Source organism: Carassius auratus, chromosome 21, assembly GCF_003368295.1.
Source record: "Carassius auratus strain Wakin chromosome 21, ASM336829v1, whole genome shotgun sequence".
NCBI lineage: Eukaryota > Metazoa > Chordata > Actinopteri > Cypriniformes > Cyprinidae > Carassius > Carassius auratus.
The window spans coordinates 387346-657719 of record NC_039263.1 but is presented as its reverse complement, the minus strand read 5'-3'; the positions used below and the strand labels follow the sequence as shown (position 1 = coordinate 657719).

The 270374-nt window shown below is 37.6% G+C and overlaps 18 protein-coding genes, 1 long non-coding RNA gene and 1 other non-coding gene across 42 annotated transcripts; 9 read left to right on the top strand and 11 right to left on the bottom strand.

Moving 5' to 3' along the window:
* Positions 1-15916: 15916 nt before the first annotated feature.
* trarg1b (trafficking regulator of GLUT4 (SLC2A4) 1b) lies at positions 15917-18061 on the bottom strand. Its single transcript, XM_026195379.1, has 3 exons — positions 17516-18061; positions 17150-17273; positions 15917-16874 (listed from the first exon to the last, which is right to left on the bottom strand). Exons 1-3 carry the CDS (start codon positions 17867-17869, stop codon positions 16867-16869), a joined length of 486 nt encoding a protein of 161 aa, XP_026051164.1. The 5' UTR covers positions 17870-18061; the 3' UTR covers positions 15917-16866.
* Positions 18062-37426: 19365 nt separating this feature from the next.
* ccdc92bb (coiled-coil domain containing 92Bb) lies at positions 37427-45478 on the top strand. Of its 3 annotated transcripts, XM_026195377.1 has the most exons (5): positions 37429-37681; positions 42409-42571; positions 43308-43355; positions 43422-43768; positions 43842-45478. In XM_026195377.1, the coding sequence occupies exons 2-5, from the start codon at positions 42442-42444 to the stop codon at positions 44169-44171; spliced, it is 855 nt and encodes a 284-aa protein (XP_026051162.1). In that variant the 5' UTR covers positions 37429-37681; positions 42409-42441; the 3' UTR covers positions 44172-45478. The 3 variants fall into 3 exon arrangements, with proteins under 3 accessions (XP_026051160.1, XP_026051162.1, XP_026051161.1); XM_026195375.1 differs by having other exon boundaries at positions 37427-37681; positions 43308-43768; XM_026195376.1 differs by lacking the exon at positions 37429-37681 and having other exon boundaries at positions 42102-42571; positions 43308-43768.
* On the bottom strand, positions 44420-46490 carry LOC113038151 (uncharacterized). Its single transcript, XR_003274734.1, has 2 exons — positions 46376-46490; positions 44420-45915 (listed from the first exon to the last, which is right to left on the bottom strand). It is a non-coding gene; the product is annotated as an uncharacterized LOC113038151 (long non-coding RNA).
* Positions 46116-63737, top strand: cluhb (clustered mitochondria (cluA/CLU1) homolog b). Of its 4 annotated transcripts, none has more exons than XM_026195372.1 (26): positions 46116-48636; positions 49198-49382; positions 49478-49649; positions 50222-50365; positions 50777-50904; positions 51010-51164; positions 51253-51378; positions 51856-52003; positions 52079-52171; positions 55274-55668; positions 55759-56058; positions 57038-57309; positions 57402-57502; positions 57595-57747; positions 58442-58504; positions 58599-58843; positions 58923-59007; positions 59083-59236; positions 61016-61155; positions 61243-61323; positions 61403-61528; positions 62670-62791; positions 62883-62976; positions 63065-63199; positions 63280-63353; positions 63490-63737. In XM_026195372.1, exons 1-26 carry the CDS (start codon positions 47340-47342, stop codon positions 63581-63583), a joined length of 5082 nt encoding a protein of 1693 aa, XP_026051157.1. In that variant the 5' UTR covers positions 46116-47339; the 3' UTR covers positions 63584-63737. The 4 variants fall into 4 exon arrangements, with proteins under 4 accessions (XP_026051157.1, XP_026051156.1, XP_026051158.1 ...); XM_026195371.1 differs by having other exon boundaries at positions 46117-48636; positions 63484-63737; XM_026195373.1 differs by having other exon boundaries at positions 46124-46852; positions 63484-63737.
* A 1010-nt stretch (positions 63738-64747) lies between these two features.
* On the top strand, positions 64748-82858 carry pafah1b1b (platelet-activating factor acetylhydrolase 1b, regulatory subunit 1b). The gene is made up of 11 exons (XM_026195370.1): positions 64748-64933; positions 70274-70525; positions 73835-73919; positions 73994-74068; positions 74198-74404; positions 76174-76342; positions 77703-77805; positions 78027-78255; positions 78371-78472; positions 80670-80826; positions 80903-82858. Exons 2-11 carry the CDS (start codon positions 70494-70496, stop codon positions 80974-80976), a joined length of 1233 nt encoding a protein of 410 aa, XP_026051155.1. The 5' UTR covers positions 64748-64933; positions 70274-70493; the 3' UTR covers positions 80977-82858.
* Positions 82859-89291: 6433 nt separating this feature from the next.
* On the top strand, positions 89292-107016 carry LOC113038145 (max-binding protein MNT-like). Its single transcript, XM_026195367.1, has 6 exons — positions 89292-89576; positions 93732-94401; positions 96172-96213; positions 96516-96627; positions 103661-103853; positions 104429-107016. The coding sequence occupies exons 1-6, from the start codon at positions 89504-89506 to the stop codon at positions 105094-105096; spliced, it is 1758 nt and encodes a 585-aa protein (XP_026051152.1). The 5' UTR covers positions 89292-89503; the 3' UTR covers positions 105097-107016.
* Positions 106696-113853, bottom strand: septin4a (septin 4a). Of its 2 annotated transcripts, XM_026195368.1 has the most exons (13): positions 113194-113853; positions 113031-113038; positions 111257-111571; positions 111044-111140; positions 110878-110964; positions 109831-109954; positions 109594-109728; positions 109192-109309; positions 109017-109118; positions 108838-108934; positions 107657-107819; positions 107453-107552; positions 106696-107306 (listed from the first exon to the last, which is right to left on the bottom strand). In XM_026195368.1, exons 1-13 carry the CDS (start codon positions 113255-113257, stop codon positions 107247-107249), a joined length of 1470 nt encoding a protein of 489 aa, XP_026051153.1. In that variant the 5' UTR covers positions 113258-113853; the 3' UTR covers positions 106696-107246. The 2 variants fall into 2 exon arrangements, with proteins under 2 accessions (XP_026051153.1, XP_026051154.1); XM_026195369.1 differs by lacking the exon at positions 113031-113038 and having other exon boundaries at positions 113194-113852.
* Positions 113854-115472: 1619 nt separating this feature from the next.
* On the bottom strand, positions 115473-125063 carry LOC113038144 (septin-2A-like). Of its 8 annotated transcripts, none has more exons than XM_026195358.1 (14): positions 124972-125063; positions 124760-124813; positions 124327-124368; positions 124115-124122; positions 123768-123995; positions 123511-123595; positions 123265-123351; positions 123032-123155; positions 122045-122179; positions 121814-121931; positions 121565-121666; positions 120625-120721; positions 115856-115995; positions 115473-115759 (listed from the first exon to the last, which is right to left on the bottom strand). In XM_026195358.1, the coding sequence occupies exons 2-14, from the start codon at positions 124776-124778 to the stop codon at positions 115748-115750; spliced, it is 1197 nt and encodes a 398-aa protein (XP_026051143.1). In that variant the 5' UTR covers positions 124779-124813; positions 124972-125063; the 3' UTR covers positions 115473-115747. The 8 variants fall into 8 exon arrangements, with proteins under 8 accessions (XP_026051143.1, XP_026051145.1, XP_026051146.1 ...); XM_026195360.1 differs by having other exon boundaries at positions 124115-124119; XM_026195361.1 differs by having other exon boundaries at positions 124327-124356.
* limk1b (LIM domain kinase 1b) lies at positions 125030-132645 on the bottom strand. The gene is made up of 15 exons (XM_026195357.1): positions 132420-132645; positions 130831-130969; positions 129662-129771; positions 129398-129565; positions 129171-129276; positions 128902-129086; positions 128089-128278; positions 127909-127995; positions 127698-127829; positions 127528-127581; positions 127295-127360; positions 127053-127212; positions 126907-126962; positions 126659-126816; positions 125030-126569 (listed from the first exon to the last, which is right to left on the bottom strand). Exons 1-15 carry the CDS (start codon positions 132467-132469, stop codon positions 126383-126385), a joined length of 1848 nt encoding a protein of 615 aa, XP_026051142.1. The 5' UTR covers positions 132470-132645; the 3' UTR covers positions 125030-126382.
* Positions 132646-135568: 2923 nt separating this feature from the next.
* On the bottom strand, positions 135569-156817 carry elnb (elastin b). The gene is made up of 59 exons (XM_026195355.1): positions 156624-156817; positions 155163-155330; positions 154199-154240; positions 153925-154122; positions 153747-153773; positions 153425-153646; positions 153220-153246; positions 152950-153090; positions 152796-152858; positions 152657-152683; positions 152368-152562; positions 152226-152252; positions 151953-152063; positions 151739-151804; positions 151374-151622; positions 151186-151278; positions 151036-151083; positions 149444-149494; positions 149315-149347; positions 149153-149227; positions 148935-148976; positions 148625-148822; positions 148497-148523; positions 147984-148253; positions 147871-147900; positions 146993-147289; positions 146872-146901; positions 146490-146711; positions 145679-145708; positions 145372-145593; positions 145251-145283; positions 144964-145170; positions 144824-144856; positions 144495-144572; positions 144281-144319; positions 144152-144184; positions 143978-144067; positions 143836-143892; positions 143671-143757; positions 143536-143577; positions 143396-143419; positions 143197-143223; positions 143056-143112; positions 142225-142245; positions 142110-142136; positions 140843-140893; positions 140380-140736; positions 140177-140293; positions 140040-140090; positions 139887-139934; positions 139650-139769; positions 139319-139363; positions 139088-139204; positions 138772-138834; positions 137778-137870; positions 137560-137601; positions 137176-137232; positions 136971-137027; positions 135569-136600 (listed from the first exon to the last, which is right to left on the bottom strand). Exons 1-59 carry the CDS (start codon positions 156697-156699, stop codon positions 136554-136556), a joined length of 5427 nt encoding a protein of 1808 aa, XP_026051140.1. The 5' UTR covers positions 156700-156817; the 3' UTR covers positions 135569-136553.
* Positions 156818-184010: 27193 nt separating this feature from the next.
* LOC113038141 (28S ribosomal protein S17, mitochondrial) lies at positions 184011-185042 on the top strand. The gene is made up of 3 exons (XM_026195354.1): positions 184011-184120; positions 184248-184392; positions 184469-185042. The coding sequence occupies exons 2-3, from the start codon at positions 184270-184272 to the stop codon at positions 184763-184765; spliced, it is 420 nt and encodes a 139-aa protein (XP_026051139.1). The 5' UTR covers positions 184011-184120; positions 184248-184269; the 3' UTR covers positions 184766-185042.
* A 561-nt stretch (positions 185043-185603) lies between these two features.
* LOC113038140 (protein FAM114A2-like) lies at positions 185604-190685 on the bottom strand. 3 transcript variants are annotated; one of them, XM_026195352.1, is made up of 14 exons: positions 190559-190685; positions 189900-190128; positions 188859-188958; positions 188685-188783; positions 188469-188599; positions 187727-187861; positions 187441-187599; positions 187229-187352; positions 187037-187122; positions 186828-186959; positions 186583-186722; positions 186426-186498; positions 186268-186321; positions 185604-186142 (listed from the first exon to the last, which is right to left on the bottom strand). In XM_026195352.1, exons 2-14 carry the CDS (start codon positions 190110-190112, stop codon positions 186044-186046), a joined length of 1545 nt encoding a protein of 514 aa, XP_026051137.1. In that variant the 5' UTR covers positions 190113-190128; positions 190559-190685; the 3' UTR covers positions 185604-186043. The 3 variants fall into 3 exon arrangements, with proteins under 3 accessions (XP_026051137.1, XP_026051136.1, XP_026051138.1); XM_026195351.1 differs by having other exon boundaries at positions 190555-190683; XM_026195353.1 differs by having other exon boundaries at positions 189900-190123; positions 190555-190683.
* Positions 190686-192208: 1523 nt separating this feature from the next.
* LOC113038139 (membrane-associated progesterone receptor component 1-like) lies at positions 192209-194092 on the top strand. The gene is made up of 3 exons (XM_026195350.1): positions 192209-192546; positions 193079-193234; positions 193352-194092. Exons 1-3 carry the CDS (start codon positions 192258-192260, stop codon positions 193444-193446), a joined length of 540 nt encoding a protein of 179 aa, XP_026051135.1. The 5' UTR covers positions 192209-192257; the 3' UTR covers positions 193447-194092.
* Positions 194093-195022: 930 nt separating this feature from the next.
* On the bottom strand, positions 195023-195133 carry trnal-caa (transfer RNA leucine (anticodon CAA)). The gene is made up of 2 exons: positions 195096-195133; positions 195023-195068 (listed from the first exon to the last, which is right to left on the bottom strand). It is a non-coding gene; the product is annotated as a tRNA-Leu (tRNA).
* Positions 195134-195455: 322 nt separating this feature from the next.
* Positions 195456-196302, top strand: LOC113039156 (cytochrome c oxidase subunit 7B, mitochondrial). The gene is made up of 3 exons (XM_026197054.1): positions 195456-195613; positions 195865-195986; positions 196072-196302. The coding sequence occupies exons 1-3, from the start codon at positions 195577-195579 to the stop codon at positions 196147-196149; spliced, it is 237 nt and encodes a 78-aa protein (XP_026052839.1). The 5' UTR covers positions 195456-195576; the 3' UTR covers positions 196150-196302.
* Positions 196303-199803: 3501 nt separating this feature from the next.
* On the top strand, positions 199804-208955 carry LOC113038138 (phosphoglycerate kinase 1-like). The gene is made up of 10 exons (XM_026195349.1): positions 199804-199982; positions 201276-201326; positions 201780-201932; positions 202166-202310; positions 204924-205027; positions 205117-205236; positions 206145-206259; positions 206884-207063; positions 207154-207331; positions 208203-208955. Exons 1-10 carry the CDS (start codon positions 199918-199920, stop codon positions 208340-208342), a joined length of 1251 nt encoding a protein of 416 aa, XP_026051134.1. The 5' UTR covers positions 199804-199917; the 3' UTR covers positions 208343-208955.
* Positions 208956-210678: 1723 nt separating this feature from the next.
* LOC113038134 (angiomotin-like) lies at positions 210679-249307 on the top strand. 7 transcript variants are annotated; one of them, XM_026195339.1, is made up of 15 exons: positions 210679-210699; positions 210829-210935; positions 211034-211159; positions 211476-211526; positions 225719-225862; positions 234624-235641; positions 236184-236694; positions 237141-237285; positions 239153-239245; positions 239416-239561; positions 240955-241104; positions 242878-243068; positions 243649-244028; positions 245474-245725; positions 246458-249307. In XM_026195339.1, the coding sequence occupies exons 2-15, from the start codon at positions 210896-210898 to the stop codon at positions 246586-246588; spliced, it is 3378 nt and encodes a 1125-aa protein (XP_026051124.1). In that variant the 5' UTR covers positions 210679-210699; positions 210829-210895; the 3' UTR covers positions 246589-249307. The 7 variants fall into 7 exon arrangements, with proteins under 7 accessions (XP_026051124.1, XP_026051125.1, XP_026051122.1 ...); XM_026195341.1 differs by lacking the exons at positions 210679-210699; positions 210829-210935; positions 211034-211159; positions 211476-211526 and adding exons at positions 212622-213039; positions 227312-227433; positions 232927-233117; XM_026195340.1 differs by lacking the exons at positions 210679-210699; positions 210829-210935; positions 211034-211159; positions 211476-211526 and adding exons at positions 212621-213039; positions 226590-226650.
* Positions 249308-249329: 22 nt separating this feature from the next.
* On the bottom strand, positions 249330-258066 carry LOC113038136 (mitochondrial fission factor-like). Its single transcript, XM_026195344.1, has 8 exons — positions 258010-258066; positions 257281-257492; positions 256642-256751; positions 253316-253410; positions 252623-252802; positions 252182-252247; positions 251892-251967; positions 249330-250252 (listed from the first exon to the last, which is right to left on the bottom strand). Exons 2-8 carry the CDS (start codon positions 257483-257485, stop codon positions 250121-250123), a joined length of 864 nt encoding a protein of 287 aa, XP_026051129.1. The 5' UTR covers positions 257486-257492; positions 258010-258066; the 3' UTR covers positions 249330-250120.
* Positions 258067-258318: 252 nt separating this feature from the next.
* On the bottom strand, positions 258319-265550 carry LOC113038137 (transmembrane gamma-carboxyglutamic acid protein 3-like). Of its 2 annotated transcripts, none has more exons than XM_026195345.1 (4): positions 265473-265550; positions 264607-264652; positions 263906-264066; positions 258319-262299 (listed from the first exon to the last, which is right to left on the bottom strand). In XM_026195345.1, the coding sequence occupies exons 1-4, from the start codon at positions 265533-265535 to the stop codon at positions 261748-261750; spliced, it is 822 nt and encodes a 273-aa protein (XP_026051130.1). In that variant the 5' UTR covers positions 265536-265550; the 3' UTR covers positions 258319-261747. The 2 variants fall into 2 exon arrangements, with proteins under 2 accessions (XP_026051130.1, XP_026051133.1); XM_026195348.1 differs by having other exon boundaries at positions 263906-264085; positions 265473-265533.
* Positions 265551-267589: 2039 nt separating this feature from the next.
* Positions 267590-269469, bottom strand: LOC113038133 (protein ripply1). Its single transcript, XM_026195336.1, has 4 exons — positions 269280-269469; positions 269114-269189; positions 268401-268474; positions 267590-268235 (listed from the first exon to the last, which is right to left on the bottom strand). Exons 1-4 carry the CDS (start codon positions 269345-269347, stop codon positions 268034-268036), a joined length of 420 nt encoding a protein of 139 aa, XP_026051121.1. The 5' UTR covers positions 269348-269469; the 3' UTR covers positions 267590-268033.
* Positions 269470-270374: the final 905 nt, after the last annotated feature.

Here is a 270374-nt window from a genome sequence, read left to right as displayed (position 1 = left end):
GTAACCGAGTTCAAAGGATTAGAAAATCATCCAGCCCAGAACAATGGAATTACGTGCAGACAGATTTAAACCCAGCCGATGTAGCTTCCAGGTCCATTCCAGCAAACACTTTGATGTCCAGCATGTGGCTCAAAGGACCAAAGTTCCTGCTACGAGCGTACGCGAAAGAAACCAAGTGCTGTTTTGAGTTACTCAGTCCAGACTCTGACCCTGAGATTCGCCCTACGGTGATGGACTTTGCAACTCGTCTCATAGACTCTTTCCTAGATCCAAGTCGCTTTGAGTCCTTCTCAACTTGGACATCACTGCTTAGAGCAATAGCAAGACTCGTTCATATCACCAGATGCTTCAAGGGGAATGCTTATGGAAGCAAGTGTCGAGGTTGACATATTTGCAAAAACATCACCCCAGAGGACTATGGGAAAGCAAAAAGCGTTATTCTGAGCTGTCTTCAACACAAAACTTATCCTGAAGTCTTTGCATGCATCGAAGCCCAGAAAGAAATACCAAAGCAAAATCCACTCAGAAACCTGTCGCCATACAAAGATGACGCTGACTGCCTTAGAGTTGGAGATTGTCTTTCACGAGCCGACATGCAAAATGATTAAGTACATCCTTTCATCATCCCAGAAAAGCACCACGTGAGTACACTACTGGTGCAGCACTATCACCAACAAGTACAGCATCAGGGATGCCATTTCACAGAGGGCGCGGTAAGAACGGCCGGATTATGGATTGTTGGCGGAAAACATTGCATCAGCTCCATCATCCACCACTGCATCAAATGTCGCAAACTGAGATGGAACACAGAAACCCAAAAGATGTCTGATCTACCAATTGATCGTGTAACTGTCTGCCCACCATTTACTTACGTTGGCGTCGATGTATTCGGACCCTGGACTGTCAGTTCTCGTCGAACACGTGGAGGTCTTGCCAATAGTAAGCACTGGGCTGTCATTTTTATTTGCTTGAGTACCAGGGCCATCCATATCGAGGTTATCGAGTCAATGGAGTCATCCAGTTTCATCAATGCCTTACGACGGTTCATATCCATTCGTGGACCAGTAAAGCAACTCAGGTCTGATTGCGGAACCAACTTCCTGGGTGCATGCAAGGAGCTTGGTATAACCTCAAACCAGTGTGATAACCCGGAGATACAGGATTTCTTGGACAAGAATGAATGCACATGGGTCTTTAACCCACCTCATGCCCCTTACATGGGAGGAAGTTGGGAGTGCATGATTGGGATTGTGAAGCGTATTCTCGACTCAATGTTGACTACCAACTCAGTTCAGTTGCTGACCCATGAAGTTCTCGTTACCCTTCTTGCAGAAGTAACAGCCATCGTAAACTCTCGACCTCTCATTCCTGTCTCATCTGATCCCGACTGTCCCTTCATTCTTACACCTGCTACACTTCTGACCAAGAAGACAGGATCTCCACCTATCCCTCCTGGAAGCTTGGGGGAGTCAGACTTGTAAGGATGCCAGTGGAGATGGGTGCAGCATCTTTCTAATGTCTTTTGGCACCGGTGGAGAACTCAATATTTGCCAACATTACAAAATGGAAGGAAATGGCAGGCGAACAGGCCAAATCTACAAGTAGGAGATCTTGTACTTCTAAAAGACAACCAAGCCAAAAGATGTCAATAGCCCATGGGAGTTGTGGTCAATACCTTCCCTAGTCGAGATGGAAAGGTCAGGAAGGTAGAAATAAAAGTTGCTTCTGGGGGTACGTGCAAAACTTTCTTGACACCAGTTACGGAGACTGTTCAGCTGTTCAGCTGCGCAACTCCAATGAATGTAGCCAGCGGTCATAAGAATTAAGGGTGACATCCTATGGACGTCAGGCGGGGGGTGTGCTGGAGTAGTTTCTTCTCCCTCCAGTAGGAGTCGTTGTATTTGTTAAGAGTGTTATGTTTAACCTTTACTAGCATGAGAGTTAGAAATGCAGCACATGTTGAAGTATGCTGACAGCAGAATCCACTTCTGATGTGATCTACATTCATCCTTCTTGTTGTCTTACAGAAAGCATTGCTTGTGAGTATTTTATGTTTAATATGAGTCTTGAAGACAATATTTGTGAACATTTATGTTAAACAAGATTATATTTGATAGTTTTAGTTTACTGAATGTTAGCCAGACTTTGCATAGATACATGTGAACATACATTAGAATACAGTTTACATGCTGTTTATTCATTTCCTTTGTAGTTTCACTCTGTCGGTAATTGAAGGATACGTCAATAAAAGGACATCACACCTGTCAATTGTCGAGGAGTTTATCTATCTGCATAGCTGTGTCTGAATCAAACAGTGAGGGCAGAATAATTATAAAGAGTAATTAGTAATCTAATTCCATTGTTGATTACTTTTTTAGAGCAAGTTACCCAACACTGCTAACAACCATGTTTACTTACAACTTGTAATCTACAAATGTGGGTCTACAAATGTCATGTTCACACAGCAGTTTACAATAGTCAAGTCACCTTTATTTATACAGGTGCTTCTCAATGAGTGAGTACTGTCTGTATGAACCAGACTGTAAAATAAAAAAAAAATATATAAATTGACATCTCCACTTCCCACCATTTTAGAAATGTGAAATGTCCAAAGATGGCCGCAGCCTTGTGCTGATGTCCTGAGTCGTGCATAAATGTATGTGCTGTATATATAGGTTTTGAGTTTAGGAGCCTTATGGCCTGGGGGAAGAAACTCCTCGTAAGTCTTTCAGTTTTTGCCATCAGGCAATGATAGCGCTTACCAGCGCTGTGAGTCAATACACTTTCTATGGCCCCTGAATAGAAAGTTTCCAGGATTGCTGGTGAGACACTGCATTTCCTCAGCTGTTGCAGATGGTACAGTCTTTGTCTGGCATTATTAACCTGCGTTTGAATGTTGGTAGTCTAAGTCAGGTCCTTGAAGCTGCTCACCCTTTCCACAGGGGTCCCACTAATCATAAGAGGAGTATAGAGCTGCTGCTGTCTTTTCCTGAAGTCAACAATCAGCTGTTTAGTTTTGCTCACATTCAGAGATTGACAATTGTCTTGGCACCATGATGTTAGTTTCTCTACTTCATCCAAGTTCTCATTATTGTTGTGAATGAGGCCCAGAACCACAGTAATTTGATTATTCAAGATTTTTATGTCACATACACAATTATATAGAGCATATATAAACAGCAGTGAAATGTTAGTAAATACGATCAGTGCAGACATTATGTGTGTTAAAAAAGAAAGCAAAAGTAAGTAAAGAAGTAAATAAAAACACCATCTATGAGGAGCAATCTGGGCGGCGTCTGAATTCGGCGACGCCATCTTGGATCATAGATGTGGAACTGTGGGAAGACACGCAGTCATGTACAGTATGTAGAGAAAGTAGAACAGTGGACTCAGGACACAGCCCTGTGGGGCTCCTACATTCAGGGTAAAGGAGCTGGAGATAATATGGACTACTTTCAACACTTGGGGTCTGCTGGTGAGGAAGTCTTGAATCCAGTTCCAGAGCGAAGAATTCAGGCTATGAGGTCTATGAGTTTAGAAGTTGGCTTTATGGGGACTATAGTATTGAAAGCTGAGTTGTAGTCGATAAATAGCAGCCTTACATAGTTTCCGTTATTGCGGTCAATGTGCATGAAAGAAGAGTGAAGGATGTGAGAGATGGCATAATTAGTGGATCTGTTGGGGCGATAAGCAAACTGAAGAGGGTCCATAGTATCCGGGATGGAAAAGCAAGTGTAGTTTTTAACCAGACCTTCAAAGACCATGACTATTGATTTGAGGGCAACTGGACGATAGTAATTTAGACAAGAGGGTTTATTGTTCTTAGGCACAGGGATGATGACAGATTTTAAAAAGGAGGTGGGAACCACAGAGGTAGCAAGAGACCATTTAAAAATGGATGTAAACAAACCAGCGAGCTGGACAGAAATCCCATCGGATCCGGCTGCTTTCCTGACATTAACCCGCTTTAGAGCCCTCTGAACCTTGTCGTGAACCACGGTGATCACATGATTCACGCTAATCGGCAGACTTGCGAACGTTTTCAAAGCGGCCATAGAAAGAGTTTAGATCATCGGCCAGCGATGGATCTGCTCTTATCTCTAAAGAGGATTTGTTTCCAAAGGCACAGATGGTCCTTAGTCCCTGCCACATACGTCGGGGGTCATTGAGCTTAAAATGAGACTCTATTTGTTCCATGTATCAGAGTTTGGCGGAATTCGTAATTCGGCAGAAAATCAGAGTAAAACACGATCACAGTCTACTGCAAAGTTCAGTAATACTTGCTTTTGTTGTAGGTCTAGCTCTAACTTGGCTAATGCCCCAAACTGCCCTGCTACTAAAGTCAAATGTAAGAATTGTGAAAAAGTAGGACATTTCGCAAGGGTTTGTCACTCTGAGAAAAAGGTGCAATTGCTTGATGCTCCTGAAAGTGAGGTCCCTGAAATTGTGCATGTACTTGAAGTGGAAGGGAAATCACTGCCTGACAAAATAAAATACACTGTAACCATTGAAACTGAAGAAGTGAGCCCTGTGCTGATTGAGCTCACTGTGGACATGGGTTCTGCTGTTTCTATCTTTCCTTATGCCCTTTATAAGCAGCATTTCAGCTCATTGCTTTTACAAACTCCACAAGTGAAACTTGCCTGTACTCGGATGCCTATCTGTGCATGTATATTATGGGGATGCAGTGGCCAGTACTAGCATCTATGTTGTGGAGAAAGGCTCTAATTAACTTAGTAGGTATCGTCAGGACCAAACAGTGTCTTTGTGAATTCTATTGATGGCCTGGCATTTATCACTCAGCGCAGTCTACCATCACTTCATGTCAGCTTTGCCAACCCCAGCTCATTCCGGCTGCACCCTGGCAAAAGGTGGGACTGGACATTGTTAGACCATTTGAGTTAGGGAGCTGGGATTGCAGGTATGCTTTGAAAAGTTGACTTTTATAATAAGTGGCCAGAAATAGCCTTAACTGGTAATATCTTTACTGATCCTGTTACAGACTTTATTTCCACAACGTTCAGCCAGTTTGGCAACCCGGGGAAAATTGTAAATGATAATGGTGAGCAATTTACATCTCTTGCCTTTGCTGAATTCCTCACAAGCAGGAATATCAAGCACGTACGTAACTCCCTGTACTTTTCACAAACGAATGGCACTGTGGAACTCTTAGTGAGACACCAACTCAGAGCGAACTTACACATTCTACCCTCCAGGCCCTCTGTTTGTACTGATGCATTCGAATAATGAACCTATTGGGTCTCCAAAGTTGGTTGTCGCACTAGAAACCCAAAGACGGCCCAGAACCAGACGCCCGCCTGTCTGGCACAAAGACTCTCAAATTAACTGTACACACATGCACATTAATCACGATCGTAGGGCTACAACAATACTGTTGTTGAATAATGGTTCTACATTGTTCTGCTGCTTTTGTGACAGAAAGTGTTGTGTTCAGTAATGCTAGAATTTGTACTTGTTCATATGAAGAAATATGCATTTCTTGTCATGGAATAGGAGACCTTAATGTCCTTTCCACGTAATAACCTTGTTGAATTAGGTATGTTTAAGCAGTTGTTCTTTGGCTATGATCTTGTTTAGAATGTGATTAAGCCAGGTTAAGTATACCTTCCACTGAGTAATATTATTTAAAAAGTAGGGAAAATGTTGCATCTTAAAATGTTATATTATGTTAACCTGCTGCCACTAGAGGTCACACATAACCCGGTGGTGGAAAAAGATAGGAATATAAAAAGAAGTGTTGAAGTTGCTGCATGCTTAACACAGCAGTGACTTCTTAATTAGTGCTAATGTTAAATACAACAGTGTCTTATAACCACAGAAAACATTGATATTATGACAAAATTTTCACAGCAAGCATCATTCACAATTTCTTTAGAAAGAGTTCAAATCTTGTATTGTACATTAAATTGGTGGACATTGAATGCTGCATCAGTCTGAGAATTCAGATGGGAATGAGCTGATGGAGAAGCTAAGTAATGCAGAAGTCCCATCACACTCATTTCCTGTAATGAGGCAGAGCAGAGCGACTCCATGTGCTGCTGGGATGGGTCTTTAAGTGTGGCCAAAATCTTAAAGGGACCTTTCTCCCAAAGATAAAATATCTTGACTTATGCATCCTTCATGGCATTTCAAACCTGTATGGCTAACATTCTTGCTTGGAAACACAAAATGAGATATTCAATACTGTTCACATCAAAGACAACAACTACATTGCTAACTATAATGATTATTATATTAGAGTCCACACCAACAGATGATAATGCAGTTTTTTGCACTGTGTTATATCCAAGTGTGCACTGCAGTTATATCATCTGCCACTTTATGCTCAAGCTCTTTAAACTGTATTTTGATATTTTGATTGCCTTATGATGTTTTTATCATTCATCAGCTTGAAAATAATTGTTCTCAAAGTGAAATTGTACCTCTATACATTTATCATTATGATTGTGATATAGACTATTCTATTAAATGTTTTTTCAAGAGTCTATTTTAATTGTTATATTATAAAGATCATCTTTCCTGTTCTACTGAAGAAAGAATGTCATCTACAAATGGCCCAAGAGGACATAATTATAAGAGGACATGAGTAATTTATGTCATTATAAGGGGACATGAGTAAATTAACAGCAAATTTTCATTTTTTGGTGAATTATCCTTTTAAAACTGAGTGGTATGGTATCCAAGAGAACTCAACACCTTGCAACTTAAGAAAATACCTTCAAATATAAAAATCTCCAGCAAATTAAGAAAAACATCATCAGTTTGCCAACATATATGCTGCAAATACTAACAACACAACCAAATACAGAAAAGTGTTGCAAGTAGCACAGGCCACAACAGAAATGCAACAGAAACACATTTCTATATGTGGTTGCATTGTGTGTGTTTGCAGTGCGTTACAGTATTTGGTTGTGTTGTTAGTATTTGCGGGGCATTACATTATTTGTGTTGTGAGTGTTTGCAGCACATTACTGTATTTGGTTGCTTTGTGAGTGTTTCCATCGCATTATAGTATTTGGTTGCACATTTTCAGTATTTTGGCAGCACGCTTCTGTTTTTGGTTTCATTGTGAGTGTTTGACACACATTACAGTAATTAACCATGGTTTTATCATAGTGAAAGTTTAGTAACCAAGCTTTTTGGTGTATTGATTACCATTTGTATAACTACAGTTGTACAAATGTCATGGTTAAACTATGGTTATTGTAGCAAATCCATGGTTAATTTGTGGTTACCGTGGTTTAAAGGGTTAGTTCAGCAAAAAAAGAATTATACCATTAATGACTCACCCTCATGTCGTTCCAAACCCGTGAGACATCCGTTCATCTTCAGAACACAGTTTAAGATATTTTAGATTTAGTCTGAGAGCTCTCAGTCTCTCCATTGAAACTGTGTGTATGGTATCCTGTCCATGTCCAGAAAGGTAAGAAAAACATCATCAAAGTAGTCCATGTGACATCAGAGGGTCAGTTAGAAATTTTTGAAACATCGAAAATACATTTTGGCCCAAAAATAGCAAAAAAATACGACTTGATTCAGCATTGTGTTCTCTTCCGGGTCTGTTGTGAGCGAGTTCACAACACTGCAGTTTAGTGATATCCGGTTCGCGAACGAATCATTCGATGTTACCGGATCTTCTTGAACCAGTTCACCAAATCGAACTGAATCGTTAGAAACAGTTTGCGTCTCCAATACACATTAATCCACAAATGACTTAAGCTGTTAACTTTTTTAATGTGTCAGACACTCCCTTTGAGTTAAAACAAACCAATATCCCGGAGTAATGCATGCACTCAAACAGCACACTGAATGAACTGCTGTGAAGAGAGAACTGAAGACGAACACCGAGCACCTCGGTTCTCGAATCAGACGCGTCCGATAGAAACGGTTCTTGACTGGAGAATGAGTCAATCGTTCGTTTGTTATCTGGCTCGGCTCGGTGTTCATCTTCAGTTCTCTCTTCACATCAGTTCAGTCAGTGTACTGTTTGAGTGCATGCATTACTCCGGGATATTGGTTTGTTTTAACTCAGAGGGAGTGTCAGCCACATTAAAAAAAGTTAACAGCTTAAGTCATTTGCAAATTAATGCTTATTGGAGACGCGAACCATTTCAAATGATTTAGTTTGATTTGGTGAACTTGTTCAAGAAGATCCGGTTACAGAGTGATTCGTTCGCAAACCAGATATCACAAACTGCTTTGCTTTGAACTCTCTCACTGAATAAAGTCGTAGTTTTTGCTATTTTTGGACCAAAATGTATTTTCGATGCTTCAAAAAATTCTAACTGACCCTCTGATGTCACATGGACTACTTTGAAGATGTTTTTATTAACTTTCTGGACATGGACAGTATACTGTACACACAGTTTCAATGGAGGGACAGAGCTCTCGGACTAAATCTAAAATATCTTAAACTGTGTTCTGAAGATGAACTGAGGTCTTACGGGTTTGGAACGACATGAGGCTGAGTCATTAATGACATAATTATCATTTTTCGATGAACTAACCCTTTAACTGAGTAATCAAAGTTTTTTTTTTTTTTTTTAGTTTTTTTCTTAAATAGTTAAACCATGGTTTAAGCCTGGCTCACACTACAGGATTTTTAAAGTCTTAACCGATTATGAAATCTGGCTGCCGCACACTCATTAGGAGAATCTTCGCAGATTATCTTCCCTTAAATCTTAAACATGCACACACTACAAGATTTGAACATCACGGCGCAATACAAACTACAAGATATCATTATCATTAAGATTATCATACCAGAAGGAGCGCGTCATGTGATCTCACGCAGCAGTTTGTCACCGATATTTGTTTACATATGTTAGCTAGCATGCTAGCAGCTTTCTGCACTCACCCAGTGCATTCAAAACTGAGGCGGTTTATACTCCAGCGCTTCTCTTTCTCCTTACGGTTGTGATGCGTTTTTGACACATTATACAGACTGTCGTGTTACTACAAAATGTCAAGAAACAGTTTCCTCTGTCTCCACTATCCAATGGCGCCGTACATCAGCTGTTTTGCGCATTGGCTGTGAAAGTACTGACGTAATCATATAGCCATCATCATCCCGATTTAAATCCTAAATATCAAACATGTTTGATATTAATCGGGGCTGCCCCGGCTTGTGTGCGAGCAGATCGGGAGGTGCAAGTTTCGATCGGTGAAAGCCTCACATTACCAGACATTCCACGCCAAACATCGGGACAGATCGAGGTGCTCGACAAGATGTTTGCTCTGATTCTCAGGAGGGGGAATTCGGGGCTAAATAGGGCAAAAAATCCTGTAGTGTGAGCCAGGCTTAAGTTGTGAGTATTTGCAGCGTGTTTCTGTATTTTGGCACATTGCAGCACCTGTGTTGTCAAACTGATGTTTTCTTAATTTGCTGGTATTTGTATTTTTTTATTTGTAACCCATTTGCCTACAGAGCAAACAGGTCTGTGGACGATGCAGTAAACATTGGACAGCATTATGTTCTGCAACACCTAGATAGACCGGGGACTTATGTGAGGATCCTGTTTGTAGACTTCAGCTCGGCCTTCAACACGATCATCCCAAACCTCCTCCTGCCCAAACTAACTCAGTTCTCCGTGCCCACCTCCATCTGTCAGTGGATCAACAGCTTCCTGACAGACAGGCAGCAGCTAGTGAGGTTGGGAAAATACACATCCAGCACCCGTACAATCAGCACCGGAGCTCCCCAGGGCTGCGTTCTCTCCCCACTGCTCTTCTCCCTGTACACTAATGATTTGACGTCTAAGGACCCCTCTGTCAAGCTCCTGAAGTTTGCAGACGACACCACACTCATCGGCCTCATTCAGGACGGTGACGAGTCTGCTTACAGACAGGAGGTTAAAGAGCTGGCTGTCTGGTGCACTCTCAACAACCTGGAGCTTAACACCCTCAAAACAGTGGAGATGATCGTGGACTTCAGGAGAAACCCCCCCCTGCTCTCCCCCCACTCACCATCATGAACAGCCCTGTGACTGCAGTGGAGTCATTCAGGTTCCTGGGCACCACTATCTCTCAGGACCTGAAGTGGGACATTCACATTGACTCCATTGTGTAAAAGGCCCAGCAGAAGTTGTACTTCCTCCGCCAGCTGAGGAAGTTTAACCTGCCACAGGAGCTGCTGAAACAGTTCTACTCCACCATCATTGAATCCATCCTCTGGACTTCAGTAACTGTTTGGTTCAGCTCAGCTTCTAAATCGGACCTCAGAAGACTACAGAGGGTAGTCCGGACTGCTGAGCGAATCATTTGTACAACCCTCCCTTCAAGAACTGTACGTACTTATCTAGAGTGAGCAAAAGGGCTGGCAAAATCACCCCTCACCCCTCACATCCAGCACACTCCCTCTTTGAACTGTTGCCATCTGATCGACGATACAGAGCACTGAGCACCAGAACGACCAGACACAGGAACAGTTTCTTCCCTCAGGCAATCCATCTAATGAACACTTAATAATAACTGTGGAACACACTACTCTATTTATATTTATATTTATATACACATACACTTATTTATCGAACACACATACTTAGTGTACACTTAAATTTTTTACATACATAACTGCTCATTGTAGTATACCTGCCATACATTGTCAATTTGTATATTGTCATTCCTTACCTTATTTGAATTAATTTTTTTTTATTCCTTTAGTGTGTTTTTTGTTCTGTCGCTGTCATTATGTTGCACTGCTGAGCTTCTGTCACAAAAACATATTCCTCGTATGTGTGAACATACCTGGCAATAAAGCTCATTCTGATTCTGATTCTGATCAAGTCTCTTGTCCACCATAGAATGAGGATCAGGGACGGTCATGGTCACCATTCACAAAAGTTTAAGAGTAGTTGTGACATGCTGCTAAATATCACATTTTCTTGGAAGATAAAAATCCATGAGGGTTAGAACAATGTAAGAGTAAATTAATAAATTCAATGGTCATATTTTTATATTTGAATGTCCAAGATTTTTTCATCAGATTTCACACTTAAGTTATACAATGGACACTTGCTCATTAAAGTTACACAAATGAACCTCAAGCTTCCAACTGCTTTACATGATTTATTATTTAATAATTTATGTAATTTATCAAATACCCCTCTCTTTCATCTATACCAATACACTAGAGAACATTGCAGATAATGTTCTTTTTTTACTGATGGCCTTTCAAATTATTCAGAGTAATGTCATGCTCACTACATTCTGATATACTGCCATGATGCCAGCTTTCTCACAAAGGGTTTCTGAGTGGGAAAGTCCATTAGAAGTTTCCTGGAATTGGCCTAACAGCTGTGGTTTACCTCAACAACTTCCACAAACCCGTCTCTCCATTTAGCAACAGTCGTAGGAAAATAATCAGAGACAACAGATCTCCACTTCAGCACTGACGCTAAACCACGTTTCAGCTCGTTTAACATCGCATAATTCTTTTTTTCATGGCTTTATTGGCTCTTTGGCTTTCACTGGCTCCATAAAACACATTTTTGTTCTTATTAAATCCTGCAAGCTTTCATGCTGTGCTCACAGGATATGTGAGTTGAGGAATCCTCTCTCCGTTTATACGTAAGTGACGCTCACAAGCGTGCATTACTCCTGCTGGGCTAACTGGGCCTTTCTGTCTGCAAGAGAATAAGATAGACTGAGTGCTATTGATTTTCTAAACTTCATTTGAGCATCCCACGATCTGCTTAAACACATTCTCCATAGGTCAAAAGCTCAATGCTGTGGGTGTTTGGTTCAAGTATAAGATTAGAAGATAATAATGATTTAGTCATTGAATTCATTCAATCATTCATTCAAAGATGTTTTAAGGGGATATAATTTTTACTGTTCAGTTTGAATGCTCTCTAGACTGTGAATGATCTGAAGTTTTATTTTGTTGCAAATTTGTGACAAAAAGATAACTGATCTAACAAGATGACCTAAAAATTTTAAGAACTGGCAATTTTGTATGAAATAATTAAATACACCATGCCCCTAAACCTCACCCTCAGTGAGAAGATTGTACACATTCATACAAACACATTATTTCCCAAAGCATAAAATAGTTACGAATGTCATGAATTAAGAAATAATTTTGAAAGTGTTTTGAGATGCTATTAAGATATAAACTACATTTTAAATATAAAATTTGAATGTATATAAAATATAATATATACAAATTGTATTATATTATAGGCTAAAAAGTGATGGTCTGGGGTGCCATGTCAGCTGCTGGTGTTGGTCCACTGTGTTTTATCAAGGGCATGGTCAATGCAGCTGGCTATCTGGAGATTTTGAAGCACTTCATGCTTCCATCTGCTGAAAAGCTTTATGGAGATGAAGATTTTGTTTTTCAGCACGACCTGGCACCTGCTCACAGTGCCAAAACCACTGGTAAATGGTTTACTGACCATGGTATTACTGTGCTCAATTAGCCTGCCAACTCTCCTGACCTGAACCCCATGAGAATCTGTGGGATATTGTGAAGAGAAAGTTGAGAGACGCAAGACCCAACACTCTGGATGAGCTTAAGGCCGCTTTCGAAGCATCCTGGGCCTCCATAACACATCAGCAGTGCCACAGGCTGATTGCCTCCAAGCCAGTATTGAGTGCATAACTGAACATAATTATTTGAGGGTTGACTTTTTTTGTATTAAAACACTTTTCTTTTATTGGTCAGATGAAATATGCTATTTTTTTGAGATAGGAATTTTGGGTTTTCATGAGCTGTATGCCAAAATCATCAGTATTAAAACAATAAAAGACCTGAAATATTTCAGTTGGTGTGCAATATATCTAAAATATATGAAAGTTAAATTTTTATCATTACATTATGGAAAATAATGAACTTTTATCACAATATGCTAATTATTTGAGAAGGACCTGTATAACTATAAACTATGGACATGTATTGTATTACAAGCATTTTTATTAATGACTATTACAAGACGGCAAGATAAATTGCACATCAAATATTATATTATTGAGACATAATTTTGTAAGTGTTCTGAGAATTGCAAATGTACAATGAAAATTATTATTACCAGTATTTCAATTTCAAAAGCTTTATTCTCTATCCCCAGTGGGGTAGAAAATTGTCTTCAGACAAAAGGCTCAACATACAAACAGCACAAATATTCCTCACATACACACATAACATACATTAAAAATAATAAATTCATTCTAAGATCATATTTTAAATTCCAATGGCAGTTGGAATAAACGTCTTCTGACATTTGAGAAGAGTCTCCCACAATAACAGAGGCTTTCCTTATTAGTGCCACAGTGAAAATATCAGTGAGAGGTGTTTGTCTCTCACCAATTATTTTACTTGCCACATTTATAATCCTTAATAGTCTATTTTTGCTTGTAACAGAGAGAGAGAGAGAGAGAGAGAGTTAAACCAGGACACAATTATTAAAAGTAAGAACAGAATCAATAAGTGATTTATATAAAACCATCAGAATATCTTTTTCAATGTTAAATCTCCAGTTTTCTCAACAAGCCTAGACACTGATAAGCCTTTGTAAAAACATTATCTGAATGCTTATTAAATGAAAATTGGAGTCAATCTCAGTATTTAAAAGATCCCACCTGTTCAAATTCCTCTCCATTAAATAACAAAGGTTCACAGAGTGCTCGTATTTTATAGCCCCACAACACATTTCTTTAGTTTTACTAATGTTAGAGAACTTTCCTCTGTCCAAAATGTAATAAAATTAACAAAACTGAGGCATTTAATGACTGAATATCTTTTACACATCCCACTATATCATCCGCATATTTTGTAAGTGTCAAATTGTCAGTATCACAGGCCATTTAATTTATATAAATAGAAAATTGAATTGGTGATAATACACACCCCTGGGGAATGCCAGTATTTAAAACCACATTTTTCTGACTTTTACTCATTTACAAATACATACTGTGGACAGTACCGTAAAAAACTATTAATCCATAAGATAAGGGCATGGTGCACCTGCAACTCTTCAAAATATTTTTTATGTACACCATATTAAAAGCGGAAGAAAAATCCATAAATTAAATACTAATGCAACAATCTGTTACTATTCTAGTATTTTCCAATCTTATCCATCAGAGTGAGGGTGGCATCTTCAACTCCACGCCCAACTCTGTAAGCAAACTGCAAGGTATCCAATTTGCCAATCATTGCTTGGGAGACTTGCTGTCAAACTACCAACCTACTCTCTCCATGCACTTAAAAAGCACATATGTTAAAGCCGCTGGTCTGTAGTCTATAAGGTCCTTAGCATGTTTCTTTTTTTTTCTCTTTCCAGGCCTGAGGTACAACATTACAATCAAACTCCCTTAAGCATTCCCTCAGCACCTTCCCCTTTATTCCATCAGGCCCTGTTGTCTTTTTGGGTTTAACTCGTAAAAAAAAACTTTTACAATGTCTTTTCCTCTATATAGGGTGAAATACCGGATGCCCTAAGGGAGTCAATTTCTCATCAGAATCAGTATTAAAACAAGCATAAAACAGATAAAATTCAGTTGCAAAACAGTATGCAAAATAGTATGTTACTTCTGATTCCTCCATATTATACTTATTTTGGCCTTTCCAGGCCATCTGCGCATTGCCCGTTTAAACTGCAGTTTAGCATCCTATAGTTTTTTGCTTCAGTTCTTTTTGCAGGAGTTTAACAGTATGTTTATTGACATTTAGAAAAAAAAAATTTGAGAATCAAACAGTGTTAAAGATCCTTTGTAACCCAAGGTTTGTTATTAGGGTAACATTTTACACGTCTTACAGGAATAACACTGTATACACAAAAATCCACATATCCAGATATGGAAACCTTCAACATACGTCATAACACATTCCAATCTGTAACTTCGAAACAACCTTTTAGTGCTTCAATGGAATCAAACTCCCATACCTGAATAGACCTGGTTTGCACTTTCTCAGTCTTTAGTTTTTGCCTGTACTGAGGCAAAAGAAGAACAGCGTTTTTGACCAGATCCACCTAGAGGGGGACGTACCTTAAAGATGCAAGCACCAGGAATATTTCCATAGCACAGATCCAATGTGGATGACCAATGTTAAATGGCAAAAACATTACACATCAAATATTATGTTCATTTTTTTTAACCAACCATTCTGATTAAACTGGAGAAACGAAAGCACTATATTATGAAATATTGTAAAATGTTGCAATATGCTTTGTGGTATTGGACTCTACATCAAAACACATTTAGAACATGGTCAAAGCTTTTATCATCCTAACTAGTCCCATGTGACCACCCAGCCATTAGTGGAGGTTTGGATAATTTATGAAGAGGAAGCAAACAAAAGTTATGTGGTTTTGGAAAATACAATCTTGCTGCAGATGTCTTTGTGGGTCTACATGTCAAAAATATGAATAACTGCAAAATGCTTATTCTGAGGCACTACTAAAAATAAAATGTTTTATAAGCAATGGTTTCTTTCATATGTGTCTCACAATATAGACACCAACTTTCACTTTGATGCAAGAATCATTAAGAGTAACCTCCATTTGAGGTAGATAATGATTAAAAGTAAAGGAAGGAATGCACTTATGAGAAAAGGATATCAATTACCAGACGTGCTTCCTCTGATCTCTGTTGCTCAGGAGGCTGGATGGCTAATATCAGAACAGGATGTACTGAACTGTAGCTTTTTTCAGTCTAGCATTCACAAGTAATTTCTGTGCTAATGGAATGCTTCCAACCAATCTGCAAAAAAACACACTTAAACTAGACCATTATATAGGTTTGGTTTAATTTTAACATGCAAAAATATGGCACCGTATTAGCAAAAGAAATTCACACAATTTTTCATTTTAGACATGCATGCACTTTTGCTTGAATATAGCCCTTGTTCATCTCCTACAAGTTCAATGCATATTTTCAGTAAAAAAAAAGATTTACTACGCCCAGCTCACACTGCATTCCTCCACCTTGTATCCTTATGATCCTACTCCACACTTCCAGAAGGCTATGAATCAAAATGAGAAGGAATAAAAAAATGTCTAAAAAGTAAAAAATAAGTTTTACCCAAACAAATGTAAATTCTCTCATCATTTATTCACCCTCGTCATTCCAAACCTGTGATTTTTTTTCTTCTGCTGGACACAGAAGAAGATATTTGAACCCATTGACTTTCATGTTATCCACAAAAAGAGATATTTTTCAAAATATGTTTTTTTTGTGTTCTAATATATAATGACAGAATTTTTATTTGGGGTAAATTAGGCTTTTGAGCTGTAACAGATTACACAAAATGTATATTACATCTATATAATTTTGTATGCACCAGCTCCGCTGTACCAGCAAACAGTGCATCGTAAAAGAAAAGAAAAATAATAACAACAGATTCTCATTCTCAGAACAAGTCACATTCTTGTTATTGCAACATGCAATACATTCACATAATATAATGCACTTGCACTATAGATAAAAAAAAAGAAATACAAATTGATAAATTTCACTTTGCATAGGAATATTTTTTTCTTTCAAAGAATTCAAACATATTGAATACAACATGTAGATCATAATTTTAAAAAGACAAAGCCATTTAAGATTAAGTGAAAAATTAGTCAGGTGCTAATGCATTGCTGGATAAAGCAAAGTCTCCAAGACAGCAACAGAAATGGTTGAGAGCCATCAAGACAAGGTTAGAAACATTTTTTCAGTGAACATGAGTCCTTGGCAAAAAAAAATTAATAAATAAAGTTTTTAACACTGTAGCTTACCACTTTACATAATATAAATTGATATTTAAACTTTTTTCTTTGAAGGTTTTCCCATGGCATTCATCATCCATCTTCTTTGGGTCCAATACCCGCTTACATTAATGCTCACATTTATGTCCAACTAATACTCTGGGAGAGAGAGAGAAAGAAATAAGAACGTCATTTAAGGATATGATGTTAATTCAACTCTGTTGCAGACAAAAACACACCCATTTTTTAATAATGCTAATTGTATTTTTATAACTGTTTTATAAAAATAGAAATCAAAACACAATCAAAGATATTAGCTGTATTTTTATAATACTGATACTGACAGTTTCATGTTTCCAAGGTTGTGTTAGATGCAACATGTCCCCGATATCTACTTCCCTGTGTGTGTGTGTACAGAAAAAGATATAATTTACCTGTCAACAACAGATATAGGACTATAGCCAGACCCACAACAATGGAAACGATACTAAGCAACAAAGATAGACGCCCAAGTCTTCTGGCCCCATCATAATCTTTTGCTTCTATCATGGACCGAGACTGAAGCAGAACAGAAAGAAAATCATGGATAAGTCTAAATAAAAAATAAAGTAAGCCTAAATATGGTATGACATATTAGGGGCCTCATGAGCCACCCTAAACAGAAACAAGAAGAGTTTCTTCTACTTTGTTTAATCGGCTTTTGTAATTTATTAGGCTACTAAATTTGATCTATAAAAGTAATTAATAGAGTTAATTCTGAGAGTATATTAATTAAGTTGAACTCCAGTGACGCCACTCACCATGTGTGCGAAATAAATCGCGAACAGGTTTATGGGAACGGCCGGGCAGAAGCAGGAGATCACGGCCACCCACATGAAGCTGCAGGGCTCGCGCTCCGCGAGCGTGGGCGACGACGCGCGGCTGAAAATGACCCGCGACGGAGAGCTGGGCTCCGGGGCAACGTTAACCACAGTCTGTTCCGCTTCAAAACACTTCACGAGGTGTGTATCAGAGGGCGAGTGGTTTAATTCTTTCTTCAGCTCTTTGTCTGAGGTGTCAAGAAGTTTCTGAGTATCTCCAAAATCGGTGGAGTGCAGCGCGGCTCTCTCGCCCAGGGCACCTGTCGCGTGAGGGGCGTCCGTGTTAACAGCCATCTCTTACCGAACAGATCCCTTTGTGTAAGAACAACATCAAATATACACTCTTATGAAGTTATCGCGATCAGCATAAGATCTTGAATTTAATCCAGTTGTTCGCAGAGCAGTTCGAGCGAGATATTCGTACACCTATCGGACTTCCATGCACTTCATCTCGTTTTACATTAGAGATGCGAATCTGGACACTTTGCCTAAATCGATCAGTTTCCATTGGGCACGACGAAAGGGCGCCCAAACGCCGGAATCTGATTGGTGGACCCACACGCGTTAATTGACGCAAGCGCGTGGATCTTCTATCAGTGGATCCAGACGCTTTGATTAATTCGTTTCTGTGCCAAGTTGATTCTAATCTCAGTCGCAAATATTACTCCCCGTGAGATTATATGATGTTTTGATCGAATGGATGTTTTTCTTGCAAGCTTTATTCCACTAATTCAGTCAAGTAGGCCACTAATTAATTCCGCAAAATGTAGAATATGATTATGAAAAGTGAGTTTTTGTAGACTATAGGCTAGATATATAAAAATAAATACATAAATAAATCACAACAACTTCTGGGATGTTAGGTTTTAGTTTATGGTAAGAAAATAAGCACCTGCTGGCTATTTTAGGCTACTTAAATTTTGTATTCTGTTATTAATTCCAAATTAGCCTACATGACAAAAATTTTAGTTAGAAACATACCTAATCCGAAATAATAATCAGACTACTTTTTGATTAGGCTACACTAACTCATTTATCACATTTCTGTAAATAGGATAATATTGTACCATTGATATAAAAAAAAAAAAGAATAAATAAATAAATGACAAAGAGAAGGCAAATATATTCCAGTAGTTGTAATTAACAACATGAAGTGAACATGTAATTAATCATTAGGACTACATTACATCATGTTTTTCTAACCTATTGGGTTAAGGAACTGCAGGGGGGTTGTGAGTTTAATGAAAAGCTATAAAATAAATCATAAAAAATGTAAAAATAAAATAAAACACTAAAAATATAAATATTTTGTTTCCCTGCCTGTCCATTAATTAGTCAGAGAACTGTAATATAAAACACATTAAACTCTCAGGGGGAACTTCACTGGGAAAAAAATATATAAATTTTTTTTAATGTAAGTGGTTGCAAATAATTTTAGCTACATTTAAATAAACGCATTTTGCTGAAAGTTAATCAACTACATTTTTTATTTAAATGTAGCTAAAATAAATCACTTACCTTGACAAAAATTGACTATCATTTTTTCCCCCCAATGTCCCAGTAAATATACTTAGGTGAAAGTTTTTCAGATGACAAAAAAATAAATAAAATAAGGAAATAAGTAATAACTTGCATTCGTGTATTTAAGACACAAAAGCCTTCTAAAGACATAATAATACACAATTAACCCGCTGAGTGATCATTCAAATAACTGTTTATCAGTAGTTGATGCAATGTTTAAATATTCAGTTTTGTAAATCCAGTTATTAAATTCAGTGTGGCCTTTCAATTCTGTAATTAAAGCCGTCTGACTATACCGGTCTTTGTGAGCTATATGGATAGATTACTTCTTGAAAGTTCCATTTAAAGATACAGGTCACATGGTTATTTTTATTTTATTTTATTTCAGAAAAAAAGTTCAAACTGAAGAATAAAAAAAAAAAAAAAAAAAAAACTGCAACTGGGAATTTCCTAAAAACTTTAATGGGCAATTTTCATAAACAAGGCCAATTTAAAATTAACAGAAACAAAATCACATTAAAAACAAAAAACTAAATCAGAATCATGTTTGGTGTAAAATTAATGAAATACAATGTAGAATTACAGTTAAATAATACATTATAATCATAAGAAGGGGTACATTGTATCTAACTTCATTTTAAAAAAGTAAGAACATGAAATGTTCAGATCAGAGGCATGGCCTCTCTCCATCACAGGGTATGATGGTTAAATCTTCAAATGTGTGCTAATATCACCAACTTTGTTTAAGGTTGTCTAGAAACAAGGGGTGGCTTAACTTCCCCACAGGCTCTCCTCCATTTTCAAATGAAATGTAATTGAATTACAATTACAGAATTCTGAAACCTGATTACTTAATCCAGATTACATTTAATTATCAGTTACTACCCAAAACTAGAATGCATTTGGTTCCTCTAAAATTAGCCACATTTGGAGTAACCTTATTGGACCATTGTGCATTTGCTGGGTGTTGTGTCATATCAATGTAAAAATAATTCATTTAATTAACTTTCATCCATTCTCTTACCAAAATGATTAAAATAGTCTATGAATTGCATTAGTGAGACAGAGTTATCTTCACTTGTATGTGTTCACAGCTTTTTTCACGGAAAATGTTCAAGAGTGGAAAAGTAAATGTATCTGCTTGATAAATAGGCAGTAGACCCACCTCAGCTAGCTTTACTGTCCAACTGACCATTGACGCCCTCTATCGGTCATATTTTAACACTTAAGTGCAAGATAACAATAGTTTAGGCTTATAACTATTGTTATTAATACATCTCTAGCATTTTACAGACGAGTGACAACTTGCCCCAACCTATGGAAATACACTTTTCTTGAGAGCATTGTTTAACATTTCAGTTAAAAGCTTAATTTTATACATGACTCTTGTGTGAAATTGTGATTTTTGTTTAGTTATTTACTAAATAGTTTCAGTTTCATGCCTGGGCAGCAGCTGTTGCAGAGGCTAAAATGTACAGAAAATTAATTTCAGTGACTTCTGCCATGCATAATGCATTCTACATACATAAAACACTCATCTACAAGTTAGTTTGATATTAATTCTGATATTCACAATAAAAAAATACCATGGATTTAAATACATATTTTATGATAATATGGTTAAATATTAATATGGTTAATTAAAAAAAATACATGACAAAAACTTTTTACATTTTTCCAATAAATATTTTCTCGATTTAAGATGCTTTCTACTTCAATAATAATAATAAAAAAGTTCATTTTAAAATATCAAAGTTCCAAGACAGAGACGATCCAGAATGAATCAGATCCACAGCACTCTCAGATGAAAATGGTGCATGCTGGGTAGAGCTGACCACAACAGTTCTTCAGCTGGCAGCTTTAGCGTCAGGACAGGGTCATAAAGTTTGCCAGAGAAGAACTGCGGTAGGTCAGCCAATATTCACTCATCAGCATCCACAACAATCCTAGAAGATAAAAACAAGACAGAAGATTACTTTTCAAAAACAACCCAAGATATGTCCCACAACCAAAACTGTGTGCAATTTACAAACCATGATGTTTGAGTTTAACAAATGAGGCCCAGAATGCCCATCATTCCTCAGATCCCCAACAACACATGCTGAAACAAACTTCTTGCTTGTGTCAAAAGAGTCTATATTTTCCATCTCACAGAAACATCACATACACTGAATCACGCTAACTCGATGACACAGACTCAGGTTGCTCGTACTTTCCGTCTAGTTTCCCTCCCCATGCTGCGTTTGGTAATCATCTACCATTCTTTCTCAGTACTCCGTGTCCCTGGTTCATTCCACCCTCCCCCTCCAGCAAGCCGGCGCAGACACGCAGACATGAATCAGCAGGCATTGGGAGTGGAGGCCAGAGGACAAGGTAAGGCCTTGAGAGCACAATTCAGACATAATGTCAACTATGATGAATAGAACAAACACGATAAACGGTTTGAAAATTATGCCTGACTCAAATGTTTCATCTTTCATGGGAAGGTTAAAGACATAATTCACCACAAAATAAAAAATAAATAAAAAATTACAGTTCTGAAATGAACTTTGAGGCTTTTCTGCCCCTTGTCAATCAGAGCAGCTTGAACAACTTTCTAAACATCTCCTTTTGTGTTTTACAGAAGTAGGTAGGTCATGCTGGGTGTATAAATAACCCTAATTTAAATTTTGGGTGAATGACCCTTTTAACTATTAAAAGTGGCATCTTTTTAAAATATGCAGATATGATTCTGAAGTCATGGACTCACTCAATAAAATGTGCCTGTGGTGACAGTTCTGCAAAATGATATTTTGTTGCTTCTTGGATGTTCCCCATCTGGCAGCTGTAAATATCACAGCAGTTTTTCAAATGAAATGTTGGTGATGCTAAAAAGTTAATCGCATTTTAAAATAATGTATTAGCTACACTACATGTTACCGATAGTGGGTGGGAAGTGTGCCATCTGTGATCACGTGCAGTTTCTGACTCTTGCTAAAGCATGCAATCGCTTTCTTTTGTGCAATATTTTAATGGTTTAACTTTTGCTTTTGAAATCGATCACGTTCAGCAAGGAGGGGAGAGGATGGAAAGGGAAGGGGGGGAAACCATACACTACGATAAAAGTGTTTGGAGCTCATCAAAATACTAATTGACCATTTTCCATTTTAATAACTTGTGCAAACAGGAATAAAATGTATTGTTGTTTTACTGCCTCTATTGTTCAGCGCAGCTAGAAAATGCAGTGAATGGTATGAAAGCTATAGCTATTTTTACATTTATATAATTCAATATAACATTTTACAAAAATCATGATTTCTGATTGAGAAAAAAAAACGAAGGCCTTAGTGATATCAGATAAGGGCTGACTTTGGACTTTTGTGTATTCTTTATAATTTCACAAGTAAATTATTATGTGCGTGTTAACTCGTGCTTATTATTAAGCATCTATTCTACCTCAAATCTCGTACAAAACTTACGCTATACAAATCACCTAAATGAAATTTCCAAGGGTGTCGAAGCAGTGCAAGCAAATTAGCCTGAATTGACAATGTTTGCATATCTGAACGCTCGTCTCGTTCCCGTCACCAGTCGATCTATTGATCTGGTCTGGGTGTACACAAGCTGCAATGCGTGAATGGAAAATTGAAACATTAAGGTCAGCTCGCTACTGCTAATGGCCAAAACACTAGCCTACATTGTTAGCACTAAAAAGTGTGTCTCATGGTACTAAGACATGTTTGACCCATGGTATAAAAAGTTTTTGCACAAGAACAAACAATAAACTGCTCATCTTAACTGCAGACGTACAGTTAAACTCTGAGCTAATGCTGAGGTCTTTTCTCAGAGGTGACAAAGTGATATCTATGAGCAAACAAAAGACTGAATCAGTGAGTGTGTGAGTACTGAAGAACAGGGTGGGACGATGTCTCCATCGCTCTCTGCCGTTTAAGGGCAGAGGGGAATTTATTTTTATTTTTTAATCATCACATTGCAAAGCCCGAGGCTGAATCAGATGTGACCGAGTACTGACTTGCCATGGATTCTGCAGGCAGGGCAAACGGTGGCCATTTTAACACACTGGCATCAATACAAAAATATACCTTTTTGTATTTAAAAACATACTGGTTTCATTTTTTTTTTGTCAGCATCATGATAATTATTACTTAAGGAAGTCTGGTGCACACATACCTCACCACTGAAATCATCTATTTAAAAAAAAAAATTGGTTGTGTCTGTTGCAAAATACATTTTCTTTTAAGCAACGCCACCCACCTTCCAGATCCACAACAGGGTAAAGTGCAGTCCGAGTTTATAAACTGACTCCTCAAACATGAGGAACAGGGTGGACATGTTAGCTTTCTGTCTCTTGAAGGGCTGTAACCGCAGAACAGTAATTCGATTTGAACACCAATTCAGAAGAACGGTCTATTTTTGGATGCCTGGTCGAAAAGTGTTGACTTGCTATCTATGACTCAAAAACACAGCTAGCGGAGTATCAAACCAATGATACAGATACAGAATGTCACAAGGAGCGTCTTTTCAAGAATTTCTGCTGATACGCATTGACTTCGTGTCGCTGAGTGAAATACTCAGAGCTTTTGAGGCCTGCTCTTCACAGACACTCTACATGTAGAAGAACACAGTTTAAACCACTTTAAACAGCACATTGTCCTTAAATAGATTTTATTGTGGTTTATATTTAACAACATATTTTTTTAAATCATGAAAATAAACCATGCCAGTATATTCAGTGGCATTTAAAGGTTATTAAAGTAACTTAACATTAACTTAGGTAAACAATTATTACTAACTAAAAAAATTATAATCAATTCTAAATTATTTTCTTTTTTTTTTTTTTTTACATAGCCTTTAAAATTACGTAAAACAGTGTATACATGAAATAGATGAACTATCAGAGCCTATAACGTCTGCTACGTCACTTCCTAAATCTGTAACATTCCACTGAAACGTTTAAAAACCAGCAAAACCGATTGTAACATCACATATCGAGCAAAAAGCGAAGGAGATTTCCTCATCAGAGGTGAATGAATTACATAAGGATGTTCTTACCCAACCAAATCAGGAAACACACTTTAGCCGACACGTTGGCATCTATGCAGCAATAAAAAGGACTGACGTGATTGTACCGAATAACTATCTTGTCTTTACTCAACATGAAGGATTAGATTTTTAGAGAACTTTAAATATGGAGATTACGATTTGCGCCCTCGAATAAAGGCTTTAGTAACGTTAGGCTGGAAGTTTGGCCGGTATAATGGAATGAAACTTATGTAATGACCTCCGCCCGGTATCCAACATATTCGATGATGGCCTGTTCTAATATTATAATCGTTCATTTTGTCGTGAATGTAACGCGTATTCGTACCTCTGAAGAATCAGATTTTTTTCCGCCCCACCTAAAGTGAACTGCCTCGCCTTTCCCCGGAGCTCATAAAGCTGTTCTGTCTGAAACCCCCGACAGAAGCAGACTGCGGATAAGACAGGCAACAATGCTGGTTAATATCTGAAAAGTTGATTAACATAAACACTCACCTCACCGGTGAAGTGGTTCCTCCGTTCTCGCCGTCTCACGTTTACCGGCGTCTGCGATCAGCTGGCAAAGAGAGTGACGCGATTAGAACAGCTGGCCGCTGGATCTGCGACGTCAACGGTTCACTATGACGACTGTCTTCCGTAGATTATGAATGACTTCCACTTCAGCCAACGTTAAGCCTCGACTCCCAAGAAAGGGGGCGGGGACAAAATGGTTCCAACCAATCTAAAGGATTCCTGCTCAGCCAATTGTCCGTACATGTGAAAGTTTACAGTACTTCCCCCAAAGTTAATTTCAATAAAATAATAATTTAAACATGCCAGGTGTATACGCAATAAAACATTCAATAGGCCTATAAAGGTATGCAAAAAGCACACATTCTGTTATAAACCGGTATTGCTCTCAAAAATGTCTACATTTTTATAAACCATATGTGAGTGACCAAGAAGTCAGGGACAAATGGGTCTTTAATTAAAAAACAAAAAACATTTAAACCATTCAGACAGAAACAAACTATAAACTGACATCTCAATGCAACATCTTCTAAAGGGAAACCGATGAAACGTTACATTCAACATATAGGCCTAACATTAAATAAATAAGAATAAAACATTTTGAGAGCGATGCAGAATTTTTTTCACAAATGCAGAAACAAAAAGGGTCTGCATCTGTAAAGTAAAATGTCAGAAATAATGTTTGGCGGCTGTTTCTCCTTATGACCTAACCTTTATTGCTGTTGCTAAGTTTAGCTGCACAGCACCATGTTCTTCTCTCTAACTGATGGCCTTGTTCTAAGTATAGAGTCAATGTCTGAGCCAAAAACAGGTCGTATGATCACATCTGAATAGAATATTTAATGCTTTATAGTACTAAAGCCTAAATGCTAACTCTTTTGATAGGTGCTGTACAAATCTAATATATTTTTCTTTTGTATACAGCTGAATAAAATGGGTGATAGCGATTTAAGTATAGTTTATATATTATAAATGTTATTTTATTTTCTTCATAGTACCTCTTTTAATACTCATGATACTGCTTTGAGTTAACGTTAATTTGAAATGAAAATAAAAGATCCAAAGTCTGTCTTTAACAGTATTATACTGTATAGAGTTGATTGAAAGCGGTCTCCTTCGGTACCTTGGTGCAGTAGTTGAGCAGTTGGCTGCTTTAATTGTTTCAGAAGCATTGTGATATATTTTAAACCTTCTATAGTTTCTCTGTTTCTATAGAGAAACTCCAGAAAGAACAGTGGACCAACAGAGAGATGAGTGATGCTCAGTGCAAAGCTCAAGCCAAAGCCAAAGAACGTAAGAACAGCAATTCCAAAAACCCTAAGGGTGTATCAGAAGTGGTTCCAACAGAGGAGGACAAATCTGACTTGACTGATCTTGAGCATGACTGCTTGAGATGGGAAGGATCTCTTGAAGACCCCACTGCAGAGGCTCAAATGGTTGGAGGTCTACAGAGCCAACCGCTGTAAACGTTATATGGCATCAAGACAGGTTTTTCAACAAAATATTCAGAATTTTTTTAAGCATAAACTCAAACTCTTCAAAACTAAATACACGAAACAAGCCCGGAGTTTTAACATGAGAACTTACAGGTGAATCTCAATAAATTTGAATATTGGAGAAGTTCATTTATTTCAGTAATTCAACTCAAATTGTTGAACTTGTATTAAATCAGTTCAGTGCACACAGACTAAAATAGTTTAAGTCTTTGGTTTATTGTGAAGATTTTGGCTCACATTTAACAAAACCCCACCAATCTCAACAAATTAGAACATGGTGGCATGCCAATCAGTTAATCAACTCAAAACACCTGTGAAGGTTTTCTGAGCCTTCAAAACGATCTCTCAGTTTGGTTCACTAGGTTACACAATCACAGGGAAGACTGCTGATCTGACAGTTGTCCAGACGAAAATCATTGGCACGCTTCACAAGGAGGGTAAGTGGAACTTATTTTTTTTTTGCTCTTTAAAGGTTACAAATATGAGTATGACAAATGTGCTATATTTTTAAACTGAGTAAAAAAACAAGACATGAACCATGAATGAGTAACCGTGACTAAATCTGCCCAACCAGTGCAAATGATACACTTCCTTTGCAGTACATTGTATGTAAAAACATCCTGGTGTGTGACTGTTTTCTTCCTTTTACAATGGTGACTCAAGTGTGCATTGCTTACTATGCTGTATCTAAAGCCGTGATGTATAACATTATAAACTGAAGCTGTAAAATATGGTTGCCAAACTGATTTCACTTTTTTTGTAGTCTGTAAGTAAACTGGACCTATTAAACGTTACGGTTGAACCACTGATGGCAGATGGACTATTCTTACGATTCATTTCATACCTTTCTGGACCTTGACAGTGTGACTTGGCAGTATAAGGGACAGACACAAGCCTCTTGGTTTTGATCCAAAATATCTTAAATTGTGTTCCGAAGATGAACAAGGCTTTTATGGGTTTGGAACAACAAGAGGGTAAGTAAATAATGACAATATTCATTTTGGGATTAGGAATCCCTTTTAGTGATTGTGGGAAATGTTAAATAGACCTTAACAATCTAGTGTACTTGTTAAAAGGATCTTTTTAATTCTCTGCTACATAGCTTAAGGTCTAAGCAGTATTTCATGGCCCACATATCACCTCCAGATTTGGACTGTTTTGTATGACCCATATATCTCTGCACAAATTCTTGCTGATAAGAACAGAAGTGAGTTGTGAGGATTTGGTATTGAAAACGGGGCTGCTTGGTAGAAGAGAGCGAGAATAAGAGGTGATATAAGAGAGCAGCTCAGCATTTCTTTTGTAATATGGTCTTTTGTAACATGTTTGTCCAGCTCTTTTATATATGCTCCCCCTTTTGTGACCACCGTCATGTTCCGCATCCTTTGCTCCGTGTTCATCTAATCCTCCTAAGTGCTATGATTGGACATGTGCTCGTGATTGTCTATTTTTCGGTTTCACAGCTTGATGACCAACAACGCCACCTAGATCTTTTTAGAGTGACTCTACATAATAATTGATTAACTCTAGCACATATACTTTTCCTTCTAAACATTGAGTAAATGAGCTATCCAAACTAGATATTTACAACAACAAAATGAATCCTAAATATGTTATCTTAATAATAAATACAGATTATAAGAAATAGGATTGTGTTCGTATTCAGAAAAGTGGACCTGAATTTGAGCTTACTGGCAAAATATCCAATTATCTTTGGAAGCTCCGAGAATTGCAGCAAGAAAGAACAGTATAAATGCTTCTCTTTTTTTTCATCGTCGTATGTGGGTAGTGGTTCTCCTCTCAGAATATAAGTGTTAAAATGGCAAACTCTTTGTGAATTACTGTATGTACAAAGCTCTTGAAGGGACATATTGTAATGCACTGGCCTTCACAAATGTTACAAAAAAAATGTCTTCTGAGTAAAGGCATGATGGGATGGACTTTGAACAGAATGGCTGAATTCTGATATTTTGGAGATCAAACTGTTGTTAGTGGTCACATGGGCTGCAACTTCAACCAGCTAAGGTCATCTGGTTATCTTCGGACGTACTGCTCTTTTCATATACGGTTTGCCATCTGCTGTATGGAAGTATGTGATTTCAGATGCAGCCATTGTTCAGAATAACATATGACACTTTCAGAATTTTTTTTTACAAAAGCGGTCACTAGAGTGGGTCCTTTTTAACAAGTACTAAAATGTAGAGGTCAACCATTGCAAAAAATCCATGCAGATTTTTTTTTTTTTTTTTGGGTTGCGTCCATTTCTGGAGCCACTGAGAAGGTCCAGTGTCATTAAACCGTATGAGAGCATCCCCTAAATATGAATCCCTGATGTTTGTTTTAACACATGAAACTGCATATACAATATCCAGTAACCCTTTATTTTAAGGTGTCCTTTTTACAAATGTTACATGTACGTACTTTTATATCAACAACAAATTATGAATAACTACATGCAAGTAACCCTAACCATTTAGCATGTACATGTAGTTAGTTAATATTACTAGATACTAAGTGTACTTTAAATGTATAATTACACCGTAACAAGGACACCTTAAAATAAAGTGTAACCCAATATCCATATCCATATATAAAAAAGGTACAATATCTTACAAAAATTCAGAAAACATTTCAAATTTACAAAATGAGTCCAGTTGTAACCTGAACTAAGGCTGATAAATCTGTACTGTTCCTTACTTTAGTAAACCGTTAATAAACTATGAACTAACCTTAAAATGGTCAATATATAAATAATTTTTTTTATTTTAATACATTTATTCAGTTACAAAGTGTGTGTGTGTGTGTGTGTGTGTGTGTATATATATATATATATATATATCTATCTATCAGTATTGCCCAATGTGGTCCAACATAGCTGTTGGTATCTGTAAACTCCAAAATCAGTCGACTTCTACTGCTATGTACCATTTAGGTTCTAATATGCACATTTTAGGTACTAATATATGCCTTAAATATCCCAATATGCTCCTTTTAGGGGTAAAAGGGTCCAAAGGTGTCCCTTTTGAAAGGGAACCACCCCAGTGACAGTTTTTCTACACTTTTTTTATTTTTTATTTTTTATTTTATTTTTTTATTCTGAGAGTGTGATTTACTGTATTTATGCAATAGTATGTATAGTGTATAGGGTTTATTCGATCTATGTCATCAAATGCTGTGTCTCATTCCTCTGAAATTAGACGCAGCAAATGTTTACGGCGGCCATTTTGTTGACATAGAAACCACGGCAACTGTCAGTCTGTTTATTTAAAAAAAAAAAAAAAAAAAAAAGCTAGGCATTGTTGGTATTATCGATGTGTTTTTTTTTTTTTTTTTTGAATTTTCACAAAACACTGTTTCAAAAGGTTTTCAGGGGCCTGTACCATGAAGCCGGATTATTTGGCTAGCCAGGTAAGTTTCAGTTTAGTTTACACCAATCCTGGGTTTTAGGTACCATGTAAGTGGCTTGGCTTTTAGCTGCATTCATTGCCATAGTAACTTACACTCCACAGCTAACCTGCTCGGGGGTAGGTTATGTTCTGGGTTAGAGATCTCAAACTGAAGCTGGACCAATCAGATGTGAGAGAAGTGACACATGTCTGACACAGTCACTCCAGTTTATCTTTCTCCAAATTAAAGGTCACTAATGCTAAATTTGATTTTTATATATTTTTTTATATATATATATATATCTTTTACACGCAAGCAATTTTACTTTACTATTTAAAATAAACGATTTATAATAACTGTTAATGTATACAGATAAGATACAGTTCAAAAGATTGCACTATTTAAAAAAAATAAAAAATCTGACCTTACATGTTCGAGTCTCTATCACTATATATTTTCAAATGTGTAAACGAAGTTAACGAATTTCACTTGTGACTTCAATGATAAAGCAAGATCATTTATTTTATTTGTCCTCCATATTTCATATGACGTTTAAATTTGTTATATTCATCAATCTCTTAACCATTAGCAAAACCTTTAATCTTCAGTTTTCAGTATCTCGCTGGGTCTCTCGCGAGAAGTAAATCAAACTTGCTTTGTATTGCAAGGCCATGATTGGCTGTTCGCCAGTGATGTCACATTCATGTGAACGCGCTCCACAAAATCCGGATCAAAGCCTGAGTTGACAAAGAAAGTTGATGATCAGCATCATGGTACCAACAAAGCTGGACTGGAGAGGTTTGGTTTTGTCAACTCAAAACTAATCCTGTAACTCTGAATTTGTTCAGCTGCCATCATGGTACAGGCCCCAGATATAGTATCTGAAGCAGACACCGAAAGTATAATCGCAACAAATGCAATAGCTTCAGATGTTATTCTGCAGCCAGTTGCACCAGCTTTGTGTAGCTTAATTACAACGTAAATTATTACTAAGTTGTGATTTATGCTTCACTAAAGTAAAATGTTGCACCACGGATATGTTACAACATTACTCTGAGTATCAACTAAAGTCTGTGTAAATCATAAAATGTCATAGAATTATAACGTACTCCCTAATCCTAAAACAGCCATTTTTATTCACTGCATGTTTTGTACGTCAGTAATCCAGTAGAGACCACATTTATTGATATGGCACTTCAATATCGATCTAGCTTACTACGATGTGCTACGATGCCAGTTGGCTTATGCTAGCCAGAATGCTAATGATGATGGACCTCTATCTTTGACCATTCATTGATTGCCTTTTTTGTGACTTGAAGTTATGCCCCAACTAATTTTAGTAGCGGCTTTAGTTACAAACTAAGTAGTAGTTACTAAGCCTCTAGTGTCGACTTTTAGATATAAATTACACAGAGCTGATGCAACCCTGTGCTGGTATGCTAATGTTAGCTACAGCAATGATCATCATCAAATCAAAAAAACATTTACAATCCTCTGCGATCACAACGATATTTGATGTCGTTGGTGGAACATAAGAAGGCTGCCGACTTTGCCAGAGATGAATTGGTTATATGACTCAAGTGACTTGAATGCTTTCAGCTCCTGCGAAGTATATGCGGATACTATATGCACGAGATGGTTGTAAATATGTGGATAAGTTATGGCTAGCAATAAGGACGGATCTTTACTTAAGGTTATTAGGTCTATTTGATATGGGTCCACACCAATCAAGCTTATCTTCTCTTTATATCGACGAGATGAAGCCATTAGGCTACTGCTCCCCTCAACTACAATCAGCGTGTGGCTAGGGGCACGACAGATGTCCTGTCAACAATATGGCCACGGTTAGCTACTTCCGGTGTTTGCGAATAAGCCCTATACTGAGCAAAGTATGCACATTTTTAGTATAAACTTATAATCGCTTTGGGGCCACAGAAAAAATAACATCTTCATTAGTTTACCATCCAAACCTTGACTCCTTGGTTGTATCAGTTGTTTAAAAAGATGAATACAAGCAATGAAGAATAAATTATTCAGTGAACCTTTAACTTGCAGGAATAGCTGATTTCCATATACTGCAACTGATGTGGAGTTCTCACTCACTCTGCTTTTGTCTTTGTAATCGCTCTTCTTTCTGCCACCACAGAGACAGCCGGATCAACATTCAGTCCTGCTGCAGCCACCTCCTCATCCCTGCAGTTCGAAGTACACAGCCAATATTTCAGTATTTAAACTGGTATAAAGAATGGATGCCACACACCTACAGCTTCTTACTTGAGGTAAAGTGCCAAAAACTTCATGTTCTCAAATCTCCCTTTCAGCACCATCTCTGTGTATCCCTCCCCATACCCTGCGAATAATGAAGAATAAGGACATAACTAAATACAAATACCTGTATTTTACAATCTGTAAAGCATAAGCATCTACATTAAAAGGCAGCACCAGCATATCGTATAGTTCTCCCAAGCAGGACGGTCCAATAGAATGGCACTATGTTTAGCTCCACCTCCCTGTGTAACATGTTTAAAGCCGCAATCCTTCCTGACAAGGCAAAAGTTATAATGAAATGAAAAACATCTGAGCACTACACAATTATATATTTAAAGACCAGTAATGCACCAATTTTTTTTTTCACCATTAAAATTCTTCAGCAATGAAACTCCTCCGAATACTTCAGTTGAGCAACTATTCTAGCATAATTTTGGGTCTCAAGGAAGTGCACCCACACTGTTCGCATGTTTACCTGCTGCAGCTTGTGAGTTGCGTGCACATAATAGATGGTGACACAGTAAAAACACATCATTGGAGAAGTGTTTTATCAGTGAACCAAAAATACACGGACAAAACATGAATTGTCAGTTTTTGGAAAAATAGTTTTGTGAGGCAAAATGAATAAATCAATGCATAGACACATTTTTTTAAATTACGTTTTCAGCAGAATAGTTTTGGTTGTAAAAAATTGGTGTCACCTCATATTTTAAGTCTTTAAGTTCACATCTACTAGCTTTATGGTGTCTATATGTTAATATACTCCTAAAAATTGGCAAAATTAGCAGATATAACATTTTTTGATTGCCTGTGCTATGTGCCAGTGCCCGATGCTCACATTCTGGCCTTTTGCCATTTTGAGAGGAAAGGAGGTCAGATCTCCTGCACAGTAGACGTCTGTTCTGTTGGTCTTCATGTACTAGACAGACCGGGACAAGATTAAAGTTTTTGAAAGTGTGAGGTTTAAGCTCAAGTCAGTCATAAAACTTACCTTATCCACAGTTACATAGTTCTTAGAGTCCATCCTTATTGGACTTCCTTTCAAAAACTCTGAATTGGGATTGACACCTTATGATTGCGATACTATTGGCCATATCTATCATGTAGGTGGCCACTTCCATGCCTTCAATGCCAAACACAAAATATTAGATATTATGGGGAACAAAAAAATATATATATTGAAAGAATAATTGTGTTGTCATGCTCTGTCCATACACTGATGGAAACTATGGATTCTGTCTTTTCTAGCATTTTAAATACAGTTGCTCCTTTACGCTTAAGAAAATGGAGCACAGCTGGAGGAAAACAAAGCTAGAGGTATTTCGTATTGCTTGGCGGGAAAGCAACCTATCCTACAGAAAAGCATTAAAAATGGCTAGATCTAATTATTTTCCTCTCTTTTAGAAGAAGAAAACCAACATATCCCCAGGTATTTATTCGATACAGTGGCTAAATTAACAAAAAATAAAGCATCAACAAGTGTTGACACTTCCCGACATCACAGCAGTAATGACTTTATGAACTACTTTACTACTTAAATCGATACTATTAGAGATAAAATTGTAACCATGCAGCCGTCAGCTACAGTATCACATCAGACAGTGCACATCTGGACCCCCTGAGGAACAATTCCACACATTCTCTACTATAGGAGAGGAAGAATTGTATAAATTTGTTAAATCATCTAAACCAACAACATGTATGTTAGACCCTATTCCATCTAAGCTCCTAAAAGAGGTGCTTCCAGAAGTAATAGATCCTCTTCTGACTATTATTAATTCCTCATTGTCATTAGGATATGTTCCCAAAACCTTCAAACTGGTTGTTATTAAAACTCTCAACAAAAAATCACAACTTGACCCCAAAGAACTAGTTAATTACAGACTGATCTCGAACCTCCCTTTTCTGTCCAAGATATTAGAAAAGGTAGTATCCTCACGTTATATTCCTTCTTAGAGAGAAATGGTATCTGTGAGGATTTTCAGTCAGGATTTAGAGTTACAAATGACCAGCTCATATCATCTGATCGTGGTTTTATCTCTCTATTAGTTCTATTGGATCTTAGTGCTGCGTTCAACACTACGGACCACAAAATTATTTTGCATAGACTTTGTTGGCATTAATGGAAGTGCATTAGCCTAGTTTAAATCCTGCTAATATGACCGCCATCAATTCGTAGCATTGAATGAAGAGGTAACATACCGATCACAAGTGCAGTATGGAGTACCTCAAGGCTCAATACTAGGGCCGTTACTCGTCACGCTTTACATGTTACCCTTGGGAGATATTATCAGGAAACACGGTGTTAGCTTTCACTATTATTTTGATGATGCTCCACTCTATATTTCTTCGCAGCCTGGCGAAACATACCAATTTGAACGGAATGCATAGTCGATATAAAAAACAGGATGATGAGTAATCTTTTAGTGCTAAATTCAGAAAAAACAGAGGTGTTAATTATAGGACCTAAAAACTCTGCATGTAATAACCTAGAACACTGTCTAAGACTTGATGGGTGCTCTGTCAATTCTTCATCATCAGTTAGGAACCTAGGTGTGCTATTTGATAGCAATCCTTCCTTAGAAAGCCATGTTTCTAGCATTTGTAAAACTGCATTTTTCCATCTCAAAAATATATCTAAATTACGGCCTATTCTCTCAATGTCAAATGCAGAAATGTTAATCCATGCATTTACAGTATGACCTCAAGGTTAGATTATTGTAATGCTTTATTGGGTGGTTATTCTGCACACTTAATAAACATACTGTACGTACTCCAGTTAGTCCAAAATGCAGCAGCTGGAGTTCTTACTAGATCCAGGAAGTATGACCATATTAGCCCCATTCTGTCAACACTACACTGGCTCCCTATCAAACAACGTATAGATTTTAAAATCTTGCTTATTACTTGCTTTCCTATTACCAGAGGCAATTTATAAAGGACTTTGTTATTACTCAGTATTTGAACGATCTCTTGCTGCATTCTCAAAACTCTGGCATTTTGATAATACCTAGAATATCAAAATCAACTGCAGGCGGCAGATCCTTTTCCTATTTGGTGCCTAAACTCTGGAATAACCTACCTAACATTGTTTGGGACGCAGACACACTTTTGCAGTTTAAATCTAGATTTAAGACCCATCTCTTTAACCTGGTTTACACATAACACACAAATACACTTCTAATATCCAAATACGTAAAAGGATCTTTTAGAATTTTATTCATTAGGTAAACTGGAACCCTGAACTCTTCTCATAACACTTGATGTACTTGCTTCATCATTATAAAGAATGGCATCAATGCTAATATTAGTCTGTTTCTCTCTTATTCCAAGGTCACCGTAGCCACCAGATCCAGTCTGTGTCCAGATCAGAGGGTCACTGCAATCACCCGGATCCAGTATGTATCCAGACCAGATGGTGGATCAACACCTAGAAAGGACTTCTACAGCCCTGAAAGACAGCAGAGACCAGTTCAACTACAGCCCCAAAAGACCTTGTCTCAGACGACCACCGGGACAAGACCACAGGACACAGATAATTCTTCTGCAAAATCTTACTTTGCTGCAGCCTGGAATTGAACTGCTGGTTTCGTCTGGTCAGAGGAGAACTGGCCCCCCAACTGAGCCTGGTTTCTCCCAAGGTTTTTTCTCCATTCTGTCACCGATGGAGTTTTGGTTCCTTGACGCTGTCATCTCTGACTCACTTAGTTGGGGACACTTCATTTACAGCGATATCGTTGACTTGATTGCACAGGTACTATTTAAACTGAACAGAGCTGCATGATGAAATCACTGAATTGCAATCAATACCGCATTAAACCGAAATAACTGCAGCTGCTTGTCAATCAATTCTGATTGTAAAGTACCTTACCATTAATATAAAAGTGTATTATATAATTTTATAATTGTTAAACCCATGTCAAGAAGCGGCACAAGTGGCACAACGGGATAAGGAGGGTGGATGATTAGCGAGGGATACCCGGTTCGTCTAACCGTCACAACATATCGTGTCGTGTGAACATATTACTGACCATTTGATAATTTAATTTCTAGTCTATATTCTACTGATAACTTAAAATGTTAAAATTAATGTTACTATAAAAATTTGAGGAAGGTTTCATTTGCATAGAGCGTGTTGTCGTTCTTTTGTCTATTGCAAAAGAACACACTTAGGAACATAAACACATTTGGTAAGATGTATCTTTGGAGGTCTTCTTAGCGCGCTAAGAGTGAGCGTTATCGGGGAACCGGCCCTGATTCTTAAATGAGTAAAGGTGCAAAGACCGTGAAATATAACTAATAAAAAGAGAGCGAGAGCAAAAGCAAGCATCACAGTGTCACTCCATGAAAAACTTGTCTGATCAGCATCCAAAAGATGTCAGACAAAAATATAACTCAAAGCATATGGCAGTCTGTCAGAAAGAGTTATATTTTAAATTGAATTTTTCTTTGAATTTTGAATCAATATATATGAATCTAAACAATATAAATGGTTGCATAAACCATCATTTTCACCTATTTTTGTTATTATCATTCTGCACTGGATAAATTTTTTTTTTTTTTTTTCAGGCTTCTTGCTCTTTATCTGCTTAAGCTACATTCTTCAATGTAGCTCTTCTCCTGATTTCGTCTTCAGACACCTGAGCTTTAATTGACCAAAATGGAACATCATGCACAAGCTTTAGTTTTAGCAACGTCCCACTAGAGGGCAGAATTAAACTGACTTAGTCTACTGAAAATCTAGGCTATATGGTAATATAAGTGCTTTGTTTTCATATTTATGCGTGCTGTGTATGTATATTTATTTATTACATATATATATATATATATATGTATATGTGTATATATTTAAATTTAAGTCCTGCTATCTGACATAACAACATTTCACAAGACAAAATAATTACATAATATACTTTTTATTCAATTTTGGATAGAAGTTTACAATCCCTTGGTTCTTATGATGGACAGTGTGAGGCTTTATTAATGATATTCAGAAAATGTTTTGTGAAAGATATTCATGAGGTTTTGACTCCCCACCATTTATATGTGTCTGTGTGTCATTAAATATGTGCTTTGTAAGCTAACACAGTTTTATATTCTTTATTATTGTGTGTGTGTGTGTGTGTGGATAGAAGGCATCAACAGTTATTAACAATTACAAATCTAAATGGGGGCCAGGACTGGATGGGGAGCTATAAAACAATTCAATCTCATTTGATTAAGTGAAGAGAAAACACTCGCTAAAATGTGTGAATGTCCACTCTTTTTTGTTCAGTCCAGCACATATGAGAATTATATGACTATATAAGATTTCTGCTGGTGATGTCATACAGAGTTATAAAGAATGTGTTTGGAATATAGCCTTTGATCCTAATTATATTATGCTGCCATTTCAATGAAGGTGTAATGATATCAAATGATACCCAAAAACTGAGTGTCTGGACTACTATATATATATATATATATATTTTCTTGAGGTAATAAGAGTGATGCTCCCTTTCTTTTATCATTTATCTATGTGCACTTAATCTTTAATGTATTATCACAACTCCTTCCCAGTATATAAATGTATAATAAACATGTTTTTTTTTTTTTCTGTATGAATCTGTTATTTGCCTATAGTGGCAGTGTGTTTTAAGATTCCATGCATACCATGATCACAAGTTGTCGTCCTTGAGCACACACTCGTAGTCACTGCGCTATAAACCACACAAAACTTAAGGATTTCTCACTGACTCCTGTCAGCTTCATTGGCTAAATGAACGAGGTGTTGGGATGGATATGGCAGATGGCTAACTAACCCTTTCGTGTCTCTGACGCACTGCTTTGGTGGCGATGCTTTGCACTGGAGGTGTCCTGCATCATTCATCTGTTCAATCAAATCGTGAGTAGCATTACACAGCGTCATGTATCACCACATGTTTACTGAGATTGCTGACCTTGAAACGCGTTGCGGTGATAATAGTCGTAATAGCCTAATGGAGGTGTAGTTTAAAGAAATAGTCAAGATTCTATGTAAGGATAAAAAAGAACCGTTACGATATTGTTTTCATACGTTTCAGCAGAATCAGCTGTCAATAATCCGTGTTTCATACACTTAGTTGATCCATCATTTGTTGACATATTCCATGGATCAGTGCGTGAAGGTTTATGGGTGGGTAGTTACTGTTGAAAACGATGTGAAAACGGCATAAACATAGTAAAGGAACAATTAAGTCATCGACATGAAGATTTTGTGCTTTTTATAAAGAAAACACCTTGGTTTGCCAATATATATTCGCCTTAAAGACGATAGATTGCGATGTTTACATGCTCCAGTCGCCGTTACGCATTTCCTGGGTCTGAATGTCCCGGATGCATAGATGACATAATGCTGATTTTAAACTGAATCTGTGATGCTGATGTTGTAACAAAATATGCGTTTTAAGATTCATAGTAAGCCATCTGAAATGTTGTTATTGGTGCATAAAGTGGCAAAAAAAAAAAAAAACAACACTCTTAAAATGTCTATAAAAATGTATGTCTTTTTCACTAAAACAAAACAGCCTATCAAACCAAGTGGCATTGCAACAGTCAAGCTCTGGAAGTAAAATCCCCATTAATTTTCTCCATATTGGAAATTATATTGAAGACGGGCATAATGAGAGCTGCAAGGTTGTTAATCGATGGTATTGTTGAAGTCATCAGCTTGCATTATATCAATTTATTTTCTAAATAATCGTGTTCAACATTGAAGGCCCTGGGGAAAAACGGCATTACTCATGATTCTGCAGAGATTACCATCAGATAAAAAAATTGAGTGAATTCAAGATCTAGTGATCACAAATGGAAATCACTTAATGGAAGTGACCATCACTTGTTCCCTTTGCTAACGGACTTCTGTAAAGGGATTCAGTTATCCACTTTCGTTTGGAACATCCCTATAAATGGCATTCCTTCCCAAAGTGTCCTTCAAGAGTGCAAAAAAGCCATTTGGAATTCACCCTTAGAGTTAAATGAAGCACTGCAAATAACATACAGTAGACTCTGTTTTCCTATGCTCTTAAATTGATTAAATGTGTGTTGCAATTTTATATTTCTCCATAATTTTTTTATTCATTGACACTGCTTATTGTAGGAACCGGTTGTTTTTATCTTCATATGGGCACGTTTTATAATTACCTCAATAAATGTATCTGTGTTGATTTTTATGTCAAATACTTAAATTTCACCAGCTCAGTCAGTAAGAATTTCATAATCTGTAACCAATAAAATTTTATCAACATCAACAACAGCCATCTTTAAACTGCAAAGAAATGAAACTCCTGACATGGCATTTATGTTTACTTGTACAGGCTGCCAAATATGGCATACATGTATTTACACAACAATGTAAAAAGCCTACAGTATATACAAAGAATAAATACAATTTATAAAATTTATTAAAAAAATAAATAATTGAAGAAAGAACAGGAGTTCATTACAAGGCTACAATAGTATGACAAAAATTACATCATTGTTGATTATCACGCCGCCTTCACACTGGCAGTTGAAATCAGCTCCGTAATACACAATACTCCCCCAGTGGACGTCGTACTACACTGCTGAAAAGCTTCGGAAGCGAGTAGAACAAAAATGGCGGAGAGATTAGAACGATTGATATTGTCTGTATCTGAATGTGCATGTCAGGTCAGCTAAATGTGATATAGTGGTATATAGGGCTGCAACAACCCTGCACTCCAGCGAGAGAGACCGAGGGTGTCCGAGAGCGGGGGCCACGATATTTAATTATTCATTTTAATTGTATTAACTGCCCTTATAATGTTAGAAAATCATGAAAATAAAAAAATGACATGACAACTTATCGTTATATAATCATTATTTATTTTATTAAAAGTTATGAATTCAGGTTGGTTTATCAGTACCATAGCAATGCCAACTTCCGCTGGAATTGTCGGATAGGAACCGTCCGTAGCCTTTCGCAAGAGTTAAATTTTTTGAACGCATCCGGATTACCAACGGACATGATTTTTTTCGCACCGCACTCGTTTGGACCCGGTTCGTAGCCATTCGCATGCGGTCTGCGAATCTCCATAGGAAATGAATGACTTCCGGTCGTTTCGTAGCCGTATCGGAGCTGATTTCAACTGCCAGTGTGAAGGCGGCGTCACTCTGGATATAATCATAATAATGTGTGTTTGGGGGAATGGCTTATTCTGGCTACAAAGTCCAATTCTGACTACAAAGAGAAAACAAACTAAGAACTGGTCATGCATTTATTATTATTATTATTATTAATATTATTAATATGATTATTATTAATATTATTAATATTATTATTATTATTAATATTATTATTATTATTATTATTATTTTATATGCTTTAGAATATCCAGGAAAGTGAGCAATGATTATTTCCCATCATTGACTTCAGTCTAGCATGAGTAAGCACTCTCAAAATCGCAGAAGCTGCCTACAATTTGAAATTAATCTTATTTATGCACTTTGTTGTTTACAATGACAAAAAAAACTTAAAGAGTGCAGAATTTAGCCAGTTTAAGCATGCATTGATCATTTCTTAAAGGGGTTATAGGATGCCCATTTTCCACAAGTTGATATGATTCTTTAGGGTCTTAATGAAAAGTGTGTAACATACTTTGGTAAAAAATTATCAATGGTAGTAAAACAGAGCAAGCTGTTTTGTAGCATTTTCCTTTAAATGTTAATGAGCTCTGTTGACCCTGCCTGAGAGACTGTTTACTTTACATTATTACATCCAACACCTCAATCGCTTAGGTGTCATTCTTGTCTACATTTGCTTCATTGGTGAAACAATTGAGGACTGATGACAGCTCACTCAGGGCAGGTCTAAGGTAAGACACCAATCTAGTCTGTGCTGAAAAGCCACTGTCAATCAAACTATCATGGGAGGGTCCGGTCTCTGTGACATCACACAGACAGGCATCTGAGATCGGCTCATTTGAGAAAACTAGATTAAGAAAAAAAAAACACTGGGTGTTTGTTTTTATTATTAGAGGGTAGTTGTGTACACACACTGCCAACAAAAATTTCAGTTCAAACAACTTGTAAAAGTGAATGTAGCATCCGATGACCCATTTATGCATTCCGAAACTAGTTTGATGTTAAAACTGCAATAAATGTGTAAACATAAATCTGATGCAACGTGAGCAGATCTCTTTCACATTTCAGTTTAATCATTTCAGCCATTATAGATATATTCTAATTATGCAGTGGGGTTTTATTTATTTCACTTTAATTTCTGGCCCATTTTTGTCTTTTTGTCCAGTTTTCAAATACTTTTCTGCTTCAAATCAAAATGTAAAAAATTGTAATGTTGTGATTCACCTTACAGCTGTTTCGTTCATGGCTTGTAATTCTTTTTTTTAAAGGGACACTAAGTAGGAATTACTCCCATCTAGTGGTGAAATTGTATTTTGCATTCAAACTAATTTTGCTCTCCAGCGCCTCGCTTTTTCAAATGCGCGTTGCATCTACGGTAGGCGATATGTACCAAAAGGCTTTGACAGGATGTCTTCTAATAGCACTTCGTCGAGTTTTCCTTCAGGTGAACAGGTGTGTTATTTCAAACAAACAGCAACATGACCATAAACAAACGAATGTTACAGTATGAATTACTGACTGTGGAAAACATGAAATATTGTAATTAGTAGTTATGTCTAATTTATTCGTTATATTTTCTGAATTATATGCATTGTTAGATATAAAAAAAATATTATAATATAGATTGTAACACTGATTTACCTGTCGAGAAGAAAACTGGCCACTTCAGCGTCTCTTTTGAAATCTTTATCAAGCATTAGCTCTTTCCACCTAGAAAAAGCTTCCCCGACATTAACTCTTGTTTTCTGTAATCTACGGTCACGTTTCCTTTTACGTTCTATTTTTGACTGTTTTGGCGACGATGTTTTCTTCTCCTGTGGCGCTATGTATGGTCCATAATAAGAATGCAATCCAGACTTTTAAACTTGCCGGTGCAGTTTCAAGCGCCTCTCACTGCTCTGCACCTGCGTTTCAGGCTCTGACCGAAAACGCGCTGTGGAAACGCGTTGGCTTAGTACTTTTTGTCCCTCTCTGCTATTATAGTTTTGCAAGATGGCGGAAATACATGGAAGCCTCCGTCGACCTACCCGTCCCATGTATATAAAGATAATAAATTCTTCATTTACAAGGATTCGTTTAAACATTGGCATAGGTATTTGTACACCATTGAGGGCATATTTATGAATAAAAATATTGATTTTAGATAATAAAATACCTAAAAAGTTACTTATTGTCCCTTTAAAAAGATAAATAAAAGTAAAAAAAAAAAAAAAAAAAAACTTTGGGAAATATGAATGTGAAAAATACTTCTGGAACCAAAGCTGCTGAAAAAGTTGGCAAAAACTCTTTATTAGACAAGTAAAAATAAAGGCTGGGGCTTTATTTTTGACGCATCTCCTCGCTAACTCTAGCTCACATCAGACTGGCGGTTGGAGGGGAATGGTTAATGGAAATTAGTGTGCTTCCACTTTTAATTAATTGTTTGGCCTAAGTAAAGGAAATGTTTACTTTGTATTGACATACTAACAATTTTAACTTAATTGTAAACAGGTGCTGTAACCCGCCAACATCTAGGAGCCTTCCATGGATAGATCCACATTTACCCAACAGGTGGAGAGCGTTGAGCGTAATGTAGCATTTTTGCAACAGGAACACCGCATCCTCCTTAGCGGTCTACGGCTAGAGATCCGCAACCTGAAGAAACGGTGCAATGGTCTGTCACTCATCCTCATTCCACAGATTCTCCATTCTGAACTCAAATATAGAAATACCTAATACAGGACTTTGCACTTAATTAACTATGATTTCATAAGAAAGCAAAGTTTTGTCAATGAAACAGTCTATATTAAGTTAAAACAGGTCAAGCAGATTTTATTTGTATAGTGATTTTCACATAATTTTATAGCTGTTTTACATAGAATATTTACCTTATCACCTAAAAATGAGAGTCCTTTTTACTTACCCTAATTTTGTTCCAAAGCTTACTACATTACATTTTGTAGAATGCTGATTTTGTTCATTCATTAGGACAGAAGGGAAAATGTAAGGTATGCTTAACTCAGACCCTGCATTTCAAATTAAAACCTCTTCCTCCATCAAACTGACTAAAACAGTGGTCTGTGAAGTTAAGAAGAAAAAATTAAGATACATTTTTCTGCACAGTCAAAGCTAATATACTATATATATTAATAAAATATGCTGAAATATAAAATTTTTAGTGCAATGACTATGTAAAAACCAGTTATTTAATTTGGGGAATTTAATATTGTTTTGTTAGTTTTTTGTATGTATAGAAAATATATACCTGCATTTATGTATTATAGGAAGCGGTCCCTTGTAACAGGATTGTCACATTTGGTGGTCCTTAGCATCAGAAACCCTTGGCCTAAAAGATACTTTCATGGCACTTTCATGTCTGTTAAATCCTCTCTGTGTGCATAACATTACAGAGCTGAGTTGTGAACTAAGTGAAAGAGCACCAGTAAAAAGCCGAGAAGGTAAGTATCAGATTTCACAAGATTCCAGTCTTTCCCACATGTTCCCTCAACTACATGTTTTTACAGATATCGAACTAGAGGAAGAGCTTCTGCAGGCACGATTACTAGAGACAGAGCAGCATCTGGCTGAGGAGGAAAGCACCCTGGTGGAGCTGCGGTCGGAGCTACGGAAAAAGGGGGCACTTGCGAGCGCACTGCAGGTTCGACTTCGAGATGAAGAGCGGCGATTCCTGGAGGAGCTAAAACGACGCAGTCATAAGATTACAACATTGAGTCGTGATCTCCGCAAGCAGACTGACCTGGCCGCTCAGCTCTCCTTCCAACTGCATTCGGCACAGTTTCGATTGTATCACCAGACAGAAGACTACGAGGAAGAGGATGAAGAAGAAGAGGATGAAGGAGGCACCATGCAGGTAGGAGGCACTACGGCTGGATTTACTCATAACCTGGGGTATGAATCAGACTTATTCTTTTACCCTTCCACAGGAATCAGAATGGACTGCAAATTCTCCATGGACATCTCCAGTATTGGCGGAAAGTCCACGTCAAAGCCGAGCTTCAGGAAGGGTGCGGAGATCAGAAAGAGTGAGGGAATGCGTGCCCCGCGAAAGGGTGCTTGGGCCCGAAGAGGCACGCCCCATGCCTGATCCCGCTCTTTTCCTTTATCCTTTCAGACATAGGCTCCTCCCCTTGCACAGGTCACTTGGAGGTCACTGGAGAGAAGGTGGCCTTTCAAGGATGCCAGAAGCTCGAATAGGTAGATTCAGAGACCGACCACTGAGGGAGGACATTGGACCAGAAACAACTGAGTTATAAAGGGCAACAGTGCCCTTTATTCAATGGCCTTGGTTCTGGAGGGATTTTTCCCATTCATTTTTCCTATAGAGTTTTTTTTTAAAGGTGCTGTATGCAATTTTTTTTTCACTGTACTGAAGCATAAAAATACTATAATATGTTTGCAGGTATGTAGGAAACACGCTACGTTCACATGCTTATTCCTCAAAAAAACAAAGTGACAGCCAGTTATTCTGCTTTGAAATGTGTGTTCCTTGTCTGAATGTCTGTTTTTTTTTTTTTTTGGTCTGTGTGATTCCGCCCACTGCTAATTTACCCAATAGTATTTCGACACAACTTGGTTGCCAGTTAACGGAAAACTTCTCAGTACTGCAGGCATGGAAGCGAGCAAACAAACTGGATCAGAGATCGCAGATTCCACCCTACCAAAAAAGCCTTGGCATTCAAGCCTTGGTTCTCAATCTGGCAACCTGCAATCTTTTGAATTTGGATCGCAGTACCCATGTCAACTGCTAGATATCAATATCACATACTGCACCTTTAAAAGGTGAATCGCAAACATTACAAAATGTTTGATTTTAAGTAAAGAGTGTTTGAAAATCAGATGAACACAATGATACAAAAGTGAAAGAAATGTATTCTAATGAGGCATTGCAAATGTCATAACCAAAAAAAATATCTCTGCATCATTCACTGTATATCTTGGGAGTGGACTTTGGATTGGTGTACTCTGATTTTCTAAATATTTACTGAATGTAGTTTTTTACCAGGAATTAAAAAAAATTATAAAAACAAACAAAAACAAGTTTACATAATGTGGGCTGGTGGCTTCAACAAAAATATATACAATCGATTAGCAAACTCATAGTTTAAAGTAGGTCTGTCTTTAAAGGTTTATATGTTATTGTTGAAAATCCATTGCCCTATGGAGAAAGTGAATGGGATTTTGACTTCCAGAACCTGATTGTTGCATTCTAGAAACTTCCTAGCAAAGTTGTAAGGAAAGTTACAGAGTAACTCTCGAGTTACAGAGCACCTGAAACCTACATTGTGATGTCCATTTTTGAAATCTGTCTTTGTTGAATCCAGAAGACTCTATAACCGAGTTTTCACTTTCCATGCAGTCATCATTTGTGTCAATGAAGTGAATTACTCTTATCACATTAGACACACTTTAGAAGAACAGCAAGGGCAGATGCAGGTAAACAGGTGTATTATATTGTTTTTGTGTTTTTGGTTTCTCTGTCTCTATTAGAAAAGAGCTTTATGATGTGTTGAATATATATGAAGTGAAACTTGGTTTATTTATTAAATATTACAAAAATGGTTTATATTTGTTGTTGTTGTTCTGTTATTCACTTATTTATTATATTTATAAAGTTCCTTGAAAGTATGTTCACTGATGAGGACTAGGACAAAGGAGGCTAAAAAACTGAAAATTAAAAAAAGATAATACACTGTATAAATGTATCATTGAATCTTCAATTTCAATGTATCAATGAATTTATATAAAAGTTTTGTTTAACTTTTGTTTCTTATGAAGTCTGACATGGTACTTTCTGTGGATCATGCACTGTGTTGTGTTGACAACTTGTACAAGCTAATCTGTTTTACTTGTGCATTACATACCATTACATGGTACATGTATAATACTGAGTTAACAAATTAACAGACAGTTACCAGAAATGAACCCAAAACGTCAGAAGTGTACGTCGGATGTCTTTTATGACTGGTTCCAAAATGTTCTGGAACGTTCCAGAAAGCACTAGAATAAAATAAAAGAAAAATGTTATATAAACTTGCAGAATGTTGATCATGGCAAAATATCTTAAAAAAAAAACTTATCTGATGATTTTGTTCTTAACCAATGCTTAATAATTAATTAAGTTCTCAACTTGACCAAACTGTTTACCAAATACTGATTTTACATAAAAAATAAATGGTACAGTAATAATTAAGATAAAATATACTTTTCCATTCTTTGGAATTCATATGTTAATACGTTTATATTTATTTTGGTTCCCATACAAATTAATTTCATAAGATATCAATAATAAACGGCCGTTTTGTCATTCGAATCCAAAAGGACAGTTTAGCGACCGTTAGTAGCTTACGCGCATGCGCAGAGAATAAAGGTGAGCTTCTGGGAGAAGAAAACAAGGAGAAGATCGATAAGCTTACAACAAAAATAATGCGTACTACTTCTGCTCGTTTAGTATTCTTACGGTTCTCTGTTCCACCCACTTCTCCGACTATTGTAGCTTTTCCAAACAGGTCCTACATTCCGCCGGTGAGTGCTGCAGCACGACCGCTCGAGTCAGCAGCTGATTCAGAGCAAACAGAAGAGAGGTGCATCCGCGAGCGATCATATAGAAGACTCCTGAACGAATGTGTGATCTGGCATGGATTCAAGAAGGCATGTCATGTGCTTTTTTGTTCATTGAAACTGAAGAAATGAGTTGCGATTTCTCTGGAAGAGGAATGGGATGCGGGGAACTCCACCTCGACGCCTCCCACCGGGAATAGAAATGTATGAGACACAGGATGAAGGGCAGAGGAAAAGACACTATACTGTAGAATTGTGCTGCGTCTTATGGAGAGAGGGACATCTCTGCTTGGGACAGGCTATTCTGCTTGCCTGTGATTCTGTAGAGATTTATGGGGCAGATGGACAGCGGGGACATTTATGAAGGAATATAACTGTGAGAAGATGCTTGCATGTTTAATATTACTTATTAATCTGTTAGTTTCAATTACATAGTAAAACAAATATGTATTTTTAACCAGCCATTTTATTTTAATCAAGTCTATGCAATGTTTCTGATCTTCTGCTGTTAACTTTTTTAGGTAAATTTTTTTTTTATAGGAGATACTATCACCCAGGATGTCAATTCATCTATGCATAAATGATCCTTTCAACAATTTCTTGCATGCAAAACAGAATTGAATGTCTTTACTGTATTTGCTGTCTAGAACATGTTTAAGCTATTGCAGAGTTGCCAGATGCCAGGCTTGGTAATTGGGTATGTCAGCTGTCTGTCAGGCTTCTCTTAAAGATTTACCAACAAAGCAAGGTTTTTCTAGCAGCCAAGGTCATTTTAAAACCAAATGAGCTCTTATTAGCTGACTCACAGTTTCTTGGGCTGCAAAATTACAGTTCTTTTGCTCTTGTGTACACAAGTGGACAATATGGGGAACATACTTTACTGTTGCCGTAAGGTTTCCGAGTTTGTTAATGCCAAGGGAGTTGGGAACCGGACCGAGGAACAGTCTCTGCTGCTATCCCAAGAGAATAGTGATATAGAAAGTCTTTCTCCTTCAAGAAGCTCAGCTGACCTTCTGGCCTCTCCCGTTCTGGACCAAGATCATCTCCTGTTCCCAGACATCATACTTAGCAGCAACCTTCGGGTCAGAGGGGACTCGATTCAGCCTTTGGAGCTCTTGTTGGCAACGAGGAGGGAATGTCAGGATGTCAGTAGGGACGAAGGAGTTTATGAAAGCAATCTACGAAATGGAGGAGAGAGAAATAGAGAGCTGGTGGAGCCGCCAAGCACAAACATTACAGGCATAAATCAGTTATGCTCAACAGAGGATGAATGGCCCCTTCTGTCATCCCTGTATCAGATACCTGCTGCTCAAAAACAAATATGCACTCATGGACTAGAAGCAGACACTTGTAAACATCATGGGATGGGACTATTTGCAGATATTACGGTAAGTCAAAATTCTTTTTCTGGTCATGGTAGCATTCCTGTGCTTGCTGCATCTTCACTGGATGCCTCACAAAGTGACATTGACGTCAGTCAGAGAGAAGATGGTTGGACTCAAACAGAGCAGTTCACTGAACGGGAAGAACCTGAGGAGCAATCAAGAGTAAATGTAATACACACCGAAAAGAAAAAAGACCAGAAACTACTGAATGAACCAAACAGTGCACCTCTTGATGCGATGAAGACGCAACCTGTGAATGCCATTACAAGTGAATGTCCTTTGCTTCAGAAGATGCAAAGGGAAGCACAAACCTTGGAACTCATAGCACAACCAGATGTCTTTGAAGACTCTCAAAGACCAGACCCAGAGCAAGATGCACAGAAGTATGAGACACTAGAGATGGAAATTATAAAGAGAGAGCAAACTGATGAGAATGCTACTAGAACTGCAGAGCATCTACTTTGTATGGAGAAGAAAATATCTCTTGTAGAACAACCAGAGATTACAGACATGAGCTCTGGGCTGATGGAGGAAGAGTTAGGGGAGACTGAGCAAAGCCTGTCACAGATGGACCAGGACTTGAAGTGGAAAAAGAAGGAAGTGGAACAGATGCAGTGGGACCTGGAAGCGCTAAAGCGGAGCACAGGGTTATCACTGCAGGATTCTGAGCAGACAACCCTCGCTGTGACACAGGTAGAGCAAAGAAAGGATCAGACTGAACGCTTCACACTTTTTGTGGTTGATAAACTGTTCCTGGCCACTCCGAATATTTCAGGTGTGTATTCTTTCTAGGGGTGCACAGTATATAGGAATAAAACCTTTTATTATGAGTATTGGAAATATTGGGTATTTAATTGTGCATGCTCATTTCCCCTATTTTTTAATTAAGATTTCTTTAATGCTCACTTAAGATTAATCTTTAATAACATTTGTAATTAACTGAGTATTAATATTAATTGAATAACAATGTAATCATTAGCAAATCCCCTAATAAAAATAGGTTTTCATTCTGTACAATATGGTGTTGTTATGCCAGCATTTAAAACAGTTCATTTTAGTGTTTAATATTTTAATTATTTTGTTGTTGTTTTTAGAAACAAATGGCATATCATTTTATTATTTGTCAGCCATAACCAGAAAATAATTATAGGCTTAACAATAATTATAAACAAATCAAATCTAAACAAATGTATAACAGGTCTTTTAGGTATGTTTATAGAAGTGCTTGTAAAAATGTGTGAATGTTTCAAGGTAGGCCTTAGTTCATCCCAAACCTTTCGTAACTCTTTTTTTAATCTACTTGTGATTTGTATTCTTCTGTTTTCCAAAATACAAGCACCCAGTGCCGAAACCATGTCTAGTGGCCATGTGCTAGACAGCCCAGCAGACAACTTGACTGAACAAGTAGAGGGTGACAGCAGAAAACAAGAGCTTCCTGCTGTTCCGGACATGGACCCATCTGAGGATACAGGGTTCACGGTGAAGATCCAGGCTCCTGGAACAGAACCCACTGACTTCCAGGTAAAGACTTCAAACGAAGCTGCTTTCTACTGTATGTGTAGATATAAGCTGATATTTATCTGTCTATATGTCTGTCTGTTTATATTGGGCTCAAGGTGTCACCTTTAGCGATGGTGCAGGAAATAAAGCAAGTGTTGATGGACCGGGAGGAGACCTGTTGTCGGACCTGCTTCTCCCTGCAGCTCAATGGAGTAACTCTTGACAACTTTACCCACCTTAGATCTATACCAGGTCTTCAGGAGGGCTCCATTCTGAGGGTTGTGGAGGGTAAGGCTGTAAAAATGTACCTGATTAAGGGCCAAATTTCCTAATCAGTGTAAATTAGCAACTGGTAATGGTTATGTCAAGTGCAAAATGAGTTAAGACACTCATTTTTTTTTTGGGGGGGGGGGGGGTCACCAATATTCTTCAAGATATCCTCTTTTGTGTTCATCAGATGAAAGCATTTGCAACAAGTGGAGAGTGAAAAAAATCAAGTCAGAATTTGCATTTTTAGGTGAACTATCCCTTTAAATACTCTCCGCCCACACATTCTTTTGTGTGAAAGGGAATTTCTACAAATGCATACATATACTAAGGTCAGCCACAAAAATAAACCTTTCATCACTAAATTCTGGCAATAGTTTTTAAATGCCAAAAGAGGTTTTGCATTGGTGCAAACTTGACAGTTTGGCCCCAAATCAGATTCACATTATCATAGTTGACCAAGTAAGCTATAACTAAGCTAAAACATCCCCTAAAAGTAAAATGGTTGAATTTTAAATTTTAGGCATGCATACAATTAGCACCATTAACTGCCTAAAATTTCTGTTCTTGCTCCCCCTTTAAATATGACCAAGAGCCTTACACTTTTCGAGAAGTGCGTATCCATTTACGCCACATCAGAGACCTTTTAAAGAGCCTGGATCTTACTGATGGTTATAATGGAGTGGAGGGCAGCTCACCGTCCTTTCTCAGCTGTGTCACAGAAGAATGTCTGGAAGGTAAGATACCTGTCTTAGGATAAATAGATACTTAGAAGTTTGGTAAAAAAAAATAACCTTATACAGTAGATCTAAATACCAGACCTATAAATGAATAACCGGATTTTATAAAATATTGGTGCATGTTGCCTCGCGGAACTGCGGATGAACTGATGATGGCACAGTTTGATCTTAAGGTGACCAATCAGCAGAAAGGGCCGTTTAATTCCCGTCCACGTGTAGAAATTGAATATTCAAGCTGTTTATACATTTTTCTACCCCTGAACAAAAAAAGGGAAATTTTAGCTGAATTCTTGTTTTCTTCTTTCAATATTAAATAAAAAAATGAGTGAACGAATGTTAAATGGATTCAAGTCAGTATGCAATACAAGTATGGTGGCTTAATACAATTTTACTTCATTTAATTCCCAGAGAACAGCAAACCTAAGCGAAAAGGTGAAGGGTTGAAGCAGATGAGCTGCAGCCCTCCAGATCACATCCTTCCAGGTTCTAAGGAGCGTCTGCTGGTTCCCCTACTACCTCATACAAATTCTGGGAAGGTAAGAATTCAATGATCTGTGAATGTAATGGCAGTAAAGTTGTGCTAGACAGTCTTTATTTCTGGGTTAAGGATGATAATATGTAGTTGTTCATCTTTTAAACAGTCCTCAGGGTGCTTGAAGGTTCTGACCATGAGTAGCTGGAATCCTCCTCCTGGAAACAGAAAGATGCACGGAGACCTCATGTATCTTAATGTGGTCACCATGGAGGACAGACATTTCAGTATAACAGCATCAAGTCGCGGGTTCTACGTAAATCAGTGAGTTACTGAGTACAGTTCTCTTCTAAATTGTCCTTTCCCTCAAAAAGGCAAATAGAAATTTATTTAAAAAATCTGGTTCACTTAGGTCTACGACTTCAAGTTTTAACCCAAAACCAGCCAATCCTAGTGTCCTCAGTCACGCTCTGCTGGATCTCCTGGGTCATATCAGTCCAGTTTTTAAGAAGAACTTCAGTGCCTTGCTGAAAAGGAGGTATGCCAGTTCTCAAAAGGAGTAAAAGAGGACCTAAAAACTAATCTAAAGCATGGGTACTGCGCCTATATTTTACTCAATTAAAAGACAATTTCTGGCAAAACATTCTACAGTGATACTTATGTATTAAAGTACTTAACATTGTGAAATATTTTAGATTTTTGTTGCCGTTTAAATACAATACAATATCAACAATAAAATATGTAATACAAAAAAATAACATAACATTTTCAGCTAAAAAATGAATGAATGATAATCATAGTAAAAAAAATAAACAAATACATTTTTGATAACAGTACTGAGCCTGTAGAGGAAAATGTGCAATGTTAAGATGCAAAAAATCATAATGTTCCTGTCCGAAATGTATTCATATGAATTTATTTATATAGGAAATGTTTAAGTCTTGTTGCCCTGAAAAATATGTACTGGTCTGAATAAAATTATAGTTGTACAAATCTAACTTCTGTCTTATTTTAGAGGGTCCACACACCCCTTTGAAAGGATTGCTACACCTTTCCAGGTGTTCAGCTGGACTGCTCCAGCACTTGACCATACAATGGACTGCGTTCGAGCAGAAGATGTCATCTCCTTCCGCCTGGGTTATGAAGAACATGTGCCTGCTCTGGTAAACATGTTGAAAGTCAGCACACAAGCCAGTTACATGAATAGATTTTAATCAATTCCTCTGTGTTGAACAAAGGCCCGGGACTGGAATGAAGAACTTCAGACCACAAGAGAGCTTCCAAAGAAAACCGTGACTGATCGTCTGATGAGGGACCGAGCTGTTTTTAAGGTATCTTTATCACCAATCATCAGGGACATAAATTCTTACAGCATTCCATCCCAGAATCCCATTTTACAGTAGGGGAGAACAATAAACATAACATTTCTCAATAGCAATTTCTGAAAGGGACACAAATAATACAGCTAAAACTGTACTTGTTAGGATAAGTGTACGCAGAGGAAAGTCTCACTACTTTTACTGTAGCAGGGAGACCGTGCCATATTAGACAACTTCATGCTGTTGTGATCACACCGCGATAACGCTTGTGTGTTGTAGGCATTACCATCCATCAAGCAGGTAACGTTATTATAGCTAAAATAGCAGACTCATCAAAAAATGCATTGGCACCATTTGTATTAAAGAGAAAATAATCACTTCATCCAATGTATAAGTGAATAAAATAGCCTTGACAGCCGAGTTTCACAACTACTGATTTTTTTTCTCACTAATCGGACTGTAGGTGATGCAGGGTTGCCAGGTTTTCACCAAAATAAAATGCACAAATGCTACTCATCCCAATCAAGATTCCAGGAGCTAAATATCACGTTAGGGGCGCCGCTAAAATGAAAAACAACCAAAAGTAGCAAGGCTACTGTTAAAGTAGCCCAATACCGCCAGAAAACCACAGACATGGCAAAACTGATTGATGTAAGAGAGGAAAGCAGGCATTTGGACCAAAGTATGTGAGGCAAGGAAGGGGGAGGCTCAATTTTTTTTTTTACTCAAAACGCATTTTTGCCCCATTTGCATGGTTGTTTTACTACTTACAAAGTTATTTAAAGTATAAAACATTGTTATTTATAATACACAGAATGGTTTTTAATCATATTTCTAGGGGGGGCAACCCTCAGGTAGGGGTGGTCCTGTCCCTCCCAACCCCCCGGGATTTCTGCCTGTCATATGTGTTCAATAGGGTGGCCTTTATTTTTGGACTTTTGAAATCTTCTGCTTTCAGTCTCCCAGTCAACTCTGCTTAATAAGAAATTGAGACAAAGCTAATTTTGCTGGGATTGGACTATGTTTGAGGTGTGCTGTGGGCAGCCATTTGCTCCAGCACCAAGGGCACCTCAGTTGTGTTATTGAAGGTGGAAGACAGTGCTGGTCATTCACTAACCCCACCTGCAATCCCTGCTAGGGCTTAGACTTGAACCCATGACCTTCAGGTTACAAGTCTGACGCTCTAACCTTTAGGCCACAACTGCCCCTCATCTCTGAAATCAGAAACAGTCAACATTTTATCAGTGAACAAAAACTTTAGCTTTAACCAATCAGCTCTTGAAGTACCTGTTCATAAAAATATACTTTTGCTGAGCACACCCTAAATGACAAAATAGCTGGATGGAATTTGCATACAACACTTAATTCTAGTGGAGAAACAAATGAGGGGCTGAGAGTTTAACATTTCATGCATAATCTGGGTATCCTGGCTCAACATAACATAAATTGTTTTGGTGTAGTTTCTCAAAATATGTCCTACTGAAGGCATTTTTTACTACCTCTGGAAGTGGTTCAATGTGGACAAACTCGAAACGTTTTAGACCGTTTACACCTGTATTTAACGTTGTCCATTTGTGATCGAATCATTGAAAACCAGGTGTAAACAGGCCCTTAGAAAACTAACCAACACAGCACAACCCAAAAACCCAGAACCCAGTGTTGTTAGTCTTAAAATGTTAAATTACATTGGCGCCAATAGCTTCATGTGTCCCGAGTTCGAATGCCAGCTCATTGACCTAGGAACAAACACTAGGAAGTTAAAGAGCCAGTAAGATGAAAATTCTAAGCTTCCTATCACTGTTTATGAGTCCTGTACAATAGGTTTAAATCCATCCAAGGTTAAAAAACATTGTTATTTTGTCAAAATATCATTTTAAAATTACCTCAATTCTCAGAGATCCCCAAACGGTTCACGCAAAGCTGTTCAAAAGATTCAGTTTCTTTAAACCCCACCTTTCGGTAGCATACTGTGTTCTGATTGGTCACAACGTCATGGTAAACAATGCGTTAGCATCTTTTTGGGGTGAATTATGTCTTATTCCTCTCATCGCGAAGCAAACAGTAAAATAAAAAACTTGAGCAGTCTCGCTGCTTTTTCTTCTGTGGGGGTGTATTCAAGCCGATCGCTTCAGTTTGAATCTGAAAAGCGCATTCAGCGCGGGGGCGTGGTCACATTAGATATAATGAAGGTAGACGTGAAAAACGGACATCGCGTTGTTTTCATATGGATTACTTTATCACAGAATATCTGTTAGCAGCACTTGTTACACTTCATTTTAATGACGTGTTTGTAAACGAAGATCAGTGCAGACAAAGGCTGCAGACAGCACACATACTGATAAGACGCTCGGGAGAAAACAAACACATAACTTCATAATCATACTTCGCATTGTGATTCGGAGATGCCCGTTGGTCTAAATAAAGTTGGTAATGAACCCTCTTTTATGGCCAAACGCTTTGAAAATCCCACCTTGAACTCACCGAGATTAGAAAAGCAGTCATCAGTGAAATGTTGTGAACACAACAAAAAGGATTTGTTGTACTGCTCTGGTATTGTGGTAAAAATGAATTTTAGCCATTGGTTCTTCTGATCTTCATTCTTTGGCAGTGAAAATAAAACAAACTTGCCTTTACAATTAAAAACACACTGTCTCCTCGACATGACGCTATCACACCAACCAGAGCGTCTGTGTGGGGGGGGTGGGGGTGGGGGGGGCAGGTCAGAGTTCCGTTTCTCCCAAGACGGTAGGCGGAGATTATTATGCAAAGTGCTCCTAGTGACGTACATAGAGATGGGCAAAAGATTTGAAATCTATAACGATTCGTTTCAGCGATTCAGAGTCGACTCCTTACTTTAGAAGCCAATAACTTTATAAATCGTGTACTTTTTGGTTTAATTACTTTGCACATTGTTTACACTGATGGACAGCTACATCATACACTGTAATACAGGTAATTTTTGATTTCCCATCTGTGTGGCTCTTTAAGAGTGTTCTGCCAAAAACCAAATCTGATATCTGAAAAACCTAAACTGTGTTGTCTGTTCTTGATGTCTGTTTAGGCTGTATCTTAACCAAGTAGACCAATAATTACCACATTTTACTGACTTTACAGGCTAACAGTGATTTTGTGAGCACTGCCACTCGGGGAGCCATGGCAGTGGTAGATGGTAACGTGATGCCTATCAACCCTAGTGAAGAACCACGACAACAAATGTTCATCTGGAGCAACATTTTCTTCAGTTTAGGCTTCGATGTGCGGGACCAGTATAGAGATCTGGGAGGTGAGGCTGCGGCCCATGCCGCCCCTCTTCTTGACCTGAATGGTGTGAGAGCTTATTGGGCAGTGGATCAGGAAGGCCTCTTCCTGATTGGAACTGTAGTGATCGATTACAGCGGCTACCGCGTCACTGCCCAAACTATCGTGCCGGGAATCCTTGAGCGTCACCAGGAACAGAGTGTCGTCTACGGCTCCATTGACTTTGGCAAGACTGTTGTGTCTGATGACAGGTAGAAGGATCGTTTTTATTTTAACAATGTGTTAGAAATTACATAAACAATTAATATGTATATGTAACCACGTTTTTATACTCTGTGAAGGTATCTAGAGCTGCTTGACAAACCCAGTAAAAAGCTGAGAGTGCAGCGCCACCTAGTGCTAAACAAAGATGATACAGCAGTAGAGTTGTGCTCCTCGGTGGAGCACAAGGGCATTGTGGGTAATGACGGACGGCGTTACATCCTGGATCTACTCTTTACCTTCCCGCCCGACCTCAACTTTCTTCCTGTAGAAGGAGAGGATTTGGATCCTGTGTGTCCACATCTAGGCTTTCCAAAGTTACATCCTCATCGCCTGGTCTGCCTGAGACAGGAACTCATTGACGCCTTCGTGGAGCAGAGGTGATTCTGTTCACCTGTCTTATGATCAATATATGGGTGAATCTCAGAAAACATGTCAGGAATGTCATATTTTACTCTAAAATCAAAAACAAAACAAACAAAAACATACAGAAAATGAAGCCTATTTTAATATTATATATACATGCACAAAATTACTAGTATTGAACACGTCACCATTTTTCTCAGGGAATATATTTCTAAAGGTGCTATCAATAACAACCCAAGTAATCCATACATACAAAGAGAACAAAACAAATATGTTCAGAAAAAATGTATGTGTGATAAAATTGAACAACAAAGGGAAAACGTACTGAACACATGAAGAAAGGGAGGTGCAAAAAGGCACCGGCTGAAACCGATCAGTAACAAGAAAACAATCCTGCTCCAGTCAGTGGAAATTAATATTAGCTGGTTCAGTACCAGGAGGATAAAGATGAATTCTAAGAAATATTTGCTTAATTGTCATGAAAACAGTGTCAAGATGCAAAATCTTTGATTTTCTTTAGGCCATTTTTTTTTTTCATTTTGTAGTTAAATATGATTTGTAACAGGTTTTGTGAGATTCACTCACACAATTATTCTAATGGTACTACATTTATTAAATTAAATTAAATTAAATTAAATTAAATTAAATTAAATTAAATTAAATTAAATTAAATTAAATTAAATTAAATTAAATTAAATTAAATTAAATTAAATTAAATTCATTTAGCAGACACTTTTACCCAAAGCAACTTACAGTGCATTTAGGCTAACAATTTTTACCTATCATTTATCATTTTAATTTATCATTACTACATTTATAGAATGATTTCAGTGCTTTTATTATAATTCATTGTAAAAAGCAAACAAATCTTTTACAAATAAATCAAATGCACAGAATAAAAAAAAAAAAAAACCTTATATCATGGTGCAGATATTAACCTGATGTGAGTTTTTGAGCTAAACGGTCTTTTTATATGTGTGTCTATGTCATAAGATACCAGGTATTCATGGAGAATATCTCCAAAAGTACTGAGCATGACAGAGAAATCGCCAAAGCCGTTGGTACATCTGCGATAAAGAGTGATCCAATTACTACACCTCAGCTTCCCTCAACTACTGTCACACCCCAAGACCAGGACACAGAGCACCATTCCCTAAAAAATGTGCCAGTGAATAACATCCAGCAAGGGTCTTCAATAAAGCATGTCTTTTCCTCCCTCGGGGATGCTTTTGACATACACTTCAATCCTAACGTCTTTTGTGCAGGTGCGCTGTTAGCTTTTTTGACCAGCAGACAATATTAGAAATATGTGTGTGGCTTAATATGAACATTACTAATATTTTCATTCATTTAACAGGTGTACGTTTTCCCAAGGAAAGTACTGAAGATATCCAGAAACAGAAACAGCAGTTAAAGGAAGCAGCAGTGTTTCTAATTTCCAATCAAATCCCTGCATTTGTAAGTTGCTTTTTTATAATGATTGAACTTATTAAACAGATAGTCGCCGATGTCTGTCCTTCTGTAACCCCTCACATCTTGTGTCTCTGTAGATGAAGAGTTGCCTTGCACATACATCAATGCCTACAGATGGTGTCACACTAACAGAGGCTCTCCATCAGCACGGCATCAACATCAGATACCTGGGAACTGTGCTGGAGTATACTGAGAAGATACCCCAGAAGGAAAGACTTGATCATGTCTATGTGAGTGTGTATTTCACTCATGCATTCAATCAGTTCAGTCAATTCTGAATGCAACGTACACATCTGTAAACTACCATTTGAAATGACAGATAATTAGAGATAATAATAATAAGTAAATTACATATTCATTTACACATTTACATGGAGCAAACAAAAGCTATTCATCAAGCAGCTAACAATATTCAACTATATATATATGAGTGTGTGTGTGTGTGTGTGTGTGTGTGTGTGTGTATATATATATATATATATATATATATATATATATATATATATATATATATATATATATATATATATATATATAAATATATACACACATATAAATATATATATATATACTTAAAGGGGACCTTGAGTATGATTTTACTTTTTTTAATTGGGTCTTTTAAACTATTTTAATAATTCAAGTATTTATATATGTTTTAAATGTATTATACTATGATATAATAAATACATATTATATATATATATATATATATATATATATATATAAAATATTTGTTTGAATTAAAATAATACTACTATTATTAAATGTAATAATAGATTATAAGAATTACAAATATCATAACAATTTAATCTTAATGAAAGTTAAGGACTAACTCATTTTACTCTAAAGAGAAGAACTATTAACATCAAAAGAAAAATATGTGCATCTAATCTGAAAAAGTAAAAACATTTTAACCTTTTTCAGAGAATTGCACTCTGTGAGCTGATCACCAGATGTGCGAAACATCTGTTTAAGACGTATCTTTTGGTGAGTGTCCAGAAATCGCTTATGGTGGGGATATCACTAATATAATGTGGTACATTATGATACCCTTGCCAAAAATCCTTTATCTCTGCCCAAGGCTGTCGAACCATCTGCCTTGTCCGCCTCCGTCAGCCATTTCCTCAACTGCTTCCTCGGCTCCTTCGCTGACGCTGGAGTCATTCAGCAGAACGACAAGTTAGCTTCTAGACGCAGGAGTCGGAGAAGGCGGAGCCGTGCGTCTGTGGGTGGTGCTGTGACCTCCTGGTCCTACCTCACTCCGACTGACCTTTGGGGGGCCATCAGAGCCGAGGCTCAGGAGTACTTCCATTACAGCCTGCCCTGGTGAGTGTCCTGTCCTCTGCACACAAATAGATGCTGTGCTGTGATTTGATACGAGGGCGATCTCATCTCTTTCTGGCAGTGGAAGCATCGAGGAAGCCGTGGACAAATGCAGGCTGCAGAGGATCACCCTGCTCAGAGAAATCGCCATCAAAACTGGCTTTCAGGTATATCAGTTTGTAATAACTGTCTCTGTGCATCTCCTTAACTCTGATAGCTATTCATCTCCATCTCTCCTTCAGATTCTTTTAAGAGAATACCAGTTTGATTCTGAGGACAAAACTGTATTCACTGAAGACGACATCCTTAACATTTTCCCGGTAGTAAAGCACATCAGCCCTAGGTCCAGTGATGCGCTTTATCTCCTGCGCTGTGGTCAGTCTAGAGTACAGCAAGGTGAGTGAACCAATAATCTAAACTTAATCAGACTCAAATATTTTATATTTATTTTATTTATAACATTTCATTTTATTTAAGTGGCAACAATTATTAGAATGTAACAACAAAATTAAAAAAAGTATTTATTAATTATAAATAAAAATAATTAAAGGGGGGGTGAAATGCTATTTCATGCATACTGAGTTTTTTTACACTGTTAAAGAGTTGGATTCCCATGCTAAACATGGACAAAGTTTCAAAAATTAAGTTGTACGTTTGAAGGAGTATTTTTGTTCCAAAAAAACCTCTTCCGGTTTGTCACAAGTTTCGGAAAGTTTTTTTCGAGTATGGCTCTGTGTGACGTTAGATGGAGCGGAATTTCCTCATATGGGTCCTAAGGCACTTCTGCCGGAAGAGCGCGCGCTCCCGTAGAGCAGAGCACTGAGAGGCTGAGCACAGCCTGATCAGAGCGAGAGCGTCACGAAAAGTCACAGAAGTGTGTTTTTGGTTGCCAGGGTAAGACAACCCTGCACAGATTACCAAAAGAGAAACAGCATTAAGGGACCAGTGGATGGAGTTTATTTTTACAGAGCATCAACGGAGTTGTGCAAGTGTTTTTGTTTGTTCCCTGCATTTCGGATTGCACATTGTTTATTTCTTAAGGATAATGCAGTCCCAACTAAAAAGAGTCACGATCGTGTGTTGGAACCACATGCGGTGAGTAAAACTGCTTCAAATATCTCTGTGTTGTTAACTTAGCTATCGGCGTGTAAGCACATCAAGTAAACAACATGCGATGTTGTCATCAAACTGCACTTTCCACATGTACAGCTTAAAAAAATAAAAAAAAAAGACGAGTGGAACTTAGTCATTTTCCAAAACCGCTAAGCAAATATATACAGTTTCAGTACATACCACATAGCATACCGCCTTTGCTGATGCTGCTCTTGTTAAATTTCAGCCTCTGGATCTGTGTCACAGCTTCCACATGCTCTCAACTCAAAAGCCTACTGGCGCTCGTGATTCTTTAGCTCTGCCACACGTCACGCCTCTAGGCGCTCGTGTTTTTCCGGGAAAGACTTTTTAGAGTTATGAAGGATGCAGTACTACTTTATAGGTACTCAAGATTAACAGGATATTGAGTGAAAACTAGCATTTCACCCCCCCCCCCCTTAACATTATTTTAGCTCAATAAGATTACAAGTGAATAAAAATAAAAAACAGAAAGTGCATTTATATGCATATTTATATGAATATAGACTAGCGTTCAGAGGTTTGAAGTTGTTTATTTGTTTGTTAATCTATTTTATGTCTTTGTAAGAAGTCTCTTACTCCCACCAAGGCTGTGTTTATTTGATCTTGTGAAATATTATTACAAATATTATTTTCTATTTTAAGATATTTTAATTTGATCCTGTGAGGGCAAACACGAATGTCAGCAGCCATTATTCTAGTCTTCAGTGTCACTGATCTTTTAAAAATTATTTTTAAAAGCTAATTGCAAGAAACATTTATTATCAAAGCTGAATCATTTATGCTGCTTATAATTTCTATGAATACTGATAATTATTATTTTTTTTTAATCAAAAGTACACCATTTATTTGGAATGGAAATCTTTTGTAACATTGTAAATGTCTTTACTGTCACTTTCAATCAATGTAATGCTTCCTAAATAATTATTTGTTTCAAAATATAAAAACATTTACAGACCCCAAACCTTTGAATAGTGGTGCATATCAAGACAAAAACAACAATAAAACAATCTCTAATTTTGAAATTCATTTGTGCATGTCTAGGTTGTCTGAAAGAGGGCTGTGAGTTAATAAACCAGGCTCTGGGGCTCTTCACCAACGTCTACGGAGCTCTGCATCAGGATGTCTGCATATGTCTGCGGTTACTGGGACGCATACACTACATCCTCGGAGACTACTCTGAGGTATCACATGTTCCAAAATGACAGATGAGCCAAAATAAATCATTTGAAAATGACATTTTGAAACAAACGTTGAATTTCTGCTGTCAGGCCCTCAGTCACCAGCAGAGGGCTGTGCTGATCAGTGAGAGAGTTCTGGGACTTGAGCATCCCAACACTATACAGGAATACGTAAGTAAAATTCTGTTTATTCAACTAAGTGTAACTCTGGTTTACTGTAGTATCATAGAGTTGTTTCCCCTTTGTGTAGAAGCACCTTGGTCTGTATTGCTTTGCTGGGGGCCAGTCAGTGACAGCTCTGCGATTACTGTACCGCGCTCGCTACCTGATGCTCCTGGTGTGTGGAGACGACCACCCCGAGATGGCGTTACTGGATGTGAGTTGTGATGATAGCAATGTGATGACAATAAATAACATGGACATTGAACTTCAAATAGTGGCACGCAATGTGACAGGATATATATTTTTTGTTTTGTTTTGTTTTGTTTTGTTTTGTTTTGTTTTGCTTTGTTCAGTTTAGTTTAGTTTTATTTAGTTTTGCTTTGCTTTAGTTTAGTTTAGTTTAGTTTTTTGGTTAGTTTAGTTTAGTTTAGTTTAGTTTAGTTTAGTTTAGTTTAGTTTAGTTTAGTTTAGTTTTGCTTTGCTTTGCTTTGCTTTGTTTTGTTTTGTTGTTCTGGTATATTTTCACATGCAGGTATTAAGAGATTTTTATTGTTTTATGTATTTAAGTTAAGTATTTTTAATGTTTTTGAAAGAAGACTCAAATGTTCACCAAAGGCTGCATTAATTTGATTAAAAATATAGTAATTACAAGTATTGAAATATTGTGAAATGTAACAATTTAAATTTGTTTTGCTTTAAAAACAATTTAAAATAACTGTTTTCTATTTAAATATATTTTATAATGAGTTTGAAAAAATATATATAAATTTTATTCATTAATGAGGCATTAAATTGGACTGACAGTAAAGACATTTATAATGTAAAAGAATATTTCTGTTTCAAAAAAATTATATAATTGAGAATTTTATTTTCATCTGTCAAAACAGAAAAATCACTGTTCTCATCATGGAAATTAATAAATGTTTCTCAATCGCCAAATCAGTATATTTAAAATGATTTCTGAAGGATCACGTGACACTGAAGACTGGAGTAAAGATGCCAAATAAATTACATTTGTAATATATTCAAATAGAAAACTTGAAATAGTAATAATATTTCACAATATTTTTGTTTATTATCAAATGAATACAGGCTTGGTGATCATAAAAGACAGACATCCTTCAAGAACATTCTTTTAAATCTTACTGACCCCAAATGATTGAACAGTAATACTTTGGTTCATACATTCATATAAATTTCTATCTCAAATGTCCATGGTATTTGCGTCTCCCATAATCTCGATAAGTAATACTCATACAAATATCTGCAAATCTTTGATATTTAAGTATTGAATACACCAAACCAAATTAAAACACTTTTATCTGAAACATATTCTGCATTCATCTCCTGTACAGAGTAAGATAGGTCTTGTGCTTCATAGTATGATGGCCTGTGACCTTTCCCTCAAATTCCTCGAGGACGCCCTTGTCCTGACCTCCAAATACCAGGGACCCTCATCTCTCAAACTGGCACAAAGGTGAAGACTCAGCAGCAACACATACACATATAGCACTCTAAAATAAATTCTGGACATGACCAAAAAAATCATGTATCATCCATCTTTACAGTCATCACTTGTTGGCAAAGGTGCATGAAAGTAAAGGAGATTTCCGTGCTGCACTGACGCATGAAAAAGAGCGTTATGGCATATACAGGAAGCAGGTGAATAATTACAGTTCCAAAAAGGATAAGCAGATTTGTTCTAGTCTAAAATCTAAAATCTAGATATTCATAAATGCTGTTTTAATAGGTCGGAGAAGCACACGAGAAGACCCAAGAAAGTTCAGAGTACCTAAAGCATCTGACACATCAAGCAGTGATTCTACAGAAAACGATGAACTGGATCTACAAAACTGGCTCAGACACCAATATTCCCCCTTTCAATGTTAGTGCTGTACATGTGTCTTAGCTGATGCATGGTATAATAATGATTTAATGAATTAATAACGCTTCATCCTCATATAGCTGAACTCTCCAAGTCGTGTGTGGATAATGGAGCAGCTAAATCTCATCACTGGGATTGTCCTCATTCCTCTTAGGTAAGAGAGATCTGAGGCTTACTTTGTGTTATATGAACTTCATATATTATGATGGTCACTTTAAAATATTGTAAAACTGTCCTTGCATTTCTTTCATTCTCTCATGCATCCACTTTTTTCTACCTTGAAGTAACAGAGACCTTGAGAAACTCAGGACTGATGCTCAGAAAACATCTCAGCTCACACGAAATGATGTTCAGTCCGTGGAGGATCTGCAGGGGGCCGTTTGAGGAGCACGACACATCACAAGCTATTACTCAACAGAACTAGAAGACTGCACTTTAAATAAAGTGAACAAACAGATGAGCCCCTAAATGAACAGGGTTCTTCTTGGGGTTTTAAACATAATAACATGAAGATAAAAATGTAAAAGTGTAAATGAACTCTTGCAAAAAAAAAAAAAAAAAAAAATATATATATATATATATATATATATATATATATATATATATATATATATGTATATGTAATATTAGCACTCCCTTTAAAAGCATGAGCTTATCTAGGCAAATTTGCACATTTGTAAACAGGACTGTCTGGTCATTTATGTCCTCTTTGTACATTGTTGTATGATGACTGCACTGTATATGTATAAGAGCCACTGAGCAGTGAAAGAGGGCCAATGCATGCACTTCATACTTGACTGACTTCAGCTTGATTTCAAGGAATGTATGTATGACAAGAAATATTGTTATTGCATTGTGATAAAGTGCTACAAATAAAGAAATTTAAATGGATTGCTATTTTAGTATTATTTATATAGTTTTTAATTAATATTTTGAATTTGCTTTTATTTTTAAATTTGCAGTTTTCATTTTTTTTATATTACTTCTTTCAGTTTTAACTAATTATAAGTTACTTATTTATTTAATTTCAGTGATTCGAATTAAACTTATTTCAGTTAGCTCCCAAAGCTGCATTTCTTATTTTTGCTTATTTTTTCATCTAATGTTCGTATTTTATTTCACTTAACAGAAAATGTAAATTTTCGTCTTAGATAACATTCGCAGAACACTATATAATACCCATGTCTACATGAATTAAAATCTTACTAATTTATCTAATTAATAATAGCTCACGCAGAAATGTAATGAAAATTCTTATGACATAGTGAAGTTCAATTGCTTTGTGCTATGCAGTGTGCACTGATATGTAACTACAGGGGGTCACATGTTAACTGACGTATTTTTTATACTGAAAAAATATATATGTTTTGAAAATATTCACATTTGGAAGACCCATGGTTAAAATGCATGAATTCATAAATGCCAATATTTATGGAAACGTGCCACCATAACGCGCGGCTCATCCTAAGTGTCGGCTGAAGGTTATGATGATGTAGAGAGCGGCCGCTGTGATCCTCAAGGCGTGCGCGCCCCCGTCCGCTGTTATCCTCAAGGCGTGCGCGCCCCCGGCCGCGTCATCAGTAGACGGTTATGCGGCGCAGAAATCAGGAGCAGAAACAGCGCTGGCTGAGCCGCAAAATCGGAAGTGACTTTCAGCAGAGACACATCCCACTCGTTTTTACTTTTTTACCTTGCTGCGTTATCTGGCAGATGAGACACCCCTCATATTTAAAGGTAAGGCTCATATCTGTTGACTGCTAGTTGCTCTATAGTGAAAGTGAGCCAGGTAAAGTGTGTATGTGGCTGTGAAATTTGCGCCGCCTGCCTGACTGACTCAAAATGGCGGACAGGCCGTTAGAGCAAAATAAGGGTGGGAATATCAGAGAACGATATAAACCAACGCCGGTAATGGCATGACATGTTTACACACGTAGATACGGAAATAATAAGTTTCTTTAATTCTCATAAAATTAAATCAAACCCTTGCTTGACCTGAGATTTGTGACAGTCGGCCTTAAGTGATTTGACCCATAATGTTAGCTAGTTCGCGTTAGCATCCTCTCAGCACCAAACGCATTGAATAAGTAATAACAACTGATGTCATTTGTATTTATGTGTTTTAGAACCTCTTTGGACTAAACCTGGCTTCATAAAGCCGTTTAATTTGTATTTCAGCGGCTGGTGTGGGTGATGTTTGGGGTTGGGTGTGCCTGTGATGCTTGAAGGCCGGATTTGTCACATCGATGCCGGTGTATAATTGTATGCTTCGCTACTGTTTTGATAATGTGCTGTTTAATCTGTCAACATGGGCGTGTATGGTATGTTGCGCTGTGTTTGCTAAATAATAGTAGGCCCTTTCATGATTATAGTTGGCAAACTAATTGTCGACGTTGACTGTCTGTCTGCCGTCATGTTTTGATTCTGTGTTTAAGATCGAATGTTTTTGAAGAAGATAAATAAACAATATTCTTAAATTAAATGATATTGCGAGCCATCGGCATCTTAATGTTGAGCAGATTTCAATAAATATTGGCTATGCTGAATTCTGATAAGAAAACATCACTAGCTCAAGAATCATGACATCACATGTAGATGTGAGAGCTTGTCTTGTTCTCGGTAACACTTGATATATAACGTTATATACGCCTCATATTATTTAGCTGTCATCATTCTCTCTTACCCACGCGGGTGTTGCCATTCTGTGGCCAGTGAATGTTATTTATCCGGCCTAATTCATTTTAGGCTACTTGGCCTGAACTTGCCTTATGTCATGACGTCATTCAGTGTGACGTCTTCATTGCAATCTAATTCTGATTTCATTTCCCCCCTGATATAAACTAATGCCTCTGCCTCACCCTTCCCAGATGTACATGACAAACTGACACACAGTTCTTGAGAATGTTTTTTAGAAATAAAACTGGTGATTTTCCATGAATGTGTTCAGTGTGCTCCCATATGTTTGGAATTATTGTAATTTAGGGGTTTGTTCATGCCCACACAAATGCTTTACATGTAATCCAATCTAATTTTTGGATGTGATTTGTCTCCTCTGATCAAAGCTAAAAAAAAAATGGCATGAATAAATTAAAATGGATGCACCGATGTATTGGCTAATAATTGGTGGTAGTTGATAAAAGCAATTATCTGCTCTATATGTCATTGCAAATTGTTTAAAAACGGCTAATGGTCAAGGCCAATTATATCCTGTCAGTCAAAAGGGGGTGGAAAAACATGTCATACTGCGACTTGTGTGTGGAGAAAATGTCTCTTGTGTAGATTTAGGGCTGTCGAAGTTAATTCAGTAATAATGCACACCCACACCATTAACTCAGGGGTTGCGAACTCCGATCCTGGAGAGCCGCAGCTCTGCAGACTTCTGCTCCAACCCTACTTACAACTCACCTGCCTGTAGCTTCCTAGTAACTGTTCATATCTTGATTACCTTATTCGGGTGTTTGATTGGGGTTGAAGCAAAACTCTGCAGGGCTGCGGCTTTCCAGGACTGATGTTCACCAGCCCTACATTAATGTAATCTCATTTTAAAATATATACATAATACTAGGGATGCACGATATTGGATTTTTGCCGATATTCGATATGCCGATATTTTCTAAATAATTTTGGCCGATGCCGATACCGATATCGATATATATACAAATATATACTGATATATTTACAAATATATACTGATATATTTAAACTTTAATTTTACTGAAGAGAAATCCATGTATCTCTTCTGTACTGATTCTACCATAAATTTATTATTTTACAAATGTAGACAGACATTCACATCTGAAAAACAGGTAAATTATTTCACTTGGAGAATATCGGTTTGGCTCATCGGCAGAAATATTCATATCGGCCGATACCGATAATGGTCATTTTAAGCTTTTATCGGCCGATACCGATGTTGTGCCGATATTATCGTGCATCCCTACATAATACATACACACACATGTACATATACCATAATTAACGCTGGTTCTATAATATGACCCTATGAATCACACACAGTTCAGGCCAGGGTTGCCAGTTCTGTGTTTTTTCTTTTCACCAAACATTCTTTGTAGCATGCAACCCATCCATTATTCACTAAGAGCTTTGTTCTCTGGTACTTTTAATAAAAAAAAAAAAAAAACAGTCACAGCTCTCTAATTCTGTCCATTTTGTTACAAAATTCAAACAATAAATGCTCAGATTGTTGCATTTATGTTTTTAGTACTAATCAGAATATTGTTAAATTATTGCCAAATATTTATTTAAAACGTAGACTGATTGCGAGATTGTATATTAAAATTTACCTGGTAGTTAAAAGCACCAGATCACAATTAAAGGTGCTGTAAGTTTTTGACTCTACTAAAGAATAAAAATACCATAATATGTTTGCAGATATTTAAGAAACAAGCTAAGTTAACATACTTGTTTATCTGAAAAACAATGCTGTCTTATTGTCAGTTATTCTCCTTTGAAAATGTCTGTTCCAGGTCAGATTGATAGTCTGTGTTTTGGTTTGTGAAACCCACCCACTGCTAGTTTACTCAATTGAATTTGAGCACCACGGGTTGCCAGCTGGCGAAAAACAGAGCACATTTCATTCACCGTCAAGTGCATTTGTTCCTGTTGGTGCATCAAGTTTGAGGAGGAGGGGACAAGCGGAAAAAAAAACTCTCATATATATATATATATATATATATAGTAATAATAATCAGTATTCACAATTTATTTTTGACATTGCAACTGTGCCCGACTTGTTTTGTAAGTGCATACTTCTACTTCTTTTTAAGCTAAAATTTAAAACCAGAAATTTCTGATTTTTTTCTTCTGTTTTTGTAAATTTTCAGAATCAGAAATGTTCTCTTTGTTTTTATATATAGAAATGTGCATATAACTGCAACCAGATTGTATAGACTTAACACTTTCATATGCTCAGGCATGTATTGAATTAGATCTATTATATTATAGAGCTGAAAGCAGCAGTCACAGTGTTGGTCTAGACTTTCTGTGCGAGTTGAGCAGTGGTTCTTGGAACCCAATTTGAAGCCATTTGTTTTGGGTTGTGTAATCTCAGATTTCAAATATCTTGTGTACAGATGTTTTATAACATTACATTAAGTAGAAATTAGATTGCAATAAAATATTTATATTTGGGCTTTCTATTGGAGAGATTGGTATTTAAAAAATTACACCGTCGAGGTTGGTTATTTTTCATAGAAGGATTGTAAGAACAGCTTGTATGTCCTTTTTGATAAACATGTGTACTGACCTTTGCTTTTTGTGTAATGCAGGGAAGTTAAGCTGACTTACTTCCCCTGCTTGGGATATGAATTGTAACTTTAACAGTATAGTAATTAGTTGTTTATTATAAGGAAAGTAAAACCTTCATAGAATTTAATCCAATATTACTAATTAGAGCTTCACAATTTATCACATTAGAATCAAAATATTGATGTGACTTAATGTGTTTGCTTGAATGTGTGGCATGCTTCAAAGTGAATGAGTGGTGCGCTGTTCTGTTCTGTCCTTTACTACACTCCAAACACACATGGTATAGGGCTTGTTTTTTTACAGTGGCCTCAGAGCAGTTTGCTGTTTTTGATTGTTCCAGGTGAAGTGTTGGATCAGTTAAAGTCCACAGTTCAGTTTTGTGGTAATGTGAATTGAGAACCCTAAGTTATCAAAGCTTTTTACTCGTGGTCGACCGATATATCACTGTCGACCGATATATTTGCAATTTTTTTTTTTTTTTTAAATATTGGCATCGGCCGATAAGTTTTTCTGCTTGGCCGCTATGTTTGAGGTGGGACTTTTATTTCGACGGCACTGAGAAAGGCAGCTCACAGTGCTCACATTCTCCCTCTTGTTTACTGTCGTTGTTAACCGTTCTGTCTTATACTAATAGAAGTCTGTCTAATAATCCGATAGAACAGTTAAACAAAGGAATTAATATACACATACAGTATTATGATGATTGCTTTTATATTATTAGTAATAGAAAGGCAAACATTATAATACTTTCTAATTTGCCATCAGCATTAAGCAAATATGCCTTTATATAATTTAAACAAATATTTGAATGACTAATGAGCATTTAATTTCACAAGCCATGCAAACTTAGTCTAATCCAGCTGTGAGATCTTTTGAAGTGTGCATTTCTATCTTGCATGATCGCATGTTTTTTAGGACATCCGTATGACTACATAATCCATCTGAATCAAGTGGTTTAATCCAGGTCAGAGACTGTCGCTTTATGTTGAACAAAATTCATTTAGGCTTCATGCACAAGAGCAATGATCAATGCACACACACATAGAGCACATCAAATAGTCAAATGGAAGCCCTAAATGGTGACAGTTTTCATTTTTGTGTGAATTCACTTTAGAAACCCTTTTTCAGAGACATAAGGCATTCTTACACCGTTTTGATAATGACTGCAAAATGTCTTGTAGCATTAAGTTGGAATGAACTGCGCTAAACATAATATTTGATGTTCTTTCCCAAGTCCAAAACACAGCCACATGTCTGGATATCTCATCTGCTCTCTGAAGGCCAGATCAGGCATTTTTCACCTGTGTCAAGCTATTTTAGTTTGCTCCGCACAGATTAGAGTGGATATTTGCAGGCTGTCAAAACTGACTGAAAGGATTACAAGATCTTGTCTCAGTCCCCCAACACCCCAATTCTCGTCTGGACAACTGTTTTATTGGACCACCATCCCCTCAGGATTAGCAAAGGAGATTTACGCCCTGCCACCTCCAGCACTTCCAGTCTGGTTGTTATCGAGGCTCAATGTTATTGTAGATCTTTGGGTTGGCTGTGATGGTTTCTTGTGAGCGCACATGGTCAGAATGAAATGTCTGATTTAATATAAGTTCAGAATGAGTAAGAAAGCTAATAGATTAGTAAAGGCTAAGGCTCCCTCTTTTAATGTGTTTGTAATGGTTTTTTGTCTAGTTAAATCATGTAGACTCAGGTCAGGTCAAGGTCAGAATTATTGCCTCTTCACATTTATCATGTATGAGCTTTTGTGTTTCTTTTTCTAATGAATCTCTCCTTTTCCCCTCTCATTTTTCCTAGATGGCAAGTTGATCAAGTTGGTGTTAGGTCCAGTGGGTCATCAATTTTGTCTTGTGTTTCGCTGTGGACAAAGTCTCCAGGCTGCAAAAGTAACGTCGGTTCGCACAAGAGTGTGAGATTGTGTCTCTCATCCAACAGTTCGTCCTGCTGAGGAGCTGCTCCGGACTGTTTGCCAGCTCCCTACTTGGGGCAGAGACAGCGCCCCCACTCTCCTGCCAAAATGGTGTTGTCACAGAGGCAACGAGATGAACTGTGAGTCTGAATTCTCATGTACTCATGATATACAGATCTGTATCTGACACATTAATAGACCACCATATTTGAAATTCTGTCACTTATCAAAATAAATCAAACAGGATCAAAATTGCAGAGTTCAGAGAAGTTGCATCAGTGTATAAGTCCTTTTTTTTATTACATTCAGAAATTGTGTAAAATACCAGTAAATAAAAGTAAATGGTATAGTTTCCCTCACTCCACAAATCCTTTAAATTTGTCTGTATTCAGAACAGTACAGGAATGAAAAATGGGAAAAAAATGGGAAAAAAAATAAGGAAAAATAAAAAAAAAAGTTATGTAAAGCGAAACCGAAACTGCCAGTGTGTGGGAAATAACTTCTTTCATTTAGCGTGAATCCTAATGTTCACTTTGTGTGTTTTGTGTGCTTGCCGTTAATTGCATTATATAAGCCACTTTAGAATACAAGTTGCAGCATGTTCGAGATGATAAAAAGTGACATTCCTGAAAATACAGCAAGTTTTCACTGTTAAATGGGTAGATATCAATGTGTGATAAAATGAAATGATTATACCCTGTGAAACTTGACATCAAGTGCAGTTCAGTGCACTAGTAAAGAGCATGACTGCCTGCGCCTCAGGGAGCACCCTGCGACAGCTAGTTAGCTTTAATATTTCATAAAGCCTCCACATAGTGGAGGAGGGGTTCATAATTGCGTGACCATCTTTGTGCATTCTCAGGTTCCTAGGTTCTCTCGGTAATCTTGGGTGCACCGTAAATCTGTGAATTTCTCAATTCTCTTATTTAAAGAGTGGCAGTGATGAAGAAACTGTTCTGTCTGATATTTGATAAGCATGTTTAGATGTGTCGTTGTTGGCTGACCACCTTGTTTGGAAATAATGTTATTGCTGGAAGCTTGTATTGCTGAAGCCTTTAAGCCAAGGCAACATAACAAACATCAAAAGCCTTCACCCAGTTCAGGCCAATGATTGTAATTCAGCAGCTCACTAAATAATCACTACACTGAAGTTAAATCATGCTTTAATTTTTTTCTTTGAAGGCATACTACTCCCAAAAATTAAAAGTTTGTCATTAATTACTTCAGACTGTAAGTTACAAGTAAGCTTCACTGCCAGAGTCCAGAAAAGTATGAAAGACATCAGAATAGTCCATATATAAATGAGTGTATGCATTGGAAACTGCTTATGTTTCCGATGTGAACTCTTATTTGTTAATTTTGATGTCAAGAAATGTGTGTTTTGCATTGTAGCAGATGCAAAGTAAATATGAGATAGTGGACCTGTTTTGGATGGGGCATTTAAAAGCATAAAATATGAATTTTATGGGGATTGGATATTTTCCCCCGTCACAGCTTTGTGTAGACACTAGTGAAGGGCTTGAGAGCGCAAAATCTTCTTGTAACGCCATCAGGCAGTCAGTGAACAGTCAGTGCCATAGTTTTTGAGCTCTTCAGTAAGCCAACTTATGAGTGGTTAGCTCACAGTTGTCTGTGTAGATGAAATTGGCATTGGAGAAAATATTTTAACTGAAAAAGAATGCATTTCACCATTAAGAAACTTATGGAAACATTAAGAAATTGAATGAGGTGGCTGCACTTTGATTCCAGTTTTTGCCTATGGTTACTGGACCACTTGTGTTCCACAGCTTCCTTCAGAAAAGTCACGGTTACTAAAACTAGTCTTGAAGCTGCTGACATCTGTCTAAATTTAGCCCATTGGCCAGCTCATGAAATATTCACCATCATCTGAAGAGGTGAAAGTCTCATTTACATAATGAAGCACAGGAAGAGAAAAGAAGAGGGTGTGTTTCGAGAGACTGCGTGAACGTGTTCAGTCCTCCATTTTGGCATTTCCTGCTGTGTCATTTGAGACTTTTTCCATCCTTAGTGGTGGGTGTCCATGTCAACCAGGGCGCTGTGTTTTGGTTACTTCCAGGCCCTTTCTCCCCCCAGTCTCCACGTTCATTATAGATGGAACTTTCTTACGAAGTCACATCACTTGCAGCTGCGCATGCATTGTGGTGGCAGAAAAACACTGGTTACGTGTGGAGGGAAAGTCCATGGAATAAGAGAAACATGTATAATTTTGTGCCTTTTGGATGTCAATCAAAATGCTAATAATTTTTATGGAATACTGTCATCTAAGACACTATTTGAAGCTAAACGCAGATGTTTAAATGTACAAACAAAGGATTAAAACTACAACGATTGAATCGACAACAACTGTTACTTCACAGTGCATTAACTATGTTAATAAATACTGTACAACTTTTGATTTCAACAATGAAGGCTATAGCCTAAATGTTGAAATTAACAATGTTGTCGAAGTGCAGTTTACTAATTTTAAATGTTAAATAATTTAGTTAAATAGTTTAATAAATAGAACATTATTGTAAAGTGTTACAGAATTTTTTTATACACCAATTCAGATGTCTCGTGAGTTCAGTGTTGGACAGGTCAGTTGTTTAAACTATTAATTAAATTGAATCGGTTCAAAGGAATCATTAGTTTGCGAATCAGACGTGTGCGGCACGCGTTGTGTAATTATCTCTGCAGTTTAAGATATCGCACAAGATTTGACAACGCAGAAAACATTTTATCACTGGATATTTTTTTGTTTTGTTTTTGTTCGCTCTCTCTCTTTCTCTCTCTCTCTGCTCGTTCTTATATGCACCCTGTTAAACTGATAGGACTTAAAAACACATGCAAATGATAAACTCTCACTCTATGATGGTTAAGCTATGCAATTAATCTGCGAATCACATTCGTCAAGGGCCGGGAACATAGTATCCGTAGTATTTTTTTTTCCTATAGCATATTACTACGGTATTTCTTCAAAAGTAGATCGTGAAGACATTTTTATCATCCACAGTCAAAAATCATTAGTTTCACCGAATTGGTCTGTAGGACATGAGTATTGCATCACCAAAACATCTTGTCAAAAGCAAAAGAATGGCCTTGTTCACACTGCAGCTAAATACATTTGTCATTTCTATTAAATCACTTCTCTTTCTGTACACAAAGTCTGTTAAATGTTGTTACTTTATAACAATAATGGAGCTGATGCTTTCCTGCACTTGAATTCCATTGTTGCTCAAACTTTTCAGCATTTTTTTTTGTGTCCAAGTCTTGATGTCCCTAACAAAATTTACATATCTGTAATTATGTTACTTGCTGCATATTGATCTCTATGCCACTGTCCATGTGATAAGTGCACTTTCATCATTGATCATTTACCATTTGGAGAAAGCCTTAGCTGCATGATTCCACGTTTCTTTATCTAATGAAATCACCTCTTTTTCTTTCAGAAATCGAGCAATAGCAGATTATTTGCGCTCTAATGGCTATGAAGAAGCATATTCTGTTTTTAAGAAGGAAGCAGAGTTGGATATGGTAATAGCATGTTTTTACACTAAGCTTCAAAATGGAAAAAGATGTATTAGGTCTCATTCTTGTAATTTCTTCAGAATGAAGAGTTGGACAAGAAGTATGCAGGCCTTTTGGAAAAGAAATGGACTTCAGTCATCAGATTACAAAAAAAGGTCAGTAAATCATTTTTTCAGTATATTCTCTTTAAAAAAAAAAAAAAAAATGGGCTATGTGTCTTAAATAACTGCACAGGTGTCAATTTTTCAAGATAACAATCCCAGTTTTTCCTCTATTTTTGTTAGGTAATGGAGTTGGAGTCCAAACTAAATGAAGCTAAGGAAGAGATCACTTTAGGAGGCCCTGTGGGACAGAAACGAGACCCCAAAGAGTGGATCCCACGCCCGCCTGAGAAGTACGCCCTCAGCGGCCACAGAAGCCCCGTCACACGCGTCATCTTCCACCCTGTGTTCAGCCTCATGGTCTCCGCCTCCGAGGACGCCACTATAAAGGTGTTTTTATTACTCTGTATTTTTGTGTCAGATGTTGGGACTTTGATAGGCTGCACAAGGATGTATGCATATGCTATACGGATGGTGTGTTGTGCCATGTTTCAGTTTATAAATCCATCTGCTCTTATTCTTTTCTGCTGAGTCACTGAGTGTCTCTATGGAGAAACCCTGATGCTCTGGTTTCCCAGGGCAATGGCACAGTGAGCAGTTCTCTGGAGTGTTCTCAGCCTGCATTTCTTTCTTTGTGCATTTCTCTGTACCTTCTGCATAGCAAGACATGGATGGATCCCAAGTAAATATCACAGCCAGACTGCTGGAGACATGTTGCATCACACCTATTTATATAGGTCTTCTAGAAATCCCCTGTTGCCATTTGCAGTTGAAATGGTATACTCTTCTATGCTACGTTTAAAACCTGCTATTAAGCTTTGCAACTGTACATTTAACATTCTAGATTGGAGCTTTAGTGTAAAGTAGAGCTTGCAAAAATAAAACCGTACTGGTTTTTCAAGAGTATTTGATGACTCTGCGTGTTAATATTTGCCTAATGTAAATGATACTGTGCAGCTCTAGCAGTCTTTGGTGTTTGGGGAAACCAAGCATTGAGTTAACAGTGTGAGTGATGCATTGTCATGAACGATGCAAAAACAGTCCTGTTTGTGTCACTTGATTGTGTCACTTGATGAGTTTGCAAAAATTTTGGTTTAGGTAAATTACAAATATTTAAATATTTATTTTAAGATTTTCCCAATATGGATCACTAATAATGAGCACTCTAGTTTTTTTATATATATATATTTATAATTCTGTATGCACAACCCTTCAGAAGTTTGAGATATAATGTTTAGTATATGTTAACAGATCACATCAGTTATTGAACAATTATTATGCTACTATATAGTGTATTATTTATTGTATATTTTGATTTGATTGCATATTTATAACGTATAATATATCGATCTATCTGTGGGTTTTGTCCAGAATTGCATTGGTGTAGTTTGATTCTGAAAAATGAATTTTGTGTGTTAAGGGGCTTTCGTACCAGAGGAACCTTTTCATGGTTCCTTGAACTATTGGCAGAATTTTCCTCTCTTTGGTGTGTTCGCATTGCAGGAACTAGGAACAGTTTTAATTCTAGGAACTCCGTTTGAGGGAACTAAATTAGCTCTTACTTCACAGTAGGTCTTAGATGGATCTATAGGAACTGCCAGTGAAATAAGTGTATGCTGATTGGCCAAACGCATACAAAACACCTGCAACCCGGCAATTTTCAAAAGCCAAGTAAAAATATTTTCTCCATGAACATGGAAAACATCGATAAGGGCATTTACCCATGGTCTGTAGTGTTGTGTTCTTTGTTCATCCTCGAAGATAACACTGCAAGTTGTCATAGGAGATTAATCAGATTTTCATGCTCTTTCAATTGTGAAAATTGTGCGTTCACATTCCATTTCCTCTATTACTGTATCCTCCATTCATCGGTTATTGACATTTGTAAATACCACGAATAAAGACCTCACCAACGGCCTCTTCAGAATTCCTGCTTCCAGGAAAATGGGTCAGAGAAAAAAATAGGATCTCCAGGAATGACCCTGCTGGCTAGTACTAGAACTGCACTGTGTGAAATCACCGATGTTCTGAAAGTACCAGAGCACTCAAATGTTTTACTCCGGCTACATAAACTGTCTTTGAAAGTGTGCAACATTTATTATAATTTTGAATCACTTAGACACAGGTGTGTAAGCATGTTCCGTTGCATTCTTTTGCAGGTTTGGGACTATGAGGCTGGCGATTTCGAGCGTACCCTGAAGGGTCACACTGACTCAGTGCAGGACATCTCCTTTGATCTGAATGGAAAGCTGCTGGCTTCTTGCTCCGCAGACATGACCATCAAACTCTGGGACTTCCAGGGCTTTGAGTGCATCAGGACCATGCACGGTGTGTGTATTTGCTGCCACATTATAACCGTTATTCTAACCTACTGCTGGAAGAACTTCCTTAAAGGGGGGGTGAAATGCTATTTCATTTCAGAGTTTTTTACACTGTTAAAGAGTTGGATTCCCATGCTAAACATTGACAAAGTTTCAAAAATTAAGTTGTATGTTTGAAGGAGTATTTCTGTTCCAAAAATACTCCTTCCGGTTTGTCACAAGTTTCGGAAAGTTTTTTTCGAGTATGGCTCTGTGTGACGTTAGATGGAGCGGAATTTCCTCATATGGGTCCTAAGGGCACTTCTGCCGGAAGAGCGCGCGCTCCCGTATAGCAGAGCAGAGAGAGGCTGTGCACAGACAATCACTGATCAGAGCGAGAGCGTCCCGAAATGGCACAGAAGTGTGTTTTTGGTTGCCAGGGCAAGACAACCCAGCACAGATTACCAAAAAAAAAAAAAACAGCATTAAGGGACCAGTGGATGGAGTTTATTTTTACAGAGCATCGACGGAGTTGTGCAAGTGTTTGTGTTTGTTCCCTGCATTTCGAAGATGCTTGTTTTACAAACAAAGCCCAGTTTGACGACGGATTTGCGTATCGTTTATTTCTTAAGGATGATGCAATCCCATTGAAAAAGGGTCACGATTGTGTGTTGGAACCGCAGGCGGTGAGTAAAACTGCTTAAAATATCTCTGCTTCCTTGTTAGTGCGTCCGCATCCCATCAGAGACCCGGGTTCGAGCCCCGCTCGGAGCGAGTCGTTGCTGCTGCTGCTCTCGTTCAGTTACAGCCTCGGGATCTGATTCTGGATCATAAATAAACGGCTGAATCTGACTGTTAGCTATGGTTTGTTTTGGATGTTTTTTTCCTCACGGTAATGTCACAGCTTCCAAACGCTCTCAACGCAAAAGCCTACTGGCGTGAAAACGAGCATTTCACCCCCTCTTTAAATGGCCTTTGACTTACCATGTACTGCAGCCACCTCCAATATAGGCTTAAAGCTTACTGGGATCCTTATTAGTGTGCTGGAGAATCCTCTCTCTGGATGCTGAGACTCAGTCAGGACCTGTTGGTCCAGGGGGAGGGGTAAAGGTTTGTTTGGGTTAGGATTAATCATGCTGACAGATTTAATCTCTCTCTCAAATAACAAAGGTTCCTCTTTTAACCATATGCCGCAAGTCCTGTCCTTTACATCTGTCAGTAAATGACTAGATATTTAAAATGAAGATTCTGGTTAATTTATTTTTTTTTTTTTTTTTTTGACATTGGATAAATGCTTCTAACCATAAGACCAGTTGCTTGAATCTTAACTGTAACTAAGCTTTCCCCTGCACCTTTTATCTCATTCGTCCTCCTCCTCACATCCTCAGGACATGATCACAATGTGTCGTCAGTTGCCATCATGCCCAACGGTGATCACATAGTGTCTGCTTCCAGGGATAAGACCATTAAAATGTGGGAGGTGGCCACTGGGTGAGTAATACTAAAGTGCATTGTGATCCGAATATTGAACACTCAAGAATTTGAGTGAGTCACATGTAGCTTTGAATGTCTTGTAGTGTTTGCCATGTTATTGCCTCAAGCCAAGTAATTACATAATTTGTCTTTTTTCTTTTTTTTTTACATAGCAATAAAAACATTCTGTGTTAGCATATGCATATCAATGTATAATGATTCTCATGGTCTTGCCACAGCTACTGTATGAAGACGTTCACGGGTCACAGGGAGTGGGTGCGTATGGTCCGGCCCAATCAAGACGGCACACTATTGGCCAGCTGCTCTAATGACCAGACGGTGCGCGTGTGGGTGGTGGCCACCAAGGAGTGCAAGGCGGAGCTGCGGGAGCACGAGCATGTGGTGGAGTGCATTTCCTGGGCCCCTGAGAGCGCACACCCCACCATATCTGAGGCTACAGGTTCTGAGGTACATTGTGTTGGTTGATGTGAGCCTCATTTTCCCTTTTCTGCATCATCATCATGATCCTCTAGGATGGTATAATGTCTTTCGTTAATAATTTATTGTGTTTACTCTCTTCCAGAACAAGAAGAGTGGAAAGCCTGGGCCATTCCTGCTATCCGGATCCAGAGACAAGACCATTAAAATGTGGGACATAAGTACTGGCATGTGCCTCATGACACTGGTGAGTTAAGCTATAGTTCAGGCAGCTTCATTGAATTATATCTATAGCTATACTGCCTGTGTTCAGAATAGAAAACACTCCTCACTGCATTCGGCTAATTTTTATTAAATTTTTTTTTAGCTGTTAACAAGTTTCCACTCAAGTTTTCACTTTCAAAAAAGAAGGTCATGATAATGAAATCAAACTGAAATTTAAGATACTAAGTTGTTATTTAGAGATCGAATGTTGATATTGACAGAAGTCAGTAAAAATGTGAAAATGAGATACTAAATTACGAGATTTGTCCAATTGTTAAGACAAAATGTTCAATAGTGTAAAAATGTATGAAGCACTGCTCACAAAGAAGTCTCTGTCAAACCAAGCAATGTTCTGCTTGTTAGCACGGTGACTTGAACCCGTTGTGAAATCTGAGTGGGAAATTTGTATAGAATTCCTGATTATATGGATTCCTTTTGAAATGTGACTGCACCGGTCATAAATATGAGAAGTTGATTAGTTGTGATTATGAGACACTAAGTCATACCTGGAGAGTTGGAATTTTTTTTTTTCCTTTATAATTATGACTTTGTTGTAATTAGGGATGCACCGGTTGACCGGCCATAAATCGGAACCAGCCGGTTTTTGCTTAAAATACGCGATCAGCAATCGGCCGGTTTTTGGTCTTTTTCTGGCCAATTTTTCCGGAAGTGAGGCCGCGTGCACAGATTACATTATAATCATTCGCTATCATGTCATTTGTGTGGAAGTATTTTGAAATCTGTGCGCAGGACACGGGCAGCCGATCAGCACTGGAAATACAGAGCTACATGTCTGAGGCACAGATAGCAGGAAGCGTTGTTGTACTGGCGCTCAAATAAGAGCCTTTCCTGCACGCACTAGCTGCGCGAGCGTATACTGTACCGGTCCGCGCCCTGAACACGAGTAGACCGTGAAGAGATGTTCAGCTCAACTTCTCACATGTTGGATGAGAAACGAAACGGACTAAACTGACAAAACTGAAATGCTTTTTTTTTTTTTGTAAAGTAGAAGCTGCATACACGTTTGAAAAGACAGAAGTAGCCTAAACGTCAGTTCTTTATAGGAGGATTATTTTTATTTTACCTTAAAAATACATCGACTTACTTTGATTTAAAAATCACCTGCTGTAGCACACTGAAAAAGTCTTTCATTCATCCAATTAAAAAATTTATGGGTAATGATTCACATTTACACATTAATTTTTTTAACTGGAGACAATAATTATTTATTTTTTCATTGGCTGATTTTAACATTTTTGAATAATTTACTAATATAGCATACTTTTTTATTCTCACTGGTAAAGCTTTTTTTAAATTTAAAACCAAATTTAAAAACTAAAACAAATACTGAACGCTGATTAAGAAACCTCTTATAGAATGTGTGTTGATTGTGTTGTTTGGACTGTAGAACTATGCAGTTGTTGCCTTTAATTTCACATGATTACAGTTAATCTTTCCATTTAAGGCCAGTTCTATGTAGTTTCAACCCAATTCAGAAACAAAAGCTAAATGCTGATGTCTGTAGCATCTGTGTTTGTATTGAATGTAGTCTGCTTACTGTGCACATACTGATGTTAATTTCAGATGGTTACAGTTATTGTTTTCAAAGTATTGCTTTTTCCTTATTTGTGGTGGCAATGGGCCATTTATTTATTTGATGCTCAACAATTTTAAACCGTTGTGTGTTACATTGTTACACTGTCATTGTTGAATCCTGTGTTTTCAATTTCTGAAAACTTTTTTTTTCAATCCAATTTAGTTTATATAGAGTTAGTAACAGTCCAGTTAAATAAAGAGTTAAATAAAGGATGTTTAAAGTAGCAGCAGATTCCCTCTGCTTTATTTCTCATGCTATTAATTAACAGTTGCATTGCATTACTCAATACAATGTCCTCTATTTTATAATGCACATTTTAGTGAAATGTATTAATGGTATTCCATGCATATAGAGATTTTGCCTTGCAATCGTTGTATACTTTTTTTAAACATGGCCAGTGTATATATATCATACTCTATTTACTGCTTTGTATTTGATTGATTGAAGTATTAGCAAACTGCTTTTACAAATACACACTGAAGTGACTTTTCCCATTTCCTAGATCTATTGAATCATACAGCAAATTCTGGGCTTTTATCCATCGTTTCTCCTTCTTCTTTCATCTTTTCTTCTCTCGCCTCAGGTCGGTCATGATAACTGGGTGCGTGGAGTGCTGTTCCATCCTGGTGGGAGATTTGTAGTGAGCTGTGCTGATGACAAGACCCTGCGCATCTGGGACTATAAGAACAAGCGCTGCATGAAGACTCTGAGTGCCCATGAACACTTTGTGACCTCTCTGGGTAAGTCAAGCAGATGATGAAATTTGAGTCTCCATACACCATTAAATAAATGCAATATCCATCCTCTCTTCCACAGATTTCCACAAGACTTCTCCTTACGTGGTGACAGGAAGTGTAGATCAAACGGTGAAAGTGTGGGAATGTCGCTGATCTCCACAGGATCCGCCCCGTCCCCCCCCCCCCCCCCCCCCCCAACGCCACCACTTTGGCCACTCCCACACCTGCTCTTCAGGAAGCACTCATTACTATGGTTACCACCTCATCCAGCTCTCTTCTAATAACTATTGTCCTTTCATGTAAATTACTCTGGATGTAGTTTGAGCTTATTAAATGTTACACAAGACACTCACATGGTAAAAAAAAAAAAAAAAAAGAAATGAGTAAAAAGTAAACAAGTATTCTTGCATGGTGAATCCAGACCTTGTATACTGTACATTATTTGCTTCTCCTCATCTAAAGTACCGTAGGGATGCGGAGCACAGGTGTTGCTCTCGCCTCAAGCGTTTATGAACAGAAGGCAGGGTTCAGGATACAGGGCACTCAAAACCCTTCTGTTGGACATTTACGTTTTCTTTCTTTGACGCTTGTCACATTCTGCTTTACAGAAAAGAAAGACTTTTAAACATTTAAACTGACTGAAGAAGAACAGCATGACATGTCTGTTCCGGGGGTCTGTAATGTAATTTAACTGTATGAACACCTGGATGCTCAAAAGATTCGTCACTTTAAGAAGTAGTAACAACTTCAGTTCACATTATTGAATCGTTCTCATCCATGAAGTCCTTTCCATTTAAAAAGCAGGCAAATCTTCATGCAATCCCATTAGAAACTAAGTGCAGGAAACATGATATGAGCTTTTAAAAGGACATGGATCAGTAAAGTGCACTTGTCCCTGGAGAAAATAGGGTTTACATTTTTGTTTTTGCTTTCTCTTTTTTTTTTTTTTTTGTACAGAAGATCTCATTCTGACACCCTCTGTCACCACGTCTCGGAAATGGAGGACTTTGACATACTTTATTTACTGATAGAGGGCAAGTGAAGTGTCGTTTTACTCCTCCTTAACTGCGCACATTCACCATTTCCAGAACTGCGTTCAACTTTCGGGACAAATGCAGCTACATCTCATCCACGGTCTGATTTCCTCCCAGATTTCTCTCTGACCGCCCACATTCTGCCTCCCTATTCTCTGAAATGACTTCATTGGGTCATAGGTTTCACTAACCCCTCCTCGCGAAACGCTCTGCGTCATTGATATAGCGATTTCATTGCTTGGTCATTCTGCTGCTTGCTTGCACCATCTGCTGCCCGTCCGCTTGTGCACGCGTTTGTGAAGACTTCAGGAGACGATGCCCGTACTGGCTTTCTGATGTGCTCTGTGGTACTGCTCAGTGACCATGTGCCGAGGAGCTCATCTAGTCAGTCTCTCTTGATTCAGGCAGGTTCTTGGCATTGCAGAAGAGGATGCTTTTTTTTTAAAGTGACACCTCCACCGTAGGTCAACGTGCAATATCTATAGGCTGCTCTGTGTTAACTATTAAGGTGTGTATGTGTTTTCTATGAACACAGTTCTGGGAAGATGGCCTCCTGATCAGATTAACAGGGCAGACAGGCGTGAGATTGAAAGGTAATCAGTCCACTGGCTGCCGTACAAGGCAACAATTAGCAACTTATAAGACTACATCAGTGGTGAGTAGATTGCTGTGCTTGCTGGTCCGCAGCGTACTGTTTCCAACAGTAGAGTCATGTATGCCCAACCACTGCCATCCTAAAGCTGTGTATGTAGAATCTATGGATGTGTGCGTGGACGTCACTTCCTGTCTGTGAGCACACGGCGGACTCTGACTCCAGCTATTCGCTTTCTCTGCCTTGTTAATGTGCTGAGAATCCCCAGTATCGAGGACTTCATTCTGCTTCTTGTGGTCTCACTGTTGACACACACTCGTGCACTCACATAAATAAATAATTGTCCATCAGTATATCTTGATGTCATTGTTTGCAACATAATTAAAATAATAAAATATCTGTAAATATACATCAGCCCAATCTGTTGTTGTTCTTTCATCAAGGGTAGTGGCCAAAATATTGCCATTCTCTCTCTGTGGGAATAATGCAACATTTCAACCAAAATAGTTGTTTTCAACAGGTCTGTGAAGGGGATTCGATATTATTCAGTAATATTTGTAGAAAAAGTTTACTAATATAAAAGTTTATTAAATCAAGTAAATGTAAATATTATATAGCCATTGTTTTGCAGTGTAAGAATTATAATATAGTAACATATACTGTACATGGTTTCTTAAAATAAGATCCATGTTGTAAAATGTTGAAATTTAAAATGATTTTTTTTGGGGGGGTATGAATTAATTTGGATTTAAATGAAGATAGCTGCTGTTTTATGCTGTCTACAATTAGTCAATTACAATGTTTTTATTAAATTGTGATCACGTTAAATACAAATTCCGTGTATTAAATAAGCAATATGATATCATGTATAATATAATATGTAAACCAGAACTGTGTGGTTGATGAATTTTTGAGAAGGGCCATGTTTGTAGGCTTATTCTGTTCACTGGTCTTGTGTCATCTGCAACAGTGACTTTGTTCTGACCTTGCACATCTAATGATGTCATGCCTGAGAAACTTCAACAGACTGGCGCCAAAACAGCCATTTCCATGGAAACAGTGGATGATGCAGCGTGGACGCAGCACTGAAGACGTCAATAATGTCGCTCTCTTTTTCACTCCAGCTTCTGTTCATTTTTATTTGTTGCTTGTTCCTGCAGATAATACAATACAAGTCAACAATTGAAAACTAAACCATTAAAGAATTTTTATTGTGTTTATCTGCCACTTGTGCATTTGTAGACATCATTTGACAAACCAGAAACTACTTCATATAAACTTATAATGGTCCTAACATGGGTATAGAAAAAAATAACATTTATGTAAGGGCAAATTATACGGTTTAATTTAAGACCTCATTACATCCCTAGTGTTGAGGATATTAGGAACAATAACATATTTCAGCCTACTACATCAGACATTTAGACACAGGCCACTGTATCCTGGCAACAGTGTGTGTGTGTGTGTGTGTGTGTGTGTGAGAGAGAGAGATAAGGCTCAGTTCTCTCTATGGAGTCTCTAATGAGTCGGCCAATGAGATGCCCATTGTTTGTAAAGGATTCAGTGTCCAGCCATGTGACATTTTGGCCAATGTCTTCATTTCCTGCTCTCTTTCTATATATATATATCCGGTGTCAGATACATTTTACTAGTCTGTGTTAAAGTATAAATTGTGAGAAAACAATAAGCTATGCAAAATTTGGTGTTGTGGCATCGTTGACAAAAAAAGTCTGAAGTTATTAGCATGTAAATACTGTTTTCTCAAGAGGGCTTTTAATACCACTAGATGGAGCACTTGCATTGAAAAACAATATAGTATCACAATACCATAAAACATAAATTAGAAATAAATCGTGACATTTTTCAATTAAAACCCATCTAGTGAATAAATTCTCATTGATGAGTGCATGCACAAAAAGTTTTTTGAATGTTACTGTTATTACCATGTTATTGTTAAATTCTTCCATCCCTTTTCATTGTGAAATTTATAAAAACTAGTGCTGTCAAAAGATTAATTATATCCAAAAGAAAATAAAAATTCACATAGTATATGTGTGTGTACTATTGTACTATTGTGTGTACTATTATGTATATGTAAATACACATCTATGCATGTATATATTTAAGAAAAATATGCTATGTATACATATTAAATATATTTACATATAAATTATTTGGATATAAATATATTTTCAAAAATATTTTCAAAATATATACTGTATGTGTGTGTATTTATATATTTATACATAAATATACACAGTACACACAGATATATTATGAAAATAAACATTTATTTTGGATGTTATTATTCGTTTGATGGCACTAATAAAAACATAATCCCTGAGAATTACCAGTATCATTTAATTAAATGAACTTGTTACTCCAATAACATAACAGTCCAAATTTATATCAAACTCTTATTTTATTTATTTAACAAAACAACATTAATGTTACTCTGGAATGTTTATGCAAGTAAATTAACATGTATACTATACACTTACAAAAGATGTCATTGTGGTTGTACCTTTTCAAAAGGCATGAATTGTGGATATTACCTTAAAAGATCATATAGTACCTTAGAGGGTTAGTTCACCCAAAAATGATAATTAGGTTGTGTTTTACTCACCCCCGAGGCATCCTAGGAGTATATGACTTCCTGCTTTCAGGCGAATCCAGTCAGAGTTATATAAAAGTTGTCTTCAATATTTCAAGATCTATCGTTGGAGTCAGTGGGTATTGCATTGCTTCAGTCCAAAAGAAGTTAAATAAAAAGCCCCCTTCTGTAAAAATAATTTAAAAAGTGTCTCACGCAGCTCCGGGTGGGGGGTGAATGAAGAACAAAATTCAGTCCCAGAAGTGTGTATGAGGAGGGAAAAGGCTAAAATATAATACAAATAAATTTTTGAGACAAAACAAACTTATAGATAAAAAATAATAATAATCAGCCTAAGCATAAAGCAGCTGATACCCAAGTTGTAATAGGCCCCAAAATGTGTAACTTTTATTTAAATTGTTATATCTAAGAAAGAAAGAGAAGTGATGTGTATTTGTATAGTTGTGCCTTATTTGCAAAATTTGCTTTGTGTACTAAAAACTAAGATTTTTTTGTGTGTGTCTCTTCCATGTCAAAACAGATGCAAATACATTATTTAATCAAATAAATAAAAATTATTTTAAAAGAGTAATTATAATTATATTCTAAATGATAATTAATTTATATATAGTATACAAATATGGAGATGTTACCGTGTTTCAGCAGTTGACTTGAAAGACACCTCACTTTATCATCCCAGCCTGCAGTGAACCTGCGAGACGTCTCTGGGAGGAGCTGTGAAGGACAGTCAGACTGTTAGTAAAGTGTGCATGAGCTGTATGTGTTGACATCTGCTATTTTTGTCTTTGTGAAACAGGTGTGCATACACAGACATGCACTTAATGTTGACTGTCTATGTGTGTATTTGTATGTATGTGTATTACCATGTTGCAGCTCTGAGCTCAGTGCTGATTGGAGGAGAGGCCCTGACTGTGTTCTAGTCATCTAGGGTATCCCTACAAATCAGCCAATCACAGTCTGTTGCCATGCAAGCACTCATTCATAGAGATTTCAGCATGCACAAGCTGTTACACAGCATCTTTAAAAAAGCTGCTTCACATTTTTTACATTTAAAATAGTACAAGGACCATTAAAAAGTCTTTATATTGTTAATTATTATTATCACTACTAATAATAATAGCCGTTGTGGATTATCATTGCAACTGGCCAAATTCTGGATTCAGGCCATATATCTTGCTTAAAAGCAATAAGGTCCTTTCATTGTGCATTACGTAGCATTAATTTGAAGAGAAAAAAAATCTTGAAATCCAAAGTATATTAATAGTTAAAGCAATCATAGGCCTAGTAAGTGTTTAAATACTATAAGACGTTGTATTATTTAAATTAAATATTATTTAAATAAGTATTTTTAAATACTTTACAGCTTTCCAGAAATGAAGTTTCCGTTTCAAAAGCGTCTGATTTGCATTCTAACAACTAAACGGTTTCCCTTTTAGTTAGGTGTAGAGCTGTTTCTTTCCTAAAATACATTTTCAGATATATGGAATAAATAATAAACATTTGTTCATTGAATCATAGAGATTCTTGCGTTGATTTCGACGGTACACAGTGAACATCGCCTACCCAAAAGCTAATCCACGATCTGGGCGTGGTCATTTCATCACTCGTTCGAGATGATTGGCAGGTACCAAGACAGCGAGGCAGGCTCACACTCTATGGCAAGCCGCTTAAACACGTAAAATGAAAACTAAAATACGCATATATTTGGTAACTAGCACATATAATTTTTAGATAGCAGTAGTATACAATAGTGAATACATACCCGAGTCCAAAAAAGTTGGGACACTGTACAAATTGTGAATAAAAATAGAATGCAATGATGTGGAAGTTTCCAATTTAAATATTTTATTCAGTATACAACATACAACATTGACTTATCAAATGTTTAAACTGAAAAAATGTATAATTTTAAGGGAAAAATAAGTTGATTTGAAATTTCATGGCATCAACACATCTCAAAAAAGTTGGGAGGAGGCCATGTTTACCACTGTGTGGCATCCTCTCTTCTTTTTATAACAGTCTGCAAACATTTGGAGACTGAGGAGACAAGTTGCTCAAGTTTAGGAATAGGAATGTTGTTCCATTCTTGTCTAATACAGGCTTCTAGTTGCTCAACTCTCTTAGGTCTTCTTTGTCACATCTTCCTCTTTATGATGCGCCAAATGTTTTCTATGGGAGAAAGATCTGGACTGCAGGCTGGTCATTTCAGTACCCAGATCCTTCTTCTACACAGCCATGATGTTATAATTGATGCAGAATGTGGTCTGGCATTGTCATGTTGGAAAATGCATGGTCTTCCCTGAAAGAGACGACATCTGGATGGGAGCATTTGTTGTTCTAAAACTTGGATATACCTTTCAGCATTGATGGTGCCTTTCCAGATGTGTAAGTTGCCCATGCCACACCGGAGAAAATTTATAAGAGACATGCCACTTCCTCAATCCTCAATGCAACTACACGGCAAAGATGTCCCGCCCCTCCCGCTGGAAAGCCAATCATCTGGTTTTAACAGTCAAGCCGGGAAACATTTAAAGGGTTAGTTCACCCAAAAATCAAAATTATGTCATTAATGACTTACCCTCATGTCGTTCCAAATCCGTGAGACCTCCGGTTATCTTCAGAACACAGTTTAGATTTAGTCTGAGAGCTTTCTGTCCATGTCCAGAAAGGTAAGATAAACATCATCAAAGTAATCCATGTGACATCAGAGGGTCAGTTAGCATTATTTGAAGCATCGAAAATACATCTTGGTCTAAAAATAGCAAAAACTATGACTTTATTCATCATTGTCTTCTCTTCCGGTCTGTTGTGAGACCATTCAAAACATTGCAGTTTTGCCTTTTTCCCCACAGGTTATACTTGTACTACGCATGTGCAAGGTTTCATGACACCAACTTCATTTACATCTCTATCCAGAATGCCGGTGTCTTTTACTTAGAATGTAAGGTAACATATTTGTGTTCGATATAAAATGCTTTGACTGGTATTCCGGTGCCTTCGCATTGTTATCACCCTAATTTCATTTCATATGATTTTGCACACACCACAACTCGATGTCACCAATTCGTCTCCGCTGTCAACAACTGTGCGCATGCGTCAGTGGAACCAGACGATAGGCTTAAATATTTCCCGGCTTGACTGTTAAAAGCAGATAAGTGGCTCTCCAGCGAAAGGGGCCGGACATGTGCATACAACCAAAAGTGAAAGTAAAAAGCAATCATGCACTCAAATGGGGTTTCAATGCCCCAAATATTAATAGTGGCACTCTAACACTTGCAATTTATATACAGTATAATTATGCAACTATATATCTGTGAGAGAAAGTATTGAAATATATATTTTCCTACCATCTCGTATTTATTCAGTAGTGCCATCTGTGATTGATGATGGCAGCGTCTATCGCCCCATCTCTACTAGTTATAGTACGAAATAAACATGAATAAACATCAGAAGGTATCTTGTTTCATCTGCGGAAAGATGTCATTGCACACCATTTTTCAAGTTCAAGTCCTCCTATGTTATGCTTTACAGTCCGGTTTATTTGTCAGACAAAATTATGTTATGATGTCAACCAAACTCCCTGCAAAGGGTCAATGAACCGTTCGCAAAGGCCTGCCCTACTTAGTTACAATGCCACTCTGTACATCAACATCCTGAAAAATACATTGCAGAGCAAAGAGGAAACTGAAAACACACCGACAGACAAGACAGAGCAGGTTACTTCTGGTATGAGACAAGGTCTCAGGGCTCTCATCTTTCAAATTTGGTAATTTTTAAAGAGAGTAAAACGGCTTGCCATACATGGTCTCGCCATGCAAATGAGCCGCGCTCAGCCTTTAGCGGCTGCCCATGTGGACAGACACCATGCCTTGTTGTTCTCCACGCCCATTGGTTCCCTCTCATCGACATGTTTTAATCATGTGCTAATGTACTGCAGGGTAGGGCTACCGCGAAAACCCGGAACGTGGATTCCGTAGACGCTTTGCATTATTTCCTTCTTTTATGCTCCAATAAGCGACCAGAAACAAGTTTACACAGATTCTATTCTGCCATATAAATCTCACCATTAAGTCTTGATCATTTAATTAAAGATTTAGATCTCATAATGAGATTTCGTTCGGTCTAGATTCCCGATCCTAATGGTGGCGTGACAGCGTGTTGTGCCCTAGTTTTTATTCACTGGTAGTATGAGGGAGGAGCAGCAGCGAGGAGGCCGGACCTTGCACTGTATGCTTTTCGACTTGTTGTGTTTTCTGTTACTCCAATCGCCATCTTGTTGCCAGTGAAGTAATGTGTTTCTGATGAATTTCGGGAGCGCCCTGGATGTCTTATGACTGTCTTTGGAAGCCAGTGGATTATATTGTGATTTAACCCACCACATATATCCGTACCGGGGGCTTGCACACATTTTAACGGGAACGTATTGTATCGGTGTTGAAAATGAGTATCGATACTCTATTGGAAGCGGCCAGGTATTTGGAGTGGCAAGCCCAGCAACAACAGATTACACGTGGTAAGGCGGGGGAACTGGGTGATTGCATAGATATATGGGATAAATTAGAGATGTATAAACTAACTGGGATTTTACCCAGCAAACTGCATTTTTATGCCGGCACACTTCAAGATAAATAGCTACAGTTTCACTTTCTTTAAAAAGAAAGAAAGAAAAAAAATTGTAAAGCATTTTTTTTTATAAAAAAAAAAAAAACAAGTATTGCAAAATACTTGTCTCAGTAGTAATGTCCAGTGGTTTGCACTGTTTTTAGGGTGCAGTTTACGTGATTTGGGCATATTTCTCTCCCTTGGTTTCCGGGTTAAATCCATGCTATATTTAGTGTGCTACTATACAGACAGATCCTAGTACATGGCGCGTCATATTTTGTCATACACATAAAGTTACACGTTTATGCACTTATATTGGCTCGGTAGAATTCTTAAAATTATAACAACCGACCAGTTAATTTATAAAAAGGTTAGCTGAAAGTAGCGAACGTCGTGTTTCTTATCCGTTGGGCGGTGGCAATAGGCCATTGGGTTTTTTCTCCTACATAATGACATTGCTGAGTTGTTATCTGACTTTCAAGACACTGTGTGATTTCATCAACAATTTATTCGTTATCGTCTGCTTAATATATATTTTTTCGCACCTTCTATACGCAGAAATTCCATACAACAGACAGTGTAAGATTTAACTGGCGATTTATATTTCGCTTTAAACACAGACAGCGGGGGGGCTTTTTGTTTCATTCTCGAGGTGACGTGTCAGTAAAGCCACACCCACAGCAAATACCGCGTGCTGAAAGTCCGCCCTCTTCAGCCACGTGCGCGCCAGACACCAACCCCCCGCCCCCCTCCTTCTCTCCCAGGTCACAACTGGGGAGAAAATAGGGCAACGCCACCCTCCCTCAATGCAGAAGTTATATAATGTGCATTTTTCATGCATCTCTAAGTAAAAGCTTGACAGACTGATTTACTCTTTTGCACACTATTTAAATCTTGGTAATGCAGATGAAAAACCTGTACAACAATTAACATATTTTTTAACATTTCTTCAAGGTCCCTCTCTTTAAAGACTATTCACATGTGCACATTTTGAATAAACTTACACAATATTTGACCTTGTACTAGATCTATAAAATTGCATGTAAGCTCAAATGTGCTGAATTATACGAGAGGCTTCATGTTAAAGGAAGTGAGAATGAAACCCTATGTTTATTACAAAAACAAACCAAAAACTAACAATTATTTGCATAAGCAGGGAGAATTTCCTTTTGCTTTTTACACTGTCAAACCTTTCACTTACTGTTTGAGCTTTGGTACGACAGAAAAAGGTTCTTAACTAATTGTCTAGATGATCTAATTATTTGTTAGGTTTCCCAAGCTGCTCATAATTGTACAAGAGCTTTGTACCAGCCAGCACACTTGCTTATCTTAGAGTAATACAGTCATAAATAGGTTAGTTTGAGAAGGTGGTTGTTAAATGTTTGCATTTGATTTTATTGTTCAAAATGAATTATTGTCATTGCTTTTTATGCAAGCACAGTTTTATATGAGCAAAGCCTCTTAAAATCTTTTGTGCTGTTCTTTAGTGGGTCGTCATTGCACGTTAGCTTGTGAGACCGGGATGGAATTTTTGCTGTTTCTAGACATGAGTAATCTTCATTAGTAGTTTCCTTTGTCCCTTTTACGCAGTGCCATGTTGATAATGCACACAAAGCCTACGGACCACCATAGTATATCCTCAAGAGCTTTACATGCTTTACATTTATGGAGAGCAATATATGGATCTGAGCTTATTAGCCTGGCTGTATAATATTTGCAAAGTGACACAGTAGTGTTTGTGATTCCATTTCTAACATGCTATTAATTTCTTTGTACGCATTTAAATGTTAAGAGAAATGGCATTTTGGTATGTACTTGTCTTCTCCTGTTATATAATGGAGAAATACGCGAGCACTGAAAATATTGATCCCAGCATTCTGTGCTTCTGAGAACGTCTTTCACAGTCAATATTATTCGTCCTGCTGATGCAGGAGGATTCCCGCATGGCGTTGTTTGAACTGTATAGGAACGCTTTTCATCTGGTCACCCCTTTGTCTGCACTGTGCTCGCATTCGTAAGATGCAGTTTCTCCTGCACAGGAATGTTTTGTGGTGCAAATGACAGTTTTGGCTCAAAGACTCTTTGGACAGCAGCCAGAAATCCTCCCTCCTCTTGTATTAAAATTCAAAGATCGATCTGAAGTCACAACTCAGATGCAACTGAATATGGATCGATGCTCTAAACAATAGATCTGTCCATCAGTCATGGAAATCGTCAGATGGCCTCAGATTCCCCACGCCAGCTCTTGGCTTTTCGTGCAGACTGCTGTGTGACGTCAGTGTAGAGCTGGAGACAAGACTCTTACTTGGACTTCTCTCTTAAAGAGACAGACCACGCAGGACAGCTAGCCAACAACCCACCCTAACTGGAGTCATGATTTACTGCTCCCTGGCTTTTCTTGTTTAAAATGAAAACTATGGCTACACAACTGGTTTTGAGCCCTGTTTTATGAATTTCATACACTGTCTTGATGTATTAAATGACTCCTTTAGTCTGCAGCTTCTTATTATTAATTTACACTTCACAACCATGAGCGCTTCTTAGTCCGAGCCTAGAAAAGCACTGATTAGTTCCATTACTGTTCTGTAGTACTGTTGCTGGTAATCATTAGCTATGGTTATAGTTTAATTTCATTATTATTATTTGTATTATTCATTTTGTACAAACAGAGTAATACAATTACAGCTAGATAATAAATAGTAAATCACTTTTTGTAATCGGTGCTGTGATAATTTATTTTAAGCTATTAACGAATCGGGCGACCACATGAATGTGAGTTTCATAAAATATTTATCAGTCTGAGGGAAATGAATCTGTAGAAATAACATTTTGTTGTATTATATTTTGACAGTCAATGAGTATAGCTCAATAATCCAGTGTATTACAATCTTAAGAACAAATTTATTTTTTATTTTCTTCAGTGGCCTGGACTTGTGTGTCCAATTGAATGTTGAATTTTGAACATTGACATGATATGATCTGATTGCAGCAAATTGGATTTTGTTTAATTTTAGAAATTTCGTGTAGAAGTATTTCACATAATATTTCCTTAAATCATAAAAAATTTGAAATACTATTTGATTTATATGCATGGGTGTCATAGATTTTTGGAGCAACACAAGGGCTTTTTGGTCATTTTAAAACATTAAAATTGGCCAGTTATCACTATAACTCCGGTGTATAAAGTGAATTAGATTTTCTTTGGTAAGCTGTTTGGAACTACTGACAGCTCCAAGCTAATTTAGTATTGGCTTGATTTTGTTCAAAAAGAAGTCACACCAGTTCTTAGGTTTCGATTAAGATTCTGCTTTGAATTCATGCGAGAAATCAGAAAACCTCAAAAACTGTTTGTGAATAAAGCAGCATTTCCTTCTTTCTCTAACCAGAACCTCCAGTTAGAGTCGAGAAGAAAAGAAGTGTTACCATTAAAGCTTCAAATGTAATTTTATCAATATTTTATTCAATAAATCAGAAAACTACAAAAACTGTGCGGATCAAGCAGTGTTTTGGTCTCTTTCTGATTAGAATCTCCTGTGAGAGAATAGTTCATTTCTATTCAAGCTGCAAATTGAATTTATGCAACAAATACTGCAAAACTATTTGCAGATCAAGCAGCGTTTCCATTCCCTGTGTTCAAGAAAACAGTCAATTCTAAGGAAATTCCAAAATATAAACGAAAAGAGAAGCTATAGGCGTTTTTTTTTTATTGTTATTAAATGTAAACTTGCTATTCAGAATGTGCGAACACAAATTCTCTGACAATCTTCAGGCAGTTTTAAAGGGTAAAACTAACCAATCAGGAGCGATGTAATCAGTCACATGCCTTTTTTAATGAGCGTCTGGGAATATATTCTGTAAATGTGTTTCAAGTAGTTTATGTATTAAAAATATATCCACCGCAAGCAAATGCATACTTGTTTTTTCTTGCACATTTTGGATTATGTATTCACATTTCATTTTTTTTTATACAGCATCCCACATTTAAATATACAGTGTATTATTCTCGAATAGCAACTTTCACTTAATCTGTCTTTGTGCATAATTTTAGTTTTTTTTTTCTCTACAGAGGAGGAGGAGCGGCGGCGAGAGAAGGCCTTGCTGACCCGTGAGGTGGAGCAGAAGCTCTCCGCCCCAATTATCCAGTCTGTCCAAGTTAACCATGTGACCTGGGCCGACAACATGCGGCTCGAGCCACACTGCCACCACCAGCACCACCCGCCGGTCCCGCCCCCTCCCCTCCCACCACCTGTTCCCATAGCTGTCATTCCTATCCCAGTGGTCCCTGCCAACCCTGCGGCCCCTCCCATTCAATCCGCGTCGTCCCTTCACACAGTCTCCCCTATGCCAGTGGTCACATCCTTGACCACAGCCCTGTGCCCACCAGCAGTCCCCCTCCTCAGCCCCAATGGCAAGGATGCCCTCTCCCCTCCACAGCAGCAACACCATCACTTGATCGCACATGTGAAAGCAGAAGCTAACAGCTTGCCCCTGTCGAATAACAGTCCCAAGCAGCAACCGCAGCCGCAGACACAACAGACACAGGCACTTTTGCAACCGTATCAAGCCCCCATCATCACAGCCCAGCCTTCACCACATCAACACACCCTCCTGCCCCAGCCAGCTCTACCCCAACCTCAGCCCACACCGGCCCAGGGTCAGGAAGGTCAACAGCCCAGACATAACGGAGCTGCTGTGGAAGAGTCACGCAGCCTGGATGGGAAGAGGAGACCTGGAGGGTGAGCTGTGTTTTGTGACTTCATACAAGAAAACTGAAGAGATTTTTTTTTAAGCGGAGGAGATTAAACCGTATGACACACATCTGTAATCATAACTGAACAAAACTGGGTTGGCTGTTTTGTTATGAGATTGCAATTTTTAAAAAGTAGGCTACTGTCCTGTACGGTTGCCCATGAGGAGACATAACGCTGTCCCTCAAGTCATGCTGTGTGTTTTTAGATTGCAAACTAAATTTGTGATTTCTGATATACATTTTTAATGTGGAACACAAAAGGAGATCATTTGAGAACGTTAACGAATTTTAAGGAGGTTAAAGGAATAGTTCACCCAAAAATGATTAATTCTGTCATTAATTATTCACCCTCATGTTGTTCCAAACCTGTAAGTCCTTCGTTCATCTTCGGAACACAAATTAAGATTTTTCTGATCAAATCTGAGAGCTCTCTGATCCTGCATAGGCAGCAATGCAACTGAAATGTTCCCAGGCTCAGAAATGTAATATGGACATTAAAATAATCCATGTGACATCAGTGGTTCAACCATTTTTTTTTGAAGCAAAGAAAACAAAAATACTAACTTTATTCATCAATTCTTCTCTTCCTCTGCCATTATGGAGAGTATGTGTGTTGCTTTCCTCTGCACGTGTTCACACACATGTTGTTCATGTGCAGAGATACTCTCGATTATGGCTGAAGATGTGATTTGGAGGAGAAGAATTGTTGAATAAAGTCATTATTTTTGTTTTCTTTGTGCACAAAAAGTATTCTTGCAGCTTTGTAAAATTATGGTTGAACTACTGATGTCACATGAACTGTTTTACCGATATTCTTACTATGTTTCTGAGACAGGAAAAATTTTAGTTGCATTGCTGTCTATGCAGGATCAGAGAGCTCTCAGATTTCGTCCAAAATATCTTATTTGTGACCCTGGACCACAACATTTTTAAGTCGCTGGGGTATATTTAAAGTAATAACCAAAAAACATTGTATGGGTCAAAATGATTGAATAATTATAGAAAATAATTTTTCTTTTATGCCAAAAATCATTAGGATATGAAGTAAAGATCATGTTCCATTAAGATATTTTGCAAATGTTCTACCATAAATATATCAAAACTTAATTTTTGATTAGTAATATGCATTGCTAAGAATTCATTTGGACAACTTCGAAGGCAATTTTGTCAGTATTTAGATTTTTTTTGCACCCTCAGATTCCAGATTTTCAAATAGTTGTATCTCGGCCAAATATTGTCCGATCCTAATAAACCATACATCAATGGAAAGCTTGCTTATTCAGCTTTCAGAAGAAGAATTTTTCGAGACTGGTTTTGTGGTCCAGGGTCACATTTGTGTTCTGAAGATGAATGAAGGTTTTATGAGTTTGGAATGGCATGAGTAATTAATGACAGTTAAACTTATTTTTGGATGAAATATCCCTTAAATCGGCAAAAAAAGTTTTGGTCTGTTGTTCTCATGAAGCTATCATTTTGCTTCAGAAGACTCATACGGACCACTTATTATAGTAATTTTATATCTTTTTGTTTTTTCAGAGCTTTGACAGTGTTTAATGTCATTGTTTGTGTAAGAGCTGTAGGAACATTTTTCCTTTTGTGTTCCCTAGAAGACAAAAAAATGTTAGAAATAACATGAGAGTGAGCGATGATGACATTTGCTCATACATGACACAGACCATGATATAAAACGTAATGGGTTGATTTGTTAACGTTTACATATAGTGACCTAGAAACATATTCAATATTTTTCCCGCAGAGCTGGAACTCGAGAAGTTCACAACAAGCTGGAAAAGAACAGGTGGGTTAACTTCTGTTTACATTTTAGTTTTTATTCACTTTGACGAACAGAAGCTCAGCATGTAAACTCATTGAGTAGCCTTAATGTAAGTTGTATGGTGGCTGGAATGATCACAGACACATTAACCCTTGTCGCTTTGCAGTTAATGCGCTATTTGTTTTTACTGGCTTGAAGGTCTTTAGTAACCACAGTAACAAATATTATATCACAAAGAAATTGCTTTTTGACTTCTGTTAAAACTCTCACTTGCTTTGCACAAACGAATAGAAACTGAATGATCGGTGCTTTTCTTTCTATCACAGGCGAGCACATCTGAAAGAATGCTTTGAGACCCTCAAGAGGAACGTTCCTAATGTGGATGAAAAGAAAACTTCCAATCTGAGTGTCTTGAGGAGTGCGCTCCGCTACATCCAGGTAAATCAGCGATGGGATTGGATATGAGTGCTGTAAAAGGTTTTACTTGCATCCAATTGAAAATAAATTATATTTTAATAATATAATCAATATATTTTGCATATTAAAAGAAGCCTATTTTTAGGGTCATTGAGAATACTAAAATTGAAAAATATATAATTTTTCTCCTTTGATTTCTGAGGGTAAAGGTTTGTTGACCCGGACATGTTTTTATGAGATCACCTAGAAACACATCCATCCTTATTCCATTTGTAGAATAACTGGTGAGGACTGTTACGTCTGTGAGGATGGAGTTTTGATTGGGAATGTTTTTCCTTTGACTTATTATAGTTCGCTGCCAACTTGAATTCATAAAAAAATTATAATTTAATTTATTCCCAAAGCATATTTTATGGTAATAATGAATGACAACCAATAATGTGTTGGGAAAAGGTCAGAAGATGGGGATTTGTAGTATGTTTTCTCCTTCTTTTCTCGTTCTCACCCTCCCTCCCACATCCACTTCTCCACACGTCTGCTGACAGAACTGTCTCATATGGATCGGCCGAAACATTCTGAGGCGAATTCTTCTCAGTGTGCACTCATTAGATCTCTTCCTTACCCTCTTTCCCTGTTCTTTTCTAACTAAGAGGTATACTTTTTTTTCCACTTGGCTGTTTCTGTATCCATCTTTTTTTCTTTCTTTGCCACCTAAATATGTGTATTTGAGAATGTGAAAACCTTGATATATTTTAATTACTGGAGATTACATTTCGCACATTAAGAATTTATTTGGAGGTCAATGACATGTTGTTAAAGTGCATACAAGTTTACCCGGATCAGAACATGAACACTGACGTAGATACAGCTGACATAAAAGCGCCAAGGTCACGGTCGATCGTTTCATTTGCAGACTTCAGCCGCAACAGTTAGTATAATAGTGTGGGCGGAGAGGTGACCTATTTATAAAAGACATATCTTTGAGTTATGATCTCAAAAAGCTATAAAACTGAAGCCGACGACGGTAATAAAGACACGATAAACACAAGCGACTGAATGTTGGCCACCCGCTCGCACGCTACGGTCTTCTGAGAGCAGTTCTGTTGCTCTCTCCCAAGGTTGCCAGGTTGTCACAACAATTGCTACTCAAAACTATCCCAAAAAAACGATCCCCTGGTAAAAATAGCATTCGGTTGGGGTAAAATATACGTTTTTAGCGGGGTTCCCCAGGTAAAATTCGCATTTTGGTGAAAAATATCACGTTATTGGGGTCTCTTAAACCGGCGGACACGAAAAATAACCCGCGGCATCTGTTAAAGTAGCCTAATTCCGCGGGAAAACCGCGGACTTGGCAACAGTGCTCCCTCCCTTGTCTGCTTTGAGCCTGCTCAGTGTCCACGTGAGGCATGAGCACATGGCTAGCGCGAGCCCGGTGACGTCAACTGCTGTTCCGTGCTCGTCCTCCCCTCCCGCTCTCTCCCTCAGCGCGCGCACACCAGACACACACATGCCGACCGTAGCTGTTCAAATCAAACAATGCACTGTCGCAGCACATGATGCGTGCTGTATGGCATGTTTGTGTGAAAGTAGGTTACGCTACATTGTTCGAGTCGAGTTTTTTTCTTTTCTTTCTTTTCTGGGCCGTGGAGCTGTGAATCGTTGTAAGCAGGGAGACTGGTGGTCAGTGAACAGCAGGGGGTCCCTCTGTCTGTAGATTGAGTTTCTTTACAGTTTTGCTCTAGATGCAGTCAAATGTCTGCGGGTTTTTCCAGGCATGGTTTGCTTGTTTTACGCCCACTGGTTGTGGAGCAATATATAACAGGGACAGCATTGATGAATTTTCATACAAGATAATGAGTTACATGATCGTTTAACAGCTGCAGTGATGTACCATCATCATTGGTGTTGATTTATGGTGGTCCAGTTATGTGCTAATGTTGATATTTTATTACACGTTATTTGCTCTTGTGGTCAACTAATATTTTTTGTTCTTTTGGTGGCTGATATGATATAATGCCTCTATACATATGATATAACATTTTGCATACTTTAAAAATAGTACTTATGGAAATAATGTACTTTAGAAGAATGTATTGAAGTGCAAACTGATTTTCAAGTCAATTGCAATTAAATGGTAAAGTATTATAGTTGAAACAAACTGAATGCATACTGAATTTCATAATTTTGTTATCTTTGAAATGTGGTTGAAGTTAACCGTCATCATTTAAGTTAAACTACAGTGTACTTTAATGCAATTTTTTCTGAAACTTGTAAGTCATATCTTCATGTAGTTGTAATTACATACTTGAAATGATGCTAAAATGTAGTAAATTTTAAATATATATTAACATTACATTTAGAATTGTTTTATAATTCAATGTTAGTTTATATTTTAACATACTAGGCTACAGTTAAAATTAAAATCACGTATTTTGTATTTGCTTAAATTATTTTGTCAAATCAGTTTAAACTTCTGATACACTGTTCTCTAAGTGTACACAGCTAAGTTCTCTTTCGTGTCTTATTGCGCTTAATCTGTCAAATACGCACAAGTTACAAAAACAGTTGGTTATGTCTGTGAAGGTAAACAGCTGGGGAAAAAAATCACGTTTACATTAGGTCTGTGTGGCCTCAGCGTAATATACAGTAAATAAATCAATAAATCCATTGCTCTCTCGTCTCCTCTGAGGCTCGTCTGTGCAGCCAGAGACAGAACAGTTAGCATGCTTTGCTCAAACCTTTGCAGTGTTGTATTTAAATCCACCAATTAGTCATCTATGCACTTTAATTTACTCTTATGTAAATAATTTTAAAAACAAAATATGTGCATTATCTATTGACAAGAAGCTGCAACTGAGGCACAGTAAATTGGGCAATAAAAAATGAAATATTGGATGTTTAATAGCCGATTATAAAAAATCAGTCTCTAATATTATTGCAGCATTATTTTATTGTTTGAATGTTCAAATGCAGTGTTACTTGAGCGCCCTCTTCTTCAAACTACATGTGATAAAAGTGAACATGAAAGCGCAGGGATGCTGGGAGCAGGTGAGGGATGTTTTAATCACAAAGGTAGAGAGGCATGAAGACATGAAACAGGGAGGGAGTGTGAGAGCCATCAGACTGGAAAACACTAGAGGTCGATGTGAGCCAATCGCATTAGTCCTTGCCTCTCTCTTACACCTTCTCCTCAGCACCACGTTGCTCCTTCCCTGCTCTGTTGCCAAGGAGACCATAGCGGGTTCCAGCTGTTGCCGTGGTGATATCCAGTGGGAACTTATATCTAGTCTGTAGGGATGTCTAGTCGGTTTCTTTACACACAAAAGAAGGAGTGGGTTCAAAACTGTCCTGGGGTCAGTCAGTCAGCACAGGGTTTATACAGACATTAGGATTTGAGTTGATGGCCGGGGTTGATGTTTCCATGATATCATGAGTGCTTTATCACTGACTGAAGTGTCGCATTCACAAGAACTATGATGACACAGTCTTGTTGTCATTCTGATTTGTAATCTTGACTTGTTTATTTCAAGTGCATTTCGCTTCGAAAAAGCATCTCTTCTAGCAGTAAGTTCAGTTGCTTGTCACAAAAACACGCTTATGTTTCTGTGAATCTTTGACAAGGTGTTAACAGTCATTTAACAATTACAACAAAGTCCAAAATGCAGTTCTTGAGACCTATGTTTTTGCAGACTATTTTGAAGTGTGTAAGTTATCAGCCGACATTACATTACATATTGTGCGTCCTACTCCCTCAACACTCTTCTGCTGCAGCGTCTCTAAACAGTGCTGTTATTACCTCGCTAGTGAGAAATGTCATGTGTAGCCTTTAAGTTGCTACACTATACAGGCTAACTGATAAAATCATCAGGGTAGCGCTGACAACACCTTTTTGTGCAAACTGCATGACCGTTATTACAATTTTACTATGTGAAATTATATGGAACTGTAATGCGGTCAAGAGAGCTGCTTGAACTACGTTCGCCGTGCGTTTCCCAGAAAATAATTGCACACCTCAGAACGATCGTCAGCCAATCAGATTCAAGCATTCAACGGCCCTGTAGTATAAAACGCTTTAATGTTCAAAAAACACATTTTTCAAATACTGTACATTATTGTAGGTCCTCTTTTCCCCGCCTCTCTCAAACACATCGTCTACTACAAATTCCCTCCTTCTGACAAACACAGTCTGCTCTGATTGGCTAAACTGACCCAGTGCATTGTGATTGGCCGAACACCGCAAGCACTGGAAATGTAACGTCACTTTCCATAATCACAAGCTTCATCTTTCAAAATAAATGTAATGACAGTTCATAGTGTCCTTAGTTTTACCATCAGTTCAAGCTCGAAAGAGTAACAGAGTCACATGACAGACACAGTGATGAAGCTCGTATGTGTTTGCAGTACACAAGCCATGGATGGTTAAGACCTGTCTACACTGTGTGACCCACTCTCTTCTCTCACTCACACATACACACACAACACACAAAACTCTGCATTTGAACATTCAATAGCAAATACTTAAACTGATAACAAAACATACTTACAGTAGCTGATTCAGAAGCGCCAGATTGTCGTAGCAAAGTCAGAATTACCTCCTTTCATAGGCTGACAAAGCAGTCGTCCATAAAATGCATTACTGTTCTGTTGTAAGTAAACTTAAAGATTCCTAAATGCATCTACTTTGGGAAAGCCAAATAAAGTGCTTTTGCTTCCTCCTAGATACACACAGAATCTCCCTGACATGTCTGCTTCAACACTAACTGTGTTACTGAAACCACGCCTTCTTTTTTTGTGTGAACATTTGGGCGGCATTATGCAAATATTTCCACATAGTGACATAGAGATGTGGGGGCGTGTTTGAATGAGCCGTTTTCGTCAGTGCGCTTAAACTATAAAATACACATAGTTTATGTTTAAAAACACACGAGTTCCAAAAACAGTTGGTTATGTCTGTGAAGGTAAACAGCAGGAAAAGATAATCACGTTTATATTAGATCTATGTGACAGCAGCATAATATACAGTAAATAAATCAATAAATCCACTGCTCTCTCGTGTCCTCTTGAGGCTTGGACTCTAAACACGGTTCTGTGCTCATCTGTGCTGCCAAAGACAGAACAGTTAGTATGCTTTCCTCGAACTGTTGCCATGCCATTAGAACTGGTACACTGTGGATGGAAACTTTCAGATTAAGGGGTGGTATAAGTGTAATAATATCTTTTTATAATTTATATTATAATAAGATCCCCTTTCTTCTACAACACAGGGGTGCGAAATTTTGAGTGGCTAGTTTTTTCACAAGCTTGCAGAGAAAGTATATAATATTTATATTATAAAAATAATAATTACTGCGTTGTTCCTTTTCATGCTTTTTGGGTTGCACTCATAGCACTTAAAACATGAAAAAAAAAGCCAGATTTTCATGATACATCACTTTTAAAGTAAAAGTAGTAAATGCTGTTCTTTTTTTTCTGTTCGTCAAAAAATCTGGAACAAAATCTGTTTTAATTTATTTGAATATATAATGGAACATTTAAATTGGTAATAAATAGTAAAAAGTAATAATAATAATAAAAGGTATAAATAATAAAAATTTACAATTTTAAGTCATTATTTCAAAATATTACAGGTTTTTTTATTTGACAAAATAAGAATTATTTGCAAAAACCTTCCCAAAAATTTTTATAAACCCAAACTTTTGTGTTGTGTATGTTTATGGCTTAAAAATATCAGACAGAATTTAATATCTGTGCAACCTTACATTTAGTGCATGTTTGTGTAATTTTATGTCAATGTTAAAATAACTTTCAGTTGCAGCCTAATATCATCAGTTGAAGGTTCAAAAACACTGTTTTAGCAAAATGTTTAATGATTTAATATGATACATTTTAATAGCGCTGTTTGTGTGTAGAAAACAGAAGGTGTTGGCTTGTACGTATCGCTCTGTGTGTGTGTGTGTGTGTGTGTGTGTGTGTCTGTTGGTGTTGACCTGCTGTGTGAAGGGGGTTTAGGGCCAGACAGTCCAATCTGACTAATCCTGGATCAGGCTTCACTAGGACAGACTCTCTCTCTCTCTGCCTGCGCTCTCAACCTACTGCACCAGTCGCATTCATATTCCCTTAATACTGTATCAGTGTTATATAATCCCAGACACGCACGAAAAACCCCCTCCGTCTCTGCACATCACTCAATCTTCGTGCACGCTCACGGTCTCACCGCTTTCTATTCTTCAGCACTCAGAAGCGTGCTGTTATCATGTATACCGCAGTCCTCTGACTCTACAGGACTCCTGATAATTAGGAGCCAGACACCCGTGTTGTTGCACACTTTCTTTGGCAAGAGCATAGGTGAGGAAGGACTGAGGAGGAATCTGGCTGATGTGAGTGTGTCAGAGCCGTCACGTGAACAAGGCTTTGACAGACAGGCTGGGGTGTGTAAACTGCTTTGCTCCATGAACAGTTTGTTTCTTAGAATTGTATGAACACATATGTTAAACATTGTCACATGGCCAGCCTCTCTCTTACTCACATTTCTTGAATGTGGATAGACATAACTGCTTCTCTTCAAGAGTTTAAATGTCTAAACAGTTAGTTTCCATTAGTGTGGTCAGCTGACTTAACACAAAAAGTGGGTCAAACCATTTGCCTGTGTGTCTGCCACATCCCTTCTTTCATTCCTCTCTTCTTCTCTTTCCTTATGACTTTAAACTGTTGCTCTCTTTTAAAAAGGTGCACTCTGTTATTTCTGTATGTATATTTTGAGGGCAGTGAACATGTTCAGTTCAGAGGCCACTGCAAACAATAAGGGAATGGGAGAACATTGATTCTCTTTTTTTATATCTGCTAGTAGTTCTTCATTATTAAATGCAAACAGGAAGTAGAGACTTTATAGCCAATGCATATTCTCAAGCTTAGACATCAGTTAATTGTTTAAACACATTTGTTGGCTGATTGAGAAATGTCACACTGAATCCAGGATGTGTGTGATTGAGTGTTTGCGCAGTGATGGATGCTTCAAGTGCAGATGATAAAGAGTTATGTATCATGTTTCCTGCAGACTTTGAAGCGGAAAGAAAAGGAGTACGAGCATGAGATGGAGCGCTTGGCACGGGAGAAGATCGCCACTCAGCAAAGACTCGCCGAGCTGAAGAATGAGCTGAGCCAGTGTATAGACATCATGGAGATCGACAGGATACTCCGACAGACTGTTCAACCGGAAGATGATCAGGCCTCCACATCAACAGCATCAGGTACATCACACACACACCACTCAAAATCACAGTTTCCACAAAAATATTAAGCAGCACAGCTATTCAGCTATTCATAATAAGAGATGTTTCCTAAGCAGCAAATCAGCATATTAGAATAATTTCTGAATGACATGGAAGACTGAAGTAATTGCTGCTGAAAATATAGCTCTTCCATGACAGAAATAAGTTGTATTTAAAAATGTACTAAAAAGAAAACCATTATTTTAAATTCTAATAATATTTCACAATCACTTATTTAAATGTGTTTGATAAAAAATAGAATGTTTATTTTAATCTTTACACCAGAAATAGATCTAAAAAATATTATTTTATTAATTTATTTACCTTTTTTTTATTAATCTTTCCCCCCATGTTGAGGTTTTTTGCACCAGAAAAGGTTTTTGTAGTTTTTCATGGTGTGTATAACTAAACAGACATTTTCCTTCCCAAGTTTACACTGATGTCATTTTACATCAAGCATCAATTTTTTCCGTGATATGATTAATTGTAATGTGTATCAGAGTTAAGACACCAGGTAAAATCGAATTACCATGAATCATTTCCGCTCTTTTTAGAGGGTGAAGACAACTTCGACCAAGATGTAGATGATGACATGCTCTCCTCCCCGCCCTCGTCTTCTGCGGCCAAACCGTCTGCACCGGCGCTGTCAGAGCCCCGCGCTGCCATGCCTCCACCCTCCATTCTCACCACGCATATCGCCATACATCACAAACCCACCACACCACCCAATCAACCCCAGCCCACCGTGGTCACCCCTCAAGCCATCGCCCCTGCGCCCCCTTCCCACATCGTTTCCCCTCCTCAGCCAACGGTCATCACCCACGCATCCGTATCGCATGCGTCCGTCATCCAAGCTGTCAACCACGTCATCCCAGCTGGGCCCAAACATCTGGCGCACATTGCGCCCTCTAGTGGCGGCCAACCTATCGGACACATCACCGTGCATCCTGTGGCCCACCTCCCCGCCGCAATCTACCCGCAGTCGGTGACCGTCTCGCAGGCGACGATGGTGGGCCACATCACACACACGTTGGCGCACCACCCTCACACTCACGCCCATGTAAATGGCACGCCGGTCACAGGCCAGCAAGCCACCATGGTGGGGAAGCCAACGGCTGTGGTCGCTCACCATCACACCGGGCTGGTGGGCCAGACGGTGCTCAATCCGGTGACTATGGTGACTGTTCCTCCTTTTCCCGTCAGCACACTAAAGCTGGCCTGAAGAAAAGAGAGGCTGCACAGAACGACTTCCATGAATGGAGAGCAAGAGAGACTAAAGACGAAGAGCTTAAAGGACGACTAGATCCTGTTCAGAAAATCACTACTGTCGCTCCTGCACGCTGGGACCTTGTCAGGATCAGAGCGTGTCCTCTTTCGCTTGTAGAAGGGGCTTGCGTGTCTTTTGCCATGCAGCGCTGGAATGAAATTTGTGTAATGCACTTGCTTAACTAAATCTGAAGACATTGGTCAGTCTTTAGTAATGTGAGAGTGCTAAACAAATCAGTTCTTCTCTTTCCCTCATGTCCTTCTTTCTTGTGTGCAAATTATCTCACACTTTACATTCACTTACCAAAAAAACTCTTTATTTAAAAAAAACGAGTGCTTAAAGGTCAGTACTGAAAGCATGCAGACAAACGTTTACTGTGTAACTATATTTAAGGGTCTTTTAAAACTCTTCATACGGGGCTTTTGACTAAAACAAACAAACAAACAGGTACATCCAGACTGAGGACAGGTTTCTCAGTGTCTTTGTACTTGCGAGCAAATGTAAGTAAGTGCCTCAGTCCCAATTCAAGCCCAGTGGCGCCACCTGCTGCCTACGCAGTGCAACAACAACACTGCTGAATATGAAGCGCATGCGCATTAGACTGCCAGGACCTGACCTACAATCACAGACACCGCAATTAAAGTCTTAAAAAAAGTGTCCGAGCGAATGGGTTGTTAGTAAACTCAATTAATATACAAGTCAACATCTAAAAAACACATGTATTTTAAAGTACATTTATAAAAAGTGCTCAGATATTTAACTTAATAATACTTCGTTATACTTGATTAACGTTTCAAATGATTAAAAACGTTACTTACGGCGTGTGATAGTCGGGCATTAGTCAAATCAGCAGTTACTGATGTTCTCGTGCTTGTAGCAAGCAAAAGGATGAAAAACGTCGAAAGAAGTCTTAAAATAGTTAACGTGAATGAATCTCTGGCGCCTCACCGCGCGCGGGCGCACGTTCCTCGGTGGCGTCATCGGTGCTGTTGTGTGTCCATTCTACGGTCATCGGCGCACAGTCACAGTCGTGAAATAATCGCTTGTTAATAAGCATTTTAGGAGGTTAAAACATGCTGTTTTCGGTTTCACTGACATCAATAGCAGTGCTTCTCTTAAACCGGCCTGTCATTCTCAATGCACTCGCTTGATTGACCCCGCACAGTTAACCCATGTGAACCTAATGGTTTTCTGTCGATGGTTAGGTACACCACGTTGTTTTCTTTTTTACTGTCACTTTCAAACGGAACACTGTGATTCATGCTCTTAACATCCTCTTTCTGCTGCAAAAAAAATTGAGGTTTGAATTTTCTGTTTGACTTCCTTTTAATTTTGGGGGGGATGTGAAGATGGAATAATACATGCTGTGCTTCACACTCAAAAAACACAAAAAATAGCCTAAACTTTGTGAAATTACTAGTGTGTTTCGTTTTCCATTTTTTTAAATATATGTGTATGGATGTATGTATATTTGTGAGGTATGTGCATGCATTCACATACGTGTATGTATTTTAGGATTATACTGATGCCTGGTTTTGCATGTAGATTGCTGTTTTTGTTTGTTTGTTTAAATGTTAATCCCTCCCCTTTTTTCATTTTTTTTGGGACCATGTATCATTCTGTATGATGTGGGCGGGACCGTTAGACCTCATTCTACATTGATATTATATATGAATATATGAAAACTGTGCATTTTTCCCTATGGAGAAAGTTTAAGTTATATATCGCCTGTACATTTTGGGCTGCATTAAGATCGAATTGTCCACCATGTTTAACTAAAATAGTAATAAAACGTATTAAAATATGCTAGATTACTAAAAAACAAAACAAAACAAAAACATTGACGATTCATAATAAATCTTATGACATTTACAAGTCAAGTTGTATTGGTCTTATTTCTTATGCATCACAGCAGTCGTGTTTACATTCAATCTAAAATAATAAAAGTATTTCTGTAGATGTATTCATACCTTTTCAGACGGCTAATTTAGGACACATTCCTTCAAACACCTACTTTCACAAGACGTACACATCATATAGTTATATAGTTAATATTCTCTGCACATTTGACATCGTAAACATTTCAGTTAATTGATTAGTCTGTCTTAATATCCATGACGCATCTGTTCCTGAATCCTTTCCAGAACTTCCTGCATTCGGCGCAGCTGCAGAAGGAGAAAGTAACGGCAAAATAAGTAAACAAGATTAATTACAACTATCAGAGAACTTTAAAGAAATGAGAGAATTAACAAGCACCAAACATGCACTGGAGACATTGTATGCATCTAATTAAAAAACAAAACTGTATTACCTCTTCATCTTTCTCCCAAATAAGTCGCTCAGTCTCGCTGTCCACAGGCATCAGAGGCACAGGAAGATCTGAGGCGCTGTCTCTTAGCCGGTTACACAGGCTGGATGAAAGAAACGGTAACATAAACCCCTCAGGAAGGTCAGTGATGAAGCCATTAATTTGTACTGCAGAATAAAGTCTGATGATGTCAGTTCATCCTCTGACCTGCGTTTCCTTTCCCTGACCACCATGCGGGTCATGTTCTGGATGCACTGAGCGCGGTAATTCTCGTAATGAGCTTCCCGTGTCACATCCTTCAGGTCTTGCATGTGCGTGCGCACCAACATGTTCCTCAGCTTCAGGAAGTCGGAGTGAGCAGGGTTCTCCACTGCAAGAGCCATTTTGATTTAATATATAGTACATATGTGTGCTGTACAGAAGTGATGAGCACTTTCAAAACACTGCTTCATGAATTTTTTTGTTTCGAATCATATTATACTACTCCTATTTTACACATACTACCAAAGTGACGTGATTTCAGTAAACGAGGCTGTTTCTAAACTAAAATGTTTCGGCATTTCAGTGATAGAGGTGAGCTCTGGAGAACCCCTGAATCGTACAAGATCACTGAGATTGCCCCATAACGGCAAACCACTGAACAAGCGTCTAATTCTTTCCTGATTTCAGATCAGATTTGATAAATTTGTAGACTTTTTTTATTGAGGCATTTAAATAATTATAAGGAATAATATTATAGTTAATAATCATTTAATGTCCCGATTAGCCGAGACATTCATTGAATAACCAAAACAAACCCTGAACATGGATAAAAGATCATATACAGACACTTAATATTTAATGGATGGTTAGTTAATTTAAGTTTACCCCATTTATATGCATGTTTGGCCTGAGTTTTCATTGCATTTAAACAGTTTTGACCATTAGGTGTCACTAGTGTGTGGTTTCGAACACTTCGAAATAGTGAATCATTTTGCGAAGCAATTGGTTCAGTTGATCCAAAGATTTGAAAAGCTTAGTTTCTCATTACTACTGTACTGTATATATGTTTATAAAGTGGGACGTACCTATATATGGAACTTTGTATCCAGCTCTCTATATATCCAACGATAGCTAAGCTACATTTTTGTTGCAAATTAAATAACTTGCATCATCCCAAATAAATAAATAAATAAATAATCACTGGCTAAAAATATAGTTGACACTTTTCACCAATATTACAATCAAGATTTTGAGATTTGCTATTTAGTACATATCGCTATGTATCCAGGGAAGTGCATACAGTACAGATTATTACTGTTTTTGCAGGGACACTTAATTCATTGTCTGTGTACAAACAGAAGCGTATCTACAATAGTACATTAAAGTCTACGATGGGGTCTAAGTACCTTCCACCACACCCCAGGGGTACTGACGGCCTCTGAAGCGCCTGCCTTGGCTTTCGACTTGGACATTACTGCCAATTACTGCAAAGGGAATGGTGTCCTGTAACAGAGAAGGAAATCCACATGTCAGTTTGGTCAGTGTTATGGTAAGTGTGATGTTAATATGGAGCAGGGCAGGGCACCTTCAGTTCCTGGTGTTGAAGTTTGAACTCCTCATCTTCATCTGAATCACATTCAGGGAACTGGTAGATGTTGATATCGAATCTCTCAATCTCCTCACGAATCTAGAGAAAACAAAAAAACACATGAGGACTGAGATATTATATATAGATAACTTTTTATACACTCCATACAAACCTTCATTTTCATTTTTCTGACTTCCAGCGGGGTGAGACTATCAGCTTTGGCCAGCACAGGCACTATGTTGACCTTCTCATGTAGCATCTTCATGAACTCCACGTCCATCGGTCTGAGTCTGAGGAGAGATGGGAACAAAGTGTCACCCATCTCATCCCAGAACAAAATGCCAGTGTCACCTCTATTGGTTCATATTATCATTAAACTGATTTAATCTTAAATAGTGGCTGACTGATATGGGTTTTACAACATGCCGATTGCAATATTTCAGAGGTTTCAAAAAAATCAATATAGAACATGATTCTGGGATTGACTTAATAATAACTAAACACCTTTTTCTTTAGATGATGCTGATAACCTACAAATACTAAATGCTAGTAGCTAGTTGTCAGGCAGTGTTACCCGTGGCCATACGGTGAGATGAAGTAGAGGCAGCAGTGCACACGGTTGTCCTGAATGTTTTTACGGTTGAGGCCGCTTTCATCACGAAAGTATTGCTCAAACTGCTGGTCAATGTAGTCCACAACTGTCCTCCAGCTGTTACAGTTCACAAAAAAATAAATTGAGGTTACTTAACTGAAAACGAGCAAATGTATTTGTATCAGCAAAGTCCAACATGTATTCGGAGAGAAATTCCACCTCTCTGTGTTGTTGACAGCATCCCCGAATCCTGGTGTATCCACAATGGTGAGTTTCAGTTTGACTCCTTTCTCCTCGATAGCCACAGTGTGTTTGGTGATTTCCACTGTCTGTGAGATCCGCTCTTCGATGGGTCAGTGATCAATACAGATAAAAACAAGTAAAAAAATGTGTGCCTAGTTATTACAAATGTAATATTTGAATTAATGGTTTCATGTGGTTTTGAAAATGTATGCCATTTTCAAGAAAAGTTAGTTTCATGTGGTGTAACCATCAAGTAATATTAATAACATATTTTCCTTACAACTTGAATACATGTTCATATATTAAGCATTATTAAAATGGTTTAAAATATATATTGTTCAAAATAAATCAATTGTTTTTAAAACATATTATGAATGTATTAATTAACAAATATTATTACACTTATTTGGGGGGGGGGGTATAACCACATGACATTTTAAACCTGAACTTTGGCTTGTCATTAAGTCAAATTATCTGATATTTTAAGAGCCGTTTTAGTTCCTCCATATTGGTCGCACCACATGACTTTGATTTAATCAACAAAGGTTTTTAAATATTTTATCAAAATGAATTTTAATTAAAAAAATATGTTTTATGGTGTATTTGTAACTGTAATTTTTAAATTGCGGTTGTTTTCTTAAACAAAAAATGTGTAGTGATTGATTAAACTACATAATGCTTATAAGTTGTTTTACAGAAGAATTAGCTCTACACCAATATTATTTTAGTATAATTAAAATGCTACTACAGTTTTTCTTACTATTTTCTAAAAAATATTAAATATTTGTATGTCTTCTATTTTTATTTTAGCAGTTACAGTTACAGTAATTGTGTTGTGGTTTGTCATTTTTGTCATTTTTTTATTATTATTTATAGTTCTACACAATTTTTTTGTTGGTTTATTTCGTTTATTGTAGTATTTCAACTTGTTGCATTGAAAACTAGCTGAAATAAATAATATTTTATTCCAGGAAATGTTTGAGTAATTTTTTTATGATTTTGTTTTAGTTAATGACATCCTACCTTCAGCATTCAGCATCTTCCTGTCTTTGTAAAGGTCTGTGAGGAAGAGGCTGTTGACTAGTGTAGATTTCCCTAAACCCGACTCCCCTGGACGGATCAAAAGAAAGTTTCATTGGACATCAAATATAATTTTTACTTTGTGTTATATAGCATCTGATGACCTCACCTGCCACCATAAGAGTAAAGGCGAACCCCTTTTTCACAGATTTCCTATGCACTTGGTTAGGCAGCGTTGCAAAGCCAACATACTCCTTTTCTTGATCCTAAAAGTCTCAGATGGGGATGTGATTTCAAAATAAGTATTTTCAAAATCAGGTCCAGAGCAAGCAATCAAATAGGCTGTGTCAACATTATGCATCATACACAGGACTGGCATTACCTCAGCAGAGTCATAGGGGTCAAATCTGCCCCAAGGACTTTTTGAGCAAGAGGGGCTCAGCGGAGAATCCAGAGAGCTCATGGAGCTGAGCTGTCCACGGTGGGGTAACTCCATCTCAGAGCCCAGGAAACTTCTGTTCATCGGCCGGGTGAAAGTGGGTGTCCCTGGTGTATGAGGGCGGGTGCTGCCATCCGGCTCCCTGTCCATCATGGGCTTCTCACATCCAGGGAAAGTGTGAGCGGCTCTAGGAGGCAGGTCTCTCATGGTATAGGCCAGTTCAGCGTCCTCACAGTCTTCTATGGCTAAACTAGACAACTGCAGATGTGGGACACAATCTATTGTTTCTGTATGTATAAACGTAATAACACTATATATATATAAATTAATCAGTCTGAAGGTTTCAGTGTAACAGAACTAAGCTACAGACCTTTTTTTTTTTTTTACTGATTTCGTCTTTTTTTTTATTGTCTTTTTTTATAGTGCTGTCAAATGATTAATCACCATTAATCACATCCAAAATAAAAGCTTTTGTTTACATAATATATGTATGTGTCCTGTGTATATTTATTATGTATATATAAATGCAAACACATGAATGTGTATATATATATATATATATATATATATATATATCAAAAATGTTATATATATATGTTATATATACAAAACATATGTTTATATGTTAAATATATTTATATATAGTATAAAATATAAGAATATAAATATATAGATGTAAATGGCTACATGTAAATAATTTCAAATTATTTACTGTGTGTGTGTTTATATATACATAATAAATATACAAAGTATATATTATGTAAACAAAAACTTTTATTTTGGATTCGATTAATTGTTATTTTTTATTTTTTGTAACTTATTTGTTTGTTTACTGAATTGTGATTGACCTTTTCTTTCTTCCATCTAACCATTAACCATTTATAGCTACAGTAATGTCGATTACTAGACAATAATATAATAATAGACAAACAATGTAAACCTTAATGGTCAAAATAATTAACTGTTGAGTAGGGCTATCTTAAATTAAGTAATTTCAAACAAATGGACTTTTATGAGTATTCAGAGTTCTCTTTTTCAAGTTGAAATTGTGTGATATTTTTAAGTTAAATGCATGAGTTAGTTTACTCAAATACTGCAGGTATGAGTACAAAATAACAATTTTGATGTAACTTGAGTTTTGCCCACTTATTCAGGTTGACAGTGAATGACTAAAGCATTTTTGTGGGAATTAAAGAGTGATATGTATATAAGTATTCTTTGATAATCTTTCTAATAATTTCAGAGCTTGACCGACCAAGTCCAAATTTACTTTTATTAGCTATATGGAAATGTTTTGGAATTATTTTGGAGCCAGAAAATCATAATTGGCGCTGGCGTTTAATCATACACAATTTTAATTTATTGTCACTTTACTCAATTCCCCTTCATTCTGCTCCAGACCAATTCATCAATATGTTTTATCAAAACAAAATAACAATATCGCATAGATAAAAAAGAAATGAACAGAACAGACTCGAGCAGTTTGAACGACACAAGGTTCATCACTGTACAGATTGACTACAGAAAGTCGCTCAGTCTTTAATGCAAACAACGTGACCTGCATTCAGCCTGTCACTGCTCATTAGTCCAGACACATTAATACCTCACACTAATGCTCTGATCTCCAGTAAGATGCTGGAGAAGTGGGGATTGTTTTGTCACAACTCTTACTACATTTCTATCTTAAAGGAGGAGATGAATTGTTTTGCATCCATACCTCAGGATCTGGTGCCAATGAAAGTGTGTAAACAAAGAGAAAAAAACATTATTCAAGTTTCAAAATTAATCTAGAATTAGTCGGATGCGTCAATGACCTACATAAGCAAATCCATTATGTAGAAATGTATTGTGTTTATCTAAAAAAAAAAAAAAAGCCTTACCGCGCTCGCGCTGCCTGTACATCGCATTCACGAACCTGTTGGTGGTCGACGACAGGTGCTCCATGTTCCCAGACGGAGTTTACATCCACTTGTCAATGCTTTGAGTGTTTTTCTAATGATATTTTCCTCTATGCGGGGTTTATCTGTGGAGTTAATCTCCGCACTAAAATTAACTCTCAAAATGCTCGGTAACCTACACACGGATGAAAGCAGGCACAACTAACGACTGTCCAATCTGACAACGGCTCAGTGCAATCAGTTGGAGCAGCGCGTCGCGTTCACTTGCGGTGTCCGGGAGCGTTTTAGTTGCGTCGCGTTTATAAACAAGTGCCAACGCCAGCTTAAAGATGCGCAATGACGCCAACCAACGCTCGTTTGTAGGTAATACTACTATATTTATGATGCGTTTAAAATATAAGAATGAAAACCCTAACATATAATATGCCAAGTAAAATAATAAATGTCTTTATCTGTAAACAAATCGCCATAACCATGAAAATACATGATTACTTTCATTATAGTAGCTCAATGGAAAAAATGAATAAATAATAATTTTTACATTTCAAATGATCAGTTACAGATAAACTGTAGGTCTATGTAATTCATTTAAAAAGAATGTAAAAAATCTACAGTAAACTCGATCAGCTGGAAATTAGCATAATATAATATACAAAATCAAAGGCCTGCATTCAATGTGAAAAAACAATAATTTAGTTAAAAAAAAAAACGAGTATGATTTATGCTATGAATTATATGAATACATTATACATTGCCATGTGAAATCTAATATTTAGGAAAATAGGCACTTGCACAGATAGACCCCAAGAGGTGCTCAAGCAGCTGCCCTTTTGACCTCTGACTATACAAGTTCCTTTTTCTAGACATTTTATATTTTACTTTTTTATATAAATTTGGTCAATGGTATCATTTCTGAATATGGCAGATAACTGAATTTAAATGCTAATAGACCTTAGGGATTGCACCGTATTTAGTGTTTGACAGGCATGAAAATTAAGCTGTGAGAAATATAAGTGGACAATGTTGTTAAATTTGAGATTTGATAATAAATATGGTTATTAAATACTGGAGCGAACACCTATCATTGGAGGAAGCAATCAACCGTCACTCTCAAGTTGATGAAGGCTGGAGTGACAGCATCTCACAAGATTTAGTTGATTTGTCTGAATGAAGAAGTGATGTTGCCCTTTAAGTATCAGTTTGTATTATAATGTTTATAAAGCTAATATTTTTTCTATATCTCTGATAGTTTTGTCCTATAACAATAATAATCATTTTCTAACTCTTTCCTTTGTTAGCACTCTTGGTATATCATATATTAACCATTTAGACTACTTCATCAGCATTGTAACTAGGCTGTGCACTCTATTTCTCCTCTGTCACTGTTTTAATTTCAAACATCTCATATCAACATTAATCATAGACTATATATGATTTTTCAATAGACAACTGCCATTTCTGTAATTTGTAACTTTTTTTTCAGCTTCATGACTGACAGGGATTCTTAACAACAGCATCCCTTGATGTGTGAGGAGTTAAATTGGTTTGTCCTGTGGCAAATAGTGACCACCTGAAGAGGATGTGGCATGGGTTATCATGCGCCAGGAAACAAGTCACATTTCAAATGTGCAGCCAATGCGTACTGTTGCTCTACAATATTTAAACAATAAATTTGGCAATTCAAATCTGATTCCAAACATTAATCTTAGACTAATCTAATAGACAAACTGGTTTAAATCCTCCATCTACCCATCAAAACTGTTTTCTAGGGTGGTTTTTCCAAACTCCTTCCACTGGAGGTCACTCTGCAAATTCTTGCACATCAGAGCAATTCAAAGATGGCTTGTCACAAGGTGATCTTGATTTCAAGTTGTTGTTTTTTCTCAAATAAATTATCATATATTATCATTCATTCATAGATATGAAGTTTTTGAGGAGCCATTATATGACATAAAAAAAAAAAGCTAACCTTATCTTGAACTTAACTTTACATAAGCACATCATATCTTATTTTAAGAAACACCTAAAGGTGTCACTACTGGATACATTTGACAGTTTTTTCTTTTCTTTTTTTTTTTGCAGAAGAAATTTTCCTGAGCAAAAAACAGCAGCTGTGTCTCTCAGAAAGACAGAAAGTGTTATTTTGTCTTTTCAGAGACAATAAATGGTAATACATGTGCATGTAAAGTATTGATTTGTTTCCTAAGTAATAATATGAGTACCCTAATTTAAAGGTAAGCAGTAAAAAGAGGCTGATTGTATTTTAGTTACATAGTTTCTGTTTTTATTTATTTATTTTTGTCTTAACCCAAATAAATGTGTGGGTCTAAATGGTAAAAAAACTAAAATTGACACTTCAATTTAAATAATTCAAACATGCAATAGGGTCATGGCTCTGTCTTTGTTAACTTTTTAAAATAGTACTTTAAAATATATATTTTTTTCAGTTCTTCAGTAGGCCCTTTCATTGCCTCTTCCGTTTTGAGATTTCAGTGAGACACACATTGTCCTCATCTGTCATCTTGCTGAAAAATCCTTAGACATTCTCCTATTGATAAAAAAAGGGAAAAAAAAGAATTATTGTTATTAACAAGGTCATGAAATTTTCTCAGTACTAAAGGATAAATAAGTTGCCTTTTTATACCAAGAATGGGTTCCTGCACAGGCTATTTATACGATAGTTCTCATACAACACATAGTGGGTTGTGTGTATCAGGTCCTGCATGTGTGTGCGGATCAACATGTTCCTCAGATGCACAAAATCACTGTGAGATGGATTCTCAACTGTTAGAGAGAGAGAAAAAAGGGATGTTTAAAGAGCTCTTTACATACAGTATACCAATCATAAATAACCTCTGTGCTATATTCAGTTAATAGAAAGAAAAGTAGGGGAAATAGCAATGTTAGAGCAACTTCTCATTTTGTGTTTGACAGAAGAGATTCATGTAGATAGGAAACAACACAATGACATAATTTTTCATTTTTGAGTCACGTATTCCTGTTAAAATTAATTAAGCTCTTTATATTTTAACATCTTAAATGTTACCTTAAGTATAAATGTAACATCTCATGGTGTAAGTGTGACGTTCGTGCAAGTAGTGTAGCCAGAAAAGCCAGACTCTGGGTGTGCATATGAAAATCTTGGTGTGCCACATTTTTTGTCAGATTACTGTGCAAAATTATGGGATAGAATTTTTGTCACACTGCTTCCGTCCAACCATACTCCTAGTGGTAATTTGCAGGTTGTGTCAAAATGTAGTTAATTATTAAATGTAGTAATTTTCTTCCAAATACGATAATTTTGAACTTCTGGTAAGATACTTGGACATTTACAATCTGACAACACTGTCTGTTGATGTTGGGCCCAGGGAGGGAGAAACATCCTCATCAAGTGTAACCTCAGGCCTTGTGTCCGGCTGTCCATCAAGCCAAGGTTTTTTGCTAAAAAAAAAATTAAGAAAGGAACTCTGCAGCATATTGCTAGCTAGCAATGTGCAATCCAAAATTATCTGTTTATATCATAGACTGCTGGGGTCACAGTCAGCTGCTGTTTGTTTATTGGTTGGCAGTCCAAATGTCTACAGATATATTTTAACAAAAATAATTTAAAATGTAAATTACATTTTAACATTTTTAGCATTATTGCACCATATATTGGATTCTTATTTCTGTACCCCTGAGAGTATGATTTAGAACGTTCAGTGGCATCACAGAACTGCCAGATTCAAACTGCTTTCGCGCGTTGGCTGGCACTGAGCCAGAGACTGACGCACATAATGTTTATTTTAGGTTTCATACATTTAAATATACATAATCACTAGTAAAACAATATATTGGTAGTTTGTTAAATACACACTGATGTCTTTGGAAGCAGCAAAAACTATCTAATCAAATGTAATTGGCCGACGTGTTTTATTCATATATCAGACACACAATAGCAGAACAATAAAGTTTACTCTATTCTTCGTCCAGTTCAACAGCCACTTACTTTCATGTATTTTGGGAGAAACTGGGGAATTCCAGTGCTGTGTGTTAAATCCGGCTGACAGGACTTTGAACTGCAGCGCTCATCTCGTTATAGATCAAGATAATTTACAAAGGTTTTTAAACGAAGAATCGGAATATCAGATAGTTGACATGGTAAGCAAGTTTGTGTATATATTTTAATAAAAAATGAAAAACTAAATTAAACGAATACCGATACATCTGTTAGTGGCTGCAGTGTCACGTGACAATCATGACGCGTCGCCATGGAAACAAGGGGTCAGTTAAAATATTCGTAACTTACGCATGAAAGGATTTATTTAAATATATATATATATATATATATATATATATATATATATATATATATATATATATATATATATATATATTCTAAGTAAACAACAATAGCCCAAGTATAGTAAATTTTTTTATTGAGACTAAAAAAATAATTCTGCATCTATTTTTAGGTGTGCCAGCTGCCACTCTGGGTGGCACAGGCACACCCTGGCACTCCCGTGGCTACGCCACTGGTTCGTACACTAGGAAAACAAGAGGAGAGGGGAAGATCCAATTGCTAGTATGTTTATTGACAAAAAGGGAATCAAACAAAAACAGTCTTAAGAGACAAACAAAACAAAAGAGGGAACCGGATGAAACGGACAGGAAACACGGAGGACGAGAAGGCAAGGGTGTATCGCGGGAGACGAGAACATAGTACACGAAGGGTAAGGACTCCATACAAACAACAGGGAAAGACAGGTATTTATAAGGAGACTAATGACAATAGATTTCCTGCACCTGTGCAATTAACTGGAGTGCAATTACTGTGAAGACAGGACCAGACTAGAGGAATTATAGTGCCTATGGTGAAGTGCCTAAGGAGAAGTGAGCTCACTAGTGGACACCCAGGAAAACAGAGACTGACAGCGTGACATTACCCCCTCCTCCATGGAGCAGCTGCCAGATGCTCCACCTGACACCCAGGGAAACCCAACAGATAAAGAAGCTAGGAGGGAGGTGGAGCGGTGGGGGGAGGGACGGAGGGCCAGAAAGCATAGTACACAGAGACAGGAGAACCAGGTAGAATGGGAAAACAGAGACAGGAGAAGTGTAACACAAAAAAAGGAGTCCAGGAGGGTGGTAGACTGGTGGAGGATCAGGGGGAGGGACGGAGGGCAAGGTCCAAAGAAGAAAACAGACAGAAAGACAAAAGAAAACAAAAACACAAAAACATAGGTCCATGAAGGACATCACGTGATTCCCACCAGGGTGGAACAGAAGACCACCACAACCGTGTGGTCAGGGCAGAAGCCTCCCAGGGCATAGCAGAAGACCACCACATCCTTGTGGTCGAGGCCGGAGTCCCCCAGCGCGGAGCAGAAGACCACCACATCCGTATGGTCAGACCAATGGGAGGACGAACCTCTGGTAATCCCATGGCGTTTCCACTGGACTCCAGAAGACCGGTGCCGACCCGACTCTGCTCATGAAGACCATTGGTGACCCGTACTTGTTCATGAAGATCCCCGGTGACTTGACTCAGTCTTTGAAGATCCCCGGTGACTTGACTCAGTCCTCGAAGATCACTGGTGACTTGACTCTGTCGTCGAAGATCACTGGTGACTTGACTCTGTCCTTGAAGATCACTAGTGACTTGACTCTGTCCTTGAAGATCACCAGTGACTTGACTCTGTCCTTGAAGATCACCAGTGACTTGACTTGACTCTGAGAGGTCAATGGTGACTAGCCTTGTCTCTGGAGAGTCCATGGTAGCTAACCCTGACTCTGGAAAGTCAAAGGTGACTAACCCTGACTCTGGAAGGTCAATGGTGACTAACCCTGACTCTGGAGGGTCCCCGAGCACCTGACTAGACTCTGGAGGTTCGACCGGAACCTGACTCAACTCTGGAGGGTCCATGAACACCTGACTCGACTCTGGAGGGTCAACCGGAAACTGACTCAACTCTGGAAAGTCCACGGGCACCTGACTCGACTCTGGATGGTCAACAGAAGCCTGACTTGCCTCTGGACAGTCAACTGGAATTTGACTCGACTCTGGAAGGTCAACAGGAACTAGCCCTGACCCTGGAGGGTCAACGGTAACTGACCCTGACTCTGGAGGGTCAACGGTAACTAACCCTGACTCTGGAGGGTCAACGGTAACTAACCCTGACTCTGGAGGGTCCATGAACACCTGACTCGACTCTGGAGGGTCAACTGGAAACTGACTCAACTCTGGAAAGTCAACGGGCACCTGACTCGACTCTGGAAGGTCAACAGGAATCTGACTCAACTCAGGAAAGCCCACTGTAAGTGCCTTCCTTTGCAGTGTCTCCGGGCTGGCGGCCATCTTGTGCAGTGGTGCTGGCTCCGCAGACGTGACGTGAACAGTCTTGGGAATCTCTAGGATTTTTGACAGCCTGGAGAAATAATCCAAACATATCTCTGCTGCCATCTTGGGCGTTGGCGCTGAGTTGGCGGCCATCTTGCACTGTGGCGCTGGACTGGTGTCTATCTTGCCTCCTGGTGCTGGGTTGGCAGCCATCTTGTGCTGTGGCACTGGACTGGCGGCCATCTTATGCTTTGGCACTGAGCTTGCGGCCATCCTGCACGGTGGCGCTGGACTGGTGGCCACTTTGTGCTTTGGCGCTGTGTTGGCGTCCATCTTGCGCCTTGGCGCTGGACTGGTGGCCACTTTGTGCTTTGGCGCTGTGCTGGCGGCCATCTTGCCCCGTGGTGCTGACTCAGCCGATTTGCGTCTCCTCTCCCCTCTATGGTCATAATGGGAAAATGGCGGCTCCCAACCGAACCCCGGGTAAACAGGAGCCCACAGTGGAGATCGCTGCCGGACCTCCTCTCGACTGCTTGCTCCGGAGCGACCTCCCCTGGTTCCACGGAACACAACCTGGCGTGTACCCTCAAAACCATTTCTCTCCCACTTGATGGCTGAGGAGGAAATTCGGTGCGGACATACCCCTGGATCTTAGTGATGGAGTCCTTCTGTGATGATCGTGCACTAGGAAAACACGAGGAGAGGGAGAGATCCAATTGCCGGTATGTTTGATGACAAAAAGGGTAATCCAACACAAACAGTTTTAGGAGACAAACAAAACAAAAGAGGGAACCGGATGGAACGGACAGGAAACTCGGAGGACGAGAATGCAAGGGTAAGTCTCGCAAGACGAGAACATAGTACACGAAGGGTAAGGACTCCATCCAAACAACAGGGAAAGACAGGTATTTATAAGGAGACTAATGACAATAGATATCCTGCACCTGTGCAATTAACTGGAGTGCAATTACTGTGAAGATAGGACCAGACTAGAGGAATTATAGTGCCTATGGTGAAGTGCCTAAGGAGAAGTGAGCTCACTAGTGGACACCCAGGAAAACAGAGACTGACAGCGTGACAGTAAGTAAACATACCTTCTACAGTGCCCCATGGATAGACACGGGCTCGAACTCTTCTGCCATTTCTCTCTACTACTGTACTACTCCCAATAACAGCAAAGGGTATACTTCTCTATAGGAGGAAATAGAAACATTGTAGAGTTGTCACAAAAGTTTTAGAACATTAACAAATAGGCAACAAGATAAATCTTTATAAAAAATTAAAAAAATGAATGAGTAAATAAAAAGTGCACTTATTTATATTGAATGTGCACTTGTACTATACTTAATATTTTATATTTATATAAACTGTATATGTATATTTATAAAACTATACTTGTAAATAATATAATACCAATTAAATAAAAGTATAGTACACTTTCATGACTGTTTTTAACACACGTAAATACACTTTTAAATAGTTAACTTCCTAATAATTTCAAATTAAAAGTTTACTTTAAAAAAAAATACTTTCCATAACCATCTAGTGTGCTTTAAAGTACAGTCATTTTTATGTAGACTAACATACTAAAGCACATGTATTGATTATTTTAACAGCCAGGAGCTCGGCTGTTTTCAGAGAAAAGTAAAACTGTATCTTTCTTTTATAAATGTGATATAATTAAACACTCTTTGGAGATATGAATGATGCAGTACTACTCTATAGGTACTCAAGATTAAAATGATTAAAAAACAGATTAAAACATTTAAAAAAGATTTTTAAAAAACGGTGTGTGTCCCCTTTACTATATATTTTATTTACTAAATTTCATCATTACAAATGTGTAATTACAAATATATTTAAGTACATGACACACAAGTCTCAATAAAATTACATTAGTTTACTATAAATGCCTATTTTAAATCAGTACATTTGACAGTACTCCGATTCTTGGTGAAAGAATATGTCATTACAACTTTTAAGAAGCAAAACAAAATCTGTGACTCTTTTCTAAAAGAAACCTGTAGTCCTGACCTTTATCTCTAGAGTCTGCTGCTTAAACAGATCTTCATTATACGTGTCGCACTCCGAGACCTGGAAGATCCTGATTTTGAATTTATCAATTTCACTCAAAATCTAGGGAGACAAATGGGATTTGTTTAGCTCATCTGGTGGTTTTTGTTGACAGTTCCATGTTCTCAAAAATATCTACATGATACACTTTAGAAACATCTGTCACTGTATGTGAGTTTAATCAGACTTTCAGTACACGTGCCTTCTCACCTTTGCCTTCATATTGCTGGTCTCTTTTGGAGTGAGGCTGTCTGCTTTAGCCAGCACAGGTACAATGTTGACCTTCTGATCCAGGGCTTTCATAAAGTTCACATCAATTGGTTTGAGACTGAGACAGCACAAAGGAAATCTGTTATTTGAACATGATCTCAGTTTTCATGGTTACTAAAATCCTGGGATAGAAATAGACACAAAAACACCTGTGCCGAGAAGAGGTCTTACCCATGGCCATGAGGCGAAATGAAGTACAGACAGCAGTGCACTCTGTTGTCTGTTATGTTTTTACGGTTCAGCCCAATCTCATTTTTGCGGTACTTCTCCATCTCCTGATCTACATAATGAACAGCAGCCTTCCAGCTGCAAGAAAAACCATGTCGAAATAACTTTTTGCATTTTTAAGACCCTATAAAACATCTGGCACAATGCGGCACAAAGCACGGCGCTAGTGCTTTTGCTAGTTTCAGCCACACGCAGTTTTCATTTTCAAGTCCTGCGCCGCGCTGTTTAAATATCAAAAGCATTTGTGCCCATTTGTGTGCCCATGGGTGTACTGGTCTAAAAGAGTGGTGTGTTCAGGCGCACTGTTGGGGCGTTGCTTTTTTGAGAAACTATAAAGTATATTTTCTTTGTTATTTAAATAGCGCGTTAGTATTATGCGCCTATATGCGGGTGCAAAACAAGCGTACACTTTGCTTATTACACACACAACAGCTCATAGTGATTACATTCTGCCATGTAAATAGCGAGCCCACCATGGCTTTAGTGCAATCTGAATTACGTACTCCGATTACAAACTGGCAATAAAATGTATATAATTTATTGATTTTCTCTAATTCTTATTTTTTTCTCTTTTAATTTTCGTTAAAAATCTGTAATCGGTAATGGCCTACAATTTGTAGTAACTGCTTCCTCATTTAGTTTGTATATTTTTATTAACATTAACATTAATGGTACTTTCAGAGTAATAAACAAATTAGTGTTACTGTGTGGTTGCCTATGATGAGCATATGATGAGCTGTATTTCCCAAAAATATCACATAACCATCTTTTATTTGACAGTTTTATAGGGAAATAAATGAATAATAAAAGTCTTTGCTGTTGCAAGATATATCTTGACTACTATGTCAGAATAAGTTCAAGACCATTATCATATTAATGAGTGGAACATAAACAAAAAATGACTGAGTACACATTTAAAACTTCAAATACCTTTCATGATTATTAATGGCATCTCCAAAACCAGGGGTGTCGATAACAGTGAGTCTTAGATTTACTCCCTCTTCAACAATGTCTATAGTGTTTTTCGTTACTGATACTGTCCGAGCTATCTTCTCTGTGAAAGAGATATTAATACATTTCACAATCTAATCTTCTCTGCAGTTTGGTAGCTATACTACTTTTATAAGTAGTATACAAATGTTGTTCAATAATGTTAGGTTTACCTGAAACACCGGGCATGCATCTGTCCATATAGAGGTTTGTGTGGAAAAGGCTGTTGACAAGAGTGGATTTGCCTAAGCCAGACTCACCTAAACATATAAATGATATATTTTAAGATTATTTACAGTCCAATAAAAAAAATACATTTTAATGCATTAAAGTTTTAATTTGTAATAAGATTTCTTTAAAAAAAAATAGCTGTGTGTGTGTGTGTGTGTGTAGGCCTATGTATGTTACATGTTTCTTACCAACAACCATCAAATTGAACACAAATCCCTTTTTCACTGCTTTCTGTTGTACTTGGTTTGGCAATGTAACAATGCCAACATATTTCTGAGAGGGACAGTGAAAAATAATCTGGTTTGTGTACAATATATCACATCATACATCTTTTTAAAGTGTAATACTGTTTTACTGTATTTTTGATCAAATAAATGCAGCCTTTGTAAACATGAGAGACTTCATCACACTTTGGCCACTGAAGGTGGGCAGCATGATACACTACCTCTAAACAGCCAGGAGGGTCAAAGCTGCCCCCTGGACTCTTGGGCCTAAGAGGTGATTTGTCATTAGCGGGATGAGTCTTATCTTCAGCCAGAGAAGAGGATGAGCCGAATATGTGAGACGAATGGATATTTTCATATTTGTCCTCCGCTTCAGTGGAGTCGCAAAGAGAAGTGTCAGGATCCCTGAGGAGACTTTCCATTCCAGAGTCATTCAGAGTTATGGAAAACTAGCAAAAAAAGCATAATGTGACTGAATGTGATGACTGGCAGCTTGTGTAAACTGAATTTGTATTATTTGTTTTTTTTACTTTTTGTTTTTGATTGTTTTATTAAATATAAAACCTACCTCCCCTACTATGGCAGATATTCATGAAATATGAAGTGGCATGGGAAATAGACAAAAAAAAATTAATAACAGTTTTAAAAGTAATTTCCTTGACAACATCAACTGTATAAAGCACACTTATATGATATTTCTCTATAACAATAGCAATTTACTGCTAAGAATAAAGATAAAAAAATTGTTCACAAACATAAAAATTGACATGTTAACTTTACCTTGAAAGGCAATGTCCTCAATCTGTAAACCTATAGTGATAGCTAGATATTGTAAATATTCAACAGATGCTGTTAGACTTTTTTTTTTTTTTTAGAGAGAGAGACCCTAGTGAGTGATGGATGTTTTCTTTTAACGTTCGCTTAATACAACAGCCTACATCAGAGAACGAATTGAGGCTAATAGTATATTCACATTTTATTTAATTCCTGGACCTTCTAGGAACCGAAAGGTGGTTTAAATATAGTAAGTATAGTAACGTAAGTTACTCTTAAGTGATTACCGGTAAGTTGCAGCCCGATATCCAAATATTTGTTCATTTAGATATCCTGATATGTCGTCGCTTCGAGCTATGATGAGCTATGACATTAATGTCCCGGTTGAAACTAATAGTTATTACATAGCGCACGTTTATTGATATTAATAAATACTCACTGTCACTGTGCTTATCCATTATGCTCCTCAACTGTTGATAAATGCTAGTTTTGCCTAGACAAATAAATACATCAATAACCTCTAGTCAACTAGCACATTCATCACAATTACGGTTGAAAAAATACAAGAGTTAATCAACTGTAAAATATCCATCGGACAGTGGTGAATGTTTAAAATAATAGTAAATCTATGAAAATCTTTTTATTTCTTACTTTTTAAAGAGGATCCGTTTCGGTGAGTGAACTAAACCGTCAAACTGGCTTCAGTGAATTCAAATGAAAACATGACATTTATTCGTTCCGTCAGTTGGAGTTTCACAGTATCTTACGTTTAACAGAAAATTAGACATACATGAATGTAAAATAATAGCCTAATATTAATAATAATAAAACAAGTCTACAATCGATCATAAACTATAAAGACAATTTAAAATGTAATGAAACCCAGACTACTTTTTCTGAGATTTTAGCAGAGGTGTTTGTGTTGCACATCATGGAAGACAATATTAGCATCCGATAATTTTAACTGTTGGAGGAAACTGGTTAATTTAAATCCGCTAGAAATATTTAAAGCATTTTTGCTTACATTTAAATTGTCTTTTAGCAGATGCTTTTATCCAAAGCAAGTAGGACAATGGAAGCAATCAAAATCATCAAAAGAGCAATGATATACAAGTGCTATTACAAGTCTCAGTTAACTTTCAGGCAGTACACATAAGGTCTTTTATTTTAGCTTACATTTATAATACTAACAATCTATTAGCACCATTGTGTCTGAGAACAAATAAAACAAAATGACTGCAGCAGATTGTACTACCAAAACTAAAATAAAATAAAATAAATAAATACAGTGACCCTAAAATGTAATTGGACACTTAAATGTAGCCTACATAATGTCTTTGCATTACAAAGCAAAACATGAAAATTGAAAGCTAAGAAAAAAAAGGAGGGGTCACTGCAAAAATGGCTCAGAAAAAGTATTTAACCACATTCATACATTTTTAAATGACCTGGGGTCAGTTGCATAACCTAAGCCTCTGTGTTAAAATTTTGTCTTAAGAACTAGTCTGACCAACTAGCAGTTAGCAAAGGGTAATGAGTCTTATTTCTGTCAGGAGGACCACTATAGTCAAAGATGACTCACAGTTAGCGTACAGTTTGGATTGGCGGTGTGGTTCTATTCTAGCAGCCTAGAATGGATCAGAGCAGGGAGAGCAGCAATGACCCCCCATGTTAAACAGAACATAACAAACATGAATGTAGATATCATAAAGGTTCATAATTGTATGTAACATTTAAGATCTTAGTCTGATTCAATGAGCCTCAAAAGGCTGAATCCTGAATGACGAGAGACGGAGTTGGGGATGGAGGTGGGCTATTGAGCAATGTGAAAGCTGGTGATAATACTGAAGGACCTTATAAATGAGTGCTGTTATAGTTGTCGCATTCCTATAGACATGGATCAACTGAGAGTCAGCTGACGCTAGCTTGATCTACTTGGCCTGCCAGAACTGACGCTATGCTTGATTTTTCTGAATCAAAATAATAAAATCTAGGTTTTAACGTAACAGATGAACTTGTAAGACTAGTCTTTTATGCATCTGCCCACAGATCACATGAAGTTTCAGCTTCTGCCTAAGGCTGAATTCTCCATCTGTTTCGCAGATGGAATCCCGTAAGTTTGTTTTGGCTGGCTGTGGTTCTCCCAAAACGATTGGCGGATTTTATCTAGTTCTGACATCAAAGGAAGTCGAATCTCCATGTGCATCATTAGGTTCTCCAGCCACTCCTCTAATTTAGCAAAACTGGGACTATAGAAATAAATAGGGAGAAAAGGCCACGTTTCAGCATATGAGATTTTGTTTATGGTAAGGTTATGTAGATGACCAATGACAATCACCGTTTCTCAGCCTCCAAGGCACAGCAAAGAACCGCAATGGGAAAGAAAGCCGGAGGGCAATCCTCAGACCAGCATCGCTTCAAAAATTCATTCACATTTAGTCCATACTCCTGTGTGCGAGGGAGGTCATCCGGATCGGCATATACTCTTCCAATAATCTGCCATAAGGATGGAATATACACATACTGTTTGTTAAATTATATTTACATAAAAATTTGGACTTAAGGTAGAGAAATATGTAAGTTCACCTCACAAACGATAATCCCAAATGAGAAAATGTCAACATGTTCATCGTAGATTTTTCCTGCAGGTGAGAAATAACATGTAAAAAAGAAAAAAAAATCACAAAATGTAAAAAAGGTAAATCCTTTGATTGTTAATTCATATGGCTCACCTTGGATCATTTCTGGTGCCATCCAATAGGGGTTGCCCACCACCGTATACCGTTTTTTACGACCAAGCTTGTTCAGTTTGGACACCTGTCCCGGAGAGGAGCTCTTTTCTTCCTTTACAAGCCGGGCCAAACCAAAGTCTGCAACTACCACTGTTTGGTTCTGTGAGGAAAACCAGTACTGTCACACAATTCAGCTCAGTTGGAGACGCTCTACGTTTAGAAGTATTCAGACGTATTCTGACCTCTTGGACAAAGCAGTTGTGTGAGTTCAGATCCCGATGAATGACATTCATTGAATGAAGGTAAGCCTGGGTTGGGCAGAGAAAATACATGTATTTGGATGCTAACTATAGCTTCAGATTCATATTCTTTGTCAAGACATGTCTTTGTATTAAGCAATTCAGCAAGGGTTTGAAGATCTAATGAAAAGATTTCCATCTTTTATTGCATTGTTGGATTGCTCTTTATAACGTACCATTCCGGCGGCAATGTCCTTGGCATAGCTCACTCTAACTTTCCAAGGGTGATCCTTGTCACAAATTATGACAAAAATTTAGTTTAACTCAGAACCATAACAGCATGCTTTTCGACAAGAATATATGGACTTCACGAGAGGAAATTTTATACAGTAAGGAAAGAACAAACCTTTTTCTGGATGGTGTCCCTCAGCGTTCCTCCTTGCACATACTCAGTGATCAGGTTCAGTCGTTTGTCTTTGTAGAGAATGCCGATAAACTTTAAGACATTAGGATGTTCAAGGCATCTCATAACTTTGACCTGGAGCCAAAAAACGTTTAGATTAGCAAACAATCCATTTGCTCCATAACAGTCTGAGAAAGAAAAAACTATGACAAACCTCTTTCAAGAATGTCTTCTGAGTCTCTTCATCGAATTGAAGAAGTTCCTTAATCACCATGACCTCACCTGTTTCCGAATGCGTCACCTGAAAACCCAAAGGAAGCAGTTCATTCCTTCATTCCATCAGTCTGTGATCTCAGGTGATACTCTGAGTGATCATTCAGACATACTGCTTTACCTTTATGGCTTGTCCAAAACAACCTTTACCCAAAACTTCACCGTATATGAGGTCAGAGGGTCGGAAGATACGTTGTGTTTTGTCAGTGGGGTCAAAACGCAGAGACTCTGATCGATTAATGTCTCTTCTTTGGGAAAGAAGTGCAGCATGCCGTTGCGAGCATGGACCTTTATCAATGCTGCAGCTGCGCCTACAGAGGCAGACAAACAGAAATGAATAATCTTAGTAAGAGCCTGACAGAAATACGACCTTTTAAATTATTTGGTGCTTTTTTTGAACTAAAAATTCCAGTTTTATCTTCAAAGGGAAAATGTTGATGTGTAACATTTGACGCCTATAAGAAACCTGTAAGCAGTTCTCAAAAATGACTTTCAGATTTCTTTATCAAATAACATTTTATACAGTTTCTTAATTTTAGTCCTATTATCCAGTAAAACCTCTAAAAATCATCTTAAAAAACATAACATGATTTCAAGACTTGTTTCCTAAGAATATTGATATGTGACTCTGGAGCACAAAACAAGTCTTAAGTCGCACATGTATATTTGTAGTCAAAATGATAGATTTTTCTTTTATGACAAAAATCATTAGGATATTAAGTAAATATCATGTGCCATGAAGATATTTAGTAAACTTCCTACCGTACATATATCAAAGCTTAATTTTTGATTGCTATTAAAAAAAATAGCCTCTCAAAAAATTTAAGTCGCTTAGATGTTTAGATTTTATTTTTTTACCTAAAACAAGAAAAAATGATTTTGTTTGCAGTGTAGCATTACATGTAATAAAGTCTAATAGGGCCATAATTCTTACAGAATATTTCTGGATCTAGGGCTTATTCGACTGCTGCTGGGAAGGGGAAAGAAACCTAGTTTTCCAGGCTGGTCCAGTTCTTCTCCCAGTAGGCCAGATAAGTCTTCTTGTTTTGTGAGTTCTTTAGGATCATGTTCAATTGTGATTTGTAACCAGTGCTCTGTATCATGAATCAACTGATCTATCTGTGAAAGAAAAACAAAATATAAAGGGTAATAGATGAAATGAGCTCTAGATTGTTGTTATCTTATCTGAGGTAAAGGACTGACCTCATTGAGTGGAATGTTCTGGACAGAAATTCCATTGATCTCAAGAATGCTGTCTCCAACATGGATCAAAGGCTTAACTTCAGGGCTCAGGTTGTGCATGTCCAATCTGAATTTTTTTATATCAGTATTAATTGAATGCTTTCATTAATTTAACAATTTATTTAATAAAATGACATTTATTGTTTTTTTTTTGCTCAGGTGTGACTGTGTCTAAATTGACAACTTACTGAGATACAGTGATCAAAGGGCTTGTGTCCTTCTGCTCCACCGTGAAGGATAAACCTTGTCTGCTTTCTGCAGAAGGAGGAAATGACATCGATGTCACAGTATGAGAAAGCCGTGAACATTTTGCTGCAGAGTGTTGCATTGACACCTTCTGGTGTCCACATTGTCCGCTATGAGAGAAGAAGAGATCTCATTAACTGAGGTACTTACTTTCCCATCAAAATGCATGGCAATTGGCAAGTAATAAATGTTTTTACAAAACCAACCAGTATAAATTGGCATTATCCACTAGAGTGAAAGAATCACCATCTCCAATAACCATGCCACAGCTTTCACAGAGAAAACACTCGGGATGGTATTTATGCTTCCCAGCAACCTGCACAGATGGAATGAAGAGGTTATTTTCTAGTACAGTTTATCTTGAATTCAGCTGAAACAGTAAGGGAGGAATTGAGAAGTGGTACAAGGTGGATGACATCATTCTGCAGAAGTGAAGCAGCACAATGGAAGGAAGCAAGATTGTGAGTGGGAGGCGTCGCCTGACCTCAGGTCACAGCAGGAACTGGTGACAAAACACACAAACCTCCAAGCTAACCTTTTCAAGATCAAATTGCTTTAACCGTTTAGTGAGTGAATTGTTGTTTGGTTGTGCAGTCTACTAAAGGAATGCATGTATTCATGAATCCACTACTATCCAGTTTTTTAGTCAGTATCTTAAAAAAAATGAAATGTCACATTTTGTTGAAAAATGCTCTGTTGCTTAACACATTCTTCACAAACGTCTTGTTAGTGTAAGTGATCAGTGACATTCAAAGATGGCCATGCTGCTTTCCATGCTTTATTTACAACAGCTGATAATTGCTGCAATGTGCGATTTTAAAATTCTATACATTTTTTTTTTTTTACAAAAAAAGTAAAAATATAATACTAAAAACTTAAATCAGTAATTTGAAATGTCATAATTCAATTTAAGCTTCACAACAAAAATGCTTAAATCTCTTTTTGAGATTTGATGAAGATTAAATTAATTGTTTTAAATTTAATATATTAAATTTCTAACACTTTTTTTTGTAAATTATTAATGTTTTTTTTTAGTTTAAGTTAAATTGAGCAGCAAATGAAAACAAAAGTAAACAGAAATATAAAAATACATGCACATATACCGTAAATATCCAATATTGGCCAATGCAGATAAAAGCTAAAAGAAGTTTTTGTTGTTGTTGTTTTTTAAGTTTATGTAAATACACATTATTGGAACATGTTTTTCTGGAAACTTCTATAACAGTCTTTCACCTTCAAAATGTCATGTTAAATTCAGACTATTTTTTCAGTTTATGTAGTACCAAAATATTGAGCATCAAGTTTGTTTTACTAAGCTAATATTTCCCCTTCATTTTTAATGTTATGAACTGATTTGTCAATGTTGTATTCTTACCATAATGAGACCGGTGGTGATAGACTCTGAGCAGCCGTGGCATTGCTCCCCAAATCTTGACCAGTAATCTTTCTTACAGAAGAATTGTCCATCTCTTTCATAGTACCAATGAGAAAGAACCGAATTACATACACAACACCTAACAGAGAGAGAGGGGGGCAAATAAGAAAACTTGTATATTTGTTTACTTATTTATTGCATATTTTTACAAAACTTAAAGAGGTGTCACATTCAAATGTTGTGCTAAATTGGGTCACTTGAATACATGTACTATGTCATGTAACTACTGTTGAAGTAAGATTATGCTGAAGTGAATATTAAATGCTAGAGCCAGGGGCGTTTTCTTTCTTGCTGCATCTGAGCAGGATGCATGTCATGTGTTCCACAGCTGGTGGTTATCTGCTCTTTTCCTTTCATTCACGGAAACACATGCACATTATACACACACACTAATGTACACAGTGTACACAGTTTTAAACACTAGCAAACAAACAGCAGAAAAGCAGAATAACAAGAAAGTGTTGTTTAATTCTATGGTTGACAGGGGTGTAAAGTACAGTATTGTCCTTCATGACTATAATTAAGTATTATTTTGGTGAATCTGAGCTTTACTTGTGTTATTGAAACTTGCACTTCTACTCAGATTACATTACTTAAAACAATACGTTTTACTCATTACACCAACAACATACTGATCTCATTAACCTTTTCTTGAATTAAAAAAATAACTAAATGGACGGATAACTTCATTAAATAAACCTAACAAAGCAGCCCATCTTCACAAATTTTATTTTCTGAATGAAATCAATTTCAGTGTAAAATCTGTCAAAGCATCATTTGAGCATGTCTCTTTAACAGTCTATTTTGTAAGTATATAACACTTTTACATTGATTATGTCAAGTTCAGATGAATGTAAAGCTCTTTTGCCTTACTTTTTTTTAGGGTTTTGTCTAGGTACTTGAGAATTTAATATTAATACAATAAAGATGATTACAATTTCAATATACTTGATATGCCTCTAGGCCAAGTTAAATACACTTAAATGCACATTTCATCCACTAGTCTGAAAATAACACTCTATTAGAGACAGGATTCAGTACAAACTCATATATCGTTCTTTGTACAAGTTTGCCTGTTATTGTAATGAACATATGTACAAGTCTATCTAAATGCCAATGTTATCATAGTCCTGCATCACTTTAATAAAACCAGATTCTCAGTAGAGAAGTGGGAGTGAACAGACCTATTGTGAAACAAACAAAGTATGAATTATTTTTCTGTTTACACAATCCTAGTGTTGACTATCCCAAATGAGTCTCATCCCAACTCACAAGACCACACACTTCTACACTTCGAGAGGTTATAAAACAAAGTAAAAGTTCTAATTTAACAACGTTCTATAATTACGTTATCTCACGATAACAATCTGAAAGTAAACTGTTGACAAAGAAGTTCCTGTTTTTGCTTTACAAGAAATGTACAGACAACTGAAAAACATGAAGAGAAAGGAAGGAAATGGAAGAAGCAAGACATTGAAACTTAAGAGAAAACGTAAAGTAGCTAACAAAACAAGTCCGATGTGACTTACCTTGCCTTCCCTCCTCTCCGGCAATACAGGTCCTGACAAGACTTGAGCATAGCAACAGTAGTAAAGCTCTGCTAGTTTTCTTACTGTCCTCCACTCATTTCAGGGGTGGAGTGAAGTGGGAGGAGAAGACAAAACTGTTACATACTCGCTCAAATAGTTTTTCTTTCATACTGAGCTTCACTAGGCTGCTTCCTGCCAAGAGTCTGAAGAAGAGAGACACAGATCCCTCCCACTCCTAACTCTAGCCCACCTTCTTCTGCTTTAATCTGTAGCAGAAAGAATGCATTCTGTCAGAGGATATGGAGTTAACCGACCTGTGTCACCTACTGATAGCCCCCATGATCTACATGACGGGGCAGAGACGTGCATTTAAATGCCACTGATTCATGAAGGGAGGGTTTGTGTAAGTGTATTCATGCAAGAGAAGTTATGAAAGGAACTGCTCACCACGTATTTGTTTGAGGGTTACTTACATCCAGAGTGGAACTGCAAAAGTAATTAAACATTTTATATTGTAAAGAAGGTTTGCTATCAGAATTATATATATAGTGTGGAGGCTATACTGAAAAAAGTAAAACAATTATAAAAGCCAAAACAAGTCATGATACATGAAAAATGTAAAAGGTATTCGATTGTTTTGACCAAAAGAAAATGTCATTAATCAATTGTAAAAAATTACAATAAAACGTGTGATGACTTGTCCTGACCAGACATTTATGTAAAAACAACAAAAAACAACAAAAAAGGCTAAATGTTTAAGTTAAACTCTGGCTTCATTACATAGAAAATAAATAGTATATAAATAAAATACAATATAAGAATATATTCAAATTTTATTTTGGATGATATGCTTAAAAAAAGAATTAGGCCTAAATTTAAGATTTAGTTTTTGAATTATAATAAATGAATCATGAATTGATTATTAAAACTTCTGTCCAGTTGGATTGTAGGCTTACAGGTCAGCCAGAGCCAACTTGAGGAAGGTATCTGCCAGGACAAACTCACACATAAACAGAGGATTGATGAACACTTTAATTCTTCAGACCCCCAGCATATATGGCAAGGCATACAAACTATCACAGATTATAAACAACCCAGTTCTGTGCCTCCCTCCAGCTCTGCCTCCCTCCCTGAAGAGCTCATTCACTTTTATGCTCGGTTTGATCATAATAATAAGGAGATCTCCCTCGATGCTGAGCATCAACCCAGTGAACTGCCTCTCACATTCTCCACCTTAGATGTTTACTCCACTCTGTGTACGGTGAATGCACGGAAGGCAGCTGGCCCTGACGGGAAACATGGTCGTGTGCTTAAAGCCTGTGCGGAGCAGCTGGATGAGGTCTTCACAGACATTTTCAATCTGTCCCTGGCCCAAACAAGTGTCCCCACTAGCTTCAAAACCCCTACCATCGTGCCAGTAACAAAGCACTCCGCTGCCTCGGTCTCTAACGACTTCTGTCCTGTCGCACTCACCCACATCATTGACAATGGCTTTGAAAGGCTGGTTGCATCCCACTTAAAATCTTGTTTCCCTGCTACACTAGACCCATTACAATTTGCCTATCGCCACAATAGATCAAAAGAGGACGCCATCTCTATGGCACTTCCCTCTGCCCTCTCCCAACTGGACAGTCAAAATACACATGTGAGAATGCTGTTCATTGATTTCAGTTCTGCATTTAATACTGTAATCATCTCCAAGCTGATCTTCAACCTCAGCCAGCTTGGAATCAGCACATCCCTCTGCATCTGAACTCTATATTTTCTGACTAACAGACCTCAATCTGTTGAATTAGATAGCCTCTCATCCTCCATCATCACTCTGAACACCGGCGTGCCACAAGGTTGCGTACTGAGCACTCTCCTGGACTCTCTATACATCCATGACTGCGTTCCTGTTTATGGGTCCAACACCATAATCAAATTTGCAGATGAGACTACGGCGGTAGGTCTGATCAGGGATGACGATGAGTCAGCCTACAGGGATGAGGTGCAGCACCTGGCTGTGTGATGTGCCACCAACAATCTGGAACTAAATACCCAGAAGACAAAGGAGTTTATTGTGGACTTCAGGTGGACTAAGATTCATACACAAACACCCATCTACATCAACGGAGCTGTAGTGGAGCGCGTGTCGAGTTTCAAGTTCCTTGGCACCCACATCTCTGATGACCTCACCTGGTCCCTTAACAAGGGCACAGCAGCGTCTTTACTTTGTACGGATCCTTAAGAAATTTCACCTGAGTCCCAGGATCCTAGTGAAATTCTTCCGCTGTACCAAGGATGCCTCTCACCCTAACCATGGACTCTTCACCCTCCTTCCATCCGGCAGGCGTTACAGGAGCCTACGCTCTCGCGCTAGTAGGCTCAGGAAGAGTTCTTCCCCGAGGCTGTGACACTTCTGAACGCCACACCACCAATCTAACCTGCAACTGCTTTTACTGGTCACAGTACTTTACAAACATGTATTTGCACTTCTCATATTTTGCACAGACTACTGTTCAAGCTATTAGTTACAGTAAACTATTTGTATCAAAATATCATTACTGATATTTTGCATAGAATACTTTGTTTAACAATACTATTGTACACTCAACCAACTGTATTTATTACCACTGTCTTATGTTGCTGCTGTTATTAATGTATATATAATCCTACATTGCATTCCTATTTATATTCTCTGCTGAACACTGTATATAGCAACTCCACTGTACATTTTGTAAAGCTTCACTTACTCTGCACTTATATGTATATAAAACACTATATTCTTGCACCTCTGGTTAGTTGCTAACTGCATTTCATTAGTGGTGTACTAAATTGTGCATCACAATAAATTAGTTTATTAGTTTATGTTAAAACTGTGTGATCCAAATGGAAGGAAATTTGATATAGAACTCAAATATCTTAAATTTAGGCCTAAATGCTTTGGTTTTAAAATAGTAAACCAATAAAAACTAATTATATATATATATATATATATATATATATATATATATATATATATATATATATATATATATATATATATATAATGTTTGTATTATTTTAAAACAATTTCCTTAAAAAAAAAACATACAAACACATGATTTAGTTTTTACTAATTTATTTTCAGAAATTTGTGATAGATAAAAGGCCCAAATAAAATTAAAGGTCATACAAAAATGTGTTGGAGTTTCACAAGTACAAGTGCATAAACATGAAGAACAAAGGTAAACAATGCGAGAAGATTCACTAGATGAATTGCCTTTATCATACTTTCATGTCACATTTGAATAGTTGCACTTATACAAACACATATACAACATTCACAACACACGATGCTTAAAAAAAAAAAAAAAACGATTAGGTTAAATGCATAGATATCCTTAAAAACCCAACATTTTAATTTAATAAGAGTTACGTTAAAACAAACAAACAAAAACAAGGTTTTACTAAGGTCAGGATACTAGAAAAGAAACCGCTTCAAGTTCCTGAGGTATCGTTGAAGACAGCTTATAATCCTCAGTACTTAGATGCTGTCTACTGCAGTTACGACAAGCATTTTGTTCTTATAAGACTAAAATTGGTAAGCCTAGATCCCGTTCCTTCATGTGACTATGCTTTGAATGACCGAAGATGCTGGAAAAAAAACAAAATATGGATTCATGAACTGCATATAGTGCATACAGCTAGAAAGAAAACAGGTTCCCTTTACTTTATGATAGGTGGCCAGAACATGAAGCCTAATGACGCCGCTTTCCCCAGAGACACAGTTCAGCCTCAAATAGCAGCGACATGTCCTTAGATTGCATGTGTCTAAATACACAGCTAAGTGTAAGTGAACAACTGCAGCAAAACCAGAAAAGATGCACAGCTGGAACTGCAGAATTTTAACATTAAATGATAAAATGGTTGAAAAAAAAAGATAAAAAATCAAACAATCATATTAAACTTAAGTGACATAAGTAAAGGGAGTTTAGGCAGTGCAAAGAGTGCCTGGTTCACATCACATCTAATCATACGGCTGAAAAATTATTTAGTGTAAGTCCAAATCGCTCACATATTACATGAGGCACTTTTAAACTGTAAAAAAGTGCATTTGAGATCAGGCAGTAGCACCACTGGTTTATGAGGTCACTTTTATCAGCTGGTTTCTCACTTCCTCCTTCTTCCGCAGTATTTGCCTTGGCATCCTGCGCCCCCTACAGGAAAAGACACTGTCACTACCACCACTACTTCTATAACAGCGTGTCATGTTTATTCTCAATACAAACAGTGTTATTTCAGAATAATTCAGAAACTATTGTACTTGTATTTTTTTATCAATATTTTGCAATTATTTTATTTCTATACTTGCTGTTTTCAGTTTTTTAAACTAAATGAAATGTTGCTTTGGCAGAAAAAAACAAATGTTTAAGGGTTTTAAAAATATATTTTTTAATATTTTATTATATTTTCATATTTTAGCATATCTAAGTTAAAGTTCATTTGATTTCAATTAACAAAAGTCATTATTTCAGGTTTCTGTATGGACAATAGAAAAAAACAGTGCATTCATGTCTGCTTACGTACCTCTGTAGCCTCCAGCACCTAGAAAGCCTTGAAGAGCTGCATATTTGGCTGCTTTTGCTATAAAGAATCACACAAGACACGAGCAATAAATACTTGTTATTGGCTGTAGATAATGTACAGGTCTAGACCAAACTATAATTTTATCATGTGCTGCATTTGTAATATTAGCTAATAAAGAGTGTGCTGAAATAGCAGAACGTCTTACATTGCTGAGGTGTAAGTGGAGCACTTCCAGGTCCCCCTGCACCAGTGCCACCGTAACCTACAATACAATATAATATAATCACAACTCTTCATTAATCACACTGAACAAATTACACTAATCACTGTAACACACTGGTACAGTAAAATATCATTCACTGTTTATTTACACACCACCAAAATGTTCCTCTAGTAATGTAATCATCTGATTTTGTTTTTACGCATGTAGGTTTTGACTTTCAATGGATGGATGAAAATAATAAGATCCAATTTAACTCTGTTTCCCGATCTCTGCTGTTTTATAAATTCATCTGAGAGAAAAATAGGTGTGGATGAGGAATTTCCCCAAGAGGCACAAGAAGAATTGAGGAAGGATATAACATCTCACCTGGCTGATAGCCTTGACCACCCAGTGCACCCGTGCCAAAGCCTTCAGGACATTGAGACAAAGGCAGGTCAATTTAATCTATCCAAAGTTTACATCCAGTATTCTCATTTAGTTGGTGAGATGAATGAGAAGAATTTGACAAAAACCATGCTCTAAGTTTAGTGAATTTGCCTTATTATAAATAATCTTAAATGGCAATGCAACAAATATAACTTTACCAGTTCCTACTGGGCTTCCAGCACCTCCTCCGAGACCTCCACCTGCTCCTCCAAGACCTCCCACGCCTCCAGCTGCACCTAAACCTCCATACCCTACAATAAAAACAACATGTCAACATTATAATCATATGATGGCAAAGATGTCAGTAGTGATTCAATTTAATGTCACCACAGCAATATCTGATTGAAGTATGAACAGAGGTGAGCATTTCTGTACAAATGTAATACTTACTTAAGTTTTAAAAACAATGCTATTTATGGAAAAACACACTTTTAAAGAATATAGTAAAATTGCAAGCTGACACCTAAATGCATTTAATGTACTATTAAATCAAAATGTATTATATTTTAAATATATATTAAATGCAACTTTAAAATACTTTTTTTGACCATTTTAAGTAGGACTTGAGTACACATTTATAAATAATGTGACTACATTGTGGAAAATACTGACAAGTATTCATGGTAAACTACACTATACTTTAATGCATTTCTATTGAAAATTGTGTGTCACATATTTAAATATATTTCTAATTACACATTTGCAGTGATGAAGGTTTAGTACAGATAAAATATATTGATTTGTAAATTAATGCAATATAACTCTACAGTTAAAATTAATAACCAAGTAAGTACATCAGTTAACATCAAAATAATTGTACTTCTCTGAGATTATATATTAAAAAAAAATTTAACTACATTATTACAAAGTGCACTTTTCAAAAGTGTGTTTAGAAATGATGTAAAGAAAGCATACTATATGTAATTACACCTAAGTGGTCATTTATTTTCATTAACAAATCTCCAAGAACAGTTTTTTAATATAAGGTTCTTTTAAGATGTGAAGAACACTGCAAGTGCATATTCAATACAGTTAACAACTCTCTCTACCATCACCCAAGCCAGACTAGGAGTTATCAATACATTCAGGCTCCTAAGCTAATGTAATGATAATTTTAGTAAGTCATAATTATATTTATATTTTAAAACACACCTGATTTCCCAGGTTTCAAAGCTCCAGCTCCCAGGCCACCACCTGGATATCTGGCACCTAAACCTAAAACAAACAAAAAAACTTTAATATAATTATTTATGGCACAGATTTGTTGTTAATGTGATTTAAGATGCACATGTACTGTATATTTGAGTATTTAATGCATTGTTGCATTTGTAATAGATCTTGTCTTTTATATACGAATTAACACATTTTAATTTTATTCAATCTGTTCAAACTATGTGAACAAATTTCATTCAGTTTGATTGCATTACTATCAAAACTTATTTTTAATGTATATTAAAGCACATCATACCTCCACCCAGCCCTCCAACTCCTCCAGGACCTCCACCAACACCTCCTGGTCCTGCTCCTAGACCACCACCAAGACCTCCTCTTCCAGCCCCACCTAATGTTCCAGTTCCTCCATAGCCTGAAAAAAAAAAACAGAAACAAAAACAAATATGTGTGATAATTTTTTTTTGTCTAACCTACAAAGGATAGGTTATTGTAGTATTAAAGTGCTGATTTTGTGGGTTTTACATACTTTTAGGTGGTTTTACCCCGCCAGGACCATAACCATAACCAAGCCCTTAAAAAAAAATAATTAAATGTAAAAAAAGTGTCAGTAGTCCAAATTTCAGAAGTAAAAACATAATTTCTGTTGTCCCTTTTCTTGTAGTTCTTTGATCACACCATCAAAAACTGAAACTTCAACTTAGAATTTGGGTGATTTTTGCAGTTTCTCTTTTGGATTGTTAACAGCTGCTTGGGTGTCCCACATTACCCAATGTTCCAGGTTACCCTTATTAAGCATTTTTAAAATTGTGAGAGGAATATGAGATGCGTAACACCCAAATAACACTTCAAATACTTACCACCAATTCCAGGCCCTCCAAGTCCCCCAGCACTGCCCGGGCCACCACCATAACCACCGGGTCCTGTTCCATATCCGCCTGGGCCTCCATACCCACCAAGTGTGCCTGCTGCCCCATAAACTTTCATCAAAGTGATAAATTCATCATTTAACAGTGCTTCCAGGTCAGTGTGTAAAATACAACCAAACTACACTTTCATCATAAGAATTGTGGATTAGCAAATATGTTTTCTGGCACCTTTTCCTTGTTTGCTGCCCACTGCAGCCCCACTGGGGAACCTGAGGCCTGCAAAAAATGAAACATACAATTCTCAACAAAGCAACAACTGTCATAACTGGTACATAAAATTTCATGAATATGGTGTTTTATTTCAATCTGAAAAATATTTACCAGTCCCTGGTAGGATGCCTCCGGCTCCTAAACCTCCAGCTCCTCCATAACCTACAATAGATTTACAAACTCATAAGCTAAGGCACAAGCAAATTACATTCTAATGTAAATGTTGAGTACACTTTATTCATCTCCACCTCCTGGTAGTAAACCACCGCCTCCAGGCAGAAGTCCAGCTCCTCCTGTTCCAGCTGGACCCAGTCCACCTACACCCCCAACTCCTAGAGCTCCAGTTCCACCTGTACCGCTGTAAACTACAGGAAACAGATTGATTGTATTATAATCCTAAAAAAAACACAGCTAATAGACGTTACAGATCAAGATTTTCATGGTAAATCACCTTTAGGGGGTTTAACTCCTCCTCCAACTCCACCAACTCCACCTGGAACTCCACCAACTCCACCTGGAACTCCACCAACTCCTCCTGGAACTCCACCAACTCCACCTGGAACTCCACCAACTCCACCTGGAACTCCACCAGCTCCTCCTGGAACTCCACCAACTCCTCCTGGAACTCCACCAACTCCACCTGGAACTCCACCAGCTCCTCCTGGAACTCCACCAACTCCTCCTGGAACTCCACCAGCTCCACCTGGAACTCCACCAACCCCACCTACACCACTGCCTACACTTCCAGGTCCTCCTTCAATAATGCCTGGGGTATCTCCACGTCCAGCAATGGCTCCACCTCCAATGACTACAGTAAGAAAAATAAAATAAACCTTTTTGCAAATGAAAAAGCACCCGCTTTGCTTGCCCAAATATTTAGAGACAGTAAGAGTACAGTGAATGGCATGAAGTACCTGGGGGCTTTAGTGGTTTGGCTCCTGGAAGTGTTCCGCTATCGCCAACTCCTAAGGTAGAACAACTTTATTTTAAGTGATTTATTCATACAGGGACATACAAATATTAAAGCCTCTTCAAGCAATGTTTACCACGAACCTTATTTTCATATAAACTTAAAATCAATCAAAAACCACCATTCTGAAAACCTAAAATAAGAACTTTTCAAGGGAACCATTAGAAGACTAATTTTTTGTATCTGACTCTGGAAAAAAAATATTATCTTTGTCTCTTATACAGATTATATTGTGAATTTTCACTGCTAATTATATTTGCATTAAAAAAAGCATTAACAAGCTTAGTAAAATGCCATTTTATTAAAGCTACTACGACCGCACCCTGGTGAAGAAAAAAAAAATGCATTTCCATAATGTACTTAAAGTGCTCTATTTTCACACAGTAATTTTGAATTTAATGTACCAAAAATTATTCTTAAGTACCTTTTAAGATAAACTTAAGTACATTATATAAATGTACTCAACTGTGCTATTTTGGGACACCATGAATATTAACTAAAAATGTTTAACAAATCTGTACTAAATACATCTCTGTATTTAAAATATGTATTTAGTTACCACTTGTAGTACACTTGAACCATCTTTCATACACTAGTACACTCAAGTGTAGTGCAAGTGGTGACTAAATATTCATTTTTAATACAGTATGTTAAAAGCACATTCTAGTTTCTATTCACAGTGTCCCAAAATAGCACAGCTGAGAACCCTTAGATGATCTTAAATTTATTTTAAAGGTTCTGTATGTAGGATTAACACCAAGCACATTTTCAAAGGAGAATAACTGACTGTAGCATTGTCTTTAAGATAAACAAGTGTTAACTTAGCATGTTTCTTAAATATCTGCAAACATATTATGTTATTTTTATGCTTTAGTAGAGTCAAACATTTAGATACAGTACCTTTACGAAAAGTATTAAATATATTTTTTTAGTATATTAAGTACGAAATTAGTACGTGAAAATAGAGCGCTTTAAGTAGTACACAATGGAAGTGTACTTTTATTTTCCACTTGGGCATGCAAGAGACTCCTCGACCACTAGAGGGAGCCGTAACATTAGCAAGATTTGAACATGACGTAGGTGGATTATTTCGTGTAAACTGGCTGAACTCCTACCACTAGCGAATACTAAAATAACAAACAGGAAACATAATCTTGAATTCAGTTATTTTATGGTCAGTATTTATTTCAGGTTACGAAGACAGATCTTACCGTCGGGTCGTGGCACTCCCGTTCCACCTAAAAAGGGAGAACGTCAATAAGGTAAAAAGGAATGGTCAGACTTAATAAATTACTGTTACAGTACAAATAAAAGATAAATACAAACCTGGTACAGTTCCAGTGATACCTAAAACATGAAAAAAGGTCATACATTTAGTAATTTTGTGTTGACGTATCTCTTCAAATCCCATTTTCAACACTTCATAAGCAATTACAAATCATTCTGAAGACGCAATGTATTCTGATATCAATTTATGGGTTTTTTTGTGTGTGTTATGTGGTTTTTCCAGGCTATATTACGGCCTTCATTAATAACCAGCTGTTACATAGTAGCCTACACAAATGGAAATAATTGTAATTAATTCAAGTATAAATATGAATAGCTTATTTTAAGAATAGTTTTGCCAATACTAGGCCTGCTACCACTACTACTATTATTCATAGTAAAAGACACAGTTTACTCCAAATATGTACAACCATCTTACTTCTGTGGACCAAAGAGCAAAATTTTAAAAGAATATTCAGTCAAAACATACAAGTATCATTAAAGTGAAAAAGAAGTTATGAGCGGCAGGACCTGGCATCTTAAAATCCATCAAGTACATCCTCTTTTCCTCCATCCATCCAGTGTTAAAGATAATAAAAGCATGATTTTATGGTGCAGTTTAATTCATGCTTCAAACTTGGAACAAAGCTCAATAACCCAAAATCGTATCAGTGAATCGTGAATTGTGTAGTTGGCCAAAGATTGTGTCTGAACAAACATAATCTTGTGAACTTTTCATGTCTGTACTGTAGGCTTGTCTAGAATTTGACTGTCACAGAAGATCCAATGTATGCTTTTTATTCTATGTACATTAAATGTGAGCTACAAAAAGAAATCACATTGATAAAAAATAGATGACAAACTGAAAAGGACTGAAAAAGAAGAGTCTACCTGGTTTTTCTCCAGCTAAAATGGGTATTCCTGTCCCACCAACCCCATCAAGTCCACCTGAAAAAGATTACATGCTGCTTAGTTTCTATCCTGTTAAAAAGTTGGAAATTCAACTTAAAATATCAACTCCAATAGACCCACCTGATCCCTCTATTGGTCCGCCAGATTCTGAAATAATCACAAAATAAAACTGGTGGCTAAAAGGTGAAAATGCCTGCTCATTTTTTCTTACATTGTCAAAAGGGACAATTGTTTTATTCTAGTTGATGGGATCAGATGGGATGTAAAAAAAAGAAGAAGAAAAAACCCCCAAAACAAAATAAAAAAAAACTTGTCTTACCAGTCTTGGGAGCTTTTGTTCCACCTGTGTGTTCAACACAATGTTAAAATTACAACTCAGGAACAAACAAATTAACAGCTAAATAATAGATGCAATAAATATCTGTAATAGAGTAAAGGAAAAAGGGGAATAATCTTGACCTTCTCCAGCACCACGGGTTGCACCATCTGGACTGCCAATCACTAACATGGAACAGGTAAGAGTGATGGTCTACTATTATGGACATTACATACAGTATGTGTATTTTAATGTACATTCCAAATGAATTGCATTACCTCCATCAACTCCAGGTTTAGGTCCTGCTCCACGATCTGTGCCGGTAGCATCTGTACTTCCTGGAATTGCTGTTCCTCCTATGATGCCTATGATGAAAATTGCAATAGCAATACGGTACTGGAAAATGGATGGTTAGATCATATAACCATAGATTGCCAACTCACCATATTTGTCTGGTTTAGTCCCTGAAACTGGTGTGCCTCCAGCCCCACCTACACCACCTGTGATGAAACACTGAGCATGTAAACAAATTCCTTTTTGCATCTATCAACTGTTATTAAGTCGTCTTTTAGCAATAATCATCACCAGTTCCAATTCCGGTTCCTATGGCCCCAGTTCCACCAGTTGCTGGTACCGACCCGCCCAACACACTTCCAGCCCCACCAGCTGGTTGTCCTAGAGGGAATGCATGGGGTCAAATCTTAGTTTCTATATTTGTGATATTTTTATTATAAAAGTTAAGTACCAGAAGTGGTTTACCATATTTAGGTGGTTTTTGTGCTCCTCCATACCCTTAAGAATGAAATGTGCAAAACAGCATGCTTAGATGACATACTTCAATTTTAGTAATTAGTATTTCACATCTAATGAAAGTTTTCAAAACTTTACCTCCATATCCAACACCGGTCCCAACTCCTCCAGGCAGAACTAAAACACACGTATGTATGTATGTATTTATTTATTTGTTTGAATTGTATAAAAAAAGTACTTAAAACATTTCACAAATTGCTTTTTGTTCCATTGAAGAAAGAATATCATGTTTCTTTAAAACAAGTAAATATAGGTAAGAAAAGATTTCTTTGGATGGAGTGTCCCCACATACCGCCAGTACCTCCTACCAATCCTGTTCCAGCTCCAGGTACACCTCCTGCTCCCAAGACACCTCCAGATCCAGGTAAACCTTTCAAGATATACATGGGTTTAGACCATGTTAATGTTGTATCATTTTAAGGCAAGCATTTTATATTTATACTTAACAAATATTGGTAATGTGCATTAAACACAAATACATTATATTCAAAAAAGATTTGGTAACATTTTTGTTACCAATTAAAGATTTGTGTACCATATATTACTGTACTATAAGTGTAATATATATTAATCAATGATCAAGAGCCATTTGCAATATGTATGTAGTGTGTTTCAACTTGCCATATTTAGCTGCTTTTGATCCAGGTCCATATCCTATAAGACACATGTAATTAATTGAAGGATAAGTTGATCAGGTACAGTTTTAATAATACAGATTTATTAATTCCTGTGTATGACTTACTCTGACTGGTTTAAATTACCTCCAGCACCTGTTCCATAGCCAGGCCCAAGCCCTCCTCTGCTTCCTGCTCCGACAGCACCACCAGGTAATCCAGACCCCTGGCCTCCTACAGTCCCTGGACCATAACCACCAACTGGCCATGCCCCCGTGCCAAATCCTCCTGCTGGACCAGTTCCTACCTGACCCTGCAGACCAAGTCCCGGAGCTCCTCCACTAGCAGCAGCACCTAAACAAGGATTAAAATAAGTGTTAATGCCATATTGTAATAAAAAAACATGATGGCATAATGAATTGAAAATATCCTACCATATTTTAGGGCCTTTGGTCCACCTGGATATGCTGCATTTGATACAAATTATTAATGCAAATATGGAAACAAATAGAAAGCATAAACTTCATAAATGTAATAAAGTCTTTGTCAGCATACCTCCAGAGCCAGGTCCATATCCTCCAGCAGGTACTCCTCCTGGCCCATAACCACCCACAGGTGCCCCTCCAGGTCCGTAGCCACTGATTGGTGCTCCCCCTGGTCCATAACCACCAATTGGTGCCCCCCCAGGTCCAATTCCTCCACCTGGTGTTCCTCCAGCAGCTCCAACACCTGACACTGTTCCACTACCAAGTGACCCTCCTAATCCTCCAGGCAATCCTGTTCCACCAAAAATATTGTAATTTATACTTTGTCTTTCTCTACATAGATACTAAAATTTGGAGATTATTTAATTTCACCATACCGTATTTGCGAGCTTTGGCCCCAGCGTATCCTAAAATAAAAGAAGTCAATATTAGAGAAATACAATTTAGCAGTGGTTAAAGCTATGTATCGTACTTGTTATGAACTTTTAAATGTCATATTTCTACTAAGTGTATAAATATGAGCACAGCAAAATCTTTATAGCTTGTGCTTCTGTGGAAAACCTCCAATGATCCAATCTTTACCTCTTTTCACCTGCTGATAAAAATAGTCTAGTCTAACAACTTCAAGATGTTGCCTCAAAAAACCTTAGCTAGATAAGTGTTATGAGGCATAACTGCTCAATGATGAGCTGCAGAGTATCGAAATACTACTTATGCTTAAAATCATCATCTGGTACATAATCAACAATGTGCTCTAACCACACTAAAGCTACATTACTGTGTGCTTGAATGATACAGTAATCCTCTTGGATAACACTGATGAGACATTAGAATGTGCCCAAGAATGCAATGGCTATGTTTAGTCAACCAAAAGAAAGGTCATCTGGGAATAGACTTGGCTAGACATGCTACTTTGGTTTCCAGATTGGCTATGGTTTAATTAAAATACAGAAAAGGTTGAAGCTATCATCTTCTTATGACATTGCATTACTATGCCTGGTGAGTTATTAGCGATGCTTTGTGCCTGTCTGTCAGTTTGGTTCAATAACAAATGTCAATATAACCAACCAGTGTCAAAGTTGCAATGTTCATCAATTTTGAACAAATCTGATTTAGCTATAGAGCAGAAGACAACAGTGTCATTGTTTTTTAGCCCAGTGTTTGAAATCTTCAGAAACTCTGATTTACCTCCAGGTCCAAATGCACTTCCAGGAACACTACCAGGTCCAAGCCCACCACCGGGTACACCTCCTGGACCAAAACCCCCACCAGGGACCCCTCCTTGTCCAGCCCCAGTTCCTGGTATAATCCCTGCCCCAAATGGTCTAACACCAGTGCTTGGTAATCCACCTGGAATACCTGCAGCTAATCCAGTGCCTGGGCCTAAACCAGCACCTCCACCAAGTAGACCTTGAAAAATAAAAATTATATTTAATGTTGTAAAGCTAAGTAAAATTATATTTAATGTTGTAAAGCTAAGTAAAGTTTGGATAATAAATGCTATCAATAAAACAACATAATCCATTTAACAGTACAATATGTTGAAGCATTGAATTAAAGGTTGCTTTACCATATTTACGAGCCTTTGCCTCTGCATATGCTGCAAAGCATCAGAATATTTATTATTAAATATGACCTCAAATCTTTATAGCAAACTTTATATCATAAAATATGATGGTATGATTTGGTACCATTTCCAGAGCCGGGAAGTCCCCCAGCACCACCACTAGGTAGACCACCAACTCCACCAGGTAATCCACCAAGTCCACCTCCAGGTAGCCCTCCAACTCCGCCTCCAGGTTGTCCACCAATCCCAAGACCTCCACCAGGTAATCCACCAAGTCCACCTCCAGGTAGCCCTCCAACTCCGCCTCCAGGTTGTCCACCAATCCCAAGACCTCCACCAGGTAGTCCACCAAGTCCAACACCGGCTGCTCCACCTGGCAATCCTCCTGTACCTAAAGTCCCACCAGGACGTCCAAGCTGAGCTAGGAAGTATTTATCAGTGAATATCAATATCTTACATTTCTTTAGGTTTCTGTGACTGTGGTAAAATGACACAAATTATATATGAAATAAAACAATCAAATCTAAGAACAGTAATGTATTCTTATATCATATTATACTATATTATTAGGATTAGGTTTTTCCTGTGGGAAACTAGTAGAGGAGCCCTTATGTTATACAGTATATACTAAATCATTTAGAGGCATGTTAAAGTAAAAAAAAATTTAATAATAAAAGAAGCCAAACAATAGAGAAACAAAAATAAGTCTGGAGTTTTAATGAAACTTTTAAAAAATTATTTTGTATGGGGGAAATATAAATAAAAACTCTTCATACACACCTTCCTGCAATTTTTTTATAATTCTCAGCACCTTGGTTTAGGTGTGTTTGATTAGAGTTGGAGCTAAGGTAACTCTCCAGGAACAGGGTTGGCTATCCCTGTGCTAGAGCTAAATTGTATATTTATGGACACAGTTAAGACAATTACAGTGACATTAATATTGATTTGTCAATATCAAGAACTACAGTATTTCATTGTACAATGCAAAATGTAAAGTCATACCATATTTTCTTGCTTTGGCTGCAGCATATCCTAAAACATGACAGAACAGTATGTATCATTGTGCTGTTAATGATAATCAATTTGAAAACAAAACAAGTTAATTATCAGGATACCTTCAGGACCAACTCCAGGGATTCCACCAGTGCCAAGTCCACCAACTCCCAAACCAGAACCAGGAAGTCCTCCAGCTCCAAGGCCACCCGCTCCCAAACCAGAACCAGGAAGTCCTCCTGCTCCAAGGCCACCCGCTCCCAAACCAGAACCAGGAAGTCCTCCTGCTCCAAGGCCACCTGCTCCCAAACCAGAACCAGGAAGTCCTCCAGCTCCAAGGCCACCCACTCCCAAACCAGAAACAGGAACTCCACCAGTTCCTATCCCGGAAGCTTGAGAGAAAACAACCCAAAATTGCTTACAAATTAAGATGAAACTCCATTTTTATATATGTTGCATAATAAACATCAACTTAATTTTTCATGTTTGATTTGGCTTTTTCTACTTTAACTTATTTTTACCAGGCTTAATATTTAAAATTTGGTTCCCTCTGATATCTACTGTAATAATTTCCACGAAAGAGACAGTTGTCAGCCAGGTGATTATATATAACATGAATCTAGAAGTTTTCTTACCATACTTCCGAGCTTTTGCCCCAGCTCCTAATGAGAGACAATCGGTATATATTATAATACTGAAGTACATTTCGGTGTTTTAGATAATCCTGAAACATTTCTCTATTTGTAATAAATCATAAATTTACCCCCAGGATAGAAACCACCAGCTCCCGGATATAGGACACCAGGAGTTCCCCCGCCAGCTCCAGGAATGACTCCAACACCTGGAACACCACCTGCACCTGGAACACCGCCTATGCCTGGAACACCACCTGCACCTGGAACACCACCTGCACCTGGAACACCACCTGCACCAGGTATACCTCCAAGCCCACCACTGAGACCTGGAACACCACCAGCCCTTGCGAGAGTCAGCAATATCTAACATGTCGTATAGATATATATTGAAATTCTTTCTCTGAAGAAAGTCTCATTTTTTTTTCCTGCATGACTTACCGTACTTAGCAGCTTTAGCCTGAGACTTAGCAGCGCTTATACCTTAAATGGAGTAAGAAAGTAAATTTCCATACATACTCTGGAATCACATGGCAAATAACTTGATTTTAAATAATGAGAAGCTAATGTCATTGGCTGACAAGTATAATTTGTGTTCGTTGATCTCAAATGTAAATAACTACAATGAATAAAGGGATACATTTTTAACTGAATGCTACCTCCAGACTTTGGTGATATAAGAGGATATCCACGGAACACGCCTGGTATTTGTTGACCAAATCCTCCACGACCTCCTGAAAGTTAAAAGATAAATGAGTTCTGTTAGAATTAGTTTTCATACCTTTTATTGAATGGACTGTTCTTTTAGTAACTTATTTTACCATTAGCTCCAAGTGCACCTTGACCAAGCTGCCCTATAAACACAAAATAGAAGAGAGAGAGTCTCAGAAAATATTTTAATTGCTGGATAAAGCTATAAATTATAAAACTATAAACCACATAAATCTTACCAGTTTGAGATCCTGTGGCTACACCTGGCAGAACGCCTCTACCTCCAAAACCTACATATTAAAACAAAAATGTGAATGTCATATCTATATGAAAATTCAGTTACACTTTATTTTAAAGGGTTAGTTCAGCCAAAAATGAAAATGATGTAATTAATGACTCATGTCGTTCCAACCCCGTAAAACCTCCGTTCAACTTCTGAACACAGTTTAAGATGTTTTAGATTTAGTCCGAGAGCTCTCAGTTCCTCCATTGAAAATGTATGTACGGTCTACTGTCCATGTCCAGAAAGGTAATAAAAAACATCATCAAAGTACTACATGTGACATCAGAGGGTCAGTTAGAATTTGTTGAAGCATCGCAAATACATTTTGGTCCAAAAATAACAAAAATTGCGACTTTATTCAGCATTGTCTTCTCCTCTGGTCTGTTGTGAGCACGTTCATAACTGTGTTCTGAAGATGAACGGAGGTCTTGCGGGTTTGGAACAACATGATGATGAGTCGTTAATGACATCGTTTTCATTTTTGGGTGAACTAACCCTTTAAGGTTCCTTGTTAGAATGTAATTAGGGCCGGGACTCGATTAAAAAAAATTATCTAATTAATTAGAGGCTTTGTAATTAATTAATCGAAATTAATCGCATTTTAATCGCATATAAATATTTGACCTGAGAACGGTGAGAAGTAATTTTTTTTCACATGGATTTATAGTATATCATTGAATAATGACTGAATACATAAGCTTAAGCAACAAAATATTGTTTATTTTTGTTCAACCAAGCCTAGCACACCAGTGCAATTTTTGCCATTAAGTGTAGCAATAGCATATTTAGAAACAATTTAGAAATAGTACATTTCAGAAATTCAGGTAGCCTATAGGTGCTGGAACCTTCTGTAAAGTGTTTTTTAAGTAAAACACAATACTGTCAATTACATTCAGAACATTGGAAAACCTGACTATTAGAAAAGATCTCTCTGTTGCTTCAGAGGCCATAACATACTAAGTCCAACTCTCAATAACCTTGGCCAAAACAATAAAGAGTTCAACATAAACTGCCAGTTGCACCAACAAAGTAATACATAGTTCAACATAAAGTGTAAAGTCCACGCTAGCTGCTATATGTTTTGCGTTGAGGTGATACTTGAGGCTCGATGTGCTGCAGTGATATGCGAACGCTAGTTGGTGCTCCAGTATAATCGGTCCCGCCGAAACTCATCCAGTGAGAAACGTTCCGCGGTGCAAAAATAAGTTATAAAAAATGTGGGATTTTTTTTCTGTAACTAATTAATCTTAATTAACGCGTTATTTTTTGTGTAATTAATTAATCTCAATTAACGCGTTAAAGTCCCAGCCCTAGTAATTACACATATAAAAATTAGAGTAATATTAATTAACTACTTGTAGTTACTATATGGTTAGGGTTAGGATTAGGGTTGGCTTAGGGGCACGTGCATGTAATCATGCATAAATAAATGTTATTATAAAAGTAAGTAAATGTAACATGTAACAAGGACATCTCAAAATAAAGTGTTACCAAATATTCTAGAAACAATGGAATTTCTAATAACTGTCAAAAATTTCAGTCTCCCACCTTGTCCAGGAACTATACCCCCTTGGTATAGCCCAGGAATCCCAACACCTTGTTTGTTTGGAGAAAGAAAAATAAAACAATTCTTTCTTGTCAAAGATTTGATTAAAAATATTCCAACAAAAAGGGAGCTCCATTAATAGACACAGTTACCTGGCACTGGTGCCTTCCCAATCTTTCCAACTTTGCCCCCAGCACCTATCCCAGTTCCAGATCCTGGTAAGCCAGTTTGAGGTAGAAAAGGTGCTAGGAGCGATAACGGATTGAAAAGTTGCAAAGGTTAAAAGTTGCAAGTAAATGCAAACAGCAGTAATTTAACAGTGATACACCTCAAAACTTACCTCCACCAGGTGCAACTCCTGCTCCTCCAATTCCAGTTCCAGTGCCACCAGGTCCAATTCCTACACCTCCAGGCCCAACTCCAGCTCCACCTGGTCCAATTCCTGTGCCACCAGGACCAATTCCTGCACCACCTGGACCAATTCCTGTGCCGCCTGGACCAATTCCTGCACCACCTGGACCAATTCCTGTGCCGCCTGGACCAATTCCTACACCACCTGGTCCAATTCCTGCACCTCCAGGTCCAAATCCTATTTAATCAAATCCAGCATGTGTTGATACAATTTAAATATGTATTTTTAAAAAGTGTAATCAAGTTTCACACCTTAATTCAAACCAATACTCATGTCCATAGATCTAGCTTTACCTGGTTTTGGTGGTTTCTGACCAGTTGTTCCAGCTCCAGGATAAGTACCATATCCACTATAGCTACCTAAAAACAAATTCAATTTTTAAAGCAGCAGATAATATTACTTTATAATTTAACCCCTTCAGAATTCACTTTTAACTAGTCACCTTTAAATGTATTCCTTTTTATTGTTTATTGCTACAACACATAAGGAATGGAAGTATATTCTTACCACCTGATGGATAGCCTGTTCCAGCACCTCCAGGTGTAAGTGGAATAGCACCTGCTCCAAGACTTCCTGTTCCAAATGGTCCGCCACCAAAACCCCCAGGCCCACCATAACCTAAATTTACACAATCTGAGGTAAATGCATTTTGAACCAATATACTACTTTCTGACTGCAATAGCTATAAGAATAATGATGTTCACAACAAAAACAATGTATTTTAATTATGCATGCACTTTTTTATTGTAGTTGCAGAACACTTTAAAATCCAGATCATACCTGGTTTCCCAGGTTTTCTGCCTGCTCCTGTGATAAGGCAATTTTTTTGTTTATTTTTATGAAATAGTGCTATGAACAGAATCGCAAAGGCAGTAATAGAAAAAACTTGTTGTGTCTACTGTTGATTGAAAAGATGTCTTACCAGGACTCCAGACACCTTGCCCAACACCACCAGGGACAATACCACCTGGTCCGACACCACCAGGAAAAATGCCACCTGGTCCAATACCACCTGGTCCAACCCCACCAGGGAAAATGCCACCTGGTCCAACGCCACCAGGGATAATACCTCCAGTGCTGACACCTCCTGGGCCATAACCACCAAGACCTCCGTAACCTGAAAAAAATGTGTATATATTTAAATATTTAAAGTCAAGCTACCTTTAAATTCCCTAGTGAAGATGAAACACTGCATCTTAAAGATTGCCTACCTGTTTTGGGTGGTTTTCCTCCCACACCTAGAAGCAGGAAAGGGAAAAAAATAACGTCACTAACCAAAACTTGAAATATTTCAAATTTAGCTTTTAAATATCCATATATAGTTACTAGCATTTGTTTTAATTTTCTAACCTCTTCCAGCACCTATTGGACCAGCTCCACCAGGGCCAAACCCTCCCACACCAGTGCCCACACCTGACAATAACAATTATAGAATTCTCTGTTGTAAGAAATATCACAATAAAAGATTGCTTTACTTTTAGAGTTTCTCTACCAGTTTCTCTACCTTGTCCAGCTATTCCTGTGCCAACACCACTAGCTCCAGGACCAACACCAAAGCCACCTGGTACTAAACCAGCACCCCCTGGCCTGAGTCCAAGGCCACCAAGACCTCCAGTTCCGAGAGTGCTTGGAATACCCCCATAACCTGTTTGTATTAAGCAAGACTCATGCAAGTCTTAATCAAAATAATACATTCTTTGCTCAATTTAATGCATGTGGCTGAAATTGCAAATGTACGAGAAGACTTCATTGACTGCAGTTTTCTCCCACTTACCTGGTTTTGGGGGTTTGCCACCAGCACCTACAGACAGAATAAAGTAAGATGAAATAACAAAACAAAATAAAATGCTTGAGATTTGCGTTTATTTGTGTTTATTAGGCTCAGCTTCACTGAGTTATTCTACAGTTCCTAGCAGAGACTAGCATAACCTTATATGAAACAGTTCAGTTAAGTTTGATTGCATTCTGAGAAATATTACCTGCTCCAAGGCCTCCAGTTCCAACACCAGTACCAATTCCTCCAGGTCCGAAACTTCCTGGTCCAGTTCCTATGGAACCAGGTCCAATGCCACCAGGTCTTATGCCACCAGGTCCTATTCCTCCTGGACCAATGCCAGAAGGACCAACTCCACCAGGTGCAAGTGATCCAGGGCCAACACCTGTACCACCTGGTCCAATTCCTGATAGACCTCCATATCCTCCTGTGTTTACACAATGAATTTCTTATCTGATAAAGCCAATGTCTCTGCCAATCTTTACTATTAAAATTAATCTCAACTTTTAGCATGCTTTACAACGCACCTGTTTTAGGTGGCTTGACGAATGACCCTGTGGAAAAGATCAAGTTCATATAATATTTTTTGTGCCTTGATAGCATGTCTCTAAATAGTTAAATATGTTAATTACAAAATGATTATTATGTTAATTACAGTTTATTTTACATTACAGTACCATAATATGTAAAATAAATTTCATCAACCTGTCCCAAGGCCTCCAGTGCCTAATCCACCAGTACCAAGTCCTCCTGTACCAAGCCCTGCACCACCAGGCCCAATCCCCCCTAGACCTCCAGCACCGGGCCCAACTCCCCCTAGACCTCCAGCACCAGGCCCAACTCCCCCAAGGCCTCCAGCACCCAGTCCAGCACCTTGCCCCCAAGCACCGCCTACTCCAAAGCCTATTACAAGTTAGACAAGTAAATATTAAATTCATTAAACTTAAAATGAATAATTAGGAGAAATTTAACCTCTCACCTCCTGTCTTTCCTGGTTTGAAACCAGGTATTCCTCCAACTCCTGATAAGAAAATAAAAAAAATAGGTAAACAAATAAAATTATTGTATTAGATACAGAATAAAATACAATGCACAATACAATATTCTTTATTAGTTGCTAATTTATTAAAGGTTATTGTAGCACACTGTAAAACCTGGTAAGTTAAGAATACTCAAAACATTTGTGGAAACTTATTGTCTTACAATATTTGAGTGAACAACCTCATTTTTTAAAGTTAATAAAACTTAACATTGTAATGACAAGAGGGGCGGGGCTCAGAGCCATGGGAGCCAAGCCAAGCCTCGGTCCATGATCCCACCCCACTCATCACAATGATAATCATAACATATGCAACTTACTTCCATTAAAAACATATTCATTCAGATCATTATAGTTCTGTGCTGGTTAACAACAGCACACTGGTACTAATGTAGTTATCAAAGAAGACTCACAATACTTGCATATAAATATTCAATCATCATGCAGTATATTTAGCCTTTAAGTTTTGCTTTCCATCCTCAATCTAACCACAGGCTCTACTCTTCACCAGAACGGTAACACTACAAAACCAACATAACAGAAACATATGTAAATCCTAACATAACACAACATTTAAGTACTAATTTATTTCTCTCTATGTTAATCTTGTGTAAAAACACACAAAATAACACTTAATGTAAACATTTGTTTTCCTTGTTGGCTGATGCATAGCATGATGGGAACTAGAAAACGCAATAATTTTAAGTTCACCTTACTACAACAGCATTTTGAGTTTACAGAACTTATTTCAATTAAGTCCAATGAACTTTCATTATTAATTGAGCAAAATTAACTTTAATTTTAAAAATAATAATTTTCAATGTTCAGTTTTACAGTGCACTGATATGGAAGTTATGGACATTAGTTGCACGTGAAATGTTTAAGAATAAATGTAAATTGTTACCAGTTCCAGGTCTGATTCCAGTTCCTGGCCCTATTCCAAGACCACCCGGACCTAATCCTGTTCCAACTCCTCCAGGACCTGTTCCAGCACCAAGTCCAGCTCCAGTTCCAAGGCCACCCCCTAAACCAGCTCCAGTTCCTCCCCCTGCACCAGCTGGTATATAAATTCCTGAGAGAGAAAGTGAACATTAATAAACTCCCTTATTAATGTGTCCTGTTCATGTTAGCATGCCAGATAAAGAAATAACCAAGCATTTAATGGCATGTTTTTGTATATATTTGAGAAACCCGAAGAGGAGAATAAGGAGAATATCTTTTAAAACATTATTTTATTCAATATAGAGTAGATAGTACCAAATTTCTGCAAACATCACTGTTTGCACTGCAAACTCATACTTTTTTTATTTGACAATGCATATTTGGATCTAACCCCTGCAACACATTACCAGTTTATGAGGACCATTCTTGTCCTTTACTCAGTGATGATGCCACTTACCCAGGGGGTTCTAACTAATCTTGCATCTAGTCTTTCATGTGAAACCTCAAACAGCACCAAATGCATTACCACATACGTTTCTGTGACCTCCTGCCTTGCTGTTTAAGGTTTGTAGGCATAGGGGAACAGAGAATGGATGTGATTCAGATGAAGAACAACATCTTATACATTACCTCTTCCAAGATCTTAGAACTAAAAAGCTGAAGTCCTCTGTTCTACAAACCCACTGGGAAATGCTTGTAGGTTGTTAGTATATGATGTAATGATCTGGATTAGAATTTCTCAGATCATTCCTTCAACATGTATAAAAGATGGCAAGTGGAAACCATTCCCATAAACATAAACAGTGACTTCAAATCTTTCAACAACAACAAAAAAAGTAATTTATTTTAGTCAAAATCCATCTGGGTTTATGGAGTACTATTTGTGATTGTATCAAATTAAACTTGAAAACAAATTGAAAACTTTAACCAAATGCAAATGCATCATGTTTCACTGATATGTGACATACTTCACTGATATTTAGTTTTATCCACCAATAAAAAATGAATGGAAAATCAAAGTAATATAAAATGCTATCCCAGCTCATTTTTAATGGACAATCTCTAATTTTACTAAACTACAAGTTGGCAATGTTTCCTCATCATCATACATTTTTAAGTATTAAGATTTAAAGGTAATGCAAGAACGAGACCTGAGTCAAATTTCATTGACAGTAAATCATCCTGCAAAAATCCACTATAGCACTCAGTACAGCACTTTTCATTCAAGTTGCTTACTTTTTATAATCCATCCTTTACCTGAACCTAGAACATTCAGAACACAGAAAACAAAGTACAGCCTAATTGCATACACTGTCAGCAGTGTGCAACTAAATAAAAAAAAGTGTGATGCTATTGCCAAAACTGCAATACACCTGTAATGCAATGAGATCGAAAAAGCCAAATGAGTTTGAAGAGACCTTACCTCCTTGAAGGGAGGGTTTACACAGAACCAGCAGGAGAAATCCATGCAAGAGCAGAGGTACCTTACTCCAGGCCATCCTGCTCTGTAATATCCCTCTCCACTCCCAAACTGTGGGTTTTATCCCCCAAAAGCAAATCACTGCACACCCATGTCTCGAACAAGAAGGATAAGGGGTGGGGGGCCAGTATGAAAGGGAGAGAAAAAAAGAAAGAAAGTAAGGATGGAGGAACACTACGTAATTAGGGAAACTAGCACACTTGGGTCTTGTACATTATGTTTTTTTTTCTGTTTTTTTCTAACCCCACCCCTAGCCCCCCTAAATGACTGGTGCTAGTGCATTTATTTGGGTCACCTCTGCCAACATGAGTCAAAGCATTGGCCAAAAAATAAAGACAGATATTTGAGGATAGGGGGAGAGAGAAAATCTCTCTCACTCTCTTAACATCTACCTCACCAAGAGAAACATCTGCCAGATATTCTCATGGAGAGTATTTCTTTTTTTATCCAATCAAAAGCAGTAAGAAATCACTCCAGATAAGGTTATTACATGATATATTGTTTCCAGCTATGGGGGTGTAAGTAACATTTAAGGACCTGACCCATCATTCAGTCATTCAAGAAGGAAGATTGCTCACTTCTGAGGTTTAAAGTCATTTGGCCAGGCTCCAGGGATCGCTCTATTGTTATTAACTTATGAGTCCCAGAGGAACACATGAAATCATGTATGTGATGGAAAACACTGAATGGGTGTGTGTTGGAACACATTATTGAAAGTTGACAACACAGATTTTAATAACCCCTGTAGCCCCAAAGCCTTTAGATCCAACTGGGATGTTGACGGCTTGATCATGAAGACATTTGAAATAATGGCGCATCCATAACAGTCCAATGTGACCTCTGAGAATGGAGGCTTACAATAGGGACCAATACAGAAATGGCCTTTTCATAATTAAGTTGTTTCTCTCCTTAATAGGCAATAAATTGTAATGTACTTCAAACTTCAAACAGTCTTTTAGGCTGAATGACGTCCAGAAGATCTGACAATAGGAGTATGAGTCACACATTACGCTTAAGCTGCTGTAAGCGTCATCTACTAGCTTAAAATGTTCATCTATCTTGACAGTCATTTGTTATTATTTGATATAATTTTTTCCATGTTTTATGGAATGGTTTCTTCTCCAGAGGTACCATTCCATATGGTCACTTACACTCATGGCTTGATGTAATACTGCCTGTACGCAACTGCCTGTTAGATTGCTGGATTCTTGCATATACATCAATTCTGGCAGTTTGTGTCAAAATTTTGTAAAGAAACCAAGGGGGTTTTCTGGAAAGGTACCATATCCCCCTCCCCACCCCTTGCTGTGTTTTAAACCCAGATTGTCTAGCACTCCTTGTTTGGTCTGGAGGAGTTTTGCCAAAAAGTCTGCGTTCAAGCACTAGTTGTGTTTCAGGCTATTGGCAAAGAATAAGATTAGGTCATTCCTCTACTGATAGACACTTTTTTTCATTTCAATGTAAAACTATGTACATGTGTATACCTTTTTGTGTTTGTGTGTGTTTGGAGGTTGAGAGGAGAAGTGTTGGCAAGAAGCATATCTCACTAATTAAGAATAAAGAATGAGTGGATGGTCTTTACTTTCCAAGCCACAAAAATAAACAACACCAAGGTCCATAACTGTGCAGTGATCCTTGGAAGAAAGCATTGACAACTAATCATTTAAAGGCACCTGCTTGATGTAAAAAATATATAATAATAATGAGTCTGTCTCTGTAAATTTGCATCATTATATATAGGACCAGATTTTTTACTCTTTCTGAAAAAGTAAGTTGTGTTTTCTCGTGCAAGGCTTGATTATTTTTTCTTTTGTTGCTGTGATTTTTTTTTAAGCTAGGCATTCTGAAAAGGAGTTGGTATCTGGTTGCTAGGGTATTGCGATTCAGTTACTAGGCTGTTTTGAAAGCTTGCTTAAGCATTGCCAGATGCTTGCTAGGGTGTTGCTATTCAGTTTTTAGGGCATTCAGAAATATTACCTGCTAGAGGGTGCTAGAGGGTTCTGGGCTGTTGCTAGGGTGTTGTTTAAGGCCATTCGGAGATAGAGTTGATATTTGGTTCCAGGGTGATGCAGTTTCTACGCTGGTCTTTGAACTTATAGGTACTACTAGGGTGTTGCGAGGCACCTTCCAGAGTCAAGTCAAGTCACCTTTATTTATATAGCGCTTTAAACAAAATACATTTTGTCAAAGCAGCTGAACAACATTCGTTAGGAAAACAGTGTGTCAATAATGCAAAATGACAGTTAATGGCATTTCATAATTTAATTCAGTGATGTCATCTCTGTTCAGTTTAAATAGTGTCTGTGCATTTATTTGCAATCGAGTCAACGATATCGCTGTAGATGAAGTGACCTCAACTAAGCAAGCGAAGAGGCGACAGCGGTAGGAACCCGAAACTCCATCGGTGACAGAATGGAGAAAAAACCTTGGGAGAAACCAGGCTCAGTTGGGGGGTCAGTTCTCCTCTGACCAGACGAAACCAGTAGTTTAATTCCAGGCTGCAGCAAAGTCAGATTGTGCAGAAGAATCATCTGTTTCCTGTGGTCTTGTCCTGGTGGTCCTCTGAGACAAGGTCTTTGTTTATTTTTGAGATGGAAAAATGCAGTTTTGCTAGAAACTCATAGCTAGAAATGTGGCTTTCTAAAGATTGCGATCAAACTGATGACTAAGAATTGACACAGCAGCCATCAAGTCTTAGATAGTGTTCTAGGTTATTACATGCAGAGTTTTTAGGTCCTATAATTAACACCTCTGTTTTTTCAGAATTTAGCAGTAAGAAATTATTCTTCATCCAGTTTTTTATATCGGCTATGCATTCCATAAGTTTTTCAAATTGGTGTGTTTCACCGGGCCGCGAAGAATATAGAGCTGAGTATCATCAGCATAACAGTGAAAGCTAACACCATGTTTCCTGATGATATCTCCCAAGGGTAACATATAGAGCAGTGATCCTCAAATCTGGCTCGCGAGATCCACTTTCCTGCAAAGTTTAGCTCTAACCCTAATCAAACATTTAATTAGAGTCGGAGCTAAACTCTGCAGGAAACTGGATCTCGCGAGCCAGATTTGAGGATCACTGATATAGAGCGTGAAGAGTAGCGGCCCTAGAACTGAGCCTTGAGGTACTCCATACTGCACTTGTGCACAGTAAATGCATGACCTCTTCATTCACTGCTACGAATTGATGGCAGTCATATAAGTACGATTTAAACCATGCTAATGCACTTCCATTAATGCCAACAAAGTGATCAAGTCTATGCAAAAGAATGCTGTGGTCAATTGTGTCAAACGCAGCACTGAGATCCAATAGAACTAATAGAGAGATACAACCATGATCAGATGATAAGAGCAGGTAATTTGTAACTACTCCTTAGTTACAAATTACCTGCAATTGCCTTACTTGCTATTGACCACAACAGTCTCAGTACTATGATACGATCTAAATCCTGATTGGAAGAGTACACATTTAATCAAAAAGCTTCACAATTTTGAGCTGTTACTCATGCCCATAGCAGAAATAGTTTACTTATTAGAGTATTGAATTTCTTTGAATATAATACTAATGGTGATGGATGCACAAAGTAAGCAATAATTAACATGACTACATGATGCTCATGAGAGGCAATCCCCTCTGTCTTTTATAAAAGGTTTCCCATATTAACACAATGAGAACACGATATCCAATATGCAGACAGTTTTAAAAACAAGCTGAATGCTATATTTGGCATGGGTGAAAAGCGATAAGCCTGCAATCTGCATTACTGCTGACCCAGTTACACTCTGATTCAGAGGTTGAGAGCTGATTCAGCCGAATGTCAAAAGTGTTTTTCTTTTTCTTTTTTTGAGATAGAGAGAGAGGTGGTGGATATATAGTGGAATAGGGTGTTTTCTCTGTCCGTAATTGGACTGAAAGTGTTTTACTGCTTTTCAGGCTGAAATGGTTTTGCATGGATACTTTGATGGAGTAACATAGTTATGTGGTGAAACATGCATGGAATAAAAAGAACAAGAGAAGATAGATGTCTCTCCTAAGCTGATAAAGCAATTTGAAGAAACGCTTGAGAACACGGTGTCCATTGATAAGGCTTGATCTAATAAAAACACATGCAGACTTGGCATGTGATTTGTTTTGCAGTGGATCTCTGACCTAAAGCTCTATCAAGTAAAACAAATATCTCCAATACCACATCGCCTGCAGTTTCTTTGTCTTCTAACAGCTGCTTATGACTGTGCATTGTAAATTCTACCACCCTCTTGTCTGCATTAAACAGTTATGCACACAATCCCGCAGCGGTGTTTCCAGTGCCAGTGCAGAGAGGCATATCGTAGTTATGAAAACAGCTGTTGACTGAAAAGTGCCTGTTTTCAGTTTACCTAACGTCTACCTTGCGTTTACCTAATGTCTGCTGTCTATATAAGGCCCGGCACTGTGGCAAGCTGAGGGAGACTGCCTCAGCTTTTGAAGCAAGGAGGGGTATCAGAATAGGGCTCCTTCAGATAAGCTGGCACTGCTGCTGAGATTTCTCAGCTCATTTCTCTTGTTTTATTGCAGTCTGGGCTATACAAAAGATGTGGTGGGCCTGAATATTTAAACAAACTACGGTTCAAGCAGGTGCTTAGAGCACAGTCAATGTAATGGAAAGAATAGGAAAATTATGCTTTAACTGTCATGAATACATAATAAAATATATATCAATGCCTTGTATTCTTCTCTGTGTTTATGAGTATTATTAATCAAAATATAAAAAAAGCCTTAGCTAAAGAAGGGAATTGCACACTATTTAATATGATTTGCATGATACAAAATGGTAAACACCAATGATTTTGACCATTTTAAGTCTAGTATAATAAGCAAAAAGTATAACGTATAATTCAATTAATAATTTGAGTCTGAATTAAAAAAAGTACATAATTTTTAATTGTCTTAAAAAAATTCTCATGTTCTATATTTAGCTTTTTTATTACATTTACATTTTTAAATCTGTATTCTCTGCATTTTGTACACTTCTGATTTTGAGGAACTTACTTTACAACAAAAATCGTATGGTCTAAATTTAATAAATTGTTAATGCTGTATTCATTAATTAATAATACATTAAAAGATGAAGAACCTAAAATCGGTTCAACATCAGCTTAAAAAAAATCACAAAATGAATTCCAAAAATGAATACTTCATGTATGTGCACTTTACAGGGAGACTGCTGGGAATTCTTCACAGGCGGATTCCCAGTGATGTGATCATTTTGCTATTGGTTACGGCAGCAATAACACCAGAGCAAGCTAACAGTATACTGTCCAGGATTTAACCTGGTGACAGGAATAATGTGAGAACTCGACTGGACATCGTTTGATTGATTTAGACTGAGTAAACACACACACTGTGATTTTTATGAGGTAAAGTCTGTTCCATTTTTGACTTCACAGCAATGCGTGTGTAAAGGAATAAAACATAGAACTGGCCAAATTGTAAGGCAAACAAAAGCAATATATTATTTTCATATATGATCTGATATCTCGAGAGGTGTCATTATAAATGGAGGTCAGACACTTGTTGAATAAGGGTCATTGCTAAGAACATAATTTTCTGAAATGGCAACACTGAAATTCCTGTGACACAGCTTTAAAAACACTGTTGAAGTGTCTGACGTCATATGAGTTATGCCGCATGATGTCGCCTGCCATGTCAAGTCCTCTTCTCATGAATCAATGTACCGTGCTGGCTTTGATTCAGGAGGTCGAAAACAGTAAACCAACAATAACTGTGTCTTAAGAAGATTATTTAAAGGACTGCAGTGGAAGGGCTCCATTAATCAAAAGTCAAGGAGCCAGACCAAAAGGATTGTGGGAAAGCTAAGCAGAACCCTGAACTCTTCATGTTCCTATTGGTTTTCTCAAGAAACGGAGAAACTAGTTTAGGTTACACTTTCTATTAAGGTGTCCTTGTTACGGTGCAATTATATATTTAAGTACTGAGTATTATTAATTAACTTCATGTACTTAATGCATGGTTAGGGTTAGGGTTAGGATTAGGGTTATGCGGCGTTCCAGGCAACCCGTAACCGTTTTTCCAACCTTCTACCCGTAAAAAGTGCACCAGAATGGCAGTCAAACCCATGACTTCCCACCCGTGAACTCATACTAGATCGATGTACTTCTAGTTACGAGCTCTGACATCACATAGCACACAAAACAACTATGACAGCCCCCTATAGATAATATTGTCTACGTATTCAGTGTTTTTTTTAAGTTGTACACGCTGAGAAATAGACTTTAGGACAATATAACGTTGCAATAAACTTAATAATCCAGCTACAATTCCTTGCGCTCATTAAGTTTGGCATGACTTGCCTGGAACGCTACAAAATCGTGAGTCGTGGTTTGATGTCGATGTACGGGCTCAAAAACCTGCCTGGAACGCAGCATCAGTGTTAGGGTTACTTGCATGTAATTATGCATAATTAATTGCTGTTACAACATTAAAAACATGTAGCATGTGTAACAAGGACACCTTAAAATAAAGTGTTACCCTAGTTTGAATGACATTCCACAGTGTCCTTCAATTCTCCTTCAGTTTGTGGTTCCTGAATATCTTGAGAGGATTTTATTCCATTTCTGATTCTAAATGTTTTCCCTTTTTTGGTTGACCGTGATGTTAAACAATGGGGTGAACCGGTGTCTCTTGAACAGCTCCTTTTCACAGCCTGACAAGGAAAAACAGAATCCTAGTCACAACTGCTGAATTGTTCGAGTTCTATAAGTAATTAAATCCAGAACTAATTTTAGGGTTTAGCAGGAATGCTTACCCCCAACACAAACAAATGGATTGGCTCAGTAACAGTAGGAAATAAGATGTGCCAACGTTCTGGCGTAATTTAGGAACATTTCTTCACCTCGTCGGATTGCAGATGTTTTACATTCCACATCCCTAAAGATGGCTGATGTAAGAACATGATTTCAGGTCTGCTGCAAATGAGGCTTCACTTTGAGCAGAATAGGACTGAGCCAGAGACAGGAAATATGGCAGGGTAACTCAAGCATAGTGTGATCCTACCAGGAGCTGAAGTGGCCAGCAAAAATAGGAACAACAGTTGCCGAGAGACTACATCTTATGAAAAATTGCTGATGATCATTATAATCATTCAGAAAGTTCAGTAAGTACCCCAGATAGCAAAATTACTTTGGAGTGGTTCCCCCCTGGATTCACCACAAGCTCCAGAACGGATCCACAAAACCAAAGTAAAAAACAAATAAATAAATCACATGCACACATGCTGCATTTCTCCTCTCCAAGTTAAATGATTTGAGGTATCATTTTTATCCATAATAGTTTAAACTGTTAAAATATATCACACATTTTTATTTCCCACACTGATAAAAGAACTAAAAGATAAAAGCTAATAAGTAATAACTGTAGTTTACCATCTCTGGAGGATATGAAACAGAATGTTATAAAAATAGATCTGATACTGTAGTGGTCATGTTGTAACATGGATCAGATTTTTCTTCAGCTTTCATCGTGTTAATTAATGTGTTGAACCTTTCACCCTCACTGTCATTAGTATTTGCATATATAACCACATACTACGTCTAACTCCAGAAGTAGAGCGCTTCAGTGCCTCAAACTTCATATTCCCCCATCCCATTCTGAAGTCATCTTCCGATCATTGTAGTTGTCCCAAAAAAAAAAGACATGATCCGTATCATTAACATCAAATCCAAATCATCCAGCTGGAAGCACTTTAAATCAGATTTGTGGAAGTTTCTCTTCTGACGTCATTGTAATATAATGTTCCCATCCATATTTTGAAAAGCGCACATTTTACTGTAGTACATTTGTTAGCATTTTTGAGCATTGGACTATTTCCAACAGAGCAAGAGACTACTTAACTTAATCTAGTGTCAAAGATAAGAGAGAAGTTAGGTAAACTGAACTTTTAAACTTCAAATAACGATGCAGTTTTATACTGTAACAATGTGTCACTCACTGTGATTTTACAGCTAAACCAAACTTCTCCAAATGTGTACTCTATAGGTAAACCATGTGAACATGGTGTTGTTCGCTTCAGTTGTATCCCTGCCAATTGATCACTCAGTCAAGCACTCAATGTTCAGTGATCCATTGAAAATACAGAGCCAGTGGACCACGTCTATAGAGTCAAAGTGTGTTTTAAAAGCTAATCACATAATAATTACTCATTAACAGCATCCTTTATTACAGCAGATTCTGGCCTCCCATCAAAGCTCTGCAGAATGATTTATGGTGCGGATTGTTGCCGGTCAGATAAGCTCAATTATGTCTGCAAGTGCTCCCTGATAAAACACAAGTTGGTATTTAATTTGAGCTGAATTAAAATCATTATGTAACATGGGGTTGCTAGACTTCCCTATGCGCTATTGCATGCACAATTTGGTAACAAAAGCATTGAAATTCCACATATTATTTGTTAGTTGTTGATTTTTAAATTATGATTTTTGGTGAAAAAAAAAATGGTGCATGTTGTATGAAACATGTTGCATATCTTTCTATATAGCCTATATGCAAGCACACAGACTTGGCTTCAGACAGTCATACAGTAATCGAGACACCCGTCTTGTGTCACCTTTTTGGCAAAACACCCTGTCAGATAAAAAATAAAAAGATAAAAATGTTATGCCCTCCCAGCATGTCATTACATAAAACACACACACACACACACACACACACACACACACACACATATTTCTGTAGAACGAGAGTGGTGAATATGCTACATGCCATAGTCGTGAGCACATTATATATACAACATTAGAGCTTACAGTGTGAATCACTGAACAAACAATGCCGGGGAATTTAATCAGAGCGAAACGGAGCAAAGAAGCAGGGGGGTTAGCTGTCCATCAACGTTCTGGCTAAGGCGAAGGCTTTCTTTTGGGCTCATACCTGTGAGCTGTTACCATACATAGAATCAGCACTTATCACAGAAGAGGGATATAAATATTGAATTTAGAGCGTCTGGCTCGTATGGAAGCCAAGAACTTAATGCTGCGACTATGAATAGAAATCCCTTTATTAGCTGTCCTTGTACACGGTCTTCTCCTTCGCAGTGCTGTAAAATGAGAGGATAAACTGAGTTTGTTTGTAACACGTGTCGTTAGAATGAGAGTCGTCCTTTTGATCATTAAAGTGGTTTACTACCCATTAAAACAGACTTTTTATTGTAAGCTCACTTTGTACTAAGAGAACAACACTAAGAATGAGGAACTATGTTTGGACTCGACTTCAAAACCCAAACTGTTCCTAGATTTCATTAGCAGGCAAATAACACTACAAGAATACAGACGGATATAGGTGTTTCTTCAGTTTGAGGCACTTTTATGTCCCAGAGGATGATTTTCTCTTGGTATTCCTGTAGCTTTAGCTTGAACTGTAGATCATGGTGCTAGCAACACCATGGTCACTGGTTTGACTCTCAGGGAATGCATGAGCTAATGAATTATATAACTTAAATGTAATGTAAGTCACTTTCGATAAAAGCATGAATGATGTAGATGTTGTTATAGGAAGGTTACATCATAACTGTTTAGGTAATATTTTTACCATGCCTTCATCGTTTATTTTAGCTACTAAGTTAAATTATATAGACAAAATGAAATGTATGACAAAACATCATCATGATCAATCTACAAAATAATGAAAATCGAACAAACAAACTCATGAGAGCAAGTTCAGACATGAACTTACCTTAATGTACTTGCTTTTTTTTTGCATTAATTGAAAGCTGTGAAATTAAACAGAATGTTATGTTATCAAACATAATACATCATTTGATATGCAATGGAAAAAATATGGTGGTGAAATGTTAATGACAATCAGAATAAAATGGCAAAAATGATAGAATTCTCCTGTAATTCATGTATATTCATTTGTTGGACAAATTAAATAAACTAGTGAGAGTGTGAAAAGTAAAGTTATAAGAGAGTTTATTTTCTTAAAGTCAACATTGCCAAAAGTGTCCATTAGATGAAGAAACACCAGATTTTGACATCTGAAATGTGATGCATATTTTAATTCATAAAGGCGTAAAGCAAACATGCAATTAATTATCTGGCAGACTTGACGTTTTACGCTTTTGACAATTTCAAGAACAAAAGAATGGTTTTATGAAATGCCAGTTAAACTAAAAAGGGAGAATATCTGGTATTGTGTGACCTTAAAGGGATAGTTCACGCTTTCACAAATATCATCATTTACATTGTGTCTTTCCAGACTTGTATGGATTTGCTTTTTTTGCAAAAACAAAAGGCATTTTGAAAAATGTTAAGTGTTTTTGTTCACACTTTGAGAGTGGGGTCCAAATCATCATTGGACTTCTATTGTAAGGAAAAAAGAAAAAAAAAACATCCAAAACATTTTTTTAATATATATAATTCTTCTGTACTAAGCGAAGCCTGACCTCCGAAAATACACTCTGACAGTATTAGACATAAAACAAGATAAATCCTTGCTTAAGATACAAGGATGCATTTGCTCTATGAACTGTAATGAGATTTGAAGAGTTCAGTGAAGTATCTTTGCCAAGGAATGGTTCATTGTGATAACTTTGAGACAGCGATATTGCATTTGAGTCGCTGCAGCTGCTTTGTGCTAAATTATGAATTATGATCATTATAATAGTCACCACAGAACCAATTACTCAAATGTCTCTGAAATATGCAGCTTGCCTCAGTGATAGTAATTCACTCTAACGTCTAAATATCCTTCCCATGCTCATTCAAGATAGAAGTGAACCTCAACTATGTTATCTGAAGTCTGGGTTGGATCGTTCGGATGACTTCACTGCCTGAACCTGAAAATGTTCATGGTATTTGAACAGGAACATTGTTTTAATTGTGACATCACAGTCAATCTGTCATTGCTGCCAGTGTGATAATGTTCCACACACTGGGCTTATTTCATTGTGTCTGCAGTCTGTGATACACCATCCTGAGACCATGGCTCTGGTCCAAAACCTAGTGAGCTGCCTATACAGCAGTTTAAGCTATCAACTTTGTCCCTGACAGACCCTTTGTATAAAGCTGATCAGTTTGTCAGACACCAAAAAGACCACGTTTATACTTTAGTATGTATTACAGAAATACTATACTTAAAGGGGTCATATGACGTTGCTAAAAAGAATGTTATTTGGTGTTTTTGGTGTAATGCAATGTGTTTATGTGGTTTAAGAAAAAAAAAAAAAAAAACATTTCCCGCATTATGGACATTATTGACTTCTGAAACACTTCGATTTTTACAAAGGTCTTTGTTCTTTGGCCAGCTATCCAGTGCGTTGTTGTTGGCTGAATACCTCAAGCGTGTGACAGAAATGTTACACCTTTTCCCATACTGTGACCCCCCCCCCCCCAAGACGAGACAAAACCAGTAAAACCCATTATAAACGAGGCATTTGTTGCACCCAGTGGGGACATAATTACAGATTATAATTACTTATACTGTGATTTTACATGTTGCGTATCGCACTGCATAAACAAAACCATGTCTGCATTTGTGATCGGAGAAATGACAAACAGCAAACACTACTCTACACTGCTCAAAACCCGTGTTTGAATCATCAGTGGCAAATTCTTTAAATATAAAAATATTTACTCGGAGACTGTGTCAGAAGCGTCAGACTGTCCTTGCAAAGTTGGAATTGCCCCAAATTATAGAAACAAACATCGGCATTGTAGGCTACTCTCACAGGAAATAGTCCTCATCCTCCTTAAAATGCACTGCACACATCTGAATATTTGGGTGGAATTGTTCTGGAACAATTTCATAAGTTGACTCTTAACTTTTATAAAGAATATCTCTTTGGGTTTGAGACTTTAATCTTTGCAACTTTGCAGATCTTCTTTATGCACCAAGAGCTTGTAACACTCCAAAGAGAAAGGAAGTTTGAAGTATTCTTTCAGTGTTTTCGCATGTTTTTTACAATTGAATGAAAATGCATTATAGTTTAGTTTATATACATATGAAATCTAAGGAATAGTTCATAGTTAAGAAACACTTTAATGACCCCCCCCCCACACCAGAAAACCCCCCCACAATTGTCAGATATGAAGTCACAAAAACCTTTATATTTATTAATTTTTTTGATAATTAATTTTAAAAAGGCTTCCTTAGAAAATAGAAGGCAACCACAAATTGCACTGACAACCTCAACAAAAAATCCATTCAAAATGGAGTAAGAAGTGAGAAAAGCACTTATTATTTATTTAATAATGAAAAGTCTTGATTAAAAATAGCCCATTCTAATTAAACATGAACTGTCTGACCCAGTATTAGAGTATTATGTCATTATCTTAGAATTTTACTACTGTCAAACTATATTGAAATCGAGCCACTTTTGGCTCATTTAAGGAGTTGCTGCCTATGTAGAGTGCTCCAAACTGTTCACTAATAAGGTTCGGGATGCTGCCCTAGAAGGCAACTGCCTAGGCAGCAGAAAGTAAGTAAATCAAAATTTTAAACAGTATTGTTTTATAATTTAAAACCTAACAAAAACCTCTTAAAACAATGTTACTGTTCTTGAAAAGTGTGCTTGTTCTACCTCTTTTAAAAAAAAATGTTTTTACTTTTGTTAGTTATCGAATGACATTCCCCTGTATGAGGCCACTGCATGTGATATCAGACTGACATGCTAAAGTTTGATTTGTTTTGACAAAACATCCTTTTAAAAAGACAGAGCAATATTTTCCCAACATAATGTGACAGATTAAGATAAGAATGGAGGTGCTGCACAAGGTTTAGTCAGGCACTTGCAATGTTTGGTGGAGCATTGGTGGTCGGGTCTGGAACATATCCAACAATAATTAGTGAAATCACTAGGGGGCAAGGAAAGAGAAATAGATTGTATACTGTGTGTGTTTGAGATTTAAGTGTGTTTTTACTGTTAAGACCAGAATAAATAAACCTAAAATTCATATTTTCATCCTTAACATAAATTACAGCTTTTAGCATCCCAACAGTTATATTTTCTGCTGTATAATAGATGTATTGCTCATTAGATGATGCAAAAAATGTAAACAACAATAATAATTCAATCTAATTCTCCCAGTGGAGTACAAACATTAGAAAAAAGGTGACTCCCTGCAGCACACATGCAAGAATTTATTGTTCGATTATTCAGATATCATTAAATTCATAGTGGCCTACATCTGTGAAGGAGTCACCAGAATTAGAACAACAGAGAAGAAACAGGACCTTCAAAATTGCCTTCACTGTATTTCAAGGGAAATTAGTCAGTATAAAATTAAAAGAAAACATAGTACTGTAAAAGAGTTGTTTTTAGGTTTTACAATATCTGTAGTTGTGAGGGATGTGTGGTCCATATGTAAACTTTCTACAGTACAAGCTTGCAGCTGAAACAAATAGCCTGAAACAAAAAAACGATTTTTTTTAAAGAGACACTCCCCCATTTGCTTTTGCATATATCCCCTACCATCTCGCACACATACTGTTGAGAACAACTTTTAAAAAGTGCACTTTGTAATAATAACAAATTAAATAGTCTAACTTTTTTTATTTTTATATATATATATTAATTCCTGTTTTAAAAATCTTTTGTTGAGCCTTAAAGTACAATTGATGTGTTGACTAAAATACTTGTAATGAAAGGGGCTGGTGCCATCCATCCAACCACCAGAGGGAGCCCTCTCTTGAATACTAGCTGTCTGTTTTTCCATTGGTAAATTTATGTTTGGTACCATATTTTAACCATGCAGTCCCTATTGATCACTGCAAATTATTGCTAGTTCTCACTCCTTAGCAAGTGTTTTTCAACCTGTTTTGCTTTACTTTTGTGACCATTGTGCCTGTCTTATTTGACCACTGCCTTTTGGATTACTGTTTCTGCCTAGTTTGCCTTGCTTGACTGTCTTCACATTTACTGAATACCTGCCTGTCTTACCTACTAAGATTCAGCCTTTTGATTTTGATTTGTTACTGAGTATTATTAAAAGTCTTGCATTTGAATCATACACTGCCTCCCTATTGTTGCCTATGGCTTCCTTAAAGAATAGTTCGCTTTAGATCGATCCAGCAGAAGTCTCTCAGCGTTGGCCTATGAGAGTGAGATACTCAGTGGATATTAGGAACAGCTGGTGCATCTTAGAAATGCCTTCCTCAATACATCCAATCTCTCCCCACTCCTCAAAGCTCTCTGTTTAAGACTCGCTTTACCTGAAAGTTTTGATGGCTCACCATAACCATGTTTAGGGTTTATTCTTCAATGCAAGATGTTATTTGCTAGTAAACCTGAGACTTATGACCAACAATCTAAGAAGTTTGCGGTGCTTATGTTGTTGTTAACTGGATGAGCTTTAGACTGGGCATGTGCGGTGTGGCAGAGTGACTCTCAAGTCTTTGTTTGACTATTTAATCTCCTTGCTTTACCAAGTGTTTGAAAATCCTGAGATGGGGCAGGATATTTCTGACCAACTACTGAATGTTAAACAGAGGACTATGCTATTGAATTCTGAACGTTTGATGCAAAGAGTGGATGGTACAACATAGCTCTCAAGGCAGTGTTTAAGGGGGGGGGGGGTGATTGTAAAGTTATAAACATAGCTGTTCTGTAAGGCAGTAGATTTATCCTATTAGCTCTGGAATTATAGCCACAAGCCTGTTACTCAGGCTTTTGGACTCATCAATAAAGATACTTTAACCTTCTACGTCGTTCCATCATGTAAATCCAAGGTAATTTTGGGTCACCCTTGGCTAGGTATTTATGATCCTCTTATCTCTTGGAACCAGGGACGACTCACCCAATGGTCAGCATATTGTCATTCCCAGTGCTTCACTAACACTTTGTCTCTACCCTACCTGACCACCAGCATAAAGAGTCCTGAGGTTAATCCTTGCATAGACTATAGGGGACTGAATAATGTAATGGTCAAGTAGTGGTATACATTGCCTTTATGCCCCTCTGCCTTGAAACAGTTGCACAAGGCCCTAGTTTACACCAAGCTTTACCTTAGAAGTTCCAATAACCTGATCCACATCCGAGAAGGAGATGAGTGGAAAACTGCTTTCCTGACCACTAGGGGGCACTATGAATACCTTGTTATGCTCTATGGGCTAGCCAACTTAACTTTAGCAATGAGATCTTCCAGTATCTATTGAACAAGTGCATAGTTGCCTACATTGTAATCTTGATCTACTCCCCGAACATCAAAGATTTCAAGACAGTCCTGTCACAGCCACAGCAACGGCAATTTTATGCAAAGTTAGAAAAATTTGAATTACATATCTCTAAAATGTAATCTCTGGGGTATATCGTCAGTCAGATGGACGATTCAAAAGTTCAGGCAATAACAGAATGGCCTCTGCACAAGATGTTAAAGAACTCCAATGATTCCTGGGATTTGTCAGCTTTTACTGCTGGTTCATTCGCAACTACACTTTGATTGCCGCCCCAATGACTTCCCTCCTAAAGGAAAAAACAGCCAAACTAAAATGCAAATTCAAGGATCTCAAAGCCAGTTTTATGACAGAGCCCATTTTGAAAAATCCAGAACCCTTCCCTTCACTGTGGAAGACTGTGCATCAGGCCATGGGATTCTACGAACTATGACTTTGGTACGCAATGCATTCTGGTGGCCGAACATAAACCAGGATATCATTAACTATGTTAAAGCTTGCTCTCTTTGTTTTCGCAAAGTCTAAAACTCCTCATAAACTACCTACCGGTCTGCTCCAACCCATACCAATCTATCAACATTCTTGGTCAAGCTTGTCGACTGACTTTATCACTGACCTAGCCAACTTCAACAGCTATACTACTATCCTGGTTATCATAGATTGTTTCTTTCAGACTGATACCACTCAAGGGTTTTCCTACAACCATGGAAACTGCTCCCACACTAATTTTACATGTATTTAGAATATATAGAATACCAGAGGACATATTGTCTGACCGGGGTTCTCAGTTCACCTCAAGGGTATGGCAGGCATTAATGTCATTAATGACATCAATGTCACCCTCACCTCTGGATATCATTCCAAGTCTAACGGGCAGGTTGAGAGACTCAATCAAGAAATTGGATGTTACCTCAGAACATATTGTAGTAAAGAACAAGACAAATGGAGTGACTTCCTCCCATGGGCCGAATATGCTCAAAACTCCCTTCCCCTGTTAATCCACTTATCTAACCCCTTTTCAGTGTGTTCTAGGCTACCAGCCCTCTATGTTGTCCTGGTCTGGTGCCGGCGGTGGATGACTGGATCAAGCGTAGCAAAAGGGTGTGGGACAGCACTCATGTGAATCTTAAGAGAGCCATAAGGGCCCAACCGATCCAAGATGACCATAGGAGGCATCCCGACCCCAACTATCAACCAGGCCAGAGAGTCTGGCTATCCACTCGAGATCTCAGAGTACGACTGCCGAAGCTCACCCTGAGGTATGTAGGTCCTTTCAGGATTCTGAAACAAATCAACCCTGTTACATACCGCCTTTCCTTCAATCTACCATCACAGAACGATCTCACCACCATGGAAGCAGCGAGCACCAATACCCTCACGGAGTTCATGCACCACAGCGTCAAACGAATGGATCAGCAGCAGGAGAGCATCTCGAACACCGGACGCGCTGTCCAAACGCTGATGGCACAGGTGTTCGAGCTTACCCAGCAGATCCATCGACTAACAGGTGGGTAGAGCTCGGCTGTCCCGGAGGGAGAGGGAACGTCAGATGTCCCAAAGACTGTGTTTGTACTGTGGAGGCTCTGCTCATGACAGCTACTCATGCCCAGTAAAAGAGCCAGCCCGATAGTAAACTTGAGGCTACTATCGGGTGGGATCTCCGGTGAGAAGTCCTCATCTACATCATCAACCCTCCTTCCGGTGAAACTGCGCTGGAGAATCAACATCACGAATGTCACGCCCTTCTGGACTCCGGAGCCGAAGGTAATTTCATTGATTCTTCACTTGCACATCACTTGAACATTCCTGTGTCTCTCCCCATCCATGTCACCGCACTCAATGGCCAGGAACTGCCTCACGTCACACACCATACTGAACCCATCACACTGCTCATGTCTGGAAACCATCAAGAAACCATATCCTTTTTTCTCATGGACTCCCCTGTTGCTCCCATTGTTTTAGGTCACCCCTGGTTAACCAAGCATAATCCATGAGTGGAATGGGATTCTAACACTGTCACATTGTGGAGTGAAAGATGTCATGAGTCTTGTCTGGTTTCTGCTTGTCCTGTTGTCCCTGTTTCTGTCTTTCAGAAGGAGAACATTGTTTTACCAAACATGCCCGTTGAGTATCTTGACCTGAAGGAAGTGTTCAGTAGGTCCCGTGCTGCTTCTTTCCCTCTGCATCGTCCCTACGACTATGCCATAGACTTAGTGTCAGGTAGGTCTCCGCCTAAGGGCAAGTTATGCTCTCTTTCTATTCCTGAGAGGGAGGCCATGGAGAAATACATTTTTGATTCCTTAGCCTCTGGGTTCATCCGTCCTACCTCTTCTCCAGCGGGGGCGGGGTTCTTTTTTGTGGGTAATAAGGATGGTTCTCTGCGACCTTGCAGTGATTACCGAGAGCTGAACAACATCACGATAAAGAATACCTATCCTTTACCACTCATGTCTTCAGGTTTCGAGAGGTTGCAGGGAGCATCCATATTCACAAAACTGGATTTACGCAATGCTTATCATTTGTTCCGCATCAGGAAGGGGGATGAATGGAAAACCGCTTTTAATACCCCTAGAGGGCACTTTGAATACTTGGTGATGCCGTACGGGCTCTCCAACTCGCCAGGGGTTTTCCAAGCACTCGTGAATGACGTGTTGAGAGATATGGTAGATCACTTTATATACGTTTACCTGGATGACATACTGATTTTTTCTTCATCTCTCCAGGAACACGTTCAACACGTCAGACGAGTGCTCCATAGGTTACTTGAGAATGGGCTTTTTGTCAAGGCGTTTCGTACCTAATTTCAGCCAACCAACCTCACCTCTGACAGCCTGCGTTCACTAACCTCAAGAACCGCTTCATTTCGGCTCCCATCCTTGTGGCCCCTGATCCCACACGGCAGTTCGTGGTGGAGGTCGACGCGTCAGAGGTGGGGGTAGAAGCAGTGTTGTCCCAACGTGCTGCTTCGGACGATAAGGTACATCCTAGCACGTTTTTCGCACATGGACTATCTCCTGCTGAACGCAATTATGACATTGGCAGTAGAGAGTTGTTGGCTGTCAAATTAGCATTAGAGGAATGGCGTCACTGGTTGGAGGGTTCAGGGGTTCCCTTTATTGTTTGAACCGATCATAAGAATTTAGAGTACATTAGAACTGCCAAAAGACTCAATTCCAGGCAGGCTCGGTGGGCACTTTTTTTTGGTCATTTTGAGTTTACCTTATCGTACTGCCCGGGTTCCAAAAATGTCATACCCGACTCTTTATCACGGCTTTTTGATCCCTCCACCCGGTGACTCCCAAGTGTATTTTAGCTGAGAAATTAGTGGTCTCAGCACTCATGTGGCAGGTCAAGTCGAAGGTCAAGACAGCCTTATAAGGGGTAACGCCTCCGTCTGGTTGTCCACCGAACCGTTTATTTGTGCCGGAGGAGTTAAGGTCCGAAGTTGTCCAGTGGGCTCATTTTTCGAATGTAGCTTGTCACCCAGGGATAAGTAGAACGATTCTGGTGGCCACGTATGGCTCGCAACGTCCGCGATTTTGTTTTGGCTTGCTCAGTTTGTGCCAGTGGTAAGTCATCTAACCGACCTCCTGATGATCTTCTTCAACCGCTGTCTGTCCCTTCGAGACCCTGGTCCCACATCGCTCTAGATTTTGTTACCGCCCTCCCGCCCTCTAATGGCATGACGGTCGTTTTGACCGTAGTGGACCGGTTCTCGAAGGCGGCACATTTCATTCCCTTGCCCAAATTACCGACAGCCAAGGAGACAGCAGTCACTGTCCTAGATCCCGTCTTTTGGCTTCATGGCCTCCCGGTAGACGTGGTTTCAGACAGGGGATCTCAGTTCATATCCAAATTTTGGAAAGAGTTTTCAAATTGTTAGGAGCGTCAGTTAGCTTGTCTTCGGGTTATCATCCCCAAAGCAACGGACAATCTGAGTGAGCCAACCAAGATTTAGAGAGGACGTTGCGATGTTTGGTCACCAAGAATCTTTCTTCCTGGAGTCAACAACTCTCTATAGTGGAGTACGCCCACAATTCGTTGCCAGTGTCAGCTACGGGCCTCTCTCCGTTTCAGTGTAGTGTAGGGTACCAGCCACCAGCCTTTCCCAGTCTGGAATCTGAAGTCGCGTTCCCCTCCGCCCAAGCATTTGTCCAGAGGTGCCACCGCACCTGGACCAGAGCCCGCGAGACTCTGCTCCAGGTGAGGGAGTGCACTAAGGCCAAGGCCGATCGCCACCGGTCAAAGCCTCCCGTTTACGTCGTGGGTCAAATGGTGTGGCTTTCTACTAGTAACATTCCTCTGCGTTCCGTTTCTAATAAATTAGCTCCCAAATTTATCGGGCCGTTCACTTTCACCAAGATCATTAGTCCGGTGACAGTCTGCCTCAAACTACCTCCTGCATACAAGAGGATACACCCCGCCTTTCATGTGTCCAAAATTAAACCCGTGTTTTATGCACGTATTAATTTGCCTACTCCGGTCACCACCACGGAGTGTCGTCTTCTCAGCCACATTGTTTACTTGTGTCTCTATATTTATCTCATCTCATTAAAACTGTTAACTCGCATCTGTTTCCTGACTTTCCTTCAATCCACCGTCACATGGGCCTCCTCCTCCCCTGGAGATTGACAGCACACCTGCTTAGTCGATTAACAAGATCCTGGATTCACGCCATAGAAGGGGTTAGTTGCAATATCTGGTGGACTGGGAGGGCTACAGACCAGAGTAGATATTGGATGGCATAGAGGGATATACTGGATCCATTGCTGATCCAGGAGTTCCACCAATGGCTCCTTGACTGCCCAGCACCAAGTCCCAGGGGTCGACCCAAGAAAAGAACACTGCAAGGTGTTCGTGGGATGGAGGTGTGGGGGGTGGTTGAATCTCAAAAGTCTCAATAGAAATGATATTAAAATATATTTTAGTTAAACACCATAAACGCTTGTTAGTACATCTGACAATTATGTTCCATGTTACTCTCCATGTTGAGCTATGTCAATCAGTTTCCAAATGAACTAAATTAATCAAGTTTAGAGGTCAAAGTTGATAGATTGTTTACACAAAGTTGTTCATTGGAGAAAAAAAATACAGTTGCCAAAAAAAACTTCCTCCATGCCTGCATGATGCTTTATAAAGTATGGCAATGCAGGTTGAACTCATCCATGTTCAAGAGCATCTAAATAGATGCCTGCAATGGAATCTGTGTCAAGTTATTCAGCTGTGATCTGGCAATGGTCGGATCATTCGATACACCTTATCAAAATGTATGTCTCATTCACTTACTGCAACTCGGAGCATTTTTAAATCTACTTTAAAAACTATGAGAGGAAGAAAAACATGACTATTAAGACACTCTGTTAATCAAGATTCCCATGGGAAGTTCTGGTATATATACGAAGGGAATTTGAAATCAGCAGTTACAATCTGAAATAATACATTTGTAATTGTTTTAAATAAATCATGAAATATTCAGCCTTGAAAAGAAGAAAATTTAGTAGAGGAATAAAACAAAACAGGATAGCCTTTTAACATGAATGACATTTTCAGGCCCATATTTGGGAATCTAAAGGGGAAATTAGATTTTTTTTTTAAGCTAATGTGAGTGGTGTTTGCCTCTGCACAATATTAGATTATTATTAAAGTATTCTTACAGGTACTCACAGATATTATAATTCTGGCTGATACCAGAGAGCATATAATTATTTTCATGGCTTTATAACAAATAAATGGCCAAACTGATTTTTTTTTAATAAATATTTTTTTATTAAATTTTGTGTAAATATAAAAAATATAACACTCGGTAACACTTAAATTTAGCATTTGTAGCATCACACCATTATTATACCATTAGAAGCCAATTTTTCAGTACATCATGAAAAATCAATATTCATTTTGAGATCTGCTCAAGATTATTGTTAGAATTTTTAAAGATTAACTTTATGAAACCTAAACGAGGCAAAGAAAATCAATCAATAAATGTAAAATAAAAATGACTCTGTTCACGTATGTTGCATAACTTTGTTATACTTTATATCGTGTCATTGTTACAGTGTAATTATTGCGTAACAGTAATTCATAAGTACTACAAGTTTTTGTGATTATGTTTAAGGATGGGTTGGGTCAACAGTGTAATTACAGATTTCAAGTCAACTTTATTTATAAAGTGCTTACAAAATGCAAATAGTTTCAAAGCAGCTTTACAGGCATAAAAAGGTCTCAGTCACTTTACAATTTTGTACCTTATTTACTCCTAAATGGTGCATATTAGTACCAAAATATTTGTACCTTTTAAAAGGGTACCACCACTGTAACAGCTTTTGTTTTGTTCTTTTTTTCTGTGAGGGAATGATGCAAACAGAGATCAATTTTTGTGAAAAACCATTGTGTCATTGTTCAGCTGGGGTCAGATAAGTGTTGATTCAGTTCCAATCAATGACTGTGTAAATATCATAAATTAAAGTAGTTCAATTCAGCTGTAAAGCAGATTTGTAGAAAACAGTGATGTCATCATCCAGCTCAGTTCAGCTCTCATCCAATAATGTCAGTACAGACAATTCAATCATATTTCTGAATATTAAGAGTCCCCATCTACGCAAGCCAGAGGAGACCGTGGCAAACTCCACTGGTGACAGAAATGGAGAAAACAGTAAAATACAAAAATTAATTACAGACGTAATTACATGCAGGTATTTGTTTTAAATATAAGTCCAATGTTATGTATCTATGTATACAATAAGTGATTGTATGAAATGATTCTTTGTCTTGTTAGTACATAGCATTTAAAGACACTGGAGGACCAAAACAAACAAAGACGTAGTGAATCCAAAACTTTATGTTAAGGTGTCCCTGTCACAGTGCAATTAAATAGATTGTGCGGAATAGTAATTGTATTTACTATAGAGTCAAGGCTAGGATTAGTTGCTTGTAATTATGTACAATTTAGTATTATTTCTTATAAGTACATGTACACTGTAAAATAAAGTATTACCAAAACTCTACTAACAGCCATTAACTGAAATTTTACCAACAGACCGGATCATTGCTAAGGTGTCCAGAGTGGTTGCATACTGGCCCAAAGTCAGAAGATATTCTGGTCTAGATAAGACTACATTCAATGTAGGTCAATGGTATTTTTTTTCACCGTTTCTTCATCTGCCAGGTGAAAAAAAAGCTCAGGAAAAAGTCTCATCACTTACAAGAACACACTTCTTCTTAACAAGCTGCACAGTTTGAGGTATCATTCATGTTCACAGCACAATGTGCATAGCAATAGTAATTCATGCCATAAAGCTGACATTTTTCTGAACATTTCCATGTCTCATTGGTCAATCAAATGGATAGTCCCACCCCCAACTGCTGTGTCAGGCTAGATTGGATGCTCAAACAATTCATCGATGTCATCTATAGTAGCAATGACATCAGATTGCATGATAATGACATGGCCAAGGTACACAAGCTAAGCAGGCCATGACTTCATGTTTAGAGAAAGAATAAGTCAAGGTCAAATCTGGTTATTCAGTGCGGGAGAATAAAACCACCGCCAAGCAAGTTTCAGATAAACAAAAGCCTAATATGTTTTCAATCTACATAGGATAAACTACAGGAATACCACGTTGCATACTGGCACTCATGAACTCTTACTGGTGTGCGTCAGAGTGGACGCCCCCCATCTTCAACTACACTTTTGGTCTCTCCATGAAGTGCTTCTACCATGCATCATGTTTACAGCTTGACAAACTCTGTTTGCAGAAGGCACTGCGAATGGCAGAACTGAAACGTTGTGTTTATGTAAACAGACCGGACCGTATGTCTGCTGCTGCCACACAGATGACGAGACGGGATTCTGGGATATGTCCTCACAATACACCTCACTGCTGCCCAGCTAGTTGAGACTGTTTGTCTTGTGTGTCAGTGTGTGTATTTTGCTCTAGTGCTGTTCCCTTTCCCGGGGGATACCGAGACTATGAGCTTCATTCTTGGCAGATTTTGACCTCATGGGACAACAAACTGTACGTTATTTATTTGTTTTTAAGTGCAGTGCATTCTTGAAATGTATATGAGGTGTTCTGCACATTGTGCATGTTGCATGAAAATAGTAGGTGCTGTTGGCGCAGGTGTGGCACACGAATCCAACTTTATGGGCCGTAACCTGCACTGTGATTCAAGTGGACAAAAATATTATTGCAGTAATTAATAAATGACTTTCTTCTGCTAGTCTGCTGGTATTTCCATAGTGATCTCATGTTTGTTTTCAAGCGACACTGACATCAGCTTGCAGAAGACATTACTCTGGAGCATCTGCCATAAAAACACACAAGTCATTAATCAGCATAATGGGAAGCCGGATCACTGAAGCAATGAAGAAACACAGTTAGTTATGTGCGAACCGTTTTGTAGCAACATGGTTGTAAACACAGGAACAATTAAAGAAGACAAATTATTCTAATAGTCTTTCAACTGTAGCTTTATAAAACAGAAAATCAGAAAATTCAAGATAAGTTGTGGCTGGCTGCTATGCGGTTGCTAGGATGTGTAAAAGAGGGGGTTTCTTTGATCTACAGACAAATGTGATAATGTTACTTGGAAGTAATTGGGTCAAACATGTACAGTGTCCATAATAAAGAAAATGACAAATGTTTTTAAAACACATGCTCTTTGTATTCATACTGGTTTTGAAAAACCTTTATATCATTTTTTTTAAGACACCATATTGAAAAACATCTAAAACGTCATGAAGTGTGACCAAAGTGTGTGTGTGTGTGTGTGTGTATGGGTCAAAGACGTTAAGATGTCCGCATCAAGAAAAATGTACAATTTGTATCCATAGAAAGCACATTAAATGTAAGTAAAATGTCTATTTTTTATGTCTGTTTTTGGAGAATAAAATGTCAAAATTTGGTTGAAATAATGTTACGTTGTCATTCAGTGTAACACAATATTTATGCAAAAATTCTGACGTGTACATATTAAAATATCTAAATAAATAATGGAGCATACTAAATTTGATTGTGTTTTAAATTAGTACAACATTTTTACTGACAAATGGGCAAAACCTAGGATAGTGGCAAATTATAAAAATGTAAAATTACAACTCATTAGTATTTGGGGTGAAAGTAATTAAGTCTTTTAATATGTCATAAATAGATTTTTGTGTTAAATATGCCTGACAAGATTGTTACACTGAATGACATTTTACTGGGTGTCTTCTGTAAATCAGGGCAAAATGTATGATATTTATTTTTTGCTCAGAAAAACAAAACAAAATTGCAATTAAATAAAACAGAAAACTTTTCGCATTTTTTTTTTTTGGGGGGGGGGGCTACAACAGTTTAAAGCAGTATTACACTTTTCTTTTATGCTTATACACTTTTATATAATAAGCATAATGTATATAATATATTATATACATTATCATATACAATATACATTTTTTGGGAGTTCACTATATATATTTGCAACAATCATTGATAAAATCTAACATGAACAGTCACATATATGTTGTTTCATATGCTCAAATAGCATTCATTTTTGTTAATTCTTTATTTTAAGGACAAATTCTCACCATTAACTAGTTTCTTATTAACATGTATATTACTAGCATACTGATTCTTAATTAGTACTTATAAAACACATATTAATGTCTTGACCATATTTTAGAACAATTAATCCTATTAACAAGCAGCAAATTAGGATGAATAAATCATAGTTACTCAACCTTAAAATAAAGTGTGACTATTTTTTTTTTTCTCAGGTTGGTTTAGTCAATGTGGATATGGGGTCCCAAGTGCATTTCTCTGTTTCTGTCAGAACAGGAGTATCTAACGGTAGCTGAATTGAAAAGATGACTTTACAAATCGGCTAATGGCTCTTTTAATCACAAAGCGAGATTCAATCCGCTATATTATGCTCTAAACTTTCTACTATTAATTATTAACAGTCATAAGCACTGCAATATTCCATAAAAACACAAACTGTCAGCTTTGGTTTCATGGTTAGTTTAACAGAATATAATTAAATGGGCGAAACTTAGCATTGTATCTTTGACCCAATTATCAAAAACTCACACTTGCATGGAAAACGAAACAGTAATTCACAGTTGTGTGGTCTTTATAGCTTTATAAACACAAATATAATGAATTGCTGTCTTTTTCTCCCAGCCATGTTCTCTGTAACCCCTCTGACGCCAGCCTCATACAAAAACATTAAACAAATGGAGCGCAAAACAGGAATATGGTGACAGCGATCTCGTTCATCACTCAAGTGTGTTTAAATTTGCTTTTCATTTCTGCAGGGAAAATATTCATAAGTCACACTCGAATCTCCAGAGAAAATAAACTGGGCCGCATGAGTCATGGCCTCTTTCACACTAGCATGTATGTTAACGGTTCGGGCTGTTTCCTACAAACTGACCTCTCCCTTCCTCCTGGTGCTGTGTTCTTATCTGCTTCTCTCCAATCAGCCTCACTATCGCTGTCAGAATGACACTGAACTAGAGCAAAGGCTACACTGAAGGGCAGCGACTCAGAAAAAGAAAACATTAGGCAGGAGCAGAGATGATGGAGAGATCTTAAAAGGCAGATGAATTTACAGAATGCTTCGTGACTTTTTGGGAATCTGTGTTCTGGGCTGGCACTGTTACCACTCACACATGTACCATAAGCTTTCATGTGCAGAGTACATTTATTTAAATCTATTATGTCTGAAATGGAACAGGTCGTTCAGTCAGGAATAATGACTGATATATTGCATGTTTCTGAAAGCACAAGAGCATTGCAGACGGATGGTGTGCAAGCCTTCCACTAAAACTCCCATTGCACTGCCTTAAATGGGAATCACATAGAAACGAGCCATGTTTTCTGTGTGGTTCTGATTAATACCAGATTCAACTGCGCTGGCTTTCATCCAGTTCCCACCCAGGGACAGGCCGATTTCTTTTTCTTACACACATTAGAGTATGGCATGATCTGTTCCCCTATTTTAGACACATCTTTCTTCTTTTCTAAATGCCTTTTCCCTGAGTCTTGACTCGGTGCCAGTTGGAACAACAGGCCAGATAGTTCAAATGGGAGTTGGACCACTATATGCAAAGCACTTTGCTGTAATAAACTTTGCTCTGTGCAAGGCAAACTTTATTAGGGGAGTTCACAAAATGCATTCTTTAGTTTGTAAAAAGTGACGTTACTACCATACACAAATCAGCATGATGGAAGGTGTGGGCATGAAAGTCTGAACTCATTTTGTGTATTAGAATATACATAAATGTATAGATAAAGAATAAAAAATATCAATTAATAATTAATCATAATTGTTAGAAATATAAATAATTGTAATAATAACTGGTTATCATACATGTATATAAAAATGTATTCAAATATTTATTTGGGTATAATCTTGATATATGCTTAAATTGCATACATTATTTAATCCTACAATTATTAAAAACAAGTACAATTACGTTTCATGTTATACATTTCATGTTTATTATGTACATTTGTATGTGCTTAAAACACTTAGAAATACATTCTCTGTAAAAGACAGAAAATTATTTATAAGAAAAATTTGCATTTTGGGGGAAAAACTGTCCAATAATAATAATACTAATAAGTTTTAGTATTTGTGTGTGTGTGTGTGTGTGTGTGTGTGTGTGTGTGTGTGTATATATATATATATATATATATATATATATACACACACACTAAAATAATTAAACTTTTTATAATTATATTTATAATTATAATATAATTATATTTATAATTATAATATATATATATATATATATATATATATATATATATATATATATATATATATATATATATATATATATATATATATATTATTTTATAATTATAATTACACTTATATTCCCAGCAAAATATATTCTTACAACACTTGTCAAACACAAAATTATTCATTAGAAAAAATACTTTAAAAAATATGATACTTAATAATAATAATAATAATAATAATAATAATAATGTCACGCGTGGTAGTATACAAAAATAGTCTATTATAAATAAAAATATTTACAATATATTTAAATATTTTATATTATTTTCCAGTTTATTAAAATAATAAGAAATATCATGCGTTTTATTTGTATACTATACTATATTTTTTATTTATTTATTTATATTCTGACGAACAATCGTTTTCCCCTTTGCCAATCCGTATTACGTCATCAACATGAGCCACGAGGCTTGACATTCAGACGCATGCTGAATGTTTTCATGAGTTTTTGACCTTTACAAAAACGTTTTCCTTTACAGGGACCCCGGTAAGTGTGTTATTTACACTTTTCTTTTCCATACACACAGAAATGCCAGTTGTTGTATTATGGCAATTATATAATCTGGACTCAGATTCGCCAAGTTCATCTAACGTGAACATTTCCTACATGTTAGGGGACTGTAAAACATATACGGCATGTCCACGCGTCAAGCATCGGTCCACGCGAAATGGATCATCGGTCAGGTGATCGGAACCAAGATGAAGAAGACGGCGAAGGTTCGAGTCACGAGACTTGTGCTCGATCCGTACCTGCTCAAGGTATGATGTGTTGATTTCTTCCTTTTTTTTCAGAATTAACCGGAATCTGTACTAATATGCCTTTTATTTTTTCAAGTACTACAACAAGAGGAAGACATACTTTGCCCATGATCCTTTGGAGCAGTGCACTATTGGGGATGTTGTTTTGCTGAAGGCTTTGCCAGAGAAAAGATCCAAACATGTCAACCATGAACTCGCAGAGATTGTGTATAAAGTCGGGCAGGTGGTCGACCCGCTCACTGGGAAGAGGGTTGCTGGGACGCAGTATTTGGAGCCACTTACGGAAAGCACAGAAGACACAGAAGTGTCTTTAACGGAGAAACTGGAGCAGTTGAACATTACTGCCTCCACTACACCTCCTTCAGCCTCTTAGAATTGTGTTTGTCCTTAATGTATGTACAGAACTCATGTCCTGATTTTCACATAAAATCACTGTGACTAGTATTTGTGTGGTCATCAATCTTACATACAAATGCTTCTACCTGATGTCCTCTTTGACACAGTCGAGAAACCATATATGTCTTAAGTCGCTGGGGTATATTTGTAGCAATAGCCAAAAAAAAAAAAAAAAACGATGTATGGGTCAAAATTATCGATTTTTACTCCAAAAGTCATCAGGATATCAAAGTAAAGATAATGTTTCATGAAGACATTGTGTACATTTGTTCCGTAAATATATCAAAACCTAATTTTTGATTCGTAATATGCATTGCTAAGAATGAATATGGATAACTTCAAAGGTGATTTTCTCAGTATTATTATTATTATTTTATTTTTTTGCATCCTCAGATTCCAGATTTTCTAATAGTTGTATCTCGGCCAAACATTGTGTGATCCTAATAAACCATATATCAATGGAAAGCTTATTTATTCAGATGATGTATAAATCTCAATTTTGAGAAATTTAAACTTAAGGCTGGTTTTGTGGTCCAGGGTCACATATCATTTCACATATCAGTCTGCACTATACTATGATTATTAATATAAATTTAAATGAGCATACTACACTAAATTTCCACTAGTTCTTTTAAGACATTTTCATTGAGTAGTTCGATGTGTCTGTGCCCTCTAGTGGAGGACAAAAAGACCAGTAATTTATTTTTGCACAGGATTTTGTAATTGATAATGGGTCAGACCATGTTGTAAGGTATTCAAATACACAAAAAAATCATCATCTATAGCTACCAATATTATAAATTATAGCACGAATATTTTCAGTAAGTCCCAAGTAGACATTTTATTTACAGCAAATTTACATACATACTTTATAGTATATGTATTGCATTTAAAAAAAGTTAAAGTTCTATAATCCAGAAGACTTGTAACAATAGTGTATTTAAAAGATAACTGAGCATTAATACTGATGTGACTTGCATAATTATTTGGAAACAATGTAAGTCTTAAATATATAAAAAGATTATTTCTATTCATTTCATTATACATTTAGACATAAAATATGTTTATTTAAATTACTGTAAGACTGTCAGTTATAGGAAGAGTTCTGTCACAGAGTCAAAAATATAATAAGATCAATGAATGTGCAAAAGCTGTGCACTTACTTCCATCATATGATGTTGCATGCTGTTGTGTTTTTAGTTTTTTTTTGTAATTAAAGTCTGAGTTGGCACAGTAAAGTGTTTCTGAGTGGTTATCACTGTCCCGGCTCCACCGTCCTCTGAATATGAGACACTTCCAGCACTGGCACGAGGAGCTGGAACGCGTCCTGGATATATGATGCACTGTTTGATGCCTTAAAAAGTGAAAAAAATCTTATTACTTCTGTGCAGACATCAACATAGAAGTCTTAGATCTGTAAATGTTTTTTTTTTTTTCTTTTTGCAAGCGCAAAAGAGGAGACATAAAATAAAGACAAACCTCCAGAAAAATGCTGGTAATAAGTGGATTGAGAACTTCTCCCTTTTCATTTGCCTGAAATAACAAACATTTTGACTTGATGGCATAAAAAACTCATATTTTATAATGACTATAAACCTATTATAGATCTCTAAACTATAAGAAGTGAAGCGTCCTACCCCAATGGTAGTCAAACACGACGTGAACTTTTTGGATAGTAGTGATACCTCCTTGCAAATAACAATAGTGACTCTAAAAGTGAAGCAGATTATGGTTTTGATTTCTCCAAATCTAAATTTTGCACACTTTTGCCAAAAAAATAAAAAAAGAACTGACTGTGATAGGACTTTGGCTTGTTCTGTGGCCGTCATGCCCTCAGGGTTACAGTGGAGCAGCATTTCAGCCGTTTTGTGGAAATGCTCTATGGATCTCGCTGTGAACTCGGCCAGGCTTGAAATGGCAGACAAATGGGCCTCCTATGAAAATGAAAACTCAATTGTCAGAACAAACACAAATATACATGTATGCATATCTTAGAAGTCATTTAGTACATTTCAGGCTAAATAGCAAGCGTTGCAGACCTCAACACTGCATTTCGACACTGCCGTTTTCTGTTCTTTCTCCTCTTCTTCTTCTTCTTCTTCTTCTTCTTGCTTTGGGTTTTCACTTTGTTGCTTCATGTTTGTGATATGGTTGAATGCATTTTTTCTCGCCTGAGTGGATATGAGCAAGCGTAAATAATCGGACACAGAAAACACTAGAAGATTACAATTATGACGAGATGTGTTACCTTGCTAAGTTTATCTGCTGATGTGGAAAACTGTAGTCTTTCAAGGACATCCGTCAGTTCCTTCACAAAATCCTCACCATCATCAGCTGAGAATAAAACTTTTTTTGTTCATTTACCAAGTCCCAGATTTCAAAAATGTTACCATCACTATATTTGTTTGACTTTAGCTTTGTGTTGATTGTAAGCTCTTACACTTCGCATCATCATCCACCTCGTCGTCAAACTCCATGAGGGAAAAAGGCTCTTTAATATCCTGTAGTTCTTGTTTTAGTTTTGCTAACTCCTCACCGGACAGAGAGGTCCGCACAGATTTCACCTGCACACAAACACAAACACCTGCATTCAAATCCTTCACGGTTTTAAATTCTAGCACTGGTTTCTAATAGTACAAAAATCCCACTGACCTTGGCCTCACTATCTCTAGAGAGGATCTCCAAAGCCTCCAGATGGGACAGGCCTTGAAACTCATCAAACAACAGCCCATAATGAGCCTTCTTGTCTGTTTCAGAAGTGGAGTTTTCAGCTATCTGCTGCTCCTCACGTTCTTTTGCTTCCCTCAACACCTTTAAGAGACGAAAAACAGAATCAGATAAGCAGAATCCATTCACCAATCGGTCAAGTAAAGGTCATATATTTCTGTACGAGTGTGTGCAGGGGAGTTGAAGTGGCTGTTGCTGAGAGCTTCTGCACCTGTGACAGTGTGGAGTTCCTGTTCATCAGTCCCTTTGTTTTCTTGAAGCCGGGGTCTCCCTCTGCTATCACATCCATGGTCTTCTTCCCAATAAACTCCAATGCATCCAGACCACCACTTATTACCGTTTTACCCTAGCCAACAAACATAAGAACACAGAATAAATAAATGTGCAATCAAATAAAATATCTAAAATAATTCATCAGTTTAAAATAATAACTGTTCATTAATATTTATTAATATAACAATTTTTCATCTGTTATTCTGTCTTGTTTGTTTTGTAAATAAACTTTGTAAGTAGGCACAGTTGAATTAGTTTATAATGTGAATACATTTTTATTTGCACTTAAGCACAATCCAAAGAAGATGATTGATCTAATTATAATAATGTATTATTATTGTACATTTTAATTATATGAAATATATTTCAAGGTTCCAGAAGTTTTAAGAGCTTCAGGGAACATGAACTTGACTTGTCCAATCTCCTTTGATTCTCTGGCTAATGATTACGGATAATCATTTTTCTAATCGATTTAACTAAATTTCTGGTTGAGGAATCAAACCACTTCTGGTTTTTCAAGACCTTGGTTCTTCAATTAATCAATCAATCAATCAATCCATCAATAAATAAAATAGTTGTTAAGGAGGTAAATTGGAAAAAAATATTGCTATTATTTTAAAGTCTATTTGAAATAAAAATCAATTTGCTTTATTACCATCCAGCATACTTTTAAAGCTTACCGTACTCTGAACCACAGTGGTTAAAGATGACAGCATTCCCATACTACTGGAGGAGATCATTCCCATAGCACCACCCATCCCATACGGCTTCTCCTCGTCGTCATCTTTACTTTCCTTCCTACTGGCTGAATCTGCAGAGCAAGAAGATCATGAAGATCATCAACACTTGTGTGTTGGTCTGATGTATCCCATGTCAATCAAAGAGCACATCATTACCATCAGTTTTTTCTTTTTCCGCTCGAGCTGAGAGCTCCTCAGGACTTGGGATTCCTAGAGACGTCTCAGCTTTCTCAATGACCTGTGTCAACCCTTGGCCTTAGACAATGAATGAACAGTATGAGTCTTGATGATATAAGAATTGAGCCGTTTAAAAGCCGTTGAGTCTCTTACCCACAGTAGCTACTGTGGCAGTAGCAGTGGAGAGGATAGATTTACCCCAGCTACCCCAGTAACCCCAACCTCCCTGGGAAACAGCTGTCTCTGGGGAGGCCTGATGGAAAAAAGTGACAGGTATATTATTATTATTAACCCCATGATAGTATTTTTAGATTGAAACAGTTTCATGTTCTGGAAAAAAAAAAAAAAAAAAAACATTTTGGGACATGATTAGAAAAGGCTAAGCGGTTGACCAGTCACATCAGACTGGGCCAGCTGACCAATCACAGAAAACAGAGCGGAAAGGTGGCCTTTATTAAACAGACAGAAACTAAAACAGAACTTTTAGGTGGAAAGAGGTGATGCAACAATGTACGGTGAATATTATGTTTTTAAAACCTTAAATCATGTAAATGTATTATAAGTAACAGAACATACAGATAAGATTAGAAAATGACAATAACTTGTAAATGAGGAACTATAACATGGGTTACACAAGTAATCTTTGCAGTCAAAATGACCAAATAAGAGAAAATATGAAAATATAGAGCAATTTTCTGGGGTACAATCTATAAATCAGCCACAGTGAAATAGTCTTTGATTTAAATATATTATTTGAAATATATATTTAAGTGCAAAACCTATATGTGTGTGTGTGTATATATATATTTAGATGTAGCAGATGCTTTTATCCAAATTGACTTACAAATGAGGAAAATGGAAGCAATCAAAATCAACAAAAGAGCAATGATTTGCAAGTTCTATAACAAGTCTAAGTTAGTTTAACACAGTACACATAGAAAGTTTTTTTTATTATTATATAATAAATAAAAGAAAACAGGATAGAAAAAGAATAGAGCAAGTTAGTGTTAGACGCCTTTTCCTGCTTTTGTTAATTGTATAATAAAAAGAAATCAGATAGAATACAAAAAGATTAGAAAAGCTAGTGTTAGTTTATATAAAATATATATATATATATATATATATATATATATATATATATATATATATATATATATATACATATATCTCAGTAGAAAGGTGATAAAAGCTTACATCTGAAGCGCTCTCTGCTGGTTTTTGTGTCTCTGAGCTCTTCTGTTCTTCAGGTGCAGGTTTATGTTCGGGTCTTCTCCTGGTCTTTCGGGTCGAGGCATCACTCTGAGTCTCATCAGAGGACTCATCTCTGGTGGATGATGAAGGATCCTCGGGCTCTTGGTCCATCGATTTCTCTGTTTGGTCACTTGTGGAGCTTTCGTTGTCACACATCTTACCACATACTAGTCTGCCAGAAATGGACATATAAATATGTTTTTTCTTTTAAAAGAAAGCTATATTATATGAGGTGTGTAAATGACAGTGTAGTTTATGAAACTGGAAACCAATGCATCTTTTTATGTCTTCAGTACAACGTTAGAGAAAATTGTTATGTCCCTGGATATAAAGTTACAAACTGCTGAGGCCAAAGATTGATTCATATACGTTACTCAAACAAAAACTTCAATGAACTTCTAGAAATGAGTTGATCATAAAAATACGTTATAACAGATGCTGTAATACATACTTAGTAAATAAACCACATTACATTTGTCTGTAATACTGTCTGGCATAGCCTACTGTTCTGTACTGTATTTTAAGCTATGCTAAGTTTCACCAGGTGAGCTTGTTTATATTCAAATGAATAAGGGATAAACATAATAACATATCAGACCTACTGTCCCCTGTTTCTCTTCTCCAGCGTGCGGCCACGTCACTGGACTCAGTCCTGCTGTGTTTAGTCAAAGTTTATTTTTTCCAGATACACTCGCTCTTCCATCTATTCGACATTGGTATTCCGCCACCTGCTGTTTGGAGGACGTCACTGTTTGCACTGTATACACTTGGAGCTACCCACGTCATAAGTTTGTGTATTTTATATTATTGATCAATATGTGAATCCATTGACCAACATATAGGCTACATGACATGAATTGTACGCTCACTAGCACAAATTAGTTTAGATAACATTATATCAGATTGGATAGAACTGTATTGATTCCAGATTGATTCCACATTCTTGTGTGTCACGGACTCCCGAAGCTTTGTTTTGATCCATAGACTAACAGGTTTGGTCACGCTTTTTCAACCCATCCCCTGCTCCGCGATGTTTGTCAGATATTTTGGAGAAAACAAGTCGGTGCACCAGATGTCGCTAATGTGCATTGTGTTGAAAGCTCCGAGGCCTCAAACGCTTCAGAAAGCCTAGGTTCCCCATCACTAATCGTATTACTAATATAGTTTACCTTATGGTACGAAAAGAGTCTCCGATGGGATACATCAGTAGGAAAAAACAAGCATCTTCCATCAGAAAACTTGTGTTGCATCTCGGGGCAAAGCAAAACACAATGCTGAACAACAGTATAAAATGCGGGAAACTATTAATTTTTTATTCTAAGATTAATTTAACTGTAAATTAATTAATTGTACTAAATTTAATTGTACTGTAAACTGAATCCATCCATTTATAACACTTTCCTGGGTTATGTAATAGCTCTGCAGTCATTTATATTGTTGAAGTTTTTGAAATATAATTCCGTGGCACAGGACATTAGTTATGCTTACATATAGTTTATATAGTACATAATTACTATAAAATACTGCTACATATAGTTTATATCTTGTTTTTATTATAGCACAGTTAAATAAATATTTTCTTAGTGTTACAAAAAAAAAAACACGCAAGGTTTCCAGATTACAGATTACAACTTTCAAAAAGCAAATCACGAAAACTACTCCTCGAATCTGATTGGCTGACTGTTTTGAGCTCTGTGATTGGTTCACTGCTGTGGTCGATGAGTCTCGACGTTCTCACGCACATGTTCTAGTGTTGCCAGAATGAGCGGATTCCCGCGCCACTACGGTAAACCCAGAGCCATATAGAGTGATCTCTCTATATGGCTCTGGGTAAACCATTATTGTTGCATTCTTTTTTGTTTTAAATTGTCGTACTATCCTAGAGTAGGATATGCATCAGTAAACACATGGTGTGTATAAATGTACGTGAAATGCCTGCTAATTACGTTGCTTTTCCATATCACTTATATAGGGCACTTTATGCATTTACTTGCTAACACGTTTTTATAGTGTGTTTTCATATTTTAAGAATATTAGGCAATTCTCTTTAATAGGCTATTTTCCCCGATTTATGTATTGGCCTATGAAATGTACCTAACGTTATTTATATTATTTATTTTGTTTTAAGGAATTATACACTTTCCTTATCAACCTTGATTGATATATTATATCACATTATTTTGACAGTTAAAGTTTTGGGCGATTTTTTTTTTTTTTTTTGAGTGGGCGGGATTTTGTGAGCTTTAAGGCTGGAAATGGTCTGTCCAATCTGGCAACACAGCGCATAACATCAGAAACGAAATGGCTGAAGAGGAGGTCGAGCAAACTTCGGGAATTCTTCAGGAAATTTTCACTTCGCCTCTGAACATTAGTTTGCTTTGTCTCTGTTTATTCCTGTTGTACAAAATCGTCCGCGGAGACAAGCCTACAGACTCTGGCCCGGTTGAAGAACCGATGCCTAAACTAAAGAAAAGAGATTTCACTTTAGCAGAGCTGCAAGAGTACGATGGACTGAAAAACCCAAGAATCCTGATGGCTGTCAACGGGAAAGTGTTTGATGTTACAAGAGGAAAGAAGTTCTACGGACCAGGTAACATGCTCGTATCTCAGATTCAGTCTCGGGTCTAATTTCAAACTTATCTCAGGTGTTTTTTTATGCATTTATTTAGGGTTTTTTTTCCCAAATGATTGCGTGATTTCTTGTCATATGTGAGTTATCAATTTTAAAATATTCCATGAAAATGCATTCATTTAATTTCAGACACTGCCCTTTATGTCGCACCTTTTAAACAACATACAAATGCCAAGTCATAACCTCTTACCCACTGAAAATTCAGAATAATGGAGATGTCACGCAATCCTGTTAAAGTGCATCTGTTTACATTATTTTTCGTCTCATACCGAGATTTCTTTTGTAACTTTTGTGCACACTTTTGCAATGGCAAAACTGCTGGTCATCAGTGAACGATTAACTAAACTTGGATAAAGGTTGATTAGATACTGAAGATATCCACTGAGCACCGAATGGTGCTTCATTCAAGAAAATTGATACTATTTGTTTTGTGTTCCTGGTATTATATATCTATATTTGAAGACCTAATACCCACTTTGTTCACTTTAAGATGGCCCTTATGGGGTCTTTGCGGGCAGAGATGCATCCAGAGGACTGGCCACATTCTGTTTGGAGAAGGAGGCCTTGAAAGACACTCATGATGATCTTTCAGATCTCAATGCTATGCAGCAGGAGGGCCTGAGCGAGTGGGAGACCCAGTTCACACGTGAGTTGAAGGACACTTTTTGTTCCAGCCTCTTATTTTTCAGTTGCACGCTTCAGGAATGTTGCAACGTGGTTGCATTGCTAAATGTTGAGTAATGGGTCGTGTTTGCCTCCACAGAGAAATATGATTATGTTGGGAAGCTTCTGAAGCCTGGAGAAGAACCAACTGAGTACACAGATGATGAGGAAGTCAAGGACAAAAAGAAGGATTAGAACATGGAGATCACGACAAACCTAGCTTTGTTGTGGTCACATTTGCTGATAGCTCATTTTGACTGTTTTGTCTGACTCTGAACCACTTCGTATACATCACTGTGACCTTAATTTGCACGTCATGTGTTCAGAAACCTAATCTCATATCACTGTATTCATAAACTTAATGTAGTATATGTTATAATTCCATCAACTGTGACTCATAATCATGTCATTTGAAGAATTCTTGGGTAAAAATATTCTTCGGGAATATATGGCTTGCTATACAAATGGGACACAATTCTCGCTCTTTTTATTCCGACTCCAGATTTTTAACTAACCAGAGAACATTTAAACCAAATACGTATATAAACATCAAAATACACTAGAATGCTTTTAAATGAGTGCCACAGTAAAAGTTGGAGTGGAGATCTCTTTCAAGGGTGCTTGTTGGACCAGTTTCCCTGATACAGATTAAGATGAGGCCCATACTAAAGAGGGTTTCGAGCAAACTTATCACATACTAGTCTTAACATCTGCTCAGGAGATACCCATTACATTCCATTATGTTGAGATTATGTTTTCGACTTTTGTTACCAAGAAAAGTATTTGCAAAACACCTTTTCTGCTCATAATGTTCATTATTAAAGAATATGATTTATTACCATTGTGCATTACTGCTTTTATTTTAAAACTCTGGTTCAAAGTATATGTTGCTGAATACTGGTGGTGTTTCCATGAACCCATGGAATCATAAATCTTTTTAACCAAGCATTTGTTCCTACAGCAAGTTTGCTTTATAAAGCCTACTGAATGATATCTGGTACATGAATTTCAAAAGGCCTCTAGATTATCAACATTATCAAAATTTTGGTGAGAAACATGTTTTAAGTAACCTACAACAAGCCTTTTGTCATCTGATTAAGACTTTTTAGCAAGTAAAAGGCCTGTTTGAATAATTCTGTAAACCAACACACCCAGGTTGTGGTACCTGTGTGTTTTTGCTGTGAAATCTAATTATTTTTTATAATGTAATTGTAATTATAATTGTGAATTTCTCGGAAATCAGTGGTTCCCAACATTTCCTTGTACTCTTTACAGATTTGGAACAACTTAAGTGTGTTTGAATTGTTATTTTTGAATGAACTACCCCTTATTTTAAGTGTTATTTAAATCTAATTTACTAAGATATGTTATTGGAAGATAAAGTTTATTTCTACTTGAGTGTGAGCTGCATATTCTCACTATATCACATTTTATAAAAGCCTGATGTAGCAAATATGATAAAACAGATTAAACACAAATGCAAACTTGTTAAAATGTTTATTTTTTTATTTTGTACAAGTGTTAATAAATGGTTTGACGGGGAGAAAACCTTGATTTAAAATCTTTTTTTCTCTCTCTCTCAGAATAAGCGGTTTAGTTACAATTTCCTGACTATTTTATTCATAGGCTTTACAATGTAAGAGAAGGGAAGACATAGACATATCCTCTAATTTTGTGAATATGTAACATTGCCCAAAAAGGATGAGCTTGTTTCTTGCATTTAATACATCTGATAAACTTAATATTATTTCTAGCTCAAGAAAAAGATATGTGTCAGAAGTGGGATTCGAACCCACGCCTCCATTCGGAGACCAGAATACCCGATTCTTCGGAAGGGAACAGCCCTTGAGTCTGGCGCCTTAGACCACTCGGCCATCCTGACACTACTAGAAACGAGTGTCGCAAAATTCTAATTCATAACACGTTCTTATTTAACAAATACATTTTTTCTTAATTTTACAATGCAAAGTCAATACCGATCAACCGGCGAATTGTTGAAATAATGTTAAAACTGTTAAAACAGCAGTGATGGTTCCTTAATATACACAGGAACAAAAGTAATATTTTAAATATTTTAACGCTTTTGTACTTATTAGAATACGTTACTCCCGCATAGGTTAACCATATACCACATAATCTTAAACTATCAGTTTGTTTTCGTGTATCATTTTAATTTTGCGTTATGTTGAATCTACCGCTGATAGCTCGCGTGCACGCGCGCACGCATCGCTCACTATTTCCTATTTCCGCGTTGCCATCTTGTTTCTGCCATTCATTCAGTTCAAGGGTATTAGCACGAGCAGTTTGCTGTACACACACACGACCATGTATCGTTTCGCCAAGGCTGCCCTGAACCTCAGCGGTAAGTTAAATCTCTTATTCAAGGACTGACCGTTTAATTTCACATTATATCTATAAGTCTATGCCACAATTGTCATGTGTATTACTAAAAAGAGGTCAATTAGCAATCATGTATATTACCAAAAAGAGGTGCATTAGGAATGTCTTTCATAAATTCAGTGAGTCCAAGTTTTTGACAATTCTTCGTCGAGGCAATGAATAATGTGTTAAAGCATATATAAACTTGAATACATTTTCTCTCCTTTACAATAGGTCAGACTGCCCGTCAGGTGGCTGTGCGACAGAAGTCTGATCTGTCCCGTGAATTTCATGCAAAGTATGGAGCTCCTCTGCTGATTGCTGGGGCCACATTTTGCACAGCTGTTTGGGCATATGTAAGTGACTGCAAACACAAACCCTCTAGTAATTCTTTATCTCATTTCAATGTGTTATATGTGATTTTGTGCACTGTCTTTGCAGGTGATCACATCAACTGGCATTACATGGAACCTGTCACCTGTAGGCAAGGTCCAGCCCAAGCCGTGGCTGGAGGAATGAATGCATCTCCTCATTGTGCACCGGATGCTGGAGGATTCTGAATGACATTTTGAACTTTTCCATTTTGCAAATGGAGAATTTTCACCTTATCCAGTCTTGTTGCTATCGTGGCATGCCTGTAAAAATGTAATAAATTTAATCCAAATCAAAAAATTAGTCATCTTGTTTACTTTGTTAAAATGTGTTACTAAAAGGTTTATGTCAGATTTGATCCTACATTAGTTGCACATTTGACATGTAACATTAGCTTGACATTCTATAAATTACATTCAAATTAACTGTCTATTTTATGGTCATGTCCATTTTGAAGGTCAGTTTTGTATTTATGATAAAACCTTAAACTGTCACAACTCCAATTCCTTTACCATGAAGCTTGCTGAACAAACTGGGTTACAAGATTGGTTTCACACTGAGAAAACCAAACCAATGTAATCAAGCTTTGTTGGTAGACTACCATGCCGTGGGTGTTTCTTATTTTTTTGTTTCCTTTCCTCGTATCTTGGCTTCACCACTTAAGATGCGGGGGGAGGATGCAAAGAAAATTAGGATGGAGGAACTGAAGGGTAACTTGTTTGTATATTGATTTGGAATCTTCTAAATTTATATATTTATTTAAACTGCAAAGTTAAAATATACATTTAAAACCAGTGTGACGGATGTGAAGAAGAAGGTTATACTGATGCATATAATTTATAAATGTATCAGTTTTTTTGACCGGGGATGTTTCGTTTTAATCCTCGCTTAGAGCACCCCTAGAACAGATGTCCAATACTTTCCCTGGAAGGGCCACTGTCCTGCAGATTTTAGCTCCAACACACTTTCCTGGAAGTTTCTAGTGAGTTTGAAGACCTTGATTAGCTGGTCCAGAGATGTTTAATTAGGGTTGACGCTAAATTCTGCTGAATAGCGGTTCTCCAGAAAACCGGTTTGGACAATTATGTAGTATTCATATTTAGTTTTAGTTCATTGATTCATTCATGTACTTTAATATTTCATTATTTAACTAGGTGCAGAACATTGATGTTGCTGTATGAAGTAAAGGGCTTTCAAATATTTTTTTCTTTTATTTTTTACAACAAAAATATTTAGAAGACAAAATCACTGAAAAATATCTTTGGACACCTTCATAGGGGATTTTGTTTTTAAATCTTTTGCGCCCGTTCAGTTATCCACGCCAGTGCATTATCCACACTTGATCTTATGTGGTCCCTTTGTGGACTTTTGGAGGCGGTGGATGGCCGTGGAACCCTTTTTCCGGCCTACTCAATGTGTGAAACCACCAGCTTCCGAAGCAACATAAACCTTCTGTCCATGCATGGATGATGATTTAATGCTTAGGCAGGTTATAAAAGTCTCTGGTTGTACATGAAGGAAGTTGTCAACTTGGATTTCTTGCAACTCCGTACGGGGTGACTCCACATTGTCACGAGGCGTCTTTAAAAAAAAAAATCTTAGAATTGTGAGTTCGTATCTTGCAATTCTGATTTTATAATACGCAGTTGCGAGTTAAAAAGTCAGAATTGCGAGATTTTCCCATGGTCTCAACTGAAAATGTCTTAAAATATGTCAGTGTCATTGTTCTGTGTCAAGATGCACACCTGTAATGTTTTCATCTAAGGCATAAAAGTTGCTTAAATATCTTAATTTAACTATGGTCTAGTCCTGGCTTAAGCTAAGCACTGTTTGTGAAACCAGAATTGCAAGTTATAAAGTCAGAATTGTGAGTTTATATCTCGCAATTCTAACATCATAACACCCAGTTTAGACTTTATAACTCACAATTGTTATTGTTATAGTTGATATCTATGTTTCACAAATGAACTCGCAATTCTAATAAACAAATATTTTTTTTTAAATTGTGGAGTTAAAAAGTCACAATGACCTTATTTTATTTTTTATTGAGTGGGGGAAACGGGCTTCCATACAATCTCCAACAATCAGTTCGGATTCTTATTCCTTTTCGGGACAATGAAAATGGATTGGGTCTGCGCCACGTGGTTCAGTCAGTAGCCACCTACCTTAACACCACACTCTACAATCTGCTGCGGTACAAGAAAGGTCTGGGTAGAAGAAAGGGGATTTCTGCCGGGAAGTGTTCCAGAGAAAAGCCTTTGGATATCCAAATTCGTTTGGGAGAGCCTTGGAGATAGTCACCTCCATGAGTTACCATTGTCCACTGTCTTGAACTTTGAGCTGATTAATTTCCCACACATCAAGCACTGGATTAAGATGTGCAACTGCGAAGCAAAATGCAACTTCAAGGATTTTGTGGAGCTACACAAGCCCAGTGAGGTGCCATCTGCAGCAGCTCATGCAGTCATGTACAAATGAGATGTGTGTGCCAGAATTGAGGAGCTGGATCTGTCGTTCTCAAGAAACCTGAAGAAGTAGAGAACATGGCATGCCATAGTTGGAGATCTGTATAGAGCGTTTCCTCAGAGGCACGCCACAAGACAGAACGATCACTGCTCTGGTGTTCCTGCATGGGGATGATCAAAATAGCGATTGTGTGTCTTTCCAGAAACTGGCAGAGCTGGAGTGCCAGCTGCCAGTCACTCGGAAGCATCTCCAGCAGTTGAGGGTATAGTCTCAGCTGGTCCTGATCCAGTCTCTTCAAGTTTGGAGGTTCCATGAGTCAGTGTATTTTAAAGTGGTCCTGCCGTAGTAAGTACACCTTCGTCCACATGTTCCTGTTCAGGAACCAAGATGGAGATGGAGGAGCTAGTTAAAAAAATCCAACCAACCTGTGTACCTGCAAGTTCCAACAGTAGGTGGACAAATTTGGAGGTCTCCTACATTTACCAGAACTCCCAGTTAAGCCATGATCAGGCCTACGATGGCAGACGTTAAAGTTCCAGTCATCTTTTTATATTCTTGGAATGATATACAGTAGTAGTGTTTGCCATGTGTCTTATATCTTCACTCTCATAGATCTTGGGGATGGGGTAAGAAAACCTAATAAAGTACAATTGTTCCCCCTGACGGTCCCAGGAAAAGATTTAAACCTTCGAGAGTGTCGAAAATAGCACCATTTGGTGGTTAGTAAAAAAAATTATAATAATAAATAAAGCAGCCAAAACTCTGTGGAAGAAGTTTCGCCGGATGAAGCAGCCACCACATGCTCCATAGATTATGTGCACATATAAGAGCCTTACACGTGTATGTGTTACGTTTTTCACATTGAATTTATCAATTAATGTGTGGCAAATGCCAGAATGAACTAAAATAATTCAATATGATTTAACAGAAGAACAATGATAGACCGTTTAAAAATGTAACTGAATAATCTAAATGAAATTCGCTAATTTTGATATACTTTCATATAAAACATTGGACTGAAATGTGGATTAGAGTATTTTATGATGGGATCTGGTGGTTATAAATTGTAGCTACGTTCCAAACACCAACAACAGCTCCTGACCCTATCCCAAAATACACCAAATTACTAAAACAAAACCATAATTGCAAAAATTATACCAAAATAAGTTAATACATTTTCATTAGCGTAGGATCTCTAGATAGGAGCAGCAACATTGCAACACGTTCCGTCATAGTTTCTAACATCCTTTGAGCTCAGTTAGCAATTGATTGACAGCAGGTATATCCAATGAGCGCTACGCTTAGAACCGCATACCTCTATTAGACCCGCCCCACACTGTGTACATCAGCATCAAGCTAAAGGTCACTCTCTCATTCGAGAACTTACCCAGCACTGCACCATTGCGCCACGCCACCTAAGGAGAAATTCGTTGCAAATCCACAGCCAGAATGTCTCTGTCAAACAAACTCACGTTGGACAAGGTGGATGTGAAAGGAAAGCGCGTGATCATGAGGTGAGTCTGAATTGTCACAATTATAATACTCACTAGCGATATATCTACATGCCCGTACTCTTAATTTATGATGTCTGGATAAATGTAGGCATATCAAAATTCAGCTTTAATTTTTTGGAATCACTCAAGGTTATGCGAAAGAACGCCGAGAGAGTTCAATCATTGATAACCGGAAGTGTAAGTGTCATGCGTCACATTTTACGTGCAGGATGGCAGCTGCACCAAAGGCACGTGCAAGTCCTCTAATATCTGTATATAATATACAGATATTATAACCGTTGTATTAAAATAAAAGCAGATGTTTAAACGTCTCACATTCATGTCCTGTAGACGCTGTAAAATGTCTCGATGAAATGACACCACACAGCTACAAATTCCAAATGGTCAGGGAGCCTCTAGTCACTTTATTTTTATATTATACCGACAGCCAGCACGTTTTTACATCACGTAATGTTTTAGGTGTGCTGGCGCGTTCATTAAGTGGCGTGTTCCTGCTTGTTATACTCCTGTCACTCAATGCATGCCAGGTATTTCTTTTCATGCACATAAATGAAACATGTTAATAATATATTCCGCTAAAAGACATCCACATCTTTTCAGCAACTATTAGAAGAATGGTATTCAGAACCGAAAAAAGGCCTGCCAGCAAATAGCTTTTGACTGAACGTCCACACTGGCTGACCATCATGTCTCGCCCACAGTCTGCTGCTTTATTTAACATTTTTCACCCTTACATAAACATCCAAATGATGTATCATTTTGAATAAGTAATTAGTAGCTTTCATGATGATGAGTCAGTAGATATTCCTGCAGTTGCGATGGCTCGTGCTTTTACAGTGACCACTGTCAGGCTCTAAACTGCTATAATATTGTCTAACTTTATATTAATAATATTACAGTAGCCAGTGCAACAGCACCCTGAATGCATCTGAATGCTTTAGTGGGCTTTACAGTAATAATTCACTGTAGTCATGGAGACGTTGCAGCAGTGTGTGTACTCCTATAATATGTATATGATAATTATCAGATAGCTTATAGACTTAGTTGTTTATTATTGTCATTCTACAGTATTTTTATTTATAAAAAAATCTTTCATAGACTAAAATTTACACTCAAGAGATAAATTGCTATTAAAAGTTTTGGATAAAAGTTGTGTCTCTTATTTTAAATGAATTTTCTTTATCTTGTTATTTTCCAAATAATGAATGAGCAATCTAGTCATTACATTAAATGATGGCATTTTATGTAGCAAATTCTGTAGTAGATCGATTTTCTTTTCTCTCTCTCCATTAGGGTTGACTTCAACGTCCCTATGAAGGACAAGACCATAACAAATAACCAGAGGTGAGATGGATATTGCTGATATATATATATATATATATATATATATATAAATAAATTCTTGCCAGTAATGGTTCCTTCAAATTCTGTGTTGATGAATTGCAATGTTTTTATCATTCAAATGGACCCACAGCTTTATAAATCGCTCTATATTATCATTCATTCATTCATGTCTACATATTCTTGCAAAATATTAAAGAACTGATAAAATTCCAGACATTTGAGCTTTACTTGTAATTACAATCTCAACAAAGAAAATTAACATTTTTTTATTTTTTATTTAATGTCTAAATTGTATTAAGTGCATTTAGTTTTAAATACCAATTTATGATTACAAATGTTTTTTTTTTATTTTTTATTATAAATATTTGTATGTAGCACTGGCTTACTGTTGAAAAAGACATGTTGGCCATGTGATACAGAATTTGTAACTAATATCATATTTGCTCTCATCAGAATCAAGGCTGCAGTTCCATCAATTCAGTATTGTTTAGATAATGGGGCCAAGGCTGTAGTCCTGATGAGCCACTTGGGCCGGCCGGATGGAGTCCCCATGCCCAAGTACTCTCTGGAGCCTGTGGCTGCAGAACTCAAGAGCCTGCTGGGAAAGTAAGAGCGTTCAATATAGACTTTTAACCTACATGTATTACACCATCAGTTAGAAATAATATAAACCTTCAAGCTACATCTGTTTGACTGCAGTGGTGTTATATAGCTTTACTGCATAAACATTAGAAATGTATGGCAGAAAATCATTCCAAAGCTGACAACTTAATAGCAATGCATACATAATTCAATTTAGTGCTTCGCCACCAACCTTGTGGTTTAATTTGCTTATGAAGAGATGTTCAGTTCCTGAAGGACTGTGTGGGTCCAGATGTGGAGAAAGCCTGTGCAGACCCAGCTGCAGGTTCTGTCATTCTGCTGGAGAACCTGCGGTTCCATGTGGCCGAGGAGGGCAAAGGCAAAGACGCATCGGGAAACAAGGTCAGTGCGCCGTACAACAGCGGCTCTGCAGAAAGTGCTTGGTCATCTTACAGAAATCTTCAAATCAAATTTTAAGACCTGGACAAATAAAATCACTGTAGTCCATACAGAACAGATTCCACGTACTCTAAATCATGTATCTTTTGTTTATCATATATCTATCATAGTAGCCCAAAGAGAAGAGTTTACATTGAATTAAATGTCATATACCATGTAGAATACCACAGCTATCCAGAAAAAAGTAATTTATTCATAATGCAACTTTTAAATATAAACTAGTCAAAAATGCAATAGGACTCTTATTTTGAAATGTCTATGCTTAATTACTTCCATCTGCTAATTAAAAGATGAGGGTGAAGGAGATGCATGACTCAACAACACATTAAAATATAAACACCATAAAGTAAACATTGCAAAGTAAACTCAAAACTGTGAGCCTGTAGAATGCTTTGCAGTGCTGTGTTTTAACTTCTACAATTTTAAGAAAGGAAAAAAAATAAATGAAAGATTAACAATGAATTACAATGTCTGTTTAACAATTTTTGTTGGACTGTTTTTAACTGAAATAGACAGACAATATTTAATTGATGTATTTTAAAAAAGTATCACCTGAATGCATTTGAAATTTTGTCTAGTATCAACCTTAAATGTCATGCCTTGCTTTTGACATGGCTTTAAAAATAAATATGAAGCTGATTAAACTGAATTTAAGACTTTATAAATTCCCATGATGGCAGTATGATCCATTAAGTGGGATCTGTGGTTTTAAATGCTGTGCTCAAAAAAAAAAAAAAAAAAAATTAGGAACAGAGTATTTGTTATAAGGACTCTTGCAACTACAAATATTTAATATAAACTAATCCGTAAAGGAAGCCCTCTAAGATTAGGCTAATTTCACATATCTCTTACTAAATCATTCTGTTTTGGCTCAAGAAGCTAAAAATTTGCTTCTATCACTAAGCAATAGCTTGTCTACAAAGCACAAGCTACTGCTGTTAAAGGCATTCTGTGGTTTTGCGTGCATACAGAGATACTGTATGCAGCTGACCTATTGACATTTGTAGGAAGGTCATATGTGATCATGTGGCTTTTCTGGTCCATGGATCCCTGTCTGGAATGCATACTGGAAAGGGTAGAAGAGAGAGATGAGTAGAGACCATAGAAAGAGACCGGGAAACTGCCATCTTCTTTTCTGGCAGGCGACTGCAGTGAACTTGGGCTTGGCATTTTCTAGGCACCTGTGTAACATTTCATTACAGTAGTTCAGAAGTCATGAACTTTGAGTGCATGTGGACGGCAGTAATGTGATCTTAACTATATGTAGGTTGGTCTTGTTCCAGGGGTCTTACTGTAACTAGGTTAAAATACTTTCCCCAGTTTACTATGCAAACACAACCATAAGTATGGCATTTCTTGGTTTACACAGTATATACATGGTTCAAAACGTGCACCAAAGTCGCTAGAAGGCAAACCTGAAAAAGTGTAACGTCTAATGGTAACGGAAAGGAGACCAGAGGCATTTTTTTTTATATTTTAATGGATTTCAATGAAAGAGAGGCATCACTAATCTGAATAAACAGCTTTTCAGAGTAAAAGGCTTATCATATAATGAATTGACAGCCTATCAGCTAATCTTAAACATGATTTATATTAAATAATACTTTTGGATTGTTTATGGATTTATATTTTTAGTTTACCATGAAAACAAATGCTGTGTCTAAAGTGACTGACTTTTTGCGACAGGTGGGATTCAGCTTACAGCACCTCTCATTCATTCCTATGCTATCCATAAACATTAATTGTGTCACACAAATCTGACAGAAATTCAGTGACATCAGAACTGTAATGTGATTGATTATTAAGGCACACATGATCAAAGTTAGTTACACTTTCTCCAGTAGTAAGTAATACAGACTCCTCTCCCAATAGTAAAACGATCTCTGAAGTGCCCATTGAATAGCAACGTTTGTTCAACCAATGGCGTTAGTTTAGGGCGGGATTATGCTCATTGAAAAAAGGCTTGTGCACATCAAGACAAATATACAGCGAGATAAATTAATTTATTTTGAGTGAAATGTTTTAATGAGTCTTTTCAGACTGACACAAACGGCCACATACTATTGAAGTGACTTTTTTTTTTACCAAGAGGGTTAATTTTGCATATTATTTTCAAGCCCGTTTTTGTCACTGATTTAACTGATTAACTTTTTTGTAGAATTGCAATGCTTCTTTTTTAATCTAAAAAATTAACAGGCAGTTGCGAGTTACAAAGTCAGGATTGGTAGATATAAACTCGCAAATGTAAGAAGATCCTCTCAATGGTGAGTTTATCTTCTCTCACAATTCTGAGATAAGTCAGAATTGAAAAAAAAAAAAGTTAGAATTGCGAGATATTAGCTTGCAATTGTGAGTTTATATCCCACAATTCTGACTTAATATCGCACTTGTGATTGCAAGACATATGTGTTGGTGTGAACAGACCTTAATGCCAAAAAGGGGGAGCATTACATACATTTTTGCAGTAATTACACAGTTCAGTTTTTATGCTCTTTATTCTCCAAGTGGCATATGCACTATAAATGTTTTTTGGTGTATTTTGATCCTTCTTTTTAGACCAAAGCAAGTCAGGAGGAAATCGACTCTTTCCGCGCCTCCCTGTCCAAGCTGGGTGATGTCTACATCAACGATGCCTTTGGAACTGCTCACAGAGCTCATAGGTGCTCCATTACATGAAACAGAGATAGAAAAATAGAAATGATCGAGTTTTTGTCTCCTTTTGGGTTTCATGTCTAATGTCTCACTCTAGCTCCATGGTTGGAGTCAATCTCCCTCAGAAGGCAGCTGGTTTTCTGATGAAGAAGGAGTTGGACTACTTTGCCATGGCCCTTGAGAAACCACAGAAGCCTTTCTTGGCAATTCTCGGAGGGTGAGTATTGATGGAGTACGTTGATAGCTTATTTTAGTTCTGAATAATGTTATAAGGAAGATAAGTTTTAACCAGGTTAAGTTATAAAAAACACCAAAAGACTTTGTATGGTAAGATCTTGTCTGTCATCAAAGGAAAGGTTTCAGCTCAGTATTCTGGTCAATGTACTGTTAATAAACTTCTAAACAACTAAATGATCACCTGATATAATGGCAGATAATATGAGATGCTTTATTACAATGCATCTGTCTTTTCTCACTTGAAAAAAAACCTTCAGAATGCATCAGCGACAGTCCAGGAATAGATGAGTTTATCCTCTTATGCAACAGTAGGATGTGTGACAATATCCATTTTGCTCTTCTGTTCTTTAAGCCTCACCTCCTTTATGTGGCTGTAAAAAGAATTGTATTTAAGCATTTGTAGATTTCCTCCTTTTCATAGTTTCATGTCCTCTTGGTGTAATGCTGAAACCCTTGTGATGCAATGTTGGAACTCACTTAAAACAAATTAGCAGTGATCACTACACAGTGTTCTTGTGGAAATAGAAGATTCAGAGCAAATGATTTGCTTGAAGTCATAGTTCAGGCCGTCGCACAACTTATACAATGTCTTTATTAATTTTTTTCTCCGAAAGCTTCCACCTCTGCATATTCATTGGCCGTCAGTCATGTGCAGTTGTGACAGAAGTAGTCTTTGTCCCAGTAACAAAGATCAGTGAGGCAACTGACCCAATGATAAGCTGTACTCCAATGAACAACAATCTTTAAACTTTTGTCTAAGTAAACCGTTCTAGGGCAGTTTCTCAAAGGCAGATGTTTCTCAGTTTCATCCCCAAAAGATTTGCATTTAAAAAATGAGCATTTCATTGAAAGGGCTTTGTTTAATTGATTGTTGCTTTGATCATACAGGGCCAAGGTCAAAGATAAGATTCAGCTGATCAACAACATGTTGGACAAGGTGAATGAGATGATCATTGGTGGAGGAATGGCCTTTACCTTCCTCAAGGTTCTCAACAACATGGAGGTAAGTGAGTTGAAGCTTCATTCAGACTGCAAACTAAAGTCCCCAACTTAATTTTTTTTTTTTATCATAATCATGGTATTATGTGAAAAGTCCCTAAAACAAATAAGGTTAAAATAAACATTATTTTGTTATAATAGTGCTTTTTTAATTAACAAAATATGTGACCATAATGTAATTGTAACGTGTCAGTGCAAGGAAGAGCCGAGGTAGGATCCAAGTGCAATCAGTGGAACATTTAAGAAAACAAAAGGTAATCGCGAAACTTAGAACCAAACACAGAGAGAACCAGGAAATAGAACAACACGACACAACTTTGCAAAGACAACGACTGACTAAAACACTGGACTGTTATACAACAAGACAAGACACACATGGGAATACAATAAGGAGGACCAATGAAACAAAAGTACTACAAATGGCACTCTAGACAGAAAGTAATACATCTATACATAAGACAAGGGAACATTGGCAAGATCGTGATTATAATATTATAAAATATAATAACGTGAAATCTGTAACACCCTCTATTTTTATCCATAATCGTAGCCAAGTATATTGCATAAAGTGTTTAATGAAGTACCCCCATCAAGTTTAAAAAAGAAATTGTTCACTTGTTGTGTCCAGATTGGCACTTCCCTGTTTGACGAAGAGGGTGCCAAAATTGTGAAAGACCTCATGGCTAAGGCTGAGAAGAATGGCGTGAAGATCACACTTCCTGTAGACTTTGTCACTGCAGACAAGTTTGATGAGAAGGCAGCGACAGGGTCTGCATCGGTAGCCGATGGTATTCCAGCTGGCTGGATGGTGAGGTGGACAAATGTTAGATTGTTGTGAGCTGTATCATCTTCTCCTCTTCCTCTGAAGTGAACTAGAAATGGTTCTCCTTCTGTCCAGGGTCTAGACTGTGGTTCGGAGAGCTCCAAGCTCTATGCAGAGGCTGTAGCCAGAGCCAAGCAGATTGTGTGGAATGGACCTGTTGGTGTGTTTGAGTGGGACAACTTCTCTTTTGGAACCAAGAACTTGATGGACAAAGTAGTGGAAGCGACCAAAAATGGCTGCATCACCATTATTGGTAAGGATTTCATTTCATTGTTTATGTTCTTGCCCAAAATGCCTGTAATGACACGCATCTAATAGACTGGTCTTACAGAATCAAGTAGTTCCTATCTGAAATTTAAAGGGATAGTTCACCCAAAAATAAAAATGTAATGTTTATCTGCTTACCCCCAGGACATCTAAGATCTTGGTGGCTTTGTTTCTTCAGTAGAACACAAACTGAGATGTTTTTTTTTTTTTGTTTTTTTACTAAAACCGTTGCAGTCCATCAGTCTTATAATGTAAGTGGATGTGAATCAAGGCTAAAACATACAATAAAAAAAGCAGTTGTGTGTATCAGAGGTAAAAATAAAAAAAAGATGGATAAAAATACTGTTCAGTTTCTTGCACAGACCAATCATTTTGTGTCACGAGACGCAGGGTTTAATTTGGTTTTGTTTGTGTATGTTTTTTGACTCCCAAAGCCGTGATTCACATCCACGTACATTATAAGACTGACAGACTGCAATGGTTTGAGCTAAAGATTTCAGTTTGTGTTTTACTAAAGCAAAGTCACCTACTTCTTGTATGCCCTGGGGATAACCAGATAAATATAAAATTTTCATTTTTGGGTGAACTATCCCTTTAAGAACAAATGATTACAAATTTATTTCCAAATGATTCCTTTCTAATTATTTTAGTAAATATAACATATAAATTTAATTGCAGAAATGATACATGTGATACTTAAATTTAAGCAGCGTGATGTGATATTGTCCTATATTGACTTTTTTCGGCCATTGGCCACCTGGCTCTCTTAAGATATCGTTATCGGCCGTTAGAAAAAGCCATCAGTTGACAACTATAATAACCTAAACTAACTGACTTCTTTGTTTCTTTAAATTCAGGTGGGGGAGACACAGCAACCTGCTGTGCCAAGTGGGACACAGAAGACAAGGTCAGTCATGTGAGCACAGGAGGCGGAGCCAGTCTGGAGCTGCTGGAGGGGAAAGTGTTGCCTGGTGTTGAAGCCCTCAGCAACGTATAATTGCTCTGAGCCTCTCCTCCCAGAAGTTGTGTGCTCATCTCCCAAGAAGCTGTCATCCTTACTTACTCAGCATTTGTTCAGCGTTCTCTCACCTTTGGGATGCAAATGACAACTACTCCACTCTCAATGGACGGCTAACTGTGTATGCTGTGTTAGGCTCGCTGACCTTTTGACTCATGCACATTCAGATCATCCATTTGCTTTTCTTCTGTCAAAAAACTTAATGTTTCTCATTCAAGATGTTTTCACCCATCATGAGCGAAAGGTTGACATCAGCAGTAATGGCTGTTCATGTTATGATTGTTATATTTGAGAGATGGGTTATGTTTTATCTGCTTAAGTGTTGAATGTGTGCATAGTATAATCGTTGTGTGTTGTGATTCTAGAGTTTATATTTGAATTGTGGGCTTCTCACAGATGTTGAGTACCTGTAATACTGTAGACACTTTCCTCCCAATATTGCACTTGTCATCCCAGACCTGCAGCTTATGAGATAGATGTTCCGCACTGGAATTATGATGTGCTAATGTTAGACCCAAACAACCTGTCGTGGAGTAAGAATGAAAATACCAAAAACAGAAAAAATGAAAAATAAAAATGAAAACAGTTTTTTCTTTGCTATGAGTCTTTTTTTTTTTTTCTCTCTTTTTTTTCTGCAGCCAATATGGTAGTATGGTATTATGCGAGATGGCAAAGTAACCAGAAATGATCATGAGCATATTAATAAATAACCATTACATCAATGCCCAATTTGAACCATATTATTGCCCTATATATATATATATATATATATATATACAAACCAGATTCCAAAAAAGTTGGGACACTGTATAAATTGTGAGTAAAAAAGGAATGACATAATTTACAAATCTCAAACTTCTATTTTATTCACAATAGAATATAGATAACGTATCAAATGTTGAAATTGAGACAATTTGAAATGTCGTGCCAAATATTGGCTCATTTTAGATTTCATGAGCTACACATTTCAAAAAAGTTGGGACAGGTAGCAAATAAGAGATAATATCATCCAAAGATTCAGAGAATCTGGAACAATCTCTGTACGTAAGGGTCACGGCCGGAAAACTATACTGGATGCCTGTGATCTTGGGGCCCTTATACAGCACTGCATCACATACAGGAATGCTACTGTAATGGAAATCACAACATGGGCTCAGGAATACGTCCAGAAAACAATGTTGGTGAACACAATCCACCGTGCCATTCACCGTTGCTGGCTAAAACTCTATAGGTCAAAAAAGACGCCATATCTAAACATGATTCAGAAGCGCAGGCGTTTTTTTCTGGGCCAAGGCTCATTTAGAATGGACTATGGCAAAGTGGAAAACTGTTCTGTGGTCAGACAAAATCACAAAATTTAAGTTATTTTTGGAAGAAATTTAAGTTATTTTACTGGGACACCATGTCATCCGGACTAAAGAGCACAAGGACAACCCAAGTTGTTATCAGCGCTCAGTTCAGAATACTGCATCTCTGATGCTATTAGGGTTGCATGAATGTGTGCGGCATGGGCAGCTTAAACATCTGGAAAGGTACCATCAATGCTGAAAAGTATACCCAAGTTGTAGAACAACATATCTTCCCATCCAGATGTCGTCTCTTTCAGGGAAGACCTTGCATTTTCCAACATGACAATGCCAGACCACACACTGCATCGATTACAACATCATGGCTGCGTAGAAGAAGGATCAGGGTACTGAAATGACCAGCCTGCAGTCCAGATCTTTCATCCATAGAAAACATTTGGCACATCATAAAGAGGAAGATGCGACAAAGAAGACCTAAGACAGTTGAGCAACTAGAAGCCTGTATTAGACAAGAATGGAACAACATTCCTTATCCTAAACTTGAGCAACTTTTCTCCTCAGTCTCCAGTTTGCAGACTGTTATAAAAAAAGAAGAGGGGATGCCACACAGTGGTAAACATGGCCTTGTCCCAACTTGTTTGAGATGTTTTGATGCCATGAAAATTAAAATATTTTTCCCTTAAAATTATACATTTTCTCAGTTTAAACATTTGATGTGTCATCTATGTTGTATTCTGAATAAAATATTGAAATTTGAAACTTCCACATCATTATGTGTATATTAGGGTGCCCGTAAAGTGACTTGTTCGGTTTACTTAGTTTTGTCGTGGCCACGAAATAATAACTCATGGGAACGTGATAATATGTCAGATTAGCCCTCCACGGCAAGATTTAAGAAATTCTTCTGTAGACTACATTTCCCACAATACACGGCACTGTCTTAGCTCCGCCCTCACCTGCCGAGGTGTGTATACGTCATTCAACAACAGCTGTAAAAGCGAAAAGTGCAGGGCAGTTTCTGGGATTAAGGTAAACTATGTTTTGTTCTTTTAAACCGCAGTAATCTGTTATATAGCACCGTGCACACGATAACAACGTAGTAAAGATTTTACTGTACAATGAATGAGTCAGTAAAGACTGTGAGCGTTTCTTTTCCAGGACATGCAGCAGTGGAAGATGGAGAGCAGATTAATAGCTTACTGTACATGTCCACTGATCCAGTGAAATGGATTTCATAGGATTTTATACTCGCTTCACCTCAACAAGTAACTTTGATAAATAACCTGAAGTCGAAATCTTTATGTTAGTTAATTGTTTGTATGTTTTATTAATTACTTATGTAATGCGTTTTTTTTTTTCTAAGGAAGAACCGATGCAGAAGGAGAGATTGTAAATGCAAGCATGATTTCAGTCGAGGACTGGAGCCCAGACCAAGTGTCCACATGGATAAAGCATATTGGATTTCCTCAGTATGCGCAGAGTTTTATGGGTGAGGGGATTCATTTTCATCGAACATCTAAAAGAGTTACATCACAAAGTCTTTCAAATGAAAAACAGTCGATTTTACTTTTGTGTTGTACTTTAAGGAAACCTTTTTTTTTTCTTTGTTAAACTTTGCGCAATCACAAGAGGGCGCTCAATTACAGTTTTCAACTCTCATGATCTTTTGAGATTCCCTCTTAACTTTGTTTGCAAAAATGTTTTAATACCTCAAACACAGTTGTCAACTCATCAATATGTTGAGTTACTCCTCAAAATATTAATAGAGTAATAAAACATAGTTTTATTTATTTATGCCTTCACAGAAAATGGAGTTTCTGGATTAGATCTTTTGGAAGTCACTGGTTCAATTTTAGGTAAGACTTTTTTTTGTCTTACATTTTTCAGACACCTTCAGGCATGGTTTTAACTTTTTTATTACCTGCCTTTTTATAATGTCACCAGTAATATATTTATTGTACAGGTTTGGGCCTGTTAGTAACAATCTTTTGTTGTATCCAAAACCCCAAAATAAACACTTCCATTGAACATTTACCATTACTTCAAACACATGTGGAGCTATTCATCTTAGAACGCAATAAAGGATAAAGCCATTAAAGGGTGTGCTATGTTTATCTAGTAGAAAGGCATCTTTTAAGTGCCGCCTGATGTCATGCCATTATCATTAAGCTTTTGCAAATGCAGTCAGTGGATATTGTTCTGCAGCTGTTACTGCAAAGAAAAATTAACAATACACTAAACATTTTTTTTAATTCTCTGTTGTGGTTGTCAAAACTATAAGAGATGGTACTCTGTCTTTATATTTCTGAGCTCCTAACTGTATGCCATTAAATTATGTAAGATTAATAACAACTCAGCCTATTTGAGCTATTCAAATCAATTTGTTATTGTAAAAATGTATTGATAACAAAGGTGGTACAATTAAAAGCCACATGATGACTTTACATTCATCAAAATCTGACTGTCCAACAGCTGCACTAATTCAGCCGAAATGATTGGGTAAATTATAATATAGTAGTTAGTAACATTTTATGTAGCCTTTGTCTTTTAAAACACACACACACACACACACACACATATATATATATATATATATATATATATATATATACAGGCTTTTTCTAAAATTGTAAATGCAGTAACTTGTGAAGTTGTTAAGCCCTGGCCTACTTTTGCAGTTAAGCTTGTTTGCCATACAGTAAGTATCCAAAGGTAAAGTTAGTTATAATTACTGTATATTTTATTTTAACGTTAATGTTTAAGAGTATTACAGTCAAATCTTTATAGTGGAGTAAAGCACAAATGTAAAATATTTAATAGCTAATTTTCCTCTTAAGTCACTGCTGTGGCTTGTGCTACACGCAAGACTCTCTGACAGGCTCCTGATCTTAAAGACACACAAAAGCTTTTTGTCATTTAGTTGCTTGAGCGACGTTCCTTAAGGCCAACAGAAGAACAGGAACAATCGGCCAACTCTCCGAAGGAGGGCTCTCCTGGCTTTAAAAAGTCCTTTTGATTCCCTTATAGTTCTCTGCAAAGGGGAACTGTTTTTTTCTCCTCACAACTCTTGAGTAAGAAATTTCGCTGTAGCTGCGCCTTCACAGTCCGTTTGAAGAGGAATGCAGCCCAATTCCTTCCCTCACAGCACACTTCTAGTAAAAAACACATTTCACAGGCTCAAAAAAGACACAGGAAAGAGGGAACGCGTTTAATGTGAGGAAAAGTGCAAAGATTATCGGAAAGTCCCCTCGGATTGACGATCTGTGAAGCGTGTGAGAGGCTTTGGGATCAACAGAAAACTTGTAACGGACTAAAAAGACGTAGGACGGCAGATCGAAATAAAGCGGGACTTGGCGAAAACTCATGAAGGTAAATAACTTTTAACAGAAGTTTAGTGTAAACAGTCATTATTTAATTCGAATTACAAGGATTGTTATTGAATAGAGCTCGTTTTATATTTAGCCTGCAGAAGTTTACCAAAACTTATGTATGCGACTGTAAATATGAGGCTTACTCAATGTCGTGCTCTGAAAACCTAATGACTTTAGTATGGACATAAGTATATTAGTTTGTTTGGAAAATGCAGACTTCGCATGGTTTGCATCCTCTTGGAGTGAATGAGAATTCTGCAATGCTGTTACTTTGTTGATAGGACGCTGTCTAACGACATGCGCAATGCTGACATATTTGCTACAAGTCAACCTGCCTCATATAGCCTTAAGACATACATCAACGCTATGTGTACTGTTAATAATATATGAATATAAGCTTCTAAAAGGTTGGCTGTATTTGTCCTGCAGAAATGATATTTAAGGCATGGCTAGATGCTAACTGATTGTTGAAAAGGCACATTTTCTTAAAGATTCATTATAGTTGTCAACCCTATTTACTTTTTCTATTGTTCTTATAGTTTTCTATTGTAATTTATGTTAAGTAATGAATTAGGCTGCACGGGATCATTAGAGGCCCTGCTTATGGATGTCACCCCACTTCTCTGAGGAATGTCGCCCAGGGCCGAGGGGGAGCGGGACACAGATATGCACACTACATAGGGCAGGAATGCAGTCATGTGTTATTGGAAATCAAAGCAAGAGGCCAAGTTATGAGGGACGCTTAGACTTTATTAGGTGAAACTAATTGCCCTTTACTACTTAACCATTGCTAGCAGTTGTACAGGCCATGCCTCATAATGCTTTCATTGAGTGCTTTGCATTTAAGTGCTCCCTCTCAATGTAGGGAGGTCTTGTTTACTCGGAGTTCCAAAAGGGTTACTGGGGTAGCCATGGACGACATTCCAAGAAATGTCCGTCGCACTTCCAGAATGAACCCACGGCTTTATTAGCTGGAAGCTCAGCATTCGGATGGTCTCCTCTCTCTTCCTGTTATCCGAACAGTGCCATGGAAAGCCAGTGCTTTTTGTTGTAAAGGTAGTGAACTATTGCCAGAAAAGTGCCTAGCGGCATTGACTCACAGTGCAGGAATGTCATCTCTCTTTCGCTTTTCCCTCCTCTCTCTCCATCTCTTTCCATCCCTCACTTCCTTTGCCCCCCTGCCTCCCTCCCTCTTTTTTTTCAGAGAGGCCAAAGTTCTGCTTGCTGACTCAGCCTCCAAATCACCCAATTGCCTTTTCCACTAAGCTTTTTGGAAGTCCAAAAAGCCTGAAGTCCTGAAGTTTTACAATTATGTTGTGTCCAACTGAGAACACTGCATCTCCCATCCCCCTCGAGGGAATCTGCTTTGTATATATAATACAAAAACACCCATTAAAAGAAATGGTAAAAGGACATGACGCTAACTAAGGAATGTTGATGAAACTGATAACTAAAAGTTGATGTCAAATTCCGTTGTTGGTTATTTTGGTCCGTGCTGAACCTAGATATCCATTTGCTTGATTGCAAGTGCAAAAATAAAGTAAAATAACCGAATGTGTAAAACAGTGATTACAAGGCTAAACTATTGTCAGAAATAATGGTAATCACATATTTTTTTTAATGACTGTAAACGGAAAACTGCCTGATATAATTGTGATATTTTATAATTATGTCTTCGTTTATAAACGTTCAGGTACAAAATGATTTTTCGTTTCCACTAGTGCTTAATTACAGTAGTTTTATCATTGACCGTGTCTTGTGTAACCCAATGCCCCAGCATGTTGTGTACCTGCTTACCTCAGGGCAGTAAAGTCAGACACCCCTGTGGTGGAATGTGTCACTAAATTTCAGACACAGTCACGTGCGAGGTACATTGTCTCGCCATTCACTCGTATATGTTAATTGCTCAAGCCGGATGTGTCATGTAAAATATCACAAGTCAGACATTGATTCGACTCCAGATGGTCAAATGAGGTATATGATGCTTTCTGAGTCAACCTCTGTCAAACCGAAATGGAGAGTTTTTACCATGTGGTTGACTGAATAAGCCAATTCATCAGTGGTGCTGCTTTCCTTGTATAAATATTACATTATATGGATATATATGTATATATATATATGTATATATATATATATATATATATATATATATATATATATATATATATATATATATATATATATATATATATATATATATGTGTGTGTGTGTGTGTGTGTGTGTGTGTGTGTGTATATATGTGCATATATATATGTGTGTGTGTGTGTGTTTGTGTGTGTGTTTATGTATGTATATACACACACACACACACACACACACACACACACACAGGGTGTAACAATCTATCGATATGGATCGATACCTCGATCAAATGTCTGAAGTTCTCTTTTGCTTTATTTTTGTAATTGGATGAACAAATCCTGACAAAATTATATTAATAATTTCCTTTAAACATAATCGGTTATATCTTTATGTAAACAATTGAGAAAGAAAACACTTGAATCAATATGCATTCCGTCTTTAAAAGTGAAAGCAGACTAATAATGAACTAATGCTGTTGAAGAAAACTATATCTCAGGACTGTTGACTGAATAACGTTTGTAACTTTAGTAAGGATTATCTATTATATCTTACATTTTATTACTTTATTAATTTGGTCCTGAAAACCTCTTTTAGAACTGTTTGAAAAAACAAACAAACTGAAAAGCACTGTTGATTTCATTTATGTCTTTGTATTTTTTCTGCTATGAGTAGTAACAGCCAAAAAAAAAAAAAAAAAAAATTAAGTTTGAAGAGCTTTATTTTTATTTTTTATATATATTTAATATAGTGCACATTTTAGCACAGCATATATAACTTTTTTGTCATAAGATGTCATGGTTATTTATTTTTCTTTTATTATTTAAAAAAAGTGTTTTTTGTATTTTTGTTGTGAGTGTCCTGACTTGGGATAAAATATATGCAAATTTTAGATTTGGATGCATTTGTGAGTAAATAAAAATGTAACTGCTTGTGTAAAATAGGTATAGAATATCATAATATCAATAAAGAGATTGATATACTCCTGAGTCGAATCATATCATAGATTTTTTTGGGTGTGAGAATCGATATCATATTGAGATGAAGCATCTGATTTGCACCCCTATTACATACATTTTAAATATTTAAAAATAGGTGTGATTAACCAATTTAAAATGAAAAAAATCAAATTAAAGGCTGATGTTATCTTAAAATACATTTGTAACCTTCCTGTTTATTAACAAAGACACTACAAAGATATTAAAAGTGTACAGACGCTGGACACGTTTGCCCGATATCTTGCTGATTGCATCCCCCACATCTGTCGTACATGACCAAAATGCTGTTAATTGTCACTTTGGTCATAAATTTAAGATTTTATAGATTTTTTTTCTCTCTCACAAAATGGGAATGGGGAGGGGGGGCCTGAATATTTATTTTTTCCTCTACTGAGGGAATGAAATTTGTGCAGAGCTTCAGTGGGAAAGATGAAGCATCTCTAGCACATGCTTTTCATTAAGGCTTTGGATGGAAGAGTGGGTGGGGGTTGAGCTGGAGTCGAGGGGAGCAGCGCTGTGTTTCCAAATACTTGGGCCAGTATCAGGGACTTGTGGGGGAAAAAAACCACATTATAGAGACCTTGTTGCAGTTGGAGTATGGAGGAAGAGAAGAAATAGAGGGAGTTATTCTGTGACTCATGTTGCATTTTTTTCTGCCATAATGGCACACAGGTTTGCAGGGCCTCTATTGCAGCTCTTTCTTTTACATTTATCGTTGAATAAAGATAAAAAGGTGACCTTTCGGATAACAGTATTTCTTCAAGCTAAGTTTAAAGGCTTATCTTTAATGATTAATGAAACCTCAATCATACACCTTTGTTTGGAAGTTAATGTGGAGTATTAGTTTTACTTACAGCATATGCTATGGTGGCACCATGTTACAATGATGGTATTGGAGAGTAATACTGTGCTAATATTAATTTGATATATGGCTAAATCTCACTAAACATACCAGTAATATATCTGGGAAGCAGTTCATTTATATCGAGGCATTGTGGCATTAAATTCATGACAGTTACACACAAGCATGCATCAAAATCTCATTGCATTTGGATTATTTATCTCATTATGCTAGTATTTGTTGAATAAATATGCTTGATGATAATAAATGTCAAATTATGGTTCTAAAATAGGCTTAATATTCCTTATATAAAATGATTTAATAATTTACTCGGACATTTTTGGTAGATGCACAGATTCACCTATGGAAGTTTATTGCATAAATGTATGGTATCACATGGTATTCAATGATACTTCAATAGCGTACCGTAGTATAATGGTAGTCACCAATTCAACCTGGTATTGCCATACAACTGTATCCAATAAAGAATTGTATTAAGGAAGTGTATTTTGTCCTAAAACAGTCCACTGTGTGCCGAAGTGCCCCAAGTGCTGTCTTCTGGTTTCTCTCAGCGCTGACTTTTCATCAGGCCCCTCACATGTTTAAAAGAACGTAATCCCTTGAAATGAATCACGGTTGAATTCCAAGAAAGCAGCACAATTGAGGGAGGAGGTGAATTAATGCGGTGAAGACATATTGCGTCGAACATGGAAACCGAGGTAGAGAGAAGGAGCAGATGTGTCAGAGTTTCTTGGCCTACTTCTTTTCCAGTCCTGCAGTGTGAGAATTGGTCCGAGCTGGGAGTAATGGACACAGGGGGAGGCTGAGCTTTACGCTTTCTCCACGGTTGCAGCGCCAGACCTTTCCAGAATGGAATGTTGCGTTTCCTGCTCAGTTCCTGCCATGTGTTTCTCAATTCCCCCTTCTGCCTTAATCTCTATCTGCATGTGGCTTTGTTCTCGGACTGTTCCTTTGTCACTGTCTCATCCACTCGTTGGATGTATGCTAAAAGATGAATCAAATTTGCGTGTGAGAATAGTTTATGGTTTGGGTTGCATCTCTTTTTGTTCGTAAAAAATCTCATGAAATGAAAATGAAAGGTTTTCGGTCATGTCTTTTAGTTTTGACACATCTATGCTAGTCGAATCCTAAACCGTGACAAAATTGCTTTATCAGACAATCGTGTTTTAAATGTACAGTTTTTCTTTTCCGTGTAACCAAACCAAAATGATTGATGACTGCAGATTTTTATCTAGCTACATGCATTTAGATTATTTTTATCCAATTACATTAGATCATGAGATTGTCCCTCCCCCTAAATAGCACCTGCAACTGACTAGCAATAGCATGTAGCAAATATTTGGTTCATAACTGCTTAAATCAAAACCTAATGGCTTTTTTCCACAAAAAAATAAATAAAAATAAAATAAAAAACCTGGAAAGAAAACTGCGCTCAAGCACATTTCCTCTTTTATTGTCAATTATTTCACAATTTGTTTAGGTAGCCCACCAACTAACAGCCCTTGTTTGTTAACTGTTCATAAAAAGACACATTTCAGCTGTCTTAGATTCTCAGTGATCTTTCACTGCCATATTAATTCCTTAATTCCCAATACATGTTTTGTCTTTTGAAGAAAAAAAAAAGATGCCATTCTTGTGGCCTCATCATCATCTCATTCTCTTTAGTGACTCTTTAAACACGCAGCTTTATTTAGTATTAGCTCCTCCTTCACTCATAACAGTAATGTCAGTATTATCATGTCCTACATACAGTAAAGCATAAAAGAACTCTTAACATGGACGAGCTCTCTGGAGTTTATTAAACCCCTGGAAACGTTCCACTAATGCTCCTCTGTTATGTACACAGCGCCTGTGAAAGTTGGGGGTGGCTTTTTTTTTAACTATCAGAGGGCTGCTCGCTCTTCCTTAAGACACCTTCCTGATATTTCCCGCTTTTAAGTTTTGATGTCAGGAGGTTGTCCAGGTGAAACTCTAGCCCTTGTGGAATGCTGCCCTTCCACTCGTCAGCATTAAGACGGTTTACCGTTGTTGCCAGCGGCAATATTCATCAGAGGTCGGGAAGTAAGACAAGAAAATGCAATGGAAAATCTTTCTTTCTTTCGTTTCTTTTTCTGTCACAGTTCTCTGAAATGTGGTACCAAAGGGTGAAGTTCTTACCTATAGTAACATGCGTATGGTTCAATGACACAATGCAAATTTTTGTGTCCAGATTTGTCATCATATTTCAAAAACTGTAAAAATGCAATTCATACAGTTGACTTGGATGCTGAACATATTTTATATTTCCAGATGACTTTGGTCTGCGGAAGTTAACAAATATCAGGGTGACACAGTTGTCCTTCTTATATCACGATGAAGAAAAAATACTCTTTAAAATAATGAATAAAAAAAGACGAGATTAATAAGCAAGTAGTTTGATAAAATGCTCTATTAATAATTGTGAGAAATGTTTTAACAAAACCCCTTTATTAATGTTTGAAAAATGTTTCGCCGACAAATCAAAGTCATGTGGTGCAACCAACAAAAAAGAAAACGTACAAAAGGAAATTATATCATAAAAAGGGACCCCTGTAAACCCTCATGGAGGGTATTTTGATATTTTTATGACAAGAAAATTTTCATTATATTTATTAATTTGTTTAAAAAACTCTTTACTAGATTTCTAAAAACACGAGTAAGCAGTGTAAGCTGACATGTTTTCAAGGAAAACTGTAATTACTTTTTGCTTGATGGTCACACAATATCAAATTTTTGTCATTAATTGTCAAATAATTTGTCATTAAACAAAAATATTATGCTTCTAAGAATATTTTTTTCACTAATTTGCTAACAACAAAACCAGTACATATTTTTCTCTTTAGACTTCCATTGGTTAATACTGTTCAAATCAAATCCACTTGGTGATTAATTCTATTGTCAGCTTCTAGTCTTATGACTAAAAAGACTTAAAATTTAACAGGAGACTTGTGTTGAAAGACTACATGTGATGGTATTAGTCACCCTGTAAACCAGACTACAGGGTATTTTTGGAAATAGTTTGAAAGTTTAGCAAGCATGTCCTAAATTAATAGTTAAGAAACCGTTACAGAAACAGTTTTTGTTTTCAATTCCAAAACGTTTTAAAAAGTTAAGCATTAACATCAGACCTGGATCAGATATTAACCTGAACATCTGTCAGCGCTGTACTGAGAACCTGGAGTGTCTCAGTGTAATGAGGGCAGGAAAGGAGCGTACTGTCAGAGGTTGTTTGATAGTCTGCCAGCATCGGGCCTGTACTCAAACCTGCCCCCGTACCACATTCCTGATGTATTACCCGAGTAAACACTGTCTGCATGGGGGCCCTGGGAAACTTGTGCATGAAATGTAAATATTTAGACAATATCAGCGTCCATTCAGAATGTTCTGGACGATCAGAAACAAGCTTACATAGGGGGAATACATCTATTTTGAATGATCTGATCTTATTCACTACAGCTATCACTGCAATTAAAATCAGACATTCTGAAACCGCTTTGAGGATTTTTCTTAGTATATATCCAAATAACTTTTTGTCAAGGAAGTGAGATTGTAATAACTGAGAATGTTTGCTCAACTTAATCAAAAGATCATTGCACACCAGTGGAGATCATTTTTTAAATCAAACACTGACATTTCTTTAATAAAAATCCAAGAGGATGAAGCCTTTTTTAATTAATTGCACTCTTTCAGCTGTTGCCCAGTACCAGTGTTGCTCTTGGCTTTGTTTGGTTGCTCTTGAAAGAGACATAGACAGCAGCGGTTAGAAATATGAGGAAGGAATAATTGCTGTCTGTGTTAGGACAAGCCAGGTGTAATAGTTCTTATCAGAGGACTTGCGTTTGCCACCTGTTTCTACATTACTCAACTTTTCTCAGCAGGTGGATCCTTTCCCCAAATTGACCTGGTTGAGAACATGTTAGGGTTATTGATGGCTGACGATGGTCAGCTAATCAACTAGTCCACTGACTAGTCCAGTTAGACAAATGCCCCCTAATGAGATGATCCCTTTTTGAACGCTCCTCCCGCTATGAAACAAAGGTCAAATGCATGAATGTAATCAAATGTAGATGTTATATAGTCACTAACTCTCTATCCAACACTTTTTGCATGCAATGTCCCATGTAAATTCATCCCATGTCTTGTTTTCATTCTCATCTGGCGTCTACCCCAATGAAGTTTATTAGCTCATCAATGTTTACGTCAACATCTCAACTAGTAATGCATATGTGGATTATTCTAGCATACATAAATTGAAGAGTAATGGGTAAAAATCTCCGCACACTAAACGAGATCAGAAGCCCCTTGTGAAAGTGAAATGTTTTGAAATGGTTAATAAACTATTTTGACATTCCAGTAAACCCAAACCCGATAATCTGGATTAAATAAAACTGGACGCTTTTGAGGTTTTGGGCAAGCTTCAAAGCGAAATAATTTGTATAAACCACAATTACTTTTATTCAACCGTTATATTCGTCAGATTTCAGATATGCATCGCACACCCAGTGTCTTCTCATCATCGCTACTCATTTGGATGTAAGTTGGAGTGTTAACAGCAGCAGGCGGGTTTGAAGGTGTGTAATTAACTGGCAGTGATCCAGCTCACCTATCCTTACAGCCACACCTGATGGAATGCATTAGTTAGTTCAGTGTACGAGCTTAGTGCAGCAGTGTCGTTAAGCATGTGAACAAAGGAGTACGGCTTAAGACAACTGGTCAACGGTTAGAAGAGTTCAGTGGAGTTTTCTCATCCAAGACGTATTTGGTGGAAAGGAGGTGGAACTCTGTGAGTTGAATTTGTGTTGAATGTGTATCTTTTAGCTTTTTAATAGCTTAAGTTTCTGGTCTTGATTGTACTATAAAAGGGGTGCCAAGTTCTTCAAACTCAACTTGCATGATAATGTTTGAACTTTATTCAAAGTCTAGACAAAAGATGCGTTTGCTCTATATGGACGTTGTAGGTAGTAAATTTAAAGGGAACATGTTCATGAAGTTAAGAGGATAGATAAACATTCCCCCTTGTTTTGTAGTTCTGGGAATCATGCTTGACATGCTTCATACCTTAGTCAGGACTTTAAGTGTAAACAGATAGTGTCACTGACACAATCATGGCGAGACTCCGAGGTCAGAGACTTTGGAAAACTTTGGTTAGGAGCCCTATCTGTGGACTTTTAGGCATGTCAGATTCCCTGAATTCACTTCTGGGCACTCTGGCTGTGGAATAAACTGTTTATCTGAAACAGTCAAGGAACTTGAAGTTCAAGCGTCAGCAGGGGTGTGAGGGGAGGAGGCATCTGTAGTCTATTTCTGTTTTTGCCGAGTTGGGGCGTATTAGAGAGGGGTCTGGTTTATTGCATGATTCAGATTGTTTCATAGCAATGTGAAGTTGTGTATGTGAGTGATTCAAGAGTTTCTGTAGTGAGTTTTCTTTTAAAAATGTGTTGTCTGAAAGAGAGGGAGTTTCTAGGTTTTGTCAACAGACAAATATGAGTGAAACGCACAAAACCTTTCAATAATATATCCTGTCATATTTCACTCTGACCTGGGCAAATTCTAAATAAATAATCAGGGCTTGAAAAAAAAATTCAACCAGTTCATGTTTATCGTTTCTGTTCCTGCGTTCCTCTGTATTATTATTATTCCGAAACCAATTTGCCTAGAAAAAATAGTTACGTTATTCGTAAACTTTTTATTTACCTATAATAATGATAATAATAAAGTACAGCGTTTTCTTTACTAAAAAAAATCTGTTCACCCAATGTGCTTATTTATAGCCATACAACATGACATTAAAATATTTTAAAATATATGAAAAAAAAAATTCCAACGGTATACAAGCAAGACATAAAATTAAATAAATACATTTATGCATTTAGCAGACAATATTATCAGACATCATTCAAAACTGTCAAGCTTTTGCAAGACAAATAAAACTGTAAAATAAAAGCATTTGCAAAATAATAAAAACTACTTTCTGCCGTCTCGTTTTACTTTCCGTAAACTTTGGATTGCGTAATAATAATGAACAGAAACGCATCACATTTTTTTCTTTCATTTCTTTCATCTGTCAATGATTTAAGTGAAATATATTTAGGCCAATATAGGCTATTCCTTTGATGTAAGCCTAGTTTTTTTTTTTTACTCCATTCACAGAAGCGCTGAAGGTGTGTGTTATCTGTTGAGTCCTTACACTATCCTTGGAAAACTCATCAGTGTCACATTTGCATATATGCCCTACTACTTGAATTCATGATTGGTTGACTGCAAATTTCAAATATTATATGGAATGATAAAATAACGTTATTAACCAGTAAATGGTCATTTCAAATTTTCTATTTTATTCAGAACTATAAAATGTAATTTCATTTCTGTTTCTGGTTCTGTTCCTTTCAAAATTTTGTTTGTTTCTGGTTTTTGTTTTCGTTCCTTGAACCGGTTCTGAGTCCTGTAATAATTATATTTTACTTGAAGAAAATTATGGATGAGATGGGAATTAAAGAAAAAAATGGTGCCGGTCACAGAGGTTTCCTTTTCCGGACATTTTGATGATATGCCGGTCAAGTATCGCCTCTTAATTAGTCAAGGTGAGGAAAACTGGAGGCAGGCTATGTAACGTAAAAAATGACATAATCAGGCCGCCGAATGCAACATGTTTATTAGCCTAACTTTCAAATAGACGAAAAAAAAAACATTTTCTACTATGGTTCATTTCTTCATTCGGATCTATTTGCGATCCATTCCATTCTAAACAAACAAAGCATATGTTTCGTCCTTGTTTCATTATAGATTAAGATAATAATTCATAAATGCACGCATAATTATCAGTGAACTTGATAAAAGTTGCAGATATGTTTTACATGCATGCACAAACAAATGCCTTTCAACTTATGTGTGCAAAATTCAGAATGAAATGAATGTGCAGCAATTTGTACAAATAGAGATTCTAGGTCTACTATACATGTTGTAGCCATTAAATAAGCTTATTTAGTTTAATATTTGTTAAAATATTATAATGTTATTTTTTAATTTATGTTGATTATGAAAAGTGAACCGCATGAGTAAGATAAGATGCGCAATATCGAGAGACATGGAGCGGGTCAGACATGATTTTGACCACTTAATTAAGTTTTGTTTAGTAGAAATACTTTTTTGAAGTGAATTTCGTTTTGTATAAATTGTATCTTAATTTTAATAATTTTTTTTATCAACCAATTGCCTGGATTTAATACATAAGAAGCAAATATAGCAGACGACAGGCCTAATCATGCAGGCGCCCTCGCGGCCACTTGCATTGCTAGTGAACTGGAGTGCATCTCATCCTAATTTAACGAAACTCAGCGTAGGCCTCACAGACATGAAATATATCTTAAGAAAGCTTGAAATGTCTTTTTAACAATTTAAAACAAATTTTTTTTTTTACCTATGCTAATTACACATTAAATTCAGGTAGGCTACTGAGTCGCTGTCCTCAGTGCCCAGAAAAGCGCTGAAACGGAGATGAAAGGGGAACCCGTTTTTATTAATTTTTTTGGCTTATTTTAACTGGCCCATCCAGTTTTCTGGAGGCCCACCTACAATCAAAATCCTGGCGCCGCTAGTGCTTCGCAGCGGTCTGATATCAAGAAATAACAGACCGCATTCCACATTGGAATTCAACCAAGCCATGTAATAATGTTTAATAACTTTCAAACGAGCCTGTTCCTTCATAACATAGCCAAAGTTCGGTGTATTTTTGCTTTATACATTTTAGGCGTATTCTCAAATTCAGATTGTGTTGGGGGGGGGGGGGGGATTATTAGGCAATTTTATTCGGACAATTTGACCGGAGAGATTCAATTTCATTTTTTTTTTGGCCAATGTCCGGCAATGTCCGGCAATTAACGGACAACGGAAACCCTGATATATATATATATATATATATATATATATATATATATATATATATATATATATATATATATATATATATATATATATATATATATATAACATTTTTGTGTCACACATTACCACAAATTTGACAGCCCAAACCTTTTATAGTAACTTTAATGTAATTAAAGTAAACAACAACAAAAAATAAATCTGAAATTAGCAACAAAAACTCAAAAGTAAGTCTGTGTTACAGTAATGAGAATTTGGTGGGAAATGTGCTTGATTTTAATGAATATGTCACAGTGCAAATAAATCTCAATGGCCTAAAGAGGCTTTAGATTTGTGCAAAATATCGCTGACCTGTTTTCAATATATCCATTTTGGGAGCTAATCTAATATATTTTTTTGAAGACTTTTGCAAGTCCCCAAAGCATTAAAATTACACACTGTAATTTGATGTTACAATTTTCTTTGGCATTATGTAGCTAATGCCAGTCCCATAAAACTATGCATATCCTTAAATAAAGTTGAACTTGAACCACTGCCATCTTTTCCAGCTGATCAGGAAAAGATCCCTTAAACTATTTTATCTGTGTGTAAGAATTTCGTGTTAGTCTCCGTCCAGTAGCTGAACATAGTATTTTCTATCACCTAGCTACACAACTACAGTGTGGTCCCTAATGGCTGTAATGGCTGTTTTTTTTTATCCTGTCTAAATCAGGAAACAAACATAACTCACGTCCCCTATTTTTCACATGAAATATATTTCTCTCTACAATCCAAAAAAAGCTGGTTGTCTTTGGACCCCACCCCCATTGTTCTAACTCGCCAGAGTGCCTTCCTGTTCTAGAGTGGCTTGGCGTCCAGGACCTTGCGGACCGGCTGTGTGTTTTGGAGCAACTTGAGGAGCTTCTTCAGTCCAGTGACCCTAGCCATTGTCAGCACCATGAGCAGCCAGAATTGACACACGACAGCGTCTACAGCAGCCACAGAGGTAGGTGACCTTGAGAACACCATAGCCTAGATGGGTGGGGTGGACATCAATGGGACAAAAATAAGTATTAAATGTTATATGTTAGTCCAGTTTGGCTTGGCTCCATCCTACCCTGTGATTCCATCTACCAAAATGTAGAACCTCTTTGGATATAATTTTATCACTTAAAATGTCCTGTGATATAGGCTATATTTTACATTTAAAGTGATTAATAAAAGCAATGGCATATATATATATATTTTTTTTCTAAAGGTGTTTGAAGAAATTCTATAGCTTAAGATTTGTCCAGCTATTTTTTTTTATATTCCTGGATGAAGGTCCCAGAAAAAACTGTTATGTGTAAACACATGTATATATTTTTATATCTGCTGACAGGTATCTTATAGAGACCATTTTAGATGTTCATCTACAGTAAAATCAGCCATCATTTCAGTTGATTTAACCATGAGTTTTTTCGCGACCTCGGCATTTCACATTCTCATCCTGCTTTTGTTTGTGGCCATCCCTGTCATTGACTCTGAGGAGGTCTCAGTGAGCGAAAGATTGCAGAATGACAGGAAGTGGAAGTTGAAGTATGGGGGGTTGGGGGTGGGCCACTATGAACTGTATTTTTATTCTTTCACTATCTTCTGTCTCCACTTTCTCTGGCTTTCCAGTTTGGAAAGCAGTTGTACACTGATGGCTCTGTTTCTTACTCACTTTACGTTTATTTATTTATTCACCACAGATGTTTCGGAAAAAAGCCTCATCCTCCTTGAGAATGCGAGGAATATCAGAAAACAATAGATGTAATAAGTTACCCTTCATTACTTTTTAGATGGTATAATAAACACTAAACTGCAAACCGAAGGCCAGTGGTGGCAACCATTCCAGACTAACACCATTTAGAGAAACATAATGTTTATGACAGTACCCTTGCAGTAGTGATGTAGAGGTACTACACATTATACCCCACATTGGCTTAAATGTTATGGAATGGTTTTCACCTAATGGCTTTGTATGCTTTAACAGCTCACTGTTTTTTTAATTGCTCTGTGTGATTTCTAAGTGTCTACAGCTCAAGCATACAGTAGGGATATTGGGGTTTAGGCTTGGAACTAAGACATAAGCTTTGGTGTGAGATTCTGCTTGTACTCATGAACACATCTTGTGTTAAAGGACATTGTGGTGTAATATGTACTCCTTTGAACCTTACTCTATATTCATGATGTTGCTCAATGCAGTGTGTTATGCTTGATCAGCCAAATATCTGCCAGACATTACGTTATTTCATTTCCCTATAAAAGTAACACCCCTTGTACAATAAAGTTGAGCTTAGAATGAACTACACCACTTGTGTGACTCATTCTTGGTTCCCGGGTACCTGCTCTTCTCTGCTCAGATAACCCAACCTGAACCAAAATAATATTTATGATCTCGAAGGCAAGAATATACAATTTATTCTTACAGCTGGGGGCTCGTCCGGGATAGGGGGGAATCTCCTAAGAACCAGGGAGTGAAACATCCCGAGATCAGGAGATCAAGAGAAAAAGACGCACCGGTGAATCAGGCGGACCTACATAAAAAAGGGGGTAAGTGTTTTCGTATATTTCTTGAAAGAAATATAGCGCTTACCCTCTGTAGGATCCTAGTAGGGGATTAATGTAAAAATTATCCCGCGTTCCCCGTAAAGACACGGGAAGGAGTTGTAATCACTAATTGCTAGTGGAATTAAGCTTTCCATTGTTGTTACACTACGGCTGGCAACAGTAGTCAATTGACTATTAGCGTAGAGTGATTGGATGTGCAGTACTGGCCACACTGTACTTTTGATCACGGTTGCGTATTGCGTACGGCGAATTTTAAACTTTTGTTGTATTTTAACCATCGCGGAAATTGATTTAATTTGGGGATTGAAATTTAATTAAAATCCATTTTGTGGAAATCAATTAATAATTGTTATTACATGTTGAAATATTGTGACCCAAAAGAAAGGTGTTTTAGGGGCGACCCGAACTTGGTTTGGCGAGAGCCCAAAACTATAGGAAACACCCAAACAAAAGAAGGTGATCTAGTGACGATCAGGGCGAAAGCTTTGTGTAAGTCAAAACCTAGAAAAATCACCCAAGGTCACAATACGATACATGGAATCACAGTTAAGGTTGGGCAAAAGAGTATAGAAGAATTTTGAATTGCAAATTTGCTTGCTTATCACTGCCTGAACACTACAATTTGCGCTGCTATTAAGTGGAAGATGGGGGGTTCAAAGTCAAGACCATTACCAGGAGAGACACCAATTGATTTTATGTTCATAAATAATCAAGGGTTTTATACAGAACCTTTTGTAAGTGACATGGCAGGATGGTCAGAGAGTATGAAACCACAAATTGAAACTCCGTATCCGAGAGAGGGTTCATTCACTGATGAGGGTATGGAATTAGCTAAAAGTCTAATTTTTGAGGGGTGGGGCGATCCCAATTGGGATTATAAATATATGACTAAAAGTTATAATGTTTGGAAGGATCTGAAAAAGGTCTGGGATCAAGGACCAGAAAAGAAAAAGGTACTTGCCTTTGTGGCTCAGCAAAACAGCTTTCCACAAGACAAGCCACCGCCCTACTGCACTCCTCGCCTACCCACAGCGCCACCGCACAACAGTCATGTTACTGAAAAGTCAGGTACTTTCAAAGAGACAAAGGTAGAGACAAAGGAAACTCCCAAAACTCAGAGTGCAATGGTGTGGATGAGATCGGGAAATGCGATAGGGGTGAAACCAGTAAAAATGACAGATATGGAAGCAATCTGTAAAAGTTTGCCTTCTCCACAGAATCCTAGTAAATTTGTAACTATTCTGCAATCACACACAAAGTATGCTCATTTTACAGGTGCAGATTACAGAGCAGTTCTGGCAAGAACACTGGAAGGAGATGTCACTGAGGAGATGTTGATTAGTGAATGCAAAACACTGGCGTATGAAAATGATCATATATCGGGCTCAGCTACGGCAGCATCGCCACATGAATTTTTCTGGGAAAAACAGGAAAATCATACTTCTTTCTTTAAAGAGTTGAGAGTATTCCTAGAGAAGCGTCTAGGCAATAAACAAGATTTATCATTTGCTGCAAACACAAAGCAGAAGTCTAAAGAAACGGCTTCAGATTTCTATCTGAGATTTAAGAAAGCATGGGTGGAGGAATCTAAACTCCCACTTGATGATAACTTAAAGGCATTATTCATCAACACATTTCTGAATAATATGCATGGAAAACAAGCACAACTGATTAGAATCACAACAACTAACTTGTTAGAAATGACCATAGAAGCATTAGGGAAGCGAGTTAGGGAACTAGATATTTCTGGAGGGTTTGTGGTCAAAACTGAAACTGCTATGTTCACTGGGCAAAAGCCACAGAGAGGTGAACATGACCTAAAAGCAGAACTGAAACACAGATCAAGTGTTGCAAAAAGATCAAGAATAGTTTGTTATCTCTGTGGAAAGGAAGGTCATGTCCAAAGAAATTGCAGAAAAGGGAGAAGTCAGAATCGTCCTCAGGGAGATTCAGTTCAGTGGAAGCCAAGAATAGATCACTCTCAGCAGAGAGACAGAGAAAGATTCAACTCCCCTTATCCTACTTCTTGGCACAAGCCTCAAGGACCACAATAGGGATGCCTACAGAGTGAAGTCAGTTCCAATGTATCTATGACGACCCTCACATTTACTAATAACAATAAAGATTTGCCATATGTTACATTGTTAGTGCACGGTCAACCACAGACGTTCCTCCTAGATTCTGGAGCTGACGCAACTTCAATGACCGCTGCACATTATGAGGGTCCTCTTTCTAGTCAAATAGTAAACTCTGTAGGAATTTCAGGAACTGACATTCAATGTCCTGTAACGCCTCCTCTAGAGGTAAGGGCTCCTGGATTAATTCCATTCTTTCACAAATTCACAATCATTCCAGGAGCTCCATTAAATTTGTTAGGACGAGATTTGATGCACAAATTAAATATGGACATTAAATTCACTGATGATTTGGTCACGTTCTCTTTCCTGTCTAGCTTACAGGTCTCTGTGAACCCATTGCCGGATTGGGAAGACAACAAAGCAGAACCAGCCACATGTAAGCCCAGGTCTGACATACCACCAGCGGTTGAAACTCTGGTAGACCCTGCATTATGGTCACAGTATAAAGATGACACAGGATTTATAGACATGGAACCATACAAAGCAAAATTGAAAACTAATAAACCTGTCTATATTAAGCAATATCCTTTGTCTAAAGATAAGGAACTGGGCATAAAGCCATTGATTGAGAATTTTGTCCAGCAGGGTGTCCTCGTACCGATACACTCACCTTACAACACGCCAATTAACCCCATAGTTAAAGCAGATGGTAAAACATGGCGTTTAACTCAAGATTTAAGAGCTATAAATCAATTGATAACACCATTAGCTCCAATTGTGCCTGATGTACCGACTGTGATTAATTCTATTCCATGTACGCACAAATATTTCACAGTCATTGATTTGTGTGCAGCCTTTTTCTCTGTGCCTGTACATCCAGACACTCAGCCTCTACTAGCGTTCACCTTCCAAGGTCAACAATTTTCCTGGACACGCTTGGCACAGGGCTATGTGGACAGTCCCGCAGTTTTCTCGGCAGCAGTACAGAGGACATTGGCAAAGATGACTGATCTACCCTCTACAGTCTGCGTTCTCCAATATGCAGATGACATTTTGATAACAGGTGAAACACAAAGCGATTGTGAAAAAGCCTCTATCATTGTATGCAATGTGCTCGCTCAAGCAGGATTCAAGGCCTCCAAAGACAAGCTCCAATGGGTCCAATCCAAAGTTACCTATTTGGGACACATCATCATGCCAGGTCTGAGAGCGATTTCTACAGACAGGGTCCAGCTGATCAGGAAGATGAAGTCTCCACGAACTATACAACAGCTCCAAAGCTTCCTGGGACTGATTAACTATTGCAGATCCTGGATACCTGACTGTGCAGTGCATGACAGGCACCTGAGAAGCCTGATTGATCACAAAGCTCCACCAAGCACGCTCTTGAACTGGACTGAGGAGGCAGAACTGAACTTTACTGCGTTGAAGCAGGCGATCACCAAGGCCCCAGCTCTGGGCCTACCAGACTACAACAAAGACTTTCATTTGCATGTCCGTGAAACTGAGGGGGTGGCCATAGGTGTCCTGCTGCAACAGCATGGTTCCACATACAGACCATTAGCGTACCTTTCTAAGAAATTGGACAACATTGTTACAGGTATGCCAGCATGTCTTCGTGCTGTGGCTGCAGCTGCCCTGGTTGTACAGATGGCTGAGAGAATGGTTTTGTCACACCCTTTGATATTGTATACGTCTCATCAGGTAGGCGCAATTTTACACAATATGCAAACACAACACATGACAGCGCAACGACGCTCAGGTTACGAGGCAACACTGCTGGCAACTAAAAATCTAACGATCCAACCTACAGCGTCCATTAACCCGGCACTGTTGGGTGTGTTGGGAATGGCTGACATGGTAGATAATGTCACAGAGCATGATTGCATAATTGAACTAACTTCCTCATGTTCTTCCAGGGCCGATCTTTTGGATTCGCCCCTGGATGGGGGGGAACATCTATATGTTGATGGATCATGTTCAAAACCTGCAGATGGGGTCTACCTTTGTGGCTATGCTGTGGTGTCTGAGACTGGGGAAATAATTGAATCATTTGCTTTAGATTTTAACTCAGCTCAAGCTGCAGAATTAGTAGCATTAATAAGAGCATGTGAGCTGATGGAAGGAAAAAGAGTAACTATTTATACTGATTCCAAATATGCATGGGGAGTGGTACACCACTTTGCCAAAACTTGGGAAGCAAGAGATTTCAAAACTGCAGATGGGAAACCCATAGCACATTCAAACCTGATAGGACAGTTAACCAAAGCAGTACAGCTACCTGCCGAAGTGGCCATAGTAAAGGTAAAAGGTCACGCAACAGGTGAGGAAGAACAGGCTGTAGGAAACAGGAGAGCTGATGAAGTCGCAAAAGAAGCAGCCAAAGCCCAGATAAAATCACCATTTAATATGGGTGACAAAACACAGATAGCTATGACTATGCATGTGACTAATGTTCCTGACATTGACATTAAAGTTTTGCAGAGTCAACCTACACAAGTTGATTTAGAGCACTGGAGTAAACATAACTGTGCTCCAGACAAAGATGGGCTCTTAAGAGATGAGAAAGGAAGAATAGCCTTACCAAAATTAGGACTAATAGTCCTTATTAGACATTACCATGGACTGTCACATACAAGTTGTGCAAAAGTAGTACAAGTTATTAATCAATTGTATTGCATTGCAGATGTACACAAAACAGCAAAGCTGATTTTAGACTCGTGTCTCACATGTGCTCAGGTAAATCCGCACAAACCTATTAAACACGACGCATTACCGCATCCAGAAGCACCATTTCAACATGTACAAATTGATTTCACGCACATGCCGCCAATAGGTAACTTGAAATACCTTTTGGTTATTGTGGATCGATTTTCAAAGTGGCCAGAAGCATTTCCATGTGCAAAGGAAGATGCTAAAACAGTGGTAAAGATTTTGACTAAGGAAATAATTCCTAGATTTGGGATACCTAACACTATTGAGAGTGATAATGGGACTCCATTCGCATCAAAGGTAACACAGCTACTTTCTAAAGTATTATCGATTGATTGGCACCTGAACATACCTTACCATCCACAGTCTTCCTCCAATGTGGAGAGACTTAACCAAACAGTCAAACGAAGGCTCACTAAGGCCTCTATTGATACAGGAAAGAAATGGGTAGATTTGCTACCTGCTGTCTTGACAGAACTAAGAATGACTCCATCTTCCACCACTAAGTTTTCACCATTTGAAATACTAATGGGTAGACCTTTCCCGACCCCATGGGTTAAAGGTCGCGCAGGCTTTACTTCCTTAGGTGATCTGGAGGTGATCCAGGAGGACTACGTGACTTCCCTCATTGAGAAACTTAACTCCATATGTGCTGATGTTTCTTTGTGTCTTCCTCTTCCCTCAGAAAAGCCTACTCACCCCTTTGTTCCAGGACAGAGTGTGCTCATCAAAAGCCTGAAACCAACGAAGGTGGGAGAACCAAGATATCTTGGACCAGCCACTGTGATCGCAGTAACCCTGACGGGAGTGCTGACAGATTATCAACCGCAGTGGATACACGCCTCACGCCTGAAGAATTACTCTACAGGAGAGCAGGCAAGCTCCAATTTCACATAGAATCTCGAACGGGGATTCACCTTACTGTTTAACAGGGAGGAAAAGGCACTGGTTAAGCGGAGGAAGGAACTACCTCTTATAGTGAGGTGGGGGTTGTCCAAAGCAAGAAGATAGTTGGCCCATTGAGTCAAAACAGTGCTAACTCCTTAAACCACTCTGTTACCATTAAGGGCTAAATTCTATTGATGGACATACCACCGTTGATTTCAACGAGGAACTTGGATTCTACACACTGTTGTGCCTATTGTTATATTCATAGTGATTCTTCTGCTAATAGCACCCTGTATGATGCAATGTATTAGTACTTCTATAATGCGTTCTGTTACAGCGCTCACTACAGGAAATACCTACCAAGCAATGCTGCATGTATCCAATCCAGTACAGACCTTTGTTAGGGTTCCAGAGCAGTTGGAGATGAATGTGATTGAAGCTGAGGATTTCCCAACAGATGCTGATAGCTCTACTGGAGATGATTATGTGCACACTTATGAGTTAGAGCCTGAACTGTATAACAGAAATGAATACTAACTGAAGATATATATCACATTTGATTACTGTGTATGAAAGTACATAAGATATGCCCAAGATTGTTCACGATTGTGTAAGACATGTCTTCGACTGTCTTAAAGTGGCCATTGTGAGATTCTGCTTGTACTCATGAACACATCTTGTGTTAAAGGACATTGTGGTGTAATATGTACTCCTTTGAACCTTACTCTATATTCATGATGTTGCTCAATGCAGTGTGTTATGCTTGATCAGCCAAATATCTGCCAGACATTACGTTATTTCATTTCCCTATAAAAGTAACACCCCTTGTACAATAAAGTTGAGCTTAGAATGAACTACACCACTTGTGTGACTCATTCTTGGTTCCCGGGTACCTGCTCTTCTCTGCTCAGATAACCCAACCTGAACCAAAATAATATTTATGATCTCGAAGGCAAGAATATACAATTTATTCTTACAGCTTATGATCTCGAAGGCAAGAATATACAATTTATTCTTACATTTGGATAATCAGATGACTCAACTGCAATGCATGTTAAAGAAATGGAGCAGTTGTACAGAGATGTGGTGTATATATGGTACTGGTAATATGATTTGCATCATTGGTGGACTTCAACACCTTGGCCCTGGGCTCCCGTTCTTTACAATACAGAAACTTTCATCCCTGATTTATATTTTAATAGTAATTAGTAGTGGCTAAAGATCATCAGAGTTCTACCTTTGTCCCATATATACTGGGAATTTGTGTCATAAATTGTTAAACTTCATGACTGTGGTGCCCAGATGTCAATGTGTGAAGAGTCTGGGACAGTTGGGATCTGAAATTTCAAGCATTTCTCTAAAAACATGCAGAAGATTTGTCAGTCTCCTTCAGTCTGTTTTCATTCTTTTTCAGCTTGATACACTTATGGTCCAGCCTATGATAAAAGTTAGTGGCTAAATTTATCACTAATCATTCATTGGTGTTGTGTGCAGGGAGTGTGGACCGTGCCCGAAGCTCCTCCTTCCATGAGGTAGGCAGGTCACGGGAGCTGGAAATGAGGGCGGCAGCCTCAGTTTCCGAGGACACATCAGCTAGCAGCAGTAGTGGTAGTGGCCATACGGTTCTACAGCGGCTCTTACAGGAGCAAATGCGCTATGGCGAGGGCCGAAATTATCTTGCCTTGCAGCAACAGCAACAACAACAACAACAACAGCAACAGCAGCAGCAGCAGCAGCAGCAGCAACAACAACAAGGTCCAATAAGTGGATACCCGGGCCCTGGCAGCCCAGGGGATGAGCACTCCATGGTCTCTCACATTGCGAGGCAGGAGCCTCAAGGCCAGGAGCTGCAGGCCGACAGCGGCATGGAGAAGCTTAGCACACGCACTGGCAGTGGAGGCACGGGGTCAGGTGGTGGAAGCTGTGTGAGTAGACAAGGGCAGAATCCCGAAGACTTGCCCACCTATGACCAAGCCAAGGTGCAGTCGCAGTATTTCCGTGGCCATCAGCCCCAGCAGCCTCAACCACAGATACCCCCATCAGTGGGTGCTGCATTTTATGTGACTGGCGTCAGCAACCCTAAGGTGCGACCCCCAGAGGGCAGGCCTACGGTGCAAAGAGTGAACGGAGGCAAAGTGCACCAGGATGATGGGCTAAAGGATCTTAAACAAGGACATGTACGTTCGCTCAGCGAAAGACTAATGCAGCTCTCGCTGGCCACCAGTGGGGTCAAGGCCCATGCGCCTGTTACCAGTTCACCACTTTCTCCCCAGCTGCCTCCACCTGGACTTCCTGGAGACTATTATAAACCCACTGGGCCCCCACACAGAGGCCCACCTCCAGACTACCCTTTTAAAGGAATGCCCTCTCCACCCAAACAACAGCAGCACCATCAGCCTCAGCACCAGGAGCCTGGGCACTTCTACCCAGACCACCGTGGCACAAGCCAGCCAGCTAGGGCTGATATTCCTCATGTCCGTTACCAGCCACCACCAGAATATGGCTCTTTCCGGTAAGTGTAACGTAAAGGCTCCAGTGTGGCCTATGTTTGGGATTCTTTGTGGGAACTAGAGTGATACACCTTGAAACACAAATTGCATTCCTTGACTATTCAGTTAAAAAAATTCCAAATGCTGAGTTTTAAAAGACAACCCTTCCCTTAGATGCTGGGACATGTTGTCAGGAAACCAGTTATGGGAAAAGCCAGTTTTGCCTGTTTCCCTGAATTCATTCACCTCAGAGCCTCAGTGTGGCATATAGCAAAATACTGCATATCAAATTCTAATAATCATCTACAGCATGTCACAACATGACAGTTTCTCCATTATGTTTCAGAGAACCAGGAATGTTGACCCGTGAAAAAAATATTTTTATGAACAGTTGGAATGCATTGCGTAGTTTCCACTTTGGACAAGTCGTTGTTCTCCAACTGTGATTTAATCTCATACAAGAAACCGTTGGATATGCAAGTGTAAATCGGCCTCATTTATTTGTAGGTCAACAAAACTTTTGTAATCAATATGTGAATATTATTTATTGCTCTGCTCTCATTAGGTCAAATAAGGAGAGTTCAAGTCACTCTCAAAGGTCTGTCCATCACCACAGCCCTTCATCTTCTGTTACGTCAGGGGGCTCACTTTCCCGTGCTCAGTCCGCCACTCTCAGCAGCATCATGGCCTCTTCCCACCCTCATCCACCTATGGGTCACCAGGGAGAGCACTTCCTCACCGGTGCTCGTAGCTCACAGGGGCCTGGTTCCCACCAGGGGGATCCATATGGTCCAAGTCACCCTCCACATCAGCGGAGCCACGCGTTTCCTCATGATCATTATGGGTCAGCTCCCAGGGGCCTCCACATGCATCAGCACCAGTACCACCAACAGGGCCCCCAGCAGCAGCAGCAACAGAGTCCAGGACAACACTACCCACATCCACACTCCATGCAGGGAGATCCTTATGCCATGCTAGCCCGTGCCCAGCAGATGGTGGATATGCTGTCCGAAGAAAACCGCTTGCTTAAGCAAGAGCTGGAAGTGTGTGGGGAGAAGGTGTCCAAATTGCAAAAGGTAATTTTGTTTTTCTCAAGTCGATGGAAACTTCAGTTCGCAAAAGACCAGTGTTTCCCAATCTTGTTCCCAGAGGCACACCAACAGTACTCATTTTGAATGTCACTTTTATCTTACCCATCTACTTCTGGTCTTGGAGTCTCTACTAAAGAGCTGATGAGTTGAATCAGTTGTGTTTAATTAGGAAGAGTTTGAAAGTGTGGTGCATTGGTGTGCCTCCAGTAACAGGTTTGGGAAACACCGTAATAGGCTCCCAGATGGCCCAGCACCAACTCTGGCATGAGAACCATTACCATTTTTCGTATGAAAGTGTTGAAGATTTGGAGTTATCGTGTTTCATGCAAGGCAGCTTTCTATACTACATCCTTTTGAATTCCAAACACGTATTAATTATATTATTTTCTGTAAGGCCTCAGTAATGTTAAAGCTCTCTCTTAACTCTGCAGCTGGAGACTGAGATCCAGATGGTGTCTGAAGTCTATGAGAACCTGGCCAAATCATCCACAAAGAGGGAAGCTCTCGAGAAGACCATGAGAAATAAGCTGGAGATGGAGGTGCGCAGGATGCACGACTTCAACAGGGATCTAAGAGGTGAGCACACAACAGGATAATTCAATGAAAAACAGTGTTTAAGAGAGTTATAGGAGATTATTATAAAAGTAGTGTTCATGAATTGTAACTTGCCACTGTATCACAACCTTATGAAAACGTAATGACACCAAAGCATATTTGTGTTGTTCTTATTTTATAGAGCACCAATGTGATGTAAATATTATGGGTTTTTTTGTAATATGTTTGAGAAATCAGTAAGAGCAAATCTGTTTGTGGCTGACAAGAGTGGAATGGATTACTGGATTAGAGTCAGATACATCCTCAGACGTGCTGTTGTGAGCGTTTAAGAAATACTGCTGCTGCACATATAACACGTATGAAATAACCCCCCATATATGACATGCATGATATCACCCTGTAGGATAGGGGAAGGTGGATGGTTTTTGAAGGGAGCTGCAACTGCTTCAGCAAGCACTAGCTGAGTATTTGAATGTTTAGCAGTAAACTCACACCAGGCTGCAACATTCGGTCCTTTCCATTCAAAGAGACTCCTTATTCTTATCCAAGTTCAAAGCATTTTAATTTTCATTTACTTTGTTTTCATCTGTGTGATATCACATGCTCTGTATAGTATCTTTTGCAGTCCAAACCAAAGCAATAGTTTCTCTCTATCATTCCTCTGCTGCTGTCAGCAGGCCCACTCTGCCTGAGTGTGGCCACCTCTATGATCATGCCTCACTGTGTTCTTTAGTCCAGCAGAGAACAGAGAAACCCTGATTTATGGCAGTATGCCCAGACTTTAAGTCCACAGGGAGCTCCCAGAGATTTTTACAGCAAATTTTTCTTCTCTCTCTTGCCCTTCTTTCTTTCACCCCATGTTTCTCATATTTTCTGTAGCTTTATATACTACTTTTGCTATTGTTCAAACCTAGATTTTATCAAAGTAGATTTCTTACCATCAGTAAAAGTTTTTTTCGCGAAGGCATCCATCATTATTACTCTTGCTCATTTTGAGGGTCAGCGATTTCAACAAAATCACGATCCTAACTGTTTGTCTTCCTAAAATGTTTGTTCTGTGAACAAAAGAAGAAGTTGAAGTGTGCTGTTTTACAACTCCATGGTATCATTACTATATTTTCTTGTAATTACTTGTAGCATAATTTTCTACCAGAAATGTTATTTCTCATCTATATTTGAAATCTAGATTAGAATCTTAATTCTTTTGAGAGGCACTAAGGTGCAGTGGGGGAAAAGGCATTTGATTCTGGAATGCTCGTCTCACAGTCTGGTTGACTTAACACAGGGGGAAATATTGTTTTAACGTTTGGCCTGCTTCCCTGATGAATGGTTAGCCATTGCAAAAAACTACCAACCCCTACTATATAATGGCCCTTTTTTCTGGGCCAGTTTTAACAGCACATCATGACTTATATCAAGACCACTCTTTGGGAACTAGGCACATATAAAATGTTTGTTAGATTCTTGTTTTCCAATTTGCTGAGCAACCAGTCCCAGTGGTATATCATTTGAGAGAAGAGGCCTGGAATATGAGCTTCATATTCTAGGGTGTTTTGGTAGGATGGAGAGTATTGCACAAAAGCCTCTGTTAAAACAATTACAGCTGTTTGTTGCGTTTATTAAATGCATGAAGAAAATTTTATATTTTTATTTTGGTATTAGCATTTCGAAAAGGCTTTGTCGTTACAAAACCACATTTTGTGATGAGAGGTCATATAAACTTTCACATGAATACATCCGCGTATAAAATCTGTTTGACACAGATGGTCTGGTTTTGGTAACACTGATTTAATCTCTCGCACGTGACCAAACTTTATGAAGCATTGTGATATTTTTGAACCATAAAATTAGGGGAAAGTATGATTGTATTGTCTCTTTCTTTCAATAGAGCGAATGGAAACGGCCAACAAGCAGCTTGCTGCAAAAGAGTGTGAAGGCACTGAGGACAATCGCAAAACCATCTCGCAGCTTCTGGCTCAGAGTGAGTGGACCTCTAAATTTAGAAAAATTTGGCTAAAATTCCTTGAAGACAGTGTGATCACTTAAATTAACCATAGATTTGTGTTGAAATACCATTCATTTGTAAGCACAAATGTAGTTTTAATATATTGGAAAAAACAATTCTGAATGTACATTTCATTCATTTATCAGTTAAAGAGATTCAAAGAGAGAAGGAGAAGCAGGATATCGAGTTTAATTCACTTCGCTCCACCAACGAGGACCAGCGCAGACACATAGAGATCCGTGACCAGGCCTTGAATAACGCCCAAGCCAAAGTGGTCAAGCTGGAGGAGGAGGTAGAGCTCATTGATAACCAATGGTACCCTTGTTCAATTTTAGCAATTAGTTCTACATGCTTTTATTCACTCAATAGTGTTTTTAAATTTGTATAGGTTGTATGCACGCTTTTTAATAGCTACTTTTTGTAAAAAACAAGCATGCATTTTAAATTTGGACAGAACAAAGCAGACATTCAGGTTCTCACTCGTCTGGTGTTCATTTAATTACCTGCATGTCAAGAAAATTAATTTACATTTTCTATGATTTCTGTGACCATATGTATGTATATGTGTTCCCTTCCCCCTTGTGGTCACAGTGTGTGTTACTCTTTCAGAGCTAAGGAAATCTAGAAGACCTTCTGACTTTTCGAAATTATTTTTTTTTAATTTTGGTAAGGGAGTTGCTGAATCATACTGTCATCCAGATGAAGGGCTGAGCAGTTTGCCTGTTAGGCAGCCTTTCACTGAAGCAGATTTTAGACAGGGCTTGATCTATTCCAGATACTTCACAAATTGCTTTTTAGAATGCTCTGACCATTGAACAATATAGCAGAACAGATTGGGAACTAAATTAACATCTGTAAATATTTTCTGCTTATGAGTTTCTTATTGTTGATAAACAAAGTTGCGGGTGTACTTTATCGAAACCAGCATTAAATAGACATTTCATTGAGTCACAACCCACTTATCCTTAAACACATCCCTGTGGTACTCCACCACAATGTTTAAGCTCAACCTTCTTAAGTTATTTGAAGCCCTTCCCGTCAGTTCGTCATTGCTGCAGATAAGATCTTCAAGCTCAAGTGAACCGCTGGCTGCAACTTTCTCTGAAACCGCACAACCTTTACTGAGGCCAAAAAAAGCTTCAATAGGGAGAGAAAGCGAGAAAAAAGCCTTCTAACCGAAGTAGCATTGACGTATCTGTTCTCCGCTCTTGAGTGTTTGTAACAGTTGGAGTCTGTGGTTGAGCTCTTTTGGCGTTCTCCCAGATGGCCTATTGGCCATAGCTGAACGGGGCACGCACCCTTGCGTCCCAAAATGCACCGGGCCGTTCCACTTTTGTTCTGCCCTGTCACAAACGCCCGCTTGTTCTCCTAACAAAGCCTCTTGAGTTGTCTGCCATGAAAGGACTTGAAGATGGCTGAATTCTTGCCCTCTCCACCCACCGCTTCCAAACGAGAGCCAAATACTTCTGTGCTCTCTCTCTCTCTCTCTCTCTCTCACTATGTTGTCCCCTCCTGAGCTAAACTGAGGCATTCGTTTTGGCTGCAATTACGACCACTGGTGATTTGAGAGTTGTAAAGAAGAAAAAAAGATGGTTGAATGTTACAATTAGGCATTGTAAGGTGGATGGGGTCTTCTGGTTGCAGCGTGAGCAGCAGCATCTGATCTGCATTCTCTGTTTGTATAGCTGAAGAAAAAACAGGTATATGTGGAGAAGGTGGAGCGGATGCAGCAGGCTCTAGCACAGCTTCAAGCTGCTTGTGAGAAGAGAGAACAACTTGAGCATCGGCTACGCACACGACTGGAGAGAGAGCTCGAATCACTGCGAATGCAACAGGTAAGAGATTTACACGCCATTCTCAATTAATCAAACTTTTGACTTTTATTTGGAATTTGACCACATTCTGGTCCAGAATCATTTGTTAGTTATTTCGACAGCTATATATCTCTGGAACCCACTTTGAAAACCCTTTAAACTGCAATAAGCGCAACCAATTACTGTTTCTACACACACAAAAGTCATACATGGATGAGTCCCAGCTGCAGGCAGCAGGAGCTCATGCTGTCATTGTCGAGATGATCTGTTTTATTGTGTACCCTCTTCCTATGTGTCCAATTTTTACTGACCCCAAATCTGGAGGAAAGGTTGCAGCTCATCCTCCTTTGTTAATGTGCATGTTGAGCAAAGAGGAGGAGTAGCAGACAGCTGTATTCTTCATTAGGGGCCCAGACACTGGACATCCTTCCTCTGTTGTGTTCCTTCAACCAGGACACCTGAAACAACCTTGAGATGAGATTAAAAGGTCCCACTTTATATTAGGTGGCCTTAATTACTATGTACTTACATTTAAATTAACCATTTGATACAATGCATTTATTGTGTACACACATGCTGCATGCCATTACATTTATAATTACACTGTTAACCTACCCATACCACCAAACCTGTCCCTAACCTTTTGCAATTCAATATGAACATAAGTACATTATACTTATTTTTAATGTAAGTACATAGTTGTTAAGGTCACCTAATATAAAATGGGACCGAATAAAATACATTAAATCAGCAGTATTCAAATCTTAGAGCCTGTTTACAGCTGATCACTTCAGGCGTTTTCTCTGATTGCATAGCTATCTGAACATTAAAACACCGTGTGTAAATGCCCTCTGAAACGCTTTCGAGATGGATTTAAATCCGATCTCTCAAACCAATTCAGGAGGTGGTCTGGGACACATTCCAGACAAAACTGGACAAGTGCATTCCACATCGAGAACACTCAACTCATGATTGATTACAATAGAGTTGAAAGTTAGCACGTTGCTAATCAGCAAAGTACATAGTAAACATAAAATACACCGCTCCAACAAAACATTGGACTTTTCCACACAGGGAACTCTGCAAGTTCAGTGCAAAATCTGCCTCGAATAGACTCGATCAACTCCGTTATCTGTCAAGAAAAGACAAATTTAGTTTAGTGTTTTGAAATACTATGTATGTGGCCGAGTAATGCTATCAGGATTAGCCACCAACTTAAGGTTAAGGTTTATTATTTGTGTTGTGTAGGCAATCAGCTCTGCGAATGACATGACTTATGCAATCTTTAGAAGCAGCTGTTTATGCAAGTTTTGCACTTTAGTGATTTGGGGAAAAAATGTATTGCAATTACTTTGATGTTAGCCTGTTGCTAAGCTACTGGTGTTGAAGTCACAGTCTAAAAGTATATAAAAGTAGACTGCATATGCAAATATTTTGTAAAATTGTTGATTTTTACATAGTCTTTTTTATCCCTCTATAAAAGAGACTCAACACTTCTACAAACTGATTCTGATAAAGCTTGATGTTAGCATGTTACTAACCTATGCATAGTATTGCTTGGTGCTCAATAGTCATAAAATAAATTTTTCATTGGATTGCATTGATTGTAACCCTAGAATAGATTTTTAGTCTAAGCCAGTTGGGTTATTTTAACTAGCTAAAATAGGGAAACATATATATATTTTTAATGACATTTTAGTCAGAATTGATACATTGAACTAAAATGTATTAATGGTTCTTTCTGTCTGTCTGTCTCTCTCTCTCTCTCTCTCTCTGTGTCTCTCTCTCACACAGAGGCAGGGTGGTTCTCAGAACCCAGTTAGTCCTGAGTTTAGCACAGCAGCTCTGATGGAGCACCTGAGAGAAAAAGAGGAGAGGATTTTGGCCCTGGAGGCCGACATGACAAAATGGGAGCAGAAGTACCTGGAGGAGAGTGTCATGAGACAGTTCGCGCTGGACGCCGCTGCTTCTGTGGCCACACAGAGGTACACAAGTTCACTTCTATTCCCTAAGCCTACAATGTAAGACATTTAGAAAGTTACTTAAGATTCCTCAACATTGTCATCCTGAAAACTAACTATGAAAATATATTTTTTACCTAAAATGGACATAATGGACATTATTGGACCTAAAATGCATAAATGGATATATTGGACCCCCTCGAAAATGAGATGGTAGATCTCAAAGGTTAATCCTAATCAATGAATTCAAACATTAAAATTGTGAGTGTGCATAACAATAACACTAATTTTAAACTATATTGCACTGCAGTACAAATGGGCAAAATAGAACATTTATTAATTTATTAAATTCCTTTTAATAACATTTGAAGTGACAATATGAATGACTACTATACAAATACTGAAACTATCTAAAATAAAACTAAAAGTTTAAATTACTATTAGATAAAAACAGAAGTAAAATTATCTATAACCATTAATAGAAACTGAAACTTAACTATAATTAAAAGCAAACTACAAAATAAAAGTAATTAGTGAAACTTTACTTGAAATCTACTCAGTTCCTCATTGGTTTTTATATTAGTTTATTTTCTAACCTATCCAGAGACACGTCCTCTGCCATCATCAGCCATTCCCCCAGCAGCAGCTACGACACTTCGGTGGAGGCACGTATCCAGAAAGAAGAAGAGGAGATCCTCATGGCTAACCGCCGCTGTCTAGACATGGAGAGCAGGATCAAGAACCTGCACGCTCAGATCATAGAGAAGGACGCCATGATAAAGGTACTGCATCAGCGCTCACGGAAAGAACCGGCCAGCAAATTAGACGCCCCTGCCATGAGGCCCTCCAAGTCCCTCATGTCCATAGCTATGGGCACCGGCAGCTCCAGCGGCTCCGGGCTGCTCTCACACTCTATGGGTCTGAGCGGAAGCAGCCCCATCACAGAGGAGCGCAGGGAAGACCGCAGCTGGAAGGGCAGTCTGGGTAAGTTCATGAGAAAGAGATCAGAAATGCATTGCTGTGGGATTGTTCAACCCTCAGACAGCCCCCAGTTGTAAGTTAGCCAAAGAAGTAATAAAATAAATAGGGCTCTCAGTTTAACGCGTTAGCTTAATTAGTTATGATAAAATAACAAGATTTAAATATTTTAGCGCCGTTAATGCACTGACCCCGCCCCCAAACCTGTACAACATCTTACATTTCATACAGTTGACTGTTGACAAAAATAATGCTGGGCAACAACGCCATAAATGCAGTTATGCTTCCAGAATTCAAGATATTGGTGCAAAAAAATATTTTTGACGCACTTGATGATGAATTAAATGAAATGCGCTCTGTTTTCCACCTACTGGAAACCTGTGGTGCCGAAAAAAAATTGAGTAAACTGGCGTTGGCCGGGTTTCACAAACCAAAAGAGAGACCGACAATCTGACACGGAACGCACATTTTCAAAGGAGAATAACTGACTGTATCATTGTTTTTCAGATAAACAAGTGTGTCTCTTAAATATTTACAAACATATTAAGGTATTTTTATGCTTTAGTAGAGTCAAAAACTTAAATGCAGCACCTTTAAAAATGATTTTATACAAAAGTTCATTAAATAAGTTGATACTGTTATATTTCAAGCACAATAAATGTACAGCAGTGATTAGTTTCTGAATGTATTTTGAATGAATCGAATTAATGAATGACTCTTAAAGACATTTACCCCCACCTGTCTGCAGATTTAGTTTCCTATGTAAGGCATCATTTCATAATAAAAATAATAATAATAATAATAATAAAATAAAGGGATAGTTTACCAAAACAAATTTAAAATCTGTTATCGTTTACTCACCCTCATTTTGTTTCAAACCTTTCTTTTGAGGAACATGAAAGAATGTATTTTAAAAAGACTGTTAACAAAGCTGTTTTGTTTACCAATGACTTTCATTGTGTGAACAAAAAATGCTGAGATGTTTCTCAAATTATTTTCTTTTTGTTCCGTAGTTTATGTTAGGCCATTGTCGCCTAAATGTTAATCAAATATTTCTTTCTACAATATGTAATGTCTACTTGATACTTTCTCATTTAACACAAAAATAGCTTTAAATAATCTTTTGTAGGTATTTTCACAGTCAGACTTATTTTGTGCTTAATTAGATTAATTGCCACATCAAGTAAAGTAGATTATAAAATATAGGACTGACAGCCCTATGTTTTTACTAAATGTTTTAAATCCCCCCCCAAAAAAATCTGATCAAAATAAAATTGACAGATTCCGATTTTTTTGATAAAAAAATAAAATAATGGATGGTGTCTGGAAGTTGTGGTTGATGGTTATTTCTAATGAGACATTTTAGTAAATTATTCACTTATCACCAAAACTCTGTTTGCAGCCATAATATAGTGCAAAATATGTATAATGTATTAATCTTCGTGTTCCAGGTGTTCTGCTCGGCCCAGAGTTCAGAGGTGACTCTCTGAGAACAGAGTCCATCTCCTCCTCTCCATCTCCAGTCCTGCCCTCCACCCCCATGCCAGCCGCCACACACTCGAAGACCGGCAGCAGAGACAGCTGCACCCAGACTGAAAAGGGTCAGGAGGCCAGCAAGCCAAGCACACCTGCCCTGCAGAGCGTATCCGGACCGAGCCGGATCAGCAGCCCGAGCCCAGTCTACATACCCGACCGCATCGCCGGTACAGCACACGCACACAAAAAATCACATATTACAGATAATAAACTACTGTTTTCTTCAGGTTTTTAATTTGTAATGACAAACTAACCCAGGAACCACTAAAGCCTAGTTGAGTGCTCAAATAGAACAGCACAATAGAAAAGTGATTCAAATTGGTAAAGAAATTTTGATAAAATTGTCTATCACATGAGTTAAAAAAAACAGATGTAATAATTTATTCAACAAACATGCAATTCATACATACAATAACTTGAATACATCTCTACTTCATAAAGTAAAAAAATATATATTAAGGTTATGTAACTTTCTTAACTGGTGGGTCGACATCCACTGAGTGTACGGTCCTGCCAGATGTTATACCGTGTTCGTAGCACGCACTCTGCACACTTAATTGTACACTGAGACGTTTCCTCATTTTATTAACAGTTCATGTTAGTATTGTATATTCACCAAGGTGACCATTGTTTCCACAACCCAGAAATACCATGTTATTTCCATTTTGTGTCATTTTGTAGATGTTAAATGACTGTGGTTGCTCATACCAACTTAACTGTATTAACAAAAACTAGTTTGGGACTTAAATTTTTGTGAAATACATTTGCTTTGTTTTTGTTTTTTAACAAATGATATATATATATATATATATATATATATATATATATATATATATATATATATATATATATATATATATATATATAAATAACATCTGCATGTTTCTCTGTCTCTACAGATGTTCCAGTATTTCACAGCAGTACATTAGAGAGGAGAGCTCCAGTGCAGTCGCCCCCGCAGCAGAGCCTGCCCCCGACGCCACTCCCAGCGCAGGACATGGACAGCGAGATGGTGGAGATACTCATCTGATCACACACACACACACATTAATTAAGAGCTCGAAGCAGGTGAAGGAATCTGTGCACTTCTCTTCTCTCCGTTACTCTCAGATCAAGACTGTCAGGATGCTTAGGAATGCATTCGAATCTGCGATCAACAATATACGACTTCATTTACAATCAACATTTTTTTAGTTTTGTTACAGTATTGTCTGGTGGTCTTTTTCCTCATCCAGACCCCCGGACCAAATATATTGCCATCATTTTTTTTTTTTTTACATTTATTGCACTACTTTTGTTTGTTTTTACACACACTTTCTTGGTTATGCAATTGTTTTGTTGTGTATATGTAATAATAATACAAATGTGGCACTTGAGTATCAAGCGATATGGTGACTAGCCGAACAGTTGTTACGTGTAAATACTGAACCGGAATACTGTAAAACTGAATGTCATATTGCCTTTCGTATTCTAGGACGCATTGTCTGTTCAGCTCGTACTGTACAGTTCACCGAGCAATGGACCAACAAGCGTTTACCTGTGTCCACAAGCTTTGTGAAAGTATGAGTAACCCAACTGGTTTTGGGTTTGTCTGTGTGAGAATCAGAACTGAGGTCCATCATTCCAGTAGAGCTACAGCAGCCCACAACGTGCCTTGAGTGAGCGGTATCCACATTTAGCGCGGGGTGATAGTCAGGGGTCCAGGATTTCCCGGTCTGTCCTTTCACGGTTTGGAAAGCCTCCAAACCTCTCGTTTCAATGTGATGGTTACTTTTAAGTCATGGTTTTGTTTTGTAGATAACAAATGAGCTTTTATCCAGTCTCGTGGTTGCAAGACAGACATTTAGCTCTTGACCAAAGGAATCCGTAAAAAAAAAAAGACAAATTATACACAAGTGTTTTAAAGCAGGGCCAAGCAACGATCCTCATATTATTTAGAGGGTCTAACGTACCGCAAGATTACATGGATGTGTAAATGAGATTCTTCCATGAAATCAGTAAATATCTATGAAACCATCTGATTTCAATGCTTTTTTTCGCATTTTGTCATGTGCTTCTTCAGAACGTCCTCTGGATCTTTGCAAGTGATTTTCTGCTTGACGCTTGCGCACGTCACTGTGACGTCTGTTCAATATGTCCGTTTTCATCTGGAACATGTCACATTTCAAGTGTTTGCACATCTGAACAACCTTTCTGAAACGTTCCTTGGCAGATGTTACAACAACGTTGAGCTGATTTATTTCTGAACTTTGCTCGTGTTTCTCAGGTGCTCATACACAAATACGATAAATAGTCTCAAAGATGTTCTGCAGTGTGTTAACTGGGGCTTTTGGCATTTCTGAATGAATAAACATTCAAACGCAAGTTTTTAAAGCAGGCCATCATGTCAAAGAACTCAAAACTTCAGATGAATGATTCTAGATGTTTTGATTAATATTAACAATACCATTTCAAATTTGGGGTTGGTAAGATTATTATTATTTTTTTCATTTGTTTTTAAATCTTTATGGTCCCCAAGTCTATGTATATTTCATTGAAACAATTTAAAATAAAAGCTTTCTATTTGAATATATTTTATGTAGTTTAATCTTGGGATGGCAAAGCTGGATTCCCACCAGCCATCACATGATCCTTCAGAAATCATTCTAATTGGTTGATTTGGTCCTTAAGAAATATTTTTATAGAAATGTTTATTGAAACAACATATTTCTTTTGTATGTTTTCTGAATATAAATAAGATCATACTACAATTTCTGCTAGATAAAAGTAAAAAGAAAACAAAAGAAAAAGAAAAATCTTACTAACCCTAAATGTTTGGGTTAAACTTGGCGCTAATCCAAATTTGCCCCCTGCAGGACACACACGTCATTGCAGTATAAAACCCATTCCTCTCAAGGGGTCAGCTGGTACAGGAAATGTCTTGTTTTGAGCCAATCATCTGAGCCCTAAATGCCATGTGACTAATGTGGAGCCATTATATGACGATTTCAAAAATACAGGGCTAAAAAAAAATATCATCCAACATAGCAGTTTCATATTTATAGTTCAGTTTTTGAGATAAGACAACCACATACAATTCTAACACAATCAAACCTGATTTTCCCTAAATATTTGATTTTATAGCATTTTTTTTTTTATTTTTTTTTGAAACATGGACCAAATTAATTTGCGAGTAATCAAGTATTTGAGCACAGTCGGTCACAGTTCAGCACATTGTGTGCGTCGGTACTTGACATTTTGTACACAATCAGTCTTTTCTCATTTGCTCGAGAGATAGAAACTAGTTAGTTTTCTTCCTTCCTGTCTTTCTTTTTTTTTTAGATAAAATCTGAAAGAAATATTTCCAGCATTGTTAGATCACCCATTGTCAATGCTCAACAGCTGTGCATTTAGGACATTTTCAGCAAGTTTGAAGAGCACTAATCTAATTTGGATACAAACTAAGACAATGGACCAAAGAGTGGACTGAGACAAAGGTGGAACAAAATACTGATAAACAAGCTCATTACATTTCAAATACAGTTCCCTGAATGCAAACTGAGACGCTCCCTACTGTAATGCTTTAAAATGGCCCATGTTTATCAGTTTGTTCTACCTGAAGCCTTAGTCTTGATATTTGAAGTAATCTTGATGGTCTTGCTACATTTGATACTTAATAGTTTGAGTGGCTAAAGAGGAATGTGTCGGTCCATCTCAGGACGAATTATGAGAATGTTTTTGTATTATTTTGTATAGTATGTACCCTTGTGTCCCAATCAATGGTTATTTTACTTTTTTTTTTTTTTTCTCACGAGGAATGTTTTTACGTTCATTTCACTAGTATTTGTTTCAAAATGTCACTCTAGTTGCTGCTTGATAATATTACTGTAAAATGATTATACATTTGAATTAAATTGTATTCCTAGTCATCATTTCCTCTTATCTAGTGCAGATTTTATATAAGGCTTTGCATTTTTCATTTGGTTTATCGTCTAAAGCGTTTCAATAACTTTTTCCTTGGTTAATTTAATTTTTTAATAAACTGATCCATTTACAGCATTTAGTTGTTCTTTGTCAGGCATCATGTGAATGCAAATCTTGCTGAATTAACATTGACAGTGAGACAACGAGACGTCTGAGACGAATTACAGTTTTTATTATTTTAAATATTCATCATACATCAGGCTGGGGAAATGAGTTAAAAAGGCTATTCAAATATACATGTATACATTCATATCTATACTTTAATAAATACGTGTAAAGCATGCAGAAAATCTCAGCATTTGCTTGATTTGCAGAATAAGTCAAATACAAAAAACTAGCTACTAGTCTGATCAAAAGAGCCAGAGGGACGGCATTACTCAATGACATCATCAGTGGAAAAACATGCTTGAGTTCCTCAAATCACTTGTAATGCAAAGTGGCCCATGTCACTACCGTGATCACGTGACACATCCGAGTGTAAGGTTCAGAGATAAACATCTCATTCTGATGACAGTGGTTTCTAAACCATCCACTGACCATCATTTTTATGAGAACAAATTTTGTGCAGTAGTGTAGTGCTGTCTGTTTAGTGTAAGCCGTCATCTGCGCATCCACAGCCAGCCGTTGAGCAGACAGGCAGACAGTAACAGAGAGAACAGCAGCAGCTCCGTCTGTCTGTGCTCTGCGCTCTGTCTCTCCAGCCCTGCTATCCTCCTGCTCATCTTCAGCACCTGAAATCAAAGGAACGTAATCAATGTCGTCCAAACTACACACACTCATATACTGCATTCTAGGGGTGTAACAGTACGTGTAATCGTACAGGGCTTTCGGTACGGTGCACGTGTGTACCAAATGACCTAATGCAATATTTTGTGTGCGGAACATGGGTACATTTTTGTGTTTCCAAACGAACATATTAAGTGGCGGAAGTCTCTGCGTTCAGCGCAAATCCCGCCCTGCAGCTGATTCTAAGGCCGGTGACACACTCGCTGCATGGTTTGAGCATGGCGTTTCTGCTGCACGTCAGTTGCATGATGGCTCCTTCACATTTTCTGTGTCTTTACACACCAGAATCATGCTACTGTAGGTGACATAGAGGGAGACCGCCGACAGACCAGGATCTTGTCTTCATGACAACAATATCTATACTTTATGTTGAGCATAAATATAAAACCTACTGATAAAGGACACCATCAACAGTATTGATGGCAAAATAAACCATGTTTGACAGGTGCAATATGCCAGTGTGTCACCGGCCTAAGGCTTTCAAAAGGCATCACGCGAGTGTGAACACTACAACTAGGGAAAAAACAATTGTAATTCAAACGCAGCTCCCGTCTGCATTTAAACAGACCTTTGCTTTTAATTCCGATCGGTCCAACGCAATAACGAAATATGAGCAGGTCTAAAAACTGAAACTGTTCATGCTGCAACTTTACACTTTGGAAAAGTATTTTATTTAGTGGAGAACTTCGCAGCAGTATTTTTATTTTATATATATTTTATTAAAAAGTATAAAAAAAAAAAAAAGTGTAAACAAATTGTTAAAAATAGTTTATAGTAATAAACAACCTGCAGTTTAATGTTTGCATTTCTTTCCCTTACTGTACCGAAAAATGAACCGAACCGTGATTTAAAACCAAGGTACGTACAGAACCGTGATTTTTGCGTACCGTTACACCCCTACTACATTCTGTTAAGAGGTTTAACCTAAGAAAATCACTGTTGACCAAAAGCTAAATGACTAGATACAGACAGAAATATCACTAGGGGTGCTCAGATCACGATCGGCCGATCGTTATGCGCATCTCGTCAGTAAAGCCGGTTCTCTAAACAGCGGTTAATTCCATCAGGTGCCTGATTTCACATAGAGCAGCTGTTACTACACAGAACCGTTGTTAATAGAGAAGATGCAAATCCACTTCATTTTCAGCGTTTTTTGGTGCATCTTCTCAGTTAACAATGGCTCTGTGTGAAATCACGCACCTGATGGAATTAACCGCTGATTAGAGAACCGGCTTTACTGACGAGATGCGCATTAACGATCGGCCGATCGTGATCGGAGCACCCCTAAATATAACCTGGTCAATTAAAAGCGGTCAATATTTTAGTTCTTGAATTTTTATATTTTTTTACTTTAACTGAGCTTCCAAAAATATATATGCAACAATTAGTCAATGTAATATGTGTCAATTACAGATTTGTAGAGTACTCTATTGTACACATTGTATTCCTACAGACTACATTGTATACAGTATATTGTGTTATGTGTATACAAGCTTCTGTATGCATGACATGCAAAATTGCACAATAGAAAAATAACTAGCATGAATGAGTGCATTGTGGTCGGTGTGAAGCTCAAGCACTCACCTGTCTGCGGAGCACCATGAACTCGACAGCGGTACCTGTGTCCTCTTCAGGACTGAGCCAGAGCTCCTGCGAGGCACTGTGGGACAAGAAATAGATGTTAAAAAAAACGTCAACATCTTACCACTGAAACGTACATAACGGCCTCCCTTTCATCACTGACTGATTTACTTCATCATACAAAAACCCTACAGAAACAACCAAACAGGAAGTGTTTGCTTGCACTTAGATCGCCGTACAGGAGCAGTCCATTATTGTATACAGTATATGGAGATTACATGAGCCACTGTCACCTTGTCCTGCTTTGATCAGGTTGAACCTCCACAGCCTGAGAGGGATGGTTTTCTGGGTAACCAAACCTTAAAACACAAAAGAGACACCAGGAACCACAGCGGTTCACGATGAACATGAGTTCATTAACAATTCCATTCAAAATGAGAAGAAAGGGGGAAGCTCAAAGCTCAGTTTTAGAATGCCTAAGGTGCTTGTTAGTTGCTCGGGTAAAGCAATAGCAGTAAATTCAATCAAAGCCCAAAGCTCTGATGTGAATTTGCAGGCATGAAAGGTGCACCAACTCTAAGATCCTGACAGGAAGACTAGTCTGAGGCAGTTCCTTCAGAAACAGCCAAACTAAACCAAAGGTCAGAACAAACAGCTGAACATCTCAGGTTAGTTAGAGCCCACACCCGCAGGAAGAGGACAGGCAGGGCATGAAGGATGAGGATCCGTGTCACCTGGAGGAGTATTTTGTGGTGACGGTCTGGAGGAGTTTCTGAGACGCCTGCTGGCCCAGCTCCTTGGCAGCCTGCAGCATGCTCTGAGGGGACAGCAGGTTGGGTGGGATGGAGGGGAGTCCTGGGGGCTTTGGGGGGGACGGGTGTGTATGCACGACAGCTGGACGTCCAATATTGCGTCTATTGCGAAAGGGGTGGGAGAGTACGGACATAGAGGAGCACCGCTGTTATTTAAAGACTGATACTAGCTTTATCAAACAAACCTCACACGCTTCATTTAAATGGGTTTGTTTAAATAAATGTCTCATCAGATAAATGCATCTGGTAAATAAGCTTCTCATTTAGCACAGAGGGTGAGGTGAACTAACCAAGTGCAACACTCAATCTCTCCTGCCCTCTAGAGGCTGTTTAGTGCTAGAGAGACATTTATATAAAGGCTATGAAATGGATACATACTGTAGTAATTCTCTGGGGAAATAGCAGAAGAAATTTGTATCAGGGTGGCTGATAATTAAATACATTTATAAAGTTGTTTAAATCTACATTTAAAACAACATTTGCTAGTTTTTTTTACAATCATGCCACTTTTATAAGCTCATTAACTTCTTCATATTTTTTGTATATGACAGAGCATTAGAACTCTAAGAACTATAATAATATGATTCCCAGTCAGAATGGTAAACAGTGACTTACGGAGACTGGGAGTAGAGTGTTTGTCTGGAGTGTGTGGGGGTTCCAGGTGGGGTTCGACCAAAGCCCTGATCACTGTAAGACCTTCGCAGTGGACTCTGTGTGACACATTACAAGCAATATCATCAACTGGAATAAATCCATTTATGACCCTCACTGACATTTCTATACAGGTGCATCTCGATAAATTTGAATGTCATGAAAAAGTTAATTTATTTCAGAAAATCAACTCAAATAGTGAAACTCGTGTATTAAATAAATTCAATAAACACAGACTGAAGTAGTCTGTCTTTGGTTCTTTTAATTGTGATGATCACCTTTAACAAAAACCCACCAATTCACCATCTCAAGAAATAAAAATATGGTGACATGCCAATCAGCTAATCAACTCAAAACACCTGCAAAGGTTTCCTTAGCCTTCAAAATGGGCTGCATCTGAAAACTTAGGCAGGTGAGTTGGTGCCTCACTGCCGTATCAGCCAATGACTTTGCGGGCAGCGTTTTTGCACGAAGGCACCTCATGAAACTGATTTTGGACAGGCTTCGGAGGCAGAGTAATGGTTAAATGATCTACAGCAAAATATAAAGAGCTCTGGTGATAACGAAGTGGATATTTAATTACTGCAATATTAATTTCTAGCTAGAAATGACATCAAAAGTGGAAAACCTTGATCAAAAACATACAGGTGCTGGTATGTTAATTAGAATATCATCAAAAAGTTGATTTCACTAATTCCATTCAAAAAGTGAAATTTGTATATTATATTCCTTAATTACACAGACTGATATATATCAAATGTTTATTTGTTTTAATTTGCATGATTATAATTGACAACTAAGGGAAATCCCAAATCTCAGAAAATTTGAATATTAAGACCAATACAAAGAAAGGATTTTTAGAAATCTTGGCCAACTGAAAAGTATAAACTTGAAAAGTATGAGCATGTACAGGACTCAATACTTAGTTGGGGCTCCTCTTGCCTGAATGACTGCAGCAATGCGTCATGGCATGGAGTCGATCAGTCAATGGCACTGCTCAGGTGTTATGAGAGACCAGGTTGCTCTGATAGTGGCCTTCAGATCTTCTGCATTGTTGGGTCTGGCATATCACATCTTCCTCTTCACAATACCCCATAGATTTTCTAAGGGGTTAAGGTCAGGCGAGTTTGCTGGCCAATTAAGAACACGGCTACCATGGTCCTTAAACCAAACATAACTTTGGACCACTCAGCAGCAGTCCCGTCCTTTTAGTCTTTAGATGCTTCTGACGCTGTCTGTTGTTTAAGAGTGGCTTTACACAAGGAATGCGACAGCTGAAACCCATGTCTTGCATATGTCTGTGTGTAGTGGTTCTTGAAGCACTGACTCCAGTTGCAAATTTTTGAATGGGTTTGGTTTCACAATCCTCTCCAGGGTGCGGTTATCCCTATTGCTTATACACTTTTCTACCACAACTTTTCTTTCCCTTCACCTCTCTATTAATGTGCTTGGACACAGAGCTCTATGAACAGCCAGCCTCTTTTGCAATGACCTTTTGTGTCTTGCCCTCCTTGTGCAAGGTGTCAATGGTCGTCTTTTGGACAACTGTCAAGTCAGCAGTCTTCCCCATGATTGTGAAGCCTACAGAACTAGATTGAAAGACCATTTAAAGGCCTTTGCATGAGTTTTGAGTTAATTAGCTGATTAGAATGTGGCACCAGGTGTCTTCAATATTGAACCTTTTCACAATATTCTAATTTTCTGAGATACTGAATTTGGGATTTTCCTTAGTTGTCAGTTATAATCATCAAAATTAAGAGAAAAAAATATTTGATATATCAGTCTGTGTGTGATGAATGAATATAATATACAAGTTTCACTTTTTGAATGGAATTAGTGAAATAAATCAACTTTTTGATGATATTCTAATTATATGACCAGCACCTGTACATTTACACACAAACTGACCTCTGACCGCAACTTCCAGACACCATCTTTATTTTTTGGCTCAACCATCATGGAATGGATCGCACAGGATTGTGGGATATCTAAGGCAACAAAGGATACATCTATGCTGCCTTCAAAAATCGGCCAGATGAAGGCATCTCATGAGACAGGAACTGAAACTAACATTAAATTCGGACTTTCCTTGCCCTTGATGCTTTCCTACCTTGGAATGCGTCCTCTGAAGGAAGTATTTTTCAGTTTTCAGATTCAGCCCATTGGTCTCTCAGTTTGGTTCACTAAGCTACACAATCATGGGGAAGACTGCTGATCTGACAGTTGTCCAGAAGGCAATAATTCACACCCTTCACAAGGAGGGTAAGCCACAAACATTCATTGCCAAAGAAGCTGGCTGTTCACAGAGTGCTGTATCCAAGGATGTTAACAGAGAGTTAAGTGGAAGGAAAAAGTGTGGAGGAAAAAGATGCCAACCAACCAAAAGAGAACCGCAGCCTTATGAGGATTGTTAAGCAAAATCCATTCAAGAATTTGAGTGAACTTCACAAGGAATGGACTGAGGCTGGGGTAAAGATATCAAGATCCACCACACACAGACATGTCAAGGAACTTGCTGAACCACAGACAACGTCAGAGGTGTCTTAACTGGGCTAAGGAGAAGAAGAACTAGACTGTTACCCAGTGGTCCAAAGTTCTCTTTTCAGATGAGAGCAAGTTTTGTATTTCATTTGGAAACCATGGTCCTAGAGTCTGGAGGAAGGATGGAGAACCCCACGTTGCTTGAAGTCCAGTGTTAAGTTTCCACAGTCTGTGATGATTTGGGATGCAATGTCATCTGCTGGAGTTGGTCCATTGTGTTTTTTTGAAAACCATAGTCACTGAACCATTTACCAAGAAATTTTGGAGCACTTCATGCTTCCTTCTGCTGACCAGCTTTTTGAAGATGCTGATTTCATTTTCCAGCAGGATTGGGCACATGCTCACACTGTCAAAAGCACCACAACTTGGTTAAATGACCATGGTGTTGGTGTGCTTGACTGGCCAGCAGAGTCACCAGACCTGAACCTCAGAGAGAATACCAGTATATGGGGTATTGTCAAGAGGAAAATGAGAAACAAGAGACCAAAAAAATGCAGATGAGCTGAAGGCCACGGTCAAAGAAACCTGGGCTTCCATACCACCTCAGCAGTGCCACAAACTGATCATCTCCATGCCACGCTGAATTGAGGCAGTAATTAAAGCAAAAAGAGCCCCTACCAAGTATTGAGTACATGTACAGTAAATGAACATACTTTCCAGAAGGGAAAGTATTTTTGGTCTTATGAAGTATTTTAACTGATGGGTTTTTGTTAGATGTGAGCCAGAATTAGGTTTGAATATGCGACTACCTGAACAGGCTCTCTCATGAACCCCTCCCTGTCCCAGGACCCATGCTGCAGGTCCCACATTGATGAAGTGTGTTTAGTGAAGAGAGGGTGTGGACTCAGATCAGGAGCATCTTTTGAAAAACATAAATGATTTAAGATTTAGGACACATTTTGGAAAAATATACACTAATTGTAATTATGTTTTAGAAAGAAGTAACTTATGCTCACAAATCTATTTGACCAAAAACATAATGAAAGCAGTAGTGTTGTGAAATATTAGCACAATTTTAATATATTTGAAAATGTAATTTATTCCTGTGATGGCAAAGCTGAATCTTTAACAGCTATTACTCCAGTGTTCAATGTCATTCTGATCAATATGCTGATTTGGTGGCTCTTATTATTAATTATTGTTCTTATTATCATCAATGTTGAAAAGAGTTTCTGCCTTTTAATATTTTTTGTGGAATCTGTTATACATTTATTCAGGATTTATTGACAAATAGACCGTTCAATGTACAACATTTGATTCATATATAAATCTTTTTGTTACGTCATAAATGTCTTTAATTTCACAACGCTGTTTTGACTGTACTTTTGATCAAATAAATCAAATACACATTCAAAGATAGTCTGAACTATGCCCAGTATACAATCTACCTGTTAAGGCCAGTCTGTCTGGGATGTGCATGCTGTAGGCAGCAGGTAGCTCTTCATGTCTTTGGTCTGCAGGTGCGTGCGCGTGAGGCACTGGACCGACCCTCAGCCGCTCGGGCACGCGCATCCTCTGGCTGATGGCCTCAGTGAAGTAGGGGTCACGCTCGCGCATCGGAGGACCGTCACCAAAATACCCAGAAGATGCCATAACTAGACTAAAACCAGTCAAGGGAATTAGACTGACCGCATGGCAAAACACCAAAAGTTAAGCTGCGTTACGTGAGCAAAACAAACACACGGACGGAAATAGATTACAAAATAAATTCATGGTAAGTATTTTTTTTAAGAATCACATTGTATTAGTAAATGCTCAAGACAAATGGTGCTTGCTGGTTAAAAGTGAGCCATGTATGTTCAAATAGAGGTCAGCCATCAAGATTGTTCCTTTATGACCTACAGTCTCCTAGATAGACGTCAATTCTCGACTAAGCAGTTTAACAACACACTGCTGAACAGAAACCTGTTGATAACAGCTCGCGGGGCTACATTTGTCAACTCGACGTTAACTTTACATGGTGTCCACGGCTTGGACTAAGCGGTTTAGTTTCGTTTGTTCACTCAGACTTATGAATGTCTATTAGCGATATAATAGCTAACAGTAAACATAGCTGTTTAAGCGTTATGGCTTAATAAAAACACTTCTTTAAACTTCCAACAAGCTGTCCAACCCACCTTAATGCAGATCACGTCGGGTCCTGACGTACGTGACGTCATATGAATGCGAGTGGGCGGCGCATACGTTTTGTCTCACTGCTGAAAAAAAAATTTAATCTTAGAGCTATTTCGACTTTTTTAAATAACAAGCATTACATTTTTTATTCTAAATATGGCAATTTACTTAATATGTCATGTTCCTGTGACAGCTTTATAAAAAATATAATAATAATAATAATAATAATAAAAATCTGCTTAGCAAATTCATGTTCTTTGTAAAAAAAAAAAAAAAAAAAAATCTATAAAAAAAATCAGACATAGCCTATATATATACAGCGTTTTTCCATTTTTAATAGATTATTATCCAAGAACATCATTGTTTTCACAAAAAGTAAATTGGCACTTAGAACATTTAATAAAAGTGTGATCTCAGGGAAAGGAAAACACTTCTCAAGTATCATACATGTGCAATGTTGTTTTATCTCCCTTAATTTAACAAATGCATATGTTTTGGATATATACCGTGGCCATAAATACACATTTTTGAGCAAAATGTAAACATGTAGTGTTTTTCTAACAGGGTTATTAAACATAAAAAAATATATATATTTCAGCTTGTTAACTTAATGCACTAAAATTTATTAAACTAAACCCTATACAGAATGTACTATAAATCTATGCAAAAACATATAAAAAAAATAATAAATGACAAAAACTACATTATTTAAAATGGAAAATAAAAATCGAAAACTAATTAAAAATATGAACACAAACTATAATAGAACCTCAGGGAAACGAAAATAAGTTATCTAATCACAACTCTTTAGCCAAATATAATATGTACTGCAAATAAAAATTTAATGAAATGATGTTTGTGACAGAACAGGAACAACTTAATTTTTCAAAACATATCAATCTCATTGGAAGCTCTGTTAAGATCCATGTGAGACCAGTCTTTAAAGAAAAGCTATATAGATTTGTTATGGAAGACTCTAAAGACTTCTGGCTGTTTTTAAAGTCAGTGGTCTATTAAACACAATTAAAGCCTAATTAAAAGTACTAAAGAGCAATAAATGATCATTGTCTGTGGGTGGGATACATACTTCATTGATAGTTCACGCTTTTAACAAGTCTGTGGCAAAACACAAAGCACTCAACATGAATTAAACTGAGCTCTCAGAGCTGTGTTGATTCTTTTTTTAAATATGAAGAAATATTTCTAAAACAAAATAAAAAATAAATCTGGATTCATGCATCAGTTTACTATTTACGCAACTGACTTTCATGTGCAACTGATTATATGCAATGTATATTCACACTAAATGGATATTTGAGTATATTATATCCATTTGGTATAGAAATTGCCATGATGCCTAAAATGAAGGAAATCTGATACAAGACAAACAAATGTACAATTCTGTCATAATTATGAATTTCAATACCAGTGCTTATGTTCATAAAACGTGTTTACATTTAAATGCAAAATTGTTGTAACTAGCACAAACAGATTTAAGATAATTAAGAACCACAGTGGAAACATATACGGTATATATAAATGCAAAACAATATACAAAAATAAAATACATATCATTATTGATGAGAAAAATCATGCAATTTGGCTTGAAGAACAACAATGATGAATCATGTTTTGGTTTAGGATATAACATTTAGCATATAAACCAAAGCCTGTGGCTTCTGTGGCACATTCTTACTAGCACAAACCCTAGACAGGAACATGAGCGCTGGCAACAGGCATAGATACGAACACGTACACACATATTCTCCCACACATTTCTTCACGCATACAGATCTCTCTTGCTACCTCTGACACGATGTTGTTACAATAGAAACCTGTTGCTTTATGCGGCATTGTGACGTTCAGCCATAACTTACAACTCACTGAAGCTACCAGCAGTCCAGCTCATCTCGTAACGCTCATCGTCTGCTATAGTGAGTTGTCTATGCTATTCTCTTATCAGTCTTTCAACAGCAACCAAGCCTGAAACTGATCTGCGGTCCGTGCCAGCCGTTATCAATGCTGTCTACTGAGCTGGGGCATTGTGGGACTGATTGTTGCGGCTGGAGAAAGAGGCCCAAGAGACTTGAGCCAAGCCCCAAATCAAGTTAGTCGTTTGCAATTCCTCCATTTTCAATGAGCAGAAGCAAGGTCAAAACGCACTTCCCCAGTACATCTTTCAAATACTGTGTTTGTATATTTATTCAATCGGTTTGATCTATTAAGGCTTCATTAGTTTTAGTGCTTTGCTCATCAACCCACTGATGCCTTGCAATGTCACTTTTACATTTATATTGGATTGATACAGCAATATTCCCATCACAACTCAAAAGTCTGGTCATATTCGCAAAATGTTGTGGTCAAACCGGCTAATTTGAGCAAACGTTGTGAAATCTGCCTAAGGCAATCTTATGCCGTCAGCGCAAATAACTGTATTTTGCAAGCAAAAATTCAGCGAACGTTGGTAAATGTTACCATGCCTTAAGTCAAATATCCCAGTCACTCAGAAGTTGGCAGTGTGAGAGATTGAGATTATTTACACATTTACTACAATGGCAGCAGTTCATTGGCTTAAACCTGAGCTGGAAAATGTGATTCAGCCGCGTTTAATAGATGGGCAGTTTGGTTGACTAGATAGAGCACAAGGAGTATACACAGAGAGATAGTGATGAGGAGGGAAAGAAGGTGAGAACAAGCAGCATTATAGTACAGTATAGCACCTAGTAATGTCAAAAGCAACAGAAAGCTCTGTACAAATTCACACAGTTTTTACACTGTTATTAAAAAGAGTAATAAAACACACTGTAAACAGTCTAAGAACAACGGTGAGAACAACAAAACAAAAACATCGAGGGCCTGGAATGTTGTATTATCCAATGATTGGGCCCAAAACACAGTTGTGTGTGTGTGTGTGTGTGCATTTGTGTCTTGAGAGAGAGTGATTGTGTGAGCACAGCATTTGAGGTAAAATCTCACAATAACCGTAAAATAATGAGCAACCGAGCAGACGATTTGATTGACTATTCTTACGTGTTTCTAAGGCCTAGCTCCACACGAAACAAACGCATTACATTCAATGTAAATTTCTGTGAATGTGTCTGTAAACAATCGAATTGTGTGCATACCTGTGAGTGCATTTTCTTCAATTTTACAGATATGTGCTTTGGATTTGTTCTGTTCCCATCAGTGTTAATTAATTCTAAGGACGTTGGCATGGATCAGAGATACTGGTATTAGTATACGTGGTGTAAGGGAATTGTGAAATCATGACTTTATGAATGCAAGAAAGGACAGCATGCACACACTATGAATATTCAGTGTGTCTGCACATTTCTACCATACACCAGTTGGATTTGTCACAATCCTGATTCCTAGCAGGCTCTGAAGCTTGAAGCCTGATGCGATTACAATGCAGCGCACAACTTGGCAACTCTTGTGAGGGATGTATCTCTTCTTCACTTACTTCTACACATTTTTGTTCTGAAGGGCAGCCACTGCAGCCGAAGAAGGAGAGAAACAGTGAGAAGGCTGCATGAGTGTGAAGGCAGGAGGCCCCTCTCCGACTTGAAAAACAACCACGTTTATTAGTGCAGTCCACGATCTACGACAAAAGAAGACCGTACACGTTCATAGCCTGCACACTCTGTTCAGAGTGAGAGCCACATTAAGATCAGTGCTTGGGAACCAGTGCATCCTTAACGTTTGGTTACCGCTATATGAATCCTCTTTTATGAAAGATCTCACTTTTCTAGCACTATCTCCTCATATTTGGGTGGAGGATCACTGTAAGGGGCTGTAGTCTCATCGCTGCTGCTCTCTAAGTGGCCGGTAACTTCCTCATAGGAAGGCGGTGGGGTCGCTCCGGAGAGGTGGGAAGCCACGGACAAAGATGAATCTTGTACATACAGGGAGCGATTGTTCTGAGAGTGGCTGGAGTGATGATGTCCGTCTTGTGGTGCGACCGAAACCCTGCCCCTCTCGCCACTGCTGACCCCCACGCCTGGCCTGTCATTGGCGTTAGAGTTCTCTGAATGTGAGGGAGGGTCCCGGTGCACCAGGATGCGCGGGAGGCTGCGGGCATTTCGGTTAGCCAGATAGCGATTCTGGGTGTAGGCCGGACGCCGGCGCGTGGCCTTCTGCAGTTGACAGCGCCAGATGAGGAAGAGGGCGATGATGATGAGGAGAGCCACGCCCAGGAGAGGCACTACCATGTACACAGTGTCCGGGCGCTCCAAGCGGGAATCAGCATTGCTGTTCACTGTGTAGATGCTGCGGTTTTTCCAGAACTCCATCTATGAATGAAGTGATAAATGATATAAGCCACTTGCACACATGAAACTCTTTAATAGCCATGGCCTTCTGTGTTTCATACTAGCATTCACACACCACCACCAGAACACCATTCCATAGTTTTGGCATCTTTTGCACCAATGTTTTTTTTTTTTTTTATATTCTGTTGTTAAATCTTATTAAAATAATGTCAAAATAATGCTGTCTGATGGCTTCAACAAAAGCATCTATTAACAAACTTGAAAATCACAATCTGTCTCTCTTTAAAGGTTTTTAAGGTATTGGTGAAAAACAGTTTCCCTATAGAGGAAATGGGTTTTAAAATTGGAGGATTAGAGAAACTGCACTCTATTCTGGTCTTTAATAATGAAAAAAAAAGTTAGTATATACTTGTTTAGCAGGGAGACAGCAGTGTCAATAAAAATGTGATGTATGAAAAAAAAAAGATATCACTAAAGCTGTAATTTAGTCAAATGATGAACAACAATATTGTTGTGTATATTTAGGATACATGAATGCTAGCTAAGCTAGTCATTAGGCCACTTTATAATTTTTTTTTTTTTTTTTTTTTAAATGTAAAATGTGATATGCATTACTTTTTATTTCCATCACAGAATGCCATTAAACACAACATGTAATTTACGATGTGATGGGAATGGAGCTGAGATAAAAAATATCCAAAAATAAGTTTTAATAGAGTTTATTTTCTAAAAGTCTACAGGGCCAGAAGTGCCAAAAGTAACACCTAATAGAAACACCCACTTGTGAATTGTAGATCTGTTTGTCATGTTTCCCTGTAGGTAAAGCGTGTGGAGTAATTGCTTTGGTTCCTAAGAACTTTGCGACTGGCTCAAATTCTGTGACAGCAGATTTCTTACATAAATGCATCCAAGCCTGGCAAGTGTTTGTTCACACATATTTGTTCACTCTAATACTGCACTATTTCAGCAAATTGCTGAAACTGATTTGCTGGTACTTTGACAACCTCTCTAAAAGGAACAATCTGTATGTGTAAAGCACTAGATTTGCATTAAAGGGGTCATGACATGAGAAATCAAATTTGCCTTGATCTTTTGGAAAATAAAAGACCTTTGTACCTATTGGCTGCCCACTGCACCTGGTGTGTGTTCACTACGGTGTGTGTTCACTATTGTGTGTGTGCACTTGGACGGGTTAAATGCAGGGCACAAATTCTAAGTATGGGTGTCCATACTTGTCCACATGTCACATCCTTTCCTTTCCTTTCCTTGTCATAATACACCTGCAGTAGCGATGGGGCATTGATACTGCTTCCTATGCAATGACGTTAACTAATAATAACAGTGGCTGATTACTGAGATGCCTTAAAGGACACGCCCCTTAAACAACAGGTTGTTTCAGAGAGAGGTTCAGAATGAGGCTTGAAAATAATTATTTTTCCACATATTTATGTTAGTTGTGCAAAAAACTTCTTTAACGTTGTAAGTAAACCTCAAGGAACATATTAGAATAATAAAAAAATCCATGTCACAACCCCTTTAGTATTAAATTGTATCCGCAAACAAAAAAACAAACAAACACAGGAAATAGTATCTGTTTACATCTTTGGCCGATGAAGACAGGATTTACCGTTCGCTCCTTATTTTCAAACACTTCATTGGCCTCCTCAAAGCTGCAGCTCTCCTCGGCACACTCCCTCTCAATGTTACCCTGCCGAAACTCCTCCAGGAAGCCATTGGCCCGTGGAGAACGTTTGAGGAGAGAGTTTGCATCCCTGCCATCTAGGAACGCTGAGAGATCGGAAGACATCTGTGTGTTTTATTGGGGGCAAATGTGTTTCTCTGTTTGTTCCTGTGAGTAGTATATGTATGTTTGCCAATCATAAACTCAAAATATTTTTTTGCTATTCCCATAAAATTAGCAATTACTTTACTAATTTTATTTAGATTTTTTTTTTCTGATAATCATTTTGCATCCATTTATCGCTCTGCATTTTATTAAAGTCAAGATTTTTCAAAAAAAATGAAGCATTTTGACAGAAAAAGTTACGTACAAGGCCTATAACGTACATTTAGAAAATAGATAGGGTCAATGTTCATTTCATGCAGAATATAAAATCTATTTCCTAAATTAATAGGGCTATTTCAATGCAGCACATCTCAAGAAGGGCTCAAAGAGCTTTGACACATAATTTATAACTTCCAGGTTTTATGTCATTTAACAAGGCTGTCAACAACTACTGCACTATTTTAAGATCAGACAGAAATATGAACGGATCCCTAGACAAACGTCAACATTTTAAGATGAAGTTGTTGAAAACTGGTCCTTACCTGGTGCCATACTACCACAAGAGAACTCAATCTGAAGTATTTTGACCTGGGGAGAAGAAAAAAGATGAATTTAAAGGGTTGGAAAAAAGTTTTCTTATGAGCACACTTGTTGCTATTCATCAGATTCATCATCAAATGACAGACAAAACAATTGGGAGAATCAAATATGAACTCCAGGACATTTGCATACTAAACATTCTGGAAAATATTCGAATTGGCATATTCTAAAATGTGTCATATATATATAAAAAAAGACTGCTATCACGAAGCTAATTTTTTTGCTATATAAATCTATATAATCTCGTTGATGGGAGGAGGGGCGGGTGGAGGAGGTTCCCATAGTAACGGAGAGGGTAGACAGATAGATGCGCGAGCTAAATTTATATTACTCGTGCTCGAGCTCACTCCTTAACGAAATAATTTCATTCGCGAGTTACTATCACTGTGTCGCACACGAAAAATGCCACCCAATGCGATTTCACGTTTACTAATGTCTAGAAACCGCATTGAATTAAAAATGACGGAGAAAAAAAAAAAGACATCCAAAGCATACTTGAAATTCTAGATTCAAAACAGATTTTCTTCTAAGTGCAATGTTTTTAGAAAATATTGACAAAACAATTTAATGTAGTTACATTTCCTACGGCCATTCTTACAAGCAAATAGCTTTCTTAAAAGAGAATAAAATATTAATAAGAGACTCATATTCAGCTGACAGTAAGTTAGTCCTTAGAGGAGCTCTCAGTGTGATTAAAGATGTATATTAAAAACGAAGCGAATTTTTTTTTTTTGTTGCCATGGAACAAAACACAACAATGTACTCATTTGTAATTTAGAGGAATATGCAAAATAATAATAAAGCCTACCTTCCAGGCTGTTACAATTGCTAGCCCATTCCATCTCTGTTTCCAGCTAGGGAGCACCCACATGCGTCACGGATGCCGTTTGATTGACATGCGGATGGACCAATAGGGATCACGGCTTCCCCATGATTGTCCAATGAAATTCTACTATTGATTTCGTACACGCAAAATCATACTTCATCGGGAATGGGGAATAATAAACTGGGTAGTGTAGTCTGTCAGTGCACACGTATACGCTTCTCCGACACAGTTTCTAGAAACCCTTTTATGTTTATGCCCAGACATTAATGTTTTATTCCTATTGTTATGGACACGGAATGCCATCAAGTGACATGTTCATTTGAGAAAGAGGATGATAGAGTCAGCATAGAGTCAGAGGTCCCTTTCGATGCCACGCCTTGAGTTAAAAGACAGCATTACCCAAAATGCTGTACGGCTCATTTTTTTTTCTTTTACTGTCTATGTTTTTAACTCTGTCTTGCCGCTTGTGATGGAGCTGTGGGATTTTTTAAATATCAGTAAGCTAAAAGGTTGCAAAACGACCTTTAATCTCACATTTAACTGTAACAACCAAATTAAGCTGTACCATCCTACACGTCTTAATACTGGCCTACGTTAACATAATTTTCTAGTAATTAAAACATGTTGGATAGCAAATTGCTTACCGAGGCTAACTTCTCTGGCATTATTTTATTTATTTATGTATTTTGTTTTATTTTTATTAATGCACTACTGTAATGGAGGAGTAGTACATACTGTATGATGATCACAAGCCATTAAAATAACAACTGGTGATTCATTTACATTACATTTAGCTTAGCTTAATATAAAATTAGTTTGAGGTCAAACAATGACCCACAGACACACTGCAGTACCACAATAGTCCCTTTAGGGGTCACAGACCCCCTGTTAAAAACCCCTAACTCCTTTTATGCTTCAATGATTTTCTCAGTTTTAAAGTCACTTTCCCTTGTAAAAACATAACTGAACATAAGAGTTTTAAATGCACACTTTTACATGACATTGTAAAAGTATATTTAAGAGAAAAGTTTTTGCAGATAATATTAAATTAATTAAATAAAAGGTCACAAGTGTATTTAAAGAGAGGACATTTTCATTAGTAAATTTAACGGTTTACTTTAAGTTGTTTTTTTTACACAAGTTACAGGTAATTATATTATAATAACAAAAAAAGTATGCATAATTACATGCAATTAACCCTAAGCTAAGCCCTAATTCTTACCCTAAAGCAAAACCCTATATTTCTAAACAAATTTAAGTACACTTTTAGAAAGTGAAAATTATTTAATTACTATGTTTTAATAATCTTTTGTCATGCTTAATTTTTGTTGTTTTTTTTTATTTGTGTTTTTATGTTAACTAAAAAAAACTAAAGCACTAACTTGCAGTTAAAGTTAAAGTTTACTCAAACTTCATATATTTTAAATGAACTAAACTGCAACTTCATTAAACGTGTAATTACAAATATATGTAAATACATGACACACACAAATTTCAATAAATATAACATGAAAATATGCTTGTTAGTACATTCAGCACTTTATGAAATTGCATTTAAAGATGTACAATTATTTCTGTAATAAGTACTCATTTTTTAATATGCTAAATTGTCATTCTTTTTCTCAAGGGTTTACAGTATACTACAACACTTTTATGTATTTTATATACTGAACAAACGTATCTTAGAAGTGTTTAGAGGCAAAATGTACTGTTCTCATCTTTTTCTGGCCCATTGGTATAACCACTTCAATATCCTCCGATAAGAAAAAGCCTTTTCTCCTATATATATATATATATATATATATATATATATATATATATATATATATATATATATATATATATATATATATATATATATATATATATTCACAGAAGTAGCACAGCTATCAGTTCAGGTCTCTGCTGACCTGTGACTTTAACAGAAAGTTAAATCCAACATTCTTAAGGGGACATTTTCATAGTAGACTGTGTCCTTTATCAAAGCTCTTTTGTTTGAAACCTGGACAAACAGCAGAGCCCCTCCTAGTCAACAGATAGGCTCAGAAAACATCAAAGGACTCGAGTGAGTTAAAAAAGATACTTATCAGGAGCACTCATTTTGCACTCATTTAAATATAGATTTTTATTTTAAATCAAAAGTAAAAAAGTAGAAAAATATACCATAAATACATATATACATAAAATGTACATCAATCATATTATTAAATTATGGATGGGTAATAGAGTACTAATAGAATTTTATAAGAACCCTGAGATTCCTCTGAAACAACATTTCCCAATGTGGGATTGCATTTTCACTGTTTTTAACAGGAATCACTTTTATGCAAGACATATCTAAATCTGCATTCATGTAATTGATGTTTCCTGCATAAAACAATCAGTAAAATCACTCTGGTTGTGCTCTAGATGCTCATAAGAAACACCATGTCCATGCACTGAATTATTGATGGCACGAGTAGAGCGCGATGTGGTTTCATCCAGTGTCGAGGTCTTTTTCTCAACGTAAAGTCACTGTTGCAAAGACGGGTGAGGAGGAACATTCAGTTGTAACTAGTGAAGTGGCTGTTAAGTTTAAGACACTCCTCAGCATCGCTGTCGTCCTCTTCATCACAGCTGTCCTCCTCTTCCTCGCTGTCTGACTCATCGTAGAAGTTTATGGTGGCCTGCACTGGGAAATTTCTGAGAAGGGCCTCGCCATCGCTGAAGAGGTAGTCGAAGGATTTCGATCTGGGCCAATACAGCCTAAAGTATAAAGAAATAAATGGTAACTACACGGAAAGAGCACGGAAATGCATTTTTAGCATGGTAAAATAAGCCTTATTTGGAACAGATTAGGGTTTTAGAGCCAAAATAAAAGCATGTTATAAAACAAAACCATTGCTCAAGCAAAACTAAATGCTCACTGACCTGACAGGGTGCTGGAAAGACTGCATTTTGCCATCTGTTGTAGTGTTACCGGGCACTTCTGGCCTGGAGTAAGGCTGGAAAGAGTGAGAAAAGACGTGTAAGACCACATGCACGAAATACAGCTCAAACAATGCTTCCTGTCCAGTGTTTATGAGGTGATATCACTGCCAGCTTCGTGGGTGTAAAACACCCTGGGCAGGATGCAAAAGCTGTGACATGGAGGGTGTCAGGCTAAAGTGTTTGTGGGAACCTGGCTCCTACTCCCTTTCCCAAACCTAGAGGTGTCCGCTTAAATCTTGGCAAGCGATCGCTTGCTCTCCGAGAGCTGTTTTCCCCTACACCTCGTCTCTGGGCACAGACTCAGTGTTCACACTCAGACAGTGGTGCCATATGGCAAAGTGTCTCAGCGCTAGAGCTGCTCAGTTTGCCTCTGCGTCACTGAATGGCTTGGTGTCAATGAAACACCTCCACAGTCACACAATCTGCTGCCTAATGCTCACCACACGCCTGTCTGTCACCTTAAAGCTACCTGCTGCTCTAAAAAAAACAGTATGCCACACAAACAATTGAAATTTTCTGTGCTGTTAAGATGAATTAATTCAGAGCTCATAACGGTACCATGTGTTTTCTGAGCTTAATAACATTCCTATAGCTAACAGATGGAAATTCTATTGAAATATTAGAATTGCAGTGGTGGGAAAAAATAAACTTACACAAGCCAACTTGGTTCTGCGGCATTCAGTTTCATCCTTTCTTGTCATGAGCCACGGTCTCCAAAGGGATACTGGGCTGTGGATCGAAAGACAGAAATATTTTAGATGCGCATCTAACAGGTAACCTCTAAATATAGAATAGAATAGAATAGAATAGAATGCTCACCTGCTAGACTGCTGGATGTCAGTGTTGATTGCATTGGAAAGAGGAACGGCAACGCACACAGAATTCATTTTTCTTTTTTGCTGTGGGATATTCCCAAATAGTCCTGTTTTGGAAGATCTCCGAGAGATGGACGCCTGGATGAGTCGTTATCCTCCGGATGGAAGCGAATGAAGGTAGGGCAATCGCTCTCGGGGTTTTTATGGAGCTGGAGCTGGAGCTGGAGCTGCAAGGGGCGGGGCTGGACGATGGTGCGGATGCCAAATGATCCGAGGTTGTTTGAGGGGGTTTGGTGCTGTTTGCCAAATGACTGGGATAGAGACTGCTATGGACATTTTGGTGTGAAGGCTTCTCCAGTTGTATAAACAGTGCGCCCCAGCGTGACGGTGAGAAATCTGGTACCGTGAGGTTATTGCATCAACACGGAGGGGCAAACTTACTCACCATCTGCGAGAAAGACGACGGGAGGCGACACAGCAGTGGGGTCATATATAACGTAGGCTAGTTAGATAGTTATAAGGTCTCGAGGCTACATTAATGTGTCGTGATCAAACCATATGCTACATAAAACCCTAAATGTGTGCCCTATCTTTACCTAGGCTATGTAGCATTTTTGGGCTAAATACATCGTTCTTACTTATTAATCCTCTGTAGGCTAGTTTATTTAATTATTTTACAATTTTAAGTTGTCCCCTGTGTTCTTGTTAAAATTATGAAATCATGTAAATTAAACGAATCAATAAAAACACTACCGACGTGATCTCATTGAATTGTATTAATTGCAACCTTTTACTACCCATTCTGGTGTTGTACATCAACCGACAGTGCAAAACCGAACGTTTGTAGAAATATCCTACTTTATTCTCTTAATTCTAAACTCTTTTTTTTATTAGGCTAGGCTAGGCTATAATAACACAATCTAGTATCACGGGCTAATTGTAAACCGTTCTTTTACATTTATAACTAGGCTACCCAACACAGACCTATAGGCATTTTATTATTTTTACATTTAGCTTAAGATTGTTTAGAACAGTTTGTTGACATTTAAAGCCACTCTTTGCCTAATTAAATGTTTAAAATCTTTACGTTAAAATAACA

Excerpts from the sequence above, each read along its gene's own strand:
- LOC113038138 (XM_026195349.1), top strand. The coding sequence starts at position 199,918 with ATGTCTCTGTCAAACAAACTCACGTTGGACAAGGTGGATGTGAAAGGA. Across the intron at positions 199,983-201,275 it reads GGAAAGCGCGTGATCATGAG|GGTTGACTTCAACGTCCCTA; the intron begins GTGAGTCTGAAT and ends TCTCTCCATTAG. Across the intron at positions 201,327-201,779 it reads ACCATAACAAATAACCAGAG|AATCAAGGCTGCAGTTCCAT; the intron begins GTGAGATGGATA and ends TGCTCTCATCAG.
- LOC113038137 (XM_026195345.1), bottom strand. The coding sequence starts at position 265,535 with ATGTGGGTGCTCCCTAGCTGGAAACAGAGATGGAATGGGCTAGCAATT. Across the intron at positions 264,653-265,472 it reads CAATTGTAACAGCCTGGAAG|GTCAAAATACTTCAGATTGA; the intron begins GTAGGCTTTATT and ends TCTTCTCCCCAG. Across the intron at positions 262,300-263,905 it reads TTGAAAATAAGGAGCGAACG|ATGGAGTTCTGGAAAAACCG; the intron begins GTAAATCCTGTC and ends CTTCATTCATAG.
- LOC113038145 (XM_026195367.1), top strand. The coding sequence starts at position 89,504 with ATGAGTATCGATACTCTATTGGAAGCGGCCAGGTATTTGGAGTGGCAA. Across the intron at positions 89,577-93,731 it reads GCAACAACAGATTACACGTG|AGGAGGAGGAGCGGCGGCGA; the intron begins GTAAGGCGGGGG and ends TTTTCTCTACAG. Across the intron at positions 96,214-96,515 it reads AACAAGCTGGAAAAGAACAG|GCGAGCACATCTGAAAGAAT; the intron begins GTGGGTTAACTT and ends TTTCTATCACAG.
- trarg1b (XM_026195379.1), bottom strand. The coding sequence starts at position 17,869 with ATGGCTGTTAACACGGACGCCCCTCACGCGACAGGTGCCCTGGGCGAG. Across the intron at positions 17,274-17,515 it reads CGATTTATTTCGCACACATG|TCTCGGTCCATGATAGAAGC; the intron begins GTGAGTGGCGTC and ends GTTCTGCTTCAG.
- cluhb (XM_026195371.1), top strand. The coding sequence starts at position 47,340 with ATGGGGAACATACTTTACTGTTGCCGTAAGGTTTCCGAGTTTGTTAAT. Across the intron at positions 58,844-58,922 it reads TTCCATTACAGCCTGCCCTG|TGGAAGCATCGAGGAAGCCG; the intron begins GTGAGTGTCCTG and ends TCTTTCTGGCAG. Across the intron at positions 62,792-62,882 it reads TCTCTCAAACTGGCACAAAG|TCATCACTTGTTGGCAAAGG; the intron begins GTGAAGACTCAG and ends CCATCTTTACAG.
- LOC113038139 (XM_026195350.1), top strand. The coding sequence starts at position 192,258 with ATGGCTGAAGAGGAGGTCGAGCAAACTTCGGGAATTCTTCAGGAAATT. Across the intron at positions 192,547-193,078 it reads AAAGAAGTTCTACGGACCAG|ATGGCCCTTATGGGGTCTTT; the intron begins GTAACATGCTCG and ends GTTCACTTTAAG. Across the intron at positions 193,235-193,351 it reads GTGGGAGACCCAGTTCACAC|AGAAATATGATTATGTTGGG; the intron begins GTGAGTTGAAGG and ends TTGCCTCCACAG.
- septin4a (XM_026195368.1), bottom strand. The coding sequence starts at position 113,257 with ATGGAGCACCTGTCGTCGACCACCAACAGGTTCGTGAATGCGATGTAC. Across the intron at positions 111,141-111,256 it reads ACCCCTATGACTCTGCTGAG|GATCAAGAAAAGGAGTATGT; the intron begins GTAATGCCAGTC and ends TGAGACTTTTAG. Across the intron at positions 109,955-110,877 it reads GAAGATGCTGAATGCTGAAG|AGCGGATCTCACAGACAGTG; the intron begins GTAGGATGTCAT and ends GACCCATCGAAG.
- LOC113038133 (XM_026195336.1), bottom strand. The coding sequence starts at position 269,347 with ATGAATTCTGTGTGCGTTGCCGTTCCTCTTTCCAATGCAATCAACACT. Across the intron at positions 269,190-269,279 it reads GACATCCAGCAGTCTAGCAG|CCCAGTATCCCTTTGGAGAC; the intron begins GTGAGCATTCTA and ends TTCGATCCACAG. Across the intron at positions 268,475-269,113 it reads GCAGAACCAAGTTGGCTTGT|CCTTACTCCAGGCCAGAAGT; the intron begins GTAAGTTTATTT and ends CACTCTTTCCAG.
- pafah1b1b (XM_026195370.1), top strand. The coding sequence starts at position 70,494 with ATGGTGTTGTCACAGAGGCAACGAGATGAACT. Across the intron at positions 70,526-73,834 it reads CAGAGGCAACGAGATGAACT|AAATCGAGCAATAGCAGATT; the intron begins GTGAGTCTGAAT and ends TTTTTCTTTCAG. Across the intron at positions 78,473-80,669 it reads GCATGTGCCTCATGACACTG|GTCGGTCATGATAACTGGGT; the intron begins GTGAGTTAAGCT and ends CTCTCGCCTCAG.
- elnb (XM_026195355.1), bottom strand. The coding sequence starts at position 156,699 with ATGGCCTGGAGTAAGGTACCTCTGCTCTTGCATGGATTTCTCCTGCTG. Across the intron at positions 154,241-155,162 it reads TGGAATCAGACCTGGAACTG|GAGTTGGAGGAATACCTGGT; the intron begins GTAACAATTTAC and ends TTTTCTTATCAG. Across the intron at positions 151,805-151,952 it reads AACAGGCTATCCATCAGGTG|GTAGCTATAGTGGATATGGT; the intron begins GTAAGAATATAC and ends ATTTGTTTTTAG.
- LOC113038140 (XM_026195352.1), bottom strand. The coding sequence starts at position 190,112 with ATGTGTGACAACGAAAGCTCCACAAGTGACCAAACAGAGAAATCGATG. Across the intron at positions 186,499-186,582 it reads CAAGCCAAAGTCCTATCACA|AGTCACTATTGTTATTTGCA; the intron begins GTCAGTTCTTTT and ends CTTCACTTTTAG. Across the intron at positions 186,322-186,425 it reads CGTGTTTGACTACCATTGGG|GCAAATGAAAAGGGAGAAGT; the intron begins GTAGGACGCTTC and ends TTGTTATTTCAG.
- limk1b (XM_026195357.1), bottom strand. The coding sequence starts at position 132,469 with ATGCTCAAGTCTTGTCAGGACCTGTATTGCCGGAGAGGAGGGAAGGCA. Across the intron at positions 126,963-127,052 it reads GGCACCAGAAATGATCCAAG|GAAAAATCTACGATGAACAT; the intron begins GTGAGCCATATG and ends TCTCACCTGCAG. Across the intron at positions 126,570-126,658 it reads GCCTTGGAGGCTGAGAAACG|TCCCAGTTTTGCTAAATTAG; the intron begins GTGATTGTCATT and ends TTATTTCTATAG.
- LOC113038136 (XM_026195344.1), bottom strand. The coding sequence starts at position 257,485 with ATGGCATCTTCTGGGTATTTTGGTGACGGTCCTCCGATGCGCGAGCGT. Across the intron at positions 253,411-256,641 it reads TCATGAGAGAGCCTGTTCAG|AGTCCACTGCGAAGGTCTTA; the intron begins GTAGTCGCATAT and ends TGTGTCACACAG. Across the intron at positions 251,968-252,181 it reads CCTGATCAAAGCAGGACAAG|TGCCTCGCAGGAGCTCTGGC; the intron begins GTGACAGTGGCT and ends CTTGTCCCACAG.
- LOC113039156 (XM_026197054.1), top strand. The coding sequence starts at position 195,577 with ATGTATCGTTTCGCCAAGGCTGCCCTGAACCTCAGCG. Across the intron at positions 195,614-195,864 it reads GGCTGCCCTGAACCTCAGCG|GTCAGACTGCCCGTCAGGTG; the intron begins GTAAGTTAAATC and ends CCTTTACAATAG. Across the intron at positions 195,987-196,071 it reads GCACAGCTGTTTGGGCATAT|GTGATCACATCAACTGGCAT; the intron begins GTAAGTGACTGC and ends CTGTCTTTGCAG.
- LOC113038144 (XM_026195358.1), bottom strand. Across the intron at positions 123,596-123,767 it reads ACCCTCCTGGCTGTTTAGAG|AAATATGTTGGCATTGTTAC; the intron begins GTAGTGTATCAT and ends TGTCCCTCTCAG. Across the intron at positions 123,156-123,264 it reads ATGCATGCCCGGTGTTTCAG|AGAAGATAGCTCGGACAGTA; the intron begins GTAAACCTAACA and ends TCTCTTTCACAG.
- ccdc92bb (XM_026195375.1), top strand. The coding sequence starts at position 42,442 with ATGGATAGATCCACATTTACCCAACAGGTGGAGAGCGTTGAGCGTAAT. Across the intron at positions 42,572-43,307 it reads CCTGAAGAAACGGTGCAATG|AGCTGAGTTGTGAACTAAGT; the intron begins GTCTGTCACTCA and ends ATAACATTACAG. Across the intron at positions 43,769-43,841 it reads ATGAAGGAGGCACCATGCAG|GAATCAGAATGGACTGCAAA; the intron begins GTAGGAGGCACT and ends ACCCTTCCACAG.
- LOC113038134 (XM_026195337.1), top strand. The coding sequence starts at position 229,542 with ATGACGACCCTCACATTTACTAATAACAATAAAGATTTGCCATATGTT.
- LOC113038141 (XM_026195354.1), top strand. The coding sequence starts at position 184,270 with ATGTCCACGCGTCAAGCATCGGTCCACGCGAAATGGATCATCGGTCAG. Across the intron at positions 184,393-184,468 it reads TCGATCCGTACCTGCTCAAG|TACTACAACAAGAGGAAGAC; the intron begins GTATGATGTGTT and ends TATTTTTTCAAG.